At 37.9% G+C, this 288358-nt stretch overlaps 3 protein-coding genes across 3 annotated transcripts in view; 1 reads left to right on the top strand and 2 right to left on the bottom strand.

Annotated features, from left to right (window-relative positions):
- Positions 1-1707, bottom strand: part of Vps25 (vacuolar protein sorting 25) — a 54123-nt gene extending 52416 nt beyond the window's left edge. The window contains exon 1 of the mRNA XM_090387946.1: positions 1475-1707. Within this exon, the coding sequence (XP_090244072.1) occupies positions 1475-1524 (50 nt within the window). The 5' untranslated portion in view covers positions 1525-1707. The remainder of the gene's footprint in view (positions 1-1474) is intronic.
- An 80-nt stretch (positions 1708-1787) lies between these two features.
- LOC150075776 (NEDD8-conjugating enzyme UBE2F-like) lies at positions 1788-86219 on the top strand. The gene is made up of 7 exons (XM_090387945.1): positions 1788-2020; positions 27936-28069; positions 28846-29009; positions 43805-43907; positions 68455-68513; positions 77036-77098; positions 85900-86219. The coding sequence occupies exons 2-7, from the start codon at positions 27946-27948 to the stop codon at positions 85951-85953; spliced, it is 567 nt and encodes a 188-aa protein (XP_090244071.1). The 5' UTR covers positions 1788-2020; positions 27936-27945; the 3' UTR covers positions 85954-86219.
- Positions 86220-123718: 37499 nt separating this feature from the next.
- Positions 123719-282685, bottom strand: Nop17l (PIH1 domain-containing protein Nop17-like). The gene is made up of 6 exons (XM_090387880.1): positions 280868-282685; positions 228324-228422; positions 213283-213406; positions 208123-208187; positions 153921-154129; positions 123719-124454 (listed from the first exon to the last, which is right to left on the bottom strand). Exons 1-6 carry the CDS (start codon positions 282620-282622, stop codon positions 123719-123721), a joined length of 2988 nt encoding a protein of 995 aa, XP_090244006.1. The 5' UTR covers positions 282623-282685.
- Positions 282686-288358: the final 5673 nt, after the last annotated feature.

Below are 288358 nucleotides of genomic sequence, written 5' to 3'. Positions count from 1 at the left end.
TCTTTGACTCAGATATGAGTATTTCAAGGATTGGGAATTCCACTTCTTGAAAAACATGATTCATCTGTAATCAGAACATGGTGGAGATCATTGAGGATCGTGTATATTGCAAAATGAGCCACTGATATATATATATATATGTTATATCATGTGACAATGATATATCTGGGCTGGATATGGTCCAGTGGTTAGCGTGCAATCACAAGTAAGGAGGTTGTGGGTTAAAACCTGTATGCTGCCACAAAACCAAGCAAACTGTGGAAGTGAAAATGTGGCTGACCTTAATAATAATAAATTCAGTATAACATGCAAGTAGCCACAATTCTTCTGGCATTGGCCATATCAAGAATAAATAGAAATTTATTTATTTAACAATTCTTGTACAAGTGTTCCATGAAATGGATACAACTGCCATTCATGTAATGTCCTCCATATGCAAATGAAGCATCTGTGTGACCTTCTGTTTCTTATGGTAGAAGATACATGAAAAGTGCAAAGTATTTGCTCTTCAACATTTGCAGTTTATCAAATTTCCTTCTACCATGTATTTTTTCATAATGATTTCAGCATACCTCTTTCTCCACAGCAGCAAAACTTTTGAGTTGGAAATTTCTTGGCATATCTGTGAACTGCAGCTACAGAATTCTTATGAACCTCACCATAAATTAAAATCCCATTGTTTAACTTGGAAAAAGGAAACATATTTGTAGTGTCCTTAATATCAGTTCAACAGATGTCATCCTGTAAGATTATTATAATAATAATAATAATAATAAGCAACAAGGCTGTTATCATCGAACCTGAAACTCAAGTAAAAAACATGTTAAACTATACTTTGCCACATAAGTTACTCACAATTAAAAGGTATGATTCATGTAGTAGAACAACAATAATCAAGTCAGCGTTGGTACGTTTTTTGCCCTTTTACATGGTTTTGTTATTTATGATTAATGTTTAAATATCTCGGAAATAAAAACTTTTCAGACGTATGTTTACAGAAACGTTATTTTTAACTGTGGCATATGATCCCACATTTGAAACGCCCTGTGGGTGCGTATATACAATAAACAAAACAAAAAAAATCAATACACAAGCTGCAATACGGAGGTCATCTGTAAATATCAAACCATCACACATCTACGAGAAAATAACACTACTACTACTGTGTGACCATGGATTCATCTGCGGTACTGAGGTAGCATTCTGGCTATTAATTAATAGATTTTTTCACCTTTCTTAAGCGGACACGACATAAAATTAACCGACGATATCGTACAACACACCTTTTTATTTTATTCCTAATCAGTGCCAGACGCCAGAAAAGTTAACAAGAATGGCATTGAATTTTATATTGTTTTGAGCTGCAAAACAGAATGAAGGAAATACAAATATTGATATATAGTTTACTGCATAAAACTGTTATAATTTCCTGATTTTTAACTCGTTATCTGTCGTGGGATAATTCATAACTTACGTAAAAAACGGTGGAAAGTTGTACTGCCAGGGCCACTGAAAGTCTGCCATAGTTTTCACATGGAAACCCTTAGTTTCTTCCTAGTAGCATCTGATTTTTTTTTAAAATATTTATATCACACAAGAAAATTTTAAAAACGATTATCAACACTATTCTCTGTTTTCATATTAAATTCACTATTCAGCTTCTCCCAAAAACGCTTCACACAACCTTTCCGAAATCGGAAATTTTAACTGTTATTAAATTGTTAGTTAAGCAACTTTCTGCTAGGTGGAGTAACGGAAATAAAATCTTTTTATGCTGTGTGCGACGATGACCGCTCTAGTGCTAATAGATGGTGTTTACGATTGTAGAGGAGAGAATGTCTACTAAGATTAAATATGCTAGGTTAATCTGATTTTTATTAATTTTGCGGTGGGTTTATATGATCCACACATTGAGCAAAGGCTGAAATTATAGGAATATGTCTGCTTTACCTTTATGCAGGTTACTGTGAGGTTTGTAATTTAGCTGAATATAGCAAAGCATTTCAAGTATTTTTTTCAGGTAAATTTGCTTTGTTTTGCATTTATTATATCTAATGTATTAATCAATCATGCAAATTTATATTAATTTCAAATCACAGAAAAAGCTTTTATTTTCCCCTCTTTCCCTTTTCTCTGCTTTGAAGTTTTCAGATTCATTATAGCAAAATACCGGTCTTCGCGGTAACGATGCCGGTATATCCTGGAATTTCCTAGAATTTCGTTTCCACTTTTCTACATGGAGATGATGATTATTATATAAATATTTAGAAACAAATGTAAAGTTCACTTCTCATCACTGCATTGAGTTCCGAGCACAACGGTACAGACAGCGAGGCCTCTAAGAAAAAATTGAGTTTATGAGAGTATTGTAAACATAAATAAAGTAGAATGAGATTTATTTATTGTATTAGGCAGTAACGGCCTAATTTTGGAAACGCAGAAGTACCTACAATATCATACAAATACTGTGATTTCTACATCCGAATCAAAAATATAATTCTCAAAGATGTCACAGATCTCACATAGTAACACTCGATGAATAATCCACTAAATAATCTTTTCAGGATCCATGTAAAATTGAAACTGTAATGCACAGTTTAGTACAACCAGCGAATGATGAATTACAGAATTCCTTTTTTTTTTTTTTTTTGCCTCTTTGACTTCTACACAGACATTGGAGAGGCAAGAGGATGTTAAAAAAAAAATATTTGCATATTCATTCCAGTTTGCCCTAACCCAAAAAAAAAAAAAAAAATATATATATATATATATGGTGGTAGTAATGGCAAGTGAAACAAGAAAGCAAGCTTATATAGCATCAGCCAAAAAAATATAAAAACACCTACACAGTTCACTCATCTGTACCCTCCAAGAATTTGTCTAGTTCTTCCTTGAATTTGTTCAACCCATTCATTTCCACACATCATTCCTGCAACCATCCTTCTTCAACTTGAATTTGACCTCCCTCATCTGCGTAGTCTCAGCAAGTAGAGTGCCATTAACATTCAGCTAACTCAGTCCATTCAGGGCTTTAAACACATCACTCAGATCTCTTCACATGTGCCTAGCCTTGAGACGCTGCAGTTTGCAGAACTGAAGACTTTCTAGGTAAGAGCACCCTTTTGTTCCCTTCGCCAGTCTGTTTGAATTCGTTCCAGCAGATATACATCCAGTGGTGAGCTATAGTGGGCTCGCAAGAGCCCATTATTTTTTTTTGAAAATTTGCAAGCCCATTGTTGAGATGATCATTTATTTTACAAATGAAATCCTGAATGCAATTATTGAGTATCCAGAGCCGAAGCTATGGTGGGGTGAGCGGAGCCCCATTCCCAACGCTTTAATGGTGCAATCGATTGGTTATGTATTTTAAAATTGCTCCATTTTTGATTTAATTATAATCGGACCTCTGTTTAACGAACTTCTTTATAGTGATTTTTTTTTGATTCCCCTTGGTAATTACATTTAAAATAGTTTCCGTTGAACGAAGAAAATTTCCACGTAACAAATGGATTAAGAGAGACAACTTTGTATACATTGTTCTCACTTCTCACTTTAGGTAATTAGAAAGGGTGAAAGGAATTACTGTTTCACAATGTTAGTGGTGTCTGTAAAACCTATGCAGTCACATACCGAGAAATCGCACTAGTCCATATACTTTCCATAGCCAGTCGGAGGATTAAGAAGATTCTCGACTTCTTGCTTTTTTAAACCTCCAGGTAAATTGTATAAACCCACAAACAGGACCATCCCAAGTAGAAGTGTGTTGTTATAAGCCTAATGACTCTGATGAATACAACAAGAAATAGTAGGCCAGTAAATCAGTATGCCTTATAATGAGGGATTTTAACTTTCCAAGTGTTGACTGGAACTTGTGGGTTGATCACTCTCAGACTGGCAAAAATTTTTTAATTTATCGGTTGACTGTGTTCTACAGCAGCAGCATCCTAGAGAGACATCAAGAGGGAGTAATACTCTTGATCTGATTATGAGCAGTGATTATTCATGTATTGAGATTTTGCAGATACAAGAATCACTAGGTGGCAGTGATCACAGCATATTGATTTGTGATCTACTTAAAGAGGTAACTGTCATCTATAAAGGATAAAGGGAGGAATTTTTGCTTTCGTAAAGGTTTCATTACTGTGGTCTCACAGTTTTTAAATTTTATATGGTGAGATCAGCTGATGATGTCACCATCAGTAAATTTTAAATGGGTAGTGTTCGAAGAATTAATCATAGAAGCTACTAGGCTTTTCATACCAAATAAGAAATACTCTTCAAGGTATAGGCCTAAATGTAAGTCAGATGAACTGATGAAACTTGTGGCAGAGAAGAAAACTGTATGGGATGCATATAAATGGGCAACACAGAAGCCTACGGTAGATATAAACTAGTCTGTAATCAAGTCACAAGGTTGTCAGGCAAACGAAAGCAGATTTTGATAAACCTTTGGTGTATGCAAAGAAAAACAGCAAACACTTCTTTACTTATGTAAACACTAGAACAGTGGTTTTCAACCGGGGTGCCGCAACAACATTCCAGGGGTGCCACGTAATTTGGGTTTAGTTACTTAAACTTTTTTTTTTTTTTAATTTATATGTTTATTTCATTATAAAACGGTGTACAGTATCTTTTTAATTTTGTGGTGATCTGTAATTGATGTTTACTTAGTACCTCTATATAAAGAATAAAATTATTATATACTGTATATATATAATTTGCATTATGAAATGTAATTTTTATAATTATATTATTGTAATAACTATCATATAACATATTTTTATATATATATCTATCTATATATATATATATATATATATCAATAATAGGAACAATTTATAAATATCTTATGCAGAATCCAGATCAGATTAATGCCATCTATTTTAGATAGTACATTACATCCGTCGTAATATATTTTTTTATTGGTTGAAAAAAAGGTTGGGTAGCTTGTTAAAATACATATGTTCTTATATTTATATAGAATCGGTTTTATATTTTCAGCCACCACCATCATATCGAACATAATACTATTAAATAGCACATACCTATTTTACTTAAGGTATAATAAAAAAAAAAATATATATATATATAATCGGATCTAACAGGCAGAAGGTTGAGTAGATTGATCAATCAGGGGTGCCACAAAATAAAATCAATTACTTAGGGTGCCGTTATTGAAAAAAGGTTGAAAACCACTTCACTAGAAGGAAGGGGATGACTCAGATTGGTCTACTCTATATCGATGGTTTGACTGTTGATGAACCTGCTCAGGTTGCTGACAAACTGAAAGACTATTTTGTATCTATATTCACACAGGAATTCTTTAGGGAAGGAGATGCGGGAAGTTTATCAAACTCTAACAGATAGCTAAATGATTTTGTAATAACTGAGAGGAAAGTTGAAGAGAAATTGTTGAAATTAAACATAAGAAAGTCACTTGAGGTGAATGGTATCTATCCAATTATATTAAGGGAGGCAGTGAAGGATGTAAGCAAACCCATAGCTATAATTATGAGAGCATCCTTGGATTCGGGGAAGGTCTTTATGGACTGGAGATGTATGAATGTATCCCCAATTCACAAAGGGAGGAATCAAAGGGTGACACGGGCAATTATAGACCTGTTAGATTAACTTCTGTTCCAGGAAAAATAATGGAGTTACTGGTAAAAGAAGTAATGCAGGATAAGCTAGACAAGGATACAATTATACTTGAGACAAAGCATGTGTTTATTAAGGGGAAATCAAATTTCACCAATTTGATTGAACACTACAACGTAGTCACAAAGGAACTGAAAGCAAAAATAATTTTGATATCATATACTTGGATTTCAGGAAAGCTTTTGATACTGCTGAAGATAAAAGACTGCTGTACAAAGTGGAGCAGTGTGGCATAAAGGGATAGCTGAGTGGGAGAAGACAGAGTGGTAATCAATGGACATTGCTCTTCAAGGACTAACAGTAGTAGTAGTGGCATGTGATGCAAGAAAGCAAGTGTATGTGCTTATGCAGCATCAGCCAAAAAAAAAAAAAAATCACACCATTCCCTCCAAATGCCTGTCCAGTTCCTCCTTAAATTTATTTAACCTATCAACTTCCATAACTACAGATGGAAGTTTGTTCCAGCAATTAACCACCTGCTGGCTAAAGGCAAATTTACGCACATCTATTCTACATCTGTTTTTTTCTTAATTTGAATTTATGCCCCCTTAGGTTCATAATCTGAACAAGTGGAAGGATCCCATCGGAATTCAGCAGCACAGATGCCTAGTCTCCAGCCACTGCAATTTGCAGAACTTAAGCTTCTCTTGGTAAGAGAATCCCTTCATTCCCCTCACCAATCTTGTTGCCCTTCTCTGTACACGCTCAAGCAAATCTACATCCCTCCTAAAATGAGGCCTCCAGACCTGCGCAGTACTCAAGTGGTGGCCTGACCATTGCCTTATACAGAGGGACAACGCCTCCTTTTCCCTGCTAGCAAAATTCCTATATATCATTTACAAAACCCCATGACCCGCCCTGGCAGCCTGTCCGCATTGCTCAGAAAACTTCATATCTGACTGCACAATTACTCCCAGGCCTTTTTCATTTTCTACCATCTTAAGTGTAGTACCACACAGTTGGTATGTTTCTCTGGGGTTACTTCTACCCATATGCAGTACTTTGCATTTGTCAAGGTTAAACTTCAGTTGCCACTTCTTAGCCCATCTGCCCAAATTAGCTAGATCCTGATGCAGTAGCACACTGCTATTACTGTCATTAACAACCCTGCCAACCTTTGTATCATCTGCAAACTTCGATACTAAGCCTGATATACCTTCATCAATATCATTGATAAATATACAAAACAACAGAGGACCCAACGCTGAACCCTGTAGGACTCCACTAATAACATTAGTTCACGAAGAGCAGCACCCATTAATTACCACCCTCTGTCTTCTCCCACTCAACCATTCTTTTATCCATTGTAGCAACTTACCCTTAATACCATTCTGCTCCAATTTGTACAATAGTCTTCCATGCGCAACAGTGTCAAAATCTTTCCTGAAATCCAAATATATGATATCAAAATTATTTTTTGCATCCAGTTCCTTTGTAACCACATCATAATATCCTATCAAATTTGTCAGACAAGACTTTCCCTTAACAAACCTATGCTGTGTCTGAATTATTGCTGCGGTCTTGTCTAGATGATCCTGCAATGCATCTAATGTTATTAGTAGAGTTCCCCCCCCCCCGTGTTCGGTGTTGTGTGCATTGCATTAGCATTAGCATTAGTAGAGGCATATGATGCAAGAAAGCAAGCTTATTCAGCATCAGCCAAAAAAAAAAAACAAAAACACACACCACTCCCATTTCACCCCTCCGTTCGTTCGAAATACCTGTCCAGTTGAGCTTTAAATTTGTTTAGGCTATCAACTTCAACAACAAGTGATGGAAGTCGGTTCCACCAACCAACCACCCGCTGGCCAAAGGCAAATTTCCGCACATCTATCCGACATCCGTCCTTCCTCAATTTGAATTTATGCCCTCTGAGCTGATTATTCTGAGCAAGATGAAGAATCCCATTGGCATTGAGCATGCTCAAACCATTCAAAGCCTTATACACCTCTATCAGATCACCTCGCCGGTGCCTAGTCTCCAGACTCTGTAATTTGCAAAACTTAAGCCTTTCTTCGTAAGAGCAACCCTTTGTTCCATTCACTAATCTTGTTGCCCTTCTCTGTACCCGTTCCAGCAGCTCTACATCCTTCTTGAAATGAGGCCTCCAGACCTGTATACAGTACTCAAGATGTGGCCTAACCATTGCCTTATACAAGGGAATAATCACCTCCTTAACCCTGCTAGAAAAATTCCTGTATATCATTGACAAGACACCATGAGCTACTCTTGCAGCTCGTCTGCACTGCTCAGAGAACTTCATATCTGCCTGCACAATTACCCCCAGGTCCTTTTCATTCTCCACCACTGTCAGTGTAGTACCGCAGAGTTGATACGTTGCTCTGGGGTTACTGTTTCCCATATGTAGTACTTTACATTTGTCAATGTTAAACTTCATTTGCCACCTCTCAACCCATCTGTTCAATCTTTCCAGATCCTGTTGCAGCAGCATAGCGTCAGTAGTGTCCTTAACAACCCTGCCAACCTTTGTATCATCTGCAAACTTGGACATTAAACTTGATATCCCATCATCAATATCATTCATAAACACCGAAAACAACAACGGACCCAACACTGAACCCTGAGGAACTCCACTAATAACATTAGTCCATGTTGAGCAGTGTCCATTGATTACCACTCTGTCTTCTGCCACTCAACCATCCCCTTATCCATAGCAGCAATTTGCCTCCAATGCCACACTGCTCCAATTTGTGCAGCAGTCTTCCATGTGCAACAGCATCAAAAGCCTTTCTAAGATCCAAATATATAATATCAAAGTTATTCCCTGCATCCAGTTCTTTTGTGTATTTGTCAGTGTTTTATGTCAATTATGTCAATGTCAATTGTTTTATGTATTTATCAATGATATTGATGAAGGTGTATAAAACTTAATGTTCAAGTTTGCAAATGATACAAATGCTGGCAGGGTGAGTAATGACAGTATGCTACTACAATAGGTTCTAGAAAAGATGGCAAATGGGCTGAGAAATAGCAATTGAAGTTTAACATTGATAAATGGAAAATAAGATGCAGGATATTTCGGAGACTGCTGGGAATCATTGGGGTACAAATAAACACATGGGTTGTGTTAGGGTAGCTAAGAAAAAGAACAGGTGCATGTATACTTGCGTGTACACCAATGCTAAGAGTTTAGTAAATAAATTTGATGAATTTGAGGTATTGCCCAAAACATCAAAGGCAGATATTGTTGGGATTTCAGAGACATGGTGTCACACAGATATAAGGAATGCAGAACTGGAATTTGGGGAGTACAATGTCTACAGAAAGGATAGACAGGATAGGAAGGGAAGAGGAGTTAGGCTATTAGTTAAGAAACACATAAAATCCAAGGAAGTGAAGCCAGTCGACATCGCTGGACGGTGCAGTGTCGAGTCAGTTTGGTGTGACATAAGCATTGGGAGATCAAAATTGAGAGTAGGAGTGTGCTATAGGCCTAATGACTCTGATGAGTATAATAAGAAACTGTACACGGAAATAGTGGGCCAGTAAATCAGAGAGTCTTATAATGAGGGATTTTAATTTCCCAGATATTGACTGGAACTTGGGGACTGGTCACTCACACACTAGCAAGGCTTTTGTGGATTTATTTGATGATTGTATTCTACATCAGCATGTTCGGGAGGCAATTAGAGGGAGTAATACTCTTGATTTGATTATCAGTAGTGATTCTTCATGCATTAAGGATCTGCAGATAAAAGAACCACTAGGTGGCAGTGATCACAGTGTGCTGAAGTGGGATTTACTCAAAGAGATAACTACCATTAGGGGTAAAGGGAAGGGTTATTGCTTCCGTAAAGGCGACTACGATGGACTGAGACAGTATTTAAATTCTATACAGTGGGACCAACTGATGATGTTAACAACAGCAAATTCAAAATGGGAAGCATTCAAAGAACTTATCTTGGAAGCTACTGGGCTTTACATACCAACTAAGAAATATTGTTCAAGGTTTAGGCCTAAATGGATGTCAGATGAACTAATGAGGCATATGGCAGAGAAGAAAAATGCATGGGATACTTACAAATTAACACATGACACAGAAGCCTATGATAGATACAAGTTGATCTGTAACCAAGTTACAAAGGAGGTTAGGCAGGCGAAGGCAGATTACGAGAGATCCTTGGCAAGGGATGCGAAGAAAAACAGCAAAGACTTCTTTACTTATGTAAACTCTAGAAGGAAGGGGATTAATCAGATTGGTCTACTTGATATCGATGGGTTAACTGTTGATGATCCTGCTCAGGTAGCTAACAAACTAAATGAATATTTTGCATCGACATACACACATGAGGAGTTATTCAGCGAGGGGAATGCCAGAGGTGTATTCAACTCTGGCAGTAAGCTAGAGAATCTTGTAATAACTGAGAGTAAAGTGGAGGAGAAATTGTTGAAGATAAACACAAGAAAGGCACCTGGGGTGGATGGGATCTATCCAGTTATATTAAAGGAGGCAGCAAAGGAGGTAAGCAAACCCTTAGCCATAATTATGAGAGCTTCCTTGGACTCAGAGGAGGTACCCATGGACTGTAGATGTGCAAATGTGACCCCAATTCACAAAGGAGGATCAAAGGCTGACACAAGTAATTATAGACCTGTGAGTTTAATTTCTGTTCCCGGAAAATTAATGGAGGCACTGGTTAAAGAAGCACTGCAGGATCATCTAGACAAGACTTCAGTTATAGCTCAGACACAGCATGGTTTTGTTAAGGGAAAGTCTTGCCTGACCAATTTGATTGGATACTATGATGCAGTCACAAAAGAACTGGATGCAGGGAATAACTTTGATATTATATACTTGGATCTTAGAAAGGCTTTTGATACTGTTGCACATGGAAAACTGCTGCACAAATTGGAGCAGTGTGGCATTGGAGGCAAATTGCTGCTATGGATGTAGGGGTGGTTGAGGGGGAGAAGACAGATGTTATTTGTTATTTTGGAGCATTAGCAACTAAGGCCATATTGCTCCGGGATATGCGGTGGTCATTCCTTGACCTTTCCGTGTTTGGTGGTGACGGGCTCGAACCCCAGGAGAAGACAGAGTGGTAATCAATGGACAATGCTCATCGTGGACTAATATTATTAGTGGAGTCCCTCAGGGTTCAGTATTGGGTCCATTATTGTTTTCTGTATTTATAAATGATATTGATGATGGTATATCAAGCTTAATGTCCAAGTTTGCAGACGATACGAAGGTTGGCAGGGTTGTCAAGGACACTACTGACATTATGCTTCTGCAACAGGATCTGGAAAGGTTGAGCAGATGGGCTGAGAGGTGGCAAATGAAATTTAACATCGAAAAATGTAAAGTACTACATATGGGAAACAGCAACCCTAGAGCAATGTATCAACTCTGTGGTACTACACTGACAGTGGTAGAAAATGAAAGGGACCTGGGGGTGGTTGTGCAGGCAGATATAAAGTTTTCTGAGCAGTGCAGATGGGCTGCAAGAATAGCTCATGGTGTATTGTCAATGATATATAGGAATTTTTCTAGTAGGGATAAGGAGGTGATTATTCCCTTGTATAAGGCAATGGTCAGGCCACACCTAGAGTACTGTATACAGGTCTGGAGGCCTCATTTCAAGAAGTATGTAGAGCTGCTGGAACGAGTACAGAGAAGGACAAGATTAGTGAATGGAACAAAGGGGTGCTCTTATGAAGAAAGGCTTAAGTTTTGCAAATTACAGTGTCTGGAAACTAGGCACCAGCAAGGTGATCTGATAGAGGTGTATAAAGCCTTGAATGGTTTGAGCATGCTCAATGCTGATGGGATTCTTCCTCTTGCTCAGAATAATCACCTGAGAGGGCATAAATTCAAATTGAGGAAAGACAGATGTAGAATAGACGTGTGGAAATTTGCCTTTAGCCAGCGGGTGGTTGGTTGGTGGAACAGACTTCCATCCCTTGTTGTGGAGGTTGATAGCCTAAATAAGTTTAAGGCTCAGCTGGACAGGTATTTCGAACGAACAGAGGGGTGAAGTGGAAGTGGTTATTTTATTATTTATTATTATTATTTTTTTTTGGCTGATGCTGCATAAGCTTGCTTTCTTGTATCAAATGCCTCTGCTAATGCTAAATGCAAAGTACTGCATGTGGGTAGCAGTAACCCCAGAGTAATGTACCAACTGTGTTGTGCTACACTGAGGTTAGTGAAAATTTAAAAACTTGGGGGTAATTGTGCAGTGAGATATGCAGCTCTCTGAGCAATGTAGACAGGCTGCCTGGACAGCTCATGGAGTTTTGTCAATTATATACAGGAATTTTGCTAGTAGTGATAAAGAGGTGATTATCCCATTGTATAAGGCAATGGTCAGGCCACACCTTGAGTACTGCACACAGGTCTGGAGGCCTCATTTTTGGAAGAATGTGGAGCTAATATAACATGTACAGTGAAGGGCAATGAGATTGCTGAAGGGAAAAAAGGGATGGTCTTACCAAGAAAGGCTTAAGTTCTGCAAATTGCATTGTTTAAAGACTGCACCTGTATTCTTCCTCTTGTTCAGACCACATACGAGGCGGCATAAATTCAAATTGAGGAAGGACAGTTGCAGGCGATGTGTGGAAATGCGACTTTAGCCAGCAGGTGATTTATGCTGCAACAAACTTCCATCTGTTGTCTGTTATTGTGAAAGTTGATAGTTTTAATAAATTCAAGGAACTAGATAAACTATTGGAGGGAATGAATGGGAGAAGTGGAAGGTGTCGTGTTTCCTTTCTTTTTTTTCTTTTTTTTTTTTTTTTTTTTGGCCGATGCTGTATAAGCTTGTAGTTGATTGCTGGAACAAACTTCTTTCTGTGATTATGGAAGTTGATAGCTTAAATAAATTCAACGAAGAAGTGGACAAACGTTTGGAGTGAATGGATGGGTGAAATGGGAAGTTTTTTTTTGGCTGATCTGTATAACCTTGCTTTCTTGCATCATATGCCTCTACAAATGCTAATGCTTGCTGTCTTATATCATTTGCCACTGCTAATGCTAAATGCATTCCTGTCTAGTAGATGGTCCTGCATAACTTCTTTAACCAATGACTCCACATTGAACAGCACGAGAAAGCTGCTTGTTTTCTGGAGCGTGTGGGCTGCACTGGTCATTGTTAAACATATTCCAGAATGATTTTTAAGCTGTTCAGAAATGTGCAACAGATCTACCTGATTCAGTGTCTCTGCCTGTCTATCAGTCTACACCCAGGGTCCTCAGCTGGATATCATTATTCTTCTCTTTCTTGGTGATTCCTTTCGACTTCTCTCTCTCTCTCAGGGTAACTCAGGAATTTTTTTTTGGCTGGTGCAGCATAAGCCTCAGGCTTCCTTGCACAAATTACAAATAATATTTACTTAGGCATTGATTCCATTAGATGTTTGGAGATGTCCATAGAGATCTGCAGCCATGCTGCCTGCAAGGCTTCCACAACATCAGAATAGATGACGGTTACATGTTCATGTGCCTCGCTTCCCATTCCAAATATCCCACAGGCATTCAATTGCACTGAGGTCAGGCGAATGTGGAGACCACTCAAGATGGGTGATATCTTCACTGTGTTGCTCAAAACCACTTGTGCATAGTGTAAGCCCGATGGCATGGCCATTATCACTTTGGAAGATCCTGTTTCTGTTCGGGAAAAAATGCAACATGGCAGGGTACACATGGTCTCTTAAGAGCTTTCAATATACCTCACCAGTAAGTATTGTAAAGAAGTACCAGGTTTGTTTGCTACAATTTTGCTGACAGGGCATGGTGCCCTAAATGTAAAATTATTTCAGTTGTGCCTGATATAGGTCCCAAAATGTACCTGTGGCACTTATAAGACACGGGCCCAATCCTCATATCAATGTTTCCCAAACTGGGGTCCACGGACCCCTGAGGGTCTGTCGACCAGTTCCAGGGAGTCTGCGAAACATTGGTCAAAATATAAAAAAATATTTTATATATATATATATATATACACCTAAACCTATTTTTACATGATAGTACGCTCCTAAAGATTACGCGTAAAAAGAACTACTGACTCCATAGCAAAAGTGAAGATTGGTTCCAAACCTGAAATATAAGCAAAATAATGAAAAAAAACAAACATTAAATTCGTTAGGATTATAAGATTTTTATTTACATTTCACGGAGAACACACACACACACACACACACACACACACATAATGAATTTTAATAACTTTAAGAAAAACATTCATTTCAGTTGTTTGCTAAGGATTCTATAATAATTGTTATTTGCTATCAGTTTCTGACAATAAACACGAAAGCTTTCGTTTTTGTGAGACTGTAATATCACTAGAACTACAAGATATGGTATTATTGTCATTGGCTTCCGCCTCAACTTGTGGAATTCTTCTTGTCGTGTTTTGAACAAAAGTACCACTGGTTGTTTTAGTAGTTTTAGCCATGAACTCAGTTATTAATTGATGTGTTGATGCATTAGATAAGTTGCAATATAATTCTCTGTATGAAGACATTAACAACTTAAGCTCACGTGAAAACTTCCCAGCACGATCTTCATTTGGATCATGTCGGGCAAAATAATTGCCTAAATTACTGGCCAGTTTAAGACCTTCTTTAATTATATCAGCAGTAAAAGTAGGATTATCTTGATCATTATCATTAACTTCTTTGCTTTCAGGAGTCTCAGAAACAATCTCCACTATTTCGTCTTCGCTAAGAGGTTTATCAATTAACAATTCTTCGATATCTGCTGACGTAAGATCATCAAATTCTTCTCCGCCAATTTCACATGCTAAACTTATTATATTGAGGAATTCTGCAGTATGACTGAAGGGAACAGGAGCATTCTCTTTAACACTTACAGGCCAAATAGCATTCCAGCATGCATTTATAGTTTCTGGTCTCAATTCAGATAACGAAAATCGAACCTGATCAATACAATCCATAATTGAAAATTTTTTCCACACATCCATAACTGACAGTGTTTCGTCATCGTTTAGCTTGTTCAAAACGAACTGAAATGTTTATCTGACAATGTTTTAAAAGTCGCAATATGTGACTTTTGTGGTTGTAGCAATGATGTGGTATTGGGTGGCAGAAAACAAAATTGCACGTTTGGGTGTTCTATGGCAGGATGACCAGGTGCATTATCAAGAATCAAAAGCACTTTAAATTCGAGACACTTGTCATTCAAATAGCGTCTAACTTCTGGCACAAAATGTTTGTGGAACCACTCAGTGAAAATATCAATGGTTACCCAAGCTTTTTTATTGGCTATCCAATGAACTGGCAATTTTTGAACATCTACGCCTTTCATTGGCCGTGGTCTTAACGATCAGTTTATAAGCAGTAGTTTTAACATCCGATCTCCTAAAGAGTTCGAACAAAATAGGAGTGTTATGCGATCCTTTGCTGCTTTGAACCCACCAACAGTTTTTTGCATTTTTGATACGCAAGTTCTGTTTGGCATTTTTTTTCCAGAAAAGGCCAGTTTCATCCATATTCCAAACTTGTTCACGAGTGTAACCTCCATCTTCAATTATTTTAGCAAGTTTTTGCGGAAATGCTTTAGCAGCTGTTTCATCAGCAGAAGCTGTTTCGCCTTTAATTTTTATATTATGAAGAGCATGTCTTTTAAAAACTTAGCCAGCCAACCATTGCTTGCATGAAATTCATATTTTTTCCTCGATTGAGTTGAAGTATCTGGCTGCAGTTTTTTAATCTGTTTGTAAAATCTCAATGCTGATTGCTTGATGGAATTTCCGTCAGCTGGCATTCTTTTTTGTATATTATCTTCTATCCACATCACTAAAGCCTTTTCTAGAACAACATCTCTTGTGTATGATGATGATTTTATACCAGAACATACCGCTTTTCTAATAGCCTCTTCATTTTTCTTTATAGATCTGATAGTTGATTCATGGACCCAAATGCTTACTCACAGCCGTCGCACCTTTCCCAGTTTGAAGACTATCTAAAATTTTAATTTTTATATCCAAGGAAACGGCTTTTCTTATTTTTTTGGTTGTCAGCAACATCATGTGAGGGCTGGATTAAAATCTTCGGTTAATGAAATGAAAGTTTGAAAATTACATACAATGTAGCTTACCATTTATTATTTCTTGGCAAAATTATTAATTTTATAATGCGATTCTGATTTCGCTTAAAAAATGCAAATGCAAAAAATACAGTAACTGTGTTGTCTACTCAAACTGCTGAGAACTGCTTTTTTAAGCGCAGTCAGTTATGTAATTCGGGGAATTCCCAATAAATGAAATTCGTAAGAATTTTTTAAGTTGATACGAGAAACCAAATTCAAATTGCAAACAACTGCTGGTTTTTTTTTTTTTTTTTTTTCTGTTTATGCGCAGTCAGTTATGTAATTCGGAGAATTTAGAATTTTCTTAATTGAAACAAGAATGCAATTCTACAAAATTCTCGTAATTTTCTTGAATTACGCCTGATTTTTTCCTAACTAACTTTAGGTTGGTTGCGTAAAAGTGAATAAAAAATCGCGTAAAAAAATTATTTTTGATATCCCAATTTGCGCAACTCCGAATTCGTGTAAAAAAATTCACATAAAAAGAGGTTTAGGTATATATATATATACACACACACACACACGCATACACAGGGTGTCTCACCAAAAATATTGGTACAAACGTTTAGGGGAGATATGTAACATCTAAAGGAATGTAAATCGCATAGGAACCCATAACCGGAAACATCACGGGAAAGTAGTAGCAGAGGCACAAGAAGCAGAAATGACACAAGAAAGTAATTAGTGGCAAACATTTATTTGACATAATATTAACAATGGAGTACGAGACGGATGCATTTCATGATGTTACAACAGATGCTCGAAGGTTCCACCATGAGATGCGATGCATGCGTGACACCGACGCAGCATGGATTGGTGGACACGGTCGAACACACCTGGAGTTTTTCTGACAGTAGCAGCAGCGCAGACGAGTCTCACCATGAGATTCATTTCCGTCTCCACAGGCGATTCATACACGATAGATTTGGGTGCCCCCCACAGAAAGAAATCAAGGCTCTATAAATCAGGTGAGCATGGGGGGCCAGGCCACGGGTCCACCACAGCCAATCCATCGACGCCCAAAATGCCTGTTCAAATGGTCACGAACATACACACCTTTCATAATGGGCAGGCGCCCCGTCATGTTGAAACCAAATGTTGCGTCTCACATTTGCTGGAACATCGTCAAGTAACCCTGGTAGAACTTATTCGAGAAAGATCCGATATTTAGTGGAGTTCATGCGGGATGGTAACAGGTATGGGCAGACTAAGCAGTCACCGACCATACCTGCCCACACATTTATTGCGACGTGATGTTGTCGCATGGGGGCTCACACCGTGTGGGTTGTCGTGAGCCCACACATGAGCATTGTGCTGATTGAATAAGGAAATGAACTTTACCAAAAAAAAAAGTAAAATAGGGGGGGAATAAAGAAGAAGAGGGTACTGTTGAAGCAATATACCTATAATAATTTAGAAAATACGAGCCAATTCAAAAGAAATTTACTGGTATCCCCCCCCCCCAAATGTACCAGTTTCTGAATTATGTGACATCTCACTAATTAATTGAACTGAAAAATATATTTTCAGTTCAACTATTGTTTTGTCACTCGTATGGTTTAGTCATGCGAGGCTTTCTGTCTTATTATTTTTCACTGCATAAAGACTGCCGCTATTCAAATCTGTTGCGTCGGCGATTTGATTTTAGTATCATTCCATCGTTGCATGGATTTGTGTAGCGTTTGAAATGCAGTGATTCAATGACTATTATTGGCCTTGTGGTCCTCTGTCAAAATGGGGCATAATGGTCAGTTTATTTTATTAATTATTATTTTCAGTTCATTTGGTCACATATTGTTGGTAGGCCACATTTCCACCTTGGTGAAATCGAGGAGTCACATACAGTAAATCCTCAATTTAACAGACTAATAGGGGAGAAGGGGTGTCCATTAAATTGAATGTAACCTGGGGACAGGGCCGCTGCAAGTGGGTAGGAGAGGTAAGCATCACTTACAGGTGGTAGTTCAGGAAGGTGCAAAAAAAATTTTGACATATACAATTCGTACCTCTGTTTAACAAACTTCTTTATAGAGAAATTTGATATTTGTGAATTTTTTTTTTTTTTTTTTTTTAATTCCCGTGGGTAATTACATTTATAATAGTTTCAGTAGAACGAAGAAAATTTCCATATGATGGACGGATTACGAGAGACTTTACTGGGGACGCATTGTTCGCACCTATTGAGGCTATTGAATCAATTAGTGCTGCTGCTAAGCACGAATTAAGAACAAAGGGCTTATGCAACATAGTGTTACTCTTAAAACCTATTCAACCGCTTCTCCCACATATCCAGAAGTCGCACTGGTCATCTGATTGTTTTATACAGTCAGCACGACTTCCATCGTTTACCAGTATTCAACACGACAGGCAAATAATTCATTTGAAATAAATACAGTACATGAAATTGCAGGCACATTAATTTGCTTATCCAGATCTGTGTTTCATATTTATATTTTGCAATTATAAAATCTTTTTCTTCAAGTTCTCTGCCCTTAGGCATGTTCAGGGCTTCATTGAGGCATGCTTCTCTATTTTGTGCTATACTTTTAATTCCTGCATAATTTCCTCTTACCTTCCAATCCATCATTCCAATTCTCCTTCTCCCAACATTCTCTTCCCACGCATCTACCCCCTCAATCTCTTTCCTCAGCATGCTTCTCTTCTCAATACATGTCCTCTAAAGTTATTTTCTCTCCTTAAATTTTTACAAATGTTCTCTCTTCTACTTTCTGCAAAATCTGATTCTCACTCTTTCCATTTTCTTCCACACCCACATCTCAAAAGCTTCTAGGTGTCTAATCTCCTCTTTCCCAGTGTCCATGTCTCGGAGCCATATAGTACAACAGTCCATTTTAATGTTTTTATCATTTTCTTTCTTAATTCCTCCTTGAAATTTCTTCTCAATAGTTTCTTTTCTATTACTAAATGCTTCTTTCCCATTGTAATTCTTGTGTTTATTTCTTCCAGGCTTTTCCCATTTTCTGTCATTATGCTTCCAAAGTATCTGTCTATCTCTTCCAATATTATTCCATCTAATTTTGTTTTGATTCTTCTTCCCAGCCACTTTGAAATTAACATTACCTTGGTTTTATTGCTGTTAAGCTTCATATTTTACTCCTTTATTGTGCTGTTCAAGATGTCCAAGGAACTCTGTAATTCTTCATTATTAGCACTCTGTCTAGCCATCTGCAAATCTTATTCTTTATCTTCCCCCTTCCTACTTTTACACCTTCTTTCTGCTCTTCTTTGAACTCTTTCATCAGTGCTTCTGCATATAAATCAAATAGTACGGGAGAAATGGAACATCCTTGCTTTACACCCCTACCAATGAGAAATCACAGAATATTTTCAGGTAAATAGAATAGAGGAAGCATTTGAAAAAATTAATAATATGGCTACTATAACTGGCATTACTACTTCGTTTCCACAAGTAACCACTGTAAGGAAAAGATTGAAAAGACGTCATTTTGATTATGAATGTACTACAAATTTTCAAAATTAATTTTTTCTTTCAAATTATGGACACAACAGTTTTCTCGTTAACTGAAAGGTTTAGAAATATGAAACATATAGAAATATTTAAAATATTTTATAATATTTCTGAATTTAAAAAAATGGTAATATAACAATTTCTTAAATCTTTGCAAAGATTTACGTAATAAATTAAGTGACATTGATCATAACGAGTCTAAATTTTGCATAAAAATTTATGCAAATGAGGGGAACAAAGCTGCAGACTGTGATCTATTTGAAGTGTACAAAGCCTTGAATGGATTGAGCAGGCTCAAACATTGATGGGATTCTTCCTCTTGCTGAGATTACGCACTTGCGAGAGCACAAATTCAAATTAAGGAAAGACAGTTGCAGAACGGTTGATTGGAAATTTGCATTTAGCCAGCGAGTGGTTGAATATGGAACAAACTTCCATCTGTTGTTGTGGAAGTTGATAGCTTAAATAAATTGAAGCAAGAATTGGACAAACTTTTGGAGCAGATGGGAAACAGGTTTTTTCCCCCCCTTTTTTTTTTAGCTGATGTTGTATAAGCTTACTTTCTTGCATCATATGCCACTACTAATGCCAATTTTTCCAGTTTCAGTTGGCTCAGGTGAACAGAGTTTTTCAAAATTAAAATTAATGAAAAATTTATTTACGATTGACAATGTGATAACGACTTTCTAATTTGGCAATAATTTCAATGGAAAATGATCATTTGGAACAAATAAACATAGATGAAATAATCAATAAATTCGCATCTCTTAAAGCAAGGAAACAGATTTGTAATTTTTTTTTTTTAACATTATAATTTTCCTTTTATTTTATTATTGTGATAGAGTATGATTACTGTGATTTAGAATTTAAAGTTTATTTCCAAATGATGTTTCTTGTTTCATTATATTATATGTGAAATATGTTGTAATTCTTTTCTTTTTCAATAAATTAATAATTATTTACGTATTTTATTTTTTAATCGAAATATTTTGGGGCGCCAAATTGGATTTTGCTTACTGGCGGCACAAAGTCACAGGCCCTGCGCATGGGGGGCATTTTTTATTGTTCTTAATGTAAAAAAAAAAGCTTTAATACAATATACAGTACTGTACAATATAAAATTGTTGCAATTTGGCCTTTAATTTACGGATATTAGAAACAGTTTGTTTTTTTACGCCGTAAATTTTGCAAACATGTGCTATTAAGACACCTTGTTCTGATTTCTCAATTAGCTCTAATCTCTGTGCCACATTTAAGGTCACACGTTTTCTTTTAACTCCTCTATCACTTGATGCCATTCAATTATTTAAATTGTAAGGATTGCAAAATTATTTAATAAATAAAGTCACAATTCAGAAATCACAGAAACACTATACAACCTGACTGCACAATAGCTTGAGGCAGACTGAGACTGAAACAAAGTGAGTTGGTAGACCCGCAGTTCAGTGTCTTGAGTCACGTTCAGCTCACAAGTCACTGCCTGCTCTTATCTATAATCTGGGAAAACAGCTATTTGAATACGTTTTCAGAAAGAATAAAAAACAATTTCCTGAATTTTTTTATAAAAATAAAAGTAGGTAATTATAATGGAAATAGGTAATTATTATAAATTTTTAATTAATAACACTGAAGTTTTGTGTAACCTAAAAAAAAAAACATATGGTTGAGATTAATATGTACATTACTGTATTATTATTTGTGCGATCCGTTAAATCAAGGGTTTACTGTAATTCGGAAATGGGTGCCACTAAATTTCTTTTGAATTGGCCTGTACAGTCCATTCCGGTTATTTGGGACACATCGGGACTAGTGCATTTTGGCCCGATTAAGCGGCTGCCCCAATTATCCAAAGTTTCACGTAAATAGTTAAAAATAAAATGTACCCCCCCTTTACAATTGGTTCACTGTACAATCAAATCACGTTACGATGGAGTCACCATAGTAAAGTACAGTACTGTTCACTATACGATGTGCAGTAAGCGCCAGTCATTGTGATCACATTTGTGAATTGAATTTTGATTCTAATTAGCGAAATTAGGAGGAATATTATCCACAGGCTATAAAAGCAAAGATATATTGAGCACAAATTTACCCTTTATTACCTTACCAATTAAAAAATTAAATGATATGTGAAAATCAGAAGAATATACGTGATAATCGGAATACTTAATACGTACTGTAATATGTACATATGAACTAGTTTACATTTCTGTTCACTAACATTTTTGGGTGGGGGTTAAAATTTAAAACAGTAAAAAGATAAGCAATCAATAACAAAAAACACGGCACACAAATTGCAAGTAACACAATACGTGCAAGTGAAAACAGAGTAATGAGTTACAAAGCTTTAAAAAAAGGAATGAAGAGAAGATCTGAAAATTAATTTTTTTATATGATTGAAGATTTCATGGAAGTGTAAACACATTTCACCATAATAACCCACAGAATTCCAGTTGTCAGTATTATCGCAAATTCAGTAAGATCGAGTTTACTGTCCGTTTATGATAGATTTCACTAACAAAAAAGCCCAATAAACAGGTGACATGGTTTTTTTTCCCCAGACTGGAGTTTTTCGTCCAGCAAACAAACAAATCAACCATAGAACACACACAATTAAGAGACATAAGACACAGCACGGCAGATGAATTTAATTATTCGGGTGGCCTAAATGTGTAATAATAGTTAGTCCGATGAATCCTTCCTTTTACCCATCACGCTTGGAATTTTACTACCTACTGAACCACTGACACCTTATTTGTGCTACGTAGTCAACTAACTGCGCACTCTCGTACCTCACTTGGTCAACAGGTCGCATTCAATTTTCATAGCAGTGGTCATAATTCAGTGATTACTCAGTGTATACTTGCACTACACCAATGCTAGAAGTAAATAAATTTGGTGAGCTGGAAGTGGGCCAGTAATCAGAGAGTCTTATAATGGGGGATTTTAATTTCCCACATATAGACTGGAATTTGTAGGTTGGTCACTCACACACTAGCAAGGCTTTTGTGGATTTATTGGATGATTGTTTTCTACATCAGCATGTTCGGGAGGCAACTAGAGGGATTGATACTCTTGATCTGATTATCAGTAGTGATTCTTCATGGATTAAGAATCTGCAGGTAAATGAACCACTAGGTGGCAGTGATCACAGTGTGCTGAAGTGGGATTTACTCAAAGAGGTAACTACCATTAGGGGTAAAGGGAAGGGTTATTGCTTTCGTAAAGGCGACTACGATGGACTGAGACAGTATTTAAATTCTATACAGTGGGACCAACTGATGATGTTACCAACAGCAAATTCAAAATGGGAAGCATTCAAAGAACTTATCTTGGAAGCTACGAGGCTTTACATACCAACTAAGAAATATTGTTCAAGGTTTAGGCCTAAGTGAATGTCAGATGAACTAATGAGACATAGTTCATCTGGCAGAGAAGAAAATTGCATGGGATACATACAAATTAACACGTGACAGAAGCCTATGATAGATACAAGTTGATCTGTAACCAAGTTACAAAGGAGGTTAGGCAGGCGAAGGCAGATTATGAGAAATCCTTGCCAAGGGGGATGCAAAGAAAAACAGCAAAGAGTTCTTTACTTATGTAAACTCTAGAAGGAAGGGGATGAATCAGATTGGTCCACTTGATATCGATGGGTCAACTGTTGATAATCCTGCTCAGGTAGCTAACAAACTAAATGAATATTTTGCATCGACATTCACACATGAGGAGTTATTCAGCGAGGGGAATGCCAGAGGTGTATTCAACTCTGGCAGTAAGTTAGAGAATCTTGTATTAACTGAGAGTAAAGTGGAGGAGAAATTGTTGAAGATAAATACAAGGAAGGCACCTGGGGTGGATGGGATCTATCCAGTTATATTAAAGGAGGCAGCAAAGGAAGTAAGCAAACCCTTAGCCATAATTATGAGAGCTTCCTTGGACTCGGGGGAAGTACCCATGGACTGGAGATGTGCAAATGTGACCCCAATTCACAAACGAGGATCAAAGGGCGACACAAGTAATTATAGACCTGTTAGTTTAACTTCTGTTCCCGGAAAATTAATGGAGGATCATCTAGACAAGAAGCACTGCAGGATCATCTAGACAAGAAGCACTGCAGGATCATCTAGACAAGACTTCAGTTATAGCTCAGACACAGCATGGTTTTGTTAAGGGGAAGGCTTGCCTGACCAATTTGATTGGATACTATGATGCAGTCACAAAAGAACTGGATGCAGGGAATAACTTTGATATTATATACTTGGATCTTAGAAAGGCTTTTGATACTGTTGCACATGGAAGACTGCTACACAAATTGGAGCAGTGTGGCATTGGAGGCAAATTGCTGCTATGGATAAAGGGGTGGTTGAGGGGGAGAAGACAGTGGTAATCAATGGACACTACTCATCGTGGACTAATGTTATTAGTGGAGTCCCTCAGGGTTCAGTATTGGGTCCATTATTGTTTTCTGTATTTATAAATGATATTGATGATGGTATATCAAGCTTAATGTCCAAGTTTGCAGACGATACGCAGGTTGGCAGGGTTGTCAAGGACACTACTGACACTATGCTACTGCAACAGGATCTGGAAAGGTTGAGAAGATGGGCTGAGAGGTGGCAAATGAAGTTTATCATTGATATCAACTCTGTGGTACTACACTGACAGTGGTAGAGAATGAAAGGGACCTGGGGTGGTTGTGCAGGCAGATATGAAGTTTTCTGAGCAGTGCAGACGGGCTGCAAGAGTAGCTCGTGGTGTATTGTCGATGATATATAGGAATTTTTCTAGCAGGGATAAGGTGGTGATTATTCCCTTGTATAAGGCAATGGTCAGGCCACACCTAGAGTACTGTATACAGGTCTGGAGGCCTCATTTCAAGAAGGATGTAGAAATGCTGGAACGAGTACAGAGAAGGGCAACAAGATTAGTGAATGGAACAAAGGGGTGCTCTTACGAAGAAAGGCTTAAGTTTTGCAAATTACAGTGTCTGGAGACTAGGCACCAGCGAGGTGATCTGATAGAGATGTATAAAGCCTTGAATGGTTTGAGCATGCTCAATGCTGATGGGATTCTTCCTCTATCTCAGAAAAACCACCTGAGAGAGCATAAATTCAAATTGAGGAAAGACAGATGTAAGATAGACGTGAGGAAATTTGCCTTTAGCCAGCGGGTGGTTGGTTGGTGGAACAGACTTCCATCCCTTGTCGTGGAAGTTGATAGCCTAAATAAGTTTAAGGCTCAGCTGGACAGGTATTTCGAACGAACAGAGGGGTGAAGTGGAAGTGGTTATTTTTTATTTATTTAATTTTTTTTTTTTTTGGCTGATGCTGCATAAGCTTGCTTTCTTGCATCAAATGCCTCTACTAATGCTAATAAGGCTTAGAATGGTTTTAGCAAGCTCAGTGCTGATGGGATTCTTCCTCTTGCTCGGATTATGACCCTAAGGGGGTATAAATTCAAATTGGGTTAAGACAGTTGTAGAATAGATGTGTGGGAATTTACCTTTAGCCAGTGGGTGTCTGATTGCTGTAACAAACTTCTGTCGCTGTGGAAGTTGATATCTTAAATAAATTCAAGTAAAAACTGGACAGACGTTTAGAGAGAATGGGCGTGTGAAATGGGTAGTTTTTTATATATTTTTTTTTTTTTGCTGATGTATAAGCTTGCTGTCTTGTATGATATGCCTCTAGTGATGCTATATTGCTAACTCTCATATTTTATATAAGTATTGAAATAAAGGATGAGAGTTAATTTCTCTCAATCCATGGAGTAGTTGCATCTGGCTTGCACAAAATTTCCTGGTTGTATTCTTCTTGCACTAATACATGCAACAGTTGCAAAGTTTAATCTATAAAAGTCAAACTGTTTTGAAAAGGCACAGAATGGGAACACTGGCTTCTTGTGTGACAGCCCGAGTTTCTGGTTCCTTGCTAATAGCTGACTTCCCTCCTTGCTTCCATCTGTTTTATATCCTGATAGGTCAACTTAAATTTTGTCTAAATAAAACAATGCTGATTTACTCAGCATTTCAGTTTTCCAATAATTCTTGAAATGAAAATTGGGAATTCTTCCAAAAAATTGGAAATTTGAGAATTCTTCTACCATAAAAAAACGAATCTAACTTTATATTATTTTTAGATTCTTGGCAAAAAGAAAAGACTAATTTCAATATTTGCAAGTGAATAGGGCCTGATGGACCCCTCCAGTAACTCTTGAAACATGTGCCCCAGAGTTAACTTTGATATATATTGTCTTCTCAAGTTTATTTCATTGCTTTGTGAAAATATATCAATTCAATTCTGTACTGATGTGGGATAAATAAATAAAAATGATTGTTTCAAAGTGCAAAGGAAAGATATTTTGTTCTCACAAGGTGTAGCAATGGTTTGGGCATCTTTTAATTTCTTTCCAGCATGATAGAATATTTTTAACAAAAGCCAAATGGGAAGTGTTCAGGAAAGTAATTCTAGAAGCTGTTAAGCAGTTTTATACCAAAATAAGGCCTATTTTATTATATAGTATTAGTAGGCAAGGAAGCAAGCAAAAAGACAAAAAAAACCAGACACCTCCCACATCATTTGTTCATCTAATAATTTGTCTGATCCTTACTTGAATTTATTCAAATTACCTGCTGGCTGAAAACAAATTTCTGCATATCTATCCTACAACTGTCCTTCTCCACTTTAAATTAATGTCCCCTCATGTTTGTTGTCCAAGCAAGAATAAGTATGCCATCAGCATTTAACTTACTAAATCCTTTCAAAGTCTTAAACAGATCTCCTTGAAGGTGCCTAGTTTCCAGATGCCACAATTTTCAAAACTGAAGTCTTTTTTGTTAAGAATATACTTTTATTCCCCCCCCCACTAATCTTGCTCTTCTCACCAGTTCTAACAGATCTACATCCTTCCCATGTTAGCATTAGCACTAGTTGAGGTATATGATGCAAGAAAGCAAGCTTATACAGCATCAGCCAAAAAAAAACCCTTCCCATTTCAGCCATCCGGTCACTCCAAATGTTTGTCTAGCCTTAAATTTATTTAAGCTATCAACTTCCACAACAATAGATGGAAGTCTGTTTCAGCAATCAACTACCCGTTGACTAAAGGCAGACTTCTGCACATCTATTCTACAACTGTCTTTCCTCAATTTTTAGACTAGATGTGCGGAAGTTTGGCCTATTTCCTTTATCCTTATCCTTTATGTAGCAACCCATCTACACTGCTCAGAGAACTTCGTCTGACTGCACAATTAATCACAGGTCACTTTTGTTCCTCACTACCCTGAGTGTGCTATCACAGAGTTCCTGTGTTATTCTGGGATTACTGCTACCCATATGCAGTACCTTGCATTGGCCAATGTTCAACTCCATTTGCCACTTCTCACCCCCATCTGCTTAATTTTCTAGATCTTGCATAGCATTTCCTGATTTGCTGTCATTAAACACCCTTGCCAACCTTTATATCTTCTACAAACTTAGGCATACTTTCATCAGTGGCATTAATAAATATGGAAAACAACAATGCACCCTGGGAAACTCCACTAATAATATTAGTCCATGAAGAGCAGTGTCCATTGATAGCCACTCTCTGTCTTCTTCCCTTTATCCATAGCAGAAACTTTCTCTTAATGCTACACTGCTCCAGTTTGTACAGTAGTCTTTAATGTGGAATAGTGTCAAATGCCTTTCTGATATGTAAGTATATTTGTCAGATGTTTTTTTTTGCTTCCAGTCCTTTTGAATGGTTTCACTTAAGACTTAGCAGCGGAATTAGTGATTTTTTTCTTGGACTTAGTTTTAGTACTGATAGGCTATGTGCTATTTTTTAAAAAAAACTCACAACCTCTTTGGAGATTCAGACCCACTGTTTGAGAAATATTGATTGCAATTGTACACCAATTAATGACGGGAATTTTTCTTGGATCAGTGTTTGTGAGCAAGCATGTTGGCATATGCTGTTTAGTATTCCCTTTTCAAAAAGGGGGGGGGGTGATTTAAAAGTGGGGAGATTTTGTTCATTGTTTTAATTTTTTTTTATCAAGTCAGTCATGCTATAGTTTTGTAGTTACACAAGTGGCATGATACTTTTATTTATTTATTTTTTTTTTTGTCAGCCATAATTCTTAAATTTTCATGCAATTAATAGTAGTAGTAGTGGCATGTGATGCAAGAAAGCATGTGTATGAGCTTATGCAGCATCAGCCAAAAAAAAAAAAAATACACCATTCCCTCCAAATGCCTGTCCAGTTCATGAATATTTTGTGAATCACACAAAATATTCATGTGATTGTTACTTAAATATTTTTTTGTGTTCATTTTTTTGTTGTTAGGAACATGCTCCAGGAAAATGGCAGTCATTCTCATTATTCTAATTGCTGTGGTGATATAGAAGTAAGTGATGAGAGTAGCATTAATGAACACTGCACATGATGAGAGAAAGTGAAAGAAAGAAAGAAAGAATAGCAATTGAGGACAACATGATAATCAGTGAAGGAACTGTGTAACAGTAGAAAGGGGTAGCTGATCTTAAAATTTAATACCAGGAACTTAGAAACATAATATGGTGTTGAGAATATTGTTATTAGGTGACAACATTTTTTAGCATATATTTCATTGTTCCATGCTTAGTTTGTAGCTGGTATTGCAAAAGAACTAAGATTATATGCCAGAATTAATAAAAATTTTACATTTCATTGTTTTTTTTTTCTTTTAGGCAAGTCACCATGATTACTTTATCTAAAAAATTGAAGAAGGAAGCTGAAGAAAAACAAAGTTCCATTCAAAGAGATAGTGGGGTAGTGCCATCTGGGCGTCGTGTTTCAGTAAGAGATAGGCTCCTTATTAAAGGTGTGTGTGTGTATTATTAGTTAATAATTAATATTTTTGAAACTGATAATAAATTGATAGAAATGTTCTCTTTAAAATGTCTTATAGAAAAACCATTATCAGTTTGCTCAACTTACATGATACTGTTCACGTTATGTAATATTATCTTGTAATGCAAATAAAATCTGTATAACTGTTAGTACAAATATAATACAAATCCTTTATTAATGTTATTTGTGGCTACTATATGAAGAAGTGCTGGCAAAGGAATGACAATTCAATAATTAAGATGGCCATTAGAATTAAATTTTGCAAATTTGTTTTTCTGTTATAAAAAGTTTTTAGACCATACTAGAGATTCTCCGGCTATTAAGCTTTATTTATTCCAGAGGTAAACTCTAAAATCTCTAATGTAATTAACTTTTTATTGTACTTCTTGATGTGGTGAGATTGCTTAACAATCTGTTTAGCTCACTCTTTTATTCTTCTGTAAACATAGGCATTGGATATATAAAAAAATAGCAATCCTTTAGACTCATTGATACGTCCAAATTTCAGAATTTAGGTACATGCAACAGTTTCCAAAACTTAACTTTATTTTATATTATTTGGTTTTTTTGGTATTGTATATTTCAAAATTGCTTGTCATTAAGAAAGTATTAGCTGTAAAGGAAACAAGAATGCCTAACAAGCTTCATCTACTTTTGTAAGTGCCTTCCAGATGTTCTTTCTAATTTCAACACAGTTTAGGGTAAACCCATTGATAAAGTATAAATTTTTTTTTCTGTGTCTTATAGAAGTACAAGAAATGGAAGCAAATCTACCAGCTACCTGTAAAGTTAAATTTGAGAATGCCAATGAACTTCACAAGTTTGAGATGACTGTAATGCCTGATGAAGGTTTCTGGCAAGGAGGAAAGTTTCATTTTGTCATTGAAGTTCCAGAAGATTATAATATGGTTGTAAGTTGTACATAATGATGGATAATCCTTGAGAAAAAAAATGGTTTTATCTTTTCTTTTCCAATTATATATGATTAGAAACCTGAATATACTGATTGAAATTATATGCTGAAAGTTAGAAATAATGAAACAGGAAGTTTTTTTTTTTTTTTCAAAGAAAATTAATTTTATTGACACAGTTTTCAAATAATGTGAAGTGCCCAATCCCCTGTGTCATTTTTTAGCATTAGTAGAGGCATATGATGCAAGAAAGCAAGCTGTGCAGCATCAGCCAAAAAAAACACTCCCATTTCACCTCTCTGTTCGTTCCAAATACAGTCAGTCCTCATATAACATGTGTTTACACTACATGAATTCGATCATACACGATTTATAAATAGGGGAACGATATCTTATATAACACGAACCAAATTCGCTTATGTACGATTCGCCTTGTGTTTACAAGAAATGGCAGTCGAACGCAACACGATAGGAATGAAGAGAAGATTCTGAAAATGTATTTGTTTTTTATATCAGTGAAGGGGAAACACATTTCGCCATAATAACGTAAAAACCCACACAATTCCAGCTATCGGTATAATCGCAAATGCAATTAGATAGAGTTTACTACCAGTTTATAACAGATTCCACTAGCAGAAACGCAACTGGAAATTGTTTTTATTGTTTTATGGTAGTAACCCCTAGAAATGTGCTTTAGTAAAATGTGAGGTGTTAATTGTGTATCCCTGTCTTTACGGTGTTGTTTATTCAGTTGCTACACATGCACAGCTTTGTTTATGTGTATGAAACGTGCCTCCTAGTTTTGTAATTGTGCTTTATTCCCTAAAAATGAGTAAAATACTTAAAAGGTGTGAAAAGGAAGCGTCCTGGTGAAGACACTGCAGATTCAGAGAGAAAAAGAAAAGCAATATCGAAAAATTCAAAAATTCTTACCCGAGAAAATTTATAGTGGCCTCATACTATGGTTTATGGCCAAATTCACACCAGCCTGTGGCCCACCGGGGTTTCCCCAGTAAGGCTTATGGCCAGTCCACTTCTGTCGATAGAGAAAAAATATGGAATTGTGAAACGCTTTGAGCAAAATGAAAGACTGTGATATTGCACGTGCTACAGACCTGAACGAGGCAATGTCGAGAATTACAAAGAATGCAGATAAAATAAAAACAACTTTCATAGCAGGAACAATTCAAGTGTAATTAAAATCCATTAGATTAAGACACAAAGAATTGGAAGAAATGGAACGGCTGTCATCTGTTTGGATAGAAAATCAAACAAAAAACAAGTTTGCTTACGATAGAAGCATTAGCAATATTTTATTACGTAATAGTCATAATAAAATACTTACGTATTTTATTATGATTATTTGTTGTGTTTGGTAATGTTTTGGTTACAAATGTGTGTTCAATCTTGGGTGGTCATCACTTAACTCTATTTTTCCCATAGGGCCTGTTGTTTTTATTGCACAATTTTGCATTGCACGAGAGTTTCTAGGAACACAACTATTGTGCTATACGAGGACTGACTGTACCTGTCCAGCTCAGCCTTAAATTTATTTAGGCTATCAACTTCCACAACAAAGGATGGAAGTCTTCCACCAACCAACTATCCGCTGGCTAAAGGCAAACCTCCGCATATCTATCCTACATCTGTCTTTCCTCAATTTGAACTTATGCCCTCTCAGGTGTTTATTCTGAGCAAGAGGAAGAATCCCATCAGCATTGAGCATGCTCAAACCATTCAAGGCTTTATACACCTCAATCAGATCACCTTGCAGGTGCCTAGTCTCATCATCATCAGCCATTTTCAATCCACTGCAGGATGAAAGCCTCTCCAGCAACTTTCCAGTTCTTTCTGTTTTGTGCAATGGCCATCCATTTACTGCCCACAAACTCATGAATTTCATGCATCCATCTCCGCCGCTGTCTTCCAGGTTTTCTTCTAGCTCCTCTTGGGTACCAGTCTGTTATTTTCTTAGTCCCTCTATCATCATGTCCTCGAGCTATATGTCCTGCCCAAGACCATTTTAGTTCTTTAGTTTTGATAAGAATGTCTTTTACTTCAGTTTGCTGCCTAATCCATGTGTTTCTCTTATCTAACAGTCTGATTCCCAATATAATTCGTTCCATTCTTCGCTGTGTAGTTCTCAGCATCTCTTCCATTCTTTTGGCGAGTACCCAAGTTTCACTTCCATAAGTCATGGTGGGGAGTATACATTGGTTCACTATTTTATGTTTCAGACAAACTGGGATATTGCTCTTCAGTATGTGACTATATTTCCTGAATGCTATCCATCCAAAATTTATTCTAATTCTTTGGGATCGTGGCTTATGACCATAATGTCATCTGCAAATCGTAAATTGTTTAGGTACTCTCTCCATTCACATTGACTCCTTTCTGCGACCAGTCTAATCTTCTGAAAGCTTCTTCAAGGGCAGCAGTAAACAGCTTTGGAGATATTTTTTCTTCTTGTCGAACTCCTTTCTCGATTTTAAATTTGCTACTGTCTTTGTCTAGTCTAATAAAGGAGGTAGCGTTCTCATATATTTTCTTCAGAATCATAATATATGGGTTATCTATGCCTTGTCTTTCCAGTGCCCAAAACATTGCCTTATGCTGCATAGAGTCAAATGCTTTTTCATAATCCACAAATGCCAGGCATAATGGTGTTTTATATTCATTTGCTTTCTCCATTAGCTGTGATATTATGTGAAGGTGATCCATAGTTCAGAATACTGTCCTAAAGCCAGCTTGCTCTTTCGGTTGATTCTCATAAAGTATTCTTTCTAATCTGTTAATAATGATCCTTGTGAACAACTTGTAGATGTGAGATAATAAGCTAATTGGTCTAATTTCCAATTTCTGATTTATCTCCTTTCTTATGCAGCAAAACAATGATTGCATTATTCCAGTCCTTAGGTGTCACACCTTATCTAATGCACTTTGTGAAGAGCCGTGCCAGTTTTTGTTATGTTTCTTCCTCCCAATTTTAACAACTCTACACTAGCTTCATCTTCCACCGGGGCTTTCTGATTCTTCATTTTCTTCAATGCATGTTTTACCTCTTCAGGAAGAATATCGGGTATGTCATATGTGTTGCTAATTTGCAATTCATCTTCCCCACTGCTGGCATCAATCCCTCGCTCCTTGTATAATTCTCTATAGTAGTCTTCTGCTATTTGATTTATGCCGTCTCTGCTATTTATAAGTACACCATCGCTATTCTTCAGTTTCAGTATCATTTGTCTTTCTGTATTACTGCTCATGGCTGCTGATTTAAGTCCTTTGTTTTCCCTTAATGCTTGTTCTACTTTTCTTGTGTTAAATCTTATGTCCTCTGAGTCTCTTTCTAATGGCTTTGCATAACTCAGTATACTCTATTTTTTCCTTGTCAGTGTTTATCTTGCTCTTCATTTGTCGCCTTCGGTTCATCATGACAAGTGTTTCTTTTTTTCTTCTTTGGATTTCTAATTTTTTTGGACTAATTTTTTCTTCTTTGGATTTCTTTTTTCCTATAGGTTTCTTGGGCTTTATCACTTTCAGAAAGTTGTAATATTCGTCGTCAACGTCTTGGTCCTGAGCAGTCTGCAGAAGCTCAAACTTGTTCTTAAGTTCCAGTACATACTGCTTTTTCTCCTCTTCTGTTATCTCAAAGACCTTTGTATTATTTACTCGAGTCAGTTTTTTCCTTTCCTACATCTATATGAAGTGTTCATCTTACCATTCTGTGATCACTTCCAATGTTTACCTTATTCAGGATGGTAACATCATTCACGATATATCTTCTGTTAGTGAGGATTAAGTCGATTTCATTAGTTGTTAATCCATTTTGACTCTCCCATGTCTACTTTCTGTTCACCCTTTTCTTGAAAAAAAGTGTTCATTACTGACAGTCCTTGAGATTCTGCAAATTCCACAAGTTTCATTTCTTTCACCAATCCCAAAATTTTCTATAGTTCTCCTTTCTGCGCTGTTTTGTCTTTTTCCAACCTTAGCATTGAAGTCCCCCATAATAATAGTGTAATTTTATTTATTTCGTATGATGTGATCAATAATACACGAAGGAACCAGTTTTTTCTTGCTTCCTTCGTGTATCGTGGCCGGGATATCCAACCAACCGGTTGGTTCGGCACCATCGTGATATCCAGCCCGAGGCGGGAATCGAACCCGAGACCTTTGGGTTTCCATGCAGGCACTTTACCTACCCGGCTAGCCCGGTCGGCAATAGTGTAATAATAGTGGGTAATAATAATAGTGGGTTTTCTGCTCATCTAGACTCAATTTCGGTGTATATTTCTTCAATCTCTTCATCATCATAGCTCGATTTTGGTGCATAAATCATTATATAATTTAGCTTGTACCTCTTAGAAATCTTGAGTATTAGCCTTGACACCCTTGATGTACCTTTGAATTCCAAAATGTTGTTTTTTAAATCTTTATAGACAAGAAACTCAACTCCACCTTCACTCCTTTCACTGTTTCCATTGGTGTACAGCAGATTTCCACTTGATAAAGTTATAAGTGATTCATTTCTTCTTGTTTCTGCCAAACCGATGATATTGCAATTCACATTTTCTAATTCCTTTTCCAGCTCTAATATCCTGTCTTGAGCGATGAGATGTAACAGGCCAATTTCAGTTTCCGTGCATGGCAACCTGGTCGTACCCAGAGATTCTTAGCACCCTCTGCTTCCACTCTGATCCTCTTGCTGCTGTAAGAGGGGGAGTGAAAGCCGCTGGGGACTGAGGGCCACTTGTTTCGTTCTGCTGTCATATGCTGGAGGGTTTAGTCTATTCCTCTTCACACTGACCAGGCGTCTTGAAAAGAACCACTCTACACGTTCATTTCCACCTAAGTGACGTAACAGGGCTTACCATCGAGGTGTGCATGAGTGGATTTTAGGAAGGCAGACCAACCAGACTTCTAAATCTTCTGTAATAGAAAGATATTGGATCCATCAGTGTTTTAGACTGAGTGTCTGATAACACACAGAATACCTCTTCCCCTCTAATCGTAGTCTCCAGACACTGTAATTTTCAAAATATAAGCCTTTCTTTGAAGAGCATCCCTTTGTTCAATTCACTAATCTTATTGCCCTTCTCTGTACTCATTCCAACAGTTCTACATCCTTCTTAAAATGAGGCCTCCATACCTGTATACAGAACCTAATGTGTGGCCTGACCATTGCCTTATACAAGGGGATAATCACCTCCTTATCCCTGCTAGAAAAATTCCTGTTTATTATTGACAGGACACCATGAGCTACTCTTGCAGATCATCTGCACTGCTTAGAAAGCTTCATATCTGCCTGCACAATTACTTCCAGGTCCTTTTCATTCTCTACCACTGTCAGTGTAGTACTACACGGTTGATACGTTAATCTGGGTTACTGCTTCCCATATGTTTTACATTTGTCAATGTTAAACTTCTTTTGCCACCTCTCAGCCCATCTGCTCAACTTTTCTAGATCCTGTTGCAGCAGCATGTTATTATTAGTGTCCTTAACAACCCTGCCAAATTTTGTATTGTCTGCAAACTTGAACATTAAGTTTGATATACCATCATCAATATCATTTATAAATACAGAAAACAACAATAGACCCTGAAGGACTCCACTAATAACATTAGTCCACGATGAGCAGTGCCCATTGATTACCACTCTGTCTTCTCCCACTCAATCATCCCTTTATCCAAAGCAGCAATTTGCGTACAATTTGTCCATTGATTACCACTCTGTTTTCTCCCACTCAACTATTCCTTTATCCATAGCAGCAATTTGCTTCCAATGTCACACTGCTCCAATTTGTTCAGCAGTCTTCCATGTGCAACAGTATCAAAAGTCTTTCTGAGATCCAAATATATGATATCAAAGTTATTCCTTTGTGACCACATCATGGTATCCAATCAAATTGGTCAGGCATTACTTTCCCTTGAGAAAACCATGCTGTGTCCGAGCTATAACTGAAGTCTTGTCTAGATGATCCTGCAGTGCTTCTTTAACCAGTGCCTCCATTTTTCTTGAACAGAAGTTAAACTAACAGGTCTATAATTACTTGTGTCACTCTTTGATCCTCCTTTGTGAATTGGGGTCACATTTGCACATCTCCAGTCCATGGGTAACTCCCCTGAGTCCAAAGAAGCTCTCATAATTATGGCTAAGGGTTTGCTTACTTAATTTGCTGCTTTCTTTAATATAACTGGATAGATTCCATCCACCCCGGGTGCCTTTTTTATGTTTATCTTCAACAATTTCTCCTCCACTTTACTCTCAGTTATTACAAGATTATTTAGCTTACTTCCAGAGTTTAATACACCTCTGGCATTCCCCTGAATAACCGGCGTCTCCATAGCTAGGTGGGAAGGAGCAGCAGAGCGTAGCACACTCTTCTTGATTAGACCGGGGTTTGAGCCCGTCACCACCAAATACGGAGGATGCGGAAAGGTCAGGGAATGACCACCGCATATTCCCGGAGCAATATGGTCTTAGTTGCTAATGCTCCTAAAAACCAAATAACAATAACAACAACCCTGAATAACTCCTCATGTATCAATGTAGATGCAAAATACTCATTTAGTTTGTTAGCCACCTGAGCAGGGATCATCAACAGTTGAACCATCAATATCCAGTGGACCAATCTGATTCATCCCTTTCCTTCTAGAGTTTACATAGGTAAAGAACTCTGTTTTTCTTTGCATCTTTTGCCAAACATTTCTCATAATCTGCCTTTGCCTGCCTAATCTCCTTTGTGACTTGGTTACAGACAAGCATATATATATATCATAGGCTTCCATGTCACCCATTAATTTATGTATCCCATGCATTTTTCTTCTCTGCCATATGTCTCATTAGTTCATCTGACATCCATTTAGGCCTAAACCTTGAACAATATTTCTTAGTTGGTAAAACTAAGAAATATTGTTCTTAGTTTTATCTAGAGCCTAGTAAAGCCTAGTAGCTTCCAAGATAAATTCTTTGAATGCTTCCCATTTTGAATTTGCTGTTGGTAACATCATCAGTTGGTTCCACCATATAGAATTTAAATACTCTCTCAGACCATCGTATTCATCTTTACGAAAGCAAAAAACCCTTCCCTTTACCCCTGATGGTAGTTACCTCTTTGAGTAAATCCCACTTCAGCACACTGTGATCACTGCCACCTAGTGGTTCCTTTATCAGCAGATTCTTAATGCATGAAGAATCACTACTGATAATCAGATCAAGAGTATTACTCCCTCTAGTTGCCTCCCGAACATGCTGATGTAGAAAACAATCATCCAATAAATCGACAAAAGCCTTGCTAGTGTGTGAGTGACCAACCCACAAATTCCAGTCAATATCTGGGAAATTAAAATCCCCCGTTATAAGACTCTCTGATTTATTGGCCCACTATATTTCCCTGTACAGTTTCTTATTATACTCATCAGAGTCATTAAGCCTATAACACACTCCTACTCAATTTTTAACTCCCAATGCTTATGTCACACTAAACTGACTCCGCTGGCTTCCTTTCCTTGGATTTTATGTGTTTCTTAACTAATAGCATAACCCCCTCCTCCTCCCTTCCTGTACACATTGTACTCCCCAAATTCCAGTTCTGCATTCCTTATATCTGTGTGACACCATGTCTCTGATATCCCAACAATATCTGCTTTTGATACTTTGAGCAATACCTCAAATTCGTCAAATTTATTTACCAAACTCCTAGCATTTGTGTATATGCAAGTATACATGCACCTGTTCCTATTCTTAGCTACCCTAACACAACCCATGTGTTTACTTGTACTGCAATGACTCCCAGCATTTGCATTTTAAATGAAAATGCAAATAATCAAGTTTAGTGCTAGACATCAAATTTACACTAACAATTTTTATTCTGTGCATGGTGTCACCATCTGATGAAAACCTGTAGTTCTTACAGATTGAAAACCTGTAAGAACATGCAAGTGGTAAATGAATGTGGCATTCAGCATAGAGGTGCATGTATTCATGATGGGATATTATTTCAAAACAGAGTAAGTTTGAAACTATTTGATGTGAATTTTGTAGCTAATTTTAGTGTTGTAAGGCATCACCAAAACATATCAACCGGTGAAATACCACCACTTTGCTTATTGGAGGCTTGAAGTGGTGAAACCCAAGTTTAGTCTCTAGAGCAAAGTTTCCGGCATCCCCCTCTCCCCATATTTCTCCTTCAACCCATGCACGGTACTGAGTACTATAGGTTTTGATGCCTTTCATGTTTGGGGTTTTCATAAAAAAAAAAAAAAAAAAAATATGGAATCTTTTCAGGGAAGTTGAATGTGAATGTTGCTAGTCATGTTTTCACATACTGTTGGCTGACAAGTGTTTAGCACAGTTTAGGGATCCACATAAGTCACAACAGAGGCTTGTAACAAAGGGGAATATCATACAGCATCAAGAAAATTAAAACTTTGCTGCACAACATGCACTTTGTACAGAATTTGCCACCACTAAAACAAAACCATTATTGTGAATGGTTACTAGAAAAAATGAATGCCATCCTCAGATGATAGACTGGATTATCTTCTCCACTGAAGTCTGGTTTCACCTGACTTGGTATGTAAACTCTCGCAATACTCATCTATAGTATATACAAAATCCCCATGTTCTGCATTGGAAAATCACATCTTTTTAACAGAAACCATAACCTTTCAGTGATGCATTTGAACATTTTGATTTTAATCCAGGAGTTCCTGGAACACCTTACTGAGGAGATGGTTGAAATGTGGTTTCAGAAAGATAGTGGAAAAGGGCACAGTTCACATGCATCTATGGCTAAGCAACCCTCTTATTGATAATTTCAAAAGGATTGTGCCCAATGGAATTTTTTTAATGTTAACTGTCTCACATATACTAATAAATTAAAAAAAAAAAAAAAAAAAATCTATTATTTAAATTTTAAAAAATCATACACCTAAATCGCATTTTAGGGATGCTACAAATATTTTCTCTTAAGAAACAGATTTAGCATTAGAAGAGGCATATGATGTAAGAATGCAAGCTTATAAAGCATTAGCCACAAAAAAAAAAAAAAAAACTTCCCATTTCAACAATCCATTCACTCCAAGTGTTTGTCTAGTTCTGCCTTGTTTAAGTCATTGACCTCCACTACAACAGATGGATGTTTGTTCCAACTATCAACAGCCCACTGGCTTAAGTTAAATTTCTGCATATCTATTCTACAGTTGTCTTTCCTCAATTTGAATTTACATCCCCTCAGATGAGTAATCTGAGCAAGAGGAAGAATCCCATCAGCATTGAACTTACTCAAACCATTCAAGGCCTTATACACTTAAATTAGATCACCTTACAGGTGCCTAGTCTCCAGATGCTGCAATTTGCAGAACTTTTTAGCATTAGCATTAGTAGAGGCATTTGATGCAAGAAAGCAAGCTTATGCAGCATCAGCCAAAAAAAAAAAAAAAAAAAAAAACCCACTTCCACTTCACCCCTCTGTTCGTTCAAAATACCTGTCCAGCTGAGCCTTAAACTTATTTAGGCTATCAACCTCCACCAGAAGGGATGGAAGTCTGTTCCACCAACCAACCACCCGCTGGCTAAAGGCAAATTTCCGCACGTCTATCCTACATCTGTCTTTCCTCAATTTGAATTTATGCCTTCTCAGGTGATTTTTCTAAGCTAGAGGAAGAATCCCATCAGCATTGAGCATGCTTAAACCATTCAAGGCTTTATACACCTCTATCAGATCACCTCGCTGGTGCCTAGTCTCCAGACACTGTAATTTGCAAAACTTAAGCCTTTCTTCGTAAGAGCACCCCTTTGTTCCATTCACTAATCTTGTTGCCCTTCTCTGTACTCGTTCCAGCAGCTCTACATCCTTCTTGAAATGAGCCCTCCAGACCTGTATACAGTACTCTAGGTGTGGTCTGACCATTGCCTTATACAATGGAATAATCACCTCCTTATCCCTGCTGGAAAAATTCCTGTATATCATTGACAATACTCCATGAGCTACTCTTGCAGCTTGTCTGCACTGCTCAGAGAACTTCATATCTGCCTGCACAACCATCCCCAAGTCCCTTTCATTCTCTACCACTGTCAGTGTAGTACCACAGAGTTGATACGTTGCTCTGGGGTTGCTGTTTCCCATGTGTAGTACTTTACATTTGTCAAAGTTAAACTTCATTTGCCACCTCTCAGCCCATCTGCTGAACCTTTCCAGATCCTGTTGCAGCAGCATAGTGTCAGTAGTGTCCTTGACAACCCTGCCAACCTTTGTATCGTCTGCAAACTTGGACATTAAGCTTGATATACCATCATCAATATCATTTATAAATACAGAAAACAATAATGGACCCAACACTGAGCCCTGAGGGACACCACTAATAACATTAGTCCACGATGAGCAGTGTCCATTGATTACCACTCTCTGTCTTCTCCCCCTCAACCACCCCTTTATCCATAGCAGCAATTTGCCTCCAATGTCACACTGCTCCAATTTGTGTAGCAGTCTTCCATGTGCAACAGTATCAAAAGCCTTTCTAAGATCCAAGTATATAATATCAAAGTTATTCCCTGCATCCAGTTCTTTTGTGACTGCATCATAGTATCCAATCAAGTTGGTCAGGCAAGACTTCCCATTAACAAAACCATGCTGTGTCTGAGCTATAACTGAAGTCTTGTCTAAATGATCCTGCAGTGCTTCTTTAACCAGTGCCTCCATTAATTTTCCTGGAACAGAAGTTAAGCTCACAGGTCTATAATTACTTGTGTCAGCCTTTGATCCTCCTTTGTGAATTGGGGTCACATTTGCACATTTCCAGTCTATGGGTACCTCCCCTGAGTCCAAGGAAGCTCTCATAATTATGGCTAAGGGTTTGCTTACTTCCTTTGCTGCCTCCTTTAATATAACTGGATAGATCCCATCCACCCCGGGTGCCTTTCTTGTGTTTATCTTCAACAGTTTCTCCTCCACTTTACTCCCAGTTATTTCAAGATTTTGTAGCTTACTGCTAGAGTTGAATACACCTCTGGCATTCCCCTTGCTGAATAACTCCTCATGTGTGAATGTCGATGCAAAATATTCATTTAGTTTGTTAGCTACCTGAGCAGGATCATCAACAGTTGACCCATCAATATCAAGTGGACCAATCTGATTCATCCCCTTCCTTCTAGAGTTTACATAAGTAAAGAACTCTTTTCTGTTTTTCTTTGCATCCCCCTTGGCAAGGATTTCTCGTAATCTGCCTTCGCCTGCCTAACCTCCTTTGTAACTTGGTTGCATATCAACTTGTATCTATCATAGGCTTCTGTGTCATGTGTTAATTTGTAAGTATCCCATGCATTTTTCTTCTCTGCCATATGCCGCATTAGTTCATCTGACATCCATTTTGGCCTAAACCTTGAACAATATTTCTTAGTTGGTATGTAAAGCCTAGTAGCTTCCAAGATAAGTTCTTTGAATGCTTCCCATTTTGAATTTGCTGTTGGTAACATCATCAGTTGGTCCCACTGTATAGAATTTAAATACTGTCTCAGTCCATCGTAGTCGCCTTTACGGAAGCAATAACCCTTCCCTTTACCCCTAATGGTAGTTACCTCTTTGAGTAAATCCCACTTCAGCACACTGTGATCACTGCCACCTAGTGGTTCATTTATCTGCAGATTCTTAATGCATGAAGAATCACTACTGATAATCAAATCAAGAGTATTACTCCCTCTAGTTGCCTCCCGAACATGCTGATGTAGAAAACAATCATCCAATAAATCCACAAAAGCCCTGCTAGTGTGTGAGTAACCAGCCCCCAAATTCCAGTGAATATCTGGGAAATTAAAATCTCCCATTATAAGACTCTCTGATTTACTGGCCCACTCTATTTCCCTGTACAGTTCCTTATTATACTCATCAGAGTCATTAGGCCTATAGCACACTCCTACTCTCAATTTTGATCTCCCAATGCTTATGTCACAGCAAACTGACTCAACACTGCACTGTCCAGCGATGTCGACTGGCTTCACTTCCTTGGTTTTTATGTGTTTCTTAACTAATAGCATAGCCTAACTTAAGCCTTTCTTGGTAACAGCAACCCTTTGTTCCACTCACCAACCTCATTGCCCTTCTCTGTACTCCAGGAGCTCTACATCCTTCCTAAAATGAGGCTTCCAGACCTGTATGCAGTACTCAAGGTGTGGCCTGACCATCACCTTATACAAGGGGATAATCACCTCCTTATCCCTGCCATCAAATTCTTGTATATCATTGACAAGACACCATGAGCTACTCTTGCAGCCTGTCTGTACTGCTCAGAAAACTTCATATCTGACTGCACAATTACCCCCAGGTCCTTTTCATTCTCCACTACCCTGAGTGTAGTGCCACCCAGTTGGTATGTTACTCTGGGGTTACTGCTACCCATATGTAGTACTTTACATTTGTCAATGTTAATTTCTTTCTCTTCAGAAATTTATTTTTGGTTGTATTGTTTAAAATGTGCACCACAATAGCTGAAATGCTATAGAAGCTATAAATTGCTTCTGCAGTCTGTTTTGGAGCCAGTATCAATAGCAAACAAGATGGCCCACTCACCTGGGATTTTGATGTACATTCAGTGGCAATTAAGGACATAGTGTATAATGTTGATTACCAAGTGGCGTTGAGGGGTAATAATTCAGTGATCACTGAATTATGACCACGTTTTGTGTAATGGACTATGCTGCATAGCTTGCAGTATAAAAAGTCAAACAGCCTCCTCTGCTAGAGCAGTAGTAATTTGCATCTGATCATGCAAGTCAACGTGATAAAGTAGCGTTTATGGGACGTAGCAAAGATATTACGGAGTTTCAAAAAGCATGATTGTGGGAGCTCGTGCATTGGGTTCTTTCATATTGGAAATGGCACATCTTGTCGGTTGCTCACAGCCTACTGTGGTTAAGGTGTACAGAGAACAGTGTCATATCACCTCCCACCAAGAGAACTGTAAAGAATTACACAAGTTGAATGTTTGTGGTGCACATAGAGCGAAATGCATTGAATAGTAGTTGATATTGCAATGCAATATGGAAAATGTAAGAACAAATCCCAAATGATGATGCACTTCACACTCAGCCATATAGTGTTCCCCAGAGACACCTTCTCCTCACCACTGATCATCATTGACGGCAAATGCTGTCAGGAAAAAAAATACAATGTGGCAGTGTACACATGGTCTCCTAAGAGTTTGCTGATAGACCTCACCTGCGAAACATGCCCATATTAAGCCACCACCATCTGCCTGGATAGTGGGCACTATGACGATGGATCCAGAGACTCGTGTTACTTGACTGTTCCATTTTTTCAAGTTAAAATTAAGAAAATACTATCATCTCCAGAAAAAAAAAAAAAAAAAAATTAAACAGCTACTGAAGAGAGTCTCTTTTCAACATATGCAAAATATCTAAAAGTCCAAAATAGATCAGGTTGCATAATAATGCGTGGGAAGCAATGGGGTTGGGGGGAAGAGAGAGAGCGTGAGACCAAATGTAACTGTACTCACTTGATATCATACAATTGCAGCTATGTGTAAAGGAATGGTTTTGCTTCCTTTTGTATTTGTAGTTCTCTCCTACTTCACTCCATCCCATATTGGTTAAGTAATCTTAATACAGGCCATGTGTCTTTTGACTGAATGTGTGTTCACAAGCTAATTTGCATGTTTGTGAGTGGTGTTTTGTTTTTTTTGCTGATGTTTTATAAGCTTGCTTTCTTGCAACATATGCTGCTAATAATAAAACCTAGAATAATTCCTGGGGGTATCTCTCTCCACCTGGGCTCATCCTAGGTGGAAAGAGTTAGATCCTGTCACAGACAGGAGTCAGTCTGAGAACTTTTTGAGCAAGTGGCAAACAGCAATGTATTGTGCAAACTAAGCTGCTACATAAACAGGTTCACTTCTATAGCAATCAAATCTTACTTAAGGTATCTGTCTTGTCATATATTGGTCTTTGTCATTTTTTCAAATCACGTTACATTTGTAATGCAAGTTATCACAGATTCAGACAAAATATTTATTACGTTTGTATCTGAAATGTTAAACATTCTTCAGATCTTAATTTATGATTTGAAATTAAATCATAATTAAAGTATTTTATAATTTAATCATATGATTAAACTATAAAAATTGTTTAATTATATGATTTAATTTCAAATCATAAATTAAAATGAATTAATGATAAACAGGTGGACAATCCAGTAGCATTTGCTTTTATTCAAGGACCAATGTTTAATCGTTGCAACTCAGAAAGCCTACTCTTGAGAATTGTCTCCTTTTTTTTTATTAATACAGACTATGCAGTACACATGTAAACGAAAAGAGAGTAACTGTAACAGCAACAAAAGCAGAAATGAAAGTAATAGTAACAAATTAGAAAGAGATTAGGATAACAAAAAAAAAGTAAGTCTAATTAGACTATCACTTATTGTATCAAGTGAATATACAAGGACATCAGTAGTATTAAGGATATTCTGTTAATTGTCAAAAAAATCTCAACTGAGATTATTTGCAATTGAGGACAGCCTCTTCATAGTTAATATACTTCATAATATCACCATTGGATATGGAAAGTCTGTTGATGTCATTGGCTTAGGAGGTACATGAAAGTTGATCAGTTGCAAGATTTCCAGAGGATTTTGTAGAAAAATTTGATGTTTAATTGCTAACTTATTTGTCTCATATCCAGCTTGCTAAAAAAAAAAAAAAAAAAAAAGTTTATTATTTAAAGTAAAATTAAATTTAAGATGCTATTGAGTCCTTATTTTTTTATTTTTTTTTTTTGTCAGCCTCCAAAGGTAAAGTGCCTAACAAGACTTTGGCATCCAAACATTAGCGAAGATGGTGATATATGCTTAAGTTTATTACGACAAAATTCCATAGATGGCATGGGTAAGTGAAGACATGGCCCACATACTTCTTCATATCTACTGTATATAAGTAAGCAAACACATGGTTAAAATTATAAACTAGCTTTTTCTTTTGCTTACATAATTACTGTTTTAAAATGTTTTCTTGTTATATGTGAATATATATTATTGATAATTGAGCCTTAATATTCTGACTTTCATAACAAGCAATTTTTATTTATTCTCCCACCCAAATTTCCATATCTTGCTATTTACTCATGAAACTTTGGTGATTTCTCTTCCTTTTTCCGTCCTTTTAAAACATGTAGATAAATATTTTAAGTTGGATAATTCATATTTATATAAAAAAAAAAAAATAAAAATGTTTTGGATGTTCAGACATTACTCAAGAAGGAAAAGTCAACTCAAAACCAAATATTTAATGTATGTTTCGTTGGTCTTTGGTAATATTTTGATAACAAACAGTTTAGATTCCGTAGCCTCCAATTCGCTTTCATTCACTGTGAACTGATGATGGAATTTAACGAGTCCCAGAAAAATTTTTATTCATCTGTTGAGTAAATCTTAACCACTTCATAATCCAGCAACAAACCAGTAGTCATTAAAATGGGAAAAGTTCTTATCACCACAAAAGAGAGAGGGAGAAGGCACCATTATCGCAGAAAGGTCAGGAACTAAATTGTTCTGGTAAAAGAATACCCCTTAATCACCATACACAAAAGAAATGACTGACTGCTAAGAATTTTGTTTCATTTTCATTTACTAGTATTTTTGTGAAACCAGCTTTAAGTTCTTGTGCAGAGTCTCCCAACCTAATGTATTGACATTTTTGAGCTTTACTGCCATTACTGCTTTCGTCAAAAGGTACATGAATGTAATGCATAGCATGAAAAATTGTCTGTTATTGTTCCTGGAGTCACTTTTGGTTTCAGAAAGGCAAATTAGATTATTGGGGTTTTTTTGCTTTTGTTTGAAAATTCTTCCAGCTGATTCTGTTACCTGCTGTTACAGCTAAAGGTTATTTATGAAATTACTTGCATCATACATAAAATAAAGCATAAAAGTTTACATTTGATAGCCCTTTATTTTTACCTAAGTTTTTGAACACTAGGTTATTATAACATCTCTCTGCAATGTGCATGTGACAAGTTAAAAAATCAACTTTGGCTCCATGGAGCCGAAGGTGGATCCGTGAATAACGTCATGAAATGAAAAAATGCAATTTAAGCTTAATAAAATCAGTTTTATTTTATTTGGTACACCTAATTCTATTTTTACACGATAGATACGTTCCCGAAAAATACGTGTAAAAAAAATTCGTGTAAAAAAAAAGACATATTTATGGAAGAAAAGATTGGTTCCAGATCTAAAAAATCAGTAAAAATAATTTTTAAAAAACACATAAAAATATTCGTTTTAAGCTTATTATTTTATTTCAACAAAATACACATGTAATAATATGTAGTGAAAATGTATTAAAGCAAATTTTTATGCATATGAAATGAAAAAAATTCTTCATGAACAAAAAATCTGTTTTACACATAAGATTTTATTTTATTCATTTTCACTTTCTGATAATAAACGGCGCATACGTTTGCATACGACTGGAATATCACTGCTATCACTAGAAGTGTTGTGGACATTGTCTTCTTCCTCTATTAATGAAATTCTTTCTGTGATCTCTTGAGCAAAATCAGCACGAGTCTTCTCTGGTGCTGATGTTTCATCGGTTTTATGAACGAATTCAGTTATTAATCGTTGTGTTCGTGAATTTGGTTAGGCCGTTATATAATTCTCTGTAAGAGGCTGTCAACAACTTCAGTTCACGTTGAAACTTCCCAGCACGTTCCTCATTAGGGTCATGTTTGACAAAATTATTACCTAATTTTCTGGTCAGTTCCAGACCTTCTTTTATTAAAACTGCATTTAGAACAGGATCATTTTCTTCATTATCACTATGTTCTGTGGGATAAGGAGTCCCAAGGACAACCTATAATATTACATCTTCGCTTAGGGCTTTGTCGGTTAACAATTCATCAATATCTTCAAACGATAGATCATCGAATCCTTCTCCACCAATTTTGTGTGCCATTGTAATGATGTTGGGGAATTCGGTCATATTAGGGATGATGGGATCTTTGCTTTTTATACATTGTGGCCAAACCGCTTTCCAACACGCATTTAAAGTTGCTGGTTTTAATTCAGTTAACGCTAATCCAACTTGATTGATACAATCCATGATTGAGAATTTCTTCCACACATCAATGACTGTTAGTGTTTCATCATTCAGTTTGTCCAAAACGTGTTGGAATGTTCGTTTTACGTAGGATGTTTTAATTGTCGCAATTATACCTTGGTCTAGCGGTTGTATCAAAGATGTAGTATTAGGTGGCAGAAATAAAATTTGTACATTTGGGTGTTCCAAGACAGGATGGCCGGGTGGTGCATTGTCAAGAATCAAAAGAACTTTAAATTCGAGACCTTTCAAATTCATATAACGTCTGACTTCTGGGACGAAACATTTGTTGAACCATTCTGTAAAGATAGCAGTGGTCACCCAGGCCTTCTTGTTTGCCATCCAATGAACAGGCAGTTTATTGATATCTACACCTTTCATTGAACATGGGTTTAGGGCTCGATTTACCAGCAGTGGTTTCAACACACGATCTCCTGAAGCGTTGGAGGAAAATAATAAGGTCACACGATCCTTAGCTACCTTAAAACCACCAGCAGTTTTCTGCGATTTGGCTACATACGTTCTGTTTGGCATTTGTTTCCAGAAGAAACCAGTTTCATCTGCATTCCACACTTGGTCTGGAGTGTATCCTCCATCTTCAATAATTTTTGCAAGTTCCTGCGGAAATACTTTAGCAGCCGATTCATCTGCAGATGCAGTTTCACCTTTAATTTTTATATTATGAAGAGCATTCCTTTTAAGAAACCCTATCATCCAACCTGTACTCACAGAAAATTCATACTTTCTGTTTAACTGAGATGAAGTGCTTGGCTCCTTTTCTTTAATCTGTGTGTAAATTCTTAGTGCTGTTTGCTTGATGGCATTTCCATCTACTGGTACTCTTTTTTGTGACTGATCTTCTATCCATATTACCAGAGCCTTTTCCATTTTTTCCTTGACAATATCTCTTGTATATGATGATGAATTAACACTTTTGTTTCAAAACATACTGACTTCCTAATTGCAGCTTCATTTTTCTTAATAGTTCTTACGGTAGCTTCATGTACACCAAAATGCTTTCCTACGGACATAGCCCGTTGTCCAGTTGCAAATCGATCTAAAATTTGAATTTTAAGTTCCAAAGAAATTGCTTTCCTTTTTATTTTGGTAATAGGCGAATTATTCGACATTATATAAGGGCTACCAAAAAATATCTCAGTTATAATTAATATAAAAAAAAGTATGAAAAATTTGTAAACTTACAATTTATTGACTATCGGCAAAATTAATAAATTTATATGTGCACAAATTTCACTAAAGATTCTTTCACTTTGAAATAGAGCTTACTACTAAATGTCTTCCGAAGATACAATGCACGAATACCGTAGATGTGCACCAAATTCAATAAAAACGTTGATGATTCATAGATACCTAGACATACACATTGGTAAACAAAAGCATGCGTTTCAAAACGCACCCACTAGCTGTTATCCAATCTATTGGTGCGTGTAATATAGAAATGATACTAATATGCCACAAATTAAAAAAAAATTTCTTAGAATTTAGGCAAAAAAAAAATTCATAGAAATCATGTTAAATCAAAATGACTCGCGTAAAAAGAGAATGAAATATTTATTTTGAATTAGTGTTAAATCAACTTCATGTAAAAAAAAGCTCGTGCAAAAACAGAACAACTAAACGTGTTCAATCTTTGAACACGTTTAGTTGATGTAACTTTCGACATCGTCACAACTTATCTAAATGAAACACAACAGCACTGCTTGACAAATGCGAAGTAACTGAACGAAGTAGCTACTTTAACGAGTTGTTCAACTCTGGAAAACTAAAAACTCAATTTGAAATCTATTTATATATCCTTGTAGAGCTCTCAAAGGGCAAGAATTTTGTCGCTTACTGTTTTTGTCTAACATTTATAGTTTTCAAGATATTGCGAAAACAAACTTAAATGCTCGAATTTTTCAACTCTCTCTCAACTTTGCATCACTATTACACGGGAACCATAAGAGCTACATCACAACTATTTATAGATGTAAAAATTATGTTTCCTACAAAACAATTTTGTTGCTTACTGTTTATGTCTATCTATCATAGTTTAGAAGTTACTGAGAGTGAAAGTAACCAAGGTGCAATGACAAATGACCAAAATGTGAACTTTTTAGTTTTTTCGAAAAAAATATCAAAATTTCAAATTTTTTCTTGCTTATTCGTCAACAGTATTATATATCTGACAAAATAAGTTTGAATTGTTTCTATTGTCTGTTAGTTTCGGAGATATAGCAACAGTTAGACGTTTCACTTTTTGTGACAGCCTGAGTGCCGTAGGGTACCCCCAGCATAGACGTTATTCACGTCAAAAAATTTCAGTTGCGTATCTCTATTCACAAATGTCCTCATGCCATATAAGTTTCTGATTTTAGCATTCTACATGATAGTTATGTTAGAAAGTTACCATTGCTAATGAATAAGTGGCTAATGGGTGGCTACCATTTTTTTTTTAAACTTTTTTTAAGATATGCTATAAATACCTATTGTTGGGGTGTGGAATTTATTCCATTGATTGTAGTCCTTTGTGACAGTATAATAGGTTTACCACGTTTGGACAGGACTGGTTTAAATCTCATTGGAGACTGAGGAGTTTTTAAATGCCTCTCTAACTGGGACTATAGTTAGCCAGTCTCGATGAAGAGAGTTTGGTTTCATATCTAGTACCAGCATGAACTGGTATGTACATTGATCAAACTGGTCAGTGCCAAGAACCTACCATTCCCCCCCCCCAAAAAAAAAAAAAAAAAAAACTTAGAGAATGACATCAGCCAGGTAGGTTACAATGACTTTTTTAATAATTATTATCATTATGGATATGATATTTTAATATTAATGATTTTATTTAATTATATAAATATATTTTATATATCAGCTTGCATGTGCTGTTTTGTGTGTTGATGGGAAAACTTCATGGACATGTCATGATCAATTGACAAACAGGAATAGGCTTGCTAAGTGGGTGTTATTCCTGTAACACTTACTTGTACTGTCATAGTTACCTGTATGCCCACTGGAAATAACTGATTTGTGGTTATACAAATAAAATGTATGGCAAATAAAAAACAGTAGTGAAGTATTGAAATATCATTTTTAGAACTGCTGCTATTCCAAGCACTTTGGAAGCTGTTATATCAAGTGAGTTGCTTTCAATCCGTGTTTTGACACTGCATGGCCATGCTGTTTTTGTTTAGTTTTATGGCTTATGTCATCACAACAAAGAATACATATTGTTCATATGTATTCTTTGTTGTGATAATTTTAACTAAAAATATCTTTTTGAATGCTTTTAAACTTAATTACCTCAAATTAAAACAGAACATTGCAATATAGCAATAAAAAAAAGCTAAGTGTTAGTGGCTCAAAGGAAGTGAAAGCTCTCAAGATAATTTGGCATTAGAAATGAAATTGGATATTCTAAAAACATTTGGATTTGAAATAGTATCTAGTTAATCTGGGCAAAACATTTGATTTAGCAGTACTGTTGGAACAATAATCAAGAACAAAGAAAAATTAAGGATATGATAAAGTAATAAATCCTTTATATGCTAGTAAATTAAATTGATTTAGACCTTCAGTTGTGACCTTTGTCAGGAATTTTTCATCATGTGATCTAAATCAACCAGTGCAATACCACCACATGTTTAGTCACCAGAGCAAAGTTTCCGACATCCCCTCCCTATATCCTTCAACCCATGCACAGTACTAACTACTATAAGTTTTGATACCTTTCGTGTTTGGGGGTTTCATAAAAAAAATAATAATAATAACAAATTTACAAGGTCTCAAGATCAACTTTTTTACAAGTGTATCTCTATCTTTCTTAAATAAAATATGCTGGTTATAAAATTATTCTAATTCTTTTTATTATAAAAAATGCCTTAGGTGGGTAGATAAAGATTTTAAATAAAATTTAAAAAACTAACTCAGGCAAGTGATTAATGAGATTTCTGGCAGTGATGTCCTCTAGAAGATATGGGGTATTATTTAAATACAGGTATTAAAATAGTCTGAGAAATAACGCTCATGCTGCATTCTAATTTTTTTTTTTTTTTTTTCTCTCTCTCTCTCTCTCTCTCTCTCTCTCTCTCTCTCTCTCTCTATACTGCGGTGGAGGCATGTTACTCCTCCTGTGACGGATTGAGCTTAGGCTCTTTAGAAACAACTATGTTATCCATCAGTTGGCTTAAAATAAGTAATATCATTTTTAATAACAGTGATAAACAAAACAGCACTCAGTAAATGAATCTTTTATTCGTTAAAAACTAAAGGGCACTGTTGTCTGTCACAGGAGGGACAGTATAGATTATAAAACAGAATGCAGTTTGAGTGTTATTTCTCAAAATGTTATATTCTGTGGCAATTGTTCAGTCAGTCAGACTGACCATTTGTCAGCCCCTGTCCTAGATGGTGAGATATTAAAATTTTTTTTGTCTTCTATGGATGAAATACATTGTCAGAATACACTTTATCCATTCTATGGTTAATACACATTGTGGAATTCCTGTGTGTATGAAATTAAAGAAAAGGCAGTGAGTTGATCTTAAATAAAAATTTTGTGAAGAATTCAATGTTGAGTCTTTCACGGGTTCCATAGGTTTTTATATTGTTTCTTAAGGTGATATGTCTTAAAATCACCCTAATACAGTAAAAGCCCTCTTATTCGACATGATTGGAACTGGTAGTTAGTCAGTTAATTTAAAAAAATCAGTTAAAGTGGCGAATCATAAAATGTATACATCAGCTGTTTTCAGTCCACTACAGGATGAAGGTCTCTCCAACAACCTTCCAGTTTCTTCTGTTTTGTGCAATGGCCATCCATTTACTACCCACAAACTTGTGAATTTCATCTGTCCATCTCTGTTATTGTCTTCCGGGTTTTATTTAATTCCTGTTGGGTACCATTCTGTTATTTTCTTAGTCCATCTGTCATGTCTTCGAGCTATGTGTCCTGCCCAAGTCCATTTCAGTTTTTTAGTTTTGATAAGAATGTCCTTTATTTATGTTTGTTGCCTAATCCCTGTGTTTCTCTTCTTATCTAACGGTCTGATTCCTAACATAATATGTTCCATTCTTTGCTGTGTAGTTTCAGCTTCTCTTCCATTCTTTAGATAAGTATATGAATCCACCTTTTCAATTACTGCTCCTTCAATAATTATATCCCTTTCTGTGGCATACTTGTTCATCATTACTTTTGTTTTACCCATATTCATCTTTAGTCCGAAATCTTTACTAACTCTGCACAACTGATTAAGATTTTCCTCTAATTCTTTGGGATTATGATCACAATCACGAACTCCTTTCTCAATTTTAAATTTGCTACTGTCTTTGTCTAGTCTAATAAAGGAGGTAGCATTCTCATATATTTTCTTCAATATCATAATGTATGGTGCATCTATGCCTTGTCTTTCCAGTGCCCGAAGCATTGCCTTATGCTGTATGGAGTCAAATGCCAGACATAATGGTATTTTATATTCATTTGCTTTCTCCATTAGCCGCAATATTACATGAAGCTGATCCAAAGTTGAGAATCTTGTCCTAAATCCAGCTTGCTCTTTTTGATTCTCATCAAGTAATCTTTCTAATCTGTTAGTAATGACCCTTGTGAACAGCTTGTAGATGTGGGATACAAGCTAATTGGTCTATAATTTCCAATTTCTGATTTATCTCCCTTCTTATGCAGCAAAGATATGAAAAAATATAAAAAATTACGATTGCGTTATTCCACTCCTTATGCATCATGCCTTTTCTAATGTATTTTGTGAAGAGTCTTTCCAGTTTCTGTGTCGTGTCTCTTCCAATTTTAACAACTCTACAGTAACTTCATTTTCTTCAATGCATGTTCTATCCATCAGGAAGGATATTGGGTATGTTGTATGTGTTGCTAATTTGTGATCCATCTTCCTCACTGCTGGGCCCCGGGTGCCAAGTGTTCCGTGGCCAAGCGATTATAGTGCTTCTCTGAAAGCGTTTTCTAAAAAGAGAATTTGAGCAATCAGTTTATATTTTTAGTTTCAAACACAGTTTTCTTAATTTATATATTAGAGTAGCTCTCTCGCACTACAAGAAGTAGGCAGCAGCCCAGAAAGAAAAACCACCTTTCTGTTTCCTTTTCTATTAGTACTAACTCAGCCGCTTGGTCACCTCGTGGCACTGCTCCTGCCTCCCCGTGGCGGGGCCGGAAACCTGGGTAGTAAAGCAAACCCCCGGGGCCAAAAGGAGCAAAACATGGATTTCGACAACTTTCCCCCGATCCAGACAGCAAATCCTAATTCAATGGATTTACACCATCCCGATGATGACACAAACACCAGAAAGAGACTGAAGATGGATGCTTGCAGAATAGAACATCCAACGTTTCTTATCTTGCATTCTTTAACAAATCAGGCCATAGGCAATCTATCTCCATTTCTCATACAGAAATGTCTGGAAAGTGTAGCTGGTTCCCCGAAAATGGTGAGACGTCTTAAATCTGGCGACCTACTGGTTGAGACTACAAGCTCCAAACACTCTGAGTCCCTTCTGAAAATATCCACATTTGGTGGAATTCCAGTCACGGTGTCACCACATGCTACACTCAATACCTCCAAAGGTGTCATCTCTGAATGGGACTTAATGAATGTCTCAGAGGAGGAAATTGTAAATGAATTGCAAGATCAGAAGGTCATGCAGGCGAAAAGAATTATGCTGAAGAAGGACGGCGAACTTATCCCAACTCGCAGCATCATACTGACATTTAGTTCACCAAACCTACCTATATCGGTGAAAGCCGGGTATCTGAACTGCCGCATTCGCCCGTATATTCCAAACCCATTAAGATGTTATAAATGTCAGAAATTCGGACACTCCCAAACAGTCTGTCGAGGTGATGCTGTATGCCCTAATTGTGGCTCGATGGAGCATGCCCAAGCGGATTGTAAATCACAGTCCTCACTCTGCCCTAACTGCAAAGGCAACCACCCAGCCTTCTCTAAAACATGTGACCAATGGAAATATGAAAAGAAAATCCAGAAATACAAGGTAGGAAAAAAAGTCTAATTTTCAGAAGCAAGGAAACAAATACAGCAAGTGATACCAAAACATACATATGCTGATGCTACCAAAACACGCCAGTGACGATACCACCTGTTGCTGCTTCAACTTCCGTAAGACCTGCTCAAAAAGAAAATTCTGATCCCATTAATAAGCAGCATGCTGAATCTTCTTCTGCTATGGACACAAATGAGGCTTGCAGTCAAGAAGAAAATGAAACCATTCTGGAAATCCATCCAGAAGACGAAATAGAAACCAGACCTATTTTTTCAAAGAGAGAGAAAATGAAAACAGACCACCTGAAACAGATTTCCAAAAAGCAGACAGACACAGCTACTCCATTTAAATCCAAACAATGAAAAACATCGTACAATGGAATTTCAGAGGCTTTCGCAGCAATATTGACGACATCCACGAAATAATTATGAACCATAATCCAATTGGAATCTGCTTACAAGAGACATATTTAACACCTCAGTTGTCTCCCTCGATAAAAAATTATACTCTCTTTCGGCAAGACAGACCTACAACCACAAATGCTCATGGAGGGGTAGCCATATTCATGGACTCACGAGTCCCTTGTAAACGCATTCTGCTACAAACTACCATTGAAGCTGTTGCCACGCGAATTGCGATTGGCATTAGCCTAACACTGGTTTCTATCTACCTGCCACCCAGTTATCCTTGTATCTTTCAAGAACTTCAAGATCTCATTGTGCAGCTGCCAACCCCTTTCTGTTTATTGGGCGACTTCAATGGACACAATCCATTGTGGGGTTCTCCCAACACAGACGCCCGAGGACAGCTCATTGAAATGCTTGTCGACAGACAAAATCTAACCATATTAAATACAGGCTCGCCACCAACAGGATCAGTCTCTGCAATAGACCTATCCATCTGCTCTCCTATCCTCCTTCCTAGTATTGAGTGGACTGCTCTGGACGATCCACTCAATAGTGACCACTACCCAATAATCTGTAAAATACAAACTTCACTCTGCATAACTTCAGAAACCAGCACAAAATGGAAATTTTCTAAGGCAGATTGGACAAAGTATGCTTCCCATGTATCCTTTGACAACCAGACCATTGAATATCATCCAATTGATAAAGCTGCCAACCATATTACAAAACAGATCCTAGTAGCTGCATCTATAACCATTCCACAATCATAGTCAAGCTTCCGTAGAAGCAGAAACTACTGGTGGAATGAGGACTGTAGAAATGCAAAAAAAGAAAAACCGTGCGTGGAATTTATTCCGCAAATACCCTACCACTGCTAACCTGATAAACTACAAAAAACTTAGAGCTAAGGCCCGTCATATTAGGAAGAAAGCAAAAAAAGACTCTTGGATTCGATTTGCAACTGAAATTAATAAAAATACTGACGTAAGAATTATATGGAAAAAAATCAGACAATTAAATGGAAAATTTCACCCATTGTCCTCCCCACTTATCACCTGGAATGGGCTGGAACTGTCTACTCCTGCAGAGATTGCAGATGCCCTAGGCGAAGTATTTTCACAGTTATCTCAATCAACAGCATACGAACCATCATTTCAGAAGATTAAAACTTCAGCTGAAAAATCCCATCTGAATTTCAGAACCAAATCGTTTCTACCGTACAATCAACCACTCACTATGCTAGAACTTCAAGAGGCTCTATCCACTGCAAGGAACAGCGCTGCTGGCCCTGATGGAATATACAACATAATGCTACAACATCTAGATAATAAATCGCTATCTTCCCTTCTGACATTCTATAATCGCATCTTCATGGAACATTCATTCCCCAGTTCCTGGCGTCACTCTTTTGTACTGGCAATACCCAAACCAGGGAGAGATCTCTCTATGCCTAATAACTACAGACCCATTTCTCTCACCAGCTGCTTAAGTAAAACCCTAGAAAAAATAATACACCGTAGACTAACATGGTACCTTGATTCCCAAAACATATCTGATAATCAATTTGGTTTCAGGAAAAACCGATCATCACTGGCTCTTATGATCAAAGCAGAAACAAATATTAGGAATGCATTTATTCAAAATAAGCATCTCGTCCTGGCATGTCTCGATATAGAGAAAGCCTTTGACACCACTTGGCATTTTGGCATCCTGAGAGATCTTCATTCCCTGGATCTGAGAGGTCACTTACCTTACTTCATACAGAATTTTCTACAGCAGAGGACCTTTCAAGTTTGCTATCGGCAAGTCCTTTCCAAAACATATATACAAGGAGTCCCTCAGGGCTCTGTTCTTAGTGCAACTTTGTTTGCAATAAGAATAAACCAGTTGACTAAAATTATTCCCAATACAGTGAATTCATACCTTTATGCTGATGACCTGACGGTCTCTTGCAGTTCACAAAACATGAGTTATATCGAAAGGCAACTTCAAACATCAATAAATAATATCGAACTATGGATGACACAGAATGGTTACCGACTATCTTATCAGAAATCTAGTGTCATTCATTTTTGTAACAAACGAAAGATGCACCCAGATCCTGAAATACACTTAAGAAACCAACCTGTCACTGTTGTGAACAATGTTCGTCTTCTTGGTGTGATTTTTGACAATAAATTGAACTTTAAAGAACACATTAAACATCTACAGACTGTTTGCCAGAAAAAAATGAACTTACTAAGAGTTATTTCTTCTACATCGTATGGTGCAGATCGTTGCACCTTACTTCACTTATATAGAGCCCTAATCAGATCTCGCCTTGATTATGGTGCCCCAGTGTATGATTCTGCTAGGGAAAGCGTGTTAGCACGACTTGCCCCTATTCAACATTCTGCCCTCAGGATTGCTGTAGGTGCTTATAGAACATCACCAGTACAAAGTCTTTACATTGAAACACATGAACCTCCCTTCAGACTCAGGAGAAAGATGTTACTCCTAAATTATGCTGCCAAAATTCAAAGTATATCAACTCACCCCATTCGGCCAATACTTAATGATCCACAGTTCTCTATGCACTATAGAAACAAACCTAGAGCAGTTCAACCTACTGGTATCAGATTGCAGGCATTATCGCAAACCTGGAATATACATCTTGACAAAGTCTTCCAAAATTCAAACAGTGCAGATCCTCCATGGTATTCTATTAAAGCATCCTGTGACAGCTATTTCCTAAACTGGGGAAAACATTCGCTTGCAAATATCAATATACAGCAACTCCATACTGCTCACACACAAAATTATTCACATTTTACAAAAGTATACACTGATGGATCAAAGTCTGAAAGTGGAGTCAGGGCTGCAGCTGTCTTTCCCTATAACACCATCTCTGTTTCCTTGCCCACTGAATGCAGCAGTTACACAGCAGAATTATGGGCCATCAACCTTGCCTTAGAAAATATCCTCCATCTGTCCATCCAAAAAACAGTGATATATATACAGACTCACAGAGCGCACTTATAGCCTTGCAAAATTCCTCCTCGCCAACACATCTGTAATAGCAATAATAAAATCTCGGCTGATACATATCCAAGAACACCAGCAAGTAGTCATCTTTTGTTGGATCCCAGGCCACATGGGGATATCAGGTAATGAAAAAGCGGATTGTGCAGCAAAACAATCATCCAACATAGCATCTACAAATTACTGCGTTCCATACATTGACTACAGATCCTATATAAGACATGTATGTAAGGAACAGTGGACACTTCTATGGCAAGCTGAACCGCAGAACAAGCTCCTTCAAATAAAATCTGAACCACAGTTATGGATTTCCAGTTTCCGTGTAAACTGGAAGTCCATAACTGTGCTCTTGTCCAGAGCGCGAATCGGTCACAGTCACCTCACCCATCTTTATCTACTCACAGGAGACGATCCTCCTAAGTGTACGCACTGCAACGCTTTTCTCACAATCAAACACATTTTCATTGATTGTACATTATACACTGATGCCCGAAAATCCTCTTTCAGTATTATACGAAATCTTCAAGAACCTTTAACACTTCGTCATATTATAGGCAATGATGCAAATCTTCAAGAATTTTTCTGCTTCCTCAAAGAGATACAACTATGATCGCATCTGATATGATTCTATAATCACAATGTCTGAACTCCATACCTTTGATAGGTGCAATATGGCCCTAGTAATCCTTGCGCCAGAAATACCAATACCAATACCCCACTGCTGGCATTATTCCCTCACTCCTTATATAATTCTTTATGTAGTCTTCTACTATTTGAATTATGCCTTCTCTGCTATTTATAAGTACACCAACACTATTCTTCTGTTTCAGTATCATTTGTCTTTCTGTATTACTGCTCATGGCTGCTGATTTAAGTCCTTTGTTTTCCCTTAATGCTTGTTCTACTTTTCTTGTGTTAAATCTTATGTCCTCTCTGAGTCTCTTTCTAATGGCTTTGCATAACTCAGTATACCCAATTTTGCCCTTGTCGGTGTTTATCTTGCCCTTCATTTGTTGTCTTCGATTCATCATGACAAGTGTTTAATTTTTTCTAATCTTGATTAATTTTTTCTTTGGATTTCTTTTTACTTATAGGTTTCTCGCACTTTATCACTTTCAGAAAGTTGTATTTCTCATCAATATCTTGATCCTGAAAGGTCTGCAGCAGCTCAAACTTGTTCTTAATTTCCAGTACATACTGATTTTTCTCCTTGTCTGTTATCTCAAAGGCTTTCGTATTATTTACTTGAGTCTTTTTTTTTTTTTTTTTTTTTTTTATTTCCTTGCGTCTATATCAAGTGTGCATCGTGCCATTCTGTGACCACTTCCAGCATTTACCTTGTTCAGGATGGTAATGTCACTCACAATATATCTTTTGTTAGTGAGGATGAAGTCGATTTCATTAGTTGTTAATCCATTTGGACTCTTCCATGTCCACTTTCTGTTCACCCTTTTCTTGAAAAAAGTGTTCATTACTGACATCCCTTGAGATTCTGCAAATTTCACAAGTCTTTCATCACTTTCATTTCTTTCACCAATTCCAAAATTTCTTATAGTTTTCCTTTCTGTGCTGTTTTGTCTCTTTCCAACCTTAGCATTGAAGTCCCCTGTAATAATGGTATAGTTAGTTTTCTGTTCATCTAGAAATCTCTCAATTTCAGTGTACATTTCTTCAATCTCTTCATCATCATCATCATGGCTCGATGTTGGTGCATAAATCATTATAACCTTTAGTTTGTACCTCTTGGAAATCCTGAGAAGCAGTCTTGACATCCTTGGATGTACTTTTGAATTCCAGAATGTTGTGTTTTATATCTTTATGGACCAGAAGGCCAACTCTACCTTCTCTCTTTTCATTGTTTCCTATACTATACTGTACTTGACTACACAATACTAAACTAAGCTAATGCAGTGATACGTATTCTGCTATATAGTTTTACATTATACCTTAGCTATCAAGTTCGAGATATACACTATACCATAACGATCACAATGTTAAATTTATTATATTCTTAGCTAAATACAAAAGATATATGCCCAAAAGTGATTAAAACCTTCAAAATACTTATTTATTATAATTAAAACCCTAATATTCTTCTGCATTACTGGTTACATGCTATGATATTCCCCCCAAAACACCAATACAGTAGCAGTTTGAGTAGCGCATTGTAACTTACAAAATCACTAGTTAAATTCAAAAAATAAGCTAACGAATGCTGTTAAGCCTATTAAACTATTTGTAAAGCAAATTAATATGTTAACTAATCAAAAATACAATAAAATTTCTAAGAAAACCTATCCGTTTGCAGGAGCTCCAGAAGTTTACATCTTCACACCTATAGTCTCGTTCCCAGATCCTTTGAATAATACAAAGTCCATCCATGCTGATTTTGTAAGTAATGGTAAAGCGCCAAAGATGAACAAATTATATTTTTAAAAGTTAAAGAATTAGTTGATTTATCAGCAATTTGGAGTTCCAGTCAGTTGCATTGCTGCAGGTAGTTACCATGATTCTGTCTCTTTGGATTTTTTTGTATCCTGGTGCTGCATGCTCCCCCCCCCCTTTGTTTTAATTACTTTTTGTAGGTAACATTTTATAATTTAGACCTCTCACCATATTGTAGAATTATTCTCCAATTTTTCTCTGTTGAAAAATTACCTTAAATCTTCTGTAAATTAAGCAGCAGGCTGATCAATGAATAATCTCTCCCTAATTACTGAGTACCATAACATTTTTTCTAGATGTACTTGCTGTCAAATTTGCTGCACCATCAATCTCCTAATATAAGACCAAGGTCTTTCCGTTCTGTTTTGAATCCACTGATGGAGTTCAGTGTTGTCTTTTTTGTATAAAACAAATCCATATGAGGTGTCTGCTATCTGTATAACTTTAATTTCTTTAAAGGGTTATAAGAACTTAATGATCCTTGTGGAACCAATTGAGTGAAAAATCTAGATTTATTTTTTTATAATTTGTTTTTCTACTCTTTTTACCATTTTCTTGCTCACTTAATTCAATAGCAAATTTTAGCACCCATCTTTCATCAATTGCATAATGAAATTGATGAAATATTTATTCATATTTCATATTAATTTTCTTTTAATTTTCATAAAACTTAATTAATTCATACTGTAATTACTGTAATAAATTTTACTGGTGAAACCATGGTTTGGAAAAAACCACACAGCTGATCTCTCAGGAAGCATACAACTGAACAGGTGGATGTACTAGCTGACCCAGTAGTTGCAAGCATACTGCGCTAGGACAGACAACACACTGCAGTGAGCTATAGGCATTGAACATTATTTTAAAGGGGGAAAGGAAGAGAATTAGTTAAGAGTTTCTACTGTTCAAGAACTATGTAAAAAAAAAAAAAAAAAAAAAAAAAAAAAAAAAATTCTTCTCTTCTCTTTTATTATGTTTAGCAGATTCTTTAATACTCTTTTCATAGAACATTACATGTTAAAAGTAGGATAGCTGTGTGTATGTTTACACACACACACACAGAAACAGCTTGAGGTGTTTTGATATTCCAGAAAAAATGCTAAATGATGCCTCTTTCATAAACGACATCGATGAAGGGATAGAGGGTGTGATGTCTAAATTTGCAGATAATGTTAAAATCGGTAGAGTAGTTAATGATCACTGTCAAGCTGAGCTTCTTCAGAGAGACCTAGATAGACTTCAGGAATGGTTAGAAAAATGGCAGCTATGCTTTAATCCAAAAAAGTGTAAGGTATTACACCTGGGGAAACAGTAATCCCGAAATAACTTATTCACTTGGTGGAGTTCAACAAAACCCAGTACTCGAGGAAAGGGACTTGGGTGTTACGATACGGTCAGACATGAAATTCTCTGAACATTGTAAACAGGTTGCAAGGAAGGCCCATGGTGTCCTATCGATGATCTATTGAACTTTTGCAAGTAGAGATAGGGACTTGATAATCCCATTATATAAGGCTTTTGTTAGACCACACTTGGAATACTGTGTTAAAGTATGGAGACCGTACCTAAAGAAAGAAAGACATCGAGCTTATTGAAAGGGTGTAAAGATGGGTAACTCGCCTGGTGAGATCGGCAAAAAGGCATCCTTATGAAGAAAGACATCGAATATGTGGGTTGCAGAGTTTGCAAACTAGACACCTTAAAGGAGATTTGATTGAGGTGTTTAAGGCTCTGAGAGGCATCATTAAATGAATGAGAACGAAATTTTCAAGATTATAAATGATGCTAGAACTAGGGGACGTAAATTCAAGTTACGGGGGGGAAATGTTTAGATTGGACTGCAGGAAGTTTTATTTTAGCCAGAGAGTTATGAATTACTGGAATAAGTTGCCTACGTGGGTGGTAGAGGCTGACATTTTGGGGAAGTTCAAAGGTCATCTGGATTGTACCTTCAGGTCAGGGAAGTGCATAGGATGATAGGTTTAATTTCCTTTTCTTTTATTAATTATTATTACAGTCCATTCCAGTTATTTGGGACACATCCGGGCTAGTGCATTTTGGCCCGATTAAGCGGCTGCCCCAATTATCCGAAGTTTCACGTAAATAGTTGAAAATACAATGTATCCCCCCTTCACAATTAGTTCACTGTACAATCAAATCGCGTTACGAGGCCACTCACCATAGTAAAGTACTGTTCACTATATGATGTGTAGTAAGCGCTGGTCATTGTGATCACTTTTACGAATTGAATTTTAATTCTCTTAAACAGCGATTCTAATTACAGAAAATAGGAGGAATATTATCCACAGACTATGGATAATAGTCTGTGGATAATATTAAATCAAATGATATGTGAAAATCGGAAGAATATACGTGATAATCGGAATAATTAATACGTACTGTAATATGTACATACTAACTAAACTAGTTGACGTTTCTGTTCACTGACATTTGTGGGTGGGGGTTAAAATTTAAAACAGTAAAAAGATAAGCAATCAATAACGAAGAACACGGCACACACACAAATTGCAAGTAACACAATATGCGCAAGTGAAAACGGAGTAATGAGTTATAAAGCTTTAAAAATAGGAATGAAGAGATCTGAAAATTAATTTTTTTTTATATGATTGAAGATTTCATGGAAGTGTAAACACATTTCACCATAATAACCCACAGAATTCCAGCTGTCGGTATTATCGCAAATTCAGTAAGATCGCGTTTACTGTCCATTTATGATAGATTTCACTAACAGAAAAGCCCAATAAAGAGGTGACACTGCTAATTGTTTTTATTGTTTGATGGTTGTGACCTCCAGAATTTCGACTGAACCACGTGGTACTGTCGGAGACAATCGTAGGATAATCTCCAGTGCTGCGCTCTCTTGCCCCGATTAAACGGCATTTTGTCCCAATTAAGCGAAGTAAGCCCTGGCTATTTTTTCGATTGGTTTCTGTTTTTTAAGATTTGCCCCAAATAACCGAAATCCACTATCCACTGTATTTATTTTATTTATTTATTTTTTTTTTTTTTTATCATTGTTTTATTCGGGGGGGGGGGGGGGTGTTTTTTTTTTTTTTTTTTTTTTTTTGGCTGGTGCAGCATAAGCCATAGGCTTTCTTGCACCATGCAGCTATTACTAATACTAATTTTCTCTAGACAGAAAAGAAAGGGGGAGGAGAAAAGCCATTTTTATCACAATCAAGGTAAAATTTAATAAATCTAAACAAGCTTCTTTTTTCAGCTGTACTCAAGACACTGGTCACGCTCAAGCTAGTCACCTACTTTCGCAGCAAGAGCACTTTATGCTTAGTTGTGATGTTTCCTAAAAATAATAACACATATTTAGGAGAAATGTCATTTTGGGATATTAATTTTTTTTTTACTGTTTTTTTTTTTTTTTTTTTTTTCCTGAATTACAAGTATTAAACAACAAATTATTTTGCAAAATATAGATTTTTATTTTTTTTATTCTCTCTCACTCTTGAAATTATGTACAATTGCACATAACAAACAACACAGCACATTTTTATATACAGCTCATAGAAATCAAGCTGCAAAACTTGGCAATGTTGGGTGAAAATTTTGTTGAATTTCTCCACAGCAAATTATCTTACTCACACTGATTAAATTAATGCATTAACCATCTATTCATAAATGTCTGAAACAGTGAAACTAAAAGATTATTAATATTTTAATGAGCATTATGAAAATTTTGTGCAGTGTTAATAAAAGTATCTGACTAAAATTTTCTCTTGATCAATTAATACCAACATGTTCTGAACTTTTATGAATACCTTGAGCACATATATACACATGTGTGTATGTACAGGATCTTATAGAATTAAATATCTGAATTTTGCAAATGTAAAACAAGCCATGACGTCAAGTGCATTTTTCCTGTTGAGATCATTGTGTCACAGCTTTTATTGTATCATCTTCCAGTTTATGAGAAATTGATTAAAAGGGCATCTCAGCCACTGTAAACAATGTCCATTAGACAGAAAAAGTAAGTTACTTGCATATGGCAATATTCTATGAAATCTGCTGATTACTGAACCTCAGAACACTTCATGTGTCTGCACATTCATTTTACAGATAAGTTAACAATGGGTACCTCAAGAACCATTCTTTAAAGGAACTGCCCTTATCTGTTATTTTGCGACTCGGTTTAATGTAACATTTTAAAATTCACTTCATTAACAGCACTTTTTATAACATATTTTCTTTGTTATATATGCTACATATTGATTGTTACATAACATGTAACGAGCATCATTTCCGTTTTTATGTCAAATGCAGATAAGATTCAAATTAATCTCACTTTGTGTTTACAGCTAGCATGAAAACCAGAAATGAAAATTAGCATTAGCATTAGTAGAGGCATTTGATGCAAGAAAGCAAGCTTTTGCAGCATCAGCCAAAAAATAAAAAATAACCACTTCCACTTCACCCCTCTGTTCGTTCAAAATACCTGTCCAGCCAAGCCTTAAACTTATTTAGGCTGTCAACTTCCACAAGGGATGGAAGTCTATTCCACCAACCAACCACCCGCTGGCTAAAGGCAAATTTCCTCACGTCTATCCTACATCTGTCTTTTCTCAATTTGAATTTATGCCCTCTCAGGTGATTATTCTGAGCAAGAGGAAAAATCCCATCAGCATTGAGCATGCTCAAACCATTCAAGGCTTTATACACCTCTATCAGATCACCTCGCCGGTGCCTAGTCTCCAGACACTGTAATTTGCAAAACTTAAGCCTTTCTTCGTAAGAGCACCCCTTTGTTCCATTCACTAATCTTGTTGCCCTTCTCTGTACTCGTTCCAGCATCTCTACATCCTTCTTGAAATGAGGCCTCCAGACTTGTATACAGTACTCTAGGTGTGGTCTGACCATTGCCTTATACAAGGGAATAATCACCTCCTTATCCCTGCTACAAAAATTCCTATATATCATCGACAATACACTATGAGCTACTCTTGCAGCCCGTCTGCACTGCTCAGAAAACTTCATATCTGCCTGCACAAACACTCCCAGGTCCCTTTCATTCTCTACCACTGTCAGTGTAGTACCACAGAGTTGATACGTTGCTCTGGGGTTGCTGTTTCCCATGTGTAGTACTTTACATTTGTCAATTTTAAACTTCATTTGCCACCTCTCAGCCCATCTGCTCAACCTTTCCAGATCCTGTTGCAGTAGTATAGTGTCAGTAGTGTCCTTGACAACCCTGCCAACCTTTGTATCGTCTGCAAACTTGGACATTAAGCTTGATATACCATCATCAATATCATTTATAAATACAGAAAACAATAATGGACCCAATACGGAACCCTGAGGGACTCCACTAATAACATAGTCCACGATGAGCAGTGTCCATTGATTACCACTCTCTGTCTTCTCCCCCTCAACCACCCCTTTACCCATAGCAGCAATTTGCCTCCAATGCCACACTGCTCCAATTTGTGCAGCAGTCTTCCATGTGCAACAGTATCAAAAGCCTTTCTAAGATCCAAGTATATAATATCAAAGTTATTCCCTGCATCCAGTTCTTTTGTGACTGCATCATAGTATCCAATCAAATTGGTCAGGCAAGACTTCCCCTTAACAAAACCATGCTGTGTCTGAGCTATAACTGAAGTCTTGTCTAGATGATCCTGCAGTGCTTCTTTAACCAGTGCCTCCATTAATTTTCCAGGAACAGAAGTTAAACTAACAGGTCTATAATTACTTGTGTCGCCCTTTGATCCTCCTTTGTGAATTCGGGTCACATTTGCACATCTCCAGTCCATGGGTACTTCCCCTGATTCCAAGGAAGCTCTCATAATTATGGCTAAGGGTTTGCTTACTTCCTTTGTTGCCTCCTTTAATATAACTGGATAGATCCCATCCACCCCAGGTGCCTTTCTTGTATTTATCTTCAACAATTTCTCTTCTACTTTACTCTCAGTTATTACAAGATTCTCTAGCTTACTACCAGAGTTGAATACACCTCTGGCATTCCCCTCGCTGAATAACTCCTCATGTGTGAATGTCGATGCAAAATATTCATTCAGTTTGTTAGCTACCTGAGCAGTAAATGATGCAATAAAAGTAGGGAAACTTTTATCTCAATAGGAACTCTAATCATAAAATGCATCAAGGTCTATATATACTTCAGGAATTCTGCAGGCATTAATAAAAATGTGTATATACAGGTAGCCCTCGTTTTGCGCTGGTCCAATTTGTGCCGATCACTGACAACAATGCCATTTTTATTTATTTATTTTTGCAATTTTTTTTTATAAATTGAAAGTTTAAAATCATCAGACAAAATTTATCGGCATCATACTGTGCTATGTATCGTGCACTGTTCATGTAATTTAGGACAATCTGAGCCATTCAGCAATTAGCGCATTTTCGTATCAGACGAGGAAGATTCCCGCCCTCAAAGTAACCACTCGTGGATGCGGGTAATAAAGGTCCATGCGGTGAAGCATTCGGTTGTTGTTTACGCTATTTACATGTGTTGGAAATTTATTATGCTAACAATTTTTTATTAATTGTTCTATTAATAAATTAAATAATAGTGATAGCAGTGTACAGTTTTTTCCCAATCGTGTTATAAAGTTTTTAATTTAATAGAATAAAGACGCCTTGTCTGGTAAAAGTAGTTAATTGAATCCTAGTGCAATATTCGGAGGATAGAATCTGATGAAAGCCTCCCTAAAGTGTGTAGAGCTATGAATATGCCTCCATCGACTATGAAGAATGCTAATAAAAATAAAACAATAGATGCAAAGTGGTAGGTAAAATTTTTGGTGCCTGGAACCTAATCCTGTGGTTTCCGATTGACTCCATTATATAAAGGGTTCCATTTGTGCAGTCCCCCCAGGAACCTAACCCCGACGTAAATCAAGGGCTACCTGTATATATAACATGGCAAACCAGTAGAGCGAGAAGGAAAAATAAACCCATACATAATAAAGCGGGGGGGGGGGGAGATAAAGATAAAGGGTATTGCAAACAGAATGCTCCTAAAATAATTTAAGAAAAGCAAATTAATAAAATACCAAATAACAAAAAAAAAAAAAAAAATTAATATGCTAAGTAATTCAAATTTTACAGTGCCCGGAAAATACCACAGGGTCCAAATTACATGAAATATCACTGAAAATGGAGACTAAAACCAACTACAACATATCACCAACAAAATGAAAATAAATAAAATAGACTTGACCATTATGCCCCATCTCGACAGAGGACCATAAGGCCAACAGTGGTCAGGGAATCACTGCATTTCAAACATTACATGAATCGTGCATCGCCGAACCAATGCTCCGATCGAACTGCAAATGCAATAATTTGAATAACGGTTGCCCTTATGCAGTGAAAAATTATAATAGAACAGATCCTAGCACTCCCATGGCAACACTGACAAAGTTACTGCTCAATAAGAATATATCCAGAAAAAAAAATTAGACTATAGATGGCAGTACGAGCACTATATTAGCGTGTTGATTCACTAGACTTGTTAAACTATGTAACATAGATTAAAAACTAATTAAATATACAAGAAAACAGAAAAAATAGAAAGAAAATTAATATAGCAAACATTGGTGGACACAATGCATTATCCACTCCATATTGCTTATAAGAGTTTAAATGAAACAAATGCCAGTAGCATGGCAAACCAGTAGAGTGTGAAATAAAAATAAATGCATACATAATACAGCAGAAAGAGGGGAGGGAAATCTAAGGGCCACCATTATTGGCCTTATGGTCCTCCATCGAGATGGGGCATAATGGTAATGGTTAGTCTATTTTATTTTTATTCTGCTGGTTGCATGTTGTAGCTGGTTTTTGTCTCCATTTTCAGTGATATTTCAGTGAAATATCACTGAAAATGGAGACAAAAATTTGGATTTGGTGCTACTACATTTAAATTGATTGGCATATTAAAAATTTCTGTTATTTGGTACTTTATTAATTGTTTTTTTTTTCTAAATTATTTTAGGAGTGTTGTTCCTTCTGTGATACCCTTCATCTTGATTTGCCCCACACACACACCTTTTTCTGTATTATGTATAGGTTTATTTTTTACTTCTTGCTCTACTGGTTTGCCATGCCACTGGCATTTAGGTCATTTATTTTTATTTAAACTATTATAAGCAACATGTGGTGGGTAATACATTGTAGTCACCAATGTTTGCTGTACTAATTTTCTTTCTATTTTTCTGTTTTCTTTTATATTTAGTTAAAAAATTAATTTATATATATAAAGTTTATTAATATATTAAATAAATAAAGTATGCATAAATGGATGTGAAAGTTGCACGTTGACTGGGCTAGCCAGGTGGGTAAAGTGCCTGCTTGGCAACCCGAAGGTCGCGGGTTCGAATCCTGCCTCTGGCTTGGATCACAGTAAAATGCAAAAACTTTGGGAGGTGCATTATGGCCATAGAAGTTGATGCGCCAACAAGAAAAAAAAAAAAGAAAGTTACACAAAGTGCCAGTAACTAGAAAGGTGTGGAAAGTAGAAAAAGAAGTGTAGTAGATTTGTGAAAACAATGTTAATATCCTAAAAGGTTAAGTAATAGAATTATGGGCTGAATTACCAAGCCAATAGAAAGTGGGAGAATGTAAAGTAAAATTATAATACTTAACTTAGTACATCAAAAAGCATTAATTGGAATTAATTAATGGAATTAAAGTATTATAATTTTACTTTACTTTCACTTTCTATTGGCTTGGTAATTCAACCCATAATTCTATTACTTAACCTTTTAGGATATTAACGTTCTTTTCACAAATCTACTACACTTCTTTTTCTACTTTCCATACCTTTCTAGTTACTGGCACTTTGTGTAACTTTCATGTGCATTTATGCATACTTTATTCAATATATTAATACAAACTTATATATACTCTTGCATCCATTAATGCTGCTTTGCACTTTTAGGTGCATCTGTCATACCTGATTTATTAATCACTTTTTCGTTGAAACTATTTCATCAACGGAATACCTCTTCATCATATGTAACTTTTTAAATATTTCCTTTAAGAGGTTACATTTTATATATATATATATATATATATATATTATTCTTTAGTAATATGATAATTTATGTTGTATTTTACTTTTAATATACTTTTATAGTGGTTTTCCTTAAATTATTTCTAGATTTTTCTGTTGTCCCGGTAGCTGTTTTAGCAATGCCCGGGTACGAACAGAGTACATATTATTATTTTATCTTTCTATTGTGGTTTATTGTGTTTATTTTCTTAATTACGGGTGTTTTCTACTCATAGGTATTACCCATAATACCTATGAGTAGAAAACACCCGTAATTAAGAAAATAAACACAATAAACCACAATAGAAAGATAAAATAATATATAAGTTATTTAATGTTACAAGTGAACACTGTGGTGTCATATTTTTCTGTTTTGTAGGATGGGCGCCAACCAGAACTCTTAAAGATGTTGTATGGGGTCTAAACTCTTTATTTACGGTAAGCTAAATTAAATTAATAAATTATCTTAAAAATCACACAATAGTTATAAAAATGTGTTAACAAACTTTGTTTTATATGGACTTCACTAATAGATTGTGGAACAATCCATTAATTTATAAAATAATAAATAATTGAATTTCAGTTACTTATGTTATTAATAGGGGTAAGAGATGCCAAATTTATCCTACCTTGGAGACTAGTCTCAAGATGTGAGGAATCTTCAGACTGCAGCTTTGTAACTACAGTTTGAATATGTACAGTATCTATTTACATGATGTACAATAGCATGCCTAAACTCCCTAATAAGTTTCTAAAATACTTGAATGAATATACATACTAAATTCATTCAGACTTTTTAGCTAATTTATTTTGTTGACATTCTGATTTTCATATGCATACCTTCTGACTAAGTACCTGCCCGGCAACCCAAAGGTCGCGGGTTCGATTCCCGCCTCGGGCTTGGATCAAAGTACTGCAAAAAACCTTGGGAGGTGCAATATGGTCACAGAAGCCGATGTGCCAACAACTACCAAAAAAAAAAAAAAAAAAACCTTCTGACTTAGTTTTCCAATAATCAAGTGATTACAGGTCACCCCCGCTTAACGCTGATAATTTGTTCCGGAAAAACAGAGCGCTAAGTGAATCCATGCTAGGCGAGCACCGCTTTTCTATAAGGTAACATATGTATTTGTAAGTTGCGGTCGGTGCCATAGGATATTTCCTGATCAATAATAAACGGTAGTAAAAAGATGCACAAATGTCGATCAAAATATTTAATATTCAAATATTTGTACATATAAAATATTCTGCATTACATAAGTATATAATTATGTGGTAACTACTTACATATCAAAATTAAACTTAATTCCAATTAAAATCAGGAATTTAATTGATTTAATTTAATTGATGAAAATGAAAAATGTGTCGATTTTGGGTTGAACTTTGGCCTTATTCCAAATAAACTAAAAGAGGTATTAATTTTAAATCCCCCACAGCGTTACCACCCAACAATAAAGTCACCCGATCCTTCGCCGCTTTGAAACCTGGCATGTTTTTTTCTTCTTTCAATATGAAACTTCTTTTAGGCATTCATTTCCACAAAAGTCCTGCTTCATCTATGGCCTTTCAGCAAATCGGAAAAAATCCAGGAATGCCTGAGAGGATTCGCAACTCAATGCAGAGAAGACTACAAATATAATTGTTCTTACAGTTAAACTTGAAAGTCCTAAATTATGGCACACATCCGCTTGTCGTTGACCGGAATCGATTCGCTTCAAAACGTTCAATTTTTAATTTTCAAATTCAGTCTTTTTCTTACATTTATAGTCTTCGTACTGCATCCAGACATTGTTGCTTTTTCATTCTTATCGGCCATTATTAACTCTTCGAAAATGTAACTGCATTGGTTGCATTAATTACCATACAATGTTACAACGCAAATATTATAAGCAATATACTTGATCATTTTTTAAAATGTTGATCTCAGAACTATGTAACAAGTCACTGTACTGCAATTAAATTAGCATGCGAGAAAATTTCTCAAGTCGGCATGGGAAACGATTTCGTTAAATATGCCAAAAATGCAATCTGTAAAAGAGCATTATAGTAATCTGTGACAGTGTTATAGTCAGATACAGGTTATAATATAAGAACAGTGTTATGGTGAATCAGCATAAAGCGAACCGCGTTATAACGGGGGCCTGCTGTATTGGAAAACTATATATTCTGGTTTGCAATACGTTTAGTTTTCTTCCTGTTTTTATCAGGTTTTCTCTTTTTCAAATATTTACTTATTAAATTTTTTATAATTATGGACCAATTGAATTTAAGGATACATGCTTAAAGCTGATATTAGGTGACTGCTCATGTTTAGCTTCAGTATAGCAACCAGGTGCTGATCTAAGTATACATTTATAACATTAGGTGAAAAAATATATCTGAACTTTGTTATATCACATTTTGATAAGTATGCTTAAATATTTGATTTTGTAATAAAGATTAAAATTTTAATATCTTAAATTTAATTCTTGTCTTTTTGTAAGTACCATAACTCAGGTGGAGTTTAGTGCATCTCATATACTGCTGATTATAGGAAGTTTGTTCTATATTGTAGTTTCTTTGTCAAAAGATGATTTGGTTAGTTAGTCTGTAAGGTTTTTTTTTTTTAAGAATATTTTGTTTGCTACAAAGAATGAATAGGCATCTTGAGTGGGCAAATGTATGTCTTTTTATAAGAGACTGGCTTTTCAACTGGAACTCATGAGTGCTCTCATCAGCAGGAATAATTGTTTGCCATCTTTAGCAAGTCTTCTACAACTAAGTCTAAACCATAGAATGCATATGTGTTCTATTGTTTAGACATGTATGTGTCCTACTGAGAAAAAGAATAATAAAATTAATCTTTATAACTGTGTAGCTCACAGTTTGAAATAGTTCTGGTTTTGTCCTACCATTTGTACTCATTACTGATTTGCCAATAGTAAGTACATATCACTAATTCTTTGCTGCATAAACCAGGCTTGGTAAATTGGCATGATGATATTCATCTAACACAATTTGTGTTTAAATCCTGTAGTTAACTAGCACTGTTATCCTTGAAATAAGTGCATTTTCATTTATATACATAAAATTGTTCATAGAGCATACAAAAATCCTATTTAAATTGTTGAAATGGCTGCTGGATACTTATTTTTTTTATTTATTTTATTTTATTTTTTTTTTTTTTTAAGAAATAATACATTTTATTACTATACAATTAGGATAGATATGCCATTCATAGGCGGCCTCCGTAGCCGAGTGGTCATGAGCGGGCGTGCAGTAGCACACGCTCTTTGGGTAGACCCGGGTTCAAGCCCCTGACTGCTGAATACGGTCGACCTGCCAACCTGCACTGGACCAGCGTGGTCCATTTCCCTCAGCATGAATTGTTGAGGTCCATTTCCCTCAGCATGAATTGTTGAAGAGGCTTCCATCCTGCAGTGGGTTGATAATGGCTGCACTTTACCTTTTTTTTTTTTATGCCATTCATCTATCCTAATTTTCACATAGATTGCTGAACAATTAACATAACTTAATGTAACATAATGTTTTTCATATTAGTGTAGACTTTTTCAACCATGTAAGTTCAACTTGCACATTAGCTATAGTCTTTCCAACATAAGAAAAGGCTTGCGATTTCAGCAACTTACAGAGAAGTCATTACTGTGTCTATTAGCAACTTCTAGTTCGCTGCTGACATCTCATTCAGCCAGATTCCATTTTGGCTGTTCATGTTAATCCTGGTTACTTCAAGTAATCATACACTTAAAAATCAGCAAGAAATAATTAAGAATTGTTCAATCTGTTATGAATGTGCTTTAAAAAATCCACTGTTTTATATTTTAAAAAAAAATTATTGTTTTTAAATAAAACCACGATCTGCAGTGACTAGATGCCACAGATGCTTGCTTCAAATACATATAACGTCCAAAGCAAGTGAGGGTTTTTATTACGAGACTCATGAATAAAACATGATTGGATGATAGATATGCCATTAATTTTAAATTCTTGGTGGTTTTCAATGCTTGTTAACACTACCCAACATGATTTTTACCTGCAGCAAATCAATGGTTGTTTTTGGTCAAGTTTTTATGTATCGAATTTAAAATCAATCATAAAAATTTCCTATCACATCTCAGTTTTAAGATATAGATAGAAAACTGGATTCTGTACAAAGATATTATTGTTTTAAATCAATTTTTAAACTTGTTAACTTTTGGTTGGTTTTGTTTATTGGGCTAAAAGTTAAGCAAGTACATCATTATTGTTCTTGCAATATAGTATACAGTAATACCCCGAAGTTACGCGATAGGTGGGTCCGACGAAAATCGCGTAAGTCGAATTCGCGTAAGTCGGGGTACAACTTTGCATATAAATACATATAAATTTTGCTTAATTGGGACCAAGGACTAACAAAAACACTAGTTTAGAAGAAAAATATTAATAAAATTGCAGTTCTTTATACATATTAATACAAAATATGTATTAAAAAAACAAATCACTTACGTTAAAAAGTTATTTCGATGTCGATGGCTTCATAAAATCTAACAAATTCGTCTGACGACACAGCGCCTTCTTTTTTTCACGCAGAATTTCTTCGTAGCAAGCTAATAATTTTTTTATTCCTTGCTTTGTAGCTATAACGCGTTCTTCGTTGGAGTCTATGTTTTCTAAAATTTTTGAGCCCTTTTCAATTTTCAACCTGTCAAGTTTGCAATTGTCATGTGCTTTTTGCCGTTGCTTCATTTAGGCCTGTAGCACGTGCAATATCACATGGTCTTTCATTTCGCTCAAAGCGTTTCACAATTTCATATTTTTTCTCTATCGACAGAGGCGGACTGGCCATAAGCCTTACCGGGGCCAGTGTAACCCAGGTGGGCCAGTGTGATTTTGGCCATAAACCGTAGTATGAGGCCACTATAAATTTTCCCGGGTAAGAATTTTTGACCCAGTCCGCCTCTGTTCATCGATAATTGCTTTTCTTTTTCTTTCTGAATCTGCAGTGTCTTCACCAGGACGCTTCCTTTTCACACCTTTTAAGTATTTTACTCATTTTTAGGGAATAAAGCGCAATTACAAAACGAGGAGGCACGCTTGATACGCATAAACAAAGCTGCGCGCATGTAGCAACTGAATAGACAACACCATAAAGGCAGAGATACACTATTAACACCTCACATTTCTAGGGGTTACTACCATAAAACAATAAAAATCCAGTTGCGTTTCTGCTCACTAGTGAAATCTGTTATAAACTGGTAGTAAACTCGATCTAATTGCATTTGCGATTATACCGATAGCTGGAATTGTGTTGGTTTTTACGTTATTATGGTGAAATGTGTTTCCCCTTCACTGATATAAAAAACATTAAAGCAGCAAAGTTGAATTTTGTTCATCTTTCGCTCTCAATCTCCGCCGTCGCACCGTATATCGATAACATATGAAAAACGACCTTGAAGATAGTGGGCGGCAGCGTTGCCAAACGAAAAAATCAAGAACCGCGTAACTCCGAGTTCGCGTAAGTCGGGGTAGCGTAAGTCGGGGTATTACTGTATTTTGATTTTGATGCACTTTTCCCAACATCCAGTATTTTTGTTAATTTTATTACACCATTCAACTGTTCAATATATAGGATATGATAAACTATGCTACAAGAATTCACCTTCTGTTCAAATTTACCAATTGTTTTTACTGTTTTTAGGTTAATGCATTGTTAAAATGGAGAAGACAAAGCACAGAACTTGCGTCAATCACCCAGACAATTTCTGATATGTTTGTGGACACTTAACCCCAAAACCTCAGAGGAAGAATATATATACAAAAGTTGCATATTAATTGTACTTTGGCTGCAAGATCAGTGACCAAGAAAAAAATTGAGCTCCACATATCTGTTGTATTACTTGTACAACAAATTTAAGATTGTGGTTATATGGCAAGCTGAGAGCATTTACCTTTAGCCGTCCCTATGGTGTGGCACGAGCCCAAGAATCATTTCAACGAATGCTATTTCTGCATGACAAAAATAAAAGGTATTTCCAAGAAGAGCAAGCACTGCATCAAATATCCCATCAGCAATTAGGCCAGTGCCACACAGTAAAGAACTACCAGTACCTGTGCCACCAAAATTTTGGGTTATTGGAAGTAGCGATGAAGGTACAGAAGAAATCGTTTTACCAGGTGTTGCGGAACCGTGTATTTCACATGATTTGGACTACAAGGCAGAAAAAGAAAAGGCCCCGCTCTACATTGAACAAGAAGAATTAAGCTATTTTATCAAAGACTTGGACTTACCCAAAGAGAAGGCTGAATTACTCGGATCCAGACTACAACAGTAGAACTTACTCACCAAAGGTACAAACATTACAATATACCGTAAGCGAAATGAAGAGTTTCAAGTTATTTTGCAATGGAAAACAACATGTGTCTGCAAAGATGTCGTTGGTCTTATGCACGAACTGAACATTGATCACAATACCTCTGAATGGCATTTGTTCATTGATGCGTCAAAGCTAGGTTTGAAAGCAGTATTGCTTCATAATAGAAATACTTTACCATCAATTCCTCTTGTTCATGCTGTTGGCCTGAAAGAAACTTACAATAGTATGTCCCAGATTCCTGCTGCTATCAATGCTTGTTAATTGCTATACATTACAATGACTATGGTTGGAATATTTTTGGTGATCTCAAAGTGATTGGACTGCTTGTTGGGTTGCAAGGTGGTTTCACTAAATACTGTTGTTTCCTGTCTTTGTGGGATAGTCTTGCAACAGCCAAACACGTACAACACTGGGGGGGGGGGGGGGGAGAGAGAGAGAGAGAGAGAGAGAGAGAGAGAGAGAGAGAGAGAGAGAGAGAGAGAGAGAGAGAGAGAGAGAGAGAGAGAGAGATTGATTCCCAGTATGTTCCATTGGTTGATCCACAAAAGGTTTTTCTTCCCCCTTTACACATCAAGCTTGGACTGATTAAGGATTTCACTAAGGCACTGGATAAAGAAAGCAGAGGATTCGCATATTTACTGAAAATGTTTCCAAATTTATCTCATGCAAAGCTGAAGGAAGGAATTTTCATAGGGTCTTCAATAAGAAAGCTCCTAAGAGATGAAAGAATTTCAAAGAAACCTGAATGATGTTGAACTTGCTGCATGGAGATCTTTCAAGGCTGTGGTACACGGATTCCTCGGAAAGAGAAATAAAGAGAACTATGAGCAACTGGTGACAAACTTGCTGAAATGTTACAAGAACATGGGGTGCCGAATGTCATTGAAAATGCATTTCCTTCATTCCCATCTGGATTTCTTTCCTGAAAACTTAGATGTCAGTGATGAACAAGGAGAGCACTTCCACCAGGACGTATCTGCAATGGAAAAACAATACCAAGGTCGCTGGGACTCTGCCATGATGGGAGATTACTGTTGGTTCCTTAAATGGGAAAGCAATCTGGAGTATAAAAGGAAATCATTGAGTGGGAAACATGTCTTTGTAACATATATATTGTGTGTAATTATTTGTTATTTGGTTTTTAGGAGCATTAGCAACTAAGGCCATATTGCTCCGGGATATGCGGTGGTCATTCCCTGACCTTTCCACATCCTCCGTATTTGGTGGTGATGGGCTCGAACCCCGGTCTAATCAAGAAGCGTGTGCTACACACTGCTGCTCCTTCCCACCTAGCTATGGAAGTGCCGTTGTGTGTAATAATTACAACCATGCATGCTGATATTGTATAAAAACAAGGAATTTAAAAAATGCGTATGTCTTTTGATGTAGCTGTGACAGAAGTAAAAGATTGATATTTTCATAATCAGGACATTAATTTTGTTCAGAATACCAACTTTCTTCCAGAAGTGTGACAAAAAAAAAAAAAAAAAAAAAAAAATTTTGGCAGGTAGTGTAATTATATACAAGAATAGGCTTAAGAAAATGTTTTATTTTTTATGGCCAAAAACCTTCATTAACAAAAAATGAATGATGCAAATTGGATGGAAACAGACAACTTAATGTCTGTAACTGAGGAATTTATAAATTTACGTTAATATCACTTCATATAGGTTTTATAATTAAAAAAGCTCTAAATTTAAAAAATAATTATAATAATTTTTAAAAATCTTCTATCCTGAGGAGTGTCCCCTACATGGGTAATATATTGCCACATTTTTCTACCATTCTAAAATCTGAATATACTGCTGTATATGTCATTTTCCTATTCTAGGCTAACACTTCAGAACTATATTAGAAATTACAAAAAATAAATAAATAATAGTAAATAACTACTTTTACTGAGGAAGATAAATAATTGGAACTTTAAAAAAGTTAAAGCAAAAGCAGCAGCTGGCAATGAAAATTAATAAATGGCCATAACATTATAAATAAGATATTTATTTGATGGAATAAGACTTTCATTCTTGTTTATTCTTATTTGGATTAGACTATCTGTGCTCCTGGATTGGTGCATGTTAGCACCAATATGCCACTGCAAAAAAATGCAGTCTCTGTGACAATGTAGTAGTTTTTGCCACTTGTCACTGATATGGAGAGGTCTGGGTTTGAGTCCCATCTTAGACTGAAGGAATTTTTAAAGGCATCTTCGATCAGCTGACCTCAGGTGGAGGAAGTAACATATTTCCACACGAGTTACTCCAGGTTATTCAGCCCACAAAACAAATTGGCCCATGAACACGTACATACACGCGTGTACATACAGGAATAACACATAATTTCACAATATGACATGAGTTGCTGATGTATCTAAATAAAAATACACAGTTCATTGTTAACTCTGTTACAATTACATCAGCTGCCCTGAACAGTCACAATAAAGAAGTTGCAAATTCTGGCTGGGTGCTTTATAGAATATAAAAGTAAATTTGTTTTAGTTTTCCTTCAAAAGCATTATCCAATTTTTTTAAATGTTTTTTTACTTCAAAGTGGTACAGTTGAGTAGGTGTTTATCTGGCTCAAAATATAATGGTCAATTTTATATTATAGGACCTTCTGAATTTTGACGATCCTCTTAACAATGAAGCAGCTGAACATTATCAAAAAGATAGGGCAAGTATAGTTTTATCTAACTTATGTTTTCACTTTATTTTTGTAATTTTTTTTTTTTTTTTTTTGGACCAGAATTTTATTCTCCCTTACTCAGTGCTTTTTTTTTGCCTTAGGAAAAACATGCTGAGAAGCCATAAATAACTTCTCAGCATGAAACTACAGACATGTTAACAAATTGATTTATCAAAAATAAAATTTAAAAATAATAATTTTTTTTTTTTTTTTTTTATGAGAGGCCCAAACACGAGAGGTATTAGAACCTGTAGTCCTTAGTACCATGCATGGGCTGAGGGTTAAGAAGATACTTGTTGACATTAGACTTTAATTTCTGTAGATTGTAATTTTCAGGAAATACATATAAAGGAAGGTTGTTCCAGAAAACAGAAATTGAATGAATAAATGAGAAAGAAGAAAAGTTGGTTCTGTGAGTTTGAAGTTGGACAGTAAAAGGATATTGACTGGTTGCGGCACATGTTTGGACTTCTTTGGAAGACAGAGTGGGAATTATAGAAGTAAATTCAGGACAGTGCCCATGGAAATATCTACAGAAAAGGCATGCAGCGGGAACAACGTGTATATGAGACAGAGTGGAGAGACTTTGGTTAGTTAATGACTCAGATGAGTCATTAATTAATGACTCAGATGAGTCATTAATTAACCTAACTGTCCTTTTCTGAATGGAATCTAGAAGCCTGAGAGAGGTTTTGGGGCATCACCCCAGATGTGGGAACAATATTCCATGGAAGGGCAGATTTGTGATTTGTACAGCGTGAACACTGTTTGGAAGAAAAGTAATTCAGAGAGTAAAAAAAAAACCCAGTTTTTTAGATGCAGAGGAAGCAATATTTGTTATGTGCTTATGCTAAGAGAGATTAGAAGTTGGGGTAATCCCCTATAGAAATATGACCTTGCCTAGAAATCAGAGGGTAATCAAAGATGAGCGTAGGAGCAGGAGAATCCTTTTTTACGAGATATGACAGGGCTGAATTTTAGAAGGATTGAAATCAACAATCTTCTATTTCTAGGCAAGTTGATATTTCTTTTGGGGATTACCCTGACATCTAATCTCTCCTGGCACAAGCACATTACAAATATTGCTTCCTCTGCATCTAAAATCTTGGTTTTCTCTTTCGCTCTCGGCATTACTTTTCTTCCAAACAGCTGTTCACTCTGTACAAAACACAAATCTGCCCTACCATGGAATATTGTTCCCACATCTGGGACGGTTAATTAATGACTCATCTCTAACAGAGTCTCTCCACTCGCTGTCTCATAGACGTACTGTTTCTGCTACATGCCTTTTCTACAGAAACTTCCACGGGCACTGTTCTTCTGAATTGGCTTCTATAATTCCCACTCTCTCTTTTTCGGACTGTTTTAAAAGCTATCTCTTTTAAAACAGTCCGAACACGTGCCGCCACCAGCCGACATCCATTTACTGTCCAACTTCAAACTCACAGAACCATCTTTTCATCTTCCTCGTTTATTCATTCAACTGCCTTTTTCTGGAACAACCTTCTTTCATACGTATTTCCTGAAAATTACAGTCTACAGAAGTTCAGGTCTAATGTCAACAAATATCTTTTTTTGTCTTCTCAACTGCCAACCCAAGCATGGTACTAAGTACTATAGTTTCTAATATCTCATGTGTAGAGTTTTCATAAAAAAAAAAAAAAAAAAAAAAAAGACTTAAGTTATCTTTGCCCACTGGAGATCAGCATTTAAGGAATTGGTAGTAGGGCTTATAATACCGAGATTCCGGGTTCCCGGTAATTTTTTTTCTGGTAATCAAATCCTGGTATTGATACAAAAATACCGGTTTTTCAGTACTAATTTAAAAAATAATTATCCATGATTTATTCACATAAAGGTTATAAAATCTACAACAATAAATCATTAATACTGCTGAATTTGCAAATGACGGATTGTTATACACAGTACAAATGCAATGGAAACCTGAAAACGTCATGAAACTGTAAGACATAAAATCTTACAAATATATTTCTCTTAGTAAGTAGAGTGCGTGTGTGTGTGTGTGTGTGGAAGTAAAGCAATTAAGGAATAACCAAAACCATCATTATGGAAATATTTCCATTAGTGGGAGTAGGCCTGGTAGGGCAATTAAGGAATATGGTGAACAATGGTATGGCAGGTGCAGAAGGGTTAAAATTAAAAGCTTCTAAACAATAGTTTAATCCCTCTATTACACCACCACTTGAGGATGTGACACTTAGTGCATTTTGGGAAAGGGTGTCGGTATGGAGGCAGTTCGGGGGTATTGTGAATGGGTGATCTTGAGGTAAAATATGAAAGTGTTTCATTGTGTGGGGAAAATATTCTGTTTTTCCCACCAACGGAAAAAGAGTTTAAAGAATAACACCGTGATTGGGTCAGGTTTAAATTAGATAGGGGGAGATACATAAATGCATGAAAACCCCTCTAGGGTTTGCACATAAAAAAGTAGTACAAGGAATGATTGTAACTTGCAGTCAATTCAATAAATAAATAAATGAAAAGGATATAAATAAGGTGCTTGCATGAAAAAGAGGGGTTCGTAGTTGTTGTTCAGAGGGATTGCAGACTTCCAATTGTAGTTCTGAGTTCAGTTCGGATCCAGTTCTGGGAGTGTCCAGTTATATAGTGAAGGGTTCTGCTGGGAATGTTCCTGTGCTAGAAGTTAATCCAGAAGTTGAATGACAAGCCAGTCAGATAGTGCCCCGGCTTCTACTACTGCTGTGGTAATTTCCTTCAGTATTAACAGAGAACTGTTCCCGAAATAAGACAGTACTGGAAGAGCTGTACAGCAGAGATGCAGAGTTCAACTAAGAAATGAGAGAGAGACATTACTGCACTCCGTGGAAGGAACCCACACAAAGTAATCCCACCATGAAAGAGAAGGAAGAAAAGTCCTTTGAACTGTGTTGTTTTGGAAATGGTACTTAGATTAAGTGGGAGATTAATTTAGAATAAAGTTGAAGAAACACGAGAAATAAGGAAATGTTTAGTATTGAGTTGGTTTATTGGTTGAAGTTGTAAAGAAAATTGATATTGCTAAATTAAGAGAGATTACATGGAGTTGTTAGTATTAAGTTAGCGATTTATGGATTGCTGTTGTGAAGAGAGATTAAGAGAAATATGAGGAAGTGATTAAGATTGAATTAATTTACTGTTTGCAGCTGTAGAAAGAGTTGATATTGTTAATTGAGAGAAATTTTATGGAAATGATAGCATGTACTAACAGGTTAAGTGAGAAAAATGAATAGATTACTTGTAAATGAATACCAGTTATGTATATACTTAAATAATTTTGTATGATAAATGACTTGTTTTATATTTGTGTCATTGCTCTTGAGAAACTGACAGCTCACATATAATATATATACTCGTGTGTGGGGGTGGGGAATATCCCTCAGCTCCTGGAAATTCTTGTTTTTTAATGCAGTCAGGTAGCTTGTGGGCATTAGTGCATGAGGGGAGCTGCCATGCAAAAATCATAACAATGGCCACTGACGGCGATACTAAGGTACAGAGAAATAAAAAAATTAATAAATAAATAAACAACCCCCCAACTTGGATTTGGTTTCCTCACTAAACTTAACCGTCAGTCCCTTTCTTTCGTTAATACGGATATAGTGCCATAAAAAGTCAAAAAGGAAATTTTTTTTTTTTTTGATAAAAAGGAAATGGGGGGGGGGTTAAACTGCAACTCGTCTACGACTATCTCAGTACAAAGCATCAACCCACATAGAATTAAAAAGGACGTTTTCTGCCGCTAATTAAATATGTACCAAAATTAGATACAGTTTAAACAATAACACTACTGAGTTTCTTAAGAGCTCACTTTATTTGGACAGGTAATATTCTAGCAAAAATACCTATGCATTTTTGATAGAATATTTATTATTGTAATAAAAGTTTGATTTAAAACATGAATTCAAGTAATTACTTGTTTTTTCCTTACTTTATTGCACCTAATTGTCATCAAAATTTATTGCAAAAAATTATTATTTTTTTTCTTTTTGGAATACCGGTATCCCGGTTTCATAAATTAAAAATACCAAAATACCAGTATTGTGAACCCTAATTGGTAGTGGATATTTGAGAAGTTTAAGCTGTTTGTGTAGGGCAGATTTCTCAAACTGGAAGGTACAATGCAATGTGCATTCTACCTTCCAGTTTGAGAAATCAGCAAAACTGGATAGGATTTCTGGTTAATGGAAGAAAGTTATTAATATACGAGGAAAAGAGTGATAGAAAGAACCAAATCTTGGGGAATACCAGCATTAGTGGAGAAGGTAGATGGCTCTGTCTTCTAACATCACCTGCAGTAGCAGTCAGAGATAAAATTGGATACCCAGTTACAAAAAACAGTTTACAAACCATAAGATGGAAGCTTATTTAGAAGACCTTTATGCCAAATACAATCAAAAGCCTCTGAATTGTCAAGAGTTTCACCTGACTGCTTGAATTTTACCAAATTTTCCATTGAATTTGTCCATAGATGGGTAACATGAGCCAAAATATCAACAGCGGATTGACTGGCGGAATCCAGAAGGGAAAAACACCTTTGGAATAAGAAAGTGAAGAAAGGTGACATAGAGCAAGAGTAAATTTAGGAGCACAGGTTTTGAGAACAAATGGAGAAATGCCACCAGGACTTGTAATTTCTTAGCATCAAGATTGTTAAAAATCATGATTCCTTTTGATGGAAGACCACAGGAGGCATTGAATGGAGTGTACTGGGAATGGTGTGGGGGTGGTTTACCAAGCTCATCAGTACAAGAGTTGGAAGAAAAATAGGATGCTAGCAGATTGGCTTTATCTTCAGCTGTAGTGGCAATAGAACTATCTGGTTTTGATAGATTTTAACCTAAGGAAAAACACGCTGAGAAGTCATAACTTCTCAGCATTGATTTACCAAAAATAAAATAAAATAATTGGTAATAATGATTTGCTCACTATAACAGTGGTCATCTCTGTGTATGATCTTTTTAAAAGATAATTGCCATTTCATCTAAATTGTGTGTCATTATTCCTATCACAAAACATTTTATTTCTGATTTTTAACAAATAAAATTTTAATTTATGAAATTGGTAAATTTTTTTTATTTTTGTGACTATTTTGAAATATTTCACTATGTCATGTTTGCAATTTCTGTTACCATATTGTAATTTATTTATGACTTGGGAAGTAAAGTAAAGTGCAGCCATTATCAACCCACTGCAGGATGGAAGCCTCCTCAACAATTCATGCTGAGGGAAATGGACCATAATCTGCCACGCTGGTCCAGTGTGGGTTGGCAGATCGACCGTATTCAGCAGTCAGGGGCTTGAACCCCAGTCTACTCAAAGAGCGTGTGTTACTGCACTCCCGCTCCTGCCCACTCGGCTACGGAGAAAGTAGTTGCCAATTTTTGAAATTTGTCACGAAATGAGAAATTTTGCTCGCATGACAACTTGATTTGTAGTAATGAATGCAATGTTATAAATAAGAAAAGTTACATTTCATTCATAGATCTTGTGTGAAATTAATGTCATGAGTAATTTCTACGAAACTCTTCATATGGTAAACATACACAATTATAGTTTATTGGTTCCTAACCATAGTACAATTACTAGAAACAAGGTTCAAATAGCCAGATATCTTGATATAAATCTGGTGATATTTCAGAATCTCTCTCTCTGGGTTCTATTTTCAAGAAGTCTGAAGAAAGCAGAAAGTGAAGAAAGGATGGATAATAACACTAATCAGAAACTGATCTTAAGATATTTTTAATGTAACTAAATTATAAATACTAAAATTATAAGACAGTTGGGTATTTTTAAGAAAATAGATCAAAGTGTTTTGCTGATAGGGTATATTTGAAAATATAGACATCAGGTTCTTTGTCCTTAGAACATTAATGGTATGTTCTAAGGACAAAGACACGATGACAGCTTAATAGAGGAGATATGACAAGACAATCAGATTGTTAACTAAAAGGAATAGGTGCTCCAACAACATTGTGCCAAAAATTACTAATACAACTAGATTTATCAGGGGGTATCAGACCCACCAACTTGTGAGTTATCATTCCCATATCATACAAATTGACTGTGAAACACAAACACATTTGTAGAAACATATGTGACAAATTAATTTGTGCATTATGGTGAAAGTGGCCGATGCTCTGAAGAATGCAACCAACCAATTAACTCTAACTATGAGAGAGAGAGAGAGTCAGTTGTACAGTTGGAGAGCATCAACATTTTAGAAATCCATAATCGCCATACTTGTAACAGCAAATGATTTCACAGCACAAATGAACAATAGTGGATCAGCTCTGTAGGGCCTGTATCACCTTCCATACTTTGTCTATCACAGCAGTTTGAAGAGAAAGGCTGGGAGAAAGGAACAGAAATGATCTCATGAAGCTGGCTGGTGTTCTGGAAAGTTGAGAAGAGAAGCTTGTGAAAAACTTAATTTCTTGGCATTATCTTCAAAAAATGCTTCTATTAGTTTGAAAATGTCCCCATGAAAGATAAAAGTATTACACAAACTTTCTGAAAATGATAAGCAGAGAAGACTTCAGTTCCCTGCATGGAGAATTGAAGTCAGTTTTATGCAATATCTGTTTGCAGGTGAAGCTTATTTTTATTTGGATGGGACATGAACAAGTGGTTTTGGGCAACAGAATCTGTGCTTTTTTGAGAAAAGTACCCAAAGTAGGGAAGGCGACCGTGTTGAGTAGTTCTATCGTCATGTTTTAGACACTTTCTTCGGTGTGCCAGTTAACTCACAGTGGTACCTGCATATGCTTTAGAATGACTGCAGCTCATGGCAACTCAACTTGCCATGTGACTTTATCTCGTGGAGTTTCTTGAAAGGGGAGTGTTGTTCTGCACGTGCTATGCTTGTGCAATTAAGAGCCATATTGCCATGAAATTGTCAGAGGCATCTTTGAATCATTACAAAATTGATGAACTTGCTCATCAAAATTAAGGACATACAGAACAAGTGATAAAATAAGACTATTTTTCAAGAATCTGAGCATGAAAATTCATAATGTTTGTAACAATTAATGAATAAATGAATTTTTTAGGAAACATTAAAGTGTCACCATTTTGTGCTACACCCACACTGCATATCCAAGACTGTTGTGGAATACAGTTGTTGATATTGAGTTTCCATCATCCTAACCAGTATGTTATGCCTCTGCTTGTTTGTCATGAATGGCTAATCTACATGGTTCTTATTGAATCATAATGAAGATTATTGAATTATCGATCGTATCTCCCTCAGCCAAATCATTGTATATCTGTAAATAATATTATTCTTTGTATATGACAAAGGTGCCACGTACAAGGTTTGATAAAAACATTTAGTGATTATACATATGTAATGGTACAGTTTAACACATAAATGTCTTCCTCAGCCTAATCAACTCGATATGGCAGTATGCTCTTATATACCTGACATGTGGACTGTTCATAGGTATTCACATTAATGCTTCACTAGCATCCATATCATTTTCCAGTTTGTCTGTTGAAACTGGGAATGATACAGATTTCTCCCCCACTGATTGAAAGATAGAATGAATAAAATAAATTCCCTCTCTCTCTCTCTGTTGATCCTTCTCATAACTGATGACAGAAGCTGAAAGTGGGGGTGATGACCCCCCTGCCATACATATTCTGCAATAGCTGAGCTGAAATTTTTCACAGACTGCTCCATGTGTCATGCCCTAGCACACAAGAACAACACAGCTCAGATTTTGATAGCCAGAGCCAGGTTGCATTTTATCAAAAGAGATGACAGAGATCTGTGAATGTGTAGTTTTCCAGAGTGAACTCTAGATAAGTGTGAAATTTGGCTGAGAAAAGTTCTGGGCAAAGGGAATGTCCAGATGATGTTTTCGCTTGTATCTCTTTTCATCCTGCAAGATCACAAAAGCTATCAAGAATATTATATAATATTCTCTGTAGGCAAATGCCAGCCAAGAAATTACAAGCTATACTTCTCCTTCCCCCACTACCCCATTAAATCCTCCACTCCCAAAATGTTTAAGGATAGAGTGAGTTATAAAATTAATTCTTCAGAGTGTGATGCAAGTTACATCTGCAAAATAAAGACGCCTCAAGGATTAGTTGGGAAACCATGTAGATGCCATACAAAATGCAGATTTAATCTCAGTTATTGCAAAATATGTATGGCTGAGGGGGGGTCATCATAAAAACCCCCACTTAGCTTCTGTCATTAGTTATGAGAAGGATTAATGACAAAGACAGTGGCTTGAAACAATGAACATTTGCTGCAGAAAACAGTTGACAGTTGAATTTATATTCACCTTATCTTTGAATGTTGCATTACAACAATGCTCATTGGAAAGTAAGAAATGGTGGGAAGTGGGTTCATTAGATGAACAGGAAAGTGACACATATGCTGAAGTAGTGTTAACATGAGTATGCATGAACAGTTCATGTCAAAGTATATATGAGCAAGTGGACAAATGCAAGATGATTAGGCTGAGGGAGACGTAATCTCTCTCTCTCTCTCTCACACACACACACACACACACACAGCAAGAGAGAGAGTGTGTGCAGTGTATAATATTTTTATTACGGTATTTATATTTATTAATAATAATAAAACTTGTGTTTTTAAATACAAAATATTTTTCACATATCTGGCCAGTTATACTTACTGAATTATAAAATAAATATTTGTAAAACATTTGATTTTATGCCACATATAAATTTTTTTTTTTAAATATATATATGAAACTGAACTGATGTTTTATCTTATTTTTGTATATTTATAGGAAGGCTTCAAAGTGAGAGTTAGGGAATATGTTCAGCGTTATGCTAAGAGGTGAAAGTAATAAATAGTATTAGTCTTGTGTAAATACCTCAACTTTACAATTTCCAGATCTTCACTGAATCAGTGTTGATTCTTTGCAGTGTTCACCGTAAGTTGAAAAAAATGCTGTGGAATGAGGCTTCAAAATAAGTTCTTAGATTCACAATCAATAAAAATATCAAGTGGCAAGACCAATGAAGAAAGTGCTCTGACCTGATTTATTCAGATGTGATATAAATGTTAATATTCAACTGATTGCTGCACTAATGTATAGTGTTCTTAAACGGCAAAGCATGTATTTGTACAGAAAATTAAAAAATAGAAAAATCTGCGAATCATTTTTCATCCATACTTCATGCAAACTGTGGCTTATTTTAAATGCACATTTTTAATTTATAAATACAACTTTTGGTACATATTAACACATTGAGTGCAGTCATTTGTATGTACATTCAGCATTTGTTGACTAGCATGCAGGACTGTTTTGTGTGAGTCTTTGTCTCTGATACTTGATTTTTTTTGTGCCAGTATATGATCATAATTTGTGGTGGCTGTGTTGCGTTAGTATTATGCAAGTGTTGGATTTTTGTGTTTTAAAATAGTACTATTTATATATAGACCAGTACAGTTGGATTTTTGTGTTTTAAAATAGTACTGGTCCCACAACAAGGAAGGAGAAAATTCAGATAATTTAATAAATTCTTAATTAAATCATTAAGAATTTAATTTACAAAGAATTTGAATGAATTCAACCATCTTGTGATGATTCCACTTTACATTTATACAGTGAAAAATTTTTATAAAGGTAATGCAAAGTCTGAGAATTCAGATTTATGGAATAACTCAATCGTCCTCCAAGGGATAACTAACCATTCCTTAGGAAAGGAAAAAAATCGAGAGGAAATTTAATAAAAATACCTTTGCAAAGTGACTATTTCTTTCCTTTCCCTTTCAAATTTTTATCATTGTTATTTAATGAATTTGGATACTTATGTGCAACTTTTCTTCACACCTAAAAGCGATTACCACAGTAAATATTTGTAAATATTCATTTAATGGTTAGTTTTTATTATTTTATTTTTAATGTGATATATGGTATAATTTAAAAATTCAGATCATCAGTATGATCTGAATAGGTAATTAAGATTATCAGTTATTTTGGTAAGCAAACAGCTTATATTATTTTGCTGTACAAATAATAAAAAGCCTAAAATTATACAAATATGATAACATTATATCTGTTATATCACATTATATCTTGTAACATAACTCCAAGCTGAAAGAATGAAACTGTTTCATGCATCTTTGGGAACATAACGTTGTTTGAGAGAGGGGGGGGGTTTGGAAAACCTTGGCAGTCTGTAATGGTTGCATGGTTTCCCTTTCAAGAAACTGGAGTTTTTCAATTGCTCTGAACATAGAGCAATTATGAATTAAATGCAATTTCAGATACAGTGTACTGTTGCCTCATGGTCCAAGTGCTCTAGCACTAATACTGATATAAGAAAATTGATAATAATAAAAGCAGTTGTTCTACTAAGCTGCAGTACTGCCACATCATGGCTGTCTAACACAGGTGGGGCTGGTTCAAGCTAAAAAAATAAAAAGTAATGCAACAAAATTGTCCAGTAGCTTGTTGGAAGTACTCTTACTACTTTGTTACATAAATCTCATTGTGCCTTAATAAGACTCAAATCATTTGATGTGAAAAGACTGCAAGCTGACCTCAAACTACCTTAACTTCATTTCCTTCAAAAGCAGGCCAAGAATTTTTCATATCAAAGCAACAATGGTGGAGGTATGATGAGCCTGATCAACAGGCTATTATTCAAAAAGAACAAGTGCAGCATATTTGTTTACTAAACAGTTACAAATTCATGATGTCTATTGTGTGCCAGCATCATTTAATTCCATAATGATTTTGCCTGTGTCTTTTAAATGTTCTTTTTAATCCAGCATGACCACACAGGTCGTAGGGATTCACACCTAATAATTTTGACAAAATACAGTGTGGCAATTGAAAAATGAGACATGCCAGAAAAAAAAATAATGATCCTACTGACTAATTAACTAATCATGGTTCACTCAAAATAACTTCGATCCACATAATGCATGCAGTGATCATGAAGTGACTGGAACAACTGGTGGAAGACCATAACTGGTATAGTGTTCAATGTTCTCATCACAGCTCTTTGAATGGTGTTGACTTCATGAAAATATCAGCCTTTCAGTGGTACTTTAGGAACAAAAAGAAGTCGCACAGAGCTAAGTGTGGTGAATACGGTGGGTGCAACAATACACAGACTTTTGCTAGCCAAAAACTCATGAACAATAGCCATGTGGCTTGGTGCTTTATCGTGCAAGAGGCACCAACTGCTGTTTTTGCCATGATGAAGCCACACACTACAGATTTTCTGCAACAAGTGTTTCAAAATGTCCAGATAGTAGGAAATAACAGTTGTACCATCAGGCACAAATTCTGTGCACAATTCCCTTGCTATCATAGAAAGTAATAAGCATGGTTTTCATTTTTGACCTTTCTTGACAAACTTTTTGGGCTTTGGGACAGTTTGCCAACTTCCACTCTGCACTTTGTTTCTTTGTTGTGAGGTCATGCTGAAACACTACATCTCAGAAATTGGATTTGCTTTCAGCGGCAAATCATTGCCACATTCTGCAATGAATTGATCTCTGCAGTGTTCAACTCACACCTGTCATGCACAGAGCATTACATATTAGTCATTGATAATAATTTCCTCCACCTTTCCAATCAACTTTTTTTCAAACTGTTTTTGCTGGGCATGGATGTTTGTTATCTTCCAATGATTATCTTCCCTGGATAAAACATTTATGCCACTGAAACACATGTACATGAGACAGTTCTCCCTACACACTTCATCATTTGAAATGTTTCTGTGGCACTTTTGGCCATTAGCATTAGCATTAGTAGAGGCATTTGATGCAAGAAAGCAAGCTTATGCAGCATCAGCCCAAAAAAAAAAAAAAAAAAAAAACCACTTCCACTTCACCCCTCCGTTCGTTCAAAATACCTGTCCAGCTGAGCCTTAAACTTATTTAGGCTATCAACCTCCACCACAAGGGATGGAAGTCTGTTCCACCAACCAACCACCCGCTGGCTAAAGGCAAATTTCCGCACGTCTATCCTACATCTGTCTTTCCTCAATTTGAATTTATGCCCTCTCAGGTGATTATTCTGAGCTAGAGGAAGAATCCCATCAGCATTGAGCATGCTTAAACCATTCAAGGCTTTATACACCTCTATCAGATCACCTCGCTGGTGCCTAGTCTCCAGACACTGTAATTTGCAAAACTTAAGCCGTTCTTCGTAAGAGCACCCCTTTGTTCCATTCACTAATCTTGTTGCCCTTCTCTGTACTCGTTCCAGCAGCTCTACATCCTTCTCGAAATGAGGCCTCCAGACCTGTATACAGTACTCTAGGTGTGGCCTGACCATCGCCTTATACAATGGAATAATCACCTCCTTATCCCTGCTGGAAAAATTCCTGTATATCATTGACAATACTCCATGAGCTACTCTTGCAGCCCGTCTGCACTGCTCAGAGAACTTCATATCTGCCTGCACAACCACCCCCAAGTCCCTTTCATTCTCTACCACTGTCAGTGTTGTACCACAGAGTTGATACGTTGCTCTGGGGTTGCTGTTTCCCATGTGTAGTACTTTACATTTGTCAATGTTAAACTTCATTTGCCACCTCTCAGCCCATCTGCTCAACCTTTCCAGATCCTGTTGCAGCAGCATAGTGTCAGTAGTGTCCTTGACAACCCTGCCAACCTTTGTATCGTCTGCAAACTTGGACATTAATCCCGATATACCATCATCAATATCATTTATAAATACAGAAAACAATAATGGACCCAACACTGAGCCCTGAGGGACTCCACTAATAACATCAGTCCACGATGAGCAGTGTCCATTGATTACCACTCTGTCTTCTCCCCCTCAACCACCCCTTTATCCATAGCAGTAATTTGCCTCCAATGTCACACTGCTCCAATTTGTGTAGCAGTCTTCCATGTGCAACAGTATCAAAAGCCTTTCTAAGATCCAAGTATATAATATCAAAGTTATTCCCTGCATCCAGTTCTTTTGTGACTGCATCATAGTATCCAATCAAGTTGGTCAGGCAAGACTTCCCCTTAACAAAACCATGCTGTGTCTGAGCTATAACTGAAGTCTTGTCTAAATGATCCTGCAGTGCTTCTTTAACCAGTGCCTCCATTAATTTTCCTGGAACAGAAGTTAAGCTCACAGGTCTATAATTACTTGTGTCAGCCTTTGATCCTCCTTTGTGAATTGGGGTCACATTTGCACATTTCCAGTCTATGGGTACCTCCCCTGAGTCCAAGGAAGCTCTCATAATTATGGCTAAGGGTTTGCTTACTTCCTTTGCTGCCTCCTTTAATATAACTGGATAGATCCCATCCACCCCGGGTGCCTTTCTTGTGTTTATCTTCAACGGTTTCTCCTCCACTTTACTCCCAGTTATTTCAAGATTCTGTAACTTACTGCTAGAGTTGAATACACCTCTGGCATTCCCCTCGCTGAATAACTCCTCATGTGTGAATGTCGATGCAAAATATTCATTTAGTTTGTTAGCTACCTGAGCAGGATCATCAACACTTGACCCATCAATATCAAGAGGACCAATCTGATTCATCCCTCTCCTTCTAGAGTTTACATAAGTAAAGAACTCTTTGCTGTTTTTCTTTGCATCCCTTGCCAAGGATTTCTCGTAATCTGCCTTCGCCTGCCTAACCTCCTTTGTAACTTGGTTGCATATCAACTTGTATCTATCATAGGCTTCTGTGTCATGTGTTAATTTGTAAGTATCCCATGCATTTTTCTTCTCTGCCATATGCCTCATTAGTTCATCTGAAACACAGAACTTGATGTGTGCTCTTTGTTCCATTGTCCCCCAACAGCACAGGCTCAGGAGAGACTTGCAGTTCAGCTTGCAATATATTCTGAAATGGCAGCAATTTCTGATGACCTTGACAGCAGTGTTAGACACATAATCACTTTCATTTTGTTTGTCTAATAACCGGCAGCACCAGCATTTGTCTCATTCCCTCCAATAGTTTATCTAGTTCTTACTTGAATTATTCAAGCTACCCACTTCCACAACACCAGATGGAAGTTTTTTTTTATGTGAAAACATCTATGGCGGCACTAGAGTAAAATTAATTGGTAACAAACTTTTCTTGTAATGGAAATGATGCAATTGATTGGTAACAAAGAAAGCTGACCATTTCGATTTTAAATTAAGCAAATGACATCACTTCCTAAATAACGCTAATGATGCTAACTCAGTCACTAATGTTGATTCGGTAGGAGTAAGTTTTTTTCATTACCTCTTATTTACTTCTTACCATTCAGTCACTAACATTGATTTGGTAGAGTAAGCAGCGGGTAGTAATTTTATGCAAGAATAAAAGCTAAGAAGCCACTGAAGAAGTGTTGAAATGGAAAGAGTTCAGGAATATGCAGAACAAAAAAAAAAAAAAAAAATGCAGATTTTATTAAAGAATATTCTTTCACACAAGACCATTTCATTGCTTAAAATTTAAATGGCTTTGATTCAAGAATGCAACAATAACGTCTTGCAGTAGTTTTTGGTTATGACATAACTATAGTCTACAAATGAATTTTGCTAACTATTGAATTGTAAAAATACCTATAAGAGTTATTTCAAAGGTGGCTAAAACTCCAGCTGAGGGAAATCGAGAGAAGTTTGCAAGAATAAAAGATTCAAAGCCACCAAAGAAGCTTCCCATGTCAAAAAAAGAAAGAGTTCAAAAACATAGAGAATGGGAAAAAAAATGCAGAGTTTAATAAAATCTGCTTCTCGAGATTTTTATCAACATCAGCCTTCTACATCGACATCACGAAAATATATTCAAGAACTTTCTGAAGATTTCAGTTCAGATGAATTACCAGAGGATTTTCAATTGATTCCTGAACCGGCTAGACAGAGTATAACAACCAGCTTCGAATTTGAGGGACCTTCTAGAACAAAGGCTCACCGGTTTGCTATGCTAGAGAAATAAATTTAGAAGCTATAGAAATCGTAAGAAGTAAGAGTGTTTCGTTGAATAACAACAGAATTATCAAGGCTACATAAAATCATTTTCCACTAATACCAGCTTGTGCTATTGCCAACCATAACTCTCTTGGGGTTACTTTTGATTCCGTAGTATATAATGTCACAAACAACAACTAGTTTGTTGAATTAGCATTAGTAGAGGCATATGATGCAAGAAAGCAAGCTTATGCAGCATCAGAAAAAAAAAAAAAAAAAAAAACCCTCCCATTTCACCCCTCCACTCGTTCCAAATGCCTGTCCAGCTCAGCCTAAAATTTATTTAGGCTATCAACTTCCACAACAAAAGATGGAAGTCTGTTCCACCAATCAACTATGCGCTGGCTAAAGGCAAATTTCCACACAACTGTCCTCAATTTGAATGTGCCCCCTCAGGTTCTTAACCCAAGCAAGAGGAAGAATCCCATCGGCATTCAGCTTGCTCAACCCATTCAAGGCCTTATATACCTCAATCAGATCACCTCACGGGTGCATACTCTCCAGGCACTGCAATTTGCAGAACTTAAACCTTTCTTGGTATGAGCATCTCTTTGTTCCCCTCACCAATCTTGTTACCCTTCTTTGTACTTGTTCTAGCAACTCTACATCCTTCCTAAAATAAGGCCCCCAAACCTGTACACAGTATTCTAGGGGATCTGACCATTGCCTTGTATAATGGGATAATCACCTCCCTGTCCCCGTTGCCGACCGAGCTAGCTGGGTGGGTAAAGTGCCTGCCTGGAAACCCAAAGGTCGCGGGTTTGAATCCCACTTTGGGCTTGGATCAGAGTAGTGAAAACCTTGGGAGGTGCATTATGGCCACAGAAGCCGATGCGCCAACAACTAACAAAAAAAAAAAAAAAAAAATCCCTCTCCCTTCTAGCAAAATTCCTATTTATCATTGACAAGCCTCCACGACCTGGCCTCGCAGCCCACCTGCACTCTTCAGCGAACTTCATATTCAACTGCACAATTACCCCGAGGTCTTTTCCACTTCCCTGAGTGTAGTACACACATTGGTATATTTCTCTTTGGTTATTGCTACCCATATGCAGTACTCTGCATTTCTCAAAGTTAAACTTCAGTTGCCACTTCTCAGCCCATTTGCCCAACTTATCTAGATCCAGTTGAAGTAGCATACTGTCATTAACAACCCTGCCAATCTTTGTAACATCTGCAAACTTGGACATTAAACCTGATTACGTTCATTAATATCATTGATAAATATACAAAACAACAATGGGCCCAACACCGAACCCTGGGAACTCCAATAATAACATTTGTCTACGAAGAGCAGTGTCCATTGATTACAGCTCTCTGTTGTCTCCCACTCAACCATCCCTTTATCCATTGTAGCAACTTACCCTTAATGCCATATCTCTCCAATTTGTACAGCAGTCTTCCATGTGCAACAGTATCAAAAGATTTTCTGAAATTCAAGTATATGATATCAAAATTATTTTTGGCATTCAGTTCCTGTGTGACCACATCATAGTATCCAATCAAATTTGTCAGATAAGACCCCCCTTTAACAAACCCATGCTGTGTCTTAACTATTACTGCAGTCTTGTCTAGATGATCCTGCAATGCTTCTTTAACCAGTGATTTCATTATTTTCCCTGGAACAGACATTAAACTAACAGGTCTGTGGTTACTTGTGTCACTTTTTGAACCCCCTTTGTGAACTGGTGATACATTTTCACACCTCCAGTCCATGGGGACCTCCCCTGAGTCCAAGGAAGCCATAATTATGGCTAAGAGTTTGCTTACTTCCTTTGCTACCTCCTTTAATATAACTGGATAAATCCCATCCACCCCAGGTGCTTTTTTTATGTTTAACTTCAACAATTTCTCCACCACTTTGCTCTGTTATTATAAGATCACTTAGCTCACTGTTAGAGTTTGATAAACTTCTGGCATTCCCCTCATTGAATAACTCATGTGTGAATGTAGATGCAAAATACTCATTCAGTTTATCAGCTACCTGAGCATGATCATCAATAGTCAACCTATCTATGTTAAGTAGTCCAATCTGATTCATCTCTTTCCTTCTAGAGTTTACATAAGTAAAGAAATCTTTCCATCCTTTGCCAAGGATTTCTCATAATCTGCCTTTGCCCACCTAACCTCCTTTGTGACTTGATTACAGACTAGTTTATATCTTCCATAGGCTTCTGTGTCACCTGATACTTCATATACATCCAATGCATTTTTCTTCTTTGCCACGAGCCTCATTAATTCATCTGACATCCATTTAGGCCTAAACTTTCAACAGTATTTCTTAGTTGGAATAAAAAGCCTAGTAGCCTCCAAAATTAAGTCCCTGAAGACTTCCTATTTAGAATTCATCGTTGGTCGCATCATCAGTTGATTCCACTATACAGAATTTAAAAACTGACTGAAACCCCTGTAGTCAACTTTACGAAAGCAGTACTTACATCTTTACGTAATTCCCACATTGTGAGCACTGTCACCCAGTGGTTCCTTTATCTACAAATTCTTAATGGATGAATAATCACTGCTGATAATCAGATAAAGAGTATTACTCACTCTGATTGCCTCTTGAACATATTGCTGTAGAAAACAGTCATCCAATAAATCCACAAAAGTCTTGCTAGTGTGTGAGTGACCAACCCACAAGTTTAAGTTGATATATGAAAAGTTAAAATCCCCCATTATAAGACATTCTGATTTACTGTATTTCTCTGCACAATTGCTCATTATACTCATCAGATTCATTAGGCCTATAATAAACACATACTCTCATTTTTCCTTTCCCAGTGCTTGTCACTAAACAGACTCAACATTGAGTTATCCACCATGAATTGGATGCATTTTTGTAGAATTTGTGTTTCGTTAACATCAGAAGTTTTGAAACAGTAATCCGACCAAGGAAAAGAAGAAAAGAAGTCTCGCAGGTCATCCCATTTTGCATTCTTGTAATGCCAAACAACACGAGGTTGGGAATAGCCATGAGATAAAGGTTCCATTGGAGAAGAGACAATCACCAAGTTGTGATCTGAAGTGCCTAAAGGACCTCTCACTTCGATCGTGTACTTAGAAGGGTTCTTTGTGAGAATAAGATCAAGCATTATTGGCTGTATGATGAGGATTGTCCAGTATTCTTGTATGTAAATGAACAATCTGTGCTAGGTCATTAGTAATTGAAAAAGCTTCAGCATCTCGACCTGCTGGGTCGGTGTGACTAGAAAATGGAAGCCAGCTGGAGTTGTGAACATTAAAATCACCAAGGAAAATTACCTCGCTGGTAGGAAAGTTGGACTGGAGAAAGTCAAGTTGCAAAGAGAGGAAGTCAAAGAGCTCCAAGTGATTAGTGGAGTTGGGAGAACGGTAGAGACAACAGGTGAATTTGACACAATGAGGTAGAGAGATTTTAAGCCAGAGAAGATCAAAGAGAGGAAATTCCAAATTACCAAGTCTCTGACAGGGAATATCAGAACGGACATATGCACAAGTACCACCTTTGAGGCGAAAGGAATCATACAGCGAATAATTTGGGCATCTGAGATGAGCAGTAGTTGAATCAACCGATAACAGATTCTGTTAGAAAAAGTACATTGGGTTTGGCAGACTGCAAGTGGAAATGGACATTGTTGAGATTAGAATTGAGACCACATATATTTGTGAAATAAATTAGGAAGTGCTTGGGAGGTTTAGATCTTTTCGCAGATAAGCTTGCTCTATTAGTTTGATAATTCATGGTGTATTCAATAGTAAGAAAAAGTGGGTGGGATATGCTGTATGAAGCAATGAAATTTTTGGATATGGCGTACACGTGGTAAGAATATACCCAGACCCTTGATATAACGTGGCCTTGACAATGCTCCCCCTTACACACTACTCGGACTCCCTCCAGTCACTATCTGGCAGAGTAGAGTTAGCAAGATTATACACTAGCTCATCCGGAAGCCTCCTAGAGAGTTACCAATAGGTTCGGTCTAGTTTACTAACTAGCGGCCGGCCTGCGAACACCTTTTTAGAGCTGTACCCTCAAAATGTAAGGAATATTGGATCTCGCCACGATGTTCATCATAACCTCAAAAGTCATCAATCATACTGCATGATGGAAGAGATAGGGAAGGGTTGACCGGAACTTAGCTCTAGAGACTAAACATGGGTTCCACCACTTCAAGCCTCCAATAAGCAAAGTGGTGGTATTTCACCGGTTGATGAGAGTCATCTACCACCTAGTACTGCCTTGTAACATAGAGGGGCGGCATTTCTCCATGTGGTGTGGGCGCCACACCTCGACCCTTGCTTACGTGTTAGACAAAATTTCTAATGGTGAAAGTGTCTCGTCAGTGGCAAAACATAAAATCAATGAGGCAACGATACGATCAATCAAGAAATCGGAAGAAAAAATCCGCCATAGTGTCTGTGAAAATGCACTAATTGCTTCAAAAATTTGCTCTGTAACTCGTGATGTTAATTTAGAAAAAATGGAAAAAGCTTTAAATCTGTGGATAGAAGACCGAACTCAAAATAAAATTCCGTTAAGTTCACTCATCATTCGTAAAAAGGCAAAACTCCTTTATCAACACTTTAGCGAAACTGGTGATGCACTGGCGGGATAAGTTTTTTAGTTAGCAAAGGCACTGGTTTGAAAGATTTGTTTGAAATTTCTAATATTACATTTAATATCAAATTGTTTCTTATTTTCATTTCGATGCTACATGCTTGCATTTCTAATGGTCATATTATGAAGGTACATATAATACATACATAGACAAAATTTTAGACTAGTTTTTCTTATATATTTCATACTTTGGAACGGAACCCCTTTATTACTATTGGAGCCATAACTCAGTATTCGCGTTTTTGGTTTTTGCAGCATTTCTCAAGAACATAACCTCCGCGAATAGCGGAGGTTTACTGTACTCAATCCAAATCTTTGACTGATTTCTTGGAAAATAAATTTGGACTAATGTTAAATACTTCTAGATCTGTATCAACTACTAATCATGGAACTATAATTAATGCTGTGTTTCAAAGACATTTACACTCTTTACAATCTCAAATGTATGTATCATATTTTAGCTATCACCAACCCATTGTAAGTAAATTACCTATTGAACATGTATTGTAACCTCAAATTCATGAAACTGTCAAAAAGAAAAAAAAATAAATGCTTTAAAATGTTAAACATGTTTGGATTCTTTTCATACTAAACCTTTTTAACCTTATCCAAGCCATGGATATTTTCACATAAAATAAAACATCTTTCTTGTGTACAGGGTACACACAGTTTTTTTTTTTTTTTTTTCCAACAGTTAACCACCCACTGGCTGAAGGCAGACTTCCATACATCAATCCTACAACCATCCTCAATTGCAGTTTATTCTCCCTCATGTGTAATCTGAGAAATAGCAAGAATGCCATCAGCATTAAGTTTACCCAATCTGTTCACTGCCTTTGACACTTCAATCAGAACTTGCTGCAGGTGCTCAATATCCAGATGCAATTTTCAGAACTGAAGCCTTTGTTGGTAACATCATCCTTTTGTTTACTTCACTAATCTCATTGTCCTTCTCTGCACCCATTCAACAGATCTACATCTTTCCAAAATGAGGCCTCCAGATATATATGCAAGACTTGAACAAACCATTGCCATTGTATAATGGGACAATTGCTTCCATATCCCTTCTAGAAAAGTTTCTGTATATCATTGACAAAACACGAGATGTTCTGGAAGCCTATCCGCACTTCTTTGAGACTTCATATCTGATGCAGAATTAACCCATGTTTTTTTTTTTTCCCCTTTTCTAGCTTTGTTGCAGTACTTTACCTTTATTACTATCATTAACCACCCTGCCAACCCTTGAATCATCTTTATGTCGGCAAACTTAGACATTAAGCCTGAAATACCATCATCAGACTTAATGTCTAATACATTAAGAAACACAGAAAACAACAATAGACTCAGCACAAAAACCTAGGGGAACCCACTAATAACATTAGTCCACAAAGAGTAGTGTATATTAATAACAGCTCTGTCTTCTCACACTCAACCGTCCCTTTTCTATAGCAGTAAGTTCCTTGTCAATGCCTCACTGCCCTAGTTTGTACAGCAGCTTTATGCCAACATTATCAAATATTTTCCCAAAATCCAAGTATATGATATCAAAATTATTTTTTGCATCCAGCTTCTCTGTTACTGCATCATATATCCACTCAGATTGGTTAGGCAAGATGGCTCTTAACAAATCCAAGCTGTGACTATAGCAAAATTACATTCCTGTCTAGATGGTCTTGTATATTCTTTAATCAGTGACTACATTATTTAACGTGAAATAGAAGATAAAACTGACAGGTCTGTAATTACTCATGTCTGGGGTGGATAGATCCCATCCACCCCAGGTGCTTTTCCTATTTTTAGCTTTAACAGTTTTTCTTCCACTTTCCTTTCAGTAATCACAAAATCATTTTGCTTCCTGTTAGTTTGATAAACTTCTGGCATCCCCTAACCTGAAAAAATTCCTCATCTGTGAATGTAGATGCAAAATATTTATTGAGTTTCTCAGCAACCTGAGCAGTCATTAACAGTTAACCCTTGACATCAAATGGACCAATATAATTCAACCCCTTTTTTCTCCTGTTAATATAAGAAAAGAAGTCTTTGCTGTTTTTCTTTGCCAGAGACTTCTAATAATCTGCCTTAAGCTTGCCTGACCTTTTTGACTTGATTACAGATTAGTTTATATCTACCATTGGCTTTGGTATTGCCTGATAATTTATATGCATCTCATGCCGTTTTCTTCTATACCATACAAGTGTCACAAGTCCCTCTGATATCCATTTATGTCTAAGCTTCAAATGGCATTTGTTTGTTGGTACGTAAAGCCTAGTAGTTTCTACAATTACTTCCCTGAATGCTTCCCATTTAGAATATGCCATTGGTAACGTTGGCACTAATGATATTAACATTAGGAGACCGGCAGAATGACTTAACAAGTATAGATCAATGTTGAAAAAAAGCCGTGAGTTAGGGTTGAATTTGAAAGTGTCTGCAATTCTGCAAGGACACGATAGGAGGGAGTATATGATGAGAGCCTTGTCGATCAATTCAGCCCTGGAGATATTGTGCAGGGCTCAAGGGGTAGAATTTTTCCCAGCCTGGTCTATGCTTGTTAACAGGAGAGAATGCTTCTACAGGAATGGGATACACTTAAACAGAAAGGGTGTGCAAGAATATTTGCTGATGGTATCAAGGCAGTGTTAGGTGGGTTGGAAAACTGCTAGCTTGGGGGAATATACGGACTAATAGATTAACAGTAGCCGCTGGCAGAGATGAAAGTGATTCTTGCACTGCTTCAACTGGAATGAGCAGCAGCCTCGAAATCAAGGTGCCGGAGATTTCAGAGACTGTGGAGAGTCATTGCAGAACAACTAAATACATGAGCTGCTTAGGGTAGCTAAGAAAAGGAACAGGTGCATGTATACTTGCATACACCAATGCTAGGAATTTGGTAAATAAATTTGATGAATTTGAGGTGTTGGTCAAAACATCAAAGGCAGAAGTTGGGATATCAAGAGACGTGGTATCATACAGATATAAGGAATGCAGAACTGGAATTTGGGGAGTACACTGTACAGGAAGGATAGGATAAGAAGGAAGGAGGGGTTATGCTTTTGGTTAAGAAACACAAAATCCAAGGAAGTATAGCCAGTTGACATGACTGGACAATGCAATGTCGAGTTAGTTTGGTATGACATAAGCACTGGAAAAGCAAAATAGGCCTAATGACTCTGATGAGTATAATGAGCAATTGTGCAAAGAAATAGTGGGCCAGCATATCAAAGTGTCTAATAATGGGGGGATTTTAATTTCCAAGAGATTGACTGAAATTTATGGATTGGTCACTCGTACACTAGCAAGGCTTTTGTAGATTTATTGGATGACGGTTTTCTATAACAACATGTTCAAGAGGCAACCAGAGGAAGTAATACTCTTTACTCTGATTATCAGTAGTGATTCTTCATGCATTAAGAATCTGCAGATAAAGGAACCACTAGGTGGCAGTGATCAGTGAGCTGAAGTGGGATTTACTCAAAGAGGTAACTACCATCAGGGGTAAAGGGAAGGGTTTTTGCTTTCGTAAAGGTGACTATGGGGGTCTAAGACAGTATTTAAATTTTATACGGTGGGACCAACTGATGATGTTACCAACAGCAAATTCAAAATGGGAAGCATTCAAAGAATTAATTTTGGAAGCTACTAGGCTTTTCATACCAACTAAGAAATATTGTTCAAATTTAGGCCTAAATGGATGTTAGATGAACTAATGATACATGTGGCAAAGAAGAAAAATGCATGGGATACCTATAAATTAACAGGTGACACAAAAGCCTATGACAGATATAAGCTGGTCTGTAATCAAGTCACAAAGGAGGTTTAACAGGCAAAGGCAGATTACGAGAAATCTTTGGCAAAGAATGCAAAGAAAAACAGCAAAGAGTTCTATACTTATATAAACTCTAGATGGGATGGAATGGGATGAATCAGATTGGTCCACTTGATATCAATGGTTCAACTGTTGATGATCCTGCTCTGATAGCTAACAAACTAAATGAGTACTTTGCATCTACATTAACACATGAGGAGTTATTCAGGGAGGGGAATGCCAGAGGTGAATTAAATTCTGGCAGTGAGCTAGATGATTATGTAATAACAGAGTAAAGTAGGGGAGAAATTGTTGAAGCTAAACATAAGAAACACACCTCAGGTGGATGAGATCTATCCGGTTATATTAAAGGAGGCAGCAAAGTAAGCAAACCCTTAGCCATAATAATAGAGCATCCTTGGACTCTGGGAAAGTCCCCACAGACTGGAGATGTGCAAACTTATCTTCAATTCACAAAGGGGAATTTTAGGGTGACACCAGTAATTACAGACCTGTTAGTTTGACTTCTGTTCCAGGGAAATTAATGGAGTCACTGGTTAAAGAAGCATTGTAGGATCATTTAGACAAGACTGCAGCAATAATTCAGACAGAGCATGGGTTTGTCAAGGGGAAGTCTGGTCTGACTAATTTGATTGGATACTATGATGTGGTCAAAGGAATAGGATGCAAAGAATAACTTTGATATCATATATTTGGATCTTAGAAAGGCTTTTGATACTGTCACACATGGAAGACTGCTGAACAAATTGGAGCAGTGTGGCATTGGAGGCAAATTGCTGCTATGGATAAAGGGATGGTTGAGTGGGAGAAGACAGAGAGTGGTAATCAATGTACACTGCTCTTTGTGGACTAATGTTATTAGTGGAGTCCCCCAGGGTTGTGTTGGGTCCATTTTTGTTTTCTGTATTTTTTAATAATATTGATGATGGTATATCAGGCTTAATGTCCAAGTTTGCAGGTGATACAACGGTCGGCAGCATTGTTAATAATACTAATGACAGTACACTGCTGCAACAGGATCTAGAAAAGTTGAGCAGATGGGCTGAGAGGTGGTAACCCTGGAGTAACGTATGAACTGTGTGGGACTACACTGACAGTGGTAAGAGAATAAAAAGGACCTGGGAGTAATTGTGCAGGCTGATGTGAAGTTTTCTGAGCAGTGCAGACTCTTCAAGAGTTGCTCATGGTGTCTTGTCAATGATATACAGGAATTTTTCTAGCAGAGATAAGGAGGTGATTATCCCCTCGTATAAGGCAATGATCAGGCCACACCTTGAGTACTGTATGCAGGTCTGTAGGCCTCATTTTAAGAAGGATGTAGAGCTGTTGGAACGAGTTCAGAGAAGGGCAACAAGATTAGTGAATGGAACAAAGGGTTACTCTTACGAAGAAAGGCTTAAGTTTTCCAAATTAGTGTCTGGAGACTAAGCACCTGCGAGATGATCTGATTGAGGTGTATAAAGCCTTGAATTGGTTTGAGCATGCTCAGTGCTGATGGGATTGTTCCTATTGCACAGAATAATCAACTGAGAGGGCATAAATTCAAATTGAGGAAAGACAGTTGTAGGATATATTTGCAGAAGTTTGCCTTTAGCCAGTGGATGATTGATCGCTGGAACAAACTTCCATCTGTTGTAGAAGTTGATAGCTTAAATAGATTCAAGGCAGAACTAGAAAAGCATTTGGAATGAATGAAATGAGAAGGGTTTTTTTTTTTTTTTTTCTGGCTGATGCCACATAAGCTTGCTTTCTTGTATCAATGCTAATATAACATCATTAGTTGGTCCCTTCTTCACAAAATATAAAAATTTTCCGAGACTACTGTAGGCACCCTTATGAAAGCTAAACGTTTCCCTTTATCCTTGATAGTAATTATGTCTTTAGGTAGTAATTTCCAATCCAATTTGTACACTGTGACCATTGCCACCCAGTGGGTCTTTTTAACTTAAGATTCTTAATGAATGAAGAATCGCTACTGTTAATCAAATCAAAAGTATTGCTTCCTCTTATTGCATCTGTGAGATGGTGCAGTATAAATCAGTCATCCAATAAATGCACAAATTTGTGCACACTGGTGGATTTCATGCACACTTGCTAGCGTGCATGAAATCCACAAGTTCCAATCAGTATTTGGAAAGTTAAAATCCCACATTATAGGACATTCTGATTTACTGTCGCACTCTATTTCTCTGTATGGTTGTTTGCTGCACTCATTATAATCATTAGCCTTGTAACAGTCTTTTTTTTTTTTCATTTTCTCAGCTTATGTTACACCAAACTGACTCAACATTGCACTGGCCTCATGTTGACTGGATGCACTGTCAACATAACCCCTCCTCTCTATATCCTTTCTATTTGCATTGTACTCCCCATATTCAAATTCTGCATCCTGAGTGACACTGTCTTGATATCCATACATCTGCATTTAATTACTTAATGATTACTTTAAATTCATCAAATTTATGTACTGTGCTCCAAGCTAATATTAGTGTACTTGCAAATATACATGCACCTCTTCTTATTCTGTTACTATAATACAGTCCATGTATTTACTTTTTTCATTATGACCTACAGAATGGCTTGAAATCCTCAACCTGCTTTCCAGGCTGCTGCTCGTTCCTAAAGAAACACTGCAAGAATAACTTTCACCTCTGTCTACAGCTGTGCGTAGCACACGCTTCTTGATTAGACTGGAGTTCGAGCCTGTGACCACCAAATACGGAGGATGCGGAAAGGTCAGAGAATGACCACCGCATATCCCTGGAGCAATACGGCCTTAGTTGCTAATGCTCCTAAAAACCAAATAACAAACTCTGTCTACAACTCAAGTTAGTCTATGTATACCCCTAAGCTAGCATTTTCCAACCCACCTATCACTGCCTTGATAGCATTAGCAAATATTCTTGCACCTCTTCTATTTAAATGTATCCCATCCCATCCCTGTAAAAACAGTCTCTCCTGTTAATAAGCACAGACCACACTGAGAAAAAATTCTACTCCATTAGTCCTGCAGTCTCTCCAGGAGGCACCTCCATAGCCAGGTGAGAAGGAGCAGCAGTGCATAGCACATGCTTCTTGATTAGACCGGGGTTTGAGTCCATCGCCACCAAATACAGAGGATGCGGAAAGGTCAGGGAATGACCACCGCATGTCCCGGAGCAATATGGCCTTAGTTGCTAATGCTCCTTAAAAAAAAAAACAAAGTCTCTCTCCAGGGCCGAATTGATTGATATGGTTCTCATGTACTCCCTCGTATATCGTGTCTTGGCAGAATTGCAGACGCTTTCAAATTCACTCCTAACTCACAGCTTTTTTCCAATATTGCCTTTTATTTGTTAAGTACTCGGATCTCCTAATTATATTATCATTAGTGCCAACATGTACGACAGTATCACCTTTTGTGTCCCTAAAAGATGAAATCTGCTCTACAATGTCATCTACTTTTGTCTCTAGCAGATATGCCCTGTTCCACCTAGGCGCTTTTTTTGCACAATATATTTCGCTGACAATAACTATCTCCTGTGGGACCAACACATTCTTCCTGGTGGATTGCTGCTATATTTCTTGATACACAAATCTAATCTCTGGTCTTGAGTTTGGCAGCTAAGAGTTTGACAGGCTCATTTTAATTTATTTTTCACTTTCATAAATGCCCATCATTAAAACACTGATTATAAATAAAAATAAGTAGTAAACAAAATAAACATAAAACAGTAAGGCAGAATGTTTGCTCTAATGAGTACAATTCACTGTGAGAATGCACAAGACGAAAGAGTTAAGACTTGGAAATATACTAGTTTGCAAAATTTAAGGGGAGTCAGGTTTTCACCTGTAGCTTCTCATAGGAATGGCCTGAATATGGGAAAAGCACACAAAAGAAACCTCGTGAGGTACAGAAATGATGAAGGAAACAACACTGACACAACAATGGAAACAAAATGGTACAGAGGGACTTTATTCAAAAATGGCAACATAGCACTGGCTGCTATGAAACAGATGCATCGCTGTCAAAGATTGAACAAAGGGTAGAGGTTTTTTTTTTTTTATGAAAGCCCCAAACACGAACGGTATCAAAACCTATAGTACTTAGTACCGTGCATGGATTGAAGGAGAAGTATTGGGGGGGGGGGATGCCGGAAACTATGCTCTAGAGACTAAACATGGGTTTCACCACTTCAAGCCTCCAATAAGCAAAGTGGTGTGGTCTTCAGTAGGAGATATGGCCACTCCTAATGTAGATGCAGGCTTTTTATCACCTGTCCATACTTAGAACAATGTTGTTGATAAGTTCTTCAGGTAACATCGTCCATTCCTCTGTCAGTGCCATCTTCAGCTGGTGAACATTTTCTGGTGGGTGTGGACGTGCTGCTAGGCATCTCCTAGAGCCGTGGTGGCGAACCTATGACACGTGGGTCAGACACTGACCCACGAAGGCTTTGTAAGTAACCCAACGCGCACGCGTTTATTGTAATATTGGCCTACTTTTTTTAAACTATAACAGAGAGAAAAGATAATCGAAAATATTAAACAATTATAATATATAATTATGTAATGTCAGATTTATAAAAAAATAAATAAAATATATAAATAAAAAATAACAAAAATCCAAGTGGAATGTGGACGTTGCGCGTCGGCAAACAGTGTTCTATTGTATTAAACTACGCGTGTGGGTGACTCATTACATTTTGACATAAACTTGGCGCGATTTGTTGTTGCATTGAAGAACGGAGATGTATCGGGCTAGTACAAAGTTACCAGCTCGTACTCTCGCAGTATTGGACTAAGAGGCAGACTTGACGTACGCATCTAATGTAATGCCAGTTGTAATTAAAGTTATCAACTTTATAAACTTAATAAGTGAGAATTTGCTCAATTATTAGAGGAAATTGAGTGCCAATATTCTGGGATTTTGACATACAACAGTGTTCGATGGCTCAGTTGCGGCCAAGTTCTTAATCGTCATTTTATTAGACGAAATAAAGCTCTTTTTGAATGAAAAAAACAATAGTTATGACGAATTTTCAAATATAGATTGGCTAAATGATTTAATGTTCTTATGTGATATCACTCAGCATTTCAATGAACTGAATAAAAAACTTCAGGGACATGGACAAATTGCATTAATGATATTTGAAAATATCAAAATATTTATGAAAAAACTTGACATCTTTACTAAAAATTTGGAAATGAGCACCATGAAATATTTTCCTCAATTACAAAAACATTTTCAAAACACTAAAGATTTTGAAAATATTCTTGACATTCAAGAAAATGCAATTAAAAAATATTTAACCATTTTGCAAGAAATAAAACAAGCTTTCCATGAGAGATATAATCAATTTAAAAGTTTGGAAAATACATTTTGCTTTATTTTATGCCCACATAAAGCAGAGTACGATACAATGCAGCTAAACGATTTTATATGGCTAGGTATCACTAACTTAGAAATGGAATTAATTGAATTCCAAAGCAGCATAGTGTGGAAAAATAAATTTGAAAACTTGATTTTCGAAGTAGAAGGAAAAATTTCAGAAAGTAATGCAGATAGGCCTAACGAAGATTCCACACTAAAAGTTGAAAATATTATATTAAACGCATGGTATTCTTTACCGAACAATTTTACATGTATGAGGAAACTGGCTAACCCTCTTCTCACAATGTTCGGGTCCACATATTCATGTGAAAAATTGTTTTCCTCAATGAATTTTGTTAAATCTTCCAACAGGAATAAACTTGGAAATGAATTGACTGCAAAATGTATTAAAGTAATGAACACGAAGTATGTACCTAATATTAAGAAACTGTCTGAAAGTAAGCAACAACAAATTTCACATTAAATATACTTTTATCAACTTTATTACACGTACTGTATCTGTAATTATGTTTGGCGCACTATGGTCATAGTTGCCGATGCGCCCAATAAATCCCGAAACAAACAAACAAGTAATTATGTTAATTATTAATGAAGAATATTTCAAAATAAAAGCGTTTTCTTTTATTCCTTGCCTATTCAAATACTTTGTGCAGAGGCAATACTGGTCGTGATGTCACCTGGTGCGATACAAGATATCAAATCAAGCTTCGATATTTACTTTTTTTTAGCTCTTCACTTGCAAAAGTTAAAGTTATAAATCAAAAAGGAAACTAAAACCTTTTTTGGATTATTTCAAAAGTGAGAACCAAAAAGATTCGACTGTCAACTTTATCTCTTAACAAAATGTTTGATGTTTCCAAATAATTGGTACCCTTTTCACTCCCCCCTTTCTAATTGAGGCCACTAACTTATGACTCACGGGCTAGTATTTAAAAAAAGAAATAAAAATAATTGACCCACTCTTCAAAAAGGTTCGCCATCACTGTCCTAGAGTGTCCCATATGTGTTTGATAGGATTTAGATCGGTTGGAGGAACAGACAGGCCAATCCATACGAACAATGTACTCACTTTCCAAAAGCATATCAACAGCTGCAGTGTTATGGGATGTGACATTATCATCCATAAACATGAACTCGGGGCCAATGGCACCTCGGAACAGACGCAGATGGGGAAGGATTACCTCAGTACAGTACAGTACCATGCACCGGTTACAGTACCGCCTTCCAGCATCTGGAGTTATGTACGTCCATCCAAGATAACGCCTCCCCAGGCTAGAACACCTTGACCACCATATCGATCCCTTTCAGTGATGTTTGCGGGGTGATACCGTGTGCCAACCTCTCGCCAGGTTAGCTGACATCCAGAATCGCTGCTGAGACTGAATCTACTCTCATCAGTAAGGAGTACCTTATGTAAAGATTTTGTGGTTGTAACCTTTAGAAATAGTGTTGGTCCCTAAGTTTTGCACACCAGTGTAGAATGGTAGTTAGTGCTAGACACAGCTAGAATGTTGGAAGTGTGCCAATGTACTCTCCCTAGTAGGGTCCCAAATAGGCAGCTATAGTTTAAACAAGAACTGATGAGTGATTCATACAAGTGGAGAGGAGTATGACAATCTCCACCCATTGTAACAGATATTACCCATAATATATTTTCAGTCAAGTAGTCCATAATTATCTAATATTTTTCAGTTAGTTCAGACTGCTACAGTTCAAACACATCAACTTTTTTATTAATTTTGGTATGTAGAACTATGCCTATAATATCAGTGGGTATAATTTAGTCACTGAATATAAACGCTATAAAACAACTCCTAAACTGTTTCAAAATCATCCGTCTGATCAATGATCACCAATGTGGATTCCATTATTGTCAATCCACTGGTGATATTTTGGCTTATGCCACCATCTATGGACAAATTCAGTTGAAAACTTTAGTAAAACTCAAGCATTCGCCTTGACATTTCAAAGGCTTTTTGATCATGTTTTGACTAAAGGTCTTCTAAATAAGCTTCCACCTTATGGATTTTGTAATTTTTGCCATTGGGTATCCAGTTTTCTCTCTGACCACTCACTGTGGGTAATGGTTGATTGCTCTGTCTTCTAACTTCTCCACTAATGCTGGTTGGCATTCCCTAAAGTTCAGTTCAGTTCTTTCTCCCACTCTTTTCCTCTTGTATATTAATGACCTTATTCCATTGATTGGAAATCCTATCCATAGTTTTGTTGATGACAGCACATTGCATTTCATCTTCCAATTTGAGATACCTTGCTCTACATAAACAACTTCAACTTGTTGAATATCTACCACCAATTGCTTAAATGATGATCTCCAGTAAGACAAAGATAACTTAGTTAATTTCAATCTTTCTAAAACTTGAGTCTTGTAAAAAGGAGTGTACTGCTCCATTACTTATCTTCAGTGACACTCAGATTTCTAGACACATCACAAATATTGCTTCCTTTACATCCAAAATACTGAATTTTCTCCTTCACTGTGTTTTTCTTCTAAGCTACTCACTGTGTACAAATCTGCCCTACCATAGAATGTTGTTTCCACATCTGGGGTAGTCTCCCCATTGTAGCAGATATTACCCGTAATATATTCATTTTCAGTCAAGCACACTGAGCAATTCTGCTCAATGTAGGGAGACTACCCCACCTCAGGGGGGTGGTCTCCCCTCTCTCTGGCTTCTAGTCCATTCAAAAGAGAACAATCAGGTTAATTAATCATCCATCTCACAAAGTCTCTCCACTTTCTGTGTCATAGACATTCTGTTTCTGCTGCATGCTTTGTCTATAGATATTTCCATGGACATTGTTCTTCTGAATTTTATTCTGTAACCCTCCCAACCAGTCAAAATACATGCCACAACTAGTCATCCATTTACTGTCCAACTTCAAACTTACAAACCAACTTTTCTTCTTTATTTATTCCTTCAACTTTACCTTTTCTGGGGAAAAAACCTTTCTTCACAAAAAATGCTTCCTGAAAATTACAACCTATATAAATTCAAGTCTAATATCAAGTACCTCCTTATGTATTTTCACCCTTCAAGCTTCACATGGTACTAAGTACTATTCTAAAGGTTCTAATACCTTTCATGTTTGGGGATTTCATAAAAAAAAAAAGTAACTGCATGTCTGCCTGCTTCAAAAAACCTTTTATTGATACATTTAAAATGTATCAGTCTACCTTCAGCTTTAATTACACACTGTATCCTTGGTGGTAGACTCCAAACCAATTTTCATTTTGGGATCTACCAATGTTTACCTATAGTTTTGATTTGGAGTGTACCTATTGAGTGCAAAAATGTCTTTGTATGGCCTGAAACAACTGTTTCCAAAGATGTGAAATGCAATAGGAGCACAAAGTTTGAAGCACTTCATTGAAATCAACAAAGCGTTTTACACCCATGTCTTCAAACCAGCTGAAACAAAAAAAAGGACCCCTCCTCATACTGCTGCAGCATAGAATGAGCAGAATTGTCCAGAATTTCAACATGCTGCAAAACGTTTTTTTTATTCCAACGATTTTCCACAAAAAACAACCCCAGTAGTAATAGCACTGCCAAACAATTAGGACAATACATCCCAATAAATAATGTTCACCAGCATCTGCCAGACTCAAACACCATCAGATTGAAAATCCATGTTATCATCATTCATCACTCCATATCAGTTTTCTAACATTTTAAGAACGAATTACAGCAGCATCCACATGCACTTGCATAAAATCTGATGCAATATGGTTTAAATTAAATAAAAATGTTCATGTACATTTTTATGAACATTTTTATTTAATATTGGATGCATCACCGCATATTAATATTGGATGCATCACCACAATAACTGAATCTGCTATACATTTAAACATGAACATTTTTATTTAATATTGGATGCATCACCGCATATTAATATTGGATGCATCACCGCATATTAATATTGGATGCATCACCACAATAACTGAATCTGCTATACATTTAAAAATCCTAAGGCTGTCAGGACAGAGTCTCAGGATTATAGCTTAAAGCTTAGTGGCTTCTCATCAGCTGGTGAATGTTATTAATTAACAAACATATGGCCTCAGGTTTTTTCCATCCAGTGTAAGGAGGATGTGATTATACTAATTGTGCTGCTCATGAGGGCATTCCTATATTGAATAATTAACAAACCTCTATGTATAGATGCAGGTTGAAATTTGCAATCTGACAACAGTAAACTGTGCTGTGTGGTCAGTCTGGTTAAGTTTGAGTGGCCATTTTATTAGATATACACATAATGGTAAACAGATCTGCCTTTACCCCTCAGAATAGCCTAGATTCGTTGTAGAATGGACTGAATGTGTTAAACATGCAAAATTGGGCCACTGTAGACAAGGCAGCTGGTTTGGTCCACGGTGGCTCAGTTGCATCTCACAATTATTGCAAATCTCCACTTTGAAGAGCTCATCACACAGATTCTAAAATGGATTGAGATAAGGTGAGAGGAAAGGCCACCACAGGCTGAATTATTTTCATATTCTGAAACCAGGTCTGCACAGTTCTGGCCTTGTGACATGATGCATTTTCTTGCTGGAAGAACCCATTTGCAGATGAATACACACAGCAGCTATGAAGGGGAGCATCTGGTCAGAAACAATTTTCACTTAAATTGTAGCATCCAAAGGTTGCTCCACTGGTATCAGACCAATGTGCACCACAAAAACTCGACCATCACACTGCTTTGTTGACACCTGGTAGGAATGGGTCTATGGACTGTGCTGCTGTTTTTTGCCATATTCTAGTACTCCTGTCAGTATGAAACAGCAGGAACTGAATTTGTTAGATCAGGTGAGGGTTTTCCAATCCTCTACTGGCCGGCGTTGGTGTTCCCAAGTCCCATCTGTGAGAAGGCATGATTTAGCCCGACTGTGGCCATTTTGTTACCCTGCATAAATCTTGTCAGCCTCCACTAGCCTCATAATAATGAGCTGTTTCCAACCAAGAGATTGACACTGGCTGGATGTTATTGGATGTGTGTCTTGGGTGTACTGAAATTGATCCCAGTGCACCCCCAAAGAGATGCAGTTTCCAGGATTGTCATAACAGCACATCTGATGCCAACTGTCACACCATGGTCAAAGTCACTTAAGTCTTTAGTTTTGCCCATTCTCACACTGAATTGCACATGTACAAGTTATATGCAAATACCCTGTGTATATACCCCACATATCTTGTCCAACTACTTTATATTGCATAGCAGGCACTGTTGTTACTGAAGGATTGCTCATTAAAAAGGATAGCTATACCTAATAAAGTGGCCACACTCAATCTATATATAAATAGAACAGAATATAATGGAAATATGAGCACAAAACTTAATTTTTGCAAATATAAAAGCTTGATATGGAAGAGAGGAATAGTTTATGTTCATAATGGTTTTTTTTTTTTTTTTTCAGCATAATTAGTAAATATTTTGTTGTGTAAATTTAACAGAAAGAAAAAAGCACATTTAAATTTTTCATTAAAAAATAAATTTGATTGGATACTATGATGTGGTCACAAAGGAACTGGATGCAAAAAATAATTTTAATATCATATACTTGGATTTGGAAAGTTTGTGTTACTGTTGCACATGGAAGACTACTGTACAAATTGGAGCAGTATGGCATTAAGGGAAAGTTGCTACAATGGATAAAAGGGTGGTTGAGTGGGAGAAGACAGAAAGTGGTAATCAATGGATATTGCTCTTGGACTAATGTTATTAATGGCATCCCAAATGTTCGGTGTTGGGCCCATTGTTGCTTTGTATATTTATCAATGATATTGATGAAGGTACATCAGGCTTAAATGTCCAAGTTTACATATGATACAAAAGTTAATGATAGTATGCTACTGCAACAAGATATAGAAAAGCTGGGCTGAGAAGTTTAACATTGGCAAATGTAAAGTACTGCATATGGGTAGCAGTAATGGAGAATGAAAAGGAACTGGGATAATTGTGCAGTCAGATATGAAGTTTTCTGAGCAGTGCAGACAGGCTGCAAGAACTCAATGTTGTTGCAGCCTGTCTTGTCAATGATATACAGGAATTTTGCTAGCAGGGATAAGGAGGTGATTGTCCCCTCGTATAAGGCAATGGTCAGGCCACACCTTGAGTTCTGCATACAGGTGGAGACCTCATTTTAGGAAGGATATAGAGCTGCTGGAATGAGTACAGAGAAGGGAATGAGGTTGGTGAGTGGAACAGAGGGTTGCTGTTACCAAGAAAGGCTTAAGTTCTGCAAGTTGCAGCATCTGGAGATGGCACCTGCAAGGGAATCTAATTGAGGTGTATAAGGTCTTGAATGGTTTGAGCAAGCTCAATGCTGATGGGATTCTTCCTCTTGCTCAGATTACTCACCTGAGGGGACGTAAATTTGAATTGAGGAAAAGGTTGTAGAACAGATGTACAGAAAAATGCCTTTAGCCAGCAGGTGGTTGATAGTGGAACAAATTTCCATCTGTTGTAGTGGAGGTCAACAACTTAAATAAGTTCAAGGCAGAACTAGGCAAACATTTGGAGCGAATGGATGAGTGAAATGGGAAGGTTTTTTTTTTTTTTTTTGGCAGCTGCTATAGCTTGGTTTCTTGCATCATATGCCTCTACTAATGCTAATTTCATTTAAAAGTACTGAAATCCATTAATAATAAGTCAAGAATTAGCACAGTATAAGCAGAATTCAAAATTTTTTTTTAATTTATACTCAGATATAGCTCCAAGGTAGTAAGAGGAGTCTATAGCTTCATTGCGACTGTGTCTGGTAGCCACAGCCATCAGTGGGATATGTACCTTTGTGGAAGTGTACAAGTTTGATATCATAATGTAACACACACATTTCCCCTCATGATTTGAACCCAGCACAAGACAGCACTGATAGCTTAAATTAAAAAAAAAAAAAAAAAGATGAAAATATGAATTTCAGTATCTTTGATTAGTATCACTGATTATGTTAGAAATGGGCAAAATAGGATACAAATGTTTAAAAAAAAAAAGTCACTCACTGTTAAGCATACAAATATACCATAAAAATTTATTTCCATTTTATTATAAAAAATAACAATAAAATGTTCAAGAAAATGATTAAAAAGTGCAATTACATCTATTTTTGCCTTTATTTCAAGAATACTATACTTTCAAAAATGACACTTTCAACAAATATAATGGTATATATTTGTTGAAATATTCCATGCATCAGTGTGCCTATGGGCTATGATTCAGAACGTGTTGAATGTAGCATCCCTAACAGTAACTGAATGAAAGTAGTACTGAGCTGTGTGTATTCTTAATGAAACATTTTATAAAACTGTTAGTGTAATTCAAGTACAGTGTAAATTTGCACAGGTAGGGCTGTGCACCTGAACTGAAATCAGAGTTACACTCAAGTAATGCAGCAAACATCTAAAATAAATGCACTAGCCAAATCTGAAATGAATGGATCAATGGTTGGCAACAACACTAAGGAGGGCATGATGGTTAAAAAATAAGTCGGAATGACAAAATTTTTCACCTGCACAGCATGCATTGTTGCTATTGTTACTCCACTTACTATTGTTATGGATTTTAAAAAACATCAGCAGCTCAGATAATTCTGCTCCAATCTGTTATGTCCTTGGAAGTGTATCCACAGGCCAATCTGCAAATTGTTCAGGATGAAAATCCTAGAATAACTTACAGGAAATGCTATTCACTAAGTTACAAGTCCTGGCAGCTTTTCTAAGTTACTAGCAGCTTTTTCAACAACTTGAATTATAAGAAGAATCACGTGGAAGATAATTTGCAAGCATGGCAGTCTCTTAGAAATAGTGCTAAAGACACTGTTGCCAAGATAAGTGTCTACTTCCATGATCTGCTTTTTTTTTCTTTGTTGCTTTTTTTTTTAAGAATAATTCTAATTCTAGAAAAATTCCTTTTACATCTGAATGACCACATTCACTGGCAGAATACGTATATGGACCACAGAAATCTCACATGAAAAGGAGACAATTGTACACTAAGAAATAAACCAACTGGACCAATTTGAATGAGATAAAAATTTTGTTATAAATTATGGGGAAAAGATACAAAACTTGTAAATAGATCATTTACAAAACTTGAACCTTTACAGGAAGGAGTTGCAGTTTTTATTACTAAACATTACAAAGCTAACATATTTTTTTCAAGCAAGGTTTTTGGCAGTGACATGCATTAAGTCTACAGATAACAGACTCATACATTAAGTGTACAGATAGACTCACTAAATGGCATGATCGATGTATTGATGTGGAATTTACTTAAAGAGGAGTACTGTCAAGGGCATGGCATTTGCTTTTGCAAAGATGACTGCAACTATAGCCTTTTTGTTTTGTTTTTTTACTTACAGTACTCTTCCTCATCATATATACAATAGTTATACAATAGTATATTGTATAATAGAGTTATACAATAGTATATTTTAAGGTAATTGTGTACTTTGTGTGTAATAACATACATAATCTCTCCCCCCCTACTATGGGGGGAGAGATTATATTATCTGTTTTGGGCTAACTAATGTTGTATTTTACATATTTATGTTATGAGGTAGCTATCTAAATGCACTAAACTATGTAATAACAAACAGATTAATAACTGTTGATAATTATTAATCATGCTATCAAAATAAAATGTTTAAAAAATAAAACAACATATATAAAAAAAATTCTTATATCACTCATATATAATGGATTCAGAATTTGAACATTGGCAGTACTATGTGCATAGAAAGGACATGCAGGAAGGTATACACTTAGTTAAGAGGCTCATAAGGTCAGTAATAGTACATCGAGCGGACATGGGTGGCCAATGCAATAATGAGTCAGTTTGGTGTGACATAAGCACTGGGAAAACAAAAACAAGAGTAGGAGTGTCTTATAGGCCCACTGACTGATAAGTATAACGAACAGCACAGACATATAGAGTGGGTGTAAATTAGAACGTATAATGGGGGAACTTTGTAGATACTGACTGGACTCTGTTCACTAACACAGAAGCAAGACTTTTGTGGATTTATTGGATGACTGTTTTCTAAACCGGCATGTTAGTTAGAAAGGCAACAACAGAAAGCAATACTCTTGATTTGATAATTAGCAGTGACCCTTCATGCATTAAGTCTACAGATAACAGACTCACTACTTAGCATGATCAACGTACTGATGTGGAATTCACTATCAAGGGCATGGCATTTGCTTTTGAAAAGATGACTCAACAGTCTCAGGTGGTTTTTAAATTCTAAGCAATGGAACCAAATGAAGTTAGCAACAGCAAATTCAAAATGGGAAACATTCAAGGATACAATTGTATCCTTGAATGTTTCCCATTCAAGGATACTTGGTATAAGAAGCTCTAGGATTTTTATACCAACTAAGAGATACTGTTCAAGGCTTAAACCTAAATTGATGTCAGATGAACTGATCAGACATGGAAGACAACAAACCTGCATGAGATACAGATGCCCAAGTAGATACAAGGTAATTCAAAAAATAAGTTACACTTGATCATTGTAGCCCAAGAGACATTTATTGAGGTATGTAACATTATGCAATAGAAAGCACGTACCTTGCACTACTTTTCCACAGTCACCAAGTTGGTATAAACACTTCTCAGAACGTGTGACTAAACGTTCGATTCCCTGATGATAGAAATCCATTCCTTGGTCATTCAGCCACTGCTGAACTGCTGTTTGCACCTGCTCATCGTTTGCAAATCCTCAAAACTTGGAGTAACATTCTAGCTGATGTGCCATTATGAATGCTTGCTCCTACACAACCGTTATCGCTATGTCAACGAAACTCACCTAGCAGGGAGTGCACAATATTAACTCATTCCACGCAGGTGCCACATTTGTTGCACAATTATACCAAGAGATGGCAGCAGGTGTAACTTATTTTTTGAATGCTCCTCGTATAAACTAGTCTGCAATCAAGTCACAAAGGAAAGTTAGGCAAGCTAAGGCAGATTAAGGAAGTCTCTGGCAAAATTTGCAAAGAAAAGCAGCAAAGACTTCTTTACTTAATGTAAACACCAAAAGGAAGGGGATGAATCACACTGGTCCACTTGATATCACTGTTTTAACTGTTGATGATCATACTCAAGTTGCAAACAAACTGAATAGGTATTTTGCATCTATATTCATAGGAACTTTATAGGGATGGAGATGCTGAAAATGTGTCATATTCTAACAGGGAGCTGAATGATTATGTGACAACTGAGAGGAAAGTGGAGGAGAAATTGTTGAAACTAAATGTAAAAAAAGAAGACACCTGGGATGGATGGGATTGATACAATTATATTATGGAAGGCAGTGAAAGAGGTAAGCAAACAGTTAGCCATGATTTTGAAAGCATCCTTGGATTCAGAGGAGATCCCTGTGAACCGAAGATGTGTGAATATCTCCAATTCATAAAGGGGGGGGGGGGATAAGGGTGATATGAGTAATTACAGATCTGTTAGCTTGACTTCTGTTTCGGGGAAAATAATAGCCACTGGTTAAAGAAGTAATGAGGGACCATCTAAACAGGAACGCAGTAATTCTGCAGTCACAGTATACATTTGTTAAGGGACAATCTTATGACCAATCTAAATGGATACTATGACACAGTAACAAAGGAACTGGATGCAAAGAATAATTTTGACATCATGTACTTAGTTTTCAGAAAAGATTTTAATACTGTTGCACATAAAAAGACTACTATACAAATTGGACATGCGTGGCATTAAGGGAAAGTTAATGTTATAATAAAGGGGTGGTTGAGTAGGAGAAGACAGAATAGTTATCAATGGTATTGCTCTTCTAGGACTGATATTATTGGCAGAGTCCCCCAGGTTTCAATGTCTGGGCCATTGTTGTTTTCTATATTTATTAATGATAGTGATGAAGGAATATCAGGCTTACTGTAAATTTGTGGATGATACAAAAGTTGGCAGGGTGAGTAATCACAGTATGCTAATGCAAGATCAAGACAAATTAGGTTGAGAAATGGCAAATGAAGCTTAATAATGACAAATGCAAGGTACTTATTAATGTAATAATTGTGTAGTACCACACTCAGGATAGCAGAGAATGAAAAACATCTGGGGGTAATTGTACAGTCAGATATGAAGTTCGCTGAACAAATTCAATTCAGTGATATAAAGGAATTTTGCCAGCAGGAATAAGGTGGTGATTATCCCATTATGTAAGGATATGGTGAAGCCACAGCTTGAATACTGCACAGAGGCCTCAAAGCCTAATTTTAGGAAGGATCTGGATCTGTTGAGTGGGTGCAGAGAAGAGCGACAAGATTAGTGAGAGGAACATAAGGGTACTCTTACCAGTAAAGGCTTCAGTTCTGCAAATTAGTGCCTGGAGACTAGGTACCTGCAAGGAGATCTGATTGAGGTATTTAAGGCTTGAATGGATTGTGCAAGCTCAATGAATGAATGACTAAGCTCTTGCTTAGTCTACACACACACACATGAGGGGGGCATAAATTCAAACTGAGCAAGGATGGTTGCAGGGTAGATGTGCAGAAATTTGTGTTTAGCCAGTGCATGGTCATAAGTTGGAACAAACTCCCATCTGGTGTTATAGAAGTGGGTAGTTTGAATTAATTTGGCCCACGAAGTGGCTCTGACATCTGCCACAAGTGCGGAGTACCCTACCTCCTCGTGGTGTGGGCTGGGCAAGTTCACCTGCAAAAGTGGTACACGCTATTACTACCTATTATGCTAACTACCCAATAGGGTTCGCTGTTCTAGTTACGAAAAGAAATAAAGATAAAGAGGTCAATCTGTTGCCCCCAGCTTCGGGCGATCCAGCACTGTGGTTCATCCCACAGAGCTAGTTCTGCTTACAAAAGTGGCCCACTGGGCACTCACATCTTTCGTCCGGGCTTCGAGTCAAGTAAGCCGTACTTCTCACCCATTTAAAGTTTGAGAATAGGTTGAGGTTGTTTCAGCTCCAAGGCCTCTAATCATTCGCTTTACCAGATGAGACTGATTCCCTCAAGCGCCAGCTATCCTGAGGGCCACCCCATGTAGCCGTGCAGACCGCTGGGATGGAAGTGGAGCCCCAACAACCAGCTGCCCATGGAGCATTGTTTCAGTGTCAGTTTTGTATACATTCGTTTACTACCAAAACAGGTCTCGGTCTTCATGTTAAAAGAAGCCACCCAGTCGAATATAATCAACAAATAGAAGTGGGTTGTCTCTGGGCATGATGGACAGAAGAGGAGATCGAGATGTTCGTCAACAAAGAGGTTGAGCTTCGTCTAGCAGGAAAGAAGAACTTCAAGAAAACCAGCTCCTACAAGCAAAGTTCCCATATCGAACCGTTGATGCAATCAAAGGCCGCCAGAAGAATGCAGCGTAAACTGTGCAGGTGTCAAGCCTTTTGCAGGATCATACGGTAAGTGCTACTTCCTCATCTCTCTTCTTCTCTTCTCCCTTCCCATGTAAATACAAAACAACCTTGGCTAGCTGTGCGACCTCACCCGAAAGGGCCAGGGAAAGTACACGCCGTTAGTGCCACCGGGGCTGAAGCTCCGGAGACTGGGAGGAGTTGGGAATCTGTAATGGATTAATGGATCCTGGCAATGGACCGGACCCTGGGGACGATCCTCTAGTGGCGTGTCCATCACTAAAGCCACTAAGGATCTTTCCCTCCTCTTTTCCTAATATCCCAGCAGCCCATTCACCAACTCTACGTCCATCAGTAGAAATTCTGCGAGAGGAGATTTTTGAAACCCAAGAGTCTAATGACATCAAAGAGAAATTATGGGAAGCTATGGTTTCTTCACTCAGTGTCTTACCTGAAGAAGTGTATAATCATCATCAACTTAAAGTATACGTCGCAGAAGTTCTTGACAACAATTAAATTTTGATGAATTAAACAAGTACATCAAGACAACATTGGCAGGTTCTGATGTCACCATAAGAAGACCCGTTCGATGGAGAGTTGTAGCTGATGAAAAGGAAGAGAGTCTCAGCAAGAAGAAAATTCGGAAAAGAGTATGCGAAAATTCAACAGCTCTATAATAAAAACAGAAAATGCTGTGCACTACAAATCCTTAATGACTTGCCGACGGAGGACTGGAAAATAGCCCATGACAATTTCTTTGGTTATTGGAAGAAGCTCTTTTGTCCAGCTGAGGAGCCTCGAAGTGGGTTGGAAGTTATGTTTAGGTATACCCAAGATGAAGTTCCAGATAGGCTTGTAGTGGAGAAATTGTATTCACCCATCACTCTAAATGAAATAAAGGAATGTTTTCCCGCTGTTAATACTGCCCCAGGGCCAGACGGATTGAGTCCATTGTTATTAAGGAATATCCCTGCTGACATCTTAAAGGACTTGTTTCATATAATTCTCTATGCTGACAAACTACCAAAATCTCTGTACGAAGCAGTCACTATTTTTATTCCAAAACAGAAGCAACCTGACTCTCCAAATCAGTTCTGTCCTATCTCAATGTCATCAGTTTTATTTAAGACATTCCATAAGATTAAAATTAAAAGATTAAGTCAGGTGATAAAAATGATAGGCAAAAAGCCTTCCTTCCAGTAGATGGGACAGCCGAGAGCATGTTTCTTCTGCAATCTGTTAGAAGAATCACGCTCGAGGCTTAAGCATCTACATATAGCAATCATAGATCTGCTGAAGGCTTTCAACTCCATGGACCACTCTGCAATAATTGAAGCCGCTTATTGGCATGGCCTCCCACAAACCTTTTCTAGGTATTTGTTTAACTTGTATGGAGGTGCTACAACCACTATGAGTATGAGGTTCCTTGGCAGGAGCCATTGTGTAGCCCCCACAAGAGGTGTAAGGTAGGGAGACCCTTTATCTCCACTGCTATTTAACATGGTAGTAGACCTCTTGTTGAGGGATCTCCCCAAACACATTGGATTTAGGGTGGAGAATCAAATTGTAAATGCAATGGCTTTTGCCGACCACCTCATACTGGTTGCGGCAACTAAGGGTGGTCTCCAGTCATTACTTGACAGAATCATGTCTTTTCTGTCCAGAAGAGGTCTTGAGATTAATGTAAATAAATCTTGGACACTCTTTAATTGCATCAGGAAGAAAAAAGAAAATCAAAATATAATCAACTAGGTTTCTCTTAGGAAATGAGGCTCTACCAGCAGGCACCTCCATAGCCAGGTGGGCAGGAGCAGCAGTGCGTGGCACACGCTTCTTGATTAGACTGGGGTTTGAGCCTGTGACCACCAAATACGGAGGATACGGAAAGGTCAGGGAAGGACCACCGCATATCCCCAAAGCAATATGGCCTTAGTTGCTAATGCTCTTAAAAACCAAACAACAACAACAACAGCTCTACCAGCTAAAAGCTCCGAGGACAAGTGGATGTATTTAGGAGTAGAGTTTTCAGCCAATGGAATAACTAAAATAGATATGGACCTCGAGGTTGAGTTGAGTAGATTAAAGAAAGCTCCATTAAAACCCCAGCAGAGATTGTTCATACTAAAATTCTTCTTAATCCCCAAATTTTACTACTGATTGGTTCTAGGAAGAATCACTGCTGGGAGACAACTCCCTCGATAAGAGGATCCGGTTCACTATAAAACAGTGGCTGAATCTCCCTAAAGACGCTCCTAATGCATATTTATATGCAAGCATTCAGGATTGTGTACTTGGAGTCCCATTATCCTAAAATGCAAAAGACTTGAAAAACTTGTTTCCTCAGATTCTACGCTAATTAGAAAATCAGTGGAAAGACCTCATTTCAGGCGAGAGAAGAACAAAGCTAACCAGTTGTGTAACAATGACATGTTGCAGATTAACAACAAACAAGCAACTATTAAATGCTGGAAGACTCTTCTATATGCATCGGTGGATGGAAGAGCTCTCCAGGAGCCCTCCCTTGTCTCGGGTCGGGGATGGGACTTGGTTCCTGTCTGGCCACGAGTACATCGAGCTGGTGAGGACACCTGAATTAATGCTCTACCTACCCTCTCCAGAACATCTAGAGACCGATCTTTGGATTGTAATTGTACGGGAGGCTGCTTAGCAGCAGGGTCCCTGGCTCGTGTGGCACTCCGCTGTCATCTGTCCCATGACAAGCGGGTGAGCAGACATGACGCTGTTGTTAACATTGTGAACAACAGGCTGACCCAGAGAGGATGGAGGACTCGTGTTGAGCCAAGGTCTGCCACTGTAGAAGGAGTGAGGAAGCCTGACCTAGAGTGTTCTAAAGGAAATCTAACATACATTCTAGATGCACAAGTAGTCGGAGCAGGAGACGGGCTCAAGGCTTCCCACAGATTAAAAATGAGGAAATACGATCTAAATAGGCACTTGAAACATCAAGTTGAAAATCAAGAAGGAAACAGCTCTATAGTATCCATGATTACCCTTTCCTATAGGGGACTCTGGAGCAAGACCTCTGCAAATTTATTACAAGGTTTAGGTCTTACTAAATCTGACATAAAAGTCATCTGTCAGGGTGCTTCAGGGGACCTATGGTTGTTGGAGGCGACACCAAACTAGGACCTCAATGAGGAAACTACCTCCTATGTCTGTATAGTTTACGGACAACTAAGTTCTCATGTACTTAACATGACAATAAAGTAAAAAAAAAAAAAAAAAAAAAAAAGAACTACACAAACTGTGGATTGGACAGATGATATAGGAAGTGTTGGCTTTTTTTCCTTCTTTTTTCTGCTGATACTATATAAGCTTGCTTTCTTGAATCATTTGTCACTATTAATACTACTATTAATAAAATTATATTCTAACATAATGGCCTTTATCTTGTCTGAAGTAATGTAAGAATTTGAATATTTACAAAACATTATATAAAGTGAATGAAAAGAAGGATTCACCCTTAGATAATAATATTTTAACATCTTTATTAAATAAAACAGTGGTAAACAAAAATAAAACAAAGGTATAAGTGGATAACAAGAAAAATAACATTTGCTGAGTGGTATTTATAAGTCACTGTTCTACATGACAAACAACAAAAGAAATATTCATTATATATAAACATATTCTCAAAGAAAAGATCAAAACTCTGACTTTTACAGTCACATTATAAATACCAATGAAGCCATTTACTTTGTACAGTATACAGAGTGGTCATAAAAATTCAGTAATCACTGGTATATAAAAATGAAAAGCAACACTCATTCACTCACTCACTTTCTTAGTCTAAAAAAGTTTTTAATGTGCACTGTAACGCACAAAAACTCTGTTCATACCTAGGAATGTCAGTAATGCCAATAATCCATTTTGAAATGGGCAAACCCAATTTTTGAGCATGTGGAATTATTTTTAATGTGATTCAGAACAGGAAGGAGGAAGTGTCAACATCATAGGAACATGGTTACCAGTGATCTTATGGTTAACAAATCTTATGAATCTGTATGAGATAGTGAATTTTATACCATTATTGAGACTATAGATCTTTTTAACCTTTATAATGTCACAGAACTAAAGTTTCAGTGCACCATTTAAAAGCAAATTCTTATGTTTAATGAGCAAAATGATTAAATCACTAAAGAAAAAAATGTTACATATATTTCACCCACATATACAAATCCTGTTTTCACCCATTATTTCTTACCTAAAAGTTTAAGAAATAACCAAGTAACAAGAAAAAAGATTTTCTAAGTGGCATAAGTCAATGCTCTGCATGAACAAAAACAAAAGAAATATTCACATATAAACACTAAACATATTCCCAAAGGAGATAACAAAAGTGTATCTTTTACAGTCACTTTATAAATACCAGTTTAGCCACTTACTTTATATAGTATACAGGATGATTATAAAAACTCAGTAATCACTGGTATATTAAAAAAAAACATCACTTACTTCTCACTTTACCTTCTTCATTTAGTTACAGAAAAAGGAAAGCTCACTTTCACCGCAATAAGTGAAGTGACAAAAATTATATCATATAGTCTACAAATGAATTATCTGTAGATTATATAATATGTTAAAATTCATTTGTAGAATATATTAAATACAGTCTACAAATGAATTACCTTTTCTACCTTGAAAGCAGAAACTTTGAGAGAGAGAAGGACTAAAGAGAAAAAAATATATTTATTTTTTTATGCATTTCTGAAAACTTAACTGCTTAATGAAAAACTGCAAAAAAAATAAAATACTAATTATTAATATGAATATTCTGGATTTCTCAATTTAGTTATCTCAAAAACTGTCAACAGTATTTAAAACATGGGCATCTTTATGATATGTTTCCTATACTTAAAACATTTTTCTGACAGTCAAACTATATTTCAAGCTACTGTATACATTTTTTATCAATTGTATTAAACTTTCAAATAATATAATTAAAATAAATGAAAAATGCCCCTCAGAATAATATCTCTATGGGTGTATATGTAAACCTAGTCTATTTCCTATTTTACCACAAGTTTCCATTTTATCCTCTTATAAACATGCTTTTAGAGGATGTAATATGGGTGAAACAGTAAAGCACATCATACTACATACAGTAATTAAAAATATGCCACATACTACAAATATGTGCTTAACACATGGATCAAAATGGATATGTAGAAAATGTAGCAAAGAGTTATAATTAGAATTAATGCCACCTTATACAAAACTACACAGCAATAATGGAATCAGTTAACCACCTACCTATCTAAAAATAATAAATGAAAAAAAAATAAATGATCGGTGGTCTTAACAATGGTTGCTAATAGGAACGCTGCATTAAGCAACTGACTAAGTTCTTTGTGATATCTATCACTACTTTGTAGTGGAATAGTTTTTCTATCACCTTATTTTTGAATTAGATTAATCAGCTAAAAACTCCTATTTTATAAAGGTGAATTCTATTTCATAACATCTCAGTCAAGCTGCTGAATTATTTGATTGGTAAAATTAACTTGACATTTACTTTTATCCCATGACAAATCAATGTATGGTAAGCATTCTTCTTGCTCTATTTTTGTATTATCTTTACATTCATTTGAGCTTTCAATTTCCACATTATCAGATGAAAGAGAATGGTGTCCGGAATCACTTCCACATTCATCCTGTGAATCTTTGGAATTATGATCTTCTGAATCACACTCACTTTCCTCTTTTAATATTTTGACATTACACTGTTCTGAATTTTCGATTCTGTCTTGTAAGCCATTGACATAAAGCTCCTGTGCCTTGCTATCACTATGTGTATTTCTATATTCCATTTTTTTCCCTTTATTACGTCTTTTAGTTTGTCTTTTTCCTCTCCTACCTCTTCCACATTTTAGATCACCATTTGCACTGAAGCTGCTATTTTCAACATGATGACGATGATGGTCGATGGGAGTCCCCTCAAAAGTACTTTCTTCTTCTTTGATATCTGAAGCACCTGAAAATGTGTGATTTCCCTTGGTGAAAATATCTCCATTGGCAAAATCTACTGCAGAATTGGATTCTGTTTCTGTGATGCTGCTACCATCTGAACCTTCTCCAGAGTCCCATGTTTCACTCTCCCCACTATCAGAAGCTGAATCACTTGATTTGGATGTCCTTTTCTTTTTGTTTTTATTTTTTCTCTGATTCTTCTTTTTCTGACCTAATATGCTAGAATTTGCCCTAAATAAAAATAAACCATAGCAATTACATTAAAATTAAATTAAAGACAGCTCAATTTGTAGAAAAGTTTTCAAAAATATACATAAACCTTGATGAAAAAATTACTTATCCCCCTCTCACAAAATTTTCATAATAATTCTCATTCAGACTTAGTATTAAATGAAAACAATCTTTTATAAAATTATTACTATAAACATCTTAGTATATTAATAAACAACATTCCTGTATTCTTATTTATAATGTGGAAATGGATATGTTTTTGTTCTAACCTTAGCATCATAGGTGTTTTTAAAAAATATTTATTTATTTATTGTTAAAGGCATTTCTTCATAATATTTATTTCTGGTGACAGAGAATGGTTAAACCAACCAACAATCTCTTTTTAATACTATAGGAGAGTATTATAAATGTTCAATATTATTTTTTTTATCAGATAAAGCAGTTTATCAGCTTTAACAGTTTAAATAAAATGTTTTAAAGCTTTTTCTTTAATTTATCTATAAACTTCTGTTAATGCTGCAGTTATCTCTACAATAATCATGGCAGCATGCTGAATGCAATACCTGTTGGAGCCTCAATCATATATCAATGATTTTATTTTCTATGAAACTTGGCACGCTTAAGTCTTTCAAGGCTTAGGGTAGTGAGTTTTCTGCTAGTGATCAACCATGTGAGTGAATTTTGATGTTTTGTAAAAATGAAAACTATACTTAAAATGCTTTTAAATATTACTTTTTTTTTTCCTTATTTTGACTTGATTCCTCAATTTCATGGTGAAATTACTGTCATAAATCAAATCAAAATTTTAAACAAATTGTAAAAAATTCTCATTGTTAGTTTTTTTTTTTTGTTGTTGTTTTTTTGATACAGACAAGAGAGTTTGCAACAAGAAATGGCCCTCAATGTATATACACATACATGATCATCTGAGCATACATGAAAAGCATACAGGTACTGCAGAAAGGGCTAAAAAAGCAATCTTTCTTATAATGGAATTTTTCTTTCTACATCAGTGAACATTAACCATGTATAGTAAGCTAAAACAAAAGGACCATTAGTGAATTCCTGTTCAAAGACAAATACGATATCCACAGGCTGTATAATATATATAGTTGATAATATACATTATACATTAATTGTTTCTTCAGAAGCAATTAATGCAGAAATGCCTGAATATAAATAAAAAAAATTAAAAAGGGAGAAGCAAGCATTGAGAAGAAAATTATCATGAAGGTCTTCTAATGCAATGACAAATGAAAACATGATTCTTGTAGATAGGTAAACACTTTCAGAGAGAGAGAATGCTCAGCAGATATGAGGACATAATGCTGTAAGAGTACAATGATTTAGGATTTCATAAAGCATGCATTAAGTGGATTTTCCATTATTTTACAATAGGAAAGATAAAGTGTATTGAAATCTTGGCCATGTTTAAAGCCAAGAATTTCTTTTCATAATTATGGTCATAGGAAATAAAACATTTAACTTATGGTTCACAGACTAGGAGACAGATAGTTTTTGTTTGCTTGTCCTGGGATGATCAGTAGATAATTTTTAAGTTGTTCCTTAAATCGATCACAAACATGGCATCTACTAAACTTTTTTGAATTATAAAAAAAATTTATTTTTAGCTTTTCTGTTGAATTTAAAATAGTTATTTTATTAATCATTAGTTGCATAATTCATCCATTTCTCATTGTTTTAAATTTCTGTTTTTTTTCTATTACAGTCCCTCTCCCCTCCATTGCTCAATTTCCAGAATTTCATCCAAAACTACTGTGGAACAAAGCAGTTTTCATAAAAATATATATGATGGGTATGAAAATCCAAATTACAGAATAACAGTAATTCAAAATTACCAAATTTATCAATTTATATAAAACTATTCTCAAATTAAAGATGTAATAGACTTGTGCAGCAGCCGAGTGGTCAGGGGCAAGAGTGCAGTAGCACACACTCTTTGAGTAGACTGGTGTTCAAGCCCCTGACTACTAAATCTGCCAACCTGCACTGGATCACATGGTAGATTATGGTCCATTTCCCTCAACATGTATTGCTGAGGAGGCTTTCATCCTGCAGTGGACTGATAATGGCTGCAGTTTACTTTTTTATTAGACTTGTATTTGTTCTTTGATCACATATTAATAGCTTATATTCTTATCTTTGATGTACATTGTTTATTCTTAAATTAAGAATGAAGGATGTGGTAGGTCTTTGAGTGCTGAAATAAATTCATATTTTTGTATGTTTTTAAATTTTTTTTACATCTTGTAATTAAATTGCTTTATCACATTTTTAAATTAAGTGTTGCTGATTTTAACAACACCTTGAAAGAAAAAAAAATAAATAAATAAAAAGGTAAGTCCCTTAATTTTTATGAAAAGAAAAACTAATAATTCATATCATCATGCCCCAGTCATTCTAGGGGGAGAGGAATAATTATGACTGCTGGAGAAGCTGAGTTCATATTTTCCAACTGTGTGTGTGTGTGTGTGTGTGTAACCCCATACAAACTATTTAGCATCATGTCTATTACATACTAAATAAACAGCTAATCTCTGAAAATTGTGTGTAACACACTTATGCCATAAGCGCAACCTTCATCCGAACCCAGAACTGAAATTAAATAGGGATATCATTCAAGTTACATCATCAGATGTGAAATTTTTAGGGCTGTGACAAGAAGCTGACTTTTCTAAAGCATTTACAGACCAAATGTATGAGAGGCATCAACATAATTTGTATGCTCTCTTCCATTTCTTGGGGTTCAGATAGGTGTACTCTTCTCCACTTATATTGAGCCCTAGTTCAATCTCAGGTATATGCCATGGCCAAAGACAATGCTCTGAGATGGCTGGATTACTTACATCACCAAGCCATCCATATAGTGACACTTGCTTTTCACACATCTCTGATTCACAGCTTATATACTGAAACAAATGAACCACCTCTTTCAGCTCACCATATGCATTTGTCTTTAATATATGCCTTCAAACTAAAATCTTTACCTGATCATCCTACACAGGCAGCTGTAATTGCCCCATGGTGAGTAAACATGATGATGATACTGGCCATACACCTAACCAACCATATGGCATCTGGGTGCATGCACCTTTCATTGATTTACACCTGTCAGTAGAGTCCACTGCACAGTCATTTGGCAACCACTCCTACCTGAAATATTTGTTCTCCATCTTATGATTTCTCCTTTTGGAACTGGAGCAAGCAACAACTCCACCACTACTTGTTTATCAGCAGAATTTTGCTACACACTGGGATTGATATTCTGAATTTTTACTGGTTTATATGGGTACAAATAATTTAATATTATTAGTATTATCTTTGCTCAAAGCCCCCTACTTTGTCGGGGGCTTACCATTAGGTTAAAAGCTACATAAATATAATATGTTTATAGGCCCTACAGAATTAAGATAGCCTTTATGGGCTAACCAGATCACCTGAATCGTAAGCACGCTAATACCTATAGGCAAACACCATTTACCGAAAACATTCCACAATTAATTGTACATTTAGATAATTATATATATAAACACACACACACACATTGGTAAATCATTCTAAAATTGATTCAAACTCTTCTGTTAAATAATTCTCTATACTGGTAATTGCATGAATAATGTGTTCTTAGGGAACAAATGCAATAGACGTGATCATTTTTGAATGTAATGCAAAGTCAACATCTATATTGTATCTTCCTAGAAGACTGCACAATGCCAAGTGTTTCCAAAGATTTTTAAACAAGTGAAATAAGCAACCGTTAATGATTACAATTTCACATGGTATAAGAGGGGTATTAATATAATAATAACCTTAATGAGAAACAACTACATAGTGTCCTTCCCTAAATATAGAGAACAGGATTGTTTACTCGGAAAGTGTCTAGAGTCAGGAATTTCTCTCTCACATTCATATTTTTTTCAGTTAAAAATTTAATGAAACACTGGGATTTAATATATCTCATCAACTTTGTGAGTATAAATAGTTAATAAACTTTTTAATAATGTCACCAGGGCATTTATGTAATAATAGCAATCGTAATCACAAGAAAATATTGATTATCCATGAAATAAATTTAACAGAAATGTTTTTGTTATAATTTTTGTTGCCGAGTTGACTGTTTTTTTTTTTTTTTTCCTTTTTACAAAAGATGTTCTTATCTGACCACCACACAGTTAACATATGTAACTGAATTATTCACACCACATGTAAACATCTTAGCCTATAAAACCAAAGTTGGTTTATGTATATAAAAATATATTTTTTTTTTATTATTATTTTTTTTTTTATTATTTTATATATTTTTTTATTTATATACATATTCAGAGTGCACATACAAACAAGTCAGTGGACGTTCTCAAATACACTCTTTCCCTCACTTGCCACAGCACTCTGAATATATGACTTTTTTTTTTTTTAAGGTTAAGTTCACACCCTAACCCTCAACCACACACTTGCATAGCTTGGAGGTAAACCACACAGATGCAAAAATGCATATAGTTATGTGAATTACACCAGTTTCACTCCATTCATTAACACTAGGACTGAGACTTAGATGCATATGCCAAATATGCTACTGCATCTACACCAGTACAGCATAGCATATGCACACACACCATACAAATGTATACACATATACATAAACTAAGCAATACACTAGCACATGCACACACACCATACAAATATACACACACATACATAAACTGAGCAATAGACATTTGCTCGAACATTTATACATCTATTACATATACATGTATACAAGCATACAGACAACAACACTAAAATCACATTTGGGGATATCATTCACACTAGTATGGGCAGAGTAGGGGGGAACACAACAGGGCCCCAGGGATCAAATCAGGTAATAATTCCCCAGTGTTTCATTTGGGCAAGTTATTGTCAATACTGAGGTGGAATCAGCCTAACTGAGGATTAGGTTTGGTGTGTTTATACTATTTTGATATTTTTGGATCAAACTATTTGCTGGGTGTTTTGCTGATTCTATCTGAGAATTTGTTTTCTAATTTCAAAGACTGTTTTGTGCATATACTAGACAAACATTTTCAGCAAGTGGATGGGCGAAATGAGGTTTTTTTTTTTTTTTTGGCTGATGCTATATAAGCTTGCTTTCTTGCATAATGTGCCTTTACTAATGCTAATGCTAATATTTAACAAATTCCTTGTAGTATCCTTCCTCAGTAATAAAGAGATGCTCCTCGTTGCTGGGGTGGAGGCCAATCTTCAATATCATCAAGTTTCTTGGGGTGTCATAAATTGGGCACTTGTATAATAAGTGTTCCCAATTTTCAGGTGCACCACAGGCAGTTTGGGTCATCCATTAGAAGGGCAATGGGATGATAATTGGATGGGAGGCATTTGTCACCCTTTTTAGGAACTGGCTAGATATGCATAAATTGCAAGCAGAAGAGAAAATACCAGTAGAATAAGAAAGAGTAAAAAGGCGATACAGAACAGGTGTAAGCTCAGGAGACAGCTTTTGAGAACAAGGGAAGAAATATCATCAGGAGCTGGCACTTTCTGGGCATCAAAGCCGTTCAAAATTCTTCTGATATCCTTTTGAAGGAAGACCACAGAAGGCATTAAATGCAGTGTACTGGGAATGGCAGGACGAGATTTACCAAGCTCATCAATACATGAGTTAGAAGAAGAGTAGGATGCTAGCAGGTCAACATTATCTTTAGATAAGGTGGCAATAGAACCATCTAGTTTTAAAAGAGGTGGGAGCAGAGATGGGCAAAAGTTGCGGCCAATAGCTTTGGCAAGAGACCAGAATGCTTGACTACCATTTCGACAAGAAGCAAGTTTTATACTCTTAGCTTGTTCAAAATCTAGTTTGGACTAATTAATCATTTCTTTACAATTGTTATGAGCTCTGGTGTAGGCAGAAAATGAATCTGGAGATTTGGATGCAAGCCAATTGTGGTTGGCGCATGATAGCCTTAGATGCTGATGTGCCATTAAACTTCTAATAACCAACCAACCAACCAGCCAATTGTGGACAGCCTTGGCACATTTATTGGAAAACCAAGGTTAGATAAAGGAAGAGATTTTAAGGTGGAGTGTAGAATAAAGGATTTCATCAATACAAGAATTATTTCACTGACATGATCTGAGCAAAAACTGACATCAGATTTAAAACAGTAATCCAACAAAGGAAAAGAAGAAAACATATCTTACATATTATCCACCAAGTTATGACCTGAGGTGCCTAGAGGACACTCACCTTGACTATGTACTTGGAAGGGTTGTTTGTGAGAAAAAAGATCAAGAGTGTTGGCTGTGTGGTTAGAACTTTCTGGTTAATCTGATAGGTAAATGAACAAGCTGTGCAAGGTCATTAGTAATTGAAAATGCCTCAGCATCTCTACCTGTTAGGTTAAGATGCCAAGGCTTTTGCATCTAGGTCTGTGTGACTATAAAACGGAAACCAACTAGAGATGTGAACATTAAAATCACAAAGAAAAATTAGTTCACTGTTAGAAAAGTTGGCCTGGAGAAAGTAAAGTTTCAAAGAGATTAGGTCAAAGACTTCCAAGTAATTAGTGGAGTTGGGAGAATAATAGAGGCAATAGATGAATTTTAAGAAATGGGGTAGAGAGATTTTAAGCCAGAGAAGATCAAAAAGAGTAGATTCCAAATTATTAAGTCTCTGATACATGCACAAGTACCACCTTTGAAGTGAAAGGAATCATACTGTGAATAATTAGGGCAACTGAGATAAGCAGTGGTTGAATAAACTGATAATTGGAATTCTCTCAGAAAAGTATGTGGGATTGACAGAATGTAAGTGGACATGGACATCATTGACAATGCAACTGAAACCACATATATTTGTGGAATGAATGAGGAAGTGTTTCAGAGGTTTAGATCTTTTTGCAGATAAGTGTATTCTATTAGTTTGACTTTCATAATGTATTCAGTAGTAAGAAAAGGTGGTTGGAAGGATGTTGTATGAAGTAATAAAATTTTTGGATACAGCAAGAATATACCCAGCTCCTTGACATAATATGGCCTCAACAATGTCTCCCCCCACCACATACACACTACTCAGACTCCTTCTAGCCACTATCTGGCAGAGTAGAGGTAGCAAAATTATATACTAGCTAATCCAGAAGCCTCCTAGAGAGTTCCCAACAGGTTCGGTCGGGTGGACTATCTAGCGGCCAGCCTGCGAACACCATTTTAGAGCTGTGCCCTCAAAATATAGGGAAGACTAGATCTTGCCATGATGCCCATCATAACTACAAAAAGCCTTTGATCATTATTGCATGACAGAAGAGAGGAGGTTGCCAGAGCTTTTCTCTGCAGAGTAAATATGGGCTCCACCACTTTAAGCCCCCCCCAATAAGCAAAGTGGTGGTATTGCACCAGTTGATGAGCATGTAATTTACCATCTAGTATTGCCTGGTAACACAGAGGGAACGGCATTCCTCTGTGTGGTCGCCTCACCTTGAACCCTCCTTACATTAGTTTGCACCTGGGTAGTTACCTCCAGTATACTAAATGCCATATTTCAGGATTTGCAAATGGGGAATATACCCAGGATTATTAACAGTCACACATCCTGAAGGTGCAAGCAGAGGATTTGGTTGTTGCAGAACCAGACTTCACTGAAATTCAGTCTACTTGTATATCACTGGAATATCAGTTACATCAGCATTTTAGACTCCCATGTACCAAGCCCAGCTTTTCATGCCCAAGAGAATGTCTGTGACAGCATCATGGACCAGCATATATACTTCAGAATTCCAAGCTGTTGTGTTTGCTCTGAGCATATACAGGCACTCCTCTGGCTTACGTAATACTCAACTTACGGAAATTCCGACTTACATAAAATTGGACTTATGTAGAGTTCTGTGGAACACAACCCTTACGTAAGTCAGGGAGTGGCTGTATATGAAATGCAATACCACAAATTCTTCCTGTACACTGATTCTTTAAGTGTTTTACATGCTATTGCACGTATAAAGAATGATCACCATCCAGTTCTGGGTTGCACATGGGGAAACTCTATTCCAGTTTTGCTGGATTCCAGGCCATTCAGGGACTGAGTGAAATAAGTTACACCACCAGGCTGCAAAGTTAACCTTGCCCTTGACTGAATTCAACGCATTAATCCCTTATACTGATTTCTGATATGCTATCACGAAAGTTTTCTTACATTCTAGCGGGTAATGTAACATAAACAGAATACAAACAAATTATACCAAATGGACTGGGGCAACAATTGTTGTTTTTTTAATGAGTGAAGTAATGCTTATACTACTTTTAACCAACTGCTTCTGCCCTGTACAATTAGGCTGATTTTAACTGCAAAAAGATAATATGTTGTATGTTTTTACCTTCTTACAATTAATTCGCCTCTATCATACAGGCTTATAGCATTGTATGCTATGATCATACAGACTTATACATCTTTTACTTGCACTTTCTACACTTTACACAAGTTATCCATCTTATACGAGTGTTTTCATAACTTACATTTGTAGTTTGTATCATATACACTATACCTTTTGTGATTTACTGTTATACCCCTTACTGCCTGTAACCTTGGACTTGATGCAATATGGGTAGAGTTGCCACTATGCAATAAAACCACAAATCAACCAACCAATCAAGCCCACTAACAGTACTGAAAATCTGTAAGGATGCATTAGCATTAGTAGAGGCATATGATGCAAGAAAGCAAGCTTATGCAGCATCAGCCAAAAAAAAAAAAAATAAATAAATAAAAAAACCTCCACTTCACCCCTTTGTTCGTTCTAAATACCTGTCCAGCTGCTGGGCCTTAAATTTATTTAGGCTATCAACTTCCACAACAAGGGATGGAAGTCTGTTTCACCAACCAACTACCTGCTGAATAAAGGCAAATTTCTGCACATCTATCCTACATCTGTCTTTCCTCAATTTCAATTTATGCCCTCTCAGGTGATTATTCTGAGCAAGAGGCAGAATCCCATCAGCATTGGCTCACATCTAGTGAGTATGGGCTTGGCACACCCAGGGTCCTGGAGCTGGATATCATCATTCTTCTGTTTCTTGATGATTCCTTTCTGCTTCTGACTCTCTCTCTCTCTCTCTCTCTCCCCCTCTCTCAGGGAATTTTTTTTTTTTTTTTTTTTTTTGCCTGGTGCAGCATAAGCCTCAGGCTTCACTGCACCATATGGCTAATAATAATAATAATAGCATTGAGCATGCTTAAACCATTCAAGACTTTATACACCTCTATCAGATCACCTCGCTTGTGCCTAGTCTCCAGACACTGTAATTTGCAAAACTTAAGCCTTTCTTCATAAGAGCAACCCTTTGTCCCTTTGTTCCATTCACTAACCTTGTTGCCCTTCTCTGTACTCGTTCCAGCAGCTCTACATCCTTCTTGAAATGAGGCCTCCAGACCTGTATACAGTACTCAAGGTGTGGCCTGACCATTGCCTTATACAAGGGAATAATCACCTCCTTATCCCTGCTAGAAAAATTCCTGTATATCATTGACAAGACACCATGAGCTACTCTTGCAGCCTGTCTGCACTGCTCAGAGAACTTCATATCTGCCTGCACAATTACCCCCAGGTCATTTTCATTCTCTACAACTCTCAGTGTAGTACCACAAAGTTGATACGTTGCTCTGGGGTTGCTGTTTCCCATATGTAGTACTTTACATTTGTCAATGTTAAACTTCATTTGGCACCTCTCAGCCCATCTTTTCAGATCCTGTTGCAGCAGCATAGCGTCAGTAGTGTCCTTAACAACCCTGCCAACCTTTGTATCGTCTGCAAACTTGGACATTAAGCTTGATATACCATCATCAACATTATTTCTAAATACAGAAAACAATAATGGATCCAATACTGAACCCTGAGGGACTCCACTAATAACATTAGCCCACGATGAGCAGTGTCCATTGATTACCACTCTCTGTCTTCTCCCCCTCAACCACCCCTTTATACATAGCAGCAGTCTTCCATGTGCAACAGTATCAAAAGCCTTTCTAAGATCCAAGTATATAATATCAAAGTTATTCCCAGCATCCAGCTCTTTTCTGACTGCATCATAGTATCTAATCAAATTGGTCAGGCAAGACTTCCCCTTAACAAAACCATGCTGTGTCCGAGCTATAACTGAAGTCTTGTCTAGATGATCCTGCAGTGCTATTTTAACCAGTGCCTCTATTAATTTTCCTGGAACAGATGTTAAACTCACAGGTCTATAATTACTTGTGACAGCCTTTGATCCTCTGTGAATTGGGATCACATTTGCACATCTCCACTCTGTGGGTACCTCCCCTGAGTCCAAGGAACCTCTCATAATTATGGCTAAGGGTTTGCTTACTTCCTTTGCTGCCTCCTTTAATATAACTGGATAGATCCCATCCACCCCAGATGCCTTTCTTGTGTTTATCTTCAACAATTTCTCCTCCACTTTACTCTCAGTTATTACAAGATTATCTAGTTTACTGCCAGAGTTGAATACACCTCTGGCATTCCCCTCGTTGAATAACTCCTCATGTGTGAATGTCGATGCAAAATATTCATTTAGTTAGTTAGCTACCTGAGCAGGATCATCAACAGTTTAACCATCGATATCAAGCGGAACAATCTGATTCATCCCCTTCCTTTTAGAGTTTACATAAGTAAAGAACTCTTTTCTGTTTTTCTTTGCATCCCTTGCCAAAGATTTCTCGTAATCTGCCTTTGCCTGCCTAACCTCCTTTGTGACTTGGTTACAGACGAGCTTATATCTATCATAGGCTTCTATGTCATGTGTTAATTTATATGTATCCCATGCATTTTTCTTCTCTGCCATGTGTCTCATTAGTTCATCTGACATCCATTTAGGCCTAAACCTTGAACAATATTTCTTAGTTGGTATGTAAAGCCTAGCAGCTTCCAAGATAAGTTCTTTCAATGCTTCCCATTTTGAATTTGCTGTTGGTAACATCATCAGTTGGTCCCACTGTATAGAATTTAAATACTGTCTCAGACCATCGTAGTCGCCTTTACAAAAGCAATAACCCTTCCCTATACCCCTGATGGTAGTTACCTCTTTGAGTAAATCCAACTTCAGCACACTGTGATCACTGCCACCTAGTGGTTCCTTTATCTGCAGATTCTTAATGCATGAGGAATCACTGCTGATAATCAAATCAAGATTATTCCTCCCTCTAGTTGCCTCCCGAACATGCTGATGTAGAAAACAATCATCCAATAAATCCCCAAAAGCCTTGCTAGTGTGTGAGTGACCAACCCACAAATTCCAGTCAATATCTGGGAAATTAAAATCCCCCATTATAAGACTCTCTGATTTACTGGCCCACTCTATTTACCTGTACAGTTTCTTATTATACTCATCAGAGTCATTAGGCCTATAGCACACTCCTACTCTCAATTTTGATCTCCCAATGCTTATGTCACACCAAACTGACTCGACACTGCACTGTCCAGCGATGTCAACTGGCTTCACTTCCTTGGATTTTATGTGTTTCTTAACTAATAGCATAACTCTTCCTCCCTTCGTATTCTGTCTATCCTTTCTGTAGACGCTGTACTCCCCAAATTCCAGTTCTGCATTCCTTATATCTGTGTGACACCACGTCTCTGATATCCCAACAATATCCGCCTTTGATGCTTTGAGCAATATCTCAAATTCATCAAATTTATTTACCAAACTCCTAGCATTGGTGTACACGCAAGTATACATGCACCTGTTCCTATTCTTAGCTCCCCTAACACAACCCATGTGTTTTCTTGTACCGCAATGACTCTGAAACATCCTGCATCTTGTTTTCCAGGCTTCTGCTCATTCTAATAGAAGCAGTGCAAGAATCACTTTCACCTCTGCAATTGGCTACTGTTAATCTATTAGTCCTTGAATCCCCCCCAAGGTAGCAGTTTTCCGACCCACCTAACACTGCCTTGATAGCATCAGCAATGCACTGGTCTCTAATCTCTGGTAAGTTAACGTGTTTCTGCAGTGTGAAATGAGGACTGTCTGCACAGTAAACAAAGTTATGACAATTCCAATGACCATTTTATTTGAACACTGCTTCATCTGATTGCATGATTATATCCTGAAAACCATGTACCTGAAAAAATTGTACTTGTCAACCAGCATCATTTTCCTGAATCACATGCAACAGCAGAGATATGAAAGGTTTAAACTTTATAACAAACCTCATAACATTTAAGTAACTCAAACAGTCTTGGGAACACCATCTTGTTGACTCCTTTTGTGACTGATCATAACACTTCTAATGGCTTGAATGTTTTAGGCACTTTTTGATGTTCTTTTCCTCCCACAGCTTTCCTTATTAATGCTGTGAACAGTTCCATGTCCTTCATGAAGGTGGGTTATTAATAGATGCACTGGTACCCTTCCTGTACTGGTTCAGAATGTATGGGAATGTCAATTCTCATACATATTGAGCCTCTCTTTATAACATTTTTATACTTTTAATATCATTTCAGAATGCACTGCCTTTCTTCCAATGTTAATTTATTATTCTCCATAAGTCACCAGATAATCTGCAACATTATTGAGAAACCTATAACTTTTTATCCACATTTGTCATTCTACCTACAAAATATGGCTATTTAAATCGTTTATACATAACTCTGACTTACTCTGATTGTACCTCTTATTATTCTCAAGGTGACAATTTATTTCAAGAATACTGCTATAAAGCACACTAAGTTCAGGTATATTGATAAGAGTATTCTTGCCATATGAACTACAGTAATCAAAACTCTTTTAAATTAATTATCTCCTAATAGGTTCATGCCAACTGACAGTCTTTATACATGCAACCTTCAGTTATCTAGCACACAATTTGCATTTTTCTCTTTCCAACCAATGATCTAATTTTCCATAGATATATAAAAATTCACTCAGGCATTTACATTATTTTGGCAATATCCTATATAATAGACCTAAATATATATGTTACTAGACTGAAATTTGGTAAATCTAAGGGTTTAACCATTCACTTTGGTAAGTCAGAATCTTTTACATTGTCTGACTGAAGTACAGTCAGTCCTCGTATAACACATGTTTACACTACACGAATTTGATCATACGCGATTTATAAATAGGGGAATGATGTCACATATAACACGAACATAATTCGCTTATGCACGATTTGCCTTTGTGTTTACAAGAAATGATAGTCTAACGCAGCATAATCACCCCAGCTGAACACAACACAGTAGAAATGAAAAGAAGATTCTGAAAATTTATTTGTTTTTATGAGTTCGTGGAAGGGGAAACACATTTCACATAATAACGTAAAAACCCACAGAAACTTCACTAGCAGGAACCCCCAATAAACTGGAAACTGCAAATTGTTTTTATTGTTTTATGGTAGTGACCTCCAGAAATGTGCTTTAGAAAAACATAAGCATGTAATATGTGAGAATAGTGTGTTTCCGCCTTTACGCATTGTTTATTCCGTTTCTACATGGGCACTGCATCGTTTATCCAGTTGCTATTTGTTCATTTATGTATATCAAGCTTGCCTCCTCATTTTTGTTCTTTTTATACTTGTGCTCTATTCTCAAAAAAATGAGTAAAATACTTGAAAAAAGTGTGAAAAGGAAGCGTTCTGGTGAAAATACTTCAGAGAAAAAAAGAAAAGCAATATCGATAGAAGAAAAATATGAAATTGTGAAAAGCTTTTAGCAGAATGAAAGAACATGCGATATTGTGCATGCTACAGGCCTAAATGAGGGAACGCTGAGAACAATTAGAAAGAATGCAGAAAAAATAAAAGCAACTTTCATAGCAGGAATAACACAAAGTGTAACAAAATCAATTAGATCAAGACACAAAGAACTGGAAGAGATGGAACATCTTTTATCTGTTTGGATAGAAGATCAAACAAAGAAGAGATCGGGAACAAGTTTGCTTACGATAAAAGCAAAGGCATTGGCAATATTTGAAGACTTTAGAAATAAAGCTGAAAACCCTCAAGAAGTGCCTCCATTTACTGCCAGTAGTGGCTGGTTCAATAATTTCAGGAAATGTCACGCTTTCCATAATGTGAAATTATCAGGTGAAGCTGCGAGCACAAATGAAACAGCAGCAAAGGCATTTCCGCCGATACTGAAAACCTAATTGAGGAAGAGGGCTATACACTGGACCAAATTTTCAACTTTATGAAACCGGAATGTATTGGAAAAAAATGCCATCACACACATATATCTCAAGAGAGTAAGCACGAGCTCCAGGCTTCAAGGCTGCTAAGGATAGACTGACCGTTATGTTAGGAGCAAATGCAAGTGGCGACTTGAAACTGAAGCCTGTTGTTGTTTATCATGCAGCCAATCCACGAGCGTTAAACTGCAGCCATTCCACGAGCGTTAAAAGGGATCATAAGTACTACCCTGGGTGTTTACTTTAGGAACAGCAGAAGAGGGCAGATCTTCACTGACCTTTTACTACATGTGTTTGAGGATGTGTTTCAAAGCTATTGCAAAAAGAAAAATTTGGATTTTAAGATTTTAATTATTTTGGATAATGCACCAAGTTACCCTCCACTCCAACCCTTGCTGAACTGTCACCAAACATTAAAATTCTGTTTTTACCACAGAATACAACATCTCTTATCTAACCACTTGACCAAGGAGTAATTGCTGCTTTTACGCACTATTACACAAGACACACATTTAAGATGCTGATAGCAGAAACAGAGGGCGAAAATGCACCAACAGTTAAAAGACTTCTGGAAATGATTCAGCATAAAGAATGCAATTTACATAATTGTGGAGGCTTGGAACGAAGTGACAAAAGAATGCTTAAATGGTGTTTGCCGGCCTCTTTTACCAGATTTTATTTGTAATTTTAAAGGCTTTGATCCTGTAAACAAGCTTCCTAAATTAAAAGCACATTCATTGTGTTATCCTCGCAAAGCAGGTTGGCTTTGAGGAATTGCAGCCATCAGAAGAACTTTCAACTGAAGAACTGCAATAACTTGTTGCTGGAGGGCAGGTGGAAGATGAGGAAGACGATGAAGTTGAATGCCTGAACACCACCATAAAACAGCTTTCTACTTCAGAGTTATCTTCAGTTTTAGAAGAGCCCATCATACAATTCGATCGGCTTTGGAGCCATATAAGCAGCTGCTTTGTGAAAGATTGCAAAACAACAGAAACTAGATGTCATTTTTATGAAAACACCCAATAAAGAGACAGAAAATGAGCCACAGCCCTCTAGTTCTGGTGTGACCACATTTAGTCCGAAGGCATCTCATCGGCATCTCCTCCACCTCCCAGTTCCGATAATTATGACAACTTCCCATCACTTTCTCCATAATTCCGCTGCTTCAACCCTTTCTCAAGCCCTTTTCCTCAATCTGTCTTCATTTATTTTTAAGGTTATGAATCTAAATTTAAATGATTAAATTATTAATTTTACATTTTTCAACTGTGTAAGTGTTTTATTACGATTATTTATTGCGTTTGGTAATTATTTATTGTGTTTTGGTTACAAATGTGTGTCCAGTCTTGGGTGGTCGGCACCTAACCCTATTTTTCCCTAGGGCCTGTTGTTTATATTACACGATTTTGCATTGCACGAGGGTTTCTAGGAATGCAACTATCATATTATACGAGGACTGACTGTACTTATACATCAGTGAGATATATAACAGTTTGTATTGGTAATTGCATTTGCAATTGTTTTCTATTATAACTGAAGTACTGTATATTAGATGCTCTGAATACAATGAATGTGTTGCCCAGGCAACATTGTGGGGATGGAAGACATATTTCCCTGTACCTTCATTTAAAAATCAAAATTGCAAATGAAGCAGGAAGTTATCATTCACCTTTACACACTTGTCTGATTAGCACTTTTCCAATTACCCCATGAGGAGATTATTTCCCCCCCCCCCAAATACTGTTCATAACAGTATGAAAATGAAAGAAATAATAATTTCCTGGTTAATTTTCTTTTCTAATTTTTAAACAAGCGAATTGCAAATACACAAGGTTGCCTGTGTTACATATTCACTATATTCCAAATATACGAATATGTTGCCCAGATAACTTTAAAGGGATAGCAAATATATCCTTTTTTAAAAATATATTTTTAAAAAAGGGCAAATATATGCCCTTTTTTAAAAATCAGAAAAGCAAATGAATCGTTAATTTGGATAGATCATTTTTTGATATTCTGGAATTTTAAGAAAGCATTAGCAAGGGCACATGATGCAAGAAAGCAAGCTTATATAGCATCAGCCAAAAAAAAAAAAAAAAACACAACACACAAACACTCTTCTCATTTCACTCATGCACTCACTCCAAATGTTTGTCTAGTTCTGCCTCGAATCTGTTTAAGCTATCAACTTCTACAACGACAGATAGAAGTTTGTTCCAGCAATCAACTACCCTCTGGCCTAAAGGAAAACTTCCGCACATCTATCCTACAACTATCTTTCCTCAATTTGAATTTATGCCCTCCCAGGCAATTATTCTGAGCAAGAGGAAGAATCCCATCAGCATTGAGCATCAAGGCTTTATACACCTCAATCAGATCACCTTGCAGGCCTAGCCTCCAGACACTATAATTTGCAAAATTTAAGCCTTTCTTTGTAAGAGCAACCCTTTGTTCCATTCATTAATCTTGCCCTTCTCTGTACTCATTCCAACAGCTCTACATCATTCTTAAAATGAGGCCTCCAGACCTGCATACAGTACTCAAGGTGTGGCCTGACCACTGCCTTATACAAGGGGATAATCACCTCCTTATATCTGCTAGAAAAATTCCTGCATATCATTAACAAGACATCATGAGCTACCCTTGCAGACTGTCTGCACTGCTCAAACAACTTCATATCAAGCCTGCACAATTATCCCCAAGTCCTCTTCATTCTCTATCACAGTGTAGGTGTTGGGCATCTCTCCCCCCTGGATGGTACAAGAATACTGGACTACCTCGGACCACAGAGTTCTAACCTTTGACGTAGCAAAGTATCCACCTAGATTCCTCTCGCCAAGATCCGCCATCCAAAAAGCAGACTGGAACTTATTCCAACAGACATTGATGGAAAAAGCCAGGAATTTCGACCCAAAATATCTCAATCCAGACCAACACCAACAAAAAGTAACGCAGCTTATAACTGAAGCAGCAAACATGGCCATCAGGAAGAAGCTCATTCCCAAAGCGGTCCACTGGTGGTCACCGTAACTTCAGGCAATAAGACAGTGAGTGAATAATGCCTGAAAAAGGTTCCAAAGGGCACGCAGATCTTGGCCTCAAGCAGAGGTTGACATACTCAGACAGCAATACCAGGAGGTCAGGAACCAATATACGGCTCAAATTAAAACAAGAAAGAGATGCTCCTGGAAAGACCTTGTATTCACAGTGGGAAATGCAGACACCTGGGGAGTGGTATATAAAGTTACCACCAGTAAATTCCTCAGGGGAGAAGTCATTGCTGCCACCTTAACACCTCAAGGGACATACACCAGATCCTGGCACTCTTCCATTAATAACATATTGGACCATATCCTCCTACCTTCAATAACTCCACACACGCAGGAACAGAGAACTCTCTGCGAGAGGAATGATAAATACTCCACCCAGACAGTGGAGCCCCCTTTCATGATAACAGAACTCAACATAGCTGCAGCCAAAATGCAAAACAGGAAAACTCCCAGCAAAGATCAAATAGAGCCAGAAATACTAAAAAAGGCAGTGGAAATTATACCGGATACCATATTAAACCTAGCAAATCAATGCCTCACGGAGGGTTTCTTTCCAACTTCATGGAAGACAGCCCGAGTCAGACTTATCCTGAAAAAACCCCACTAAACCCCAGGACATGCCAGGCTCATACAGGTCTATCGCTCTGCTGTCGATGCTGAGCAAGCTCGTTGAGCAACTCATCTACCATAGAATTGAAAACCGATACCAGAATGCTCAACTGATGTCAAGAAACCAATTTGGTTTCAGGAGGTGATGCTCCACCACTGATGCCCTCGAGAGAATCATTGATGCAGTCAGAAACTGTAACAGGAAATATTTCCTCCTCATCTCAATTGACTTCACTGGAGCCTTTGACTCCCTCCGGTGGCCCAGTGTTCTGGCCAGGCTACGGCAGGCTCAAATCCCATCAAATCTATTTTGCTGCCTGAAATCTTACCTGGAAAACCGAAGAATCACTGTCAGCACTCCCTATACATCTGTATCCAGACCGGTTTACAGGGGCTGCCCCCAGGGATCCGTCCTGGGGCTGCTCCTGTGGAACTTGATTCTTGATGAGTTTTTACATCTGGATATTCCAAATGTCATTACACAGGCATACACTGATGATCTGATTATGATGCTTCAAGCAGACAGCTTGTTTGTTTGTTTGTTTGTTTTTGGTTTTATTGGCGCATTAGCTACTAAGGCTATAATGCGCCAGGACCATGTCATGTATAAAAAAAAAAAAAAAAATTTAAACTTTCAGTGACCTAATTAATTAGGTCACCGTGTCAAGAAGTATAAGAAAAATGTAAATTTTATAAACGAGTAAAAATATTTATTGATTTTAAAAATCTAAAAATAGCAGACACATTGTCATTGTCGGATAAAATCTGACTGAGTGTATACGGCTCAGTCAGATGATTAAAAGCAGTACAACGGATATTACTAAAATCTGGACAATCAATTAAAATGTGTCTCATAGTTAAAATTGTGCCACAGGACACACACACATAGGAGGGTCATCAGCCCTCATCAAGCAGACAGCAGGGCTCAACTGGAGGCCATAGGCAATCATGCTACATGATTGGGCCAAGAGGAATCTTCTAACGATCTCAACCGAAAAAACAAACTCAATACTCCTCAGGGGTGTTCTTGACCCTGGTAGACCTCCACTAATCAAATTAAATGGAGCGACCATCAAACTCAAACAGGAACTAAAATATTTAGGAATAATACTAGACCGAAACTTGAACTTCACATCTCATCTCTGTTACCTCAGAACCAAAACAAGGAGGCTCTCGGCCCTGATAATCAAAATCACCAGGAGGGACTGGGGACTAAAGAAGAGGGCCCCTCCCTTCTATACAAAGCTCTCTTCATCCCTATCCTTGCCTATGGTGCAGGCACCTGGTATCAGAAAACAAACACAATGGTCAACAAGAAAAAGCTGGAGTCGATCCATACTATTGACAACAACTAGAGCCTGCTGCACAGTGAGCACCCATGCGCTTCAAGTCCTGGTGGGCTTCCTTCCCCCGGACCTGGAGATTGTGCATTGTGGGCTGCTGCACCAAAATTCGAAAGGAAGAACCACAACTTATCTACACTACTCAACAGATCCACAGAAAAGCAAATCCTCAGAAAATAAGAGGTTAACGGAACATCTGCAATCTATCTGGCAAAATAGATGGAATCTTACCACAAAAGGGCAAGTCACCAAAAAATTTATACCGATGTCAGTAGGGTATTAGTATTAGTATTAGTAACGGCCGTATGGTGCAAGAAAGCCTATGGCTTATGCTGCACCAGCCAAAAAAAAAAAAAAAATCCGAACAAAACAATGATAAAAACAAAAATTAAATAAATAATAATAATTAATAAATAAATAAAAATAATATAATGAAATAAAAAATAAATAAAAAGGAAATTAATCCTATCATCCTATGCGCTTCCCTTACCCGAAAGTACTATCCAGATGACCTTTGAATTTCCCCAAACTGTCGGCCTCTACCACCCATGAAGGCAATTTATTCCAGTAATTTATAACTCGCTGGCTAAAATAAAACTTCCTGCAGTCCAATCTAAACATTTCCCCGCGTAACTTGAATTTATGTCCCCTAGTTCTAGCATCATTTATAATCTTGAAAATTTCGTCCTCATTCATTTTACTGATGCCTCTCAGAGCCTTAAACACCTCAATCAAATCTCCTCTAAGGTGTCTAGTTTCCAAACTCTGCAACCCACATATTCGAAGTCTTTCTTCATAAGGACGCCCTTTTGCCGATCTCACCAGGCGAGTTACCCTTCTTTGCACCCTTTCAAGAAGCTCGATGTCTTTCTTTAGGTGCGGTCTCCATACTTGAACACAGTATTCCAAGTGTGGTCTAACATAAGCCTTATATAATGGGATTATCACGTCCCTATCTCTACTTGCAAAAGTTCGATAGATCATCGATAGGACACCATGGGCCTTCCTTGCAACCTGTTTACAATGCTCAGAGAATTTCATGTCTGACCGTATCGTAACACCCAAGTCCCTTTCCTCCAGTACTGGGTTCCAACACATTCATACGTTGGCATTCGAGGTGAGCGGACGCGTTTAGACAGGGCTCCTCAGTTAAGTGGTTTACTTTTGGATAGTGCTTTTAAATATTTGATTTATTTAGATATTGTTGGATTATTTTGTTATAGGTTTTCCTGTAACTGTTTGATTTTAATAATATTATAGATATAATTTTTTAAAGTTACTTTCATTGATATTTATTTAATTTTATAATGGTAGTTACGAGATCTGCCTTAAACACGTCACGGGGTATCGTAACTCACACGGAAATAGCCGATGGCGATTTACGGGTGAGTCATGATTTAATTCGTTGTGGAACCTGTGGAATGTTTTCCAAGGTCGACCTGGCGACTAATCCTACCTCACCTGGGGATTCTTTTCTTTGTGATCGATGTAAGGAGTGCACCGATCTTAAATTACAATTTGGTGCACTGATGGAACAATTTGAATCCCTTAAAAAACGAGTGCTTGCCCTCGAAAATAATGCTTCTGGGAGCTCGTCAGGGACTCAAAACTCCAGCAATCTACCAAGTGATGCACACCCGAAGTGCAAACTACCTTGGTTAAAAAGGACATTGTTTTATTAGGAGACTCCATTGTCAGGGAAACGGGGAATATTTTTTGTAATAAAGATAGGTGGAGCAGAACCAGGGTATGTCTGCCGGGAGCAACTATTGATGATGTCACCAACAGACTGTCAGATTTTAAAGGGGGAAAAGAAAATATTATTATTCATGTGGGGACAAACGATATTAAACGTACACGATCTGACGATTTGTTGGAAAAATACAGGACCATGCTGAGGAAATGTCGCGAGCTAGGCCATAATGTCTATGTGTCTGCAATTCTGCCCAGACACGATAGGAGGGATTATATGTTAAGAGCCTTGTGGATTAACTCAAGACTTGAAGGAATCTGCAAGGCTTTAGGGGGTAAATTTCTATCAGCATGGCCCACACTTGTAGGTAGAAGGAATTTGTTTTGTAGAGACGGGATACACTTAAACAAAGGTGGTGCAAATGTTTTTGCCAGTATTATTGAGGATACCTTAAAGGCTCAGGGAAACTGCTAGTTAGGGGGGATGTGGGTAATACTGACACGCGTTTATCTGATAATATTGGTCAATGTAACTCTTGCACATACCTTAAGAGTTCTTATCTGTTACCCCAACAGGACGTATTATCTAGATGTTCTTGGGCCAAAGACGTTTCACGTGAGCGGGTAGCTAATATCAGGAAAGAGAGCCTAAAAAACTTCAAGGGTTGTGTTAGGGTTGTTAAATATACAAGAACATTAAATCTTAATTGTTTATACAGTAACGTTAGAAGTGTCGTCAATAAAATGAGCGAATTCGAACTGCTGGTTAAAACAAGTAACGCGGACATAATAGGGCTTACAGAGACGTGGTGCCACCCGGAAATTGGGGATGATGAGTTTCAGTATGGCTTGTATAATGTATTTAGGAAGGATAGAGTAGATAGAAGGGGTGGTGGGGTAATGCTTCTTATCAGAAGCAGCCTGAGTGAGACGATAGCTTTCCCGGATTCAGACATTTCACATGCTAGTATAGAGTCTGTATGGTGTGAGATAGTTGGAAACAAAGGTACAATGTGAGTAGGAGTAATCTACAGACCAGGTGATTGTGAAGACTATGACAAAAGCCTCTACATGCAAATGGAATGGGCAAGTAAGCGTCAATGCCTTATTATGGGCGATTTCAATTTGCCTCTAATTGATTGGAGTAAATGGGAAGGAAACTCGACATGGGGAACAAAATTTTTAAATCAACTAGATGACTGTTATTTGTATCAACATGTCAGGGAAAGTACTAGAGAAAAGAATATCCTAGACCTCATCATCACACATGAATCAGATGACATAACAGGGCTGACAGTAGAGGAACCAGTAGCAGGAAGTGATCATGGAGTTCTACGGTGGATGATGACGAGAGAGGTAGCAGAAGTAAAAGGCAAAGGAATGGGTTTTAATTTCAGAAAAGGAAATTACGATGCCTTAAGGTACTACATGGCCTCTATTAACTGGGTAGATATCGCGCAGAGAATGAATACAATTGAACTGTGGTACGCTTTTAAAACATTAATCACAGATGCCTTGAATGCGTATATACCATTAAAAAAATACTCCACGAGAAGGGTTCCAAGTTGGATGAATAGTGAAGTTGCCACATTACTTGAGCAGAAAAAGGTGGCATGGAAAAGTTACAGAGCAATAAAAAGTACTGAAGCCTATAGCAGCTACAAGGTGATGTGTAATAGAGCCACAGAAAAGGTTCGACAGGCAAAGGCAGTTTATGAGAAATCACTAGCAAACAGAGCAAAGAGGGGGGATAAAGAATTCTTCACATATATAAATGCCAAGAAGAGCAGGACAAACCAGATCGGACCTTTACGTAAGGGAAAGGGGATAGTAATAAATACACCAGCTGCCGTTGCAGATGAACTCAACAGTTATTTTGCATCGATATTTACAAATGAAAAGCCTTTTGTGGCAATGGGAAATTGTGGGAGCGAAGTTAAAAAAGATGTAATTAATGATATTGAAATTTCGCAAGATTATTTAATGAAAAAACTTTCGAGCCTACAGACCAGTAAGGCTCCTGGAGTTGATGGAATATACCCTATAATCTTGAGAGAGAGGCGGCAAGCGAGTGCATTGAACCACTGAGGCTGGTTATGCGAGCATCACTAGACTCTGGGGAGATTCCCTTGGATTGGAAAAGTGCAAATGTATCTCCCATACATAAGGGTGGCTCTAAAAGTGAAGTGGGAAATTATCGATCTGTCAGTCTGACTTCAGTAGTAGGGAAAATCATGGAGGCAATGATCAAGGGTGGAATTCAGGATCATTTGGATCGAATTGAAATTCTCAAGGATACTCAGCATGGTTTTGTAAAGGGAAAATCATGTTTAACAAATCTGGTTCGCTATTTCGAAAGGGTCACTCACGAGCTGGATTTAGGGAATAATTTCGACATTGTTTATTTAGATTTCAGCAAAGCTTTTGACTCAGTCCCACATGAGCTGTTGCTTTATAAGCTGGAACAGGTTGGAATCACTGGGAAAATCCTTAGATGGATAGAAGGATGGCTTCAGGGCAGGAGGCAGAGGGTTGTGATAAATGGCTATTCTTCAGATTGGGTTGATGTAAGAAGTGGGGTTCCCCAAGGATCAGTATTAGGACCACTGTTGTTTTTAATTTTCATAAACGACATTGATGAAGGGATAGAGGGCGTGATGTCTAAATTTGCAGAGGATGTTAAAATTGGTAGAGTAGTTAATGATCACTGTCAAGCTGAGCTTCTTCAGAGAGACCTAGATAGACTTCAAGAATGGTCAGAAAAATGGCAGCTGTGCTTTAATCCAACAAAGTGTAAGGTATTACACCTGGGAAACAGTAATCCCAAAATAACTTATATCAGGGAAGAGAGCCAAAAAAACTTCAAGGGTTGTGTTAGGGTTGTTAAATATACATTAAATCTTAATTGTTTATACAGTAACGTTAGAAGTGTCGTTAGAAGTTAGAAGTTTTTAAATCAACTAGATGACTGTTATTTGTATCAACATCCTATCTCCCCATCCTGGTTTTACCCTGGCTTGCACACCATCTTTCTTCTTACGGGACACAGTTCCTTAAGAGGGAAACTCCACGAGCTGGGAATCTCCGACAACCCGAGCTGTAACTGCGGTCAGGAGGAAACCTGGGAACACCTTATCCATGACTGTGACAACTATGAGGACCTCAGATGTCAGCTATACACACGCATCAACTCCTTGCTACGAAACCGAGAAGAAATAATATTGCAAGAAGAAGATAATTACTGGGCTTTCACCGTCTTCGCCCGCAAACTCTTTGAAAGACAAAGATCCCTGCCACATCATCACTAACCTATGAAAACACAAACATGACTACCTGAAATGATTGAAAAACTCTGAACAAGTGACCACCTGAAGTAGATACAACACATGAACGTGACGAACTGGACCTGACTTCTGGACTTGGACCTCCACCGGACTAACGCAAAGATGAAGATTACATCTTATGATGCCATACAGCCATATGGCACCAACTAGACACTCTGCCTAGCCTGCTTTTTACTCCTCTTTCCCTTGCAGGGGGAAGGGGATGGACTGCTGTCTTCTCCCCCTCCTGCCACCCCTCTTTCTCCTCTGGTAGGGCATGGGCATGCCCCACTATTTCAACAGGGGTCATCTTCCCTATCGACCCCCTTACTTCTAATTTCCAATCACCCAGTCTTCCAACTCCCCTCCCATCTCTTTCCCCTTACACAGTGCCTGCCCCACACGTCCAAATTTAAAACACCAAAATTCATGCCCGACCTATTAGGAAATCTTATCACTTCCAGTGCATATCCCTTATAGCCCCTCTAAGCTGTTATGTTGTTATTTGGTTTTTAGGAGCATTAGCAACTAAGGCCATATTGCTCCGGGATATGCGGTGGTCATTCCCTGACCTTTCCGCATCCTCCGTATTTGGTGGTGACGGGCTCGAACCACGGTCTAATCAACCCCCTCTAAGCAGTGTATAATATACCCAAAAGAAAAGAAGGGGTTTTTTTTTTTTTTTAGGTCCTAGCCACTAAAATCTCAGGAAAGTAGGTGGCAGGACCTGCCAAATCAAACTTTAAGGGAACACCTGGCTGGCCTCTATGTGGCGGAGTACGTAAACATCAGTCCCATCTGGGGCCTGGCGGCTAACAAGCCAGGTGGGCAGGAGCAGCAGTGCATAGCACACGTTTCTTGATTAGACCGGGGTTCGAGCCCGTGAGCCACCAAATATGGAGGATGCGGAAAGGTCAGGGAATGACAACCGCATATCCCCAGAGCAATATGGCCTTAGTTGCTAATGCTCCTAAAAACCATATAACAACAAATAACAACAGCCAGATGAACAAGGGGCAAACCTATTACATGACACATGACCCACACACTTTTAAACCTCTGGCCTTGACAGCATACTGTCCTCGATACAAAGAACATACGCAGAGATGGGGTAAATCCCTGGTGCCGTTAGACCCGAAAATACTCTGTACTCTGTCAGTATAGTCAAACACAGTTGATATGTTAATCTGGGGTTACTGCTTCCCATATGTAGTACTTTAAATTTGTCAAAGTTAAACTTCAGTTGCCACCTCTCAGTCCATCTGCTCAACTTTTCTAGAACATATTGCAGCAGCATACAGTCATTAGTGTCATTAGCAACCCTGCCAACCTTCGTATCATTTGCAAACTTGGACATTAAGCCTGATACACCATCATCAATATCACTAATGAATACAGAAAACAACAATGAACCCAACACTGAACCCTGGTGGACTCCTACAATAATATTAGTCCACGAAGAGCAGTGTCCACTGATTACCACTCTCTGTCTTCTCCCACTCAACCATCCCTTAATCCATAGCAGCAATTTGCCTCCAATGCCACACTGCTCCAATTTGTGCAGCAGTCTTCCATGTGTAACAGTATCAAAGGCTTTTCTAAGATCCAAATATATGATATCAAAATTATTCTTTGCATCCAGTTCCTTTGTGACTACATCATAGTATCCAATCAAATTGGTCAGACAAGACTTCCCCTTAACAAACCCATGTGTGTCTGAGCTATAATTGAAGTCTTCTCTAGATGACCCTGTAATGCATCTTTAACCAGTGCCTCCATTAATTTCCCTGGAACAGTAGATAAACTAACAAGTCTGTGATTACCTGTGTCTCCCTTTAATCCTCCTTTGTGGATTGGAGTTACATTTGCATATCTCCAGTCCTTGGGTACCTCCCCTGAATCGAAGGAAGCTCTCATAATCATGGCTAAGGGTTTGCTTACTTCCTATGCTGCCTCCTTAAATATAACTGGATAGATTCCATCCGCCCTCTTACCAAGAGAGGCTTAAGTTCTGCAAATTGCAATGGCAGGAGACTAGGCACCTGCGTGATGATCTGATTGAGGTGTATAAGGCCTTTAATTCAGCGTGCTCAACCCATTAAGCACACTGAATTCTGATGGGATTCTTCCATTTGTTCAGATTACGAACCTAAGAGTGCATAAATTCAAATTAAGGAAAGACAGATGTAGAATAGATGTGCGGAAATTTGCCTTTAGCCAGCAGGTGGTTAATTGCTGGAACACACTTCCATCTGTCGTTGTGGAAGTTTATAGGTTAAATAAATTTAAGGAGGAACTGGACAAACATTTAGAGGGAATGGTTGTGTGAATTTTTTTTTATTTTTTTTATTTTTGGCTGATGCTGCATAAGCTCATACACTGCTTTCTTGCATCACATGCCACTACTACCCCAGGTGCCTTTCTTATATTTATCTTCAACAATTTCTTGTTCACTTTACTCTCAGTTATTACAAGATTATCTAGCTTACTGCCAGAGTTTAATACACCTCTGGCATTCCCCTTCCTAACTCCTTATGTGTGAATTTAGATGCAAAATATTCATTTAGTCTGTTAGCTACCAAAGCAGGATCATCAACAATTGAACCATCAATATCAAGCGGACCAATCTGATTCATCCCCTTCTTTCTAGAGTTTATATAAGTAAAGAACACGTTGCTGTTTTTCTTTGCATCCTTTGCCAAAGATTTCTCGTAATCTGCCTTTGCTTGCCTAACCTCGTTTGTGACTTGGTTATAGACCAGTTTATATCTATCATAGGCTTCTGTGTCACCTGTTAATTTATATGTATCCCATGCATTTTTCTTCTCTGCCACATGTGTCATTAGTTCACGTGACATCCATTTAGGCCTAAATCTTGAACAATATTTCTTTGTTGGTATGAAAAGCCTAGTAGCTTCCACTTTGGTGGAAGCAAAATTAAAATGCAACAGCAAAATCAAAATGCTTCCATTTTGATTTTGCTGTTGGTAACATCATCAGTTGGTCCCACTGTATAGAATTTAAATACTGTCTCAGACCACCGTAGTCACCTTTATGAAAGCAAAACCATTCTTTTTACCCCTGATGGTAGTTACCTCTTTGAGTAAATCCCAACTTCAGCACACTGTGATCACTGCCAGCTATTGGTTTCTTTATCTGCAGATTCTTAATTCATGAAGAATCACTGCTGATAATCAGAGAAAGAGTATTACTCCCTCTAGTTGTCTCTCAAACATGCTGCTGTAGAAAACAATCATCCAATAAATCCACAAAAGCCTTGCTGGTATGTGAGTGACCAACCCACATTTTCCAGTCAATCTCTGGAAAATTAAAATCCCCCATTATAAGACACTGATTTACTGGATCACGCTATTTCTCTGCACAATTTCTCATTATATTCATCAGATTTATTAGGCCTATAACACACACCTGCTCTCATTTTTCCTTTCCCGGTGCTTATGTCACACCAAACAGGCTCAGCATCACATTGTCCACCAACATCAATTGGATGCACTTCCATAGATTTTATGTGTTTCTTAACTAACAGCATAATCCTTCCTCCCTTTCTGTCCTGTCTATCCTTCCTGTACAAATTGTACTCCCCAAATTCCAATTCTGCACTGCTTGTGTCTGTGTGACACCATGTCTCTGATATCCAACAATATCTGCCTTTGATGTCTTGACTAGCACTTGAAGCTCATCAAATTTATTAACTATACTCCTAGCTGCAATAATTAAAGACAAACACCAGCCAAGGAATAAAAAATTTTTACTATAAAAATAATAAAATAATGTGATATACTATCGGAAGGAAATCTGGGAGAAGCAGCATCGGATCTCCCCTGAAGACATGGTCATTACGGACCGTGCCCATAGTTTTTGGGAACGCAAGTGGCTCCAGAGCTTGCGAATCGGTTCATCCAGTCGTAATACTATTAACAAGGACAGGGGGACACGTTTACACCCCTTGTTTGAAGGTGGTTGTCCTCAGACGGGATGACCGGTTTTGTTTGACACGCTCCCGAGCCACTTCCGTTTCCGATGCGCGCGTGGGGAATGCCGACCATGTGTCTGATGGACCACGTGCATGAGTGCCATGGGTCTGCTACTTAAGGATGTGTCATTGCAGTAATAGTATACTGTTGAAGAAGGAGACAGCAGTCTCCGAAAGCTTCAGGTTTTATCGCTTTTAATAACTTCCGATAGTGTATCACATTATTTTATTATTTTTATAGTAAAAATTTTTTATTCCTTGGCTGGTTTTTGTCTTTAATTATTGCAGTATGGAATTTCCCAGCCGTATAGGCCAGTTTGAAGATATACTCCTAGCATTGGTGTACCTGCAAGTATACATGCACCTGTTTCTACTCTTAGTTATCCAACACAGCCCATGTATTTACTTGTTCCACTATGACTCCCAGCAATCCTGGAAATCCCCATTACCTTGCTTTCCAGGCTACTGCTCAATTGCATTTCAATAGAAGCAGTGCAAGAATCACTTTCACCTCTGCCAGTGGCCACTGTTAATCTATTAGTCCATGTATCCCCCCAAGCTAACAGTTTTCTGACCCATCTAACTCTGCTTCGATAGCATCAGCAAATATTCTTGCACCCATTCTATTTAAGTGTATCCCATCCCTGTAGAAGCAGTCTCTCCTGTTAACAAGCACAGACCAGGCTGAGAAAAATTCTACCTCTTGAGCCTTGCACAATCTCTCCAGGGCTGAATTGATTGACAAGGATCTCATCATATACTTCCTCCTATCATGTCTGGGCAGAATTGCAGAAACTTTCAAATTCAACCCTAACTCACGGCTTTTTTTCCACATTGACCTGCACTTGTTAAGTAATTCCACCAGTCTCCTATTCTTAATATCATTAATGCCAACATGTACAACAATATCACCCTTTGTGCGTTTAAAAGATGATATCTGCTCTACAACGTCGTCAACCTTTGCCTCTAGCAGACATACCTTGGTCCTGTTCTACCTATCAAAGCAAATTGGTAAATCCTAGATTTACTAGATTTCAGGCTTTTACAGCAACATATACTTGTTCTATCAAATGGATATAGGATGGGATGTGAATTTCTATTTTATTATTTATTTTTTTGTCATTATTATTAAAAAGAATATGTTAACAACCAAAACTGTGAGATGGACCTAAACAAACAGTATTTTACTTTAAAGTGAGCTTGGGAAATTTATGAATTATCTTAATAATTATAGAAATCTGTAAAATTTTAAAACTTGTTCTCACCTAAATAGTGTACGTGACACTTGATCACTAAATCTAACACACTTCTTTGGTTTGTCATCTTGACTATCAGTAGAAATTCCCAGTGCCATATCAATATCTGCAGAGGATGGGGTGTCTACCGGAGATAAACATATTTCATCACTAGATTCTGATATTGTCCTTCGAGTTAATGGATACTTTAAAATTCCACGTTTCCTTTGTGTTGGACTCTAAATATAAAAAGAAATGCATCAATATATCACAAAGAAACAATTATTTCATCAGTCAGTTCCTTTTATCCATCCATGCAACAGAATCGATAAAAAGAAAGTATAAAATATACAGACAAACATTAGATTTGATATTTCAGAGGACCAATGTAAATTACAATACAGCATATAATGGGGGAGAACACTACTTATAAATAGCAAATAATTAGGAAAATATCAAAAGAAGAGATCATTAAGTGCACATCAAAGGTATGTTTATATATAACTATATATGTATGTTTCCTAATTATTTATACGAGGGTGGTTCAATAAAGAATCGCTCTGACCTAGCTGCAGAGGTGCTAGCCTGTTGATTCTTGGCAAAGGTTTTAGTCCTTCTCTACACAGCCACTGTGCAGATTTATACATTTATCCCATCGATGTATGAGGCTATGGATACCATTTTTGTAGAAGTGGTGAAATTGGTCTTTTAACCATGACTCTGTTGCAGAAATGAGTGTCTAGTCATTAGGAAAGTGGGTCCCCCAAAGAAATGATTTGAGGGAAGGAAACAAGAAGTCCGATGGTGCAAGATCAGGTGAGTAGGCTGGATGGTGCAGTATTTCATATCCACAAGTGGCCGCTTGTGTCATTGCAATTTCAGAAGTGTGAACTGGGGCATTGTCTTGAAGCATTCTCACACCAGTGGACAGTATGCCACGCTTACATGTTTTGATTTTCTCCAGTAATTTTGTGAGTAAGTTGGCATAATAGGCACCTGTAATTGTTCTACCTTTTGGCAGGTAATCAGTCATTATTACGCCTTTATCATCCCAAAACACTGTCAGCAAGACCTTTCCTGCTGATGCTTGGACCCTTGCCTTCTTGGGGGTGGGGAACCATGATGTCGCCATTCCATGGACTGCTTTTCACTTTCAGGATCGAAATGGTGTATCCAACTTTCATCCTGAGTGATTAGACGATTAGACAGTTCCTCATTTTTTTGGTACCGGGCTAACAACTCTTGTGATTTCTGCTGTCAATCATCCTGGAAACCAGTCAATAATCGGGGAATCCATCTTACACTCAATTTCCGTAAATGGATTTGGTCATGAAGGACTGTTTCAAAGAGCCCACACCAATCTTCACCTCCTGGGGCAATTCACGCACAGATATCCAGCGATCTTCCATGATTAACAACTCCACTTTTCTGTTCATGCTGTCATCAATGGCTGAATGGGGACAACCTTCACCTCCTGGGACAATTCACGCACAGATATCCAGTGATCTTACATGATTAATGACTCCAGTTTTCGGATCATGCTGTCATCAATCTTAATGTGGACATCAATGGCTGAACGATATCGATGGGTCAACTGTTGATGATCCTGCTCAGGTAGCTAACAAACTAAATGAATATTTTGCATCGACATTCACGCATGAGGAGTTATTCAGCGAGGGGAATGCCAGAGGTGTATTCAACTCTGGCAGTAAGCTAGAGAATCTTGTAATAATTGAGAGTAAAGTGGAGGAGAAATTGTTGAAGATAAACACAAGAAAGGCACCTGGGGTGGATGGGATCTATCCAGTTATATTAAAGGAGGCAGCAAAGGAAGTAAGCAAACTCTTAGCCATAATTATGAGAGCTTCCTTGGACTCAAGGGAGGTACCCGCAGACTGGAGATGTGCAAATGTGACGCCAATTCACAAAGGCTGACACAAGTAATTATAGACCTGTGAGTTTACCTTCTGTTCCAGGAAAATTAATGGAGGCACTGGTTAAAGAAGCACTGCAGGATCATCTAGACAAGACTTCAGTTATAGCTCGGACACAGCATGGTTTTGTTAAGGGGAAGTCTTGCCTGACCAATTTGATTGGATCCTATGATGCAGTCACAAAAGAACTGGATGCAGGGAATAACTTTGATATTATATACTTGGATCTTAGAAAGGCTTTTGATACTGTTGCACATGGAAGACTGCTGCACAAATTGGAGCAGTGTGGCATTGGAGGCAAATTGCTGCTATGGATAGAAGAGTGGTTGAGGGGGGAGAAGACAGAGAGTGGTAATCAATGGACATTACTCATCATGGACTAATGTGGAGTCCCTCAGGGTTCAGTGTTGGGTCCATTATTGTTTTCTGTATTTATAAATGATATTGATGATGGTATATCAAGCTTAATGTCCAAGTTTGCAGACGATACGAAGGTTGGCAGGGTTGTCAAGGACACTACTGACACTATGCTGCTGCAACAGGATCTGGAAAGGTTGAGCAGATGGGCTGAGAGGTGGCAAATGAAGTTTAACATTGACGAATGTAAAGTGCTACATATGGGAAACAGCAACCCCAGAGCAATGTATCAACTCTGTGGTACTACACTGACAGTGGTAGAAAATGAAAGGGACCTGGGGGTAGTTGTGCAGACAGATATGAAGTTCTCTGAGCAGTGCAGATGGGCTGCAAGAGTAGCTCATGGTGTATTGTCAATGATATATAGGAATTTTTCTAGTAGGGATAAGGAGGTGATTATTCCCTTGTATAAGGCAATGGTCAGGCCACACCTAGAGTACTGTATACAGGTCTGGAGGCCTCATTTCAAGAAGGATATAGAGCTGCTGGAACGAGTACAGAGAAGGGCAACAAGATTAGTGAATGGAACAAAGGCGGGGTGCTCTTACGAAGAAAGGCTTAAGTTTTGCAAATTACAGTGTCTGGAGAATAGGCACCAGCGAGGTGATCTGATAGAGGTGTATAAAGCCTTGAATGGTTTGAGCATGCTCAATGCTAATGGGATTCTTCCTCTTGCTCAGAATAATCACCTGAGAGGGCATAAATTCAGGAAAGACAGATGTAGGATAGACGTGCGGAAATTTGCCTTTAGTCAGCGGGTGGTTGGTTGGTGGAACAGATTTCCATCCCTTGTCGTGGAAGTTGATAGCCTAAATAAGTTTAAGGCTCAGCTGGACAGGTATTTCGAACGAACAGAGGGGTGAAGTGGAAGTGGTTTTTTTTTTTTTTTTTTTTTTTGGCTGATGCTGCACAAGCTTGCTTTCTTGCATCAAATGCCTCTACTAATGCCAACCTGGAATGGGTTCAGATTCTACCAATGTCCAACCACACCTAAACTGTCTATGCCAGTGCTTCACAATGCCATAGGATGGGGCTTCATCCTTATATACAGCAGTCATCTCCTCATGGATTTCTTTAGGAGTTTTTTCCCTTCAAGAACAGATATCGAATTTCAGCTCTGGCTCCAACTTGGTCCATGATGCTACTTCGTCACACGTTCAACTCTGTAAGAGAAAAACAAATTAAGATACAGGGCTGAAATTTTACACCTTTAGTACAGAGATATGTAAGATGATACGCACAAAATATCATGACTCTGCGATATATGGAAGTAGGTGAGGGCGATTCTTTATTGAACCACTCTCGTAGCTTTACCTATTCCATATAAAAAGGTTGTCCCAGAACAAGCAAAGATATCCTCAATAAGATGTAAACAGGTGCAGACATGCTTAAAAGCATATCTACACCTGTTTATTCCTTCGGTGGTTTCTTTTAAAAAGTATCCTTTCAATTGATGCAGTAAACCTATCCCATAATTCCTCCCATTTCTCAAATGTTTTATATGGACCATTTTTTTCCCTCTATTCTTCAATCTGCTTTTCATGGGATTTTTTCAGTGACACACACAGGAATTTTGCCATCAGAGATAAGGTTATTATCTCATTGTGTTAGACAGTGGTCTGGCCACATCTTGAGTATTGAATATGGGTCTGGAGGCCTCATTTTAGGAAGGCTGTGAATCTGTTGGAATGGATGCAAAGGATACTAATGAGATTAGTAAGAGGAACGAGAGGGTACTCCTATCAGGAAAGGTTTCAGTTATACAAACTACAGCACCTGGACACCAGGAACTTGCAAGGAGATTTGATTGATGTGTTTAAAGCTTTGAACAGATTCAGTAAGCTCAATGCTGATGGAATCCTTCCTCTTGCTCAGACTGTGCACATGGGGGGGGGGGGCGCATTATAGCCTTAGTTGCTAATGCGCCAATAAAACCCAAATCAAACATGGGGGGGGGCATAAATTAAACTGAGGAAGGATGGTTGCAAGGTAGAAATGTGGAAATTTGCCTTCAGCCAGCAGGTGATCAATTGTTGATAAAAATTCCTATCCAGTTTTGTAGAAATGAGTAGTTTGAATAAATTCAAGGAATTAAAAACTGTTAGAAGGGATGGATAGGTGATGTGGGAGTTTTGGCTTTTTCCCTTTTCTTTTTTTCACCAATGCTGTACAAGCTTGCTTGGTCTTGCATCACTTGCCACTATTAATACTAAAGGCTCAAAAAAGAAAGAGAAACCAAAGGGCAAAGTGAGCAAAGTAAAAGCAGAATCATCTTTGCAGGAATGCAGTTACAAGGCAATCACAGCACGGATTTGTTAAGGAGAAATCTCTCACTGACCAATATGATTAGCCATTGTAATATAGCCAGATAATAAATGGATGAAATAAATAACTTTGACATTGTATGTTACATTTCAGTAAAGCTTTTCACATTATTCCACATGAAAGGCTGCTATACAAATTAGAGCACTGTGCCATTGTGGCAAGTTAGTGTTATGAATAAATGGAAAGCGGAAAAGAATCATTGGAGGGTTATTATAAAAGACACTTCTTCTTGGACTAATGTTATTAGTAGCATCCTTCAGGGTTCAGTGCTAGGCCCCTCTGTTTTCAATATTTATTAATGATACTGATAAGGCATATCAAGTTTAATGTCAAAGTTTTCTGATGTAAATGTTGGCAGGGCGGTTAATGATAATTATCAAGGTATGCTACTGCAACAAGAGAGAGAGAGAAAAATTAGGCAGTTGGGCTGAGAAGTGGCAGTTGATGTCTAACATTAATAAATGCAAGTTACAGGCCTTGGATAGCAGTAATCACAGAATAACGTACCAATTAGGTGGTACCACACTCAAGATGGAGAACAAAAAAGTACAATACAGTCTAATACAGTGCACAGCAATCCTCTCTAAAGCACCTAATTACCAAGTTCTGCAGCACATATATTTAAAGTCTTTCTGGGCAGTGCAGACAAGCTGCACTGCCCAGAAAGACTGAATATATGTGGGCAGCTCACTGGGTTCTGTCAATGACACCCTTTGCTATTTTTTGAAACTTTTATATCCCACTGAATAATATTTTGAGTGCTGCTTGTGACGTGGTGCAAAACTGATGATAGGGGCAAAGAATTCCTTTTACTCAAAACATAAAGAGGATGTTCTAAATGTTGTTTTGCTGAGATGTATTTGCCTTACATCAGCCCTGATATCAAGTTTAGCTTCTACAATTTTGCCTGATTTTATAGAGCAGTTTATAACAAATGTCACTAGCTGTCCAGCACAGTATAAAAACGAAAGAAGAAATTGAGGATATGGTTGAACTTTTTTTCAATTTAAAGTTGTGTTAAAACCAAGTCAAACAACATGGTTAGCTATTTACACAAGGGTGTAAATAGAATATTAGTGATGTGGGATGCCCTGTTTAACTATATACAGTTTAAATATGTTGACTGAAAAGGTCAAAAAGCAAAAGAAATATAGGATGCAATATGTAATCCAGAACTTGAAGCTTATCTACTATTTTTGAAATATGTTTTGGTTGTTTGGATTTCATGATTTTATGTTTTATATGCTTTGGATTACACGAAAAAATAAAATGCTATCTTTCAAAGCAAATCTCCACTCATTCATTTCATTAAACCAGAGTCAGTAAAACTTTTCAAAATAATTTATAAAAATTGAAGAAATGTATACTGGTCTAGAGTGTGAGGAGTACTTAAAATATATTGATCCTAATGTAGCTATGAATGTAAGAATATTGATTCAGCATTATTACATCACTTATTGTCTAGAAATACAGCACAGACTGTCGCTTAACTTAGTTATTTTCTCAAAGGTTGGATTTATAGATCTTAGAATTTGTCTTAATGTTGATGTAGTCAAAGAAAAAAAAAGAAATCTCAAAACTTTGTGCAATATATAAGATATATGTAAACTCAGCTGAGAGCCTTGCCATTTTCTTTAGAACTAAATTAAACTGAATATTTAAAAAATAAGCCTATTGATGAAATTTCTAATATGAAAGATTTTTCTAAACAATTTGTTTTCAAACATTTCTAAAATTACCTTAAATGATTACTACATTCAAATGCATTATATGCCACTACTGCTACTATCATTAATAATAATAATAAATGGATTTTATCAGCAGAAACAATGAGGTGATAATCCCATCAAACAAAGCAATGGTAAGGCCACATTTTGAACACTGCATGCAAGTCTGGAGGACCCATTTTAGGGATTGATAATGATCAAAAGAGGTTAGGCAGGCAAAGGCAGATTATGAGAAATCTTTGCAAAGGATGCTAAGAAAAACAGCAAAGAGTTCTTTACCTATTTAAACTCAAGAAGGAAAGTGATGAATCTAATTGGTTCACATGATATCGATGGTTCGACTGTTGAAGATCCTGCTCAGATAGCAAACAAACTGAATGAGTATTCTGTATCTATATTCACACATGAGGAGTTATGTTGTTTGTTTGTTATTTGGTTTTTAGGAGCATTAGCAACTAAGGCCATATTACTCCGGGATATGCGGTGGTCATTCCCTGACCTTTCCGCATCCTCCGTATTTGGTGGTGACGGGCTGGAACCCCGGTCTAATCAAGGACGTATGCTACGCACTGCTGCTCTTTCCCACCTGGCTACGGAGGCGCTGAGGGGTTATTAAGGTTTTGAAAATGGCAGAAGGTTATCAAATTGTAGCAAGGTGCTTAATGATTTTGTAATAACTGAGAGCAAACTGGAGGAGAAACTGTTGAAGTTAAACATAAGAAAGGCATCTGCGGTGGATGGGATCTATCCAGTTATATTAAAGGAGGTGGCAAAGCAACTAAGCAAACCCTTAGCCATAATTATTAGAGCATCCTTGGACTCAGGGTAGGTCCCATGGACTGGAGATGTGCAAATGTATCCCCAATTCACAAAGGGGGATTGAAGGGTGACATGAGTAATTGCAGACCAGTTAGTTTAACTTCTGTTCCGGGAAAAATAGGCACCTCCGTAGCCGGGTGGGAAGGCGCAGCAGTAGGTAGCACATGCTTCTTGATTAGACCGGGGTTCGAGCCCGTCACCACCAAATATGAAGGATGCAGAAAGGTCAGGGAATGACCACTGCATATCCCAGAGCATTATGGCCTTAGTTGCTAATGCTCTTAAAAACCAAACTAACTAACTAACTAACCAGGTAAAATAATGGAGTCACTGGTTAAAGATGCATTGCAGGATCATCTAGACAACACTGCAGCAATAATTCAGACACAGCATGGGTTTGTTAAGGGAAAGTCTTGTCTGACAAATTTGATAGGATATTATAATGTGGTTACAAAGGAACTGGATGCAAAAAATAATTTTGATATCATATTTTGGATTTCAGGAAAGCTTTTGACACTGTTGCGCATGGAAGATTATTGTACAAATTGGAGCAGAATGGTATTAAGGGTAAGTTGCTACAATGGATAAAAGGATGGTTTAGTGGGAGAAGACAGAGGGTGGTAATCAATGGGTGCTGCTCTTCGTGGACTAATGTTATCAGTGGAGTCCCACAGGGTTCAGTGTTGGGTCCTCTGTTGTTTTGTATATTTATCAATGATATTGATGAAGGTATATCAGGCTTAGCGTCGAAGTTTGCAGATGATACAAAGGTTGGCAGGGTTGTTAATGACAGTAATGCAGTGTGCTACTGCAACAGGATCTAGATAATTTGGGCAGATGGGCTAAGAAGTAGCAACTGACAAACCCTGACCTGATTTGTCAAGGTATGGAAAGGTCATTCCCTGACCTTTCCGTACCTTGACAAATGCAAAGTACTGCATATGGGTAGAAGTAAACCCGGAGAAACGTACCAACTGTGTGGTTCTACACTTAAGGTGGCAGAAAATGAAAAAGATCTGGGAGTAATTGTGCAGTCAGATATGAAGATTTCTGAGCAATGCAGACAGGTTGCCAGGGCAGGTTATGGGATTTTGTCAATGATATATAGGAATTTTGCTAGCAGGGAAAAGGAGGTGATTGTCCCTCTGTATAAGGCAATGGTCAGGCCACACCTTGAGTACTGTGTACCGGTCTGGAGGCCTCGTTTTAGGAAGGATGTAGATTTGCTTGACCGTGTAAAGAGAAGGGCAACAAGATTGGTGAGGGGAATGAAGGGATCCTCTTACCAAGAGAGGCTTAAGTTCTGCAAATTGCACTGGCTGGAGACTAGGCACTTGCACGGTGATCTGATTGAGGTGTATTAGCATTAGTAGAAGCATATGATGCAAGAAAGCAAGCTTATGCAGCATCAGCCAAAAAAAAAAAAAAACCTTCCACTTCATCCCTCCGTTCGTTCGAAATACCTGTCCAGCTGAGCCTTAAATTTATATAGGCTACAACTTCCACAACAAGGGATGGAAGTCTGTTCCACCAACCAACCAACCAACCACCCGCTGGCTAAAGGCAAATTTCCGCACATCTATCCTACATCTGTCTTTCCCCAATTTGAATTTATGCCCTCTCAGGTGAATATTCTGAGCAAGAAGCAGTATCCCATCAGCATTGGACATGCTCAAACCATTCAAGGCTTTGTACACCTCTATCAGATCACCTCGGCGGTGCCTAATCTTCAGACACTGTAATTTGCAAAACTTAAGCCTTTCTTCGTAAGAGCAACCCTTCGTTCCATTCACTAACCTTGTTGCCCTTCTCTGTACTCGTTCCAGCAGCTCTACATCCTTCTTGAAATGAGGCCTCCAGACCTGTATACAGTACTCAAGGTGCAGCTTGACCATTGCCTTATACAAGGGAATAATCACCTCCCTATCCCTGCTAGAAAAATTCCTGTATATCATTGATAAGACACCATGAGCTACTCTTGCAGCTGTCTGCACTGCTCAGAGAACTGCTTATCTGTCTGTACAATTACTCCCAGGTCCTTTTCATTCTCTACCACTGTCAGTGTAGTACCAAAGAGTTGATACGTTGCTCTGGGGTTGCTGTTTCCCATATGTAGTACTTTGGCGCCTCCGTAGCCAGGTGGGAAGGAGCAGCAGTGCATAGCACACGCTTCTTGATTAGACCGGGGTTCGAGCCCGTCGCCACCAAATACGAAGGATGCGGAAAGGTCAGGGAATGACCACCGCATATCCCGGAGCAATATGGCCTTAGTTGCTAATGCTCCTAAAAACCAAACAACAAACAAACATATGTAGTACTTTACATTTGTCAATGTTAAACTTCATTTGCCACCTCTCAGCCCATCTGCTCAACCTTTCTAGATCCTGTTGCAGCGGCATAGCATAGTAGCGTCCTTAACAATAAGGCCTTAAATGGGTTGAGCATGCTGAATTCTGATGGGATCCTTCCACTTGTTCAGATTACAAATCTAAGGGGGCACAAATTCAAATTAAGAAAAGACAGATGTAAAATAGATGTGCGGAAATTTGCCTTTAGCCAGCAGGTGGTTAATTGCTGGAGCAAACTTCCGTCTGTTGTGGAAGTTGATAGGTTAAATAAATTTTAGGAGGAACTGGACAGGCATTTGGAGGGAATGGTGCAATTTTTTTTTTTTTTTTGGCTGATGCTACGTAAGCTCATACACTTGCTTTCTTGCATCACATGCCACTACTACTACTATCTGTTGAGTGCAAAGAAGAGCAACAAGATTAGGGTAATCTTAGCAATAGACACTGAAAATTGTGGTGTCTGGAAACCAGGCAAGTGCAAGGAGCCCCGATTGAAGTGTTGAAGGTTTTAAATGGATTGACATCCTTAACCTTCTTCAGATGATATATATAGGGGGAGGAAGGCAGAAATTTAAATTAATAAAGGATGGATAGTTGCCGAATAGATGTGCGAAACTTTGCTTTCAGCTAGTGAGTAACTGATTTGTTGGAACAAACTTCCATCTGATGTTGCATAAGTGGTGGGTAGTTAATTTTTGAATAAATTTAATTAAGGATTTGCTTAATTATTAGGGGAGATAGACAAATGATTTAGGTAGTTTTTATTTTTTATTTTTATTTATCTGTGTAAGCTTGCTTCCTTGCATCTTTCCAACAGTAATATTAATGTTTAAAAACACTGCTGATATCAACAAAGCATCAATAAAGTCTAAACATGAATTCTAAAACTATCATGTGAAGTGTTTGTCCCACTTAAGGAGAAATTTTATGTAATTTTTCCTTTTCTAATTTGTAAATATAATTTGATTATTTTTATTTATTTATTTTTGGGTTTCACTACAGACCAGCTGAGTGTGAGGTAGTTTTAAGATAGCGTTTTGTATGTAACAGACTCCTGGTTGGTGGTTATGAAGTCATGGGGTCCTTCAGATATATTAGTATTAATAGTGGCAGATGATGATGATGCAATGAAGCAAGCTTATACAGCATCAGCCAAAAAAAAAAGGGAAATCTTCATATCAGCACAACAAAGATCCTCTGTGAAACTAATTATTGCTCTAAGGTTTCTACAGAAAGATTTGGTGATATATAAGACTAGTGGTTAACTTATAAATATACGATGACACACTCCAGGATATAAAACAATATTTGCATGAATAATTTTATAAACCCAAGGGCAACCACATTTGGGATATTCTTAAGTTGGAGAATTAAGCTTGTATGTCTATGTGAACTACTTTCATATTCAGCTTTGTAAAAAGCCACATGTTACACCCTACCTCCCCCAATAATAATATAAAAGATTTCATAAATTTTAAACAGTCACACAGACATTTTTATTTTAGTATTGGCCATATGATGGAAGCTATGGGCTTTTGATGCACCAGCCAAAAAATTCTTTGAATTTTTTAATTTAAATTTCTTGAATCTTTGAATTTTAATATGCTGTCAACCTTAATTACCACACAGAGCTAACTTATTCCAGTAATTAACAACTCTCTGGCTAAAATAAAATTTACTACCATCTCACCCACATCTGCAGCCCACAAATTCAAATTCTTTTCTCACATAGGTGATCTTTGGTTAATTTCCAAAGTTCTCCCAGGTGAAATAACCAAATTTCACCTGGTGAAATTTGCCAATACCAAATAATAGTAGTGGCAAATGATGCAAGGAAGCAAACTTATACGTTAACAAAAAAACTACCCACCTCATCTGTAAATTTCCTCTAATAAATTCAAATGACCACCACTTCTGCAATCCAGAATAGTAGTTTTTTCGATCTGCATTTAAAGGATCAAAGATTTCAATCATGTCAGCAAGTGGGTGCCTAGTTTCCTAAAGCTGAAATTTGCAGAACTGAAATCTTTCATGGTACGAGTACCCTTTTGTGTCTTTGACAAATCTGGTTGCTTTTCAGTGCAACTGTTCCAAGAGATCCATATCGTTCTTAAAATAAGGGTACCAAAAACCTGTATGCAGCGCTCAAGATGTAGGCAGCCATACACACAATGGGATAATCATCTCATTGTTCCAAATTAGCATTAGTATTAGTAGAGGCATATGATACAAGAAAGCAAGCTTATACAGCATCAGCAAAAAAAAAATAAAAGAAAAAAGCCCTTCCCATTTCACCCATCCATTCGTTCCAAATGTTTGTCTAGTTCTGCTTTTAATTTATTTAAGCTATCAACTTCCATGACAGATGGAAGTTTGTTACAGCAATCAATTACCCGCTGGCTAAAGGCAAATTTCTGCACATCTATTCGACAACTGTCTTTCCTCAATTTCAGTTTATGCCCCCTTAAGTTTGTAATCTGTGCAAGAGGAAGAATTCCATCAGCATTAAGCCTGCTCAATCCATTCAAGGCCTTATATACCTTAATCAGATTGCCTCGCAGGATCCTACTCTCCAGATATTGCAATTTTCAGAAGTTAAGCCTTTCTTTGTAAGAGCACCACTTTGTTCCCCTCACCAGTCATGTAGCAACTCTATATCCTTCCTAAAATGAGGCTTCCAGACCTGTACACAGCACTCAAGGTGTGGCCTGACCATTGCCTTATACAAGGGGATAATTGCTTCCTTATCCCTGCTCGCAAAATTCCTGTATATCATTGACAAGACCCCATGACCTAATCTGGCAGCCTGCCTGCGATGTTCACAAAACTTCATATCTGACTGCACAATTACCTCCCCCCCCCAAATGTCTTTTTCATTCTCTACCACACTAAGTGTAGTACCACGCAGTTGGTACATTACTCTGGGGTCACTGCTACCCATATGCCATACTTCACATTTGTCAAAGTTAAACTTCAGTTACCACTTCTCAGTCCATCTGCCCAACTTTTCCAGATCCTGTTGCAGCAGCATACTGTCATTACTGTTATTAACAACCCTGCCAACCTTTGTATCATCTGCAAACTTTGACATTGAGCTTGATATACCTTCACCTTTTGCTAGCAGGGACAGGGAGGTGATTATCGTATTATACATGGCAATGGTCAGGCCACACCTAGAATACTGGGTACAGGTCTGGAGGCCTCATTTTAGGAAGGATGTAGAGTTGCTAGAACGAGTATAAAGAAGGGCAACAAGATTTGTGAGGGGAACAAAGGGATGCTCTTACCAAGAAAGGCTTAAGTTCTGAAAATGCAGCACCTGGATAGTAGGCACCTGCGAGGTGATCAGATTGAGGTGTATAACGCCTTGAATGGGTTGAGCAAGCTGAATGCTGATGGGATTCTTCCTCTTGCTCAGACTAAGAACCTGAGTGGGCACAGTTTCAAATTGAGGAAAGAGAGTTGTAGAATAGATGTGCAGAAATTTGCCTTTAGCCAGTGGGTAGTTGATTGGTGGAACAGGCTTCCATCTTTTGTTGTGGAAGCTAATAGCCTAATAAATTTAAGGCTGAGCTGGACAGGCATTTGGAACAAATGGAGGGGTGAAATGGGAGGGTTTTTTGGTTTTTTTTTGCTGATGCTGCATAAGCTTGTTTTCTTGCATCTTAAGCCTCTACTAAGGCTAATACTAATCAATATCATTGATAAATATATAAAACAACAATGGGCCCAACACCGAACCATGGGGAACATCACTAATAACATCAGTCCATGAAAAGCAGTGTCCATTGATTATCACTGTCTTCTCCCACTCAACCATCCTTTTATCCATTGTAGCACTGTACCCTTAATGCCATACTGCTTCAATTTGTACAGCAGTCTTCCATGTGCAACAATATCAAAAGCTTCCCTGAAATCCAAGTACAGTCAGTCCTCGTATAGCACGACAGTTGTGTTCCTAGAAACTCTCGTGCAATGCAAAATCGTGCAATATAAACAACAGGCCCTATGGGAAAAATAGGGATAGGTGCCGACCACCCAAGATTGAACACACATTTGTAACATTACCAAACACAATAAATAATCGTAATAAAATTATTTATTATTATACGTAATAAAATACGTAATACGTAAGCATTTTAATTACTTAAGTATTTTACGTAATACATAAGTATTTTATTACGACTATTGCATAATAAAATATTGCTAATGCTTTTGCTTTTATCGTAAGCAAACTTTTTTGTTTGATTTTCTATCCAAACAGATGACAGCTGTTCCATCTCTTCCAATTCTTTGTCTTTATCTAATGGATTTTAATTACACTTTAGTTGTTCCTGCTATGAAAGTTGTTTTTATTTTCTCTGCATTCTTTCTAATTCTCGGCATTGCCTCATTTAGGTTTGTAGCACGTGCAATATCATATAGTCTTTCATTTCGCTCAAAGCGTTTCACAATTTCATATTTTTTCTATATTGACAGAGGTGGACTGGCCATAAGCCTTACCAGGGAAACCCCGGTGGGCCGGAGGCCGGTGTGATTTTGGCCATAAACCATAGTATGAGGCCACTATAAATTTTCCCGGGTAAGAATTTTTGACCCAGTCCGCCTCTGTTTATCGATATTGCTTATGTTTTTCTCTGTGAATCTGTAGTGTCTTCACCAGGACGCTTCCTTTTCACACCGTTTAAGTATTTTACTCATTTTTAGGGAATAAAGCACAATTACAAAACGAGGAGGTACGCTTGATACACATAAACAAAGCTGCTGCGCCGTGTAGCAACTGAATAAACAACACTGTAAAGGCAGAGATACACTATTAACACCTCACATTTTACTAAAGCACACTTCTGGGGGTTACTACCATAAAACAAAAACAATTTCCAGTTGTGTTGCTAGTGGAATCTGTTATAAACTGGTAGTAAACTCGATCTAATTGCATTTGCCATAATACCGATAGCTGGAATTGTGTTGGTTTTTACGTTATTATGGTGAAATATGTTTCCCCTTCACTGATATAAAAAACAAATACATTTTCAGAATCTTCTCTTCATTCCTATCGTGTTGCATTCAGTTGGGGTGATTACGCATTCGACTGCCATTTCTTGTAAACACAAAGGCGAATCATGCATAAGCAAATTTGGTTTGTGTTATATAAGATATCGTTCCCCTATTTATAAATCATGTATGATCGAATTCGTGTAGTGTAAACACGTGTTAGACGAGGACTGACTGTATATATCAAAATGTAAAACTAGATAGTAATTATAGTAGTAACAATTTATCGGTAAAATTTACTAATCTTATTAAATTTCATTGTCAATTAAATTGTACTTTTTTATATAAATACATATAACGACCTAGTTTTTACAAACATAACATTATAAATTAATACATATAACTTGACAGGAGATAAGAAAGTTATATAACGATAACTCAGAGATAATATTCGATACTGATATAAATATATATAGTGTTATAACTGCATTGTGATATAAGTTTAGGGTTATATTTTGTATTGGAATTTTATTTGAAATTGAATAGAAATCATGACTCAGACCAGAGCAGCAAAGCAAAAGGCTCAAACTAATGGGAGTGCTTTGGCTCAAGGGAGAACTGAAGGGGGGGGGGTGTCCTTTGAATCACAGCCTTTTGAAATGCACTGGTTGTTTGATGTTTGTGGACACTCGGGAATGGGACATGATATTGCCAAGGGGAATGTCTTCATGCGTGCACGATGTAAGGAGTGCGATGAAATCAGGTGCTAACTCAGCTTTGTTATGGGCCTTTATGAGAGCTTGAAGGACAGAGTGGATGCCCTCGAAGAATTTAAATTGAGTGGCCCATCAAGATCTCAGCTGCCCACACCAATACCAGAGCCTGCACTTGAACATCATACAACACAGTGGCAACATTAAGGCAGAATGCGCTGGTCCCAAAGGAACTAGTTGTTGTTGTTGTTGACTCTATTGTCAGGGAAACGGAAAACATATTGTGCAAAAAGAATAGATAGAAGAGGACCAGGGTATGTCTGCCAGATGCAAAGGTTTATGATGATGATGTAGAGCAGATATCATCTTTTAAGGGCACAAAGGGAGATGTTGTACATTTTGGCACTAATGATATCAAGAGTAGGAGACCGGTGGAATTACTTAAAGAGTACAGGTCAATGTTGAAAAAAAGCCACGAGTTAGGCTTGAGATTTGAAAGTGTCTCCAATTCTACCCAGACACAATAGGAGAGTATATGATGAGAGCCTTGTTGATCAATTCGATTCTGGAGAGATTGTACATGGTTCAAGGGGTAGAATTTTTCTCAGCCTGGTCTGTGCTTCTACAGGAATGGGATACACATAAATAGAAAGGGTGCCAGAATATTTGCTGATGCTATTGAGGCACAGTTAGCTGGGTCAGAAAACTGCTAGCTTTGGGGGATACACAACAGATTAACAGTAGCCACTGGCAGAGGTGGAAGTGATTCTTGCACTGCTTCTATTGAAATGAAATTGAGCAGCAGCCTGAAAAGCAACGCAATGGGGATTTCCAGGACTGCTGGGAATCATAGTGAAAAAGTAAATACATGAGCTGTGTTAGGATAACTAAGAGTAGAAATAGGTGCATGTATACTTGCATGTACACCAATGCTAGGAGTATAATTAATAAATTTGATGAGCTTGAGGTGCTAGTCAAGACATTAAAGGTAGATATTGTTGGGATATCAGAGACGTGGTGTCACACAGACACAAGCAGTGCAGAATTGGAATTTGGGGAGTACAATGTGTACAGGAAGGATTAGACAGGACAGGAAGGGAGGAAGGATTATGCTGTTAGTTAAGAAACACATAAAATCTAAGGAAGTGCATCCAATTGATGTTGGTGGACAATGCAATGCTGAGTTTGTTTTGGGTGACATAAGCACTGGGAAAGGAAAAATGAGAGGTGTGAGTGTGTTATAGGCCTAATAAATTTGATGAATATAATGAGAAATTGTGCAGAGAAATAGAGTGAGCCAGTAAATCAGAGTGTCTTATAATGGGGGATTTTAATTTTCCGCAGATTGACTGGAAAATGTGGATTGGTCATTCACACACCAGAAAGGTTTTTATGGATTTATTGGATGATTGTTTTCTACAGCAGTATGTTCGGGAGGCAACTAGAGGGAGTAATACTCTTGATCTGATAATAAGTAGTGATTCTTCATGCATTAAGAATCTGCAGATAAAGAAACCACTAGGTGCCAGTGATCACAGTTTGTTGAAGTGGGATTTACTCAAAGAGGTAACTACCATCAGGGGTAAAGGGAAGGGCTTTGCTTTTGTAAAGGTGACTACGGTGGTCTGAGACAATATTTAAATTCTATACGGTGGGACCAACTGATCATGTTACCAACAGCAAATTCAAAATGGGAAGCATTCAAGCAAATAATCTTGGAAGCTACTAGGCTTTTCATATCAAGAAATATTGTTCAAGATTTAGGCCTAAATGGATCTCACATGAACTAATTAGACATGTGGCAGAGAAGAAAAATGCATGGGATACATATAAATTAACACGTGACACAGAAGCCTATGATAGATATAAGCTGGTCTGTAACCAAATCACAAAGGAGGTTAGGCAGACAAAGGCAGATTACAAGAAATCTCTGGTAAAGGATGCAAAGGAAAACAGAATCCCATTTGCAGTACTTTTGTAATGCATATGGGAAGCAGTAACCCCAGAGTAATGTATCAACTCTGTGGTACTACACTGACAATGGTAGAGAGTGAAATGGACCTGGAGGTAATTGTGCAGGCAGATATGAAGTTTTCTGAGCAGGGATAAGGAGGTGATTATTCCCTTGTATAAGGCAATGGTCAGGCCACACCTTGAGTATTGTATACAGGTCTGGAGGCCTCATTTTAAGAAGGATGTAGAGCTGTTGGAATGAGCACAGAGAAGGGCAATAAGATTAGTGAATGGAACAAAGACTTGCTCCTATGAAGAAAGGCTTAAGTTTTGCAAATTATATTGTCTGGAGACTAGCCACTTACGAGGTGATCTGATTGAGGTGTATAAAGGCTTGAATGGTTTGAGCATGCTCAATGCTGATGGGATTCTTCACTTGCTCAGAATAATCGCCCGAGAGGGCATAAATTCAAATTGAGACAAGACAGTTGTAGGATAGATGTGCAGAAGTTTGCCTTTAGCTAGCGGGTTGTTGATTGCTGAAACAAACTTCCATCTGTCATTGTAGAAATTGATAGCTTAAACAGATTCAAGGAAGAACTAGACAAACATTTGGAGTGATTCGATGGGTGAAATGAGAAGGAGGTGTGTGTGTGTGTGTTTTTTGGCTAATGCTATATAAGCTTGCTTTCTTGCATCATGTGCCCTTGCTAATGCTAATGATTTGGGACCACGCCATGGTATCCAATCAAATTGGTCACACAAGACTTCTCCTTAACAAATCCATGCTGAGTCTGAATTATTACTGCAGTCTTGTCTAGATGATCCTGTAATGCTTCTTTAACCAGTGACTCCATTATTTTTCGTGGAACAGAAGTCAAACTAACAAGTCTGTAACTACTCGTGTCAGCCTTCAATCCCCCTTTCTGAATTGAAGATGGATTTGCACATCTACAGTCCATGGGAACTTCCTCCCCCCAAGTCAAAGGATGCTCTCATAATTATGGCTAAGGGTTTGCTTACTTCCTTTGCCATCCCCTTTAATATAACTGGATAGATCTCATCCACCCCAGGTACCTTTCCAGAATGACCAATCCACAAGCTCCAGTCAATATCTAGGAAATTAAAATCCCCCAATATAAGACACTGCTTTAATGGCACACTATTTCTCTATATAACTGTTCACTGTACTCATCAGAGTCATTAGGCCTATAACAAACTGCTCATTTTTTATTCTTTCACAGTGCTATAACATACTACCCTCATTTTTTATTCTTTCACACCAAACTGACTCAACATTGCTCTGTCCATCTATATCAGCGCTTCTCAAACTTTTTTGGATCACCGCCCCCTAAAAAAGGGCCCTCGCCAGGGCTTTTTTTTTTAGCCCACCAATATAAAGTGAAGCTAAATAACTGAAATGAATATTTGTCTGTTTGCCTCCAAAAACGTAAATGCAGCCCTGCACGTATGTGTGTGAATTATAAAGAAAACTATTTACTGCACTTTATTCCTTCTTCGTAAAAAATTACAACTACATAAATAAAGTCAGTTATAGTCACTTAAATTAAGTCAATTAAGTTTTATTTAATTTAATTTAATTTAATTAAATTAAGTGCACCACCTTAAAGTTAATTACATAAATAAGTCATGATATTAATGGAAATAGTTAATTATATTTTAATATTTAATGCGATGGATGAGCTTGGTGGAGATTTATTAGCTTATCAATATTAGGTTTAATATCTGTAAGTAGAAGTCGTAAATAGCCATGTTTAACAACATCCAGACAATTTCTTTGTTTTGTCAGCAACTGAGATACAGCACTGAAACCGGTTTCGATTAGATATGATGTTGGAAAAGAAATAAGTAATTTTTTTAAAATTTCCCGCAATGCAGGATAATGGTCAGGGATTTTCTTTTGTAACCAAAATTCCTGATATGAATTTTGAAATTTTGGCTTCAGTTCAACTTAATTTTGTAACTCAATCAATTCTTCTTCTACAAAACGTTCGCCATTGTCATTATTTAAAAAAGGATTTATAACCCAATCTAGAATTTTCAAATTAAGGAGATCTTCAAACCTTTCCTGCATATCTCTGTGCAACATTTCTAGATGATTACAAAAAGTCAGTAGAGTTTCATCAGCTATTTTTTCTTTTTTCTCTATTTCCAACAGATTTGGAAATTGATACAATTCACATCGTCCTACATTGCGCATAAAAAGCTTTAATTTTGAAATAAATGCTGAAATTTGAGTTTTAGCCTTAATAAGAGTTACATCTTGTCCTTGTAATTGTAAGTTCATTGAGTTGAATCTAGTAAATAAATCTGCAATATCAGTTTTCATTTTCTTGAGGTCATTACTAAGGTTGTTGTTCGTATCTTCAAAAAACTGAACAACAGTATCAAAGAGTTCATAAAATTTGTTGAGACAGTTGCCTTTTGACAGCCACCGAACCCCGGAGTGAAGAAGTAGCAATCGTTCAAAATCTTCACTGTTTTGATCACAAAGCTTTCGAAATATACGATCATTCAAAGAATGTGCTTTAATTTTGTTTATAGCAGTAATAACAGTCTGTAGAGAATTGTGCAGTTCATCACCAAGTTTTTTCGCAACTAAATGCTGAAGGTGAATGACACAATGGACAGTAATAATATTTGGCACAGCTTTTTTAAATAAGCCATAAAACCCTTGTAACGGCCAATCATTGATGGTGCTCCATCTGCCCCCTGTCGCCTCCTTTCATGCCTGTCGCCCCCCTTTCGTGCTTAACGTCCCCATGGATAATTCAAATGCCCCCTGAGGGGCGATATCGCCCACTTTGAGAAGCACTGATCTATATCAACTGGGTGCACCTCCTTAGATTTTATGTGTTTCTTAACTAACAGAATAACCCCTCCTCCCTCCCTTCCTATCCTGTCTATCTTTTCTGTAGACTCCCCAAATTCCAATTCTTCAATCCTTATATCTGTGTGAAACCATGTCTCTGATATCCCAACATCTGCCTTTGATGTTTTGATTAGCACTTCAAATTCATCAAATTTATTTACTATACTCCTAGCATTGGTGTACATGCAAGTATACATGCACCTGTTCTTACTCATAGTTACTCTATCATTTTCTTGCATTTTCTTGTTTCATGACTACCAGCAGCTCCCGAAATCCCCAGCAACTTGCTTTCCTGGCTGCTGCACATTCCAATAGAAGCAGTGCAAGAATCATTTCCACCTCAATACTGTTAAATCTATTTTATCTGTGAGCCCCAACCCAAGCTAGCAGTTTTCAGACCCACCTAACATTGCCTCAATAGCATCGGCAAATATTGATTGACAAGGCTCTCATTATATACTCCCTCCTATCATGTCTGGGCAGGATTGCAGACACTTTTAAATTTGAATTCTTGTTTATCAATCCCATGAGCTGCACTAGTAGCCTGTCTTCACTGCTCAGAAAACTTCATGTTGTACTGTACAATTACATGGAAATAGTTAGGTCTCTTTCATTCCCTACGATCTCACTGGTTTGTTATTCTGAGATTGCTGCTGCTATATACAGTAACTTCCAATTATCAATGTCATTAAAAAAATCAAATGCCACTTCTCAGCCCATTTGACTAATTTTTCTAGGTACTACTGCAATAGTACTAACCTCAATTTCTGCATATAAACCACCCTGTAAATCTTTGAGCCATCTTAGGCAAACTTAGGCAATAAGCTTAATGTGCCTCATCAATATTGTTAATAAACCATGAAAGCAGCAAGCCCAGAAATGAACCCAGAGGTCCTCCACTAATTAGCATTAGCATTAGTAGAGGCATTTGATGCAAGAAAGCAAGCTTATGCAGCATCAGCCAAAAAAAAAAAAAAAAAACCCACTTCAACTTCACCCCTCTGTTCGTTCAAAATACCTGTCCAGCTGAGCCTTAAACTTATTTAGGCTATCAACCTCCACGACAAGGGATGGAAGTCTGTTCCACCAACCAACCACCCACTGGCTAAAGGGTGGTTGGTTGGTGGAACTAATAACATTAATCAAAAATACTCACCTTGTCTTCTGCTACTCAGCTATCACTTTATCCATAGCAGTAAGTGTGATCCTAATGCCACACTTTTCCAATCTGTTCAGCAATCTTTCATGTGGAACAGTGTCAAAAGATTTACTCAAATCTAACTGTATGATATCAAATTCTTGTATATCACTGACAGAATCCCATGAGTTGTCCTAGTTTCCTTCTACTATTTTCTGCATCATAGTAACTAATCAGATCGGTGAGATAATATCTTGCCTTAACAAATCCAATTTCTGTAATTCTAACTAAATAACGCCATTCCTCTTGAGAGGAATGGAGTTATTCAGTTATTTTTTAAAATAACTCCATTTCCTGAAACAGAAGTCAGGTTTCATCATCATCAGCCATTTTCAATCCACTGCAGGATGAAGGCCTCTCCAGCAACTTTCCAGTTCCTTCTGTTTTGAGCACTGGTCATCCATTTACTACCCACAAATTCATGAATTTCATCTATCCATCTCCGCCTTTGTCTTCCAGGGTACCATTCTGTTATTTTCTAAGTCCATCTGTCATCATGTCTTCGAGCTGTGTATCCTACCCAAGACCATTTTAGTCCTTTAGTTTTGATAAGAATGTCCTTTACTTGAGTTTGCTGCCTAATCCATGTGTTTCTCTTCTTATCTAACAGTCTGATTCCCAATATAATTCATTCCATTCTTTGTTGTGTAGTTCTCAGCTTCTCTTCCATTCTTTTGGTGAGTGCCCAAGTTTCACTTCGATAAGTCATTGTGGGGAGTATACATTGGTTCATTATTTTACATTTCAGACAAACTGGGATATTGCTCTTCAGTATATTTCCTGAATGCAATCCATTCAAAATTTATTCTTCTCTTGACTTCCAGCCATTTATCATTATTACAGCTAATAATGTGTCCCAGATAAGCATATGACTCCACCTTTTCAATTACTGCTCCTTCAATCATTATTTCCCTTTCTGTGGCATACTTGTTCATCATTACTTTTGTTTTAGCCATATTCATCTTTAGTCCAAAATCCTTACTAACTGTGCATAACTGATTAAGATTTTCCTCTAATTCTTTGGGATCGTGGCTTATGACCACAATGTCATCTGAAAATCTCATCTGTAAATGGTTTAGGTACTCTCCGTTCACACTGACTCCTTTCTGCGACCAGTCTAATCTTCTGAAAGCTTCTTCAAGGGCAGCAGTAAACAGCTTTGGAGATATTTTTTCTCCTTGTTGAACTCCTTTCTCGATTTTAAATTTCCTACTGTCTTTGTCTAGTCTAATAAAGGAGGTAGCACTCTCATATATTTTCTTCAAAATCATAATATGTGGGGTATCTATGCCTTATCTTTCCAGTGCCCAAAACATTGCCTTATACTGTATGGAGTCAAATGCCTTTTCATAATCCACAAATGCCAGGCATAATGGTGTTTTATATTCATTTGCTTTCTCCATTAGCTGTGATATTACGTGAACGTGATCCATAGTTGAGAATCCTGTCCTAAAGCCAGCTTGCTCTTTCGGTTGATTCTCATCTATAACTTCCAATTTCTGATTTACCTCCTTTCTTATGCAGCAAAACTATGATTGCATTATTCCACTGCTTAGGATAACAAGCTAATTGGTCTATAACTTCCAATTTCTGATTTACCTCCTTTCTTATGCAGCAAAACTATGATTGCATTATTCCACTGCTTAGGCATCACACCTTTTCTAATGCACTTTGTGAAGAGCCTTGCCAGTTTTTGTGTTACGTCTCTTCCTTCCAATTTTAACAACTCTACAGTAACTTCATCTTCCTCCGGGGCTTTCTGATTCTTCATTTTCTTCAATGCATGTTCTACCTCATCAGGAAGAATATCAGGTACGTCGTATGTGTTGCTACTTTTCAATTCATCTTCCCCACTGCTGGCATCATTCCCTCACTTTTTGTATAATTCTCTATAGTAGTCTTCTGCTATTTGAATTATGCCTTCTCTGCTGTTTATAAGTACGCCATCGCTATTCTTCAGTTTAAGTATCATTTGTCTTTCTGTATTACTGCTCATGGCTGCTGATTTAAATCCTTTGTTTTCCTTTAATGCTTGTCCTACTTTTCTTGTGTTAAATCTTCTTATGTCCTCTCTCAGTCTCTTTCTAATGGCTTTGCATAACTCAGTATATTCAATTTTTTCCTTGTCAGTGTTTATCTTGCTCTTCATTTTTTGCCTTTGGTTCATCATAGCAAGTGTTTCTTGACTAATTTTTTCTTCTTTGGATTTCTTTTTCCCTATAGGTTTCTTGGACTTTATCACTTTCAAAAAGTTGTAATATTCCTCATCGATATCTTGGTCCTGAGCAGTCTGCAGAAGCTCAAACTTGTTCTTAAGTTCCAGTACATACTGCTTTTTCTCCTCTTCTGTTATCTCAAAGACCTTTGTATTATTTACTTGAGTCAGTTTTTTCTTTTCCTTTCCTACATCTATATCAAGTATACATCTTACCATTCTGTGATCACTTCCATATTTATCTTATTCAGGACGGTAACATCATTCACAATATATCTTCTGTTAGTGAGGATGAAGTCGATTTCATTAGTTGTTAACCCATTTGGGCTCTTCCACGTCCACTTTCTGTTCACCCTTTTCTTGAAAAAAGTGTTCATTACTGACAATCCTTGAGATTCTGCAAATTCCATAAGTCTTTCACCTCTTTCATTTCTTGTACCAATTCCAAAATTTCCTATAGTTCCTCTTTCTGCACTGTTTTGTCTTTTTCCAACCTTAGCATTGTATTTCCCCATAATAATAGAGTAGTGGGTTTTCTGCTCATCTAGAAGACTCAATTTCGGTGTACATTTCTTCAACCTCTTCATCATCATTGCTTGATGTTAGTGCATAAATCATTATAACCTTTAGCTTGTACCTCTTAGAAATCTTGAGTATTGACACCCTTGGTGATACTTTTGAATTCCAAAATGTTGTTTTTTAAATATTTATGGACCAGAAACACAACTCCACCTTCACTCCTTTCACTGTTTCCGTTGGTGTACAGCAGATTTCCACTTGATAAACTTATAAGTGATTCATTTCTTCTTCTTGTTTCAGCCAATCTGATGATATTCCAATTCACATTTTCTAATTCCTTTTCCAGCTCTAATATCCTGTCTTCACCGATGGCTTACAGGTATGTAATTACTCATGTACCTTTTGTTCCCACTTTGTGAATACAAGAAGGGTGGTTAGTCCAATCTAGAAGAACGACTTTTGAATCAAAGGGTGCTCTCATAATTATGAAGAATGTTTACTTGCCTCTTTTGCTGGTTCTTTTAATATAAATGGTTAGATTCCATCAGTCCCTAGATGCTTTATTTATTTTTATCCTCAATTTCCTTTTCACTTTCTTCTCAGTTATCAAAAAATCCTTATGCAAAATTATTTAATTTATAAGCAACCTGAACTGGATAATCAACAATTATGCAATTTGTATCTAGTGGGCCAATGTGATTCATTCCTTTCCCTTCTAGTTTTTACATACATAAAGAATTTTTTGCTACTTTCTTTGCATTCTTATTCATACACTTCTCATAATCTAAACTTAGTGTGCCTAACCTCCTTAGTGAGGCAAGTAGCATTAGTAGTATTAATGATGCAAGAAAGCAAGCTTATATAGAAAAAAAAATTACAGTTCACCCATCCATACCCTCCAAGAATTTGTCTAGTTCTCCTTTGAATATATTCAACCCATCCACTTCTACAACAACAAATGGAATCCTATTCCAACAATCAAACACCCGCTGGCAGAAGGCAAACTTCCACAGATCTATACTGCAACCATGCTTCCTCACCTTCAATCTATACCCCCCTTCATGTGTGCAGTCTCAGCAAACAGAAGAATACCATTAACATTCAGTTTATTCAATCCATTCAAGGCTTTAAACACTTCAAATCAGATATCCCCCACAGGTGCCTAGTCTCGAGACACTGCAATTTGCAGAACTGAAGCCTTTCTAGGTAAGTCTCTTTTTGTACCCTTTACCAATCTGGTTGCCCTTCTCTGCACCCATTCCAGCAGATCTACATCCTTCCTAAAGTGAGTCTTTCAGACCTGTATACAGTACTCAAGATACTGCATAACCATGGCCTTATACAAGGGGATAATCACCTCCTTACCCTTGCTAGCAAAGTTGCCATATATCATTGACAAAACCCCGTGAGCTGTCCTAGCAGCACTGCTCAAAGAATTTCATGTGATTGCACAATTACACCCAGGCCTTTTTCATTCTTCACTATCCTGAGTGTACTACCACACAGGTGATAAGTTACTCTGGTGTTAATGCTAACCATGTGCAATACCTCATATTTGTCAATGTTAAACTTCAATTGCCATTTCTCAGCCCATCAACCCAGTTTTCTTAGATTTTGTTGCAGTAGCTTATCCTGTTGACTGCCATTAACCTCCCTGCTAACCTTTGTATCATCTGCAAACATTAAGCCTCATATAACTTTATCAATATCATTAATAATATTGAAAACAACAATGTATCCAACCCTGGGGAACTCCAGTAATAAAATTAGTCTACGAAGAGCAGTACCCATTGATAACCACTCTCTGCCTTCTTCCACTTAACTATCCCTTTATCCATAGCAGTAATTTGCCCTTAATGCCACATTGCTCTAGTTTGTATAGCAGTCTTTTATGTGCAACAGTATAAAAAGCCTTCCTGAAATCCAAGTACATGATGTCAAAATTATTTTTTTGCATCCAGTTCCTTGTTCACTGCATCATAGTAACCTATCAGATTGGTTAGACAAAGACCACCATTCAAAAAATACGTGCTGTGATTGCAGTATAATTGCATGCCTGTCCAGTGAACCTGCATTACCTCTTTAACCAGTGACTCCATTATTTCCTTGGAAAAACATTAAGCTAACAGGTGTGTAATTACTCATGTTGCCTTTTGATCCCCTTTGTGAATTGAGGATACATTTGCACATCTCCAGTCCATGGGGTCCTTCCCTGAATCCAAGAATACTCTCATAATTATGACTAAAGGTTTGCTTACTTTCTTTGCTGCCTCCTTTATATATAATTGGATAGATCCCATCCATCACAGGTGCCTTTTTTATGTTTAACTTCAACAATTTCTCCACCACATTGCTCTCAGTTATTACAAAATCACTTTGCTCCCTGTTAGAGTTTGATAAACTTCTGGCATCCCATCCCTTAAGAATTCCTCATATTTGTATGTAGGTGCAAAATACCTATTCAATTCGTGGGAAACCTAAGCAGGGTTGCCACGAATTAACATCAAATATATTCCCTCCTAGCTGAACGCTGTTCAGGGGTGAAGCATAAGTAATAAATTGAGGAAATAATAATAATAAATGACCAAATGTGATTCAACCCCTTCCTTTTACTGTTAATATAAGCATAGAAGTCTATTGCTTTTCTTTGCATTCCTTGCCAACAGCTTCTCATAATCTAAGCTTGACTAACCTCCTCTATGACTTGATTACAGACTAATTTATATCTAACATAGGCTTCTGTATCATCTGTAATTTATATGCATCCCATGCACTTCTTTTCTCTGCACATGTCTCAGTAGTTTATCTGACATCCATTTAGGTCTAAGCCTTGAACAGTATTTCTTTGTTGGTATGAAAAGCCTAGTAGCTTATTTGATTAATTCCCTGAATACTTCCCATTTAGAATTTGCTATTGACAACATCATCAGTTGGTCCCACTGCACAAAATTTAAAACTGTCTGAGACCTCTGTAGTCACCTTTAAAAAAGCCTTTCTCTTTACCCTTGACAGTAGTTATGTCTTTAATTAAATTTCACATTAGTACACTGTGATCGCTGCCACCCAGTGGTCTTTTACCTGCAGATTCTTAACACATGAAGGATCGCTGATAACCTACCAGATCAAGATTATTGCTCCCTCTTGTTGCTTCCCTAAAATAATGCTGTAGAAAACAGTCATCCAAGAAATCTACAAAAGTTGTGCAAGTGTGTGTGTGGCCAACCCACAAATTCCAGTCAACATCTGGAAAGTTCAAATCCCCCATTATGAGACATTCTGATTTGCTGGCCCACTCTAATTCCCTGTATAGCTGTTTGGTATACTCGGCACAGTCATTAGGCCTATAATACACTCCTACTCTCAATTTTGTTTTCCCAGTGCTTATATCACACCAAACTGACTCAACATTGCACTCGTCACCCAAGTCAGCTGGATGCACTGCCTTAGATTTAATATTCTTCTTAACTAAGAGCATAACCCCTCCACCCCTCCTGTCTTGTTTGTTCTTCCTGTATACATTGTACTCTGTTATTTCTGAGTGACACTATGTCTCTGTTATTGCTACAATGTCTGCATTTGATGACTTAATCAGTACTTCAAATGCAAATAATACATTTACAATGCTCCTAGCATTAGTGTACATGTAAGTATACATGCACATGTTCTTACTCTTAGTTACCATAACAGCCCATGTATTCATTTGTTCCATGATGACCCACATTAGGGTCTGAAATCCCAGTCGCCCAGTCACTTTTATTTCTGTCAATCATGTACTAATAGTAGCAATGTAAGAATCACTTTCATCTCTGCCTTCTAGTTAAACTATTAGTCTATGTATTCCTCCCCCAATGCAGCAGTTTTCTGACCCACCTATTGCTGCCTTGATAGCATCAGCACATATTCTTGCACCGATTCTATTGAAGTGCATTCCATCCCTGAAAAAACAGTCTCTCCACTTTCTTCTCAGTTATCACAAAATCATTATGCAAAAATATTTAATTTATAAGCAACATGAACAGGATAATCAACAGTTATGCCATTAATATCTAGTGGGCCAATGTGGTTCATCCCGTTCCTTCTAGTTTTGACATAAGCAAAGAATTCTTTGCTACTTTCTTTGCATTCTTATTCATAGACTTCTCATAATCTAAACTTAGTTTTAACGTCCTTAATGAGCTGAGAGGTAGTTTGTATTTACTGTGCATTTCTGTGTCTCCTGCTAATTTATTATCATCCTGTGCACTTTTATTTCTGCCAATCATCTCATCAGTTTCTCTAACATCCATTTAGGTCTAAACCTTGAACAATATTTCTCATTCGATATAAAAGTTAGTAGCTTCTTGTTACCTGAATGATTCCCATTTAGAATTTTCCATTAGCAACATCATCAGTTGGTCCCACTGAAAAGAATTCAAAACTGTCTAAGACAATTACAGTCACCTTTACAAAAGCAAAATACCTTCCCTTTGCTACTGACAGCCTACCTTTGGACCTTTCTCAGAAGCTTAATGTTTGCTTTATGCGCAAGCTCCATATTGTTTTCTTTTTTAAATGAAAACATCATGCACAAAAAATATTACAAGCTACATTACTTAGTACAATGCATGAGCTGAAGGCTGAGAAGACATGATACTTGTCATTAAACTTGAATTTCTGTAGGTTGTAAGTTTTTGGAAATACATGTGTAGATAGGGTGTTCCAGAAAACAGGATTAGAAGGGATAAATGAGGAAGAGGAAAAGTTGTTTCTGTTACAGTTTGAAATTAAACAGTGATTGGTTGAGGCACGTGTTTAGACTGGCTTAGAAGAGAGTTGGGGAATCACAGATGCCAATTCATAAGAAACAAGTCTACAGAAATATCTACAGAAAAGACAAGACATGCAGTAAAAAGTGAATGCCCATGAGACAGAGAAACTTTGTAAGAGATGAGTTGTTAATTAGCATTAGTAGAGGCATATGATACAAGAAAGCAAACTCATACAGCATCATCCAAAAAAAAAAAAAAAAAAAATCCCATTTCACTCATCCGTTCACTCCAAATGTTTGTCCATTTCTTCCTTGAATTTATCTATGCTATCAACTTCCACAATGAAAGATAGACGTTTGTTCCAGCAATCAACCACCTACTGACTAAAGACAAATTTCCACACATCTATTCTACAACTGTCTTTCCTAAATTTGAATTTATGCCCCCCTCAATGGCACCTCCATAGCCAGGTGGGAAGGAGCAGCAGTGCGTAGCACACGCTTCTTGATTAGACCGGGGTTCGAGCCCGTCACCACCAAATACGGAGGATGCGGAAAGGTCAGGGAATGACCACCGCATATTCCTGGAGCAATATGGCCTTAGTTGCTAATGCTCCTAAAAACCAAATAACAACAACCCCCCCTCGATGATCTGAGCAAGAAGCATCTCATCAACATTGAGTTTACTCAAACCATTCAAGGCCTTACACACCTCAATCAAATCATTTCGTAGGTGCCTACTCTCCAGACATTGCAATTTGCAGAACTTAAGCTTTTCTTGGTAAGAGAACCCTCTTCGTTCCCCTCTCCAATCTTATTATCCTTCTCTGTACTCATTCTAGTAACTGTACATCCTTCCTAAAATGAGGCCTCCAGACCTATGTGCAGTACTCAAGGTGTGGCCTGATCATTGCCTTATGCAAAGGGATAATCACGTCCTTATCCCCGCAAGCAAAATTCCTATATATCACTGACAAGACCCCCATGAACTGCTCTGGCAGCCTGTCTTCACTGCTCAGAACACTTCATATCTGACTACACAACTACTCCAAGGTATTTTTCATTCTCCACTACCTGAGTAGTACTGCATAGTTGATAAACTTCTGGCTACCCATATGGAGTACTTTGCATTTGTCAGCATTAAACTTCGGTTGCCACCTCTTGGCCCATCCTGTTGCAGTAGTGTACCGTCATTAGCATGACTGTCATCTTTGGAATGGAGTCATGAAGTTGTGAAAGTTTCTGGGGCACTGCCCCAGATGTGGAAATAATGTTCCATGGAAGGATGAATTTGAGATCTGTACAGTGTGAGTTGTTTACAAGAAAAAAAACACAAGAAGTGAAAAAGAAAAGAGAGTTTTTTTTTTTTTTTTTTTTTTTTTTTTAATTCACAGGAAGCAATATCTGTTATATGCTTATGCCAAGAGAGAGAGAGAGGGAGATATTAGAGTAAAGGTAATCCATAATAGAGATATATATTGTTGAGAAATCTGAGTATTGTCAAAGAAGAGCATAGTAGCAACAGACCTTTTTTTTTTTTTGCAAAAAAAACACAATATTTAGTTTTATTGTGAAGTTAACCAAGTTTTCTCCACCCCATTGGAGAATTATCTGGAGTTTGGCATTTAAGGAACTGGTGACTGATAATCAACACATTAAAGCTGTTTGTTCAGGGTAAACTTTCTAAAACTTGAAGGTGAAATGTAGTGTACTGTCATCTGCACAACCATAGATAGAATTTACAGTTGGTGGAAGAAAGTCTTTAATATAGAGGGAAAATGAGTGGGGAAAATAATTGAAAAGCTCAAACAGCAGCATTAATGGAGAAGTCCGAGTGCTATCTACCATTGCCTACAATGAGCATTCAGAGAGGAAAAAATTGGATATCCAGTTGCATAAAATAGTCAGCAAGCCATAAAATAATAGGAGCATGTTTATAGGAGCAATAAAAAAACCTTAGAAATTTCAAGGGCAACTGGCTCAGTTTCACCAAATTTTTGCATTAAATTTATGCAAAAATGGATAACAAGAATATATCACTAACGGATTGACACAAACAGAATCCATACTGGCAATCATTGATCAGGAGGAAAGTTTTGAAATAGTTTGAGATGCCAGTTAATGGATTTCTCCATTACAGTGAAAATGGATAGAGGTAACTGCAATGGGATGATAACTGAGAGGGAGGCATTTGTTACCCTTTTTTTTAGGAGTTGAAAAAACACCAATTGAATAAGAAAGTGTAAAAAGACAAAACAGAACAGGGGCAAACTTGGGAGTATAGGTTTCAAGACCAAGTGGAGAAATGCTATCAGGACCTAGAGCTTTCTCAGCATCAAGATTGCTCAGAATTTTCCTAACATCCTTCTGTCAGAAGACCACAAAGTTAAAATGAAAAATTAAATGACAGTAAGTCAGCTTTATCTTTAGCTGGGCACTTCTTCCTCAACTTACCTTATATTTTGCAGAATTAACAAGCTTCCACCTTTCTGAACCATTCCATGTCATCATAAAGAAGCAATGCTGGACACTGGTAATTAACCACTCTCCCAATCTTGATGTCATATGCAAATTTTGCAGTGGAGTGTTTAATCTTTTATAATTAATTGCTGATAATTTGCCTCTGTGTCCTACCCATGGAAACTATGCAGCTGAATTCAAAATTTTGATGGATGATGTTTTAGTTGCCTGAATCTAAGATAATATATATGTCGGAAGAGCACTACTTATATTTTGATAGTAGATATATAGTAGAGCACTATATATTTTGAAATAATTTTTTCAGAATATAAATCTAGGAGGTACTGACAGCTCAGCCAATCATATACTGATTTCAAATTTAAAAATAAAATATCCAATTGAGCTTTGTTATTGAGAATATATTGGGTTTTGAATATCTCCAGAAGATTTATAGATGCAGATCTTTTGCCAACAGTTATAAGTGGAAAAAAGTATATTCTTAATATAACAATGCATCTAAGGTCATCGATTGCCATATTGTATTAAGGCAATAAGTATTGCCTTAATACAACAATGCATCTAAACTTTGTCTGACTGCCTTCTCAAAAATTTTGAGAAAACTACAACTTATAGCAGTTCATCTAAATTAATTAATTTTCCTGAGTTTTTATTTTATTATTTATTTTGGGTATAGATACTAGTTCCATGCTTTTGAAATGGTGTCACTCCTCAAAACTCATACATACAAACCAATATATCCAGTGTATGGGCCACAATTTTTCACAATAAACAATATGAATCCATATGGATTTAATAGAGGGAGTATTTAAATCGGGATCCGGAAAAGTGGCCCCTCGCATTTCGCCTCTAGCACATTTCGCCCCCGACACATTTCCCCCTGTAGATATTGAGTAGGCTACAGAAATGTAAATGATACACCTAATTTTTTAATAATTCTAATTTATTTTGTTTTAATAGAATAAATGCACATTATTATTGTTTAAAACTAAGTTGCATGCAATGCCTCTAAGGTAATCAAATCACATTACGATTTTGAAAATCTTGGACTATTCTTTTGATTCCAGCAGAAATTGCAGCATACTTCTTGTTTCTTTGATTGCCTGAATTACTGGCAATTAGTTGTGTAATTTCGAAATTGTGTAGCCCTTGTTGTTTCTTTAAAGAATCAATGAATCAGTAAATATTTAGGAATAAAGTAGCACAAGTTACCTGAAATCTCCTGTGCCACCCCTCCACGCCGTTGTTGGTACGTCGCTGATCATTCGGTGTTCGTGTGTAAACATTCTACAATTCGATGGCAAAAATGGGTGACTGCCGGCCTCTCCACTGTCTTCCAATATATGTATCTTCAAAGTAGTTTGCAATCACCATAGCTTCAATGGAAAAGTCATCAGCTTCAACTAAATCTTCGAATGTTTGAATAACGTTAGCAGGAGGAATAAATGTCAATGCCGGAATCATTCGGATCCAACAAGCAAATTCATGGTCTTGTTCGAATCAGGCTTTTAAACCGTCATTCTGTACCTTTCGCCAAAAGCTTTGGGAAAGATGAAAAAAAAACAACAACCGGTATTTACAATATGAAGGCTTGATTGGCACTGTGTTCGAAATCTGTAATAAGTCGCTGGGGTTGGAGACCCGGTTGTAGATTTTTAACTTCTTGAAGCAACTTGACGTATGTGGCACGAGTTTTGTTTGGCAGAAGCACGTGGACCACTGGAATAACTGCATTGAATTGAACCACATGAATTGTATAAAGCTGCTGGAAATGCGTGGGTATGTGCTAAAAGTTCCTTCAGAAAACCACTTCTGGCTACACACCAATAACTGAAGATTGTTACTAGTGGAAAAAATAAGCATGCGACCCGGGAGCAGTTCGTCCTGAGAATCATACATCAAAAACTGTTGTACATTGCCATCGATGATAATTTCTTGATAATTTTGTGGAATTACTAGGTCTGGAGATTGCTCAGTAAAGCAGGAGTACCATTGTTGCATCAAACATGACGAATGGTTCGTTTAAGTGAATCCTTTTTAGGAAGTAATGCCGTGACATTGACATGAGCCTCTGCGATTACTGATGCAACAATTTGCTGTGGCCGTTCATTCGTGATTGTTGCATGTTGCCATATTTGACCAATCAATTGCAATGCTTCCAAACTTGCAGCTTGAGCTGCATGGTTATGTTTAGTTACGAATTTCACAACTAGACCTTCCAAACCCTCTGTCCAAACACGCCCTTTGCATGTTTGGACAGAGATGAAACTCTAGATGAAAAACATGGAATCTGGGTTTGTGGAACGTGTTTCACAAACCCAGATTCCATGTTTTTCATCTAGAGTTCTCTTTGAAAACACGTAAATGTGGTTGTCATCATCTGCCAATTTTCTTTTGCCTCTTATTGACGAAACACTTTTTGTCATTGTACACACAGGATTAATCAATCAAGATGCAAAAATAATATGCAGATATTGCACTGCCTGCGACACTCAGCTTGTTCACGCGGTGCACCACCGATAATGAGGCAGCAAAAACAGCAAACACGCGCTGTCCACTGGGCCAGGAAATGTAAGGAGAGCCAGATACAGGAACTTTTATTGTTTGAATTCAGACAAATCAGAACAAGATTCACTTGTTACTGAAAAGACTCCTATAAGATTAGTCACTGTTCCCTTCCCCCATGTCCATTCACTAACCATGTGACTATCGCCCCCATAGTCAAGTATGTATTCTTTCCATTGTGAAAGGATTAACAGTTCCAGTTAATCCTTTCACAATGGAAAGAGAAGCCTGAAGACATACAAAAGGGGAGAAATTAGTTTAAAGGCTACGTGACAATTTGTACACGAATATAATTTTGAAAATTTGTTCGGAAAAGTGAGAGTTATCGGAAGTTCAGTTTGAGTAATCGAGAGAGTTTAACATTGAATCTCCACTAAAGGAACTGGGACTTCAATAAAAATTCGAGTTATCGAGAATTGACTGTATTTACATTTTTGTAACCTACTCATTATCTACTGGGGATGAAATGTTCCAGGGGCGAGATGTAGGAGGCGAGATGCAAGGGGCTACTTTTCCGTAAAGCATTTAATTCAGTCATGGATCATCATAATTGGGTTGAAAGTTGAAAGCTTTTGAGTAGTTGGAAGGATCTGCTGCTCACATAGGGGTAATTTTATATGGTTGTTCATTTATGGTTGAAAACATTCCTTTCCCATTCTCTGAAGGTTTTTTTTACTATTTCCCCTGCATTTGATTGTCCCTCAATCTTTCTGGGCATTTAAGATTCTTGATCACTCAGTCCAAATAAGCTTTCCTCCTTACTCTGATAAAGGTAGCACTTTACCTTGTGAATGCTATTGGGAACTGCATAGTTTTTTTTTGCCACCTTTTAAGCCTTTTGAACAATGGCCTACGTGGATTTCACAATGAACCTTTTCTTTTTTTATACATATGTCTAGAGATGGTCTCTGCAACGCAATCAGAGTCAATTTATTTCCACTCCTAAAAAATCACTTCAGTGGATGCAGAATATTAGCTGTCCCAAATCAAGCAAAGGAAGGTGATTTAAGATGGGCCATGTATGATCTGATGAACTTTGTTGCTAAATATACTGCAGTTCAGTGTATACTTGTATTACAGTTGTTACTGTTGTTATGAGGGTTTCCTCATGCAAGGGCTACTCAGGCCACATTACACCTTTCAAGGTAATTTCAGTAATGGGCAATGGCTGCAAAGGAATCAATCACAGCAGTGATACATTTGAATTCAGAGATATTTGCACTATTGACAATGAGGTAGGAATGCGATAGAGGTTCTTGTAGATTGGAGAGGAAGCTGAATGCAGAGCGTCGAGCATTACTGGAAAAGACATTCAATAAGTATATGCTTTATCGCTTGAACAGTACATGCATTGTGGAGGATCATTTCCTATTAGAAGATATAGATGAGTGAGGTGAGTATGACTTCTCTTCTATTTCTATGGAGGCTGGAGCTTGACAAATTGTGGTTCAGGTTTGAGTTGAAACAGCTTATTGTTTGCTTGCATTTTCCATAGGGGTGTCCATTGCTCCATGCATAACTTCTGTATGTTTAATCTGCAGTCAGTAAAAGGGACTATGCTGTGCATTGAGGTTGTGCTAGAGGGATGTTTTGCAGCATGATCGGCACATTCATTTCCTGGAATTCCAGTAGGGATCTGGGATCCAGCAGAAGATAACTGTTTCCTGATTTTCATGGAGATACATCATTTCATGCCTTACAAGTTTTAATTGTTAGGTGGTTGGTTGTTTTTTAAGGCTAGGAGAGCACTCTGAGTCAGTATATATTATGCTTTTGTCGATTGACAAGCATGAAGATTCAGGTGCTGCCAGAACCTTCATGCCCAGAATCATGATCAGAGGACACATATTAGAGATTTTGAATTGGTACACTATACTGTCAAAGTTCATGCACAGAGGCCTTCACACTGTTAGTTTCACTTAATAAAATTCTTTTCAGGTGATGGCAATGTTTACATGAGTGGACTGAAAAGTAATGCCTCTTAGTTTATAATCTCAGCAGTAGATAACACATCAAGTTCCAACTAGGTTCTCAATGTAGTTTCTAATCAGTACATGCATAGTAGTATTTAATGTGGTTATTTCTATTTCTTTGTTTGCAGGTTCACTGTTTTAAATGAAGGCATATTTGAATTGCAGTTCAAAAACATGGTGACTAATTTTACAGCTGAAACCTTTAAGTACTGTTGATTATCTTAATATTCTTAGCAAAGCTTATTATCTTAGTACTCACCTCTAGGTTAGGGTTCAATTTACATAAAGGAAAGTAAAGAAAGGTTTTCAATTATATTAATAGATTAGTTAATTTAAAAACATGTCTCTAGGAAGAGGGAGTGCACCACCTTTTTCCTGGTTGTCATTTATAAAATTATATGCATGTTGAAAAAACAACACTTAATTTACTGGTAAAAATCTGCCCAAAAAAAGCCAGATCACACAATCATTCCGTACCTTGTAGCTGCTGATAACCATCTGCCCCTTGTTCAACAAATTTTTTATTTTTTATTTCATTCAGAAAATTTTGAAATCTCTGTAGAAACTTACTCCGACTCAGCCACCCTCACATCTGTGTGTAATATCAGATCGGGTTCATTTTCATCGAGTTGCATTTTGAAAAGTCTCCTTTGAAGAGATTGTACTCTGATGGAATTCACGATTTTGAAAGCTATGTCCATAACACTTTTAGGATTTAATCTTTTGCTGGCTAACACTTGTTGGTGGATGATACAGTGGTAACTCAAAAAATCATCATCCTTTTGGCACAATGCGATGAATCCATTACGCCATTGCTTTAGCTCCATCTGCTGTTATTGATACAAGCTTAAATAGTGATAATTTAATTTTTTCAATAAAATTTTTTATTGCATTAAATATATCACGACCTCTAGTCTTTCTTTTAACGAAACCACACCCAAGAGTTCTTCTCTAGTGACAGAATCATCAAAAACCATACAAATAAAAAAAAAAGCAATCAAGCTGTATCACTGATGTCTGTATATTCATCCAGTTGTAAAGAAAAGAACACAAAATTAGCAACACAAGCACGCAATTGTTTGCTCACATTTTTACTCATTTTGTCGATATGTCGCATCACAGTATTTCGAGATAATTGCATATGTTGAAGACACTTAATTTCATTTTTGTTCTTAAAATTTTTAAAAAGAGAATTTGTGATTTCTAAAAATGCATCTTTGATGAATTGACCATCAGGAAATGGTTTGCATTTTTTTGCAAGAAGATGACTCACTTTAAATGATGCTACAGTTACTGCTTTAGATTGTAAATTAGGTGCCATGAGGAAATTTTGTTGTGCGAATAATCTGGATTTAAGTTACTTTATTTTTTCTAAGGTCACTATTAGGCAGAAAATCCGATTGGTATTTATCATGGGGTGCATTGAAGTGCCTTTCTAAATTTCCTTTTTTGGGTCTAGCCACGGAAGCACTGCATATCAAACAACATTTTTCTTTTATCATTACAACAAAGTATTCTAGTTCCCACCCTTAGTGAAAATGATACATTATACTCTGTATAAGGCAATGGTCAGGCCACACCTTGAGTACTGCGTACAGGTCTGGAGGCTTCATTTTAGGAAGGATGTAGATTTACTTGAGCGTGTACAGAGAAGGGCAACAAGATTGGTGAGGGGAATGAAGGGATCCTCTTGTCAAGAGAGGCTTAAGTTCTGCAAATTGCAGTGGCTGGAGACTAGGCACCTGCGCGGTGATCTGATTGAGGTGTATAAGGCCTTGATGGGGTTCAGCACGTTGAATTCTGATGGGATCCTTCCACTTGTTCAGATTACGAACCTACGGGGGCATAAATTCAAATTAAGAAAGGACAGATGTAGAATAGATGTGCGGAAATTTTCCTTTAGCCAGCGGGTGGTTAATTGCTGGAACAAACTTCCATCTGTCGTTGTGGAAGTTGATAGGTTGAATAATTCTGCTGACGAGGCTACTAGAGACAGTCGTGTTCAAAGCCGCTAAGTGGATTTTTCTTATTTATTGATTTGAAATTATTGTTTTTCTAAAACTTTTGATTTAAATTTAGTAGTATAACATTATTTTGTGATTTTCTGATTAATTTGGTGTATTTATTCTTTACTCGGCCTTGTAATTGCATAAAAGTATCGGTAAAGGTTTCCACGTGTTTCAACTCCGGTACCGTTCGTAATTTTCCCGCCTTTGTGATACGATAGTTATATACCGTACTAGATAGCGTTTGTTGAACTTCATTAGCAGTTAAATTGTACGTTTAAATAAATACATATAACGACTTAGATTACAAACGTAATATAATTAATTATATTTAACATAATTAATAATATAACATAATTAATTAATAAATTAATAGAATCATGACTCAGACCAGAGCGGCAAAGCAAAAGGCTCAAGCTAATGGAAGTGCTGTGGCTCAGAGCAGAACTGAGGGGGGCAGTTGTCCTCTGACTCACAGCCTTATAAAATGCACTGTTTGCTTGATGTTTGCAAAGCAATCGGGTACGGGACATGATACTGCCAAGGGGGATGTCTTTGTTTGTGCGCGATGCAAAGAGTGTATCGATATCAAGCAACAACTCGGCATTCTTGTGGGCCTATATGAGAGCTTGAAGGACAGGGTGGATGCCCTCGAAGAAACTAAATTGAGGGGCCCCATCAAGCTCTCAGCTGCCCACATCAACGCCAGAGCTTGCACTTGGGCATCGCGTGACACAGAGACAACCCTCAAGGCAGAATGAGCTGGTCCCGAAGGAACTAGTAGTTGTTGGTGACTCTATTGTCAGGGAAACGGGGAACATGCTTTCTAAAAAAGATAGGTGGAACAGGACCAGGGTATGTCTGCCAGGGGCAAAGGTTGATGACGTTGTAGAGCGAATATCATCTTTTAAGGGCACAAAAGGTGATATAGTTGTACACGTTGGCACTAATAATATTAAGAGTAGGAGACCGGCAGAATTACTTAACAAGTACAGGTCACTGTTGAACAAAAGCCGAGAATTAGGGTTGAATTTGAAAGTGTCTGCAATTCTGCCCAGACACGATAGGAGGGAGTATATGATGAGAGCCTTGTCGATCAATTCGGCCCTGGAAAGATTGTGCAAGGCTCAAGGGGTAGAATTTTTTTCAGCCTGGACTGTGCTTGTTAACAGGAGAGATTGCTTCTACAGGGATGGGATACACTTAAATAGAAAGGGTGCAAGAATATTTGCTGATGCTATCGAGGCAGTGTTAGATGGGTCGGAAAACTGCTAGCTTGGGGGGAGACAAAGACAAATAGATTGATCTCTTTCACCTCTGCCAGTAGCCACTGGCAGAGGTGAAAGAGATTCTTGCACTGCTTCTATTAGAATGAGCAGAAGCCTGGAAAACAAGATGCATGGTATTTCAGAGACTGCTGGGAGCCATTGCGGTACAAGTAAACACATGGGTTGTGTTAGGGTAGCTAAGAATAGAAACAGGTGCAGGTATACTTGCGTGTAAACCAATGCTAGGAGTTTAGTAAATAAATTTGATGAATTTGAGGTATTGCTCAAAACATCAAAGGCAGATATTGTTGGGATATCAGAGACGTGGTGTCACACAGATATAAGGGATGCAGAACTGCAATTTGGGGAGTACAACGTCTACAGAAAGGATAGAAAGGGGGGAGGGGTTATGCTATTAGTTAAGAAACACATAAAAACCAAGGAAGTGAAGCCAGTCGACATCGCCGGACAGTGCAGTGTTGAGTCAGTTTGGTGTGACATAAGCATTGGGAGATCAAAATTGAGTAGGAGTGTGCTATAGGCCTAATGACTCTGATGAGTATAATAAGGAACTGTACAGGGAAATAGAGTGGGCCAGTAAATCAGAGAGTCTTATAATGGGAGATTTTAATTTCCCAGATATTGACTGGAATTTGGGGGCTGGTTACTCACACACTAGCAGGGCTTTTGTGGATTTATTGGATGATTGTTTTCTACATCAGCATGTTCGGGAGGCAACTAGAGGGAGTAATACTCTTGATTTGATTATCAGCAGTGATTCTTCATGCATTAAGAATCTGCAGATAAACGAACCACTAGGTGGCAGTGATCACAGCGTGCTGAAGTGGGATTTACTCAAAGAGGTAACTACCATTAGGGGTAAAGGGAAGGGTTATTGCTTCCGTAAAGGCGACTACGATGGACTGAGACAGTATTTAAATTCTATACAGTGGGACCAACTGATGATGTTACCAACAGCAAACTCAAAATGGGAAGCATTCAAAGAACTTATCTTGGAAGCTACTAGGCTTTACATACCAACTAAGACATATTGTTCAAGGTTTAGGCCAAAATGGATGTCAGATGAACTAATGAGGCATATGGCAGAGAAGAAAAATGCATGGGATACTTACAAATTAACACATGACACAGAAGCCTATGATAGATACAAGTTGATATGCAACCAAGTAACAAACCAAGTTACAAACGAGAAATCCTTGGCAAGGGATGCAAAGAAAAACAGCAAAGAGTTCTTTACTTATGTTAACTCTAGAAGGAAGGGGATGAATCAGATTGGTCCACTTGATATTGATGGGTCAACTGTTGATGATCCTGCTCAGGTAGCTAACAAACTAAATATTTTGCATCGACATTCACACATGAGGAGTTATTCAGCAAGGGGAATGCCAGAGGTGTATTCAACTCTAGCAGTAAGCTACAGAATCTTGAAATAACTGGGAGTAAAGTGGAGGAGAAACTGTTGAAGATAAACACAAGAAAGGCACCCAGGGTGGATGGGATCTATCCAGTTATATTAAAGGAGGCAGCAAAGGAAGTAAGCAAACCCTTAGCCATAATTATGAGAGCTTCCTTGGACTCAGGGGAGGTACCCATAGACTGGAAATGTGCAAATGTGACCCCAATTCACAAAGGAGGATCAAAGGCTGACACAAGTAATTATAGACCTGTGAGTTTAACTTCTGTTCCAGGAAAATTAATGGAGGCACTGGTTAAAGAAGCACTGCAGGATCATTTAGACAAGACTTCAGTTATAGCTCAGACACAGCATGGTTTTGTTAAGGGGAAGTCTTGCCTGACCAACTTGATTGGATATTATGATGCAGTCACAAAAGAACTGGATGCAGGGAATAACTTTGATATTATATACTTGGATCTTAGAAAGGCTTTTGATACTGTTGCACATGGAAGACTGCTACACAAATTGGAGCAGTGTGACATTGGAGGCAAATTGCTGCTATGGATAAAGGGGTGGTTGAGGGGGAGAAGACAGAGTGTTAATCAATGGACACTGCTCATCGTGGACTAATGTTATTAGTGGAGTCCCTCAGGGCTCAGTGTTGGGTCCATTATTGTTTTCTGTATTTATAAATGATATTAAGCTTGATATACCATCATCAATGTCCAAGTTTGCAGATGATACAAAGGTTGGCAGGGTTGTCAAGGACACTACTGACACTATGCTGCTGCAACAGGATCTGGAAAGGTTGAGCAGATGGGCTGAGAGGTGGCAAATGAAGTTTAACATTGACAAATGTAAAGTACTACACATGGGAAACAGCAACCCCAGAGCAACATATCAACTCTGTGGTACTACACTGACAGTGGTAGAGAATGAAAGGGACTTGGGGGTGGTTGTGCAGGCAGATATGAAGTTCTCTGAGAAGTGCAGACGGGCTGCAAGAGTAGCTCATGGAGTATTGTCAATGATATACAGGAATTTTTCCAGCAGGGATAAGGAGGTGATTATTCCATTGTATAAGGCAATGGTCAGGCCACACCTAGAGTACTGTATACAGGTCTGGAGGCCTCATTTCAAGAAGGATGTAGAGCTGCTGGAACGAGTACAGAGAAGGACAACAAGATTAGTGAATGGAACAAAGGGGTGCTCTTACGAAGAAAGGCTTAAGTTTTGCAAATTACAGTGTCTGGAGACTAGGCACCAGCGAGGTGATCTGATAGAGGTGTATAAAGCCTTGAATGGTTTAAGCATGCTCAATGCTGATGGGATTCTTCCTCTAGCTCAGAAAAATCACCTGAGAGGGCATAAATTCAAATTGAGGAAAGACAGATGTAGGATAGACGTGAGGAAATTTGCCTTTAGCCAGCGGGTGGTTGGTTGGTGGAACAGACTTCCATCCCTTGTGGTGGAGGTTGATAGCCTAAATAAGTTTAAGGCTCAGCTGGACAGGTATTTGGAACGAACAGAGGGGTGAAGTGGAAGTGGGGTTTTTTTTTTTTTTTTGGCTGATGCTGCATAAGCTTGCTTTCTTGCATCAAATGCCTCTACTAATGCTAATGCTAATAAATTTAAGGAGGAACTGGACAGACATTTGGAGCGAATGGTGTGATTTTTTTTTTTTTTTTGGCTGATGCTGCATAAGCTCATACATTTGCTTTCTTGCATCACATGCCACTACTACTACTCTTTTTCATAGCATTCATTTCAAATCAAATGGTATTAAATTAACGTATAAGTACTGTTCAATTATTAATATTAAGCAAGCTAAATAAGAATTTGACATTATGCTCTCCATAACGTAATTGCGTGAATTTTCACTATACAAGCCTAGCAGCTGTATGGCGACAAGAGTAGTCACGTGATTCAATGGATTTGTAATAAGCGTATGCAGTGGGCGCATAATAATAATATTTAGATTTTGACTAATCTATTTTTTATATATATTTAAAATTCATCATGATCGACTGAAATTAAAGCCATGATCGACTTGTTGGCCAACCCTGCTATATGTCATTCGAACACTTTTCAGTGGTTCATAAAAATTAAAGAGGGCTGCTTTCCATCACAGCTGACAGATGGGCCTTGCTCTGGCTGCCCCTACAACTACAATAACCAATCTATAATGGTCCTTTTTTCAGAGGATGGAAGTAAAGTACAGTATGAAAAATATTCTTATCAACATTAAACTGATAGGAAATATAGCTGAAAAATTTTTCAGCTAAATTTCCTGTCAGGTCAGTGCAAAAGTAGTGTAAGTAACACAGTGAAAATATCAACAATCTTGACTGGCCTCCAAATTCGCCTGACCTCAATCCACCTGCACTACTCCTTCAAGAGAGGGATTCCTGGAATTGGTATTCGGCATCCAATTGTGTGGGCAGATGCTGCCTTTAACATAACAGATCAGAAGAGGATTAATGATGAGATAGACCATATGGCAGACCCAATGAACTACCTCTCAAAAGGGACATCATTTGTACTCCTTTATCCCCTCCATTCACACCATGAGCCAGTGTAGGCCTTGGCTCAGGTTTCGACTGGCAGTCTGCTCTGTCCTGACTGGACTAGTCTGAGGTTGCAGCTACTCCATTTGGAGCTGGTAACCTCAGACCTTTACTCTTGCGGAGAGCCGGAAACAGGCCTCCACATTGTGCTAGAATGTCCAAATTAAGATGGCTTCCGAGCGAGGGATGTTCTCAAGATCAACTTTGGTGGAGTTGACTCAAACTTACAAGGTATTTCACAGGTTTGTCAAATTTACAGTCACTGCTTTTGGATGATGTCCAATCACTGGATAGAGTGACCTACCTCCTCGTGGTAGGGACAGTAACTAGGGGCAGGGGCGGAAATGCCATCCCTGCTGCAAGGCCAAATGGTCATTCCTGTTTTTGTTAACTGAAAGATTGACTTGTATTAGTCACTAATTTTGTTATTGTCTAATATTACTAAACACTGAACATGATTCAGTCAAGTCATAGCCTGTGAACCAAGCTGCATATGGGCAGAAGCCCAGGAGGGATAAAGGTTCTTTCAAATGACAATGACAAATGACCTCAATCCAATTGAACACCTGTAGAATGTTTTGGAACAGGGTGTGAGCTGTTTGGTCACACAATTGCCACTTATTCTGACACTGTGGAAAGCCTTGCAAGCAGAATGGCTGCAGATCCCTACAGATGTCATCAGCCATCTAGTGGAGTTAATGCCTAGGCAAGTAGCAGCTGTTATCCGTGTGAACAGTGGCCGAACATGGTATTAGGTAGGTGGTCACTGAGTGCCTGCACGTGCAAGCACACACAAATGAAAAGTTTAAATTATCTTAAATTTGGCGATACGTGGAATTATGCCTTCTACTCTCAAGAAACTGAAATCAAGAATTTTTCTTGGTGATATTAATCTCTTAACTAATTAAAATTTAACAAATAAAAATTGTTAAACAATTTCAGATATCTTATTACGAGATTCTTATAAGTTTGGTTTTTTTTTTTTCACTTTATTTATTTCTCCTCATCTAGTATCCTTATTGTCTTTGACAAGTAGTTTATTTTTGACGCAGATACCACATACAATTACAATATTATTTACAGTACTCTTTATTTTCAATTAAGTATAATATTTATAACAACACAAATAAATTTTTATCTAAGACATTTTTATTTGTTTCGCTAAAAGAAAATGTTGCAGGCAGTTTTTGTTTGACAATTAATGGAAATGTGGGTTTGAATTCATAGTGTTCAAACTTTGCATTCAAATCCACCTGCATTATCAAAATATAATTTTTAAAGGATTTTTTTTTTTTTTTTTTTTTTTGTAATATAGCGAAAATTTTCTAATGCTACTCTTGCAATAAACTATCAGTATATTTTATATGAAAATAATCAGATATTTTAAAAGCTACATAAATATGAAAGCTACTAATTTTAGCAACTTTGAAAAATTAAACATTTTATTGCAATTTGCTCAAAAATTTTGCATTTAAAGATCAGCAATTTAAAAAAAAATGCATCAGGGTGAAATAATCTTGACTTGCACTGTTACTTTTGCAAAACACAAAAAAAAAAAAAAAAAAACTGACACAAATAACAAAACAGAGACAGTCATGATCACCAATCAGACCACTGATTATTGTTTATTATATTTTTTAAAGCAGTACATTACAAGAAAAGAAAAGAAAACTAAACAAAACCAAACAAAAGCAGAATACAAAAAACATAGTACACAATATAAAAAACATGTATACACATTTAGCTGAACAAAAGAAACATTAATATAAAATAACATAACATAAGCAAGAGGAGCTGAAAGTTTATTCCAAGATAATCCAAAACAGAAGTGTAAAGAAAAAGTTTTCTTCAAAATAGAATCTTAGATAATAAACTTTATTTTAAAGTAATTCTGGTAACAATTTCTTTGTTTGAACAAATAAATATTCAAAAAAATTACCTAACTTATAGCTAATACATCGAATTTATCTATCTATTTACATATACACTGAGTGGATATAATTAAAGTGATGCACTTCTGCTGTCAAGCCCAGAGATGAAATTTGTAATAAACATGATTGTGCAAACTTTTTTAACCACAGACCGTTTTGCAGCTCTACTGATAGGCTCCCAAATTTCATAATAATAAAAAGAATGATTGGCAAACAAAGATATTTTTAAACCACATTCAAAATTTGCCTTCCACAATTCATCATATGAAGGTTAAAAAATACAATTAAAAATCTATCTGTACATTGTCTTCCCAATACATAATCATTTATATCCTAGCTTCCATGAATGCTAAAGTAAAAAAAAAAAAAAGAGTGTCTACTGCTTAATCTCTCAAAATTAGCACCGTAGACTTCCTCCACCCCTGCAGCCCAAGAGGGGCTGTGAACCACAGTTTGTGTGCCATTGAACTAGACCATTCATTAAAAGAAAGGCACACAATATAAATCAATCCAAAAAAAAAAAAAAAAAAAATGGGTAAGCTTGGCACTATATGGAGTCAACATGCTGCTTTTTTTTTTTTTTTTTTTGGTAGTTGTTGGCGCATAGGCTTCTGTGGCCATAATGCACCTCCCAAGATTTTTGCAGTACTTTGATCCAAGCCCGAGGCGGGAACTGAACCCGCGCCTTTGGGTTGCCAGACAGGCAACCCACCTGGCTAGCCCAGTCGGCAAGTCAACATGCAGAGTAAATCTCATAATACAGGTGATATACGTGTCTTAGATGCAATAAAAGCATATGCAACTAGAGTAGCAAAAGAAAGTCAACACTATACTATAAATGAAAGATTTTGCAGAAACAAAAGACACAAAATATAAATATTCCAGAAAGTGGCACAAGGGTGCAGTCTCTATAATATTTATTTTTCCCAAAAAGTGCAAGCTGTATACCATCAATATACAGTCTGCACTTTAATCTGTATAGTCAGTATGCAGAATAAATTTCATGACATGACTAGCAAGCTACATATCCTAGATGTGATAAAAGCAGATGCTATTACCATTTTACCATGGTAACAAGCAAAAAGTCAACATGGTGCAGCAAATGAAAGATCATGCTTTGATAGTCAAGTTCTTTTGCCAATTTGGCTATTCTTCAGGAATACCATGTTTCAAACATTTAAAAAGAGGACCCCCCTCCTTTTCCTAAAATGGAATGCACAAAATGATAAGGAAATCTGAAGAAACAAGTGCTTTGTCTGTAACTCCCATCAAGTGATGTCACCCAACTGAGAAAGTAAACTGAAGATGAAACTGCTAGTCCTAGATGAAACTGCTAGTCCTAGAATCAAGTCAAAAAGTACTTAATTCCCTCCTGCAATAGGGGGACTTGGATCTTCCTTAAAAGGTGCTACACCAATAAACATCACAATTCCCAACAACATGCCAACTTTGCTCTATTTTTTTTGGTTCAGATGGGAGGAGCAGATGACATATGGCCTTGAACAACTTAGGGACCACTGAAACTCGTTTACACCTAAGTGGCAATGTGAACCATAATTTGTCAAGTGTGGAGAACACAGCCTTCATGTGTCACTGACAAAATTCCTTTCCAGTGCTCATGTTTACATCACTGTTACTATCTGGTGTGGGTATCATAAAACTTCATAATTGGATCAGCCTCCAATAATGAAGTTCCACTAAAATTAACAGCATTACAGGCAAATGCTATTGTATTTTTCTCTGATGCTCTATGATCCTGTCCTTTAAGAGAGAAGATGGTTGGCCACAACTTTTTATACAGGATGGAAGTTCACCCCCCACAAATTGTGTCAGCTGGTAAAATTGTACTGGCTCACCTTTGCTGATAACTACATCACTTCCCAATATTTTGCCAATGCTTAACCATTTCCCTCTAGACTTTCATCCTTGTGACTTCTGGTTATAGGGCAATATTCTATCCTTGGCTGACACGAAGGAAATTATCATAATGCACATAGCCAATATTCCCCATGACAGTCTTCGGGCATCAATGATCATGCAGTACTGCATTTCCAGCACATTTATAATACGGATTTTCAATACAATACAATGCAATGCAAATTTCCAGCATATTAGCAATGGAGAATTCCTGAGCCTTTCATAATAAATGACAGCTAAGGCTGCCTCATGGAAATCCATAACACTGATGGAAATGATATTCAGATCCAACATGCAAGTCAAGTGGATCAAATTTTGGCAGAGTGCAGCTGTTTTGCACAATAAATCCTCCGCCTGCATCTTCATGCCAGCGTGTTATCTATCCCCATATGTAAGGTTTAAAAACACTTTGCCTAGTAAGCTGTACATGCCGATCCAAGTTCCAACATAGCAGGGTTTGAAGTGTGAGAGTCACACAAACAAATGACTCTCTGTGTCACTAAGCAGTAAGAAGTGGTATATGACTCCCATTAACTGCCTACTACTTTGCTTATGGAGGCTTGATATAGTGAAAAACAATGCTTGGTCTCTGGAGCATGCAAAACTCCATCATCTCTTCTGTCATGCAGTACGTCATGTCTTTTGACATTAGGGCAAACTTCATGAAGAGATTCTTTTCAACATTCTTTTGACTTTGAGGGTAAAGCTTTAAAATAGTTTCTCACGACTGACAACCACACCAAACATAGTGGCAATGCCAAAAAAGGTATTCAAACATACATGCTAATGTATAATTCACTACCTCTACTATACCAGCTAGGACTTCCCAGATATTGATTGGAACTTGTGGGTTACTCACACACACTAGTCAGACTTTTGTGGATTTATTGGATGATTGTTTTCTGAAGCAGCATGTTCGAGAGGCAACCAGAGTGGGTAATACTCTTGATCTGGTTACCAGTAGTGATTATTTGTGTATTAAGAATTTGCAGATAAAGGAACCACTAGGTGGCAGTGATCACAGTATACTGATGTGGGATTTACTTAAAGATATAATTATCATCAGGGGTAAAGGAAAGGGTTTTTGCTTCCGTAAAGGTGAGAACAGTGGTCTCAGACAGTTTTTAAATTCTGTACAGTGGGATCAACTGACCATGTTACCAACAGCAAATTCAAAATGTAACGCATTCAAAGAATTTATCTTGCAAGCTACTAGGCTTTACATACCAACTAAGAAATATTGTTCAAGGTTTATACCTAAATGGATGGCAGATGAACTAATGAGACATACGGCAGAGAAGAAAAATGCATGGGATACATATAAATTAATGGGTGACATGGAAGCCTATGATAGATATAAGCTGGTCTGTAACCAACTCGCAAAGGAGATTAAGCAGGCAAAGACAGATGAGAAATCCTTGGCAAAGGGTGCAAAGAAAAACAGAAAAGATTTCTTTACCTATGTAAACTCTAAACGGAGAGAGATGAATCAGATTTGTCCACTGAATATTGATGGTTCATCTGTTGATGATTCTGCTCAGGTGGCTAACAAACTAAGCGGGTATTTTTATTTACATTCAAGCATGAGGAGTGATTCGGGAAGGGGAATGCGAGAGGTGAAGTAAACTCTGGCAGTGAGCTAGATGATTTTGTAATAATAGAGAGAAAAGTGGAGAAGAAATTGTTGAGAATAAATATAAAAAAGGCACCTGGGGTGGATGGGATCTATCCAGTTATATTAAAGTAGGCAGCAAAGGAAGTAAGCAAACCCTTAGCCATAATTATGAGAGCTTCTTTGGCCTCGGGGGAGGTACCCATAGACTGGAGATGTGCAAATGTGACTCCAATTCACAAAGGAGGATCAAAAGGCTGACACAAGTAGTTATAGACCTGTGAGTTTAACTTCTCTTCCAGGAAAATTAATGGAAGCACTGGTTAAAGAAGCACTGCAGGATCATCTAGACAAGACTTCAGTAATAGCTCGGACACAGCATGGTTTTGTTAAAGGAAAGTTTGTTAGTTATTTGGTTTTTAGGAGCATTAGCAACTAAGGCCATATTGCTCCGGGATATGCGGTGGTCATTCTCTGACCTTTCCGCATCCTCCATATTTGGTGGTGACGGGCTCAAACCCTGGTCTAATCAAGAAGCGTGTGCTACGCAATGCTGCTCCTTCCCACCTGGCTATGGAGGCACTTAAAGGAAAATCTTGCCTGACCAATTTGATTGGATACTATGATGCAGTCACAAAAGAACTGGATGCAGAGAATAACTTTGATATTATATATTTGGATCTTTGAAAGGCTTCTGATACTGTTGCACATGGAAGACTGCTGCACAAATTGGAGCAGTGTGGCATTGGAGGCAAATTGCTGCTATGGATAAAGGGATGGTTGAGAGAGAGAGAAGACAGAGTGGTAATCAATGGACACTGCTCATCGTGGACTAATGTTATTAGTGGAGTAACTCAGGGGTTCAGTGTTGGGTCCATTGTTGTTTTCTGTATTTATAAATGATATTGATGATGGTATATCAAGCTTAATGTCCAAGTCTGCAGACGATACAAAGGTTGGCAGAGTTGTTAACGACACTACTGACAGTATGCTGCTGCTGCAATAGGATCTGGAAAGGTTGAGCAGATGGGATGAGAGGTGGAAAATGAAGTTTAACATTGACAAATGCAAAGTACTACATATGGGAAACAGTAACCCCAGAGTAACGTATCAACTCTGTGGTATTACACTGACAGTGGCAGAATGAAAATTACCTTCGGATAATTGTGTACGCAGATATGTTTTCTGAGCAGTGTAGAGGGGACTACAAGAGTAGCTCATGGTGTCTTGTCAATGATATACAGCAATTTTTCTAGTAGGGATAAGGAGGTGATTATCCCTTGTATAAGGCAATGGTCAGGCCACACCTTGAGTATTGTATACAGGTCTGGAGGCCTCATTTCAAGAAGGATGTAGAGCTGCTAGAACAGGTACAGAGAAGGGCAACAATATAAGTGAATGGAACAAAAGGTTGCTCTTATGAAGAAATGCTTAAGTTTTGCAAATTACAGTGTCTGAAGATTAGGCACCGCCGAGGTGATCTGATAGAGGTGTACAAAGCCTTGAATGGTTTGAGCACGCTCAATACTGATGGGATTCTTCCTCTTACTCAGAATAATCACCTGAGAGGGCATAAATTCAAATTGAGGAAAGACAGATGTCGGATAGATGTGCAGAAATTTGCCTATAGCCAGCAGGTAGTTGGTTGGTTGAACAGACTTCCATCCCTTATTGTGGAAGTTGATAGCCTAAATAAATTTAGGGCTCAGCTGGACAGGTATTTCGAACGAACGGAGGGGTGAAATGGAAGTGGGGTTTTTTTTTTTTTTTTTGGCTGAGGCTGCGTAAGCTTGCTTTCTTGCATCATATGCCTCTTCTAATGCTAAAGGTGCATGTATACTTATGTGTACAACAATGCTAGGAGTTTGGTAAATAAATTTGATGTATTTCAGGTGTTGGTTGAAAACATCAAAGGCATGTATTATTGGGATATCAGAGACGTGGTATCACACAGATAAAAGGAATGCAGAACTGGAATTTGGGGAGTACAATGTGTACAGGCAGGATAGACATGATAGGAAGAGAGGAGGGGTTATGCTATTAGTTAAGAAACACATAAAATGGAAGTACAGCCAGTCGACATGTCTGGACAGTGCAGTGTCAAGTCAGTTTGGTGTGACACAAGTACTGGGAAAGCAAAATTGAGAGTATGAGTGTGTTATAGGCCTAATGATTCTGATGAGTGTAATAAAAAACTGTACAGAGAAATACAGTGGGCCAGTAAATCAGAGTGTCTTATAATGGGGGATTTTAATTTCCCAGAGATTGACTGGAATTTGTGGGTTGGTCACTCACACACAAGCAAGGCTTTTGTGGATTTATTGGATGATTTTTTTCTACAGTAGCATGTTCGGGAGCAACTAGAGGGAGTAATACTCTTGATCTGATTATCAGTAGTGATTCTTGATGCATTAAGAACCTGCAGATAAAGGAACCACTAGGTGGCAGTGATCACAGTGTGTTAGACAAGACTTCAGTTATAGCTCAGTCTGAGACAATTTGATTGAATGCTATGATGCAGTCACAAAAGAACTGGATGCAAAGAATAATTTTGATATCATATACAGTCAGTCCTCGTACAACACGTGTTTACATTACACGAATTCGATCATACACGATTTATAAATAGGGGAACGATATCTTATATAACATGAACCGAATTTGCTTATGCACGATTCGCCTTTGTGTTTACAAGAAATGGCAGTCGAATGCGGAATCACCCCAACTGAACGCAACACGACAGGAATGAAGAGAAGATTCCGAAAATGTATTTATGTGTTTTATATCAATAAAGGGGAAACACATTTCACCATAATAACGTAAAAACCAACACAATTCCAGCTATCGGTATAATCGCAAATGCAATTAGATCGAGTTTACTATCAGTTTATAACAGATTCCACTACCAGAAACACAACTGGAAATTGTTTTTATTTTTTATGGTAGTAACCACTAGAAATGTGCTTTAGTAAAATGTTAGGTGTTAATAGTGTATCTCTGCCTTTATGGTGTTGTTTATTCAGTTGCTACACGCGCGCAGCTTTTTTTATGTGTTTCAAATGCCTCCTCGTTTTGTAAATGTGCTTTATTCCCTAAAAATGAGTTAAGGTGTGAAAAGAAAGCGTCCTGGTGAAGACACTGCAGATTCAGAGAGGAAAAAAAAGGAGCAATATCGATAAACAGAGGCAGACTGGATCAAAAATTCTTACCCCGGAAAATTTATAGTGGCCTCATACTACGGTTTATGGCCAAAATCACACCGGCCTCTGGCCCACCGGCGTTTCTCCGGTAAGGCTTATGGCTAGTCCGCCACTGTCGATAGCGAAAAAATATGAAACTGTGAAACGCTTTGAGCGAAATGAAAGACCATGATATTGCACGTGCTACAGACCTAAATGAGGCAACGCTGAGAATTACAAAGAAGGCAGAGAAAATAAAAACAACTTTCATAGCAGTAACAACTTAAAGTGTAATTAAAATCCGTTAGATTAAGACACAAAGAATTGGAAGAGATGTAACGGCTGTCAACTGTTTGGATAGAAAATCAAACAAAAAACAAGTTTGCTTACGATAAAAAAGCATTAGCAATATTTTATTAAGTAATAGTCGTAATAAAATACTTACATAATTTATTATGATTATTTATTGTGTTTGGTAATGTTTTGGTTACAAATGTGTGTTCAATCTTGGGTGGTCGGCACCTAACCCTATTTTGCCCATAGGGCCTGTTGTTTATATTGCACGATTTTGCATTGCACGAGGGTTTCTAGGAACACAACTATCGTGCTATACGACAATTGACTGTATTTGGATCTTAGAAAGGCTTTTGATACTGTTGCACATTGTTCACATCTGGTGATGATGGGCTTGGCACACACAGGGTCCCGAGTTGGATATTATCATTCTTCTCTTTCTTGGTGATTCCCTGCTACTCTTTTCTCTCTCTCTCTCTCTCTCTCTCTCTCTCTCTCTCTCTCTCTCTCTCTCTCTCTCTCTCAGGGTATTCCAGAAATTTTTTTTTGCCGTTGCAGCATAAGCCTCAGGCTTTCTTGCACCATATGGCCAATAATAATAGTAATAATAAAGACTGCTGCACAAATTGGAGCAGTGTGGCATTGGAGGCAAATTGCTGCTATGGATATCTCCCACTTAAGAAGGTTAAGCAGGAGAAGACAGAGTTGTAATCAATGGACACTGCTCTTTGTGGACTAAAGTTATTAGTGGAGTTCCCCCAGACTTCAGTGTTGGGTCCATTGTTGTTTTCGATATTTATTAATGATACTGATGAAGGTATATCAGGCTTAATGTCTAAGTTTGCAGATGATACAGCAGCATACTGTCACTAATGACAGTATGCTGTTGCTTTTGGTTTTTTTTTTTTTTTTTTTTTTGTTAGGAGCATTAGCAACTAAGGCCATATTGCTTTGGGGATATGCAGTGGTCATTCCCTAACCTTTCCGCATCCTACGTATTTGGTGGGCACGGACCCGAACCCCGGTTTAGTCAAGAAGCGTGTGCTACACACTGCTGCTCCTACCCACCTGGCTATGGAGGCACCTTATGCTGCTGCAACAGGATCTAGAAAAGTTTAGCAGATGAGCTGAGAGGTGGCAACTGAAGTTTAACATTGACAAATTAGAAAAGAATAGCGAAAGCTTAAAAATTTACATTGACAAATATAAAGTACTGCATATGGGAAGCAGTAACCCCAGAGTAATGTATCAACTCTGTGGTACTACACTGACATTGGTAGAGAATGAAAAGGACCTTGGGGGTAATTGTGCAGGCAGATATGAAATTTTCTGAGCAGTGCAGACATTTTGCAGGAGTAGCTCATGGTGTCAATGATATACAGAAATTTTTCTAATAAGGATAAGGAGGTGATTATCCCCTTGTATAAGGCAATGATCAAGACACACCTTGAGTACTGTATACAAGTCTGGAGGCCTCATTTTAAGAAGGATGTAGAACTGCTGGAATGTGTACAGAGAAGGGAGCAACAAAATTAGTGAATGGAACAAAGGATTGCTCTTACGAAGAAAGGTAAGTTTTGCCTTTACAGTTTTGCAAATTACAGTGTTTGGAGACTAGGCACCTGCGAAGTGATTTGATTGAGGTGTATAAAGCCTTGAATGGTTTGAGCATGTTCAATGCTGATGGGATTCTTTCTCTTGCTCAGAATAATCACCTGAGAGGGCATAAATTCAAAATTAGGAAAGACAGTTGTAGGATAGATGTGCGGAAGTTTGCTTTTAACCAGCAGGTGGTTGATTGCTGGAACAAACTTCCATCTGTCATTGTAGAAGATGATAGCTTAAATAGATTCAAGGCAGAATTAGACATACATCTGGAGCGAGTGGGTGGGTGAAATGAGAAGGGTGTGTTTTTTTTTTTTTTTTTGGCTGATGCTATAAGCTTGCTTTCTTGCATCATGTGCCTTTACTAATGCTAATGATAAAATGCTGACATACAAATATTTGTCAGTTCTTTCATTAACTACTTTTAGGATAGAATAATTTTTCTGGCACTAAGTGTGAATAATAACTTCAGCCTGTATTAATATAATACTCAAACCATTTTTATTTCTGAAAGATTTATTTTTAAATCAAGACTATTTGAGACATAGTGCAGATCACTTACAAAACCTTTTTTTTTTTTTTTTCTTAACTCAAAATTAACTGTGTTCTTATTTTACCTGGTCTTCAGCACTTGGAGAAATTAAAGCACTTGCATCATCACTCTCTATAATATTCTCCAACCCTTAAAAAATAAAATAACAAAACTGTTAAATAAACAAATAGCATTAACAGCAGAGATACACAAAATACAATGAAAGTAAAATTTCTATCATAAAGCAAAACATTTACATAAAATCCAATAATCTTTTGTGAAGAGTTTTTTTATTTAAAAGTTACATAAAAACCACCATTATCCTCCTATATCAATTCACAAATGATAATGAGACCAATGTTGTTATATAATTTGTCAGTAAATACTATCATCAACCACCTGGTGATGCAGTTCATTTACGAATATACTAGAATGTACAGCGATATTCAATTACCCACTACTTGTAACAATAACTATGTTAATCCATTGTAAATATTGTTGCACATAAAAATCGAACTATGACAAGTAACTGGTGAATTATCTGCAAGTAAAGGACAATTTTGTCTGAATAATATGACAGTGGTGAAAAAAAACTGGATATAAAAAATTAATTTTGACATCATATATTTAGATTTCAGAAAAGCTTCTGATGCTGTTCCACAATTTGTAAAGACTGTTTTACAAGTTGGAGCAGTTAGGATGAGGAGGAAGTGCTGTGATTTGAGCCCAGGTGCCACGGAAGAGCTCCTTCAGAGGCATAAGGCTAGGTAATGCCTCAGTAGGACAAGGCTGGCCAGAGGGAGCAGCACTTCCATCAATTCTTCTGGTCTGGGAAGAATCGATCGTAGAAGGTCGTCATATCAAAAGAGCATCCGGATGTTTGGCTGTAGCAGAAGGCTGCCTAGTACAAGAAACAGGAGAAGCCCTGGTAGGGAAAGCCATTATTGACTGCATGTGGGGTGCACTGACTCAATCAGGTTTCCTATTATGTGGAGGGCAATCACAGATTCCCTTTGAACAGGAGTTTTTATTTACTCTCTACAGTTGCGAAGAATTATGATTTTTATCCAGAGAATAGACATAATCTAATGCTTCACGCAGCTGTGTGTCAATCAGATCCATCATTGCTTTATCAATTTGGTGTCTTTTCTCTAAGGACTTCAAAAATTTACAGTATTCTGTTTCATTAAGGAGTGATTCTAGGGCTCTTTCATTTACACAGGAAGCCCTGTTGGGATTAATGGAGATCTCCATGACAGAAGTGCCAGGTACTCGTCCCAACCTGGTGGATTCTGTCTGAGTGGCTATATTTAATTTCTTGGCTGGATTGACGTTATTGCTGGTAGGTTGCCTTCTAAGAGTTTCCTGTAGAGTGCTTTCAATTCTACAGAGGACTTCATAGAGTTTGCCTGCAGCTTGCTCAGGTGAAGCCGTGTGTTTTCTCCTATCATCATCCTGAACTGTCTGAATCAGTTGCGTAAATTCCTTTTCAAGTACATGTTTTTTCAATAAGGCGATCTCTTTGCACATCGCCGCCAGGTCTGTTAGGTGGGATGCACGCAGTTTTGATGGTAATCCGATCAGATCAGTATGGCTGATAGTAGGAAGTTTATCATTTGGGAGCAGGGAGGGAAGAATCTTGCTTTTCACCGATGTCCTGCCATTGGGCCTTTTTAGGCTTACTCATTCGTTTTGTACAATTTCGTTTTACTCATTCGTTTAGTACAATTTGCTGTCCATTGAGTGACGGGACTATTCTGTGATGCCATTGCATTTGGATGACAGGAAATAGTTTTCTTCACTTCATTAGAATTACATGTCCCCAGGTGGATCAGCAGATCTGTGCTTGGGCACGTTTACAGTGGAATTGACCAACGAGCTTTTCGCTGGATTCCTCATATTGAGTATGCAGATTTGTGATTGAACTAAGAATTAGTCACAGCTGAACAGTAACCTTGGTAGGTGAAATGGTCTGAGCTCTTGTGACTTTCAAGAAGTGGCACCACGCAGCATTAAACAGCTCACACACGACCCTGAGTAGGAATTAAGCAGGAGGGGAAACAATGCCACATGTAGCAGACTGGATAGTTATATGGAAAGATTAATACAAAAATCAAATTTTTATTTACCGCGAACTTCCACAACTGATTCGGCGAGAGATCCATACAGATAACTTGATTCTGAGTCGATTGATATGAAACTTACTGCATTATTTAACCACAGCACTGCATAATATCACATTAAATGAGGAGCAAAGTCAGACACGTTCTCTCACGATGACAAGTTCCAAACAAGTGATATCATTTTGCAAATGATATCACTTGTTTTGAATTGCAATTTCAGACAATAGCCGAAGACATTGTGAAGATCGGAAAAGACTTAGAATTCGAAACCTTGGACACTGCCACTGTACATTGACTGCATTGATTCACATGCAAATGACTCAGATGACACAGTTCTCTTTGAAATTGACAAGCAAACTGCATATGAAGAAGAGGAAAACAATTCCAAAGTGGATAACACTGAAGTGACACCAAAAGAATTTTCAACAGAAGAATTGTAGAAAGTTTTTTGGGGGTTAACATGGCCTGCGAGGCAATTATGAATGGATATCCAAATGTTGAACGTAGCATCAAGATATGGCAAATTTTACAAATGGAATTCGATGCTACAAAGACTTGTAAAAGGTGCCGAGAAAAAGAAGAAATTACTTCAGACTTCATTACTGAAATATGTAAATAAACAATAAAGCTTTTTTCTCATCTCTCATGATGTTACTTTTTCATTAATAAAATTTTTCAATATTTTTTTATTTCAAATCCTTTTAATTGGCTATGAAGTGCAAATTGTTTATAGATTTATTATAATTTGTTTATAGACTGTTTCTCTGGTATTCATTCAACCAAATTCCATTATAATTATACCTCAATCAGCATGATTTCACATAACATATAATAGTTTTGGTACCAATTATCAGTGCTATGCAGGGTATTGCTATATATCATTGACAAGCTGTCCTGGAAGACTGTCTATACTATTCAGAGAACTTCATATCTGACTGCACAATTTTCCCCAGGTCTTTTTTATTCTCCAGTGCCCTGAGCATGGTACCACATAGCTGATATGTTAATCTGTGCTCCCCATATGCAGTACCTCATATTTGTTAACTCAATTGCCAATTCTCAACAAATCAACTTAATTTGTCTAGACGTTGTTGCAGTAGCATATCCTATTACTGTGATTAACTAATCAGCCAACCTCCTTTGTATCACCTGCAAACTTCGACATCAAGCCTCATATGCTTTCATGAATATTAGCATTAGTAGAGGCATTTGATTCAAGAAAGAAAGCTTATGCAGCATCAGCCAAAAAAATAAATAAATAAATAAATAAATAAATAAATAAATAAAAAATAACCACTTCCACTTCACCCCTCTGTTCGTTCGAAATACCTGTCCAGCTGAGCCTCAAACTTATTTAGGCTATCAACTTCCACGACAAGGGATGGAAGTCTATTCCAGCAACCAACCGCCCACTGGCTAAAGGCAAATTTCCTCACATCTATCCTACATCTGTCTTTCCTCAATTTGAATTTATGCCCTCTCAGGTGATTATTCTGAGCAAGAGGAAGAATCCCATCAGCACTGAGCATGCTCAAACCATTCAAGGCTTTATACAACGCTATCAGATCACCTCGCCGGTGCCTAGTCTCCAGACACTGTAATTTGCAAAACGTAAGCCTTTCTTCGTAAGAGCACCCCTTTGTTCCATTCACTAATCTTGTTGCCCTTCTCTGTACTCATTCCAGCATCTCTACATCCTTCTTGAAATGAGGCCTCCAGACCTGTATACAGTACTCTAGGTGCGGTCTGACCATTGATATTAATATCATTAATAAATATAGAAAACAATGGTTCAAGTACTGAACCTGGTGGGGGGGACTCCATTAATGACATTAGTCCACAAAAAAGCTTTACAACCACTCTGTCTTCTCCCACTCAACCATCCCTTTATCTATAGCAGTAATACCACACTGCTCCAATTTGTACAGCAATCTTTTATGTGCAACAGTATCAAATGTTTTGTGAAAGTACATGATGTCAAAATTATTTTCACATCCAGTTCCTTTTTTACTGCATCCCAGTATTCAATCAGATTGGTAAGACAAGACTGCCCTCTTAACACACCCATGACTGATGTATAACAGCATTCCTGTTTAGATGATACTGCATTGACTTTAACCAGTAACTTGTTTTTTACCTGGAAGAGAAGTTAAGCTAGCAGATCTGCAATTACTCATGAGTGAATTGGGGATACATTTCAAATCTGCAGTCACAGGGACTTCCTCTGAATCCAGAGATGTCCTCATAATCACAGCTAAAAAGATTTGCTTGCCTTTTTTGCTGCCTCCTTTAATATAACTGGATAGATCTCATACACCCACCTAGAATTTGACTCAATTATGGCATCCCCATTCCTAAAAAATTCCTCATGTGTGAATGCAGATACAAAATGTCAATTCAGTTTGTCCACAACCTGATAAGGATCATCAACAAATAATCCACTAGATATGAACCAATGTGATTCAACCTCTTTCTTTTACCAATAACATGAGTAAAGTCTTTACTTATGTTATTGGTAAAAGAAAGAGGTTGAATCGCAAATAACATAAGTAAAATCTTTGCAATCTTTACCAGAGACTTCTTGTAATCCGCTTAGCTTGCCTAACATTCTTTTTGACTTGACTGCAGACAAGTTTACATCTATAGTGGGCATCTGTATCAACGGACAATTTATATGCATTCCATGTATTTTTCTTCGCTGCTACAAATTCCATCAGTTCATCTGACAGCCATTTAGGACTATGCCTTGAATTGTATCTCTTAATTGTTATATGAATGCTTCCCATTTAGAATTTGCTGTTGGTAATCTCATCAATTGGTCCCACTGCACAGAATTTAAACACAGTGACACCATTAGTCACCTTTACAAAAACAAAAGCTCTTTCTCTTGCCTCTGACAGTAGTTACATTTTAAGTAAATCTCACATTCATACATTATGATCAGTGTCACCTAGCAGTGATCACAATGTAAATGAAGGGGAAAAAAGGTTTGAACCTCTACTAAAAAAATAAACTTGTAACTATATCCATTTAACCAACTCTGACAACAACATATGTTTAATATATTATACAAACTTAAATTCAAGGAAAGGGTATATAAAAAAAAGCAAACATATACTTACCATTTGGTGGTAATCCAAGATTTTTTAAGGACCTTCTGGCAACTATTCCAGATTTATATTCAGAACAAACCTCCTCATCTTCCTTAGTAACATCCTCCTCACACCTTTTATCAATATTATCTAACTACAAATATAAAAAGAATTTTAATAAAGTCATAAAAAATTACTCCAGTTATGAAAACCTAAGAATACCAAAGAAATGATTTCCAACGATACTAACAAATGAATATATATCTGTATAGTTTCAATATCTGATAGCTAAACAGAATGCATTAACTTCACTGCCTTAAATATCTTATTCTGTGAAGTTCACAGAATAAGATATTTAAGGTGGGATATTGAAATTCTTCATCCTAATGCCCCCAAAAATAAAAATCTTACTGGCCACTTTTGAACAAAATAAATTATATACAATCAGTGTATTTCTGCTATTAGAATCACATTGGGAAACTGAAAATTTATTCACCAAGTTGATTCAATTATCAGGAATTTTTTTTTTTTTTTTTTTTACAATACATTAATTTTAAAAATTATTACTATGGTAAGTTATTATGTAGCACAGAGTGAAACAGAAGACAAAATAAAATAAAAAAAATAACAAGTTTAATGTTAAATTATAAAACACAATATGTTAAATACATACAGTATAAAAAGCTTTCGGTTATTATGGTAACCTTCATCAGTCAAACTGACAGGTTAGGAACTTAGAACATAAGGGCATGTAGGGCCAGTAGATTAACAGTTAACTGTTTGATGTTGAAGCCTGTGGTTGTGATGCATGTGAACATTGCCGTTTGTCAGTCGTGAGGATGGTTGCTTCAATAATAGTGTAGACACGAGATCTATTGCTTCTGTTGACTGAAGTATAGAGCACGTGATGTGCAATGACTCCAACCAGGCACGCCGTCGGTAATGGCAGGACCGATCGATAACCATGTTATCGATCGGTCCTGCCATTGACATTGACCCACATCACGGTGTGGGTCAATGTCGTGTCGGGTTGACCAGAAGTGCTCAGCAATGGCCGCGTGTTCTATATCCGCTAAGGGGATGGCTCTTTCGTGTGCTGAGATATGTTTGCCGAGCCTTCTCCCAGTTTCTCCGATGTAGCAGCAAGTGCAATCACAGCAAGAAATGCAGTAGACTAGTCCACTTTGTAGTAAGGTGGGAACAAGTGTTTTCACTCTAGAGATGAGGGATCGCAATTTCCTGCCCGGGAGCTGTACTCACTTTATCCCATGAAATTTCAGGACCCTTGAAACCTGCTGTGACAGGTTCAGGTAGTATGGGATAAAGGCACTCACGGTGAAGTTATTACCTTGAATGTTCCTATTGGTCGTTACATGGTACTGATAGGATAGCCACACCTCGCAAGATCCGTCTTGACCCTAGCAATCTTGGTGCACCTCTCATCTATAGAACTAGAGCGGGTCCAGGCACGAGTTAACAAGGTCCACGCAGTGCCAAGAAGATGGCTGCGTGTGTGCTGACCAATAGTTGGAAAATTGGCTAGCACACACTGGCTTGCGGCAGACTGTTGTCTTCAAGCAAGTGCCCTCATGTCGGACAAGGGTGTCAAAATATGGTAGGGTATTATCTGACTCTAGTTCAATGATGAATAATTTTATGAAAGGTGACAGAGTTGAGGTGGTCTAAGAGTAAGTCGCCCGAATCTCTGGGGATAGCTACAAACACATCATCCATGTAGCGACACCAAAAGGCAATGGGATCTTGTACACTCATAAATGCACAACCCTCCAATTCTTCCATTGAGATGTTTGCCGTGACCGAACTAACCGGGGAACCCATGGCTGTGCCATGCACCTGTTGGTAAATGAAGTCGTTGACCATAATTGCACCACCAGTTAAGCACAGTCTGAGGTTGGTGGAAATATCATCTGATGTTAGTTTGGTCCTGCTGCCAAGGGTGTTGTCGCTATCCAAACGTTTCTTGGCATGTGTGATAGCAAGCTCGACTGGGATGTAGGTAAAAAGGGACACTACATCAAATGATGCCATGATTTGATCTTCTGAGATGAATAGGGTTCAGATCTATTCTATAAATTCACCACTGTTGGAAAAGGGTTTCTCCCCTAGTGGTCTTGCCTACTAGGGGAGAAAGGAGCCCAGAGACAAATTAGTATTAGTAACGGCCGCATGGTGCAAGAAAGCCTATGGCTTATGCTGCACCAGCCAAAAAAAAATCCGAACAAAACAATGATAAAAACAAAAAATAAATAACTAAATAATAATAATTAATAAATAAAAAAAATAATAATAAAATAAAATATAAATAAAAAGGAAATTAAACCTATCATCCTATGCGCTTCCCTTACCCGAAAGTACTATCCAGATAACCTTTGAATTTCCCCAAACTGTCGGCCTCTACCACCCATGAAGGCAACTTATTCCAGTAATTTATAACTTGCTGGCTAAAATAAAACTTCCTGCAGTCCAATCTAAACATTTCCCCTGTAACTTGAATTTATGTCCCCTAGTTCTAGCATCATTTATAATCTTGAAAATTTTGTCCTCATTCATTTTACTGATGCCTCTCAGAGCCTTAAACACCTCAATCAAATCTCCTCTAAGATGTCTAGTTTCCAAACTCTGCAACCCACATATTCGAAGTCTTTCTTCATAAGGATGCCCTTTTGCCGATCTCACCAGGCGAGTTACCCGTCTTTGCACCCTTTCAAGAAGCTCGATGTCTTTCTTTAGGTGCGGTCTCCATACTTGAACACAGTATTCCAAGAGTGGTCTAACATAGGCCTTATATAATGGGGTTATCACGTCCCTATCTCTACTTGCAAAAGTTCGATAGATCATCGATAGGACACCATGGGCCTTCCTTGCAACCTGTTTACAATGCTCAGAGAATTTCATGTCTGACCATATCATAACACCCAAGTCCCTTTCCTCCAGTACTGGGTTTAGTTGAACTCCACCAAGCGAATAAGTTTTTTTGGGATTACTGTTTCCCAGGTGTAATACCTTACACTTTGTTGGATTAAAGCATAGCTGCCATTTTTCTGACCATTCCTGAAGTCTATCTAGGTCTCTCTGAAGAAGCTCAGCTTGACAGTGATCATTAACTACTCTACCAATTTTAACATCATCTGCAAATTTAGACATCACGCCCTCTATCCCTTCATCAATGTCGTTTATGAAAATTAAAAACAACAGTGGTCCTAATACTGATCCTTGAGGTACCCCCACTTCTTACATCAACCCAATCTGAGGAATAGCCATTTATCACAACCCTCTGCCTCCTGCCCTGAAGCCATCCTTCTATCCATCTAAGGATTTTCCCAGGGATTCCAACCTGTTCCAGCTTATAAAGCAACCACTCATGTGGGACTGAGTCAAAAGCTTTGCTGAAATCTAAATAAACAATGTCGAAATTATTCCCTAAATCCAGCTCGTGAGTGACCCTTTCGAAATAGCGAACCAGATTTGTTAAACATGATTTTCCCTTTACAAAACCATGCTGAGTATCCTTGAGAATTTCAATTCGATCCAAATGATCCTGAATTCCACCCTTGATCATTGCCTCCATGATTTTCCCTACTACTGAAGTCAGACTGACAGGTCGATAATTTCCAACTTCACTTTTAGAGCCTCCCTTATGTATGGGAGATACATTTGCACTTTTCCAATCCAAGGGAATCTCCCCAGAGTCTAGTGATGCTCACATAATTAGCCTCAATGGTTCAATGCACTCGCTTGCCGCTTCTCTTCAGATTATAGGGTATATTCCATCAACTCCAGGAGCCTTACTGGTCTGTAGGCTCGAAAGTTTTTTCATTAAATAATCTTGCAAAATTTCAATATCATTAATTACATATTTTTTAACTTCGCTCCCACAATTTCCCATTGCCACAAAAGGCTTTTCATTTGTAAATATCGATGCAAAATAACTGTTGAGTTCATCTGCAACGGCAGCTGGTGTATTTATTACTATCCCCTTTCCCTTACGTAAAGGTCCGATCTGGTTTGTCCTGCTCTTCTTGGCATTTATATACGTGAAGAATTCTTTATCCTCCCTCTTTGCTGTGTTTGCTAGTGATTTCTCATAAACTGCCTTTGCCTGTCGAACCTTTTCTGTGGCTCTATTACAGATCACCTTGTAGCTGTTATAGGCTTCAGTACTTTTTATTGCTCTGTAACCTTTCCATGCCACCTTTTTCTGCTCAAGTAATGTGGCAACTTCACTATTCAACCAACTTGAAACCCTTCTCGTGGAGTATTTTTTTAATGGTATATACGCATTCAAGGCAACTGTGATTAATGTTTTAAAAGGATACCACAGTTCAATTGTATTCATTCTCAGTGCGATATCTACCCAGTTAATAGAGGCCATGTAGTATCTTAAGGCATCGTAATTTCCTTTTCTGAAATTAAAACCCATTCCTTTGCCTTTTACTACTGCTACCTCTCTCGTCATCAACACCAACTCATAACTCGGTGGGGCTTGAATTTGAGCGACAAGCAGTTATCTACAGAACATGTAAATCTGGTGATGTTGGAATGAAGTTTGCTGTTCTTCCCTAAAGCTCATCAATCACTGATATTGCTTTAGGTGTAGAAGGTCTTGAACACATTTCCCTGAGAAAGTGGCAAACACAGTTCACCTGAAAACTGCAGAAATTTTACATCATGCTCACCCTGCTTCTTCCAATCTCAACCACAAACAAATCTCTGCCCTTAAAGCATTGAAACAAGATTCAATCATCATCATCCTTTCAGCAGATAAAGGGCATCAAACAGTCATATTGAATCGTACAGATTACGAGATTAAGCCCTGTTGCTCCTACAGGACATTTCTGTCTACCAACCCTTAACTGTTTCTCCCATCAAAGTCTTGAAATGGTGGGAGTCAAAAGTAAACATCCTCATCAACAATTGGTTTAAGCATGAGAAAATAACAGAATCCACACATAGTTGCCTCCGGCTGCCAGATTCCGCAATTCTACGGGCTACTGAAAGTCCACAAAGAAGGTATACCATTAAGACCCATTGTCTCCTGTTGTGGCTCACCGATTTATGAGTTGAAGTTTGTCTCGGGGCTTCTTTCTCCCCTAGTTGGCAAGACCGCCAACACCATTTCCAACAGTGGTGAATTTATAAAACGGATCCGAACCCTATCCATCTCAGAAGATGAGTTATGGCATCATTTGATCTAGTGTCCCTTTTTACCTCCATCCCAGTCAAGCTTACCATCACATGTGCCAAGAAACTCTTGGATAACATCCAGACCCTCAAACTGTACTTAACTGGTGGCGCAATTATGTTCAACAACTCCATTTACCAACAGGTGCATGGCACAGCCATGGGTTCCCCGGTTAGTTCAGAGCACAGAAAACATTGTGATGGAAGAATTGGAGGGTCATGCATTTACAAGTGTACCAGATCCCATTGCCTTTTGGTGTCACTACATGGATGATGTGTTTGTAGTTATCCCCAGAGATTCGGGCAAGCAACTCTTAGACCACCTCAACTCTCTGTCGCCTTTCATAAAATCCACCATTGAACTAGAGTCGGACAATACCCTACCATACTTAGACACCTTTGTCCGAAGTGAGGGCACGCACTTGAATACAACAGTCTACCGCAAGCCAATGTGTGCTGGGCAATTTACCAACTATCAGTCAGCACACATGTGCAGCCATCTTCTTGGCACTGTGCAGACCTTGTTAACTCATGCCTGGACACACGCTAGTTCTATAGATGAGAGGTGCACCGAGATTGCTAGGGTCAAGACAGATCTTGCAAGATGTGGCTATCCCACCAGTACCCTATACAGGTGTGACCTGTAGGCACATGACCATGTAACGACCAACAGACACATTCAAGATAATGACTTCACCATCGTGAGCGCCTTTATCCCATACTATCCAAACCTATCACAGCAGGTTTGTTGTTGTTTGTTTGGTTGGTTTTTAGGAGCATTAGCAACTAAGGCCATATTGCTCCGGGATATGCGGTGGTCATTCCCTGACCTTTCCACATCCTCCATATTTGGTGGCGACTGGCTCGAACCTCGGTCTAATCAAGAAGTGTGTGCTACGTACTGCTGCTCCTTCCCACCTGGCTATGGAGGGGCATACAGCAGGTTTCTAGAGTCCTGAAATCTCGTGGGATAAAGTGCGTACAGCTCCCGTGCAGGAAATTGCAATACCTCATCTCTAGAGTGAAAACACCGGTTCCCACCTTACCTCAAAGTGGACTAGTCTACTGCATTTCTTGACATGGCAGCACTGGCTGCTACATCGGAGAAACTGGGAGAAGGCTCAGCAAACATATCTCAGCACACGAAAGAGCCATCCACTTAGCAGATATAGAACACTCGGCCATTGCTAAGCACTTCTGGTCAACCCGACACGACATTGACCCACACCACGATGTCATGGTTATCGATCAGTCCCGCCATTACCGACAGCGTCACTGGTTGGAGTCGTTGCACATCACGTGCTCTAATACTTCAGTCAACAGAAGCAGTGGATCTCGTGTCCACACTATTATTGAAGCAACCATCCTCATGACTGACAAACATTGGCAACGTTTGCATAAGTCACAACCACAGGCTTCAAACAGTTAACTATTACATCACACAGTTTACTGTGCACAACTAGCACTACACGCCCTTATGTTCTACGTTCCTAAACTGCCAGTTTGACTGATGAAGGTTACCATAATAACTGAAAGCTTTTTGTTCTATATGTATTTAAACATATTGTATTTTGCAATTTAACATTAAACTTGTCATTTATTTTATTTTATCTTCCGTTACACTCTGTGCTAAATAATAACTTACCATAATGAATCCAGAGTGAACAGGCCTCTTTACCTATACTTAACATACATTGAATAAAATCATGAAAAAATACATACAGTACTTAATAAGTAAAATCATAAGAGCATGTAGTGTTGAAAAATGATTAGTTAAAAAGCTTATCTAAAGTTAACTTAATCATATTTTCTTTAAGGTGAGAAACTATCATTTTCTACCTTATACAAATGGCTGAACTCTTCGAGCCATCTTTTAAAGATTGTGCTAGCAAAAATGTTCCCCCTAATGTAGGCACCACGTGTACATGGCGGGGGGGCCTCCCAGTAATGCCATTGATCGTCAATGTTAGCATCAGTGAAATCCAACAACATCCACAGCTTCAACACATCTTTGGTCCCTACTTTAACAAGATAGGTGGGCCTGGGATAGCTCACACAGGATCAATCAGCTAGTCAGTTTGCCTGCATGGCTCAACCATGTGATGCCATGCCCGTACTCTCATGGTTTGAGGAGTAAATTGAGGCTGGCAAAGAAAGGCTGGATAGCCCTGACATTCTACTCCTGAGCATATTCATTGCTTGCTTGCTATTAGTAGGCAGGAAACCAAGACTTGAACCAATAAAAACAACTCATGGCTGATAATCTCTTCTTCTGAAAGCCTAACATCATCCATGTCACATAATAATGAAGTCAATACTACCACCACAGTAAAAAGGTTCAGAACAGAAGAAATAAAGACCACACCAATTCCTAATAAAATGTTACCCTTCTTTATCTAGAAGGGTTTAGAAAGGGTTCCCCTGCAGGTTCCCCTAAATTGGTTAAACAGCTACAGTCTGGTGAAATTTTACCAGAAACCAAAAGTTGTAAGCAATCAAAAACAGCTTCTCTGAGCCAATCTATATTGGGAGCAGTCTGATTACAATATCCCTCTTTCCCCAATAAGACACTAAATTCTTCCTGTAGTGTGATCTCAGAATGAGATCTCTTTGAAATTTCCAAAGAAGAAATTTGTTCTAAACTAAAATCACAAGTGACATCTGTAAAAGAAATATTCTTTCATAGGGATAGGAATCTAGTTTCCACTAAAAATCTCATTCTTATTTACAAATGATCAACATCTCCTAATTCCATTACAGATGGATTCATTCATCTGCACTAAATAGTAAGTGGCACATGCACTGAATCCATAAAGGAGCTTTAAATATCAAAAATACAGACAGTTACAAATGGCCCGTCGTGGTACTCTTGCATATGCGTGATGTGCTAAGTAAAACACCCTTCAAAACTTATGAACATGCCAGTTGTAGAAGGAATAAAAAAGAAATAAGGACTTAAGGTGGAGCTCAACATATCTTATCAGGAGGAAAGAAGAGCCAGTAAATAGCAAAAAGTGTTCATTATTTACTGCTAAGAAAGTTGCAGGGAAGTGTTTCATAGGGACACAAACTGAAATGACTTTCTACAAAAGAATAATTCACTCCCATTGCACACTATTTACTGAGCTCTCAAAAATCCACCAAAATACCATTCAACCAGCACAGAGGCCACAGCAAAATGCTGTCCTTTATCCAGAAGAAATTGGTTGGTAGGCTCCCCTAAGACAGTTAACTGGCTAGATTCCAGTGACATTTTAACAGAAACCAAAAGTGATCAGCTGCCACTCCCATATCATTACTACTTCCTGGTGCTCCACCACTACCAAAACAAGGTGTTAAGGAAAAGCTGAAAAAACCTGAAGGATTGCTTGCTGCTCATAGCACAAGAAAAAAAATTCACATTGAAGATAAGGAAGTACTGCATTACTCGGACTTTGAGCTCTCTGCAAAAGAAGAAGAAATAGACGAAGGCCAGCATGCTTTCTTTCCAAAGAACAAATTTAAGACTAAGAAAACAAAACTCTCAGCCCTTTAAAGCCCACAGAGAGATTCAGCAAATCTATACAATGGCCACATTTAAATTACTACAGAGTAACTATCTTGAATTCCAACAAAACAGTGAAGACATCAAGGCTCTCCTGTATAATCATGAGCCAACTTGCTTTTGTTTACAGGAGACTTTAGCATTAGCATTAGTAGAGGCATTTGATGCAAGAAAGCAAGCTTATGCAGCATCAGCCAAAAAAAAAAAAATAAATAAAGTAAAATAAATAAATAAAAAATAACCACTTCCACTTCACCCCTCTGTTCATTCGAAATACCTGTCCAGCTGAGCCTTAAACTTATTTAGGCTATCTATCAACTTCCACGACAAGGGATGGAAGTCTATTCCACCAACCAACCACCCGCTGGCTAAAGGCAAATTTCCTCACGTCTATCCTACATCTGTCTTTTCTCAATTTGAATTTATGCCCTCTCGGGTGATTATTCTGAGCAAGAGGAAGAATCCCATCAGCATTGAGCATGCTCAAACCATTCAAGGCTTTATACAGCTCTATCAGATCACCTCGCTGGTACCTAGTCCCCAGACACTGTAATTTGCAAAACTTAAGCCTTTCTTCGTAAGAGCACCCCTTTGTTCCATTCACTAATCTCGTTGCCCTTCTCTGTACTCGTTCCAGCATCTCTACATCCTTCTTGAAATGAGGCCTCCAGACCTGTATACAGTACTCTAGGTGTGGCCTGACCATTGCCTTATACAAGGGAATAATCACCTCCTTATCCCTGCTAGAAAAATTCCTGTATATCATCGACAATACACAACATATCTTATCAGGAGGAAAGAAGAGCCAGTAAATAGCAAAAAGTCTTCATTATTTACTGCTAAGAAAGTTGCAGGGAAGTGTCTTGCAGCCCGTCTGCACTGCTCAGAAAACTTCATATCTGCCTGCACAACCACCCCCAGGTCCCTTTTATTCTCTACCACTGTCGGTGTAGTACCACAGAGTTGATATGTTGCTCTGGGGTTGCTGTTTCCCATATGTAGTACTTTACATTTGTCAATGTTAAACTTCATTTGCCACCTCTCAGCCCATCTGCTCAACCTTTCCAGATCCTGTTGCAGTAGCATAGTGTCAGTAGTGTCCTTGACAACCCTGCCAACCTTCGTATCGTCTGCAAACTTGGACATTAAGCTTGATATACCATCATCAATATCATTTATAAATACAGAAAACAATAATGGACCCAATGGACCCTCAGGGACTCCACTAATAACATTAGTCCACAATGAGCAGTGTCCATTGATTACCACTCTGTCTTCTCCCCCTCAACCACCCCTTTATCCATAGCAGCAATTTGCCTCCAATGCCACACTGCTCCGATTTGTGCAGCAGTCTTCCATGTGCTACAGTATCAAAAGCCTTTCTAAGAGCCAAGTATATAATATCAAAGTTATTCCCTGCATCCAGTTCTTTTGTGACTGCATCATAGTATCCAATCAAATTGGTCAGGCAAGACTTCCCCTTAACAAAACCATGCTGTGTCTGAGCTATAACTGAAGTCTTGTCTAGATGATCCTGCAGTGCTTCTTTAACCAGTGCCTCCATTAATTTTCCAGGAACAGAAGTTAAACTAACAGGTCTATAATTACTTGTGTCGCCCTTTGATCCTCCTTTGTGAATTGGGGTCACATTTGCTCATCTCCAGTCCATGGGTACTTCCCCTGAGTCCAAGGAAGCTCTCATAATTATGGCTAAGGGTTTGCTTACTTCCTTTGCTGCCTCCTTTAATATAACTGGATAGATCCCATCCACCCCAGGTGCCTTTCTTGTATTTATCTTCAACAATTTCTCCTCCACTTTACTCTCAGTTATTACAAGATTCTCTAGCTTACTGCCAGAGTTGAATACGGCATTCCCCTCACTGAATAACTCCTCCTATGTGAATGTCGATGCAAAATATTCATTCAGTTTGTTAGCTACCTAACAAACACCTATCATCACCTAACTACCTATCATCAACAGTTGACCCATCAATATCAAGTGGACCAATCTGATTCATCCCCTTCCTTCTAGAGTTTACAAAGTAAAGAACTCTGCTGTTTTTCTTTGCATCCCTTGCCAAAGATTTCTTGTAATCTGCCTTCGCCTTCCTAACCTCCTTTATAAACCACGGTCTACTCAAAGAGGGTGTGCTACTGCACTCCCGCTCCTGACCACTCGGCTACGGACTACTAATAGGATATAGCTTGAAATCACTTTGATTATTGCCACCTGTAGCAACTGAAAACAGCCCGTTTTTCTCTACTTTTTCTTTTCCTATTTGTGTATTTCACTAACAATGCCTCTTGTTTTTATTCTTCCATAACCATATTTTTTTGCTATTTCACTATTGAAAAACATATTTCTGAACAGTTATGGTATTGTAAGCCTGCATGATCAGCACAACTCAGAGGAAAATTATGTTCTAAGACAAAAGATGCAACTCTTGGCCATGTCGCCGTGATGAGAAATACAAAGGGTACTAGGAAAGTTTTGCAATACAGCTTTTTTTATTTAATTTTTTCAAAGTAATTTCCTCTACATTCAATACACCTCTCCATCCTCCGAAACCAATCTTTAAACCAGTTCTGCCAAGTTTCACTAGGGAGTAAAGCACACTCGTTGTCCCAAGCCCGTAGAAGGTCCTCATCACTGGAAAACCGCCTCCCTTTTAGCTTCATTTTCACATGCGGGAACAGTGCAAAGTCGCAGGGAGCAAGGTCTGGCCTGTAGGGAGGGTGCTCGAGAAGTTTTAGTCCTGTCGTGGTCAAATATTCAGTGCAGGCTTTGGCGCGGTTAGCTGGAGCATTATCGTTATGGAGGTACCAGGTGTCCATTCTTGACTTTGGCCGCAGGTTCTTCATAGATCCAATGACTTTAGGCAGGCATTGTTCAGTATACCACTTAGCTGTGACTGTCTTCTGCGTGTCCAAAACGACACGTTCCACAATTCCACTCGATTTGAAAAATACAGCTATCATTTTCTTCTTTACAGATCAGGATTTTCTGACAATTACGGGTGTGTCATCATCATCAAAGACCCAAACTTTGTTTTGAGCCTTGGTCAGCAGATCGTAATAGTACAGTCAAGTCTCGTCACCTGTCACGATGTTGTTCACATACCGAGATTGTCCCTTATCAAACTTTTTTAACATCTCCCGGCACCAAGTCACCCGTCTTGTCATCTGCTCTTCAGTCAGTTGATGCGGCACCCAGAGAGAACAAAGTTTCTTCACGTGCAAATGATCTTGCAGAATCGAACGAATTGCTGGTGCATTTAGGCCCAAAGTATCCTCTATCTGTTGGTAGGTCACTCGCCTGTTTTCGTCAAGCATTTTCCTCACAGCAGTAACGTTTTTCCTCCGTAACTGATGTTCGTGGCCTTCCCGGCCTCTCAGAATCCTCCAGAGTGAAATTTCCCCTTTGGAATTCTCTATACCACCTGAATATCGTTGTACGATGTGGACAATCATCATCTAGTGCAAGAGTCATTTCTTCTAAGAACTGGTCTGTGGTTAAACCACGCACGAAATTATACCGCAAAACTGTCCTTATCTCATTTCGTGACCACGATGCCATCGCAAGCACTTTACACTCTCACTACTAATGAATAACTGAGCCCATCGACTTGGCGCGGTGGCTACTATGCACGTATGAACATGTCTCAACATGCAGCAACAAGCAGCTTCCTGTGATTCATTGTTGCGTCATATTGCAAAACTTTCCTAGTACCCTTTGTATTGTTTCTAGTACTTGTAGCATACTTAGCAGCAATAAAGAAGTTTATTATTTAAACATTCAGCACATATGACATTATCAATGTAAAATGTTACATAAATTTTTATATTTCTTTTTATGCACTATGTTATCCTTATGCTTATTTCTTTGCAAATTTCTGATTATTATGTTTTCCACTGCTTTAAATTGAAAAATCATACCTACATGCAGTATACAATGCAAATGTGTTATATTTTTCAGATTTTACGTCATATTTCTTTGGTATCTTACTGAAAGATGTTGTTAGCTTTATGCCACACAAGTATAATGAAATAGTTACACGTTACATAGAATAAGACTATTATCCCACATTTCTATCTGAATGTAGACATGCATGCCCATCTGATGGCCAGTTCATTAGCAAAAATTCAGAGAATTTTTAGAAAACTGCAATTTTAGCATTAACATTAGTAGAGGCATTTGATGCAAGAAAGCAAGCTTATGCAGCATCAGCCAAAAAAAATAAATAAAAAATAACCACTTCCACTTTACCCCTCTATTTGTTCGAAATACCTGTCCAGCTGAGCCTTAAACTTATTTAGGCTATCAACTTCCACGACAAGGGATGGAAGTCTGGAAGAACATATTTTACTATTTTTGACAAAAAAAAACAAAAAAGATAAATAAAAACTATGTTTTTGCAAAAATGACAAACTCTGTAACCAACTGTATTACAGCAGTGAGACAGAAATGGAATCAAATCGATTAAAAAGACAGATTTTCCATCATAAATTGAGAGATTTATCAGCTATGCATAACCTAAATGCTTGTCTCAAGCATTTAGGTTATGCTTGTTATTAAATTTAGGTTATTAAATCATGAAGACATGCTTTTGGGCAGTATGCAGAATATCAGGTTTTGTATTTATAAAGATACTGCAGAATATCTTTTATTTCTGCAGTATATTTACAGTGGTTAACAATCTGATAAATAAACTGATGGCTGATGCCCCATGGCTACAAAATTTTAAAATATTTCTTGGTGCCACAACAACTTTATGAGTGCAATAATAAATAAGTTCTTTGTTACCCCAGTGTGCAAACTTAAATAGCTGTTTGTTGTAGTCCCAATAAAAAATTAAACCATGCTACTTCCAGATCATAACTTGTTTATATTCAAATATTTAGTGACCATTCTCTCTAAGCAAGAGAGGGAGGAGATTCCATTCCATTTTTGTTTTTTCATTAATTTTTAGCTAAAAACCTCTTTACCCCATTCTATTAAATTTGATTGTTTGTTTCTTTCTTTCTCTTCAACACTCGCTGAATTTTACGAATAACTCAAAACTTTCTTAATCTTCTTCTGTAACAGTAAAATCATTTTTCTTGGTAACATTAACATGTTCAAAAATATAACTGATTTTGTAATACTAACTGGCATCAGCCTTATCAATGATCTAACACAGTGTTTTCCAAACTGTATTAACTAGGGATTGGTTTATACAGCTGAGATCTGTTTATATAGTTGGGAGTCCAGTTCTTTCAAATTTTTTTTTTGTGGCCCCAAAATATATGTATCTACACACAAAAAAAAAAAAAAAAAAAAAAATTTCACTCTTCATTTATTCTTATAACACTACATAGCAACTTTAAATCGAGAGCAAAAAGGTGAAATTTTACCCTTAAATCTGGTTCACCATTCGTTAAATCTATTTCCAATCTGTTTCCTATCCATTTCAATCTAATGATCATTTAGGCAGGCAGGAAACACATGATGAATAAGTTATCTCCTACAATGCCAGTTCATATAATGATCCTAAACCACATTTGGAAATGGGATTGTCGAACGGTGTGAGGATTTTCCACTGACCATGTATGAATATTGTGCACACTGAATATTCCATCTCATGTAAATGTTGCCTCATTGGTCCACAGGATATTGACAAGAAAGTCAAGGCCGTTGTTGATATGGTTAAGTAACCATAGACAAAACTGCTCGTGCACAAATGAATCTCCTCCTTGCAATGCCTGAATTCTCTACATATGGTATGCATACAGTCCATGTTCACAGAGTGTGTACACCAAAAGGTTTGGGATGACCTGTTCTTGCAGTAACTCTGTGTGCTGGTAGAAGGATCTAATGTCAAAATATCCAGCACTCTTCCTCTGCTTGTGTAGAATATGATCTGGGCCAGCTTCAGTCGTGATGCACTTTTGAATTTTTTATGGTGGATGTTGACAAACAACACACTCCAATTAAGGTGTCACTTTGTTGGAAAATGACACTGGTATTCAGTGGCTATAGCTCTAGCATTTCCTTCACATGCACCATACACAAAATGAATGTCTGCATATTCTACTGATGTTAATGCTCTTCTACTTACCATACATGTAATGAAGTTACTGTACAACAGCAACAATCCATTGCATTCACTTCTATTAATCACAGAAAAAGAACAAAAATTCAATTAATCTAAGGGCAAAAAAATTTTAATGTGCTAGAAATGTAACATACTGCATACATTAACTAACTTATTTATTTTCTACATTGTTTTCTAAACAGTTTATAAAAAATCCATTCAGTAATAGATTACTTTTAAATTTAGATTACCTTGATGGTGAAGTTCACTGATTCTGAACTCACATCTCCTACAGTAATCTGCCCTCCATGCAACAAATCACTCTTCTGAAACATATTTTCAGTTTCATCCTAGGTTTAAAATAATTTTAAAACAATGGTTAAAAAATAAAACAAATCTCAAAATTTATATAACTATAAATGTGCACAATAAATATACACAAAATCAAGAATTTTGTGATGATGACAATGATGACATGATACTCTTAAGTTTTGAGATTCAGATTAGAGACACCACCCTCAAGTCTCGCATATATATTTCTACCTTTCTTACCAGCATTGCTAACAGTTTATGTATAAATCTGTTATGATAATAAAACAAAGCCATGCATCTGGATTCTAATATATACTGTTCTCTACCTTGTTTCAGCATGAAATAGTTCTACTGAGTTTAAAATGTAATGTCTCAATTTCTTGTCTACAATTCGGATTACACACACACATCATTAGCCCAAATTATGAGTGACCTCAGAAAAACAAGAACTGTAGAATTAAAAGTTTACCTGCAGCAATGCAACACTGAGACAATTTTGTTATGAAGGTGGAATGTGCTCTGTGTTATTGCAGAAAAGGATAAAACTCAAACTTACAAATGGGTTGTGTTCCAAAAGTTTGTTTGCAAGTCAGCTGTTTGGAACCCCAAATGAATTTAAAAAAAACAATATTAATAAATGGTGGTTAGTTTGCAAGACTAGTCAAAAAAAAAAAAAAAAAAAAAAAAAAAAGCTTATTTAAACCATAATACAGCTACACTGCTATACGTTTGAAATTAAAAAAAATTGCACAATACTGTTCGTCCTGTTGCAATAATTATTAATTAAAACTTAAAACTGAATAAAAAAAATGATGAAATTCTGATACATGAATCAGTAAGAGATAGTGAGACACACAAGACAATACTCCAAACACCAAGGTGACAATTAATTCATGGCATGAGGATAAGATAGAATTATCCGTTGCTATTCAAGAGCAAGATTAGCAACTAGATGATAACTATCAATACAGAATTCTGAATCACTCAGCTGATATGATCTGATATACTCAGCTCTATTCCCCGGTTATAAACTTTAAAAAACCAAATGACTCCCCCCCCACCCCTCTCAAGTAGAATTGATGGTCAAAAAGTAAACAATTGAAAAAAAGTAATTTTGTTCAAAGATTATTATATTGTTGCTATTATTTAGGAGCATTAGTAACTAAGGCCATATTGCTCGGGGGATATGCGGTGGTCATACCTCGACCTTTCCGCATCCTCTGTATTTGGTGGTCACGGGCTCGAACCCCGGTCTAATCAAGAAGCGTGTGCTAAACACTGCTGCTCCTGTCCACCTGGCTACGGAGGCACCACCGTTCAAAGATTCATCATCAGCCATTTTCAATCCACTGCAGGATGAAGGCCTATCCAGCAACTTTCCAGTTCCTTCTGTTTTGAGTGGCCATCCATTTACTACCCACAAACTCATGAATTTTTCATCTATCCATCTTCACCTTTGTCTTCCAGGTTTTCTTCTAGCTCCTCATGGCTACCATTCTGTTATTTTCTTAGTCCATCTGTTATCATGTCTTTGAGCTATGTGTCCTGCCCAAGACCATTTTAGTCCTTTAGTTTTGATAAGAATGTCCTTTACTTGAGTTTGCTGCCTAATCCTTCTTATCTAACAGTCTGATTCCAATATAATTTGTTCCATTCTTCGCTGTGTAGTTCTCAACTTCTCTTCCATTCTTTTGGTGAGTGCCCAAGTTTCACTTCCATAAGTCATGGTGGGGAGTATACATTGATTCATTATTTTACATTTCAGACAAACTGGGATATTGCTCTTCAGTATATTTCCTGAATGCAATCCATTCAAAATTTATTCTTCTCTTGACTTCCAGCCATTTATCATTATTACAGCTAATAATGTGTCCCAGATAAGCATATGACTCCACCTTTTCAATTACTGCTCCTTCAATCATTATTTCCCTTTCTGTGGCATACTTGTTCATCATTACTTTTGTTTTAGCCATATTCATCTTTAGTCCAAAATCCTTACTAACTGTGCATAACTGATTAAGATTTTCCTCTAATTCTTTGGGATCGTGGCTTATGACCACAATGTCATCTGAAAATCTCATCTGTAAATGGTTTAGGTACTCTCCGTTCACACTGACTCCTTTCTGCGACCAGTCTAATCTTCTGAAAGCTTCCTCAAGGGCAGCAGTAAACAGCTTCGGAGATATTGTGTCTCCTTGTCGAACTCCTTTCTCGATTTTAAATTTCCTACCATCTTTGTCCAGTCTAATAAAGGAGGTAGCATTCTCATATATTTTCTTCAAAATCATAATATGTGGGGTATCTATGCCTTATCTTTCCAGTGCCCAAAACATTGCCTTATACTGTATGGAGTCAAATGCCTTTTCATAATCCACAAATGCCAGGCATAATGGTGTTTTATATTCATTTGCTTTCTCCATTAGCTGTGATATTACGTGAAGGTGATCCATAGTTGAGAATCCTGTCCTAAAGCCAGTTTGCTCTTTCGGTTGATTCTCATCTATAACTTCCAATTTCTGATTTACCTCCTTTCTTATGCAGCAAAACTATGATTGCATTATTCCACTGCTTAGGATAACAAGCTAATTGGTCTATAACTTCCAATTTCTGGTTCATCTCCTTTCTTATGCAGCAAAACTATGATTGCATTATTCCACTGCTTAGGCGTCACACCTTTTCTAATGCACTTTGTGAAGAGCCTTGCCAGTTTTGTGTTATGTCTCTTCCTCCCAATTTTAACAACTCTACATTAACTTAATCTTTCCCAGGGCTTTCTGATTCTTCATTTTCTTCATTGCATGTTCTACCTCATCAGGAAGAATATCGGGTATGTCGTATGTGTTGCTAATTTGCAATCCATCTTCCCCACTGCAATCCATCATTCCCTTGCTCCTTGTATAATTCTCTATATAGTCTTCTGCTATTTGAATTATGCCTTCTCTGCTGTTTATAAGTACATTATTGCTATTCTTCAGTTTCATTTGTCTTTCTGTATTACTACTTATGGCTGCTGATTTAAATCCTTTGTTTTCCCTTAATGCTTGTTCTACTTTTCTTGTGTTAAATTTTCTTATGTCCTCTCTGAGTCTCTTTCTAATGGCTCTGCATAACTCAGTATACTCAATTTTCTCCTTGTCAGTGTTTATCTTGCTCTTCATTTTTCACCTTAGGTTCATCACAAGTGTTTCTTGACTAATTTTTTCTTCTTTGGATTTCTTTTTCCCTATAGGTTTCTTGGGCTTTATCACTTTCAGAAAGTTGTAATATTCCTCGTCGATATCTTGGTCCTCAGCAGTCTGCAGAAGCTCAAACTTGTTCTTGTTCAAAGATTACTACACTGTATTGTGACATGATCTCTTTTACATTCCAAATTTTGTAGTGTATAACAGTGTTGTGCAACCTCTTCCTACCCTTATAAATACTGAATAATTCGGCATTTGCTATATTAAAAACCTGCATAAAGACTCATACAAATAACTGACTATTCCCTGCAGCAGATATTTCTCTATATACATTACCATTAAGTTCAGTCTCACATGGGAAGATTATTCTTAGTTTCTTTATGGTATTAGATGTCAGAAAATTACATTATGAGTTTTGCTCCCTTCATAATCCAAGGATATACCAGAAAATACAGATAACAGAAAAAGGCAAGACAATGATAACACCTGAAAATCTAGTGATCAGCAACAACTCGTCTACCAAGATTTAGAACAGAGAGAAAAAAGGGTTTACCTCTATGAGTTACTCCAAATTTTTCAGCCCACAATACTCAAATCGCCCCCGTGAACACAAACTTATACAGACATGATATACAATAGTGCAATACGACCTTAGTCGTATTGCACTATTGATGCACCTAAAACCTTACATCAAACAACAAAAAGCATTAAAGGTGGCTGACCTTTTTATGCAGTGTGACATATTACATTGGAAATGAGTCATATCACTAGTCGCAAATCCAGAAGTTACTAGAATCAATACCCTCCACTCCACCTTCCTACTGATCTATGCCTGATACTTCCAAATGTTTTTGCTAATTACAGAGGCATTTTATGTTAAGAGGTTGTAATAGGGAAAAAAAAAAAAAAAAAACACTTTTTTCCATTTATAAAATAAATTAAACACATCCTTACAAAACTGACATTAGCATAGGCATTTGATGCAAGAAAGCAAGCTTATGCAGCATCAGCCTAAAAAAAAAAAAAAAAAAAAACCCACTTCCACTTCACCCCTCTGTTCGTTCAAAATACCTGTCCAGCTGAGCCTTAAACTTATGGGATGGAAGTCTGTTCCACCAACCAACCACCCGCTGGCTAAAGGCAAATTTCCGCACGTCTATCCTACATCTGTCTTTCCTCAATCTGAATTTATGCCCTCTCAGGTGATTTTTCTGAGCTAGAGGAAGAATCCCATCCGCATTGAGCATGCTTAAACCATTCAAGGCTTTATACACCTCTATCAGATCACCTCGCTGGTGCCTAGTCTCCAGACACTGTAATTTGCAAAACTTAAGCCTTTCTTCGTAAGAGCACCCCTTTGTTCCATTCACTAATCTTGTTGCCCTTCTCTGTACTCGTTCCAGCAGCTCTACATCCTTCTTGAAATGAGGCCTCCAGACCTGTATACAGTACTCTAGGTGTGGCCTGACCATCGCCTTATACAATGGAATAATCACCTCCTTATCCCTGCTGGAAAAATTCCTGTATATCATTGACAATACTCCATGAGCTACTCTTGCAGCCCGTCTGCACTGCTCAGAGAACTTCATATCTGCCTACACAACCACCCCCAAGTCCCTTTCATTCTCTACCACTGTCAGTGTAGTACCACAGAGTTGATACGTTGCTCTGGGGTTGCTGTTTCCCATGTGTAGTACTTTACATTTATCAATGTTAAACTTCATTTGCCACCTCTCAGCCCATCTGCTCAACCTTTCCAGATCCTGTTGCAGCAGCATAGTGTCAGTAGTGTCCTTGACAACCCTGCCAACCTTTGTATCGTCTGCAAACTTGGACATTAAGCCCGATATACCATCATCAATATCATTTATAAATACAGAAAACAATAATGGACCCAACACTGAGCCCTGAGGGACTCCACTAATAACATCAGTCCATGATGAGCAGTGTCCATTGATTACCACTCTCTGTCTTCTCCCCCTCAACCACCGCTTTATCCATAGCAGCAATTTGCCTCCAATGTCACACTGCTCCAATTTGTGTAGCAGTCTTCCATGTGCAACAGTATCAAAAGCCTTTCTAAGATCCAAGTATATAATATCAAAGTTATTCCCTGCATCCAGTTCTTTTGTGACTGCATCATAGTATCCAATCAAGTTGGTCAGGCAAGACTTCCCCTTAACAAAACCATGCTGTGTCTGAGCTATAACTGAAGTCTTGTCTAAATGATCCTGCAGTGCTTCTTTAACCAGTGCCTCCATTAATTTTCCTGGAACAGAAGTTAAACTCTATAATTACTTGTGTCAGCCTTTGATCCTAATTTGTGAATTGGGGTCACATTTGCACATATCCAGTCTATGGGTACCTCCCTTGAGTTCAAGGAAGCTCTCATAATTATGGCTAAGGGTTTGCTTACTTCCTTTGCTGCCTCCTTTAATATAACTGGATAGATCCCATCCACCCCGGGTGCCTTTCTTGTGTTTATCTTCAACAGTAACTCCTCCACTTTACTCCCAGTTATTTCAAGATTCTGTAGCTTACTGCTAGAGTTGAATACACCTCTGGCATTCCCCTCGCTGAATAACTCCTCATGTGTGAATGTCGATGCAAAATATTCATTTAGTTTGTTAGCTACCTGAGCAGGATCATCAACACTTGACCCCTCAATATCAAGTGGACCAATCTGATTCATCCCCTTCCTTCTAGAGTTTACATAAGTAAAGAACTCTTTGCTGTTTTTCTTTGCATCCCTTGCCAAGGATTTCTCGTAATCTGCCTTCGCCTGCCTAACCTCCTTTGTAACTTGGTTGCATATCAACTTGTATCTATCATAGGCTTCTGTGTCATGTGTTAATTTGTATGTATCCCATGCATTTTTCTTCTCTGCCATATGCCTCATTAGTTCATCTGATATCCATTTTGGCCTAAACCTTGAACAATATTTCTTAGTTGGTATGTAAAGCCTAGTAGCTTCCAAGATAAGTTCTTTGAATGCTTCCCATTTTGAATTTGCTGTTGGTAACATCATCAGTTGGTCCCACTGTATAGAATTTAAATACTGTCTCAGTCCATCGTAGTCGCCTTTACGGAAGCAATAACCCTTCCCTTTACCCCTAATGGTAGTTACCTCTTTGAGTAAATCCCACTTCAGCACACTGTGATCACTGCCACCTAGTGGTTCATTTATCTGCAGATTCTTAATGCATGAAGAATCACTGCTGATAATCAAATCAAGAGTATTACTCCCTCTAGTTGCCTCCCGAACATGCTGATGTAGAAAACAATCATCCAATAAATCCACAAAAGTCCTGCTAGTGTGTGAGTAACCAGCCCCCAAATTCCAGTCAATATCTGGGAAATTAAAATCTCCCATTATAAGACTCTGATTTACTGGCCCACTCTTTTTCCCTGTACAGTTCCTTATTATACTCATCAGAGTCATTAGACCTATAGCACACTCCTACTCTCAATTTTGATCTCCCAATGTTTATGTCACACCAAACTGACTCCACACTGCACTGTCCAGCGATGTCGACTGGCTTCACTTCCTTGGTTTTTATGTGTTTCTTAACTAATAGCATAACCCCTCCTCCCTTCCTATCCTGTCTATCCTTTCTGTAGACGTTGTACTCCCCAAATTGCAGTTCTGCATCCCTTATATCTGTGTGACACCACGTCTCTGATATCCCAACTATATCTGCCTTCGATGTTTTGAGCAATACCTCAAATTCATCAAATTTATTTGCTAAACTCCTAGCATTGGTGTACACGCAATTATACCTGCACCTGTTTCTATTCTTAGCTACCCTAACACAACCCATGTGTTTACTTGTACCGCAATGGCTCCCAGCAGTCTCTGAAATACCATGCATCTTGTTTTTCAGGCTTCTGCTCATTCTAATAGAAGCAGTGCAAGAATCTCTTTCACCTCTGCCAGTGGCTACTGTCAATCTATTGGTCTTTGTCTCCCCCCAAGCTAGCAGTTTTCCGACCCACCTAACACTGCCTCGATAGCATCAGCAAATATTCTTGCACCCTTTCTATTTAAGTGTATCCCATCCCTGTAGAAGCAATCTCTCCTGTTAACAAGTACAGTCCAGGCTGAAAAAAATTCTACCCCTTGAGCCTTGCACAATCTTTCCAGGGCCGAATTGATCGACAAGGCTCTCATCATATACTCCCTCCTATCGTGTCTGGGCAGAATTGCAGACACTTTCAAATTCAACCCTAATTACATCATGAAGAGCTCATTAGTGCTTCTAAAAAAGGTAAATTGCAGCCATTATCAACCCACTGCAGGATAGAAGCCTCCTCAACAATTCACGTTGAGGGAAATGGACCATAATCTGCCACATTGGTCTAGTGCGGGTTGGCAGATCGACCATATTTAGCAGTCAGGGGCTTTAATCCCGGTCTACTCAAGGAGCGTGTTACTGCACTCCCGCTCCTGACCACTCAGCTACGGAGGCCTTGTACTAGTGCCCCTACTTACCTGCAATTTATTAATAGTAAAAATCAGTAAATACAAGAGCAAATAAATACAGTTCCTGTGACACTGAAACCCATAAGTTCTAAGAATAAAACTAATTTAAGTTGTATGTCAGTGCTTTACAAACTTTTTTTGACAGTGTATGGTGTTATGATCCTGTCTTTTAAAATACTTTGCTTTTAAAATACTTTGTATTTCTTTGTAGAATAGATTCAAATAAACCTTGAACTGTCTTAAGAGGAATACTGGATTATTCTTCATGGAGGAATGTTTCATGCTCCTTGAGTGAAGGTGGAGGAATCTTCTAATTCTCCTCTTCAAATGTGTCCACAGTGGCTCACTAATGTTTAATTGTGAGCCACTGTGGACACATTGATTGCACAGACCATGGAGATGCTCTTATCCTCAGTTTTATGCTCCTCAAACCCAGATTGGGAAAATCTCTGTATTGGAGGATTATCATCTTGAAACACTGTTTGTGGGAAACAATGTTTGGACCATGGGACGAATCTGATCACTCGTTATGCCAAGGTAATCAGTGGCAATAATTCGCCCATTCAGGGTGATGTCAAGACCTAAAGCATACAAAAATACTTCTGCCCAAACCATCGCTGATCCTTCTCCTACATGTTTGATGGTTGGCAAAAGTCAGTCAGGAAGACACACTTCCTTTTGGCTCCCTGATATCAAAAAAAAGTGTGAATGACGACATTTCCAATCAACAAGTGCCTAGTTTTTGTGCTTCTCATATCACTGCATCCTCTTTCTAGCATTTCTATTAGTAATGAGTAGCTTGGCAATAGTGGCTCTACCATAAATTCCCACTTTATGAAGTTCCTGCTGAACTGTTTTGCTAGAAACTGGATTGTTGAGATTTTTGAGTTATGTTCTGCAGTTATTGTTGAGGCAGTAATTTTTTGTTTTTGGGCTAAACTTCTTTTCAGTGTTCGGTGGTCTATTTCAGTCGGCTTTGATTTTCTTCCGCGATTTGTTCTATCAGATTTCATTTTCCATATTAAACAAATCAGCAGTTTTAGCAATTCCTGAAGCTCTGCTAAACATGCACCAACAATTTGACCTCTTTGGAAGTCAGTCATTTTTTTAATATACCTTTTTTATATCATCTCTAAATAAACAACTTTTCTAGTCCTTCCTTTATTGTACTGACTGGAAAAAACAAAAAAATCAGTAGTAGTTTTTGTAAATTCAGCATTTACAAAAACTACTACTTTCATATCAGGTGTTTCCATTATTTTGTCTGCCCCCTGTATACACTAAAAATAATTCAACATCCCACCCTTCTTGCTTCTTATTTTCAGACTAATGGTAAAAGCAGTGGTGTACAACTTCCTTTGTTTCAAGCTAAAAACAGGTAGAAAGGTAAGAGGGAAGGAAGATGTGCATTACAGGCACACGAATCAAACTATTTGAATAGATCAGTTATTAGCTTTCAAAGAGAAAGAATATGTCCAGAACTAACCAAACTGGGTGAACGAGAACGAGAGTAGCCTGTTCAGACGTACATTTTTGCCGTTCCTGGAACAGAGAAGTTTTTTCTGATTTATTTTCTGTTTTATTAGCTTAAATTGGCATATTAACTTATTTTCTAGAGTAGCTTTATATTCCTATTTACGATACTTAGATTACAGTAACTTAGAGATTTTGTAGGTATTACTTAGTATCGGAAAGGGTATCAAATCCACATGTTTACCGTTTGTAAATAGCCGCCACTGTTACGCGATACATAATATCTCGAAATAGATAGCATAAGCTTAATATAGTACATAATATTGTCAATTAGTCAGATAATTAATCTTGTTGAACTTCACTGTCAATTAAATTGTACCTTTAACTACCTTTAACTTGGGTTATGTAACAAATAATTAGTAAAAAATAAATAATTAATACTTAACTTGATACTGAAGTTATATAAAGGGATTTCGTAGATAACACTCGATACTGAAACATAAATATAGCGTTATAACTGTATTGGTATATAAGTTTAGGGTTTTAATTTTGTACTGACATTGAAATTTTATTGAAATTAAATCGAAATCATGACTCTGACCAGACTCTGGCTCAGGGGAGAACTGACGAGGGGCAGTTGCCCTCTGAATCAGAGCCTATTAAAATGCACTACTTGCTTGATGTTTGTGGAGCAGTCAGGTACGGGACATGACACTGCCATGGGGGATGTCTTTGTGTGTGTGTGCGATGCAAGGAGTGTAAAGAAATCAGGTGACAATTCAGCATTGTTATGGCCTATATGAGAGCTTGAAGGACAGGGTGGATGCCCTCTAAGGATTAAAAGTGAGGGCCCATCACGCTCTCAGCTGCCCACACCAATGTCAGAGCTTGCACTTGGTCATCACACAACACAGCCGCAGTCCCCAAGGCAGAATGCGCTGGTCCCAACCGAACTAGTAGTTGTTGGTGACTATTGTCAGGGAAACGGGAAACTTGCTTTGTAAAAAGGATAGGTGAAACAGGACCAGGGTATGTCTGCCAGGGGCAAAGGTTGATGACGTTGTAGAGCGGATATCATCTTTTAAGGGCACAAAAGGTGATATAGTTTTACATGTTGGCACTAATGATATCAAGAGTAGGAGACCGCCGGAATTACTTAACAAGTACAGGTCACTGTTGAAAAAAAGCCGTGAATTAGGGTTGAATTTGAAAGTGTCTGCAATTCTGCCCAGACACGATAGGAAGGAGTATATGATGAGAGCACTTGGTCATCGATTGGAGGAGTTAGAGGGACTGTCGATCAATTCGGCCCTGAAAAGATTGTGCAAGGCTCAAGGGGTAGAATTTTTTTCAGCCTGGTCTGTACTTGTTAACAGGAGAGACTGCTTCTACAGGGATGGGATACACTTAAATAGAAAGGGTGCAAGAATGTTTGCTGATGCTATCAAGACAGTGTTAGGTGGGTCGGAAAACTGCTAGATTGGAGGGATACAAGGACTAATAGATTAACAGTAGCCACTGGCAGAGGTGAAAGTGATTCTTGCACTGCTTCTATTGGAATGAGCCGCAGCCTGGAAAATAAGATGCAGGATATTTCAGAGACTGCTGGGAATCATTGGGGTACAAGTAAACACATGGATTGTGTTAGGGTGGCTAAGAAAAAGAACAGATGCATGTATACTTGCGTGTACACCAATGCTAGGAGTTTAGTAAATAAATTTGATGAATTTGAGGTATTGCTCAAAACATCAAAGGCAGATATTGTGGGGATTTCAGAGACGTGCTGTCGCACAGATATAAGGAATGCAGAACTGGAATTTGGGGAGTACAATGTCTACAGAGGGGATAGACAGGATAGGAAGGGAGGAGGGGTTATGCTATTAGTTAAGAAATACATAAAATCCAAGGAAGTAAAGCCAGTCGACATTGTTGGACAGAGCAGTGTCGAGTCAGTTTGGTGTGACATAAGCATTGGGAGATCAAAATTGAGAGTAGGAGTGTGCTATAGGTCTAATGACTCTGATGGGTATAATAAGAAACTGTACGGGGAAATAAAGTGGCCAGTAAATCACAGAGTGTCGTATAATGGGGGATTTTAATTTCCCATATATTGACTGGAATTTGGGGGCTGGTCACTCACACACTAGCAAGGCTTTTGTGGATTTATTGGATGATTGTTTTCTACATCAGCATGTTCGGGAGGCAACTAGAGGAGTAATACTCTTGATTTGATTATCAGTAGTGATTCTTCATGCATTAAGAATCTTCAGGTAAATGAAATACTAGGAGGCAGTGATGACAGTGTGCTGAAGTGGAATTTACTCAAAGAGGTAACTACCATTAGGCGTAAAGGGAAGGGTTATTGCTTCCATGATAAAAGAGGCCTACGTGCTCCGGATTCATAATGCGAAAAAATTTTTATTTTGTTGCACAGAGCATTAACCTACAATACATAAATAAACTTTCGGCTGGATGGCAGCCTTCATCGGATTAAAATACTTGAATGGCAGTTGGAAGAGAGATGCACTGCCAGGATGGTGCATGAGGCGCGTGGTTAATTGTTTGTTGATGTTTGTGGCTGTGACGTATGGTGGTGACGTGGCCAGCGTTTGTCTATGGATAGAATTACTGACTCTGTGATGGGATTAATTTTACAACCACTGTTCCTGTTCATAGAGGTATCCGAGCATTTTATATTTAACGATTCCAACCAGGTACGCCTTAGGTAATGGTGGGACCTATCCACAACCACGACATCGCGGTGTGGGTCGATGTCGTGGTGGGTTGTCCAGACATGCTCGGCGATAGCTGAGTGTTCCACATCTGCCAAACGGATCGCCCTTTTATGTTCTGAGAGGCGTTTCTCGAGTCGCCGTCCAGTCTCTCCAAAGTAGTAGCTCGTGCAGTCACGGCCAGAGATGCGATAGACCAAACCGCTCTGTAGAAGGGTGGGGACAGGTGCTTTTATGTTGGAAATGAGAGAACGCAGTTTCTTGCCTGGGAGTTGGATGCACTTTATCCCATGTGATTTTAGGATTCTACCGATCTGTTGTGACAGGTTGGGGTAGTATGGGATGAATGCCCTCGTGGATAACTCGTCACTGTTGGCGTTGCTGTTGGTCGTCACGTTGTCGCGTGCTTGTGGATCACACCTGTCAAGGACGTCGATAGGGTAGCCACACCTCATAAGGTCTACTTTGACTCTGGTGACCTCTTTGCGTCTTTCATCTGCGGAGCCGGAGTGTGTCCAGGCGCGAGTTAGCAAGGTTCGGGCAGTGGAGAGGAGGTGGCCCCATGCGTTTGCTGACCTGAAGTTGGTAAATTGGCCAGCACACATAGGCTTACGATAAACTGTCGTCTTCAAGCATGTGTCTTCGCGCCAGACAAGTGTATCTATGTATGGTATAGAGTTGTTCGACTCCAGCTCAATCGTGAATTTTATGAAGAGCGATAGTGAGTTGAGGTGGGTTAGGAGTCGCTGACCTGAGTCTCTAGGGATGACTACGAACACATCGTCTACATAGCGACACCAAAAGGCGATGTGATCTGGTGCGTGTGTAAATGCACGTCCCTCTAACTCCTCCATCACGAGGTTTGCTGTGACCGAGCTGACAGGGGAACCCATGGCTGTGCCATGTATCTGCTGGTAGATTGAGTCATTAAACATGATTGCACCCCCTGTTAAGCACAGTCTGAGGGCGGCGGAAATGTCATCAGGTGTCAGTCTAGTTCTGTCGCTAAGGGTTCCATCATTGTCCAAGAGTTGTTTTGCACAAGAGATGGCAAGTTCCACTGGGATGGAGGTAAAGAGTGATATGACATCGAACGATGCCATGACTTGATCTTGCGAGATGGATATAGTGCGGATCCTTTCTATGAACTCAACACTGTTGGAGACAGTGTAGGTGGTCTTGCCAACTAGAGGAGAAAGAAGTCTCGAGACAAATTTAGACAGCTCGTAAGTCGGTGATCCACAGCAGGATACAATAGGTCTTAGTGGTGTGTCTTCTTTGTGCACCTTCGTCAGGCCGTAAAACCGTGGGATCTGACACCCGGAGGCACGGAGGTGATTACGGGTTGACTGTGTGATTTTCTCTTGTTTCAGCCAAGTGTTGATGAGGATATTCACCTCTGACTCCCATCGTTCCAAAGCCCTGTTGGGGTTGACGGTTAAGGGTTTGTAGACGGTAGTGTCTCGTAAGAGCAGTAAGGCTTTCGCCATGTAATCAGTGTGGTTCATTACAACCGTACGACGGCCTTTGTCCGCCAGTAGAATGACGATGGACGAATCCTGTTTCAGTGCCTTGAGGGTAGAAATCTGTATACGGCTGAGGTTTGAAGAGACGGGGCAAGCATGGTAGAACTGCTGCAGTCTTTAAGCGGATTGTGTTGGCTACATCTTCTGGGAGGCGTGATAAGCTTGCTTCCACACCCAAAGCGATGTCGGTGATCGGTGGGTGCATTGGAAGAACGGCAAATGTCATGCCAAGGGTCAATAAGTTTATTTGTTCTGCAGATAACTGCTTGCTGCTTAGGTTCAATACGAAATCCGTGCAATTTGTGAAAGGGGGGGCATTACGCTGGCGACGAAATTGATGGGATTCATTAATTAAAGTATTGAACTTACGTTTCTGTCGGGCACAATAACGATCTGATTCTCTGACGGCCTGGTAACAAAGTATTGATTACCTGGGTGTAAATAGGATCGGGAATCAGAGCCTTAAGGTCGGCTAGTAGGGCTGCTTTGCTCGCTGAAGTACGCTGTATGTCATGATGGAGGCAGCCGATCCATATGCGCAGAGTTCTGAAGCCGAAGTTCCGACAGGCACATCCCATACGCTCATTAGGAAACGGTTGTTTGTAGCGAAACCCTTTCGGTATAATCCTGTTAGCTTTGCATCTATGTGCAAACCTCAGGTGTTGTCTGCTACGGGCTATGAAGATAAAATCTTTCTGGAGTCTCACGACCATATCGTATGTTGGTTGGTTGGCCAAGAATAGTCCGTACATAATAAAAGAGGCCTACGTGCTCCGGATTCATAATGCGAAAATTTTTATTTTGTTGCACAGAGCATTAAACTACAATACATAAATAAGCTTTCGGCTGGATGGCAGTCTTCATCGGATTAAAATACTTGAATGGCAGTTGGAAGAGAGATGCACTGCCAGGATGGTGCATGAGGCGCGTGGTTAATTGTTTGTTGATGTTTGTGGCTGTGACGTATGGTGGTGACGTGGCCAGCGTTTGTCTATGGATAGAATTACTGACTCTGTGATGGGATTAATTTGACAACCACTGTTCCTGTTCATAGAGGTATCCGAGCATTTTATATTTAACGATTCCAACCAGGTACGCCTTAGGTAATGGTGGGACCTGTCCACAACCACGACATCGCGGTGTGGGTCGATGTCGTGGTGGGTTGTCCAGACATGCTCAGCGATAGCTGAGTGTTCCACATCTGCCAAACGGATCGCCCTTTTATGTTCTGAGAGGCGTTTCTCGAGTCGACGTCCAGTCTCTCCAAAGTAGCAGCTCGTGCAGTCACGGCCAGAGATGCGATAGACCAAACCGCTCTGTAGAAGGGTGGGGACAGGTGCTTTTATTTTGGAAATGAGAGAACGCAGTTTCTTGCTTGGGAGTTGGATGCACTTTATCCCATGTGATTTTAGGATTGTACCGATCTGTTGTGACAGGTTGGGTAGTATGGGATGAATGCCCTCGTGGATGACTCGTCACTGTTGGCGTTGCTGTTGTCGTCACGTTGTCGCGTGCTTGTAGATCACACCTGTCAAGGACGTCGATAGGGTAGCCACACCTCATAAGGTCTACTTTGACTCTGGTGACCTCTTTGCGTCTTTCATCTGCGGAGCTGGAGTGTGTCCAGGCGCGAGTTAGCAAGGTTCGGGCAAGGTACGGGGCCACCTCCTCTCCACTGCCCGAACCTTGCTAACTCGCGCCTGGACACACTCCACGATGGCATTCATCCCATACTACCCCAACCTGTCACAACAGATCGGTAGAATCCTAAAATCACATGGGATAAAGTGCATCCAACTCCCAGGCAAGAAACTGCGTTCTCTCATTTCCAACATAAAAGCACCTGTCCCCACCCTTCTACAGAGCGGTTTAGTCTATTGCATATCTTGCCGTGACTGCACGAGCTGCTACTTTGGAGAGACTGGACGTCTACTCGAGAAACGCCTCTCAGAACATAAAAGGGCGATCCGTTTGGCAGATGTACAACACTCAGCTATCGCCGAGCATGTCTGGACAACCCACCACGACATCGACCCACACCGCGATGTCGTGGTTGTGGATAGGTCCCACCATTACCTAAGGCGTACCTGGTTGGAATCGTTAAATATAAAATGCTCGGATACCTCTATGAACAGGAACAGTGGTTGTCAAATTAATCCCATCACAGAGTCAGTAATTCTATCCATAGACAAACGCTGGCCATGTCACCACCATACGTCACAGCCACAAACATCAACAAACAATTAACCACGCGCCTCACGCACCATCCTGGCAGTGCATCTCTCTTCCAACTGCCATTCAAGTATTTTAATCCGATGAAGGCTGCCATCCAGCCGAAAGCTTATTTATGTATTGTAGTTTAATGCTCTGTGCAACAAAATAAAAATTTTTTCGCGTTATTGCTTCCGTAAAGGCAACTACGATGGACTCAGACAGTATTTAAATTCTATACAGTGGGACCAACTGATGACGTTACCAACAACAAATTCAAAATGGGAAGCATTCAAAGAACTTATCTTGGAAGCTACTAAGCTTTACATACCAACTAAGAAATATTGTTCAAGGTTTAGGCCTAAATGGATGTCAGATGAACTAATGAGACATATGGCGGAGAAGAAAAATGCATGGGACACATACAAATTAACACGTGACACAGAAGCCTATGATAGATACAAATTGATCTGTAACCAAGTTACAAAGGAGGTTAGGCAGGCGAAGGCAGATTACGAGAAATCTTTGGCAAGGGATGCAAAGAAAAACAGCAAAGAGTTCTTTACTTATGTAAACTCTAGAAGGAAGAGGATGAATCAGATTGGTCCACTTGATATCGATGGGTCAACTGTTGATAATCCTGCTCAGGTAGCTAACAAACTGAATGAATATTTTGCATCGACATTCACACATGAGGAGTTATTCAGCGAGGGGAATGCCAGAGGTGTATTCAACAACAGTTATATTACAGGAGGCAGCAAAGGAAGTAAGCAAACCCTTAGCCATAATTATGAGAGCTTCCTTGGACTCAGGGAAAGTACCCATGGATTGGAGATGTGCAAATGTGACACCAATTCGCAAAGGAGGATCAAAGGGCGACACAAGTAATTATAGACCTGTTAGTTTAACTTCTGTTCCTGGAAAATTAATGGAGGCACTGGTTAAAGAAGCACTGCAGGATCATCTAGACAAGACTTCAGTTATAGCTCAGAGACAGCATGGTTTTGTTAAGGGGAAGGCTTGCCTGACCAATTTGATTGGATACTATGATGCCTCCACAAAAGAACTGGATGCAGGGAATAACTTTGATATTATATACTTGGATCTTAGAAAGGCTTTTGATACTGTTGCACATGGAAGACTGCTGCACAAATTGGAGCAGTGTGGCATTGGAGGCAAATTGCTGCTATGGATAAAGGGGTGGTTGAGGGGGAGAAGACAGACAGTGGTAATCAATGGACACTGCTCATCATGGACTAATGTTATTAGTGGAGTCCCTCAGGGTTCAGTATTGGGTCCATTATTGTTTTATGTATTTATAAATGATATTGATGATGGTATATCAAGCTTAATGTTCAAGTTTGCAGATGATACGAAGGTTGGCAGGGTTGTCAAGGAAACTACTGACACTATGCTGCTGCAACAGGATCTGGAAAGGTTGAGCAGATGGGCTGAGAGGTGGCAAATGAAATTTAACATCGACAAATGTAAAGTACTGCATATGGGAAACAGCAACCCCAGAGCAACGTATCAACTCTGTGGTACTACACTGACAGTGGTAGAGAATGAAAGGGACCTGGGGGTGGTTGTGCAGGCAGATATGAAGTTTTCTGACAGTGCAGATGGGCTGCAAGAGTAGCTCATGGTGTATTGTCGATGATATATAGGAATTTTTCTAGCAGGGATAAGGAGGTGATTATTCCCTTGTATAAGGCAATGGTCAGGCCACACCTAGAGTACTGTATACAGGTCTGGAGGCCTCATTTCAAGAGGGATGAGGAGATGCTGGAATGCGTACAGAGAAGGGCAATAAGATTAGTGAATGGAACAAAGATGTGCTCTTACGAAGAAAGGCTTAAATTTTGCAAATTACAGTGTCTGGGGACTAGGCACCAGTGAGGTGATCTGATAGAGGTGTATAAAGCCTTGAATGGTTTGAGCATGCTGAATGCTGATGGGATTCTTCCTCTTGCTCAGAATAATCACCCGAGAGGGCATAAATTCAAATTGAGAAAAGACAGATGTAGGATAGACGTGAGGAAATTTGCCTTTAGCCAGCGGGTGGTTGGTTGGTGGAATAGACTTCCATCCCTTGTCGTGGAAGTTGATAGCCTAAATAAGTTTAAGGCTCAGCTGGACAGGTATTTCGAACGAACAGAGGGGTGAAGTGGAAGTGGTTATTTTTTATTTATTTATTTATTATTTTTTTTTTGGCTGATGCTGCATAAGCTTGCTTTCTTGCATCAAATGCCTCTACTAATGCTAATCTGCAAGTATGAACCATGTAAAGGAAAAAAGTCTTTTTTATGTGTTAATCAATAATTACATTTCAGTCAATCAATTATATCAATACAGTAATGAAAGGAAATCGGAGTGAAAAGCTGCTAATATAGTAAACCCTCAATTTAACGGACCCTGATATAATGGATTTCGGATTTAACGGACTGGACAAATAATAATACAGTAATGTACATAATAATCGAGACCCTATTTTTTTTTTGAGGTTAGACAAAACTTCAGCGTTACTATTAATTAAAAATTAATAATAATTACCTATTTCCATTATTGTTTTGATTATTGTTTTGATTATTGTTTAGTGTATTCATTTACCCGTTCGAGTCCACATACTGTGAAAAGTAAGCGGTCAGCTCTTCACCACCCTACTTAATCCTAGCCTGAAGGAACATTCCTGGGTCAGTAAGTACTGTGTTTTTACTTTGTCAGCAACCTTGCCATATCTCTCCCTGTAGTGTTTAGCGATTTTTGGGTACAATGCCGTCGAAAAATATATGCAACCCTGCTCGAGCTGCAGAAAACGTTCCGACGGCTTAATAAAATGTTCTTCATTATCATGCCAGCTTCTTTTTTGCAATTTTTGTAGTGGCATTAAAGATCTAAAACGGACAGCACAACTTAGGAAATCAAAATGGAGATGTGTACCCTGCCGCAAGCAAAATAGGGATTCGTCAGATACAGCTGACATATTGGCTGCTCCCTTAGTGTATCTGCCTCCCCCCCCACAGTTTCTCCCTCTAGAATGCTGAATGTTGTTAATGACGTCACCACACATATCAATTCCACTCTCAGTGAACCGGCTACCAATAGCAAGTTTTTGCCTGGGGTTACTGATAATTATTCTCAAACGGAATCATAGGCTCAAGTCAGCTGCGGTTTTTTCGGGCGTAACACTGAGAAACTTGAAACTATTGAAGGCATTCTAAGAAAACTGTATTCAGAAAATAGCTTGCTAAGGGAACGTCTGAGCCAGCTTGAAGATTGTCAGCGAAAGTCCTTGAGCGTACTACAAGGTCTCTTGCCCGTGAACACTAGACTCCCTTGCCCTGGCCCACTTGAATGCCCATCTCCCACACCTGAGTCATCGCTACTACCCGAAACGGATACATTTACACTCTCTAAAGACAGCGCCTATAGCGCCATGCTAATATCAACGAAATGGAACTCTGACATTGCAGGCATGAATGGAGCACAGCAAGGCCAGATGCCCGGACCTCAACCGAAGCAAGCGTCCCCGTGCCAACGGTATTCCAGAAACAGCAAAACCACCTTGATTGGCACGAGAGTAGTTAACACTAGCCTAAGAATACGAGATTGCCAAGCCACCAGCAATACTCATGCAAATATCTTCATTAGCAGGCTGGATCTGTTGATAAGAGTTGAAGAAATTCAGGCACTATTGATGGAACTAGGCATACCCGGTAAGCCTTTCAAAATCAATACCAAGCATCCGTCTTATGCTTCCTTTGGGATTCAGATTGATGGGCCTAATTACCAACAATACCTCAATGCAGAGTACTGGCCCAGAGGTCTGTTGGTAATGGCATACTATGGGACACCAAAGAACAAGAACTTATCAAGCCCGAACCCCATTCCACAACAATGTATAACTACATCAGCATAGCTACCTGTCCTCTATAGCGGAGTCTCCCAAATTATATCCGAGAGCGAGTGCAACTTATGGATGTCTAACGTGGAGATGACGAGCGAACATCGGACCGATCGCATTCCAGTCAGAATATCCAGAATGAGAGCACATCGAACGCGACATCGATCCCGGGACGAGATTTCAGATCATTATGTGAAAAGCAAATACTGTTCCAAGAGTAATCTCACCATAGTACAACCTTCTGTCGAAGTAAAAATTCGATGTTTCCTACAAAACATCAGGAGTGTCAAAAACAAGATAGATGGTCTACTTGATTTGCTTTCTTGCTCAGAGTACGACTTCGTCATTCTGATTGAAACCTGGCTCAGAGATGAAATGGAAATTGCTGCCTTCACCTCAAATCTTGGCTATCACACACTGGCTGCTAATAGAATTGGGAGACGAGGTGGCGGTGTAGCAATCTGTCAAAGGAGTTCACTACCCCTGATTAAGGCATCCACTTATCCAGGAGGTGACATAGAAGCTGTTCTTGGAATCTACCGAATTGCTGGTTTGTCGATCTCTGTGTGTGTTTATTTACCTCGTTTATTTACATCCACCAGTTTCTGAGGATTCTGTACTTAATCTGACAGCATGGCTGTCATCCACAATCAATAATCGGCAAAAGCTCATCATCCTCGGAGACTTTAACCTTCCACTGCCAGCCACAAAGAAGATCCTAGATACTCTGTCATTGAACATGTCGGAAATGGGCATTGGTCTTATTCATGTTCCTCCCTCACACGGCGATGCCACCCTGCAGCGCATCTTCTCAAACTGTTTAGTAGAGGAAACCCTGACCATAACTGAGAACTTCTTCCCATCCGATCATGTTCCGATTGCTGCAATGATATCTCTGCAGGCACCTAAGGATGAACGTCATCATCATCATCATCAGCCATTTTCAATCCACTGCAGGATGAAGGCCTCTCCAGCAACTTTCCAGTTCCTTCTGTTTTGAGCACTGGCCATCCATTTACTACTCAAAAACTCATGAATTTCATCTATCCATCTCCACCTTTGTCTTCCAGGTTTTCTTCTAGCTCCTCTTGGGTATCATTCTGTTATTTTCTTAGTCCATCTATCATCATGTCTTCGAGCTATGTGTCCTGCCCAAGACCATTTTAGTTCTTTAGTTTTGATAAGAATGTCCTTTACTTGAGTTTGCTGCCTAATCCATGTGTTTCTCTTCTTATCTAACAGTCTGATTCCCAATATAATTCGTTCCATTCTTCGCTGTGTAGTTCTTAGCTTCTCTTCCATTCTTTTGGTGAGTGCCCAAGTTTCACTTCCATAAGTCATGGTGGGGAGTATACATTGATTCATTATTTTACGTTTCAGACAAACTGGGATATTGCTCTTCAGTATGTGACTATATTTCCTGAATGCTATCCATCCAAAATTTATTCTTCTCTTGACTTCCAGCCATTTATCATTATTACAGCTAATAACTTGTCCCAGATAAGTATATGACTCCACCTTTTCAATTACTGCTCCTTCAATCATTATTTCCCTTTCCGTGGCATACTTGTTCATCATTACTTTTGTTTTAGCCATATTCATCTTTAGTCCAAAATCCTTACTAACTGTGCATAACTGATTAAGATTTTCCTCTAATTCTTTGGGATCGTGGCTTATGACCACAATGTCATCTGCAAATCGTAAATGGTTTAGGTACTCTCCGTTCACATTGACTCCTTTCTGCGACCAGTCTAATCTTCTGAAAGCTTCCTCAAGGGCAGCAGTAAACAGCTTCGGAGATATTGTGTCTCCTTGTCGAACTCCTTTCTCGATTTTAAATTTGCTACTGTCTTTGTCTAGTCTAATAAAGGATGTAGCACTCTCACATATTTTGTTCAAAATCATAATATATGGGGTATCTATGCCTTGTCTTTCTAGTGCCCGAAACATTGCCTTATGCTGTATGGAGTCAAACGCCTTTTCATAATCCACAAATGCCAGGCATAATGGTGTTTTATATTCATTTGCTTTCTCCATTAGCTGTGATATTACGTGAAGGTGATCCATAGTTGAGAATCCTGTCCTAAAGCCAGCTTGCTCTTTCGGTTGATTCTCATCAAGTATTCTTTCTAATCTGTTAGTAATGACCCTTGTGAACAACTTGTAGATATGGGATAACAAGCTAATTGGTCTATAATTTCCAATTTCTGATTTATCTCCTTTCTTATGCAGCAAAACTATGATTGCATTATTCCACTGCTTAGGCATCACACCTTTTCTAATGCACTTTGTGAAGAGCCTTGCCAGTTTTTGATGAACGTACACAAGTACAAACTACGAACACTGTTAGGAGAGTATACAATCCAAAATACATCAACATTGGAAAAGTTACTACCTTTTTCCAACTTTACCCATGGAACATACTGGCTGAGTTTAACATAGATGAGGCTGCCTACTGGCTTTCGAGATGGATGGAATTCATTGCAAGGTCTGCAATGTCCAAAACTTGCATCCTTAGTCCCCACTCAAAGCCATGGTGGAATGACCTCCTGACCAAGGCCTTTAGGGAAAAACAGGCAGCCCATGCCTCTTACAAGAAGTCGCCTTCACAAGAGTCATACGCCAGATTTTCCAAGGCAAGGATGGATTTCCAGAAGAGGAAACAATTTTCTATTGATAATTTCATGAACGGCCGGCTATCCAGGGGAAAACGTGTGTGGTCCACTAGCCATACTTGCGCCCCTCTATCTTTAGATGTCCTGGAATGGTGTGAGCATGTGCTGCGTTTTAAGCGAGATCACCGTGTGTCCGAAGCATATCCTTGGAACGAAGCGTTTAACATTTCTTCACCTACTAGTAATACAGAAATTTCCGAAGAACTAATAAAAATAATAAATTCACTACCTGACAAGTCCACCATAGGAATTGATGCAATACCTCTGTTTAGTCTAAAAATTGCTTCTCATTTCATCAGCAAAGAGCTCACTCAACTCTACAACAAAGTACTCAAATTTGCACAGGTGCCTTCAAGCTGGTTATCATACAGAATCGTGGCAGTTCCGAAAAAGCCTCATGCGAAAAGACCGGCTGACTTCAGACCAATATCAATTGCCTCTCCCTTCCTGAAATGCCTCGAGAAGTGCATCTATAATGATGTAGCACTCGCAATCTTTGCGCATAGGCCAGAACACACCCATTATGCCATGCCTAATAGATCTACGGTAACCTGCCTACAGTCATTATCACAGAAAATACTTCAGGCCTGGAATGACAACGAAGATCTTCACACTATTTTTCTGGACATGAAATCTGCTTTCGACTCAGTCCAAATAACACCCCTTCTTGCCTTACTTGAGAGATTCTACGGGATATCCGGAAAGATGCTCGAGATCCTCAATAATTTGCTATCTAGGAGAATGCTTCACTTCAAAGGCGATGGCGTTAAAGTCACTAAAAGCGTCGAAGTAGGGATCCCACAAGGTGGTTGTCTCTCAGCCTTGTTATTTGCAGCAATATTCGTTCCACTAATGGATCAAATTCCAGCGTTCCTATCGTATGCTGATGATATTGTTTGCTACTTGCCATGCAAACGCAATATTGGTCCTTCACAAGAAAGACAAACCGCCTCTGAATCATTAAACAGCTACCTAAATACATTCTGTAAGTATGCTAAATTTTTTGGCCTGTCAGTCAATCCAGAGAAGTCAAACTATTTCATCTTTACGCCAAGTCGGATCACTTCTACTGATACTGCATCTTCTCTACTTCCGGAATTGGCAGGAAATGTCCTGACTCCCACAGACAGTGTCAAATTCCTAGGAGTAATCCTGGATGCCAACCTCACCTATAAAAAATAAATCCAAGCACAGTATTCCAAAGCCCTAAGAGCGTTCTGGGGAATGAAAATTGATCTGTGCAAAATGCACAATAAGAAAATAATCAAGAAGTACCTTGCAACTTACTTCTGTAGTGTACTCTCCTATGCCGTGGAAGTTTGGTTGGCGGCACCACCCACCAGCCTCAGGAAACTATGGGGCCTCGAATTCTGGGTGCTGAAGTGGGCCAACTTGTGGTCGCACCAGAACTACACAACATCAAAATCTACTCTCTGCTGCAACCTGCAATATACGCCAATAGTCCACAGAGCCCATGTGCTAAAAATAAAGTCATTCCTTCATCTTTGCTCAGCTAAGCAGGATCACATCAACATCTGGAACACTGTTGGTTGGCGTTTGCCAGGCAGACATCTCCGTAGTACTCCCTCCTTATGCTCAAGGCTCCAGCGGTTACAGAATTTCAAGAGACACTTCCCTAATGTGACTCTGGACACTCTCAACTCGCTCAACATCGACCTGTGGATGATAGACAAGGCATACCAAGATGGCATCTTGTCCTATCTTGCTGTTTGTAAAGGACATTTGTGTAAGTGCCGATCTTAGTTAACTTATGTAATTTGTTTCTGCTCAACTTGTATTCCTTTTTCGCTGTAATTACTACTTCATTCATTTTTACATTTTGACTATTATCTGTGCTTTGATCTATTAATTATTATTTAGTTATTATTATTATTTTATTTATTTTTTTTATTATTATTATTATTTTTTTTTTTTATAAATCAAAATCACTTGTATAAACAACTAATTGTAAGATTCCTCTGGCTTTCTGTATAAGGAATCACTAGTGTATAAAATTTATGTTAATAAAGAATCTTATTATTATTATTATAATTACCTACTTTACTGAAAATGTGTTCAAATAGCTGTTTTCCCAGATAACAGCAGGCAGTGACTTGCGAGCTGAACATGACTCAGGACACTAAACTGCAGGTCTACCAACTCGCTTTGTTTCGGTCTCAGTCTGCCTCAAACTATCGCACAGTCAGGTTGTATGATTTCTGAATTGTGACTATTTATTAAATAATTTTGTAATCTTTACAATTTAAAATGGCATCAAGTGATAGTGGAGTTAAAGAAAGCGTGTGAACTTAAATGTGGCACAGAAATTAGAGCTAATTGAGAAATTAGAACAAAGTGTCTCAGTAGCAAGTGTTTGTGAAATTTATGGCATAAAAAAACAAACTGTTTCTAATATCCATAAATCAAAGGCCAAATTGCAACATAATTTTATATTGTACAGTACTGTATATTGTATTAAAGTTTTTTTTTAAAATTAAGAAAAATAAAAAATGTCCCCCCAGGTTATATTCGATTTAACAGACTATTGGCATCAACGGACACCCTTCTCCCCTATTAATCCATTAAATCGAGGGTTTACTGTATGATGCAAAATTTGATGGGATCCTTTGGAGCATGACAATACCCACTCTGAGTAGTCTACTACATATGTTTGGCTTCCTTATTGATTTTCACATCAGTTGTATAATTTTATGTTATCAAGAAATGAAATGTTTTGTTATACTTTACATATTATTTTTACATTATTTATTGCTTATTTTAAGGTATTTTGTATAAATGTTTATGTTATTTGTTTCACACTGGAATGTGGGCTACTAACACAAGTTTCACTGGCCACAAATAGTCAGTGTACCATGGATTGACCCCCCCCCCCGATCTAGATGTTTAATCAAATAATACTAAAATTTTATGAGTAGGAAATATCACTCAAAATAGCTGTATCCTTGTGTGTGTGTGTGTGTGTGTGTGTGTGTGTGTGTGTGTGTGTGTGTGTGTGTGTGTGTGTGTGTGTGTGTGTGTGTGTGTGTGTGTTTTTTTTTTGCAAGGATTTTTGTAAGTTATGTCTGTTGAAAATAAAGTAGAAAAATCCAAACTTTATGTTGCCATTAGGTATCCACATTTGACAGCCATGTCTGCAATAGAGAACCATACTGAGATGTTGGCAACACTGGGTGGGGAAGGCCCAGCTCCATTACATCCTACCATTATTAGGAATATGCATTTTTTCTCATGAGAGAGTCATGCAAAGATAAGTGTTTTCCATTCATGTCACTCAGATACATCTGTCAAATTCAAAAACACATGAATGCAATACTGATATTAAATGCAATACCAAGTCTGATGGCATATTTAAAGGCATCATACATAGTATACTGATTGATCACTTGAAGATGAGAAAAAGTTTTCCAAGAAATGGTTTCCATGAATGATAACCAGAAAGTTCACCACATGACAGTACTTCTGCAGAGATTCAGGCAAAATCCTAATGATTTTCTTTTCTAGTTAATAACTATGAATGAGACATTTTGATCCTAAGTCAGGGCATTAAAGCCTGATCTATAAACATACACCATCTCCAAAGAAGAAATTAAGTGTTGCCGATAAGTTAGAAAAATTATGGCATACATTTTATGGGAGAGCTTGGGGAATGGTGATTGTTGATTACACTGAGCATGCAGCCACAGTCACAGAACAATTTTTTCCCTCTTTCTCCTTAGCTTCTGCTGTAAAAGTCTTTACATTTTATGGCTAATACTCAAATGATCAAACTGGAATTTAACTATCTTAGAGAATTGATTAAAAGCCTGTTTAATCAACTGATACCTAAAGCACAATAAAAGAGACTGAATCCAAATTTTTTTCCCAGACTACATTAGGAAGGCCAGTATGATTCAAGGATGAGATGAATGGGAAGAAAGCCTTGACATATACCACCTCCACATCCAGTACTCATGTCCAATAATCAGAGGTATTGAGGATGGGAGAATAGGCACATCAGCTGCTCCAAGCATGGACATCATATAGGGGACAGGATATGAAGAGAAAAGTGATCAGCAGCAACTATACTATACTTTTACCATGAACAGCATAGTCAAGATTTTGAATAGAAGGATGGAGAAATGAAGATGTTCAAATTTAAACATGAAAAGGACACATTGACTCTAAACAGTCCTGCCAACAAGTTACATAATATGCAGTGTTAGAATTCAGGCACATCTGATTATCAAATAACATAGCATGAAAGCACTTCTACAAGGGACATTTGAAAAGTTCATGGCCTAAGTATACAGAGTTTATTTTAGGAGTCTCGTAACATGTTACTCTTCAACTGCAGAATACCACCTTGGAGTCAATACACTTTTTCCACAGATGCAGCAATACACTGATTCCAGCTGCACAGAAAGTTTTCTCATGGTCCTCCAGGAATGCATCCACTACAGCAATGAAATCACTATCAGTGGGAAAACTGATGCCAGAAATCTTTTTTTTCAAATTAAAACTTCTGTGGTGCTACATCTGCTGAATATGGGGGATGGTCCAAGATTTCAAAGTTGCATTCATGTAGTGCAGCAATAGCAATCTTCTCAGCAGGTGCACTGTTCTGGTAGAACAACTCCTTTGCTGAGTTTTTCTCAGCATGAATGATGCAAATGTTCACTTGACTTGACAACTCTTGTGCATTTCTAATCTGCTGTCAATACAACTTGGGAATCCTTGCTGAAACTTTTTTCAGAGAGAGAGAGAGAGAGAGAGAGAATCTCTGTTATTATGTAGTACACAGGTTCATACAGATGTCCAAGATGCTGGCGATGTACAGAACTAACACTCAATCACTCATCACCAGATCATGCACACCGTCAACAACTTCAGGATTGATGGTCTCCCACAGTGTGGGTCATCTTCCAGGGTCTCCCCTCAGTCCTTTAAATTTTGCTTCCCACTTTTTAACCATGGAATAGGAAGGGACATCTTTCCCCAATGTTATAACCAAATCTTCATGAATTGCTTTTGGCATTAGTCCCTTTTTTCACAAATATTGGATACAGTGTCTAATTTTGTCCATCTTTTCTCACTACACACAATCCCAAAAAAAAAAATTAGCATTAGCATTAGTAGAGGCATTTGATGCAAGAAAGCAAGCTTATGCAGCATCAGCCAAAAAAAAAAAAAAAAAAAAAAACCACTTCCACTTCACCCCTCTGTTCGTTCAAAATACCTGTCCAGCTGAGCCTTAAACTTATTTAGGCTCAGCTTAAAACTTATTTAAACTTATTAAATTCTTAGATGAACGCAGATACAAAATATTTCTCTACTCGGTCAGCACCCTGAACAAGATCATTGAGAGCCATGATAGTCATATCAAGCAGGCCAATGATTAGCCTTTTCCTTTTAGTTTATATCCAAGATGACAGATTTCATAAAGGATTTCAAGAACTGCTGGCAGTCTCATGGAACAAGCAAACACATGGACTGTGTAAGGTTACTAAGAATAAAAACAGTCTCATGTATACTTACATACATACTAATGTCAAGAGCATAGTAAATAAATTTCTTGAATTGGAAGTATTGGTCAAGTAGACATTGTGGGGTTAGCAGTGATATGGTGTCACTCAGCTATAAAGGATTCAGAATTTGAATATGGGGAGTACAATGTGAACAGAAGGGACAGACAGGAGAGGAGGGAGCACTCAGTTAAAAAGCCCATAAAGTCTTGCCACTGTGTGAATAGCCAGTGCATTTTTCAGTTTGATGTGACATAAGCACTGGGAAAACAATGAGTAAGAGTGTGTTATAGGCCTAATGATTATGATCACTGTACAGAGACAAAGTGAGCCAATAAATAAGAATATCTTATAACGAGGTAATTTAACTTTCCAGATACTGACTGGAACCTGTGGATTAGTCACTCACACAGTGGCAAGACTTTTTGTAGATTTATTGGACGATTTTTTAAACATAATCTAGAGAACTCGCATAATCTAGCCAGTAATGTATGACATACTGATTTATTTTCACAGATATAAGCTAATTCTCTTAATTTTAGCAATCGATTTGCCAATACTAGTGGCCCCAAAACTTGGGATAACAGAAGTGGAGAAGATAATAGTGATAAAGTTCAAGTTGGGAATTCCCCCGGAAGCCTCCACTTCATAAGATGTCGACTATCAGTCAGTAAGTTCAGGTAATGAGGTACATTTAATCAACCAAGATAAGTTGAATGATTTGGTTCGAGACTTAAAATTTGCCGAAAGAACAAGCTGAACTGCTAGGTTCAGTTCATCGGTGTATTCCACAGTAGTGGAATACACCGATGAACCAAAACATTATGACCAGCAACTCGTTATGCAAATCAAAGCAACTGCAGGTGAACTACGGCGAGTGCACAGGTCGGGACACGGTATAAAAAACACCTCATACTGAGCTCCGTTAATCAATGTTACTCTTGTCCTTCAGATGGGAAAGGCAGCAGACTTAAGCGAGTTTGACAAAGGCAAAATTGTAATGGCCAGATGACTGGGTCAGAGCATATCTGAAATGGCACAGCTGGTGGGGTGCTCATAGTCAGCAGTGGTTATTACCTAAGAAAAGTGGTCCGAGGAGGGGGGAACCCACGGACCGCCGGTGAGGTGTTGGATGACCACAGTTCATCAATGCTTCAGGTGAGCGAAGGCTCTCCTGGATGGTACGTGGCAACAGAAGGGAGACTGGCATAACTCACCGGTAATTGGAATGCTGGTGAGGGGAGTAATGTGTTACAACACACAGTACATCAAACCCTGCTGAAAATGGGGCTGTGCAGCTACAGGCTGCTCCGAGTGTCCATGCTAACCACAGTTCACCAGCAACGGGTATGTGAGCATCGAAACTGGACCTTGAGTGATTGGAAGAAGGTCGTCTGATCCAATGAATCATGTTTCCTGTTGCACCATGTGGATGGACAGATACATGTGCATTGTTTACCTGGGGAAATGATGCCGCCTGGATGCACCATGGGATGAAAACAAGCCAGTGGTGGCATTGTCATGCTTTGGGTGATGTTCTGCTGGGATACCCTGAGTCCAGTCATCCATGTGCCAGGCACTCTGATATCTACCACCTACCTAAAAACCCTTTGGCAGGTTAGATGGGAAGAAATTCCCACTGGAGAGGTCACCAGATTTTTTATCCAGGATGTCTGTCACCTTTGCCATGAATAAGCCACATTGTAATTGGTTCTACCCATCTATGAGCAAATCCTACATCCTAACAGGTCATGGTGCTCTTAAAGCGAAACTGTTCCAATTCAGACTGGTGACAAATCCTCATTACTCCTGTGGGGAAGAGGAATCCTGGAGCCACATCCTATTGTCCTGTCCCAACTACAAAGAACAACGGACAACACTTAAAAATAAGGTTCAGAACATCTCAGAAGTCAATCTTAAAGACTTAATTGAAAATGAGACTAACTTTCAAGCCCTTCAAATCTTCACCAACGACGTCTTCAGCAGAAGAATGCAGATGCTTCACCACACTGGATAATTCAACATGCTCTTGCTAGCTGTTCCCTGTGTCACCTACCAGTCATCCTGGACTTGAATTCTTTTGATCTCTGAGGTTGTTCAGAAATGTCAACCACTGGTGTTTGTTTTTTTTTATTATATTTATTTATTATTATTAATTTATATATTTTATTTTTATTATAATATTTATTATTTTATTTTATTTATTATTATTTTTTTTAATTTTATTATTTTTTTCCTGCCGGTACTCAGGACTGGGCAGCCTGAGTACCGGATTGCTGGCATCCACTGGTATTGCACTACCTCCAGTGGATGCAGGATTTTAGTGCACTACCAAAGAGCAGATAGTTGATTATGTTAGGCTCCATGTGCCTTGGGACAGCATCAGGCAGCAGTTGCTCAAGTGTTGGCTGCTCACATTTCAGGCCCTGATTACACAGATTCTGTAGTCCAGATAGAGACAATTTGTGAAGATGGGCCCAGGTCCTGGAGCCACTACAAACAGGCCACATACATACATACATACATACAAGAATACATAAATGTCATTGAGTGTGCATAAATGCATTTCTTTTACTTGAGTCTTGAGAGTTTTGTTGTGTTTTACAATTTTGTAAGAGAAGCTCCACTTTCTGCTGGAGTTTCTTACCTGTGTAAGATGAATGTAAATAGGGAGTGTTATGTATTTTTGTATTTATGTAAATAAATAAATAATAATACCTAAACATCATTGCTAACTAGTTACACCCTTTCATGGCAATAGTCTTCCCCTCTAGCGGTGCAGTCTTTCAGCAGGATAATGCACCATGCCACACCACCTGGATTGTTTGAGACTGGTTTGCAGAACATGAAGAAGACTTCCAGGTATTGCCCTGGCCTTCAAATTTCCAAGACATCAATCCCATCGAGCATCTGTGATTTGTGTTGGAACAGCAACTCCGATCTGCAGCATCTCAACCACAGACCTTAGAGGAGTTAAAGGATCTGCTGGTTATGTGTTGGTACCAGATACCCAAGACACATTTAGAAATCTTGTAGCATCCATGCCTCGCTGGTTATGAGCTGTTTTGGCTGCACGCAGAGGACCAACATCATATTTGGTAGGTGGTCATAATGTTTTGGCTCAACAGTGTATACTTGCAGCAGGAACAAAGATTTCTGTGTTTCGAAAAAGACATGAAAAGTTTTCAAAATATTTTGCTATGGAGGACAGTACAGTATGTGTTTTTGCAAAGACATTATTGGACTTCTGAAAGAACTAGGTGTCATGCATAAGCCATATGGATGGCATTTATTCATAGATGCCTCAAAATTAAGTTTAAAAGCAGTTTTGCTTCATAATGGCAACAAATTTCCACCAGTTCCTGTGTTTCATTCAGTTGGACTTAAAGAAAGTCACAAAAGCATGTCTATGGTTCTACATCCTATAAAATACCAGGATTATAGTTGGAACATATGCAGTGATCTTAAGGTTGTTGGTTTGCAGGGGGGGGGGGTGTTCACAAAACATTGTTTTTTATGTTTGAGGGGGCAGTCGTGCAACAGAAGAATGTTATGTTCTGCAACACTGGGACAAGCAAGATAAGTTCATATCAGGACAATGTAATGAAAAATATATTCATTTAGTGCAATCAAAGAAAGTTCTTCTTCTTCTACCTCTACACATCAAACTTGGATTGATGAAAAATTTTGCGAAGGGACTAGATAAAGAAGGTAATGGATTTGCATACTTCAGAAGCATGTTTCCTAATTTAATATATGCCAAACTTAAGGAAGGAATTTTCGTACATAAATTGGGGTAAGGAGTTTTACCCCAAATTAGGAAATTCCTGAAAGATGTGTGTTTGAAACCCAGTTAAAGGATTGTCAAACTATTTAAGTGTTTCTATTGATGTGTATTCCATTTAACTGCAATAATTTCCTGGCTGTGGTCCTGAAGTAGTGTGCAGAATAAAATTCTGTACATTCAAGATCAATCCAGTACACTGCCACAAAAAGTGCATGGCCCATTGTTATCTGTTATGCTATTAAAATAAAATATAAAATTTAATAAAAATCTATATATAAAATTTTATAGAAATCCATCCATTAGAACACAAGTTAGCACACCTTAAGCATATATGCCTAAAACAAAATAACTGCCAGATTCATTTATCATCATTCTTCTCTTCCTTGGCAATTCTCTCTCTCTCTCTCTCTCTCTCATAAATTTTTTTTTGGCTGGTGCAGCAAAAGCCTCAAAAATTTTAAATCCAAATTTAAAATTTTATGAAAATCCATCCATTAGGAGTTGAATTATTACAGGCAGATGGACACATACAATGAAGACAATATACACTATGCATATGTGCTAATGCACCTAAAAAAAGAGCAGTGCACATTAAATGTGTGTGCGAGACAGAGAAAGATTTTGAGGGCAACACCCCAGATGTGGAAACATAATTCCATGGTAAGCAAATTTAAGATTTATACTGGATTGAGCAGCAATACTCAGAAGGAAAGTATTACCAAAGCAAAAAAGAAAACCTATATTTTGATATACTTATGACAAGTGAGATTATGTCAGAAACTCTAACAGAGATGTGATCTTGTCCAGGAATGTCATCAAAGATAAGCATAGGAGAGTAGGCATTTTTGAAAGAAATAACACAGAATTGGGGTTACTATTAGTATTAATAAATGATACAAGAAAGCAGGTTCATACAGCATTAGCCAAAAAAAAATAATAATAATATTAATAAAAGCCAACACATATCACTTATCCATCCCTTCTAACACTGTCTAGTCTTCCTTAAATTTATTCAAACTACCCACACTCTACAACACCAGATGGGAGTTTGTTTCAACAATTGACCACCCACCAGCTAAAAACAAATTTCTGTACATCTATCTTACACTATCCTTCCTCAATTTTAATTTATACCCCCCCAATGTGAATGTAGTCTTAGCAAGAAGGATTCCATTAGCTTTCAATTGTCAATGCTCAATCCATCCAAAGCCTTAAACACCTCAATCAGAACTTCTTGCAGGTGACTAGTCTCCAGGTGCTGCAGTTTCAAGAACTGAAACCTTTCTGGTAAGGGTACTCTTTTGTTCCTCTCACTAATCTTATTGCTCTTCCTCTTCTCTCGTTACAACAGACTACATTAGAGACCTCCAAACTTGTATGCAATACTCAAGATGCAACCTCAACCATTGCATTATACAATGGGATCATGACCTCCTTATCCCTGCTGGCAAAAAGGGCTTTTTTGCTATATGAAAAAACCCCATATGCTGTCCAAGCAGACCATCCACCTTGCTCAAAAAACGAAGTCTGACCGCATGATTACCCTCAGGACTTTTTCATTATCCACTTCCCCAATGTGATATCACACAGTGGGTATGCTAATCTGGGTATGTTAAAGTGGGTATGTTAATATGCTAAACTTATGAAGTACCTTGCATTTGTCGATATTAAACTTCAACTGCCACTTTCTCAGCCAATCTACCTAATTAACCACCCTGCCAACTTATGCATCATCTGTAAACTTATACAATAAACTTGGTAACCCTTCATCAATTATTATTAATTAATGATATGCCATCGTCAAATATTAATAAATATACAGAAAACAATGTACACTGGACTCTGGGGCACTGCTAATAACATTACTCCAAAAAGAGCAGTGCCCATTGATAATCACTGTTTTTTATTCTCCCCCTCAACCATCGCTTTATCCATAGCAGCAACTTTCCCTTAATGCCACACTACTCCATGCTGTGACTGCAGTATAACTGTATTTCTGTTTAGATGATCCTGCATTACTTCTTTAATCAGTGACTCCATTATTTTCCCTGCAACAGAAGTCAAGCTAACAAGTTTAACATTGACAAATGTAAAGTACTGCATATGGGAAGCAGTAACCCCAGAGTAACGTATCAACTGTGTGGTACTACACTGACAGTGTTAGAGAGTGAAAAGGACCTGGGCATAATTGTGCAGGCAGATATGAAGTTTTCTGACAGTGCAGACAATCTGCAAGAGTAGCTCATGGTGTCTTGTCAATGATATACAGGAATTTTTCTAGCAGGGATAAGGAGGTGATTATCCCCTTGTATAAGGCAATTGCCTGACCATTGCCTTGAAGGCAATGGTCAGGCCACACCTTGAGTACTGTATACAGGTCGGGAGGACTCATTTTAGGAAAGATGTAGAGCTGCTGGAACAAGTACAGAGAAAGGCAACAAGATTAGTGAATGGAACAAAGGGTTGCTCTTATAAAGAAAGGCTTAAGTTCTGCAAATTACAATGTCTGGAGACTAGGCACCTGCGAGGTGATCTGATTGAGGTGTATAAAACCTTGAATGGTTTTATACACCTGATGAGAATGCTGATGAGATTCTTCCTCTTACTCAGAATAATTGCCTGAGACGGCATAAATTCAAATTGAGAAAGGACAGTTGTAGAATGGATGGAATCAGCCAGCGGGTGGCTGACTGCTGGAACAAACTTTCATCTATCATTGTAGAAGTTGATAGCTTAAACAGATTCAAGGCAGAACTAGACAAACATTTGGAACAAGTGGATGGGTGAAATGAGGGTGGTTTTTTTTTTTTTGGCTGATGCTATATAAGCTTGCTTTCTTGCATCATGTGCCTTTGATAATTAAGGATAGGTTGCTACAATGCATAGAGGGTTGGTTGAATGGGAGACAACAGAGAGTGGTAATCAATGGACACTGCTCTTCATGGACAAATGTTATTAGTGGAGTTCTCCAGGGTTTGGCGTTGGGCCCATTGTTGTTTTGTATATTTATCAATGATATTGATGAAGGTATATCAGGTTTAATGTCCAAGTTTGCAGATGATACAAAGGTTCACAGGGTTTTTAACGACAGTAAAGACAGTATGCTACTCCAACTGGATCTAGATAAGTTGGGCAAATGGGCTGAGAAGTGGCAGTTTAACATTAACAAATGCAAAGTACTGAATGTGGGTAGCAATAACCCAAGAGAAACCTACCAACTGTGTGGTACTCAGGGAAGTGGAAAGCAAAAAAGACCTGGGGGTAATTGTGCAGTCAAATATGAACTTTGCTGAGCAGTGCAGACAGGCTGCCAGAGCAGGTCATGGAGTCTTGTCAATGATATACAGTAAACTCCCGCTATTCGCGGGGGTTACGTTCCTGAAAAATGCCGCGAATACCGAAAACGCGAATACTGAGTTATGGCTCTCATAGTAATAAAGGGGTTCCGTTCCAAAGTATGAAATATATAAGAAAAACTAGTCTAAAATTTTGTCTATGTATGTATTATATGTACCTTCATAATATGACTATGTACATAGACAGTACATAGTGAAATGCAAGCATATGGCATCAAAATCAAAATAAGAAACAATTTAATATTAAATGTAATATTTATTAGAAATTTCAAACAAATCTTTCAAACAAGCACCTTTGCTAGCTAAAAAACTTATCCCGCCAGTGCTATCACCAGTTTCGCTAAAGTGTTGATAAAGGAGTTTTGCCTTTTCACAAATGATGAGTGAACTTAACGGAATTTTATTTTGAGTTCGGTCTTCTATCCACAGATTTAAAGTTTTTTCCATTTTTTCTAATTTAACATTAGGAGTTACAGCAAATTTTTGAAGAAATTAGCGCGTTTTCACGGACACTACGGCGGATTCTTCTTCCGATTTCTTGATTGATTGTACCGTTGACTCATTGATTTTATAATAGATTTTCTCAATAACAGAAAGTGAGGAGACACTTTCACCATTAGAAATTTTATCTAATAACTCAATTTTATTCGCTAGTCATCACCTTCTTTGATCTTTTCACATTTCCCTTGTTATTCATAGCCATATTTTTGTACAGGTTAGAAAGAACTTGTCCACAATAAAGTCACTTTCTTCCATTAACACACTAGAAAAAGTCTGTTTTACACTGCAAAATGGTTGATTTATCACTTTTGTAAGCATATCAATTTATAAATTGATAAATTTATAAGCATATAAATTGAATAAATTGATAAATTTATTCAATTTATAAGCATATATTCAATTTTTAAGATAATTTTAGCCACGCCCATGTTTTTTTATGGCAGGAAATGTTCACGGCACTTTAAAATTCACATTTTTTTAGGTTACATTTTATAGTAAATCAGCGACCGCGAATACGCGAAACCACGAATAGCGGGGGTTTACTGTATAGGAATTTTGCTAGCAGGGACAGGAAGGTGATTATTCCGTTATACAGGGCAATGGTCAGGTCACACCTAGAGTACGGTGTACAGGTCTGGAGGCCTCATTTTTGGAAGGATGTAGAATTGCTGGAATGAGTATAGAGAAGGGCAACAGGATTAGTGAATGTAACAAAGGGTTGCTCTTACAAAGAAAGGCTTAAGTTCTGAAAATTGCAGCACCTGAAGAGTAGGCACCTGCAAGGTGATCTGATTGAGCTATATAAGGCCTTGAATGGGTTGAGCAAGCTGAATGCTGATGGGATTCTTCCTCTTGCTCAGGTTAAGAACCTGAGGGGCAGGGCACAGATTCAAATTGAGGAAAGACAGTTGTAGAATAGATGCGTGGAAATTTGTCTTTAGCCAGCAGTAGTTGATTGGTGGAACAGACTTCCATCTTTTGTTGCAGAAGTTGATAGCCTAAATAAATTTAAGGTTGAGCTCAACAGGTATTTGGAACGAACAGAGGGGTGAAATGGGAGCGTTTTTTTTTTGGCTGATGCTGCATAAGCTTGCTTTCTTGCATCGTATGCCTCTACTAATGCTATCCTGCAATTACAGGAAGGGGATCACAGATCCCCTCCCTTTGTGAATTGGATATACAATTGCACATCTCCGGTCCACAGAGATCCTCCCCTGAATCCAAAGATGCTTTCAAAATCATGGCTAAAGGTTTGCTTATTCTTTTGCTGCCTCCTTTAATATAACTGGACACCTCCAATCCATCTCAGGTGCCTTTTTATATTTTGCTTCAACGATTTCTGTTCCACTTTCTTCTCAGTTATCACAAAATATCAGTCAGCTTCCTGTTAGAAGTTGACACACTTATCGCAACCCAATCTCAAAAATATTCCTCATGTGTGAATGTAGATGCAACCTATTTAGTTTGTCAGCAACCTGAAGAGGAACATCAACAGTTAAACTATTCATTTCTAGTTGACCAATATGATTCATCACTAGAGGAGATTTAAAATTTACCAATCGAGCAGCTTGACTGTGGAGAGAGTCAAGGAGGATATGTTTCACTATTAGTAGGATGGGGCAATAAGAATAGTGAGGAAGATCCTCATCTATCAATAAGTGAAGGTGGGTGAGATGGGTATGCCCAAGTAAATAATCTTTTGCTGCTTTTCTTTGCATTCTTTGTCAGAGACCTATCATAATCTGCTTTAGACTGCTTAACCTCCTTTGTGACTTAATTGCATATTAGTTTATACCTACTGTAGGCATCTGTATCACGTGATAATTTAAATGCATCCCATACATTTCTCTTCTCTGAAACAAGTCTCATAAGTTATTCTAAAATCCATTTAAGTCTGAGCCTTGAACAGTATCTCTTTAGTTAGTATAAAAAGCCTAATAATTTCTATCATTACATTCCTGAATGCTACCCATTTAGAATTTGCTGTTACTAACTTTATTAGTTGGTCCCAATGAATAGAATTTAAGAACTGTCTGAGACCACTGTAGCACCTTTATGAAAGCAAAAGCTCTTCCCTTTGTTAGTTACATTTTTAAGTAAATCCCACATCAACACCTGTGATCACTCACACCTAGTGGGTCTTTTTACCTTCATATTCTCAATGCATGAAGGGTAGCTGCTGATAATCAAATCAATGGTACTGCTTTCTCTTGTTGCCTCTCTAATGTGCTTGTGAAGAAAACAAACATCCAATAAATCCAGACAAGTTTTGCTACTGTGTGATTGACCAACCTACAGGGTCCAGTCAATATCCAGAAAATTAAAGTTCCCCTATTATAAGATATTTGAATGGTTGAATGTGAATGGCATTCTTCCTCTTGCTGAGACTACATAAGAGGGAGCATAAATTTAAGTTGAAGAAGGATAGTTGCAGGATAGATGTGTGAAAGTTTGCCTTCAGGCAGTGAGTGGTTGATTGCTGGAACAGACTTACATCTGTTGTTGAAGTGGATTGTTTGAAATATATTCAAGGAAGAACTATACAAATTCTTGGTATGAATGGGTGAAGTGTGTCGTTTTTTTTGTTTTTGTTTGGCTGATGCTATATAAGCTTGCTTTCTTTCATCATTTGCCACCTACTACTACTATTTTGATTTACTGGCCCACGCTATTTGTCTATACAGCTGTTCATTATGCTCATCACAATCATTAGGCCCATATCCTACTCATTGTCTCAATTTTTTTCCCAGTGCTTATGACACAAGTTTTCGAAGAATTAAGGTTAAATAAGTTTTCTTCACTTTCCATTTCCCCATTGGTAAATTCCATAGAGACTGACATTTAAAGAATTGGTGGTGGATAATCGACAAGTTGAGGTAGTTTGTTTAGGACAAGGTTTCAAACTTGAAGGTGGAATGTACCATGTTGTCATCAGCACAACTACAGATAGGATTTGCAATCTGTAGGAGAATGTCATTAATACACAAGAGGAAAAGAGCTGAACCTTGAGGAACACCAGCATTACTGCAGGACAAAAGGCTGTCTACCATCACCCGCAGTGATTGATCAGAGTCAAAATTGGAGAGCCAATTGGAAAAAACAATCATCAATCTATAAAAAAAGGAAGCTTATTAAGAACACCTTTATGCCAAACACAATCAAATGCCTTAGAAAAGTAAAGAGTATCTGTTTGGGTTTCACCAAACTTTTCTGTCAAATGTGTCCAAAGAGAATAGTAACAAAAGCCAATATATCACCAGTGGGGTCAACACTAAGGGAATCTATATTGGTGATCATTGACCAGAAGTTCAGGAATTGCGGATTAATGGATTTTTCTGATGCTTGGAAAAAGTAGAGGTAAGTGCAGTGTGGATGATAACTGGACAGAAGGCATTTGTTGCCATTTTTTTAAGAACTAGCTGGATAAGAGCAAATGTAAAAAGGTGCTGCAGGAGCACAGACTATTATTATTATTAGCCATATGGTGCAAGGAAGCCTGAAGCTTATTAGCATTAGCATTAGTAGAGGCATATGATATAAGAAAACAAGCTTATGCAGCATTAGCCAGAAAAAAAAAAAAAAAAAAAACACTTCCACTTCACCCTCCATTCGTTCGAAATACCTCTACAGCTGAGCCTTAAATTTATTTAGGCTATCAACTTCCACAACAAGGGATGGAAGTCTGTTCCACCAACCAACTACCCGCTGGACAAAGGCAAATTTCAGCACATCTATCCTACATCTGTCTTTCCTCAATTTCAATTTATGCCCTCTCAGTTGATTATTCTGAGCAAGAGACAGAATCCCATCAGCATTGAGCATGTTCAAACCATTCAAGGCTTTATACACCTCTCAGATCACCTCGCCGGTGCCTAGTCTCCAGACACTGTAATTTGTAAAACTTAAGGCTTTCTTCGTAAGAGCAACCCTTTGTTCCATTCACTAACTTTGTTGCCATTCTCTGTACTCGTTCCAGCAGCTCTACATCCTTCTTAAAATGAGGCCTCAGACCTGTATACAGTACTCAAGGTGTGGCCTGACCATTGCCTTATACAAATGAATAATCACCTCCTTATTCCTGCTAGAAAAATTCCTATATATCATTGATAAGACACCATGAGCTACTCTTGCAGCCCGTCTGCACTACTCAGAGAACTTCATATCTGCCTGCACAATTACCCCCAGGTCATTTTCATTCTCTACCACTGTCAGTGTAGTATCACAGAGTTGATACGTTGCTCTGGGGTTGCTGTTTCCCATATGTAGTACTTTACATTTGTCAATGTTAAACTTCATTTGCCACCTCTCAGCCCATCTGCTCAACCTTTCCAGATCCTGTTGCAGCAGCATAGCGTCAGTAGTGTCCTTAACAACCCTGCCAACTTTTGTATCGTCTGCAAACTTAGACATTAAGCTTGATATACCATCATCTATATTATTTATAAATACAGAAAACAATAATGGACCCAACACTGAACCCTGAGGGACTCTACTGATAACATTAGTCCACGATGAGCAGTGTCCATTGATTACAACTCTCTGTCTTCTCCCCCTCAACCACCCCTTTATCCATAGCAACAATTAGCCTCCAATGCAACACTGCTCCAATTTGTGCAGCAGTCTTCCATGTGAAACAGTATCAAAAGCGTAAGATCCAAATATATGATATCAAAATTATTCTTTGCATCCAGTTCCTTTGTGACTACACAGTATCCAATCAGATTAGTCAGACAAGACTTCCCCTTAACAAATCCATGCTGTGTCTGAGCCATAACTGAAGTCTTGTCTAGATAATCCTGCAATGCTTCTTTAACCAGTGCCTCCATTAATTTCCCTGGAACAGAAATTAAACTAATAGGTCTGTAATTACTTGTGTCACCCTTTGATCCTCCTTTGGGGTCACATTTGCACATCTCCAGTCTATGGGTACCTCCCCTGAGTCCAATGAAGCTCTCATAATTATGGCTAAGGGTTTGCTTACTTCCTTTGCTGCCTCCTTTAATAAAACTGGATAGATCCCATCCACCCCAGATGCCTTTCTTGTGTTTATCTTCAACAATTTCTCCTCCACTTTACTCTCAGTTATTACAAGATTATCTAGCTTACTGCCAGAGTTAAATACACCTCTGGTATTCCCCTCACTGAATAACTCCTGATGTGCGAATGTCGATGCAAAATATTCATTTAGTTTGTTAGCTACCTGAGCAGGATCATTAACAGTTAAACCATCGATATCAGGTGGACCAATCTGATTCATCCCCTTCCTTCTAAAGTTTACATAAGTAAAGAACTCTTTGCAGTTTTTCTTTGCATCCTTTGCCAAAGATTTCTCATAATCTGCCTTTGCCTGCCTAACCTCCTTTGTGACTTGGTTACAGACCAGTTTATATCTATAAAAGGCTTCTTTGTCACGTGTTAATTTATATGTATCCCATACATTTTTATTCTCTGCCATATGTCTCATTAGTTCATCTGACATCCATTTAGGCCTAAACCTTGAACAATATTTCTTAGTTGGTATGTAAAGCCTAGTAGCTTCCAAGATAAGTTCTTTGAATGCTTCCCATTTTGAATTTGCTGTTGGTAACATCATCAGTTGGTCCCACTGTATAGAATTTAACTACTGTCTCAGACCATCGTAGTCACCTTTACGAAAGCAATAACCCTTCCCTTTACCCCTGATGGCAGTTACCTCTTTGAGTAAATCTCACTTCAGCACACTGTGATCACTGCCACCTAGTGGTTCCTTTATCTGCAGATTTTTAATGCATGAGGAATCATTACTGATAATCAAATCAAGCTGCACCAGCCAAAAAAATTTGAGTACTGTGTGTGTGTGTGTGTGTGTGAGAGAGAGAGAGAGAGAGAGAGAGAGAGAGAGAGAGAGAGAGAGAGAGAGAGAGAGAGAGAGAGAGAGAGAGAGAGAGAGAGAGAGAGAGAGAGAGAATCACCAAAAAAAAAGAATGATTTCCAGCTGAGGACCCTGGGTGTGCAAAGCCCATACTCACTAGATGTCTAATCAAGAAGCATGTGCTACGCACTGCTGCTCCTGCCTACCTGGCTATGGAGGTGCCTTGCTCACTCTGTACAAATTGCAAATCCGCAATACCATGAAATATTGTTCCCACATGTGGGCCGGTGCCCCTAAAACCTCTCTCGGGCCTCTATACTCCATTCAAAGGAGAGCAGTTAGGTTTATTAATGACCCATGTGTAACATAAATCTCTCCACTCTGTCTCATAGGCACTATTTCTGCTCCATATCTCTTCTATAGATACTTCCATGGGCACTGTTCTTCTGAATTGGATTCTATAATTCCTATTAGCTCTTCCAAAGTAGTCTGAACATGTGTCACAACCAATCAGCATCATTTTACTATCCAAATTCAAACTCATAGAACCAACTTTTTTTTTCTCCCTCATTTATTCCTTCAACTTCCATTTTCTGGAACAGCCTCCCATTATATGTATTTGATCCAGACCCAAAGCATAAATGGAAATTTATTTATATACAAGAAATATATGGGGGGGTTCATAAAAACCTTGTGCACTTTAAAACTGCAAAAACTTAGGTTCTATATGAGTTAAAAACAAATCTGTAAAATGCATGGGTAGGTAATTTGCTTGTGGTTTTATTTAAAAAAAAAAAACGAATTTTTTCTAATGTCCTTCTGTTAGACCACAGGACATAAGTAGTGTGTATCAGTAATGGTAGGAAGTGGTTTGTGGTTTATGAAGATCATGGATACAGAAAAATCAGCAAAAACTAGGAAGCTATAAACTACCTTTATCAGGTTGTAACAGAGGTGGAAATATAGATGAAGTTACATTATACAGTACAATACACACAGTTACTATGAAGTTGCAAACTCTTTTGGCCTTGACCCAGAACATATGTGCAAATTTATTTAGAAACAAGAAATAACAGGGTGTTCGTAAAAACCTTGTGCACATTAAAACTGCAATAGCTTAGGTTCTATATGAGTAAAGCAAATCTAAAATGTGTGGGAAGGTAATTTATTCTACTATTTATGCACAAAAATAATTACTTAAATTACTCTAATTTTGTTTTTTAATTTTATTTTTAGATAATCTACCAACAAGAGATAATTTCAAGAGAGGAAAAAAGAGAACTGTGTCCTCTGGCTAGCAGAGCATAAGTCCATATCAGCAGTTAACAGAAATTTTTTTTGGCTGATGCTATGGAAGCGTGCTTTCTTGCATCATTTGCCACCACTACTACATGATCATGTTTGGCATTAAATCATGCATGGCATAGAGATCTTCTAAATAAGATCCCACCTTATGAACTGCAGACTGTTTTCTGCAATTTGAGATCCAGTTTCCTTTCTAACCTCACTGTAGACAACGATAGTTGGTGCTCTGTCCTCCACTAATGCTGTTGATCCCCAAGGTTCAGTTTTCTCTCACTCTTTTCCTCTTGTATATTAATGACCTTCTTCCAATAATTGGAAATCCTATCTATACTTGTGCTGATGATAGCATACTACATTCTATCTTATGAGAAGCCTTGTCCTGAACAAACAGCCTCAAATTCTTGATTATCGATGACCACTAATTCCTTAAATGCTAATCTTCAGGTAATTCACCAATGGGGCAAAGAAAACTTAGTTAACTTTAATCCTTCTAAAACTCAGCCAGGTCTTTTTTCTGATAAAAAAAAGTCTGCTTTTCTAGAAAATATCACAAGATAGTCTACTATCTATCAAGAAAAGTCTACTTTTCTTGATATTTTGAGATATCTTGTCTATAAAAGTAGTCTTTTATAGCCAAAATATCTTTACTAGGGATTACCTTGATTCCTAATATTTCTTGGCATAAGCATATCACGAATATTGTTTCCTTTGCATAAAAAAAAAATCTGGGTTTTCTTTATCACTCTTGGCATTACTTTTCTTCTAAACAACTACTCACTCTGTACAAACATCTCACTGTCTTTCAAAACAATCTCAATGCATGACACAAACAGTCAGCAATAATTCATTGTCAAACTCCAAACCACATTTCCTTCTTTTTTGATTTATCCCTTCTACTTCTGTTTTCTGAAACAACTTTCCCTCACATGTATTATCTGTAAACTACATCAGCCTCCAACCCACAAACAGTACTACAGGTTCTAATACCTTTTGTGTTTTGGGGTTTTCATATAAACACAAAAAAAAAAAACATATTCAAGCCTAATTTTACATTGTTTTTAGTGGCACTGGTACTTTTATAATCATTTTATTGTTCATCTTCCATTATTACCATGTAAAAATCTGAAAAAAACACTATATACAAAAGCACAACAGATATTACATATGTAAACATTCTTCCTTGCAAAAAAAAAAAAAAAAGTGACTCAACTACAATACACACTGGACAACAGCCACAACTATCCTGCTTGCTTGTAAATAGCTTTCTCATAAAAATGACTTTGTGGCATGAACTTTTATTTTAAAATAATTTGCAATCTTATATAAAGTATGGGAATATGTAAGTTGGGTACTGTTTGTATAAATACATAATGTGACATCATTTAGTTAATACTAAATAACGCCACAAGAAAACATTCAAGTAATGACCAGGTTGAAGACATCAGAGCAATGAGCCATTATTTCTAATTCTTGAATATAATGTAATTGCAATCAAAGAATTCCTTTAATGCTTTCAATTTTGAGTTTGTGGTACATTTAACTGACTTTGTTGAAATTTATAGCCTTGTCTACTAACTTCCAGAAAGGAAATCAAATTTTAGTAACCTCTGTTGATGCAAATCAGTTCTGTATTTAATATTCTCTTGAAATTAAACTGACCAACTATATATGGACATATAGAGTCCAATTTTTAAAGCATATAGTGTCTGTTCATACTAATTGTGGAGAGTTTTGGTAATCTGAATTTTGCAATTTTCACAATTTATATATTCACTCGGTCTCACTTAATCTAATAACCGTCACACCTGATCGACATAGTGGTGCCCAACACTAACAACCTCCACAAAACAAACGAGGATAAGATCAAGAAGTACTCAGACCTAAGACAGGAAGTTAAAGATATACTGTATATGGAACAAGTAATGACCACCAGCATGTGCCAAAGAGCATCCATAAGAACTTAGCAATAATAGGCCTCCCAGAGAATACATACATGGAACTCCAGTCCTGAACATCTGCAAGATAGTAAGAGAGTTCCTCGACTAAGAGTAACAATAATAACAATAGTAACCAGACACAACAACCACCCTATGCACTTTGTACCAGTACCAGTCATACGGTGGAAAAAATCTCATATGTCTATCCCAACAATAAAATTTTGAAACCACTAGCAATATCAAATTCTTTGTTTATCCCAAAACATTTTATGCATAACTGAAATGCAAAATAATTGTGAAGGAACAAAAGTTATGGCCTTCTCTATCATAAAGAACATGCACTATCTTGTGACCCAGGTATATAATAATTTTTGGGACATACCCTTTATTATAATTAATATTAAAGGAGGCAGCAAATGAAGTAAGCAAACCCTTAGTCATAATTATGAGAGCTTCTTTGGACTAAGGGGAGGTACCCATGGACTGGAGATGTGCAAATGTGACCCCAATTCACAAAGGAGGATCAAAGGGCAACACAACTAATTATAGACCTGTTAGTTTAACTTCTGTTTGAGGAAAATTAATGGAGGCACTGGTTAAAGAAGCACTGCAAGGTCATCTAGTCAAGACTTCAGTTATAGCTCGGACACAGCATGGTTTTGTTAAGGGAAAGTCTTGCCTGACCAGTCAGATACTGTGTTGTGGTCACAAAGGAACTGTATGCAGGGAATAACTTTGATATCATATTTGAATCTTAAAAAGGCTTTTAATACTGTTGCATATGGAAGACTGCTGCACAAATTGGAGCAGTGTGGCACTGGAGGCAAATTGCTTCTATGGATAAAGGGATGGTTGAATGGGAGAAGACAGAGTGGTAAACAATGGACACTGCTCATCATGGACTAAAGTGAAGTCCCTCAGGTTTCAATATTGGGTCCATTGTTGTTTTCTGTATTTATAAATGATATTGATGATGGTATATCAAGCTTAATGTACAAGTTTGCAGACGATACGAAGGTTGACAGGGTTGTTACACTACGCTGCTGCAACAGGATCCAGAAAAGTTGAGCTGATGGGCTGAGAGGTGACAAATAAAGTTTAACATTCACAAATGTGAAGTACTATATATGGGAAGCAGCAACCCCAGAGTGACGTATTAACTCTGTGGTACTACACTGACAGTGGTAGAGAACGAAAAGGACCTAGGGGTAATTGTGCAGGCAGATATGAAGTTTTCTGAGCAGTGCAGACAGTCTGCAAGAGTAGCTCATGGTGTCTTGTCAATGATATACAGAATAACAGTGGGGTGAGGATTCCCTCTTATATCATAGATGTGAGCCTACCCTTTTGTAACTATATCTGACAATACGTGTTGATGAGAAAGCTTTCTCATTGATTTTTTAGGGAGCTCCACATCAAATTTTGGTCCTTGAGGTTGTCACAGACATTTTCTCAGATATGCCAGACATGCTGTACTTGCTACCCGGGAGTCTAAAACGCTGATGGAACTGATATTCAGGTGACACTTAAGTCAAGTGGACCCAATTTCGGCAAAGTCCGGACGGTCTGTGACAGCCAAATCATCCTCTGCTTGCACCTTCACGATGGTGGGACTGTTAGTAATCCTGGGTATAACCTCCATGCACAAGTACATGGTGGGTGACCACCCAGGTGTGAACCAACGTAAGCAGGGGTCGAGGTGTGACGCCCACACCACATGGAGGAATACCGCCCCTCTTTGTTACCAGGCAATACTAGGTGGTAGATGACTCCCATCAACCGGTGAAATACCACCACTTTGCTTATTGGAGGCTTGAAGTGGTGGAACCCATGTTTAGTCTCTAGAGCTAAGTTCCAGTCAACACTTCCCTATCTCTTCCATCATGCAGTATGATTGATAACTTTTGAGGTTATGATGAATGTCGTGGTGAGATCGAATATTCCTTACATTTCGAGGGTACAGCTCTAAAACGGTGTTCACAGGCCGGCCGCTAGTTAGTACACCAGACCGAAACCTATTGGTAACTCTCTAGGAGGCTTCTGGATCAGCTAGTGTATAATCTTGCTACCTCTACTCTGCCAGATAGTGACTGGAGGGAGTCTGAGTAGTGTGTATGCGGGGAGCATTGTCGAGGCCACGTTATGTCAAGGATATGGGTATATCCTCGCCAAGTGTACGCCATATCCAAAAATTTCATTACTTCATACAGCATGTCCTACCCACTTTTTCTTACTATTGAAAACACCATGAATTGTCAAACTAATAGAGCAAGCTTATCTGCGAAAAGATCTAAACCTCCCAAGGACTTCCTAATTCATTTCACAAATATACGTGGTCTTAATTCTAATCTCAACAATGTCCATTTCCACTTGCAGTCTGCCAAACCCCATGTACTTTTTCTGACAGAATCTCAGTTATCGATTGATTCAACTACTGCTCATCTCAGATGCCCAAATTATTCGCTGTATGATTCCTTTCGCCTCAAAGGTGGTACTTGTGCATATGTCCGTTCTGATATTCCCTGTCAGAGACTTGGCAATTTGGAATCTCCTCTCTTTAATCTTCTCTGGCTTAAAATCTCTCTACCTCATTGTGTCAAATTCATCTGTTGTCTCTACCGCTATCGGTTGAGATAACGATAACCCAACTCCACTAATCACTTGGAGCTCTTTGACTTCCTCTCTTTGCAACTTGACTTTTTCCAGTCCAACTTTCCTAACAGTGAGGTAATTTTCCTTGGTGATTTTAATGTTCACAACTGGCTTCCGTTTTCTAGTCACACCGACCCAGCAGGTCGAGATGCTGAGGCTTTTGCAATTACTAATGACCTAGCACAGATTGTTCATTTACCTACAAGAATACCGGACAATCCTAATCATACAGCCAATACGCTTGATCTTTTTCTCACAAACAACCCTTCTACGTACACAGTCGAAGTGAGAGGTCCTTTAGGCACTCCAGATCACAACTTGGTGATTGTCTCTTCTCCAGCGGAACCTTTATCTCATGGCTATTCCCAACCTCGTGTTGTTTGGCATTACAAGAATGCAAAATGGGATGACCTGCAAGACTTCTTTTCTTTAGCATTCGCATTAGTAGAGGCATTTGATGCAAGAAAGCAAGCTTATGCAGCATCAGCCAAAAAAAAAAAAAAACCGCTACTACTTCACCCCTCTGTTCGTTCAAAATACCTGTCCAGCTGAGCCTTAAACTTATTTAGGCTATCAACTTCCACGACAAGGGATGGAAGTCTGTTCTACCAACCAACCACCCGCTGTCTAAAGGCAAATTTCCGAACGTCTATCCTACATCTGTCTTTCCTCAATTTGAATTTATGCCCTCTCAGGTGATTATTCTGAGCGAGAGGAAGAATCCCATCAGCATTGAGCATGCTCAAACCATTCAAGGCTTTATACACCTCTATCAGATCACCTCGCTGGTGCCTAGTCTCCAGACACTGTAATTTGCAAAACTTAAGCCTTTCTTCGTAAGAGCACCCCTTTGTCTCATTCACTAATCTTGCTGCCCTTCTCTGTACTCGTTCCAGCAGCTCTACATCCTTCTTGAAATGAGGCCTCCAGACCTGTATACAGTACTCTAGATGTGGCCTGACCATTGCCTTATACAAGGGAATAATCACCTTGACAATACACCATGAGCTACTCTTGCAGCCCGTCTGCACTGCTCAGAGAACTTCATATCTGCCTGCACAACCACCCCCAGGTCCCTTTCATTCTCTACCACTGTCAGTGTAGTACCACAGAGTTGATACGTTGCTCTGGGGTTGCTGTTTCCCATGTGTAGTACTTTACATTTGTCAATGTTAAACTTCATTTGCCACCTCTCAGCCCATCTGCTCAACCTTTCCAGATCCTGTTGCAGCAGCATAGTGTCAGTAGTGTCCTTGACAACCCTGCCTACCTTCATATGTATCGTCTGCAAACTTGGACATTAAGCTTGATATACCATCATCAATATCATTTATGAATACAGAAAACAATAATGGACCCAACACTGAGCCCTGAGGGACTCCAATAATAACATTAGTCCACGACGAGCAGTGTCCATTGATTACCACTCTCTGTCTTCTCCCCCTCAGCCACCCCTTTATCCACAGCAGCAATTTGCCTCCAATGTCACACTGCTCCAATTTGTGCAGCAGTCTTCCATGGTCGGATTACTGTTTCAAAACTTCTGATGTCAATGTTTGCTCAGATCGTGTCAGTGAAATTATTCTTGCAGAAATGGAATCCTTTATCCCACACTCCACTTTAAAATCTTGTCCCTTATCTAAACCTTGGTTTTCCAATAAATGTGCTAAGGCTGTTCAAGAGAAGAATGTTGCATATCGTAATTGGCTTGTTTCTTATTCTTCAGTTTCATTTTCTGCCTACACGAAAGCTCCCAACAATTGTAAAGCAGTTATTAATCAGTCCAAACTAGAGTTTGAACAGGCTAAGAGTAGAAAACTTGCTTCTTGCCCTAATGGTAGCCGAGCATTCTGGTCTCTTGCCAAAGCTATTGGCCGCAACTTTTGCCCATCTCTGCTCCCACCTCTGTCCAAACCAGATGGTTCTGTTGTCACTTCAGCCAAGGATAAAGCTGACCTGACCTGCTAGAATCCCATTTTTCTTCCAGCTCATGTATTTATGAGCTTGGTAAAACACCTCCCACCATTCCCAACAGGCTCCATTCAATGCTTCCTGTGGTCTTCCGTCAAAAAGATATCAGAAGGATTTTGATGAATCTTGATGCTAAGAAAGCTCCAGGTCCTGATGGTATTTCTCCACTTTTTCTCAAAATCTGTGCTCCTGAACTTACTCCTATTCTTTGCCGCCTTTTTTCACTTTCTTATTTCAAAGGTGTTTTTCCTTCTGCTTGGAAATTTGCTCATATCGAGCCAGTTCCCAAAAAGGCTGACAAATCCCTCCCATCCAATTATCGTCCCATTGCAATTACTTCTACTCTCTCTAAAGTAATGGAGAAATCAATTAACAGCCAACTCTTAAACTACCTAGAAACCTTCCATCTGATCAACGATCGCCAGTATGGATTCCGTCAGTGTCGATCCACTGGTGATATTCTGGCTTATATTACCCATTTATGGACTAATTCAATGGAAAGGTTCGGTGAAACACAAGTAATTGCTCTTGACATCTCAAAGGCTTTCAATCGTGTTTTGCATAAAGGACTTCTAAACAAGCTTCCATCTTATGGTTTGCCAACTGTTTTTAGTAATTGGTTATCCAGTTTTCTCTCTGATCTCTCACTGAGGGTGATGATAGATGGCTCTCTGTCTTCTAACTTCTCCACTAATGCCGGTGTCCCCCAAAGTTCAGTTCTTTCCCCCTCTCTATTCCTTTTGTATATCAATGACCTTCTTCCATTGTCTGGAAATCCTATCCATAGTTTTGCCGATGATAGCACATTGCATTCCACTTTCCATTTTGAGAAACCTTGTCCTGCTCAATCAGCTTCAACTTCTCGAAAATCTGCTACCAATTCCTTAAATGCCGATCTTCAGGTAATTCTCCAGTGGGGCAAAGACAACTTAGTTGATTTCAACCCTTCTAAAATTCAGTCTTGTCTTATATCTCGCAAAAAGGATTCTTCTGCTCCTATGCTTATCTTTAGTGACACTCCGATTTCTAGGCAAAATGATATATCTCTTTTGGGGATTACCCTGACTTCTATGGCGCCTCCGTAGCCAGGTGGGAAGGAGCACCAGTGTGTAGCACACGCTTCTTGATTAGACAGGGGTTCGAGCCCGTCACCACCAAATACGGAGGATGCAGAAAGGTCAGGGAATGACCACCGCACATCCCCAGAGCAATATGGCCTTAGTTGCTAATGCTCCTAAAAACCAAATAACAACAACAACCCTGACTTCTAATCTCTCTTGGCACAAGCACATTACAAATATTGCTTCCTCTGCATCTAAAAAACTTGGTTTTCTCTTTCGCTCTTGGCGTTACTTTTCTTCCAAACAGCTGTCCACTTTATATAAATCGCAAATCCGCCCTGCTATGGAATATTGTTCCCACATCTGGGATGGTGCCCCCAAAACCTCTCTCAGGCTTCTTGATTCCATTCAGAAGAGGGCAGTTAGGTTAATTAATGATTCATCTCTAACAGAGTCTCTCCACTCGCTTTCTCATAGACGTACTGTTTCTGCTGCATGCCTCTTCTACAGATACTTCCATGAGCACTGTTCTTCTGAACTGGCTTCTATAATTCCCGCCCTCTCTTTCAAAACAGTCCGAACACGTGCCGCCACCAGTCAACATCCATTTACTGTCCAACTTCAAACCCACAGAACCAACTTTTCATCTTCCTCATTTATTCATTCAACTGCTGTTTTCTGGAACAACCTTCCTTCATACGTATTTCCTGAAAATTACAATCTACAGAAGTTCAAGTCCAATGTCAACAAATATCTTCTTTCGTCTTCTCAACCTCCAACCCAAGCACGGTACTAAGTACTATAGGTTCTAATACCTCTCGTGTTTGGGGTTCACATAAAAAAAAAAAAAAAAAAATTTGTAACATGATCAAGCGCTTTTCATTACTTAACACCAACTGTTAAACAATATTTTATTATTGATACTATATTACCACTATCTTATGGTAATAATAGTCTTATGGTATTTAGTGATTTTTAACACCTATTTTTAAACCACTGGCCTTTTGGAAAGTTGCAACAATTAACCTTTATTGCAACAACAATCAAATGTTGTTGCAATAAAGATTCTCTTTCTTTCTCTCTCACATAGATATTATCAACAACTTGTTGATTTATTCAGCAAAGAAATGAAAATGTTAGCCTAAATACATTCTCAAAATCTAAATAGGATTGCAATATAAACCTTTTCCCGTTGACAGTCCACACACAACTGAGGGAGTCCTATTATGACAAAATTATATGATATTCTAAATTGGAAGGAACAGTAAGCTTATCAGTTGCATAACTTTTTAATTAAATTACACTGATAAACCATATTTTATATTTAATTATATTATATAAAATATCTACTTATAGAATAAGCATAAAATTAATGCATTTTAACTTTGTTCTTCTCATAATATGGAATGAGATACATTAGTTTATCTCATATTCCATATTATGAGATACAATGCACACATTTAAGCATATTTATTAAATAATATTAATTAACATATTAATCAGCAAATCAATTCACTTAAATTTTTGGCTCAGTTTTGAGTTATTTGGCCTTGGTTATTGTGAGGTATTTATTCAAGGACGATAAAAAAAATAACCAATAATTGCATTAATGATAAAATGAGAGAAAAAAATTCTCATTTCAGAGGTAAATTGCATATCTCATAAATGAGATATGCAATTTATCTCATAAATGAGATATGCAATCTATCTACATTTCTCTCTGAAATGTAAAGCCTTTGATTAAACAGTCAGGCCTACTATCTACATTATGTTTTTAAACAAATACTGTCAACATTTGTACCCCTACAGCAAGTTCAAGGCTGTTTCTTAGCTTATCTAAAAATGGCATTAGAAAATGAAAATTTTGGCATGAAGCCATTTCCATTCATCATTGACAGACTACTTTGAAAAAATGGGAGGATGAAAATCTGACTTTTCCAGGATTCTCGCTATGTATCAATGAAGGATGCCCTAAATAGAACAATTCTGTTGAAAAGATTAAGCATAGTTTTGTAAATCTTTTGGACTTAGCCTTCTACATAATAAATTTATTTATTATAAATAATAATAATAAATAAATTTATTATTTATTTTTATCTTTTCTTGTTGTTTTAACCTACTGTTAACATTGCCTACTAATCCCCCCACATACAAAAAAAAAAAAAAAAAAAAAACACTTTTAAAAATCTAATATATTAAAAATTAAACAGCCTGGTGTGATTTTAAAATAAGAAAATTGAATAAAAGAGCTAAAAAAAATGGAAAATGTATGACCTTTCTAATTACAGCAATGGAAATGTAATAAGAATCAAATGGAAGATTAATTTAATAATCACTTGATTAAAGTTACTTGCCTTTATTTTTTGCATCTGATTAGTAACTACAGTTTCACACAGCAACTGCAATTCTTGTAATTCACTGATGGATACTCCTGCCCAGTAATGTGACCACATTCCGATACAATCATTGTCTTTCACAAACTTAAGAATCACACTATTTTCCAAAATTTCTACATCATGATTTTTAAATGTCTGTTTCTCATCAAATTTTAAACACAAAGAATAATGAAAAGGTACAAAACCACTGCCCACAGAACAAAACAAAACTTGACATGACGAACATGAGATGCATGATGTAACTTGAAGAGATGAAGGGTCAACATTTTTAACAAACAAAACAAATGTCAATATCTCTAATGACTGATTAGAACAAAATTCGGGAAATGAATAGGCCACATTCTGTTGAGAATGTAAGCCTACGAGACATTTATGTTCTTCTTTTAAGTCAGTAGTAATTTCATTATTAACTTCAAAACTTAAATTCTCTGTAATATTTGTGGCATCATCATCATCACTTTCTGCAATGTTTTTATGTTCAGGACACATTTCACCCATCGACATACTACTGGAAATATAACAGTCTGTTTGCTTTAAATTGTCATCTTGTCTTAGATCGTGCATATTACCACTGTCAAATGATTCTAACTCTCTTTCATTATAAATTTTTTCAACATCTGCACTGCTACCTTTAAATGGTACAACTGGCAATGTCACGATTAGCCTTTTTCTGCTTCTATCAAATTTGGCATTTCCATTAGGCTCATCAACTGGATATGGAAGTCCAATATCCAAATGATAACGTGCTCCAACTTCATCGCATGACAAACTAAGTCTTCTAGGGAAAATGTCCAATTTCATATTGGCAACTGAATCTAATTTTGGCAACTCGATTTCAACCAATATTTCGTTTGGCCGAGTGCTGGCGATGCTATTTGGAATAATTGAATAATCTTGGAGATCAACACAATTACGACAAGTGACAGTATACTTGGGCACAACAACGCCATTCTTTACGGTATCTGCTTTTAATGTATCATTCTCTTTCCTTGTATTTTTAATATCTATACTATTACTGAAAGTTTTACTCTGCTCAACTTTATGAGGAATATTTAGCACCGATTCAACAGTCGGTTTCTTGGGATCACCTTCTATTTTACAATTTGTTTGTTTAGTCCTCAAAACTGTGGCTATGGGCAAGCCTTTAAATTTTAATTTTGGATACCGTATTATTTTCTTCTCTAACACGACACTGAATTTCTCCTCGACACCGCTTATAGCAGTTTCCTCAGTAACTCTTTTGAAACGTCCGTTCTTTTCTCCCATATACAGTGTATCTGGATGAAACAAAACATCATACACTAAACATAGTTTACCTGCCTTATCCAAATCTTCTCTAGGGGAAGCAAGAAGATAAGGAATATTCCAATAAAATCCTCTCTCGTCTTTCTCATTAACAACTCTCTTATAGCTAGGTTTCTCGACATGTTCATTTTTACAAATGTTTATGAAGACTTTCCTTCCGCTATCAGTACTTGTTTTCAAAACATAACCGGGTTCAGGGTGAACGAAGGTCACGTTAATTCCACGGTCCTTCTCTAATGTAATAATTTCTTTTTCATACAGACGCCGGTTTTCAGGGTCACTGATCTCTTCGACATAATCATTCAAAAGTTTGCAAAAGCGCTCATCTTTAACTGCCTTCCCTAGCATATTAATCTCTTCGGAAGTAAATTTAAAGTCCTTGGCATGACCATCAACGTTTAAAGCCATAATTAAAAGCGTAGCAACACGCGCACAAAAGTTCAAACAATAACAAAAAAAATATATATACGCCTAAAGAACTTCAGTAATGTGTATTATTCTGTAAAACGAATGCATTCGTTACCATTCAGCTTCATTTTACAAGAATAATAAACGTATAAAAATTGCAGAACAGCTAAAACACATTACAAACGGGCTCAGTTACGAAAAGCATACGATGGTGTGATAGTAAACAGAAATATAGCGAAGCGAAGTTTCCAGCATTTCTTGAAACACATATATCACTGCTCCCTATCGGTAGACAAAAAAAGGTAAATTTATTTTAGAAAAATTCTGTTCCATGAAACATGTAACCGATATAACAATTAAATATGCCCAAACAGGAATAAATATTAAAATGAAACTCATCTGATCTGAAAGTTATATTTTTTTTCATTCATTATTATAAAAATAAATAAAAAATCATCACACTGTGCCATTTATCGTATGTATATATTGAGTAGCACTTTATTAGGAACACTTACACCCTTGGAAAAATCGTGTCCTCCCCACAACGGGTGTAAAAGAGTTGAATTCGAATCCTGCCGACGACCGATATTTTTATGTGTCTTTTTCACAACGTGGCTAAGTTAGTCAGTCTCAGGCGAGGATAGTATTTTTTTTTTCTCCCAGAAACTAGTGTTTTTCGTACGGCAAACAGAAAATCGACCTCAGAACACACGCAATTTACAAACAGAGTGCAAGGAACAATATGGCCTTAGTCGCCGATGCTCCCAAAGAACCCAACAACAAGGAATGCTTACATTTTTCCTGAAACTAAGCACTCGTTCACTAACAGTATGCGAGACAAGACAGGTGGACAGATGTATACGTGCAGTTCACTGCCAGAATGAGCGAAACAAACAATTTAATTGATACAGAACTTTGCATGGTAGTAGTCCGCGCCAAACGCTCCACTATTAGGTATATTGGATAATACTGCAACCTTGCTAAAGTTTACAGGTGCAACTCTGTCTCAGGTACATCAAGATTGGTCCAATAACAGCCAGCAGCGATCCTGTGATAGGAAAGGAAATAGCTCACTAAAGCAGGTCAACAGGATCTCACAGGTCTTGTGCAGGATAACAGAATGACTACAGTCAAATGATTGTATAACTCAGTACAACGGTAATAACTAAGGTGGCATTTCAGAACACACAACTCATCATCAGCCCTGTGTGTGCGCGCGTGCGCATGTGTGTGTGTGGGGGGGGGAGAATCTCACTGTCCATGCATGACACCCACTAACTCAGCTACTGAGTGAAAAACGCCGATAAAATTTCCTCGCGTCATCAATGGGATTCAAGCCCAGGCTTTTCACTCTTCAGTTTTGTATGCGAGTACAACATTTGAAGAGGAATATTGAAAAAACGTTTCCTAGTCTGACGAATTTAGGCTACCGCTGATTCAGGTCGATGGGAGAACCATATGAGAATATGGCGAAATCACTATCGATCCAGTATAATCGTGGATAGGGAGTGCATTCAATATAGACAATGGGCACTTTGATACCATTGAAGCAATATTTGGATGACACGGGTTACCTGGAAGTTGTTTCTAACCAAGCACGTCCTTTTAGTGTATGCTTGGGTGGCTGCAGTGTATCGAGGAGCAGCATTGGGTGGAGTAAGCCGATTGCAAACAATTTGGCCCCCCGTGTCTTTTTTTTTTTTTTTTTTTTTGCAGACAGTTATTTGGCTGAGTTTGAAATTAGACTTTATGCAAACAATGAAACTTAACAGTCATTAATTAAATGTCATTTGTGTAAAAAGACAAGAGCTACGGCCAGATATAGATCTCCTACATGTGTTTAACAGTAACTGCTTCATATGCGAACATCACTATTCAAAAATAGTCATTTGTTATGCATATTTCATAAAATATATGACAAACCTGCACTCGTATTTCAATAATAAAATAAAATATGCCCTTACGAGGAAATAACCATATATTTTAAAGTATTCCGACATCCCTTTTTTGCGTACACCTGTACCAGATAACTTGGTTTATTTTATTAAGAAAGGCAGTGAATATTTTCAAAATAAGGACTGACCTTTTCACACCGTTGAAAGAGCAGGAGAAAAAAATTAAAAGGAAGTGCCAACAGCTTACAACTTCCTGGTTTCATAAAACACTACCAAACTGAGAAATTTTTTTTAAAAACATGGATGGTTTATTCACCATCATTATGAAATTTATTTTGTTTTTGCTGAACTGTTTTCATTGAAGAATAACGAAATCGAAACATTCAACTTTATCACGGGATTTAAAACTTGGTGGAAATTAAACCCAAACGTTTCTGACCGTGAAAATAGTAAACACCATCTCTCGTGCTTGGAGAAGTGGAAAACCTTAAGAGCTGGGTTGAAGTTTCAACAAACTATTGACCACAGTTTGGTTTTTAGATGTAATCTTATTTCTGGCTCGTCAGGATCTTCCTTTTCGTGGACATGATGAATCCATATTTTCTACAAATGAAGGAAATTTTTTTGAGAAATGGTAGAGTTGCTATAAAATTATGACCTCGTTTTGAAAGAACGTGTTTTAAGAACAGGAATGTGCAGCACCTGTGTACAAAAATTTATGCGGCGCCCCATTAATTAAAAACATCAGAAAATAATATTCTAGCAGGCCAAAGGTAAAATTCAACGAATTCTACCTTTGGACTGCTGGCGCCTGGGTGCATCGCACACATTGCACGCGTGAACGGCGTGCCCCTGTTTAAGAATTGACCATTCATCTGACAGGAAAGAACCTTCATATTTATCGCCAGAGACTCAAAATGAGTTTATTAACATTTTAAGAATTATGTGAGACAAAAAGATAGCCGATAATATAAAACAAGCTAAATATTTTGTAATTCCATTTGACAGTATCCTATACGTCATTTGACATATATCAGAAGTATCCTACACTGGTCAAATGTATGAAGTAACTAGATATGATCACACTCTAGGTGACAGGATGGAAGTGAATGAGTAATTTTTAGGCTTCTTCCCAATTGTTGGAGAGACCGCTGCCGAACTCGCAAAAGAAAATTTGAATAATTTAGAACAGAATGGACTGGATATACACTGCGTGATCACTGAATTATGACTACCTACCTAATACTTCGTAGGTCTTCCTTTTGCCTTTAGTACAGCAGCTATCCGACATAGCATTGATTCAATAACAGGTCGGATGCATTCGGGAGGTATGTCCAACCAAACTGTGTGTAATGCGGTCAGTTTGATTTGATTTGATTTGGATTTTATTGGCGCATTAGCAACTAAGGCTATAATGCGCCCAATGCGGTCAGTAATGCAGGTATGGAGGTGATTGGCCTACCCAGACGTTTGATATGACTTTCCATTGAAGCTGAGGTGCCTCTTAACCTCTACAAAGTAATTGAAAGCTATTTAACACAAAGAAGAGTGGAAATCAATGTACACTATCAAAAAATAACAAGAGAGGTGCACAGAGGATGTCCGCAGGGGTCGGTGCTTGGGCCGCTTCTGTGGACAATGGTCCTCGATGAATTCCTGACTACGGACCTGGGTTCTGTGGCAGTACACGCCTTCGCGGACGACTTGACATTGACGGTAGAGGCGGACTCCAGGGCCCAATTGGAGACGCTGGCAAATCAGGCACTGCAGCGGCTGCAGCAATGGGCTTCAAAGAACCAGCTGAAAATATCGTCAGACAAGACCTCATCGATCCTGCTAAAGGGGACACTGCAACTACGACGACCCCCGCAAATTAAAATCAACAATGTAACAATCAAATTTGTGAGCCAACTGAAGTATCTGGGCGTTATCCTAGATAAAAACTTGACATTCCAGCCGCATCTGAAATACATCAGAAGAAAAATCAGAAGATACTCTGGACTGGTAACCAGAATCACAAGGAAAGATTGGAGACTCAAGAAAAAAGCACTGATGCTTTACTATAAAACAACCTTCCTGCCTGCAATCACCTATGCTGCAGCGGTGTGGTATCCAAAAACGACACTGGTAGTCAACAAAAGAACACTAGAAATGACCCAAAGGACCATACTGCTATCAACAACGCGCGCCTGCAGCACGGTAAGTACCCCAGCTTTGCAGGTACTTGCAGGAGCGCTCCCTCTGGACCTGGAGGCAGTTCAGGCGGAGCTACTGTTTTTGCTGGCCAGGGGTGTGGCCGCTACCTACCAAGGATACACGACAGACCCGGCGGGCAACCTAAAATACGAAAAAAATAGGCTACAGACCCACCTCCTAGATCTTTGGCAGAGAAGATGGACAGAGACTACAAAAGGCGAAGTAACAAAAAGATTTCTACCAGACCTCCAGAAAATATACCCAAAGCAGCCACCGTGGTACTTCCCAGGGTACCATATGACAACACTATTAACCGGACACGGACCCTACAAGGAGAAGCTGTTTGGCTTCCGACTCGTTGAGGACCCCAACTGCATATGTGGGGAAAGTGAAAGCTGGAGCCACATAGTCTATGATTGTCAATACTATGAAGACCTCAGAGGGCTACTAATAACAAGGTTAAGATACTTCCCAAAAGGACTGGAGCACCACTTCCTGGACACTGAGGATGAATATAGGGCACTCTCCCAGTATGCGCAAGACTTATTCACCAGGAGAAAAACACTAATAGCTATCTACAGCAACGTACACAGAGATTGACAAAAATCGGCGCCAAATGTGACAAAAAAAACTGAAACCCTGCAGAGGACCAGTACTTGGACAAGAAGAGCGCTGATCACACGAAAGAGAAAAGCAAGGACGGGGGAATGCAGCACAGACAGTAGAGAACAGACTAAATGCAGCACAGTTGCAAACAGCTTGATGGCGATCTGAAGAGGGCACCCTCGCCCTCTTCACCTATTATTCCCACTTCCTTGGGGGGAGGGGACATTTTTTGTTCCTTCTCCTCCACCCCCAAACTTCTACTCTGGTGGGGCATGGGCATGCCCCACTGAAAACTGGGGCTATCTACTCTATTGGCCCCATATTTCTGTCTTTTCCCCCCAATCTTCGGTCTCCCTCCCCTCTCTACCTTCATCATAGCGAAAGCCCCACACGTCAAAAACTTAATATGATAAAATTACCTTACGCCCAAAACTCGGCCTAGCAAACCAAAGCGACATTACCCCAGCGCAGATTTTTTATTTACTTATATATATATATATATATATATATATATATATATATATATATATATATATATATATATATATTTTTTTTTTTTTTTTTTAAGGTCCTAGCCGCCGAAATCCCAGGAAATTAAGCGGCAGGACCTGCCAGAGTGAATCTACAGCTACTGGGTTCCTGGTCTGCCTCCACGGGGCGTAAGTGGGACAACGTTGGGCCTCAATAGGGGTCCAACGGCTAAATGACCAGATGAACAACGGTACAGAACACAACACATGAACAATTCCCACACACTTTTAAATCTCTGGCATTTCCCAGTGAACTGGTTCACCACAATGAAAGCAACGCGGAGATGAGGGAAACCCCTGGTGCCGTAAGACAACAACACACACTTACACTTACACTTACTTTCCATTGTGTCCTACAAGTGCACTATGGAATTGATATCGGTGGAGTTCGGAGGCCAATCGATATGCTGGAAGTCAAAACTGTGTTCCTCAAACCATTCCTGCACAACAAGTGCCCGATGGCTTGGAGCTTTGTCATCTTGGAAGACACCATCACCATTCGGGAAAAA

The sequence above is a fragment of the Mastigoproctus giganteus genome, chromosome 13 (assembly GCF_048544385.1).
Source record: "Mastigoproctus giganteus isolate SK-2022 chromosome 13, ASM4854438v1, whole genome shotgun sequence".
Taxonomy (NCBI): domain Eukaryota; kingdom Metazoa; phylum Arthropoda; class Arachnida; order Uropygi; family Thelyphonidae; genus Mastigoproctus; species Mastigoproctus giganteus.
Note: the sequence above shows the minus strand (reverse complement) of the source record. Positions and strands in the feature narration are given on the sequence as shown.

What these genes read in the sequence shown, in the direction of transcription:
- LOC150075776 (XM_090387945.1), top strand. Translation starts at nt 27,946, where the DNA reads ATGATTACTTTATCTAAAAAATTGAAGAAGGAAGCTGAAGAAAAACAA. An exon ending in AGATAGGCTCCTTATTAAAG is followed by an intron (nt 28,070 to 28,845) that starts GTGTGTGTGTGT and finishes TGTGTCTTATAG; the next exon opens with AAGTACAAGAAATGGAAGCA. An exon ending in CAGAAGATTATAATATGGTT is followed by an intron (nt 29,010 to 43,804) that starts GTAAGTTGTACA and finishes TTTTTTTGTCAG; the next exon opens with CCTCCAAAGGTAAAGTGCCT.
- Nop17l (XM_090387880.1), bottom strand. Translation starts at nt 282,622, where the DNA reads ATGGCTTTAAACGTTGATGGTCATGCCAAGGACTTTAAATTTACTTCC. An exon ending in ATCAGATGCAAAAAATAAAG is followed by an intron (nt 228,423 to 280,867) that starts GCAAGTAACTTT and finishes TTTTAAACCTAG; the next exon opens with GATGAAACTGAAAATATGTT. An exon ending in CAGTGAACTTCACCATCAAG is followed by an intron (nt 213,407 to 228,323) that starts GTAATCTAAATT and finishes TTATATTTGTAG; the next exon opens with TTAGATAATATTGATAAAAG.